Source organism: Bubalus kerabau, chromosome 2 (assembly GCF_029407905.1).
Source record: "Bubalus kerabau isolate K-KA32 ecotype Philippines breed swamp buffalo chromosome 2, PCC_UOA_SB_1v2, whole genome shotgun sequence".
In the NCBI taxonomy this organism is placed as follows: Eukaryota; Metazoa; Chordata; class Mammalia; order Artiodactyla; family Bovidae; genus Bubalus; species Bubalus kerabau.
The window spans coordinates 153,790,933-154,079,290 of NC_073625.1; the positions used below are offsets into that span (position 1 = coordinate 153,790,933).

General features: G+C 42.3%; 1 protein-coding gene, 2 long non-coding RNA genes, 1 other non-coding gene and 1 pseudogene across 7 annotated transcripts; 1 reads left to right on the forward strand and 4 right to left on the reverse strand.

Annotated features, from left to right (window-relative positions):
- Positions 1–38,284: 38,284 nt before the first annotated feature.
- Positions 38,285–183,644, reverse strand: SCHIP1 (schwannomin interacting protein 1). 4 transcript variants are annotated; one of them, XM_055569221.1, is made up of 8 exons: positions 182,952–183,641; positions 72,438–72,556; positions 50,072–50,189; positions 47,339–47,536; positions 46,290–46,413; positions 43,667–43,760; positions 41,032–41,069; positions 38,285–38,928 (listed from the first exon to the last, which is right to left on the reverse strand). In XM_055569221.1, the coding sequence occupies exons 1-7, from the start codon at positions 183,624–183,626 to the stop codon at positions 41,054–41,056; spliced, it is 1,344 nt and encodes a 447-aa protein (XP_055425196.1). In that variant the 5' UTR covers positions 183,627–183,641; the 3' UTR covers positions 38,285–38,928; positions 41,032–41,053. The 4 variants fall into 4 exon arrangements, with proteins under 4 accessions (XP_055425196.1, XP_055425197.1, XP_055425200.1 ...); XM_055569222.1 differs by lacking the exon at positions 41,032–41,069 and having other exon boundaries at positions 182,952–183,644; XM_055569225.1 differs by lacking the exons at positions 41,032–41,069; positions 182,952–183,641 and adding an exon at positions 100,890–101,136.
- Positions 61,266–63,596, forward strand: LOC129643962 (uncharacterized). Its single transcript, XR_008710627.1, has 2 exons — positions 61,266–61,405; positions 63,477–63,596. It is a non-coding gene; the product is annotated as an uncharacterized LOC129643962 (long non-coding RNA).
- Positions 91,394–91,465, reverse strand: TRNAE-UUC (transfer RNA glutamic acid (anticodon UUC)). The gene has a single exon. It is a non-coding gene; the product is annotated as a tRNA-Glu (tRNA).
- Positions 159,270–172,909, reverse strand: LOC129643961 (uncharacterized). Its single transcript, XR_008710626.1, has 3 exons — positions 172,442–172,909; positions 162,368–162,486; positions 159,270–160,466 (listed from the first exon to the last, which is right to left on the reverse strand). It is a non-coding gene; the product is annotated as an uncharacterized LOC129643961 (long non-coding RNA).
- Positions 183,645–212,466: 28,822 nt separating the features above from the next.
- Positions 212,467–212,854, reverse strand: LOC129643960 (cytochrome c-like; annotated as a pseudogene).
- Between the last annotated feature and the right edge of the window lie 75,504 nt (positions 212,855–288,358).

The window sequence follows — 288,358 nt, forward strand, 5'->3', positions numbered from 1 at the left end:
TGTCTCTGCTTTTTAATATGCTGTCTAAGTTCGTCATAGCTTTTCTTCCAAGGAGCAAGCATCTTTTAATTTCATGGCTGCAGTCACCATCTGCAGTGATTTTGAAGCGCAAGAAAATAAAGTCTTTCACTGTTTCCATTGTTACCCCATCTATTTGCCATGAAGTGATGGGACCAGATGCCATGATAAGTTCAACACTTGAACTTTAAGCTAACTTTTTCACTCTCGTCTTTCACTTTCATCAAGAAGCTCTTTAGTTCTTCTTTGCTTTCTGCCATAATGGTGGTGTCATCTGCATATCTGAGGTTATTGATAATTCTCCCAACAATCCTGATTCCAGCTTGTGCTTCCTCCAGCCTGGCATTTCACATGATGTACTCTGAGTATAAGTTAAATAAGCAGGGTAGCAGTATACAGCCTTGATGTACTCCTTTCCCTATTTGGAACCAGTCTGTTGTTCCATGTCCAGTTCTAACTGTTTCTTCTTGACCTGCATACAGATTTCTCAGAAAGCAGATCAGGTGGTCTGGTATTCCCATCTCTTTCAGAATTTTCCACAGTTTGTTGTGATCCACACAGTCAAAGGCTTTGGCATAGTCAATAAAGCAAAAGTAGATGTTTTTCTGGAACTCTCTTACTTTTTCGATGATCCAATGGATGTTGGCAATTTGATCTCTGGTTCCTTTGCCTTTTCTAAATCCAGCTTGAACATCTGTAAGTTCACAGTTCACATACAGTTGAAGCCTGGCTTGGAGAATTCTGAACATTACTTTTCTAGTGTGTGAGATGAGTGCAATTGTGCAGTAGTTTGAGCATTGTTTGGCATTGCCTTTCTTTGGGATTGAATGAACACTGACCTTTTCCAGTCCTGTGGCCACTGCTGAGTTTTCCAAATTTGCTGGCATATTGAGTGCAGCACTTTCACAGCATCATCTTTTAGGATTTGAAATAGCTCAACTGGAATTTTATCACATCCTCTAGCTTTGTTCATAGTGATGTTTCGTAAGGCCCATTTGACCTTGAATTCCAAGATGTCTGGCTCTAGGTGAGTGATCACAGCATTGTAGTTATCTGGGTCATGAAGATCTTTTTTGTATGGTTCTTCTGTGTATTCTTGCCACCTCTCCTTAATATCTTCTGCTTATGTTAGATCCATACCATTTCTGTCCTTTATTGTGTCCATCTTTGCATGAAATGTTCCCTTGGTATCTCTAATTTTCTTGAAGAGATCTCTAGTCTTTCCCATTCTATTGCTTTCCCCTGTTTCTTTGCTTTGATCACTGAGGAATGCTTTCTCATCTCTCCTTGCTGTTCCTTGGAACCCTGCATTCAAATTCATCTTTCCTTTTCTCCTTTGCCTTTAGCTTCTCTTCCTTTCTCAACTATTTGTAAGGCCTCCTCAGACAACCATTTTGCCTTTTTGCATTTCTTTTTCTTGGGGATGGTCTTGATCACTGCCTCCTGTACAATGTCACGAACTTCCGTCCATAGTTCTTCAGGCACCCTGTCTGTCAAATCTGATCCCTTGAATCTATTTGTCACTTCCACTGTATAATTGTAAGGGATTTGATTTAGGTCATACCTGAATGGTCTACTGGTTTTCCCCACTTTCTTCAATTTAAGTCTGAATTTGACAATACGGAGTTCATGATCTGAGCCAAAGTCAGCTCCTGGTCTTGCTTTTGCTGACTGTACAGAGCTTCTCCACCTTTGGCTATGAAGAATATAATCATTCTAATTTCAGTATTGACCATCTGGTGATGTCCATGTGTAGAGTCTTCTCTTGTGTTGTTGGAAGAGGATGTTTGCTATGACCAGTGTGTTCTCTTGGCAAAACTCTGTTAGCCTTTCATTCTGTACTCCAAGGCCAAATTTTCCTGTTATTCCAGGTAGCTCTTGACTTCCTACTTTTGCATTCCAGTCCCCTATAATGAAGAGGACATTTTTCTTTGGGTGTTAATTCTGGAAGGTCTTGTAGGTCTTCATAGAACCATTTAACTTCAGCTTCTTCAGTATTACTTGTAGGGGCATAGACTTGAATTACTGTGATATTGAATGGTTTGCCTTGGAAATGAACAGAAATCATTTTGTCATTTTTGAGATTGCATCCAAGTACTACATTTCAGACTCTTGTGGACTATGAGGGCTACTCCAGTTCTTCTAAGGAATTCTTGCCTACAGTAGTAGATATAATGGTCATCAGAGTTAAATTCACCTATTCCCGTCCATTTTACTTCACTGATTCCTAAAATGCTGATGTTCACTCTTGCGGTCTCCTGTTTGACCACTTCCAATTTGCCTTGATTCATGGACCTAACATTCGAGGTTCCTATGCAATATTGCTCTTTACAGCATCGGACTTTACTTCCATCACCAATCATATCCACAGCTGGGTGTTGTTTTTGCTTTGGCTCCATCTCTTCATCCTTTCTGGAGTTATTTCTCCATTCTTCTCAGGTAGCATATTGGGCACCTACTGACCTGGGGAGTTCATCTTTCAGTGTCCTATCTTTTTGCCTTTTCATACTGTTCATGGCAAGAATACTCTCAAGGCAAGAATACTGAAGTGGACCACGTTTTATTTCTGCCATGACATGACTGTCTTGGGTGGCCCTACCCAGCATGGCTCATAGTTTCATTGAGCTAGACAAGGCTGTGTTCCATCTGTTGAGTTTGGTTAGTTTACTGTGATTGTGATTTTCATTCTGTCTGCCCTCTGATGGAGAAGGACAGACCCTCCTTACATCCCTTAAAACACAGCTTCTCATTGCCCTTGGAACAAGATCTAAGTTCCTCATCATGGCTATCGGAGTCCCAGCCTGTCTCCAGGAATCTCAGACGTAGTTTACTCACCCTCCTGTTTGCAGGCCCTGGCCAGCTGGCCCTCTGAAGGCTTCTAGGACTTGCCAGATTCTTCCTGACTAATTATTTTGACTTCTATTTCCTCTTCCTAGAACACCCTTCCCTGAGTGGTTCCAGTCACCTACTTCTCGTCCACTTTCCAGCCTAAATATAATTTTTAGAGGGGCCTCCACATACCTCTTACAGATATTCATTATCACAACATATGGTGCCTTTCTGTCATAGTTCATTAAAAATAAAAATAAAAGAGACTTCCCTGGTGGTCCAGTGGTTAAGAATCTGCCTTTCAATACAGGGGACACAGGTTCCATCCCAGGTCAGGGAACTAAGTATGATCCTACATGTCATGGGGCAACTAAGCCCAGGTGCCCCAAGTACTGAGCCTGCAACTACTGAACTCATGCTCTGCAACCAGAGAGTCACATCCTGCAGGAAAGATCCTGTGTGATGCAATGGAGATCTCAGGTGCTGCAACTAAGACCCAACATGGTCAAATAAATTAATTAATGAAAAAAATAAATTAAAAAGTATAATCTTTCCCATCTAAATTTGGCTTATTATGCTTACTTGTTTGAGGTCTGTTCTGTCCTGAGTGAATGCCTGTCCTTCACCATGGTGCCCCTTGGCCTCCCACAGGTGCTGGAGACTGGAGAACTCAATAAGCATTCGTTGACAAAATGACCAAATGAATAAATCAGTGTAATTGACTGTTTCAGAGCAAGACTTCTTTCTTGTCTTGCTCTCTCCTTCTAATAACGGAGATGATGCTGAGTAGAAAAACAAAAAAACCAGCTTATTCCCCCTCAGTTCAGTTCAGTTTCTCAGTCGTGTATGACTCTTTGCGACCCCATGAATTACAGCACATCAGGCCTCCCTGTTCATTGCCAACTCCCAGAGTTTACTCAAACTCATGTCCATCAAGTTGGTGATGCCATCCAGCCATCTCATCCTCTGTCGTCCCCTTCTCCTCCTACCCCCAGTCCTTCCCAGCATCAGGGTCTTTTCCAATGAGTCAGCTCTTTGCATGAGGTGGCCAAAGTATTGGAGTTTCAATTTTAGCATCAGTCCTTCCAATGAACACCCAGGGCTGATCTCCTTTAGGATGAACTGGTTGGATCTCCTTGCAATCCAAGAGACTCTCAAGAGTCTTCTCCAACACCACAGTTCAAAAGCATCAGTTCTTCAGCTCTCAGCTTTCTTCACAGTCCAACTCTCACATCCATACATGACCACTGGAAAAACCATAGCCTTGACCAGATGGACCTTTGTTGGCAAAGTAATGTCTCTGCTTTTCAATATGCTATCTAGGTTGGTCATAACTTGCCTTCCAAGGAGTAAGCGTTTTTTAATTTCATGGCTGCAATCACCATCTGCACTGATTTTGGAGCCCAAAAAATAAAGTCTGACACTGTTTCCACTGTTTTCCCATCTATTTCCCATGAAGTGATGGGACCGGATGCCATGATCTTCGTTTTCTGAATGTTGAGTTTTAAGCCAACTTTTTCACTCTCCTCTTTCACTTTCATCAAGAGGCTCTTTAGTTCCTCTTCACTTTCTGCCATAAGGGTGGTGTTATCTGCATATCTGAGGTTATTGATATTTCTCCCAGGAATCTTGATTCCAGCTTGTGCTTCTTCCAGCCTAGCGTTTCTCATGATGTACTCTGCATATAAGTTAAATAAGCAGGGTGACAATATACAGCCTTGATGTATTCCTTTTCCTATTTGGAACCAGTCTGTTGTTCCATGTCCAGTTCTAACTGTTGCTTCCTGACCTGCATATAGGTTTCTCAAGAGGCAGATCAGGTGGTCTGGTATTCCCATCTCTTTCAGAATTTTCCACAGTTTATTGTGATCCACACAGTCAAAGGGTTTGGCATAGTCAATAAAGCAGAAATAGATGTTTTTCTGGAACTCTCTTGCTTTTTCAATGATGCAGCGGATGTTGGCAATTTGATCCCTGGTTCCTCTGCCTTTTCTAAAACCAGCTTGAACATCTGGAAGTTCACGGTTCACGTATTGCTGAAGCCTGGCTTGGAGAATTTTGAGCATTACTTTACTAACATATGAGATGAGTGAAATTGTGTGGTAGTTTGTGCATTCTTTGGCATTGCCTTTCTTTGGGATTGGAATAAATACTGACCTTTTCCAGTCCTGTGGCCACTGCTGAGTTTTCCAAATATGCTGGCATATTGAGTGCAGCACTTTCACAGCATCATCTTTCAGGATTTGAAATAACTCAACTGGAATTCCATCACCTGCACTAGCTTTGTTTGTAGTGATGCTTCCTAAGGCCCGCTTGACTTCACATTCCAGGATGTCTGGCTCTAGGTGAGTGATCACACCATCATGATTATCTGGGTCATGAAGATCTTTTTTGTACAGTTCTTCTGTGTATTCTTGCCACCTCTTCTTAATATCTTCTGCTTCTGTTAGGTCCATACCATTTCTGTCCTTATTGAGCCCATCTTTGCATGTAATGTTCCCTTGGTGTCTCTAATTTTCTTGAAGAGATCTCGTCTTTCCCATTCTATTGTTCTTCTCCATTTCTTTACATTGATCGTCGAGGAAGACTTTCTTATCTCTCCTCGCTATTCTTTGGAACTCTGCATTCAGATGCTTATATCTTTCCTTTTCTCCTTTGCCTTTTGCTTCTCTTCTTTTCACAGCTATTTGTAAGGCCTCCTCAGACAGCCATTTTGCCTTTTTGCATTTCTTTTTCTTGGGGATGGTCTTGATTACTGTCTCCTGTACAATGTCACGAACCTCCGTCCATAGTTCATCAGGCACTCTGTCTATCAGATCTAGTCCCTTAAATCTATTTCTCACTTCCACTGTATAATCATAAGGAATTTGATTTAGGTTCTTCCCCCTAGTCTCCTCTTTTTCCTTGGCCAAACTTCACTTACTGGTTATAAAGATAAATTTCTGATGCTATTTTTTTCCCTAAGGCACTCTTCAATGTGCTGACTGCTGAGGCCTAAGGTGACAGCTTTTCATCAAGTCTAGGAGGTGTTGCCTGCCCCTGCCAGCCAGAAAACAACACCAAGTCAGAGCAAGAGAGTAGAAATTAAGTCAGCCCATTGCTCCATGCAAATCCCAGAGTAGAAGGGACAGGAAAGCCCGTCTTGGGCTCAGCCCCTTTGTTGTATAAATGAGCAAACTGAAGCCTCAAGAAATCAAGGAAACAAAATCTTGTCCTGTTTCTCCTGACTGTCCCTTCATCGCCACTCTGCCTGCCCCTAGTAAGAGCCTGGATCTGCATGAGGTCATCATCCTGTGGTCTGTTCCTCGCAGGGTCTGTTCTGATAGAAATGTGGAGGGCTGTGTTGTCAACAGCCTGCTTGTCCTTCTTTAGCAGTTAAGGATGCCTGACATCTTGGAGAGTCCTCCACAAATTTGGTTCCACTTCCATGAATTTAATGAGACTTTATTTTCATTGTTAACCCAAGTCATGCCCTAGGGGTTAATGATGTTTCTAACTCTGTGACTTACAGTGTAGGCGTACAACTTTTCTTCATGAATCTTTAATTTATTTCTTGCGAGATCTGAGGCAGGGACACTGCAGGCAGCTTGAGAGTCTCACATGACTCGAGTGTCTCATGGACCTGCAGGTATGCTCTGTTGAACTCCCACAACTAATTTGAATTAGTTGTCAAGATTAAAAATTGGGTAATTTTATATAATAATCTGAGATACAGCCTCTCCTGGAAAAATACAAATACCCAGAAGATCTGGGCCACAGTCGTTCATGGTAATAGTTGACTGGAACTGGGAAGAGATCACCTCACATAGACCTGGGGACACTCCCTCTTTTCACGCAAAGTCACCCCCACTCTCATTTGCCTCACATACAGCTGGCTTCATTCTTTTACCTGCTCAGCTGTTAATTTTTTCTTTTTATGAGTGCACAACCCCTACAATAGCTTTTCCACAGAATTCTGGATCCTGAGGTCTACGGTCACGGTCATGATGATGTAGACCTTCACACAACATGTCCCAGCCTTGGTCTTCCCAAGGTGAAAACAGGTCCCAGGACCAGGGCTGGTGCTCCGCACTGGCGTGTGGTTATTAGGTGCTTTCGCCAGAACAACTGTGAAATCTACAGCAAAAGTTAGTCCAGAGGGATTTGGAGGAAGGATGCAGGAAAAACTCAAGATAAGGTGTTAACTATTTTAAATTAGGAAAAGGACAGGTTCAGAGAGACTTCTCCCACCCCCCACCATACTCATTTACTGAATATTTTTAAAGGTCTTACTATACTCCTGGTACAAAGAGCTAAAAAATAGGTCATTCCCATCCATTTTCTACCATTACTATCTGCTTATGGTCCTCCCACTCTTCTGAAGTAGCTCTCTCAAAGGGCATTCACAGTTCCTGCCACAGACTGAATTTTTCCCCCAGCCACCCACCCAAATTCACATTTTGAAGACTTAACCTCCAGTATGATGATATTGGAGATGGAGCCTTTGGGAGGTAATTATGTTTAGGTGGGGTCATGATTGTGGGCCACCAGATTGGTGAGTTTATAAGAAGAGATGCTAGAGAGCCCCCCTGCCCACACCCCACACACTACTATGCTGTGTGAGAAGACAGGGAGAAGAGAGCTGTCTGCAAACCAAGAAAGAGCTCTCACTAGAACCTCACCACACTAGCACCCTGACCTTGGATTTCCAGCCTTCAGAATTGAGAGAAAATAAATTTGTGTTGTTAAACCACTCATCTATGATATTTTGTTAATTTGGGTATTCTGCAGCCCGAGCTGACTGAGGAAGGGGGAAGTTCCATCCTTAATCTTATCCCTTTTGCTCTGATGCTTTTTTCCTGGGAAATTTAATCTTTTTCTAATGGTTTCAAACTCTTTCCTGAGCTCTAAACCCATATCTCATTCCTCTGTGTGTGTGTGTGTGTGTGTGTGTGAAGTTGAGTCATGTCCGACTCTTTGAGACCCTATGGACTATAGCCTGCAAGGCTCCTCTATCCATGGGATTACTCAGGCAAGAATACTGGAGTGGGTTGCCACGCCCTCCTCCAGGGGATATTCTTGATCCAGGGAATGAATCCTTGTCTCTTACGTCTCCTGCACTGGCAAGCAGGTTCTTTACCACTAGCGCCACCTGTGAAGCCCAACACCACTATCTCCACTCACAGACATGTAAACCACAAAGACTCAAATAAACCACTGCACTTCTGCTCATCTACCTCCTATCATTTTGTTTATTCTTGTCACCATTGAATCTATCTTTCAACCTAGAAACTTGAAGTCATACGTGATATATTCATTAGATGATTGTTTTCCGAGCACTTACTATGTGCCAGGAATTTGTTTAAATGCCAAGGATACAGTAATATGTAAACTCCCCCGTCCTCATGGGGCTGCCATTCTGGGGGGCTGCTCCTGCCGCCATGTCATGTTGGTTTCCATGTCCTTGGTGCTTAAAACCTCTTCAATCTGACCCTCCCCATTGCCCTGTCCCTCACCCCTGCTGCTTTCCTCATACTCTCATCACCTCTTACCTGGATGCTTCATGGCTTCCTAACTGGCTCCTGATACCAATCCACTGCCACTAGCCACCAGGTTGACCTAGAAAAGATCAAAACTACTCCACAGCCAAAGACTATCTCCCTTTCCGCCAAGGAAAGGAACCCTTTTGTTTGGCTTAAGGCACATTTTCTTTTCTGATCTGGCTTTTTCTGACTTCTCTAGCATTTTTCCTATGAAGTATGCAATATATATGAACTAGTACTTATGGTGTAAATAATCAAGGTGAACTTTTTACCCTTTTCCAAACACGTCAGTTTCTTTCCTGATGTTTCATTATCTTTGCATTCACTGTTCCCTCAACCAGCAGGGTCCTTCCTCTACCTCTTCTTGGCCTGAAGTTTGAAGAGCCAGTTCATTTAAAAAAAAATTATTTTGGCTGTGTTGGGTCTTCGTTGCAGCATGCAGACTTCTCTAGTTGAGGGTATGGGCTTAGTTGTGGCATGGAGGATCTTAGTTCCCCAGCCAGGGATCAAACCTGTCCTGCCTGCACTGGAAGGACCAGGGAAGTCCCTTGAAGAGCCACCTCGGATACTATGTTCTTTCTGAAACTTGCTTAATTTTTCAAGGTTGTTTTCAAGGCTAGTTGCTCCTATGCCTTTCCTCTTCCCTTCCAAACTCCCACAGAACTCTGCTGGTGTACCATTGAGATATTTATTGAGTTCTACTCTTATTATCTATCTGCTTTGAGGACAGGATCTACGTCTATTTCTAAATCTCAACACCTGCATTTGCCACATCATTTCTAAAGATGCAATCTCCCATCTCAAAGAAACTTTCCCCTGATAGAGAAACCAGACCTGAGTGCACACATCTGGGAGTCCATGGTCAATGCTGTATAATGTGATATTTGTTCCTAAGTATCTCAAAGTGTTTGCTGATTCGTGAGGAGGAATTTTTTCTCATTATACCTTTTTAATTCGTTTCTTCTGGTGGGTTCCATAGGACTGTGCATTAGTTTCCCATGGCTGCTGTAACAAATTTCTAAAAGCTTGACGGCTTAAGACAACAGGAATCTATTCTCATGGTTCTGGAGGCCAGAAGCACACAATTGGTACCACTGGGTGGAGGTGAAGCTGTGCTCGGGGCTGATCTCCCTCCAGAGGCCCTATGAAAGGATCAGTTCCTCGAGCCTTCCAGTTTCTGGTGGTTGCTGGTGTTCCTTGATTTGTGGTTGCATCATTCTAATCTTCAGGGTCAGTCTTCACATCCTCCTCCGCTTTGTCTTCATATTGCCTTCTCCTGTGTGTATGTGTAACCTCCCTTCTGTGATATAAGTGATTGTATTCAAGATCTACCTGAATAGTTCAGGATCAAATCCCCACCCCAAGATCCTTAATTTAATCACATATGCAAAAAATCCTTCTCCAAGTAAGACATTTATTAAATTCCAGGGATTAGGACCTGATATCACTGGGGGCCATTACTAGGCCTAGTAAAGAATGTTTCGCTGTTGGTGTGTTAACCCTGAATTCAGAAACTTTTAGTGTTTGTATGAAGAGTCATCTTTTCTTATACAGGCAATTAACAATTTTGTGTTTTCTTACTGATTCAAAGAATTTTTTTTTCTCCTGGCTGTGCCATGTGGCATGTGTATCAGAGCTCCCTGATCAGGGATTGAACCTGCACTCCCTCCATTGGAAGGTGAAGTGTTAAACCTCTGGACAGCCAGGAAAGTTCCTCAAAGAATTTTATTCTTCCTTTTCATTTTCTCTCCCACTTTCTGTGCACCTCCTTCTTTGCATTCTTCTTTTTTTTCTTCTTTTCTATTTTACTTTGGTCTTATTTTCTTATTTTTAAATAATTCAAATAATTCTTTTCCTTTTGTGTTTGTAACAGCTTTATTCAGACATAATTCACATACAGTTTACCATTTCAGTTGTAAAAGTCAACTGAAACTATCATCCCTGGTGGCTCAGTGGTAAAAAATCTGCCTGCCAATGCAGGAGACTCAGGAGATGGAGATCGATCCCTGGGTTGGGAAGATCCTCTGGAGAAGGAATTGTCAACCCACTCCAGTATTCTTGCCTGGAGAATCTCATGGACAGAGGAGCCTGGTGGCCACAGTCCATGGGGCCACAAAAAGTCAGACGTGACTGAGCATGCATGCATGCAGCTACCATCACGATCCATTTTAGAACATTTTTCATCACTCCAGAAAAGATACTACTTATCCTTGAGCCATCCGTCCTCAGTCTATACCTCCCCACAAGCCAAGTCAATGGTGCAACCTTACTTTAGCTTTTCTTCTGTGTTTCAACCTTCTCTCTCTCATTTCTGCTTCCTGGGATCTTGTTCCAAATAAACTACTTACATGCAAGCCTGTGTCTCAGGCTCTGTCTCAGGAAACCCAGAAGATAGTTTGTCTGACAAAATAAGTTGGTAGCCTTTTTTAAAAAATAAAAATTCTATAGTAGTTATTTTTTCTTTTTTATTTAAATTTTTATTTTTTGGCTGTAGCATGTGGGATCTTAGTTTCCCAACCAGAGATAGAATCTGGGTCTCCTGCATTGGAAGTGCAGAGTCTTAACCACTATACCACCAGGGAAGTCCCTCTCGCTTTTCTTGGTCACTGTAGTCAGGACTTTATTTATTGTCTCTTTGAAGGATTGGCTTTTAGTTTTACCGATCATCATTAATTTCTGCTTTTGTATTTATTTCTTTTTTCCTGCTTTCTTTGAGTTTGCTGTGCTGTGCTATACTTAGTCACTCAGCCACGTCTGACTCTTTGCTGCCTTATGGACTGTAGCCCACCAGTATCCTCTGTCCATGAGATTCTCCAGGCAAGAATACTGGAGTGGGTCAACATTTCCTTCTCCAGGGGATTTTCCTGACCCAGGAACCAGGGTCTCCTGCATTGCAGGTGGATTCTTTACCAGCTGAGCTACCAGGAAAGCCCCTTTCTTTGAGTTTACTTTGAGTCAAATGCTTCCTGAGTTAACTCATTTATTTTCTTAAAATAATATATGAGATATTCCAAACACCCAGAAAGCCAAAAAACACTCCCCATTAATATATATGTAATAAACATCAATGTAACTAAAATCTGGGAACAATTCTGCACCTAATTCCAGTGTGTGGGAATCTGGGAGGAGGGTTTCCCACACCAGAACACAACTCTCCAACACCAACTGAGTGTTCAGCAATTCAACACGATTCTTATACTCTCTACTTGGAAAGAGCATCAGATTCTGCAGGTTAAGGAATTCAGTCTCATAAGAATGCCCTCTCCACCCACATTGCTTCAGATGCTGCTTGTGCATCTGACTATAGATGGGAGTTTCAACAACACCTTCCTTAGGTTTGATTAATTTCCTAGAGCAGCTCACAGAACTCAGACATTTCACTTACTAGATCACCAACTTATTATCAAAGGCTATAACTCAGGAAAACTCAGATGGAGGAGATGCATGGGGCAAGGTATGGGAAAGGGCTCAGAGCATCCTTGCCCTCTCCTGGCATACCACCATCCCCCAATATCCACGTGCTCACTGATGTGGAAGCTCTCTGAACCCTGTCCTTTAAATCTTTGGTTGGTGGTTTAGTCACTAAGTTGTGTCCAACTCTTGTGACCCCATGGACTGTAGCCTGCCAGGCTCCTCTGTCCATGGGATTCTCCAGGCAAGAATACTGGAGTGGGTTGCCATTTCTTTCTCCAGGAGATCTTCCTGACCCAGGAATTGAACTAGGGTCGCCTGCATTGCAGGCAGATGATTTACCAACTGAGCTATGAGGGAAGCTCAAAAGCTGGCTTGTCAGGAGTGGGATTCGAACCCACACCTCCAGAAGAGACTGTGATCAGAATACAGTGCCTTTGACAGCTTGGCCATCCATCCTTGAGTCTTTACAAGGGTTTCATTAAGTAGTTATGATTGATTAACTCATTGGCCATTGAAAATTGATTCAAGTTTTAGGCACCGCCCCTTCCAGGAGCTCAAGGGGTGGGACTAAAAGTTCCAACTGTTTAATCCTTTTGTTGTTATTCTCTGGTGAGAAATCTCCCATCCTCAGGTGAAGCAGGAACTTTCCAAAAGTCACCTTATTAACATAATAAAAGACATCTTGCTAGCTCTCAACACTCGTGAAACTCCAAGGGTTTTAGGAGCTCTGTGCCAGAAACTAGAAGGAAGATCAAATATATATTTCTTTCTATAAATCACAGTATCATACCTAGATTTTAAAAATCAGATTTTTTTTCAATCTTATTGACTAAAGACTTCTTATTTATTAATAAAAGATTTATGACTACGCATTTCCATACAAATATGACATTCATTGCACTTTGATTTTTGTTGTTTGGATTATCTTTTGTTTACCAATATTTTGAATTTTTCTTGCAATTTCTTCTTGTATTCATACATTATTAGAATGATGTCTTTAAAATCCCAAGTGTATTTTCTCCCTGTCTTTTCATATTGATCTCTAATTTTATTGCTCTGTGGACAGAGGATATTAAATCTATTCTTTTAGATTAGTTGATACTTCTTTTATCGATTTGGAAGAGACGCTTATGACATATTGTTGAGAGAAAGCATCATGTTAAAACTGATTGTACTGGGGAGAAAAAGTGTGTACATGCTTGCAGGAAGAAAGGGAATTTAAGCCCAAATATTTATCTGCCAAATAGTTATAGCCAAAGTGAAAGGAGAATATGAAAGGTGTTGTTTGTTTGTTTGTTTGTTTTATGATTCATTTCACTTCTTGAACCTTCAATAACTTCTGCAGTGAACATGTATTCTCTTAAAAAATTAAAAAACAGTTTAGAGTTTTTAAAAAGTATCTTTCCTTGTGAAAATAATCTCTGCCATTCAAAAAACTTAAAAATAGAGAAACGTGTACTATAGAAAGTTCTTTCTCAATTTCTAAGTATACAGAGCACGTGTTTATTAATGTTGAAAATGGTATTATATGTAAATATATGTATTATTTATTTATATACAGATATTCCTGCAACTTGCTTTCATCCCTTAAAATTACATTATGGAAACTTTGCTTTGATATAACAGGCTGACCACATGGTTTACACACTTATCCTCCTTAAATCTCATTGAAATGACAGCTCAAAAGTATCCCTAAAGAGACCAAATCATGAAAATAATTTTTGAAAAGAGTAATGAAAAATAAAACATAAAGAGTCTCAGGAAATGGTGGTACCCAAGAAGGCAGGGAGAGGTGGTGGGGGGAACAAACATATTGTATTTGGGGGAGCAGATAACTTCCACTTCCTTCTTGGCTGCAGTCAAGAGTTTATTCTTTAGAAAAATGGATCAGGGATATTCTTAACTTGTGGATACCAGACATGGAAATGTCTCCAGGATTTAAAAAGTGAAACAAAAAAAATTATAGAGCAATACACATGTACTAATCCCTTGTATGAATTTCCTTAGCGGTTCAGTGGTAAAGAATCCACCTGTCAAAGCAAGAGATGGGGTTTTGACCCTTGGGTCGGAACGATCCCCTGGAGAAAGAAATGGCAACCCAGTCCAGTATTCTTGCCTGAGGAATCCCATGGACAGAGGAGCCTGGTGGGCCTCAGTCCATGGGGTTGCAAAAGAGTCAGACATGATTTAGGGATTAAAAAACAACATTAGGCCCAGTAAAGCTTATGGAACATTGATGGGAGTTTTTCCAGCTGGCTTTGAACCTTAGAGAAAGAAAGGTCTTGAAGCATTCTTGCCATAGGCTGCACCAGTTCACACTGCCACCAAACTGCTACTGAAAGTGAAAGTGTTAGTCATTCACTTGTGTTCAACCCTTTGCAATCCCATGAACTAAATAGCCTGCCAGGCTCTGTCCCTGGAATTCTCCAGGCAAGATTACTGGAGTGGGTTGCCATTCCCTTCTCCAGGGGATCTTCCTGACCCAGGGGTTGAACTCTGGTCTCCTGCATTGTAGGCAGATTTTTTACTGTCTAAGTTACCAGGGAAGTCCTAGTCCTAGATATTATCAATTATTCATTTTTCTCTTTGCCAGTGTGTTGGGAATAAATGTATCTAGTTCACATAATGTCCATTATTAGTGAGGTTGAGGGACTTCCCATATTATACAGTCATTTGTATTTCTTTTATAAATTGCTTATTCTCTTCTGTCATTTATAAATTGAATTGTTAGTCTGTTTCTAATAATAAGTAAAATGTTTTAAGATGTGATTATGTCTTTTTTATGTGTCATAAATATATTTGGCATACTGTTTTAAACAACTCTTTTCTTTGTGTGTGTGTTCACAGCTACGATTTATCATAATAAAAGGATGCAGAGCAAAATCGGCAAAGAGAAGAGGTACATGGGACAGAGACCAGAGGAAACCAGGTGTGGGCTTCCAAGACTTCATTTCCATTGGAGTCACTGAACGCATTAAAATTTCTCCAGCTGCAAATTGGGACAACAGGTATGAAATGGTGTCTACCAGGGGAGCCCATTAAGACTCAGTGATCAGGGTTTTTACTGGGAGTTGGTCGTGTAGGCACATGCTGCCAGAATTTCAGACTCTTAGAAGGAAGACAAGTATTCAGGGTAAGACTCACTGTTGACACGATGAAGCACTCTCGTTGAAAGAATTATTTTCTAGTTATTTTAGGGCTGTTAGTGATGCTGAGTGTATTCTGGGACAGTCACTAATCTACCAAGTCTACAAATTTACACCAGAATGAAAGAGTGTAGCAAGCTCTTTCCGAGTGCTTATTCTCCTAGCACTGTGTCCCCACACTGGCTTAGTATGGAGTGGTAAAACATGAACATTCTCCTCCTCAGACTCGTAAATCTTTGAAAGTAGAGACTATATTCTTCTTAACATTTTTAGTAAAAAGAGCAAAGCATTTGAATCATAATCTTTCCTTTTTTTATTTTGTCATCCAAAATACAAGTTAATATATAAGTTTCTTTATTGATTAAGAGTCCTGTGAGCTTTTGGTCTTAAGAATTAACTGCATTCAGTGGTAGGTTTTTGTGGCCTCTTTGAGTTCTCTGGCACCAGCAGTTAGGAAATACTGAATTATCTGGTCAGTGAATAATAGGATAAGAATTAGAATAGATAACGAACAGCTAACCTCTATAGTGAAAGTGAAAGTCGCTCAGTCGTGTCCAACTCTTTGCAACCCCATGGACTATACAGCCCATAGAATTCTTCAGGCCAGAATACTGGAGTGGGTAGCTGTTCCCTTCTCCAGGGGATCTTCCCAACCCAGGGATTGAACCCAGGTCTCCTGCATTGTGGGTGAATTCTTCACCAGCTGAGCCACCAGGGAAGCCACCAGGGAAGCCCTGAACCTCTATAAGCAGCAACAATGTGTCTGGCACTGTCCAACGTGTGCTACATGCATTATGTCCTTTATTTCTGAAAACAACCCCATGGGACAGGTACTACAACGACTCCTATTTTCTAGATGAAGGAGTAGGTGCTGGGAGGTCAGTCAGATTGTCCAGGCTCACGCGGTTACCTGGACAACAGCAAGTCTTTGAAAGCAGCCAGGCTATGCTCATCGGCCACACTTGAATCCATTACATACACTGCCTTCTGAGTACTTTGTTTTATTTTGTTTTGATTTGATTGTCTTCACCTTTGTTTTTTCATTTAAACCCATATGGTGTAGATTTTAGTTTACATGGCATGAAAGTGGAAAATCAATGTAAAGACTCTTAGCGTGTTTAATGCTGAATTCTCCAAATAGCATTGGCCTATGTTTCTAAGAGATTAAGAATCACTGAAAATATTCTGTGGTATTTCATGTAGCCCTAAGCAAGAACTGACGTCACATTTTGGAATAATTATAATTTTGACCCATACCCAGAATATGGCATATATATACACACATATTAATATATATGTATACATATACATAGGGCTTCCCTGCATAGAACAAAATATGTCAGTCACCAAACCAAAGAAGAACTAAAGAGCCTCTTGATGAACGTGAAAGTTGAGAGTGAAAAAGTTGGCTTAAAACTCAACATTCAGAAAACAAAGATCATAGCATCTGGTCCCATCACTTCATGGCAAACAGATGGAGAAACAATGGAAACAGTGAGAGACTTTATTTTCTTGGGCTCCAAAATCAGTGCAGATGGTGACTGCAGCCATGAAATTAAAAGACGCTTGCTCCTTGGAAGAAAAGCTATGACCAACCTAGACAGCATATTAAAAAGCAGAGACATTACTTTGCCAACAAAAGTCTGTCTAGTCAAAGCTTTGGTTTTTCCAGTAGTCATGTATGGATGTGAGAGTTGAACTATAAAGAAAGCTGAGCACTGAAGAATTGATGCTTTTGAACTGTGGTGTTGGAGAAGACTCTTGAGAGTCCCTTGGACAGCAAGGAGATCCAACCAGTCCATCCTAAAATAAATCAGTCTTGAATATTCATTGGAAGGACTAGTGCTGAAGCTGAAACTTCAATACTTTGGCCACCTGATGAGAAGAACTGGCTCATTGGAAAAGACCCTGATGCTGGGAAAGATTGAGGGCAGGAAGAGAAGGGGATGACGGAGGATGAGATGGTTGGATGGCATCACTGACTCAATGGACATGAGTTTGAGTAAGTTCCAGGAGTTGGTGATGGACAGGGAGGCCTGACGTGCAGCAGTCCATGGGGTTGCAAAGAGTCAGACATGACTGAGTGACTGAACTGAACTGAACTGAAACAATAACTTCGTTCAGTCCTACGGTCTTCTCTCAGAATTCTAAATGTGCACAGTCCTGTATGGGGCTGTCTTTTGTCCTAAGGTCTTCATCTTTGGACTTTCCAGACTGGGGAAGAGTTCAGTTCTCAGCTTTCAAGCCGCAAAAGGAGGTTTTATTACTCTATCTGTAGTTAATACATTTTTTTTTTTACTTCTGTTTTCTTTTCCTAACAGGTTCATTTAGCACATCAAGTTGCTTCTGAAGAATCAAGACAATCTGTGTATGCTAAGTGATGTTCAGTCACCTCCTGAGTGGCAGGTCTGGCTGGCACAGTGGTGTTGAGTCCAGGCTCCCTTCCAAAGGCATTGTTATTTATAGGAGAATGTCCACTCAAGCCAAGGATCAATGCTGCTGGAACACTAAGAAGCCAAATAGAAGTAAACTGCTCATCTTAAAACCCAAGTTCCAGACTTCCAATAGGGAAAAGTAAGCAAGTCAGCAATCATCCCCCTAGAAAAGAATGATAAAATGAGAACAGCACCCATTTCAGGGCTCTGGAAATTGACTAAAGGCAAACAACAAGCTGGAAAGTGTTTTTTTTTTTTTTTTTTCCTTCATAAAGAACCTCTATATCTTATTAAGAATCATGGAGTTTTTTGGCATTCTTGCCTGGGACTGCTCCCAGCCAGTCCTGTGCCAGCTCAGTGAGGTTTTGGCAGGACTGGACATACTGAAAAAGCCTGCAGCTTCAGTCCTGGTGCTCATTAGCTCAGTCATGTTCAACTCTGTGAGAACCCATGGACTGTAGCCCACTCGGTCCCTCTGTCCATGGGATTTTGCTGGCAAGAATACTGGAGTGGGTTGCCATGCCTTCCTGCAGGGGATCTTCCTGACCCAGGGATGGAATCCGCATCTCCTACACGGGGAGGTGGATTCTTTACCACTGAGCCACCTGGGAAGCCATTAGTGCTGGAGGGAGTGCAACTGAGTTTCAGTAGAAAACCCAGCCCTGGTTGTGTTAAAGGAATGATCCCGGTGGCAAGCGAACAAGGAAAGCCAGCACTTTGTTGACTTGAAGCTGCAGTCCAGGTTGGGAAAGCAATATTATGGGTGACAATCCAGGCATTGAATAGGGAGATCCTAGAAATGAGACACTACAGAGCAGCTTGAACAATTACCCCACACCCCCGGTTGTCTTCTGAGCATGTGCAGGGCAGGGTGGTGGGGGACCAGAGGTGATACAAGCTATTCACCCATCCTCAGCTAACTGATGTCATGACCTTGCAGAGACGTGGATGGGCATGAGAAAATCTTACTGGGTTGATAGAAATGTTCTAAAATTGGATTCTGGTGATGTTTGCTCAACTCTATAAATTTATCCCAAATCACTAATTTTATACTCAAAACATATTTTAAGGTATGTGAATTATATATACATCAATAAATCTGTTAAAAACATTCAAGTTCTAATAAATAACTCTAAGAAATGTTTTATTGTCTTTTGGTATATTATAACACTTTAAAATTAACTTCTGTCAGGCAATAATTAACTATTTTTGGTAATAGATTTGGTCATCTACAATGAATTCTTCAGCACTCTGTTCTGCTAAAGAGCTCAGAAGACTTTAAATACCTAAGATCATCAATATACAAGGCTCACTTGAAAACCTTATATTAAAAAAAAAGATATAAGCTCATAATGTGTCAACATTTATTGAGCTTGAAGTTTGCTACAGAGGCTAGTAGTCATGCTGTTTAAATTGGACTACCCTCAAGGAACATACTCTGTTACAGTTGTAACTTAACATATCATACTATGTTAAAAGTAAATATTATATTAGTATTACTGGGGTGGGGCTGGGGAAAAAAGATGCAACCAATAATACTTGATAAATTATAAAAGACCTATTGCACTCACTACTGAATTTAATCCTTATAACAACCTTGTGGGTTTTGACAAAGGGCCAGAAAACTTGTTCAAGGTCACAAAGAAGAAAGAAAGAAAGTGAAGTCGCTCAGTTGTGTCCGACTCTTTGCGACCCCATGGACTGTAGCCTACCAGGCTTCTCCGTCCATGGGATTCTCCAGGCAAGAATACTGGAGGGGGTTACCATTTCCTTCTCCAGGGGATCTTCCTGACCCAGGAATCGAACCTGGGTCTCCCACATTGGAGGCAGATGCTTTAACCTCTGAGCCACCAGGGAAGCCCATACCTCAAGCCAAAGCTGAGATTTGAATCTATGTGGATGATTCTCAAACAAATGTTGGCAGGGATCTGGGCTAACTGGTATTCATACACCATTAAGAAGGGTATGAACTAGTAAATTTTCCAAGGAAGATAACTTGGCCATACCTATCAAATGACAACTGCATATGTTCTTTGTCTTTGGAATTTCATTTCTAGGACGTTTGTATTATAGTAGAAAAGACCATCCATAAGAAATTAGTTAAATTAGACCCAATTTATAAAATGGAAACCTATTTAGTCATTAAGAAAGAGATGTATCTGAATATAGAATATGAGTAGCATTATCTGCAAGATACATTATTAAGCTGAAAAAAAAAAAAAGCTGTTCCCCACACTTTTTGTATGCGTGTATTGTTTAAAAGGGACTGTCTGCTTAAAGAGATGGGGAATTTTGAATACTGTCATGAAGCCAATTACACAATTTTTAACTGAGGTCTGTGGTTAATTTTTAACTGTTGCCTGTGGTTTCCATTTTTGCAAGTAGCAAAGTAGTGAGCTGTCGACTAGGATATGGGACTGCCTAGTAATAAAGTGACTGTTTTTATGGTGGTTAGTGTTTTTGAATTCAAGTTAGTGTGCCCAACACACAGTGAAATGTCAGCGTTTGGAGCAGAGAAAAAAGTTTGTTGAAGAACTGAGCAAGGAAGAATAGGCGGTTCGTGCTCATAAGATCCAAACTCCGGCCTGGGATTTAGGGAAGAAGTTTTTATGGGCAAAATGTGGGGGGAGGGCTGCAGAATGTATAACTCTCCTCTGATTGGTTAGTGGTGAGGTGTATTAACAAGGTGGTGTCCCAGGAATCTCAGTAATCAGCCTGCTGGTTCCTACTTGTGTGGGAGTCCATGTGCTTGTGTTCAGCCTGAAGTACCATCCTTCACCCGGGTGGGGCCTTAGTTCCTTAGAAGAGCTCAGAAATATGTATCGGATTGTTCTCCCCTCATCCTCCACCCTAGCCTATGAGGAGCTAGGACCCAGACCCATCAGCGCGCTGGTGTTGCTTTCTGCGTCCCCTCACTTCCTTACTGAGTAACTGAATCTGCTCTTTGGAAATCAGGGAAGGTCTAAGAGGCTGAAGCCTTTATCCTAAAAACAGGAAAAGGGACATGGAAAGGTCTTTGTGCTCAGCGTTTTATTAGTTAGAAGGAATTCTTCCTAACTTTTCTTCTTAAATTCTGGAAGCACTTTTTTTCTGATTTGGCCCACCTACATCTTCACAGTTAGAAAGAAACTTAGAAATATAGTAGCTCAGTATTTAATAACAGCAGGATTTCAGTCTCCTAAAGAGTCTCATCATCAATTTTGTGGGCCACAATTAATATTATTTCAATCATTAAAAATATAAAAATTAAGTATGTAAAAAACAAAGTATCAAACTACATCGTATATAAAAGGCTGCATTTCATACTTGGAAACTTTGCATTTTACAATATGTTTTGTGTGTACATATGTGTATTTGTGTGTAGCATGTGAGTTCATGTGTGTATGTGTGTGGCCTGCATGTGCATATGTTTTTTGTGTGTACATTTTTGTGTGTGCTATGTGCTTATGCATACATGTGTCTATGTGATGGTTTAAATGTATTGTTTACTGTTGCTGCTGCTGCTGCTGCTAAGTCACTTCAGCTGTTGCTGCTAAATCGCTTCAGTCGTGTCCGACTCTGTGCAACTCCATAGACGGCAGCCCACCAGGCTCCCCTGTCCCTGGGATTCTCCAGGCAAGAACACTGGAGTGGGTTGCCATTTCCATCTCCAATGCATGAAGGTGAAAAGTGAAAGCGAAGTCGCTCAGTTGTGTCCAACTCTTAGCGACCCCATGAACTGCAGCCTACCAGGCTCCTCCGTCCGTGGGATTTACCAGGCAAGGGTACTGGAGTGTTGTTCCTGGGCTAAAATCTATTGTCCTAGTGCAAAATACCTTATTTTGTGGGTAAAGAAATGGAGGCTCATACAGGCTATGTGACTTGCCTAAGATGAGTAACAGGGCTAGAATTCCTGCTCATGTGTCTAGACTTACAGGTTTCCTCCTTGTTACATCATATTTCATAGATGCCTCTGTGGCCAGAGCCACTGAAGGACTTTGCAGAGTGGAAAGGTAACTGGATTTGCTTTTCTGAAAGAGCATAAGGAATGATATGCTAGATGGATTGGAGGGAACTTTGTGGAGGCTGGAACTCTCGGGAAGTTTTTATCAGCCCTGGCGAGAACTTGGGACTCATTCTACTAAGGCATTTGCTCTAGGCCTGCTGAGGAGGAAGAAGGTGTGAAATGGATTTAGAAGGCAGCCATGACAGGATCGGGCTTCCCTGGAGCTCAGGTGGTGAAGAAGAAACTGCCTGCAATGTGGGAGACGTAGGTTCGATCCTTAGGTCAGGAAGACCCTCTGGAGAAGGGACTGGCTACCCACTCCAGTATTATTGCCTGGAGAATTCTATGGACAGAGGAGCCTGGCAGGCTACTGTCTATGGGGTCAGCAAAGAGTCAGACACAACTGTGAGACAGATCACTCACATGACAGAATCTGGTGATGAATTTGAATTTGAAGTGGTTTAAGAGAAAGAGTCAAGAAGTTCCAAGTTTAAGGCTGGAGTACCTGGATAAATAGCAGGGCTGTCTGCTAAACAAGAGAAAATAGGAGCGGGAGCAGTTTTGGGGGCAAAGATAATGAGAATAGGCTTGAGATATCTTGGGAAGCTTTAAATACAGACTTCCAGAAGGTTGATAAATCCAACTTGGGACGTGGGAGAGAGCTCAAGAGTGGAGTGCATTACCTGGGTGTCATGTGAAATGATAACTGTGAAATGATCTCTTTTTTGGGATTTGCCGGTCCCTCCTCTTGAGTGTGGTTTCCAGGGTTTCTTATTGGAAAGCCATGAGCAGAAACTTCTCACGGAACATCACCTCAATCAAATGCCACAGAACTGCAAAATGAAACCACTGGGGACACACCCAGAAACCAAACCATCAAACTCTCCTCTCAGAAGCTCTTCCTTTATTTACTTCTTTGGTTTCCATTTGTACCAGGATAATAAAACAACTCTTTTTTTTTCTTTTACTTGGAACCTCTTTATTCAGCCACCAGGGACTTCCCTTTTGTGGGGGCAGCACCCATCCCAAGGACTTACCCCAGAGTCCTCAAAACAGAAGCAATTGCATTTCCACTAGAACTGCTCTTTCTCTGTCTAAGGAATCTTCCTCACCAATAATCCTGCTACCCATTTATGGGAAATTTGGCCTTGGGGCTCCATTTACAGATATTAAATTCACAGTGAAACTGTAGAAGACTCCCATTCATTAGAAATTCCATTCATGCTCTCCAAGCTAAAAAACAGAAACCACATTTTGGGTTGTAGAAGTAGCCACTTTAAATGACCCAATTAACCAATTGTTTCTGTTATGAGATATATATATATTTTTGTGAATTCCAAGGGAATTCATGAAATAGCAGGAGAAGCATTTTATTATTTCACTTTTTATATAGATGCTAAGGCTTTGTTGGGAACTTACAGGGGTACAGGGCAGGGACATTTCTCAGTGGCAACTATCACACTGGGGCAATTTTAAAGAAAAGTAGGTGCAGGTTTTACCTGAATTGAACGTATCCAGAGATTTTCCACTGGCCGCAAATATAATATCTGTGTTATATCCACTGACTGGATTCATGACCTTGACAAACTGCTTCACCTTCCCAGGCTTAAATTTTCTTCTTCAAGAAAAGGCAAAACGTTCTTTCCACACTAGCCAGAGAGGCATCCATATGGCGGCATGTTCTGGGCTCCTGCTTGTAACTTAAAGGGAGAATTTCACAATATCTGGAGTCCTTGATGTCCTTCAAATGAAGGAGGAGGATTCCTCAAATCCCTCACAGAGGAACCCACTTAGGAGCACTAACCCTGACTTCCAAATGGAACAGCACGTCTACAAAAGGCAAAGTGATGGGTCATTACCTGGTGTGCTGCAGTCCATGGGATTGCAAAGAGTCGACATGACTGAGTGATTGAACTGAACTGAACTAAACTGAACTACCTCGTTAATCTGAAGTGGACCTGGGGAAAACTCGTGCCATTGTTGACGCTGAAAACCCAGCTGATGCCAGTGTCTTCTGCTCCAGGAATGCTGGCCATTCAGCCAAGCTGTGCTGAAGTGTGCTGCTGCCATGAGAGTGACTCCCACTGTGGGGCACTTCATCCACTCCTGTAAACACTAATTTATGGAGTAGAAAGCTTCTGCCCTGTCTTCTGTGGTTACAGACCCTAGGGGTGACCACCAGTCTCACAGAGGTGTCTTATGGTAACCCACCTACTGTTGCTCCAGGTCACCCAGACTCCCCTGTGCTGTGTGGACACTGCCACCCCTGCAGCAAGAGGGGAGTTCCCGGGGTCTGATGTGGCCATGCTGGCCCAGGGATTCTGTGCCTGCGAGGCTCCATCTCAGGTGCCCACTCATGGGAGGTCAAGCGCTATCTCTGCTTCTACAGGGATCCTGAAGAAACTAAAAAGGAAGAGCAGGCAGCTATGAAAAGGCTGAGACTCAGGAGGAATTTCAGGGTGAATGAATCACTCCAGGTCCTGAGTTTATTTCTACTCAACCACAAGTTGCAGACGGGTCTGCTGGCACAAATGGCCACAGTGTCTTCTGGCAGCTCCTCCTGGAGGACCACGGCACTCTGCCCGCCTCTGAAGGCTGGTCTACAGCTGCCGTGGCTCAGGCCACTGACCCAGGAGGAACAACAACCACAGTGGTCTTACACGGCTCCTTCACATACTCTTAAACAGAAAATGTAAATAAGGCTGATGGAAAATAAACAGTTTATTTAAAAAAAGAAGAGAAGGAATCAGATGGTTACTGAATTTTCTTCTGGATCTAAAAAGGCTTTGATTTTATGAATGGTTTTACAGTATTTCCCCTTTAAAGGACAATTGTGTCAGACATTTTGGAAAGATAAATACAATTTCTTTGACTTGCAATTTCACTCAGCTAATTAGTCAAATTTGCATGGAGAGCCTGTTATGTGCCTGGTACTCTGCCTGGTGCAGGGGAAACTTAGGATGAAGGTCCCAGTACCCTCTGCCCTTGCAGGTTACAGGGGAGATAAGACAGCAGTGTTTGAGGATCAGCAATAGCCTGAGCTTACCATTTCTGACTGCCATGTCCATGCCATGTCATGCTCAGTGTGGAACAGAGTCAAATCCTGGTAATTTATTGTCTGTCTCTTCCACTAGTGTGGAAGGCAGGAATTTTGTCTTTTTTGGATGTTGTAGGCCCAATAATTGGAAGAACGTCCAACATATTGTTGATGATTGACATACAAGGTATAAGGATGGGGCACAAATTTGAAGGATATATTTAAAAGTGGTAGAAGAATGAGCTAATACAGTGGTCTTCAAGGACTTCCCCAGTGGTTCAGCAGTAAAGAATCTCCCTGCAATGCAGGAGCCGAAGGAGACATGGGTTCCGTCCCTGGATAAGGAAGATTCCCTGGAGGAGGAAGTGGCACCCCACTCCAGCATTCTTGTCTGGAGAATCCCATGGAGAGAGGAGCCTGGCGAGCCACAGTCCATAGGGTTGCAGAGTTGGACACAACTGAAGTGACTTAGCATGCATAGTGGTCTTCAAACTGCAGTATGCTTATACCAAAAGACTTTACAAAGACTTTCCAAGAGATGGCTGGGCACAGACAGCTTTAGGGAACCAATTTCTAGATCCTCAACTTCCCTATGAGTCATTTCTCAAATTTGAGCTGCCTGAGGGGCACCGAGAAAGTTGTCCTGCTGGTTTCTTTTCCATCTTCCTTTTTCCAATCCTTCTCCTCTTACTTAACAAACGAATGGTTTTCTCACCAGTCTCACTGAGACGCATTCCCCTATGTGGTAAAAAATCACCTGTGAAGAAACCTGGGCGGTATAGGAACAAGTGTGAAACAGTATATAGCTCTAATCACTGGCTAGCAAATTGTTGCAACCCAAGGGGTTTCCAGTAGTTTGCTATCAACGAAATTCAAGAACTAATGGAGTTGTCCTCTGAAAGATCACTAAAAGTAATTTTTGATGACAGATCACAGCAAGTTTTGGTATATAATTCAAAGGGAACTCAAAAAATTGATTGACAGTGACATACAAGACTCCTTCCACTCCTACCCACTTAATTATGAATAGGCTTTTTTCAAGGTTTACATCCTTAAATACAAATAATGGGAATAGAAATGATGGAGAACTCTGTCTCATTCTATCAATAAGGAATGTTTATTGGTAGATACGTGAATTAATTGGAAAAGACCCTCTCAATAAAATGGCCATTTCCAGTACAATTTCTCTTTTTAGTCTATAATTGTTCATCAAAGTTTATAATAGACTTTTGTTGCTTTAATCAATTGATTAACAATAATAATTGTAACAGTAACAAATATAGAAGAATTTTGTTACTTAAAACTTTATGGTCACAGGAAACTTAAAAATTTAAATTGATATTTATGTGTGAAGAAGTATGATAGGGTGATAAATAAAACATTTAAAAATGTTTAAATGTCAATAAAACATTAAAAAAAACCTAAAAATATGTGAGTACTAAATTTTGAGAGGCATTAAAATGGAATATAAGTTTGAAAATAAATAAGGGGCTTCTCTGGTGGTCCAGTGGTTAAGACTCCACCTTGCAATGCAAGGGACACCGGTTCGATCCTTGGTCTGGGAAGACTTCACATTCAGCAGAGCAACTAAGCCTGTGCACCACAACTACTGAGCCAGCACACTAGAGCCCAAAGAGTCACAACCACTGAGCCCACATGCTGCAACTCCTGAAGCCCGAACACCTAGTGCCTGTGCTCTGCAACAAGAGAAGTCACCACACTGGGAAGCTCACACACTGCAGTGAAGAGCAGGCCCTGCTCACCACAGCTAGAGAAAGCCCAAGTGCAGCAACAAAGACCCAGCGCAGCCAATAAACAACAAATTTTTAAAAAGAATAAAGCGTAGCTTACTCATTTATCTTTTTAAAAATGGATATGATAGTCAAATTGACTTGGTATTTAAATTCTATTGGATACATTTAAAAGATGCATTCTATTGGGTATAGGAGATATATATTTTTCCTTTATTTATTTTTAATTGAAGGCTGATTGCTTTACAGTATTGTGTTGGTTTCTGCCGTACACCAACATGAATCAGTTACAGGTATACACATGTCCCCTCCCTCTTGCATCTCCCTCCCACCTCTCATCCCATCCCACCACTCTAGGTTGTCATGGAGCCCCCGTTTGAATTCCTTAGCAGATATATTTTTAAATGTTTATATTTAGAAAGTTCTGGAAATGATTTTTTTGCAATTCCTTAAATATATGGTGGACAAATTTTGAAGTAACCTTAAAAATGTATGAGGAGGGCAGGGTTTTGGCCATTTTTCTGGGGGCTCTGTGAGGGACTAAGTTTGAAGACCACTGGGCTAATACTCTAAGTGTGACATTCTAATCCTGGCTGCACAGTTACTATCAACTCTTGGGAAATCCCTTCTTAATCCCTCTATGTCCATTTCTCTTTCTGCAAAATAAAAAGCACACCTGCTTGCTTTCCCTTATTCTCAGGAATGTTCTGAGATCATATGAGATAATGAACTAATGCAAAAAGGTCCAGATTATTTCCTGAGGGCAAGTTGGACAACTCTGGGAAGTTTCAATAACTTTTTCAGGTTAACAGGATACTGTTAGTTCCCCAGAAAACATAATGAAAGGTATTCTTATTACTACCTTGACTTTACTGTGGCCTCCCATTTCCCCTGGTTTAGATTCAGCGCTTGGAACTTTACGAAAGAGATCTAACATCATTAGGGGGTAGTTTCTGCGTCACTGCATCACTGCATCACGGGGTTAGCAAGAAGGGACCTAACTCTATTTCAGGGCTCCGCCCGAGGTTTGACTCTAATGATCAGTAAAAGAAATCACAAACTACACAACAGGAAAGCCAACAAGACTAAACTCTCTTCCCACGTGTATTTTTAGCTCAGAGAACATTGACTCAGGTTCTGAGTGTTGTCACTGTTAACACCTATTCAGGTAACTGAATAAAAAGCCTTGAACATCATGCAGAGAGTTTCTACTTTAGACTATGGGTGACAGATTTTAAGACACTGAGCAAATGTTAAAATCAGATGTTTCTTAGAAACATTACAAGATCACTTAGCCATGTGGAGGATGGGTTGAGGTGATAGGAACAGGGCCACAAGATCAGAGACAAAAGTACAGTTAGGACTCCTTCAGTCTTGACAGAAATCCGACTCAACTAGTGTAAGTAAAATGGGATACTATTGACTGCTATAACAAAATGTCCGGGGGTGGATCTGGCTTCAGGCTAAATCCAAACTCATAAGATGTCATCAAGGTTTTCTCTTTCTCCTCCACCACCGCTTGACTCTGCTGCTCTCCTTAGCGTCTTCTTTCTTTAAAAAAAATTTAATTTATTTATTTGGCTGTGCCAGGTCTTATCTGCAGCATGCAAGATCTTTAGTTGCAGCATGTGGGATCTAGTTCCCTGACCAGGGATCCAACCCAGGCCCCCTGCATTAGGAGCATGAAGCCACTGGACCACCAGGGAAGTCCTCTATCCTTAGCTTCTGATGCAAGCTCTCTCTCCACATAGTATACAAGAGGCATGCCAGGCTCTTATTTTCTCAGTTGAGAAAGTTCAGTATCTGTATATCAATTCCAGGGAAGCTTGTGACTGGTGCTGCTGGGGTCACATGCACATTAATGAGACCATGGAGGCTGGCAGAATGGGTATTCCTTTGGGTTTGACTGCCTAGGTCACTTTCGTGATAGAGGAAGCTGGCAGCAAGTCTTACAGCCTCGGCAGAACCACATAGAGTTGGCAAAGAGATCCCCAAAGAAGCCAGAAGAATGGTAAGATGCACTGAGAACACAAGCGCTTTCTCTCGGACTCTCTCTCCCGCGTGCATGCGTGCACTCTCTCTCTCTCTCTCCCTCTCTCTCCCTCTCTCTCCCTCTCTCTCCCTCTCCCTCTCTCTCTCTCTCTCTTTCTCCCTCCCCACACGCTCCTCCACTCTCTTCTCTTCAAGTCTTGGATTCTCCTGTTATCTTATAAATAAAATAGAGCTGTAACAAAAAAGCAAAAAACAAAAAACAAAGGCCATAGCTATTAATACCACTGACTGAAAGACCAGACTCTGATTACAATAGGATACTGCAAATATGAATGGGAGGAGGGACCAAAGAGATTTGGGATGCAGGTAAAGTTGACATCAAGACTGGTTTTTATTGACTTGACCTTCTAAAACAAAATAGATTTCCATCTTTGGCAACTACCTGGAGATTCTGCCACTTGGAGGAAGAGTTTCCAGGCTTTGGTAGCCAGAGAAAGCTAAATAAATATGGAAAGATAAATATATGTGTTTGTTGCTCGGTCACGTCCAACTCTTCGTGACCCCATGGACTCTAGCCCACCAGGTTCCTCTCTCCATAGAATTCTCTAGGCAAGAATACTGGTGTGGGTAGCCATTCTCTTCCTCAGGAGATCTTCCCAACCCAGGGATCAAACCCGGGTCTCCTGCATTGCAGGCAGATTCTTTACTATATGAGCCACCAGGAAATATATAGATTAGAATATACAGACAGGGATATATTTAAATATAAAGATATTTATTTGGTTATGATACTTTTTTGGTTCCTCAAAAGAATTTGAAGCAATATACAGGGATTGGATCCCCTGGAGAAGGGAACAGCTACCCACACCAGTATTCTGGCCTGGAGAATTCCATGGGTTGTATAGTCCATGGGGTTGCAAAGAGTTGGACACGACTGAGTAACTTTCACTTATCAGGGATAATAAAGTAACTTAAGAGTTAAACCATCCCAAGTTCTTAACTAATTTGTCATAGGTGGGATTCGGAACTTGGAAAGTAAAGTTTTGTTGTTCAGTCGCTAAGTCGAGTTCAACTATTTGCAGCTCCATGGACTGTAGCACACAGGCTCCTCTGTCCTCCACTAACTCTCAGAGTTTGCTCAGATTCATGCCCATTGAGCTGATGATGCTATCTAACTGTCTCATCCTCTGCTACCCCCTTCTCCTTTTGCCTTCAACCTTCCCCAGCATCAGGGTTTTTCCAATGAGTTGGCTCTTTGTATCAGGTGGCCAAAGTATTAGAGCTTCAGCAATAGCCCTTTCAGTGACTAGTCAGGGTTGATTTCCTTTTAGACTGACTGGTTTGATTTCCTTGCTGTCCAAGGGACTCTCAAGAGTCTTCTCCAGCACCACAGTTTGAAAGCATCAATTCTTGAGCAGTCAGTCTTCTTTATGGACCAACTCTCATATCTGTACATGATGACTGGAAGAAACCATAGCTTTGACTATATGGACCACTTGACTAAATGGTAAAGCTATTGTTTTCCTAAAGACCTGGCACCTCCACTTGCAGTGTCGTGAAACTGGTCCATGTTTTGGATGGTTTGTATGACCGGCCTGGAAAGTGAAGCCAAAGGAATTCCCAATGAAAAGGCTTTCATCTTGAGCCAAGAAGCCTGAGTAACTTTGAGTTGGGAATGACCATAAGTACTTGTCTCAGAAATCTGAAATGGCCCTATGATTTGGCTTTCATTTTCTTGTGTGATGTAAGAGCAATGCTGTTTGCCCAATTAATTGGTGGTAGAGGAAAATCCATGCAAGCACCTGAAATGAAAGTAATTTGTATGAGAACTTCCTGCTTTCTTTGAAATTCATAATTCTTAGGATGCGTGAGTATATTCAGCCCCAGCTTGTATGTATAGAGGCTCTTAAGATATGAAATCAAAACAACTTCGATGCTTTAAAGGAGCAGTTAACTGCCTCAGACAAAAACAACTTTTGAATGATTTTATAGTCCAGAATTCTTGACAATGAGTATAATTTGGGAAGTGATACATATATGTGTACTTTTGCAAAGAGGAAGTGGGCACTGAGACTTTTTAGTTCCGTGAGTTGAGGAGGGCATTGTTGGTATGATATTGGCACACCAGTTATGCAGATCAGGGGACTGGGCTGATTATAATGGAAACAAGAGATAGAGAAAATAAGACTTGAAAGGGATGCTAGGGGCTGGTGCACTGGGATGACCCAGAGGGATGGGATGGGGAGGGAGGATGGGGGGGGATTCAGGATGGGGAAGAGATGTACACCCGTGGCAGATTCATGTAAATGTATGCCAAAACCACTACAATATTGGAATTAGCCTGCAATTAAAATAAATAAATTTATTAAAAAAAAAAGAAAGCGGCAAATGAACATCAAACTTCAAGTGTGGTCAAAAGGGGAATAATTTCAAACTATTATGTTTTATTTTTTACTGTTGGATTGACCCCTTCCTTTTAAAGCCTATTAATTTGTATTTCCTGAGTGATTCTTACAAATACAATCTTGCCTAATGTTTGTGAGGGAAGAAGCCCTCAGATCAGCTTGGAAAGTAGAGGAAATGCAGATGAGGCTTTTAACTGTTTCAGTATTGCCTATAGAACTCAGAAAACCTTAGCAGTTCAGTTCCTTCAAGGCTGCCTTTGCTAAATTGCCAAACCCCTTCTAGGCCTCAGAACTCCTTCAGGTGGGCCTGGCTCTGAGCTTCACCAAGTCCCACTGGAGACTGAAGAATGTCCTTAAGAGACACTGCGGGTCCCCTGCAAGGCACGCCAGGCAGTTCTCTAACTCTGACTCTCACAGAGGAAACACCCACAGGAGACGGCCGGGCAAATGTGTTCCAGCGCCACAGTTTCATCATGGGAAGGCCTGTGGCAGAGGCGCCGGGGTCTGTAGACACTGCCTCGTCACCCGGGCTGCTCGCTGAGGCGTTTCCATTGTCTGTCCTCACGTTTGCCTTTCCTGCTCTAGGCCTCAGCCCTGGAAGTGAAAGCTGCTGTCTCTCTGAAGACCCAGCACCCCCCTGCTTGCTGTGTGGTGAGACTGTTTGGGAACTCCGAAAAGACTCATGTTCTGTTTTCCTCCCACTCTTAGTTTAGCCAGAACTGCAGGGAGTCGGATTTATTTCTCCCATATGAAATATCCCCGCACGGAATTATTCTTCCTGAGGCGTTTATTACTTCCCTTAAAAAATTACTTAGCCTGACAGAGTTGCCTGGTGCCCCGCTCTCAATCTGATTTGCATCTGAGGCAATGACACATCTTAAAATCAGCCTTCTTAAGCAGCAGGGACAAGAGTCCACATTACTGGAAAGAGGAAACGGATGCTTTGTGATAAATAGTAAAGTCCTCTCTCTCTGTTGCCTGTGAGAGTCCACACCTTGAACTCTCACATCTGAATTGCTACTGAAGTGAACCCACGGTTGTCTTTCAAATGTCATTTCTAATACGTGGGGGATGCTCTGTGATCTAAAAAGCCCCCTCACAAGGTGACTGTAATTTCTACTGAGAACTAACAGACATCTGGAAGGAAGTAACTTTATGAGGCAGAAAATTAAAGAACTCACTTGCAGCCTTGTCTATACTTTACCAGAATCAGGATACATGCCACTATTTTCTGCAAAGCCAGAAAGCAAATAAGGTATTGATTGAATATAAAAGAAAAAAGTCTCCGGTAGTAAATAATCACTGAGAAAGTTTGAGTGCCTAGTCTGGAGGGTGAAAATAAAATCTGTTTTACCGTTAGTACTGCTCTTCTACCTCGTGCTGTTAATACAGTGTGCAGAGCAGTGGATTCAGGAGTTTTAAAAACAAGGTCCACATTATGAACACAGGCAGAGCATTGTTTTCAAACAGAGGGATGTTCAGAGAGAAGGATGCTATGGCAAAGCGTTACTTAAACTAATTAGTCCTGGTAAGTCATTTCCTACCAAAGCTACGAAATGAAAGGACTACTTCTGAGGAGTGAGACTTTTCATTCTGGCCAGCTAGGGGGTTGCAAAGAGTCGGACATGACTGAGCGACTAAGCAGAGAGAGAGACCATTAGTTCATAAATTATTAAATATAATACTAATTTATACCAACAACTGACTATAAGCCTCAATTAAAATATCCTGGAAAACTCATTACCCATCAACCTATCTCATAATGAATATGTCATATCCTATTTAGAAACAAATAAATGAACGTCAGTGCAAAAGGTAATTGCATTTCTAAGCATCAGAATTCAACTGGGGTGGTAATGGTTGAAGCGTGGTGCTGAGGATTGCAGACACCCATGGCTTTTCCAGAGGATGCCAAAGCAGTCTCCCGTAGTCACTTGATAAACATTTGTGTTTGTGACACCGTAATAAAATCCAGCTTCTTTTTTCTGGCATAAACTGATTGTTTGCTCATGATGAATCTTATTTTGACCTGATCTGGTTTCTGTCCTGGTGGCTAAAGGAAAATATAGACTGGGAGACAGGATTTAAGCTGAACTGAAAAGGTCCATGAACTGAAAAAGGGTGAGTCACTGACCTAGAAGAGATTTTCTAGAGAGAAGAAGCAGAGCCTCTAGCAGTGTGGCGTGGCGACTAAGAAAATGGAATTTGTCTTCAGAGACCTGGTTTGTGTTCCAGATCTTTCGTAAAGGACTGTGGCTGTCCTCGTTGACTTGCATCAGCTATGGTACTGCTAGTTGTGGTGACAAAGAGATTGATGCAGTGTAATGGCTCAAGCATTGTCAGGATTTGTTTTTACTTCTGCAACCATCTGAGGCAAACCCTAGTCTACAGCAGGCAGCTCTTGTTCAGTGGACTCAGGAACCCAACACCTTCCATATGGTGGCTCTGCCTTCCTCTAGGTCCTTGGGATTGTGGCTGGTGCAAGGAGAGAGAAGGCACGGAGATGGCCCTTCTTCAAAGCCTCGCTCGGAATTAAGACACATAATACTTCTTTCACTCCACTGGTGAAAATCAGGCATCGGTCACAGGTACATGCAAAGGGACGGTGGGTCTGAAACCAGTCTCTGTCTGTTTAGCTGCTTCCTAGGAACAACTCTGTTACAACTCTGTAATTCTCTGTAAGAACATGGTGGAGAGGGATGGATTTCAGCAGATGAATTACCTGCCAGAGGGCTGTCTGTCAGAGACAGCAGAGATGACATTCTGTGGAAGGAAAGTCTTTGGGATCATAGATCCAAAACTTGAAAAGGGAGGGACTTAAGGAAGAGTCGACCGGATAGGGGGTTTCAAGCTTGAAAGCAGTGAGATTAAACCTGAGTGAAAGTCAGGCCAAGGGTCTCCTCCCGCAGCTAAGGGGAGGGGTGTTAGGCATCAGCAAGAGTAGGGTCACACCCATTAGTGAAAGCATTGAAGTGGCGGGTCCCAATGGTCAGCATTTCACTTCAAGAGAGATTCTGCCTGCTTCTGTGCTGAGGGCTATCGTTACAAAGATGGCTGAGGTTTGCCTCTACCCTCAAAGAGGAAACAGAAAAGTCTGTGTTCAGGAAGCAGTTGATAATCCTTGGAGCCTAAGTGTGGGTATATGTGTGTGTGTGTGTGTGTGTGTGTGTGTGTGTGTGTGTGTAATAGAAACAGTTGCGTCAAGGAAGTGACACCTACGTTCTACATATGAATTGGTGTTAGTCAGATTGGGGGTGGGGGGTGGCCCAATTTTGTTTTAAGAAATTGAACTTCTCTACAATAGACTCACCTGGTCTTTCCCACCTTAATTAGCTCTCTGTACTATAAAGTGGGCTTCCCAGGTGGCTCAGTGGTGAAGAACCTGCCTCCCAAAGCAGGAGATGTAAAGAGACCCAGGTTTGATCCCTGGGTCAGGAAGATCCCCTGGAGGAGGGCATGGTGACCCACGCCAGTATTCTGGCCTGGAAAACTCTATGGATAGAGGAACCTGGCAGACTACAGTCCATGGGGTCGCAAGAGCCAGACATGATTGAGTGAGCAAACAGCACACACGATGAAGTATCTAAACAAAACACCAAGTAATAGTTAAAGAAAAAAGGTGGTAATCACAGAATTAAAGCACAGGAGATATACCTACAATCATGTTTATTGCATCACTGTTTTTAGTGGTGGAGATCTGGAAAGATCCTTAAAGTCCATCATTAAAGGGAATGACTAGTAAAGTATATTCCATCATACTGGGCATTACCATACAGCTTTTTAAAATAGCTTAAGTCTGTATGTACTGATTTGGATGGGTGTCCAAGGATAAAGCAGGTTGCAAAGCACTGAGCTGTATGTGACCCCACCTTTGTGTAACAAATCAAAACAAAACCAAAATGTGTGCATCCATTTGTACAAGTGCTGAGAAAGGTGTGTAAGAATACATTTGGAGTTGTAACATCAATATTTAGAGGAGGGAGGGGGTGCTGGAAGATTGAAGTGAATTTCTTCTTTAAGCATCTGTTTTATAAATGAATGATTAATAAACAAGAAAAAAAAAAGCCTACAAGGATGTGTTAAATCTCAAAACTGGTAAAATACAGAATGCCTCCTAAACCCAAATTGTGATCATTTACTTCTCCTTTCAACAATTATTGGATATCTACTAGGTGCCAGGGGCTTCCCAGGTGGCTCAGTGATAAAGAATCCTCCTGCCAATGCAGAAGGCCCAGGAGGTGCAGATTAGATCCCTGGGTTGGGAAGATCCCCTGGAGGAGGAAATGGCAACCCACTCCAGCATTCTTACCTGGAGAATCCTATGGACAGAGGAGCCTCGCAGGCTGCAGTCCAAGGGGTCGCAACGAGTCAGACATGACTGAGTGACAAAGTGCACATGTGCTGGGTATACCAGTTATTTTATGGAGACTATTTTATTCAATCTTTGGAGTAACCCCAAGAGATCCTATGTGCAGGAGGTAAACTAAGATAACACAGAGCCTTAGTGACTTGCTTAAGGTCTAATTACTGGGAAGACAGTGGAGTCAGCCTTGTGCCCAGTCCCTCTGGCCCCAGAATCCATGCATTCTCGCTTACACCTCTTTCTCTTAAAATTGGGAGGAGAGGCCGCCCAATATTTAGGTCAGGAATTCTAGCATCTACCTAAGCCAGGTAAATTAGTAAGGGTCCTAGCTAATGCATGGAGGGGTAACCTAGAGCAGATAAGAATCCTTTTGGGAATAATCCCAGTCCTTGCTGAAAAAGCAAAGGGACCGGAAAACTCAATTTTGAAAGAATCCTCTTGGAGGTGAGTCACTTGGTGACCTCTCTACCAGGGGTAGGGAAGTGTGACAGGGACACTGGTACAATTTCCTCTGAGGGTCTTCGAGTAGTGGGTGAAACTCCTCTATTTTCAGCTGGCTTTGCCCCCAGAAGTGTTTTGAAGGGCCGGGGAAACAGTGGAAGCAGTGTCAGACTTTATTTTTTGGGCTCCAAAATCACTGCAGATGGTGACTGCAGCCATGAAATTAAAAGACGCTTACTCCTTGGAAGGAAAGTTATGTCCAACCTAGATAGCATATTCAAAAGCAAAGACATACTTTGCCAACAAAGGTCCATCTAGTCAAGGCTATGGTTTTTCCAGTGGTCATGTATGGATGTGAGAGTTGGACTGTGAAGAAAGCTGAGCGCCGAAGAATTGATGATTTTGAACTGTGGTGTTGGAGAAGACTCTTGAGAGTCCCTTGGACTGCAAGGAGATCCAACCAGTCCATTCTGAAGGAGATCAGCCCTGGGATTTCTTTGGAAGGAATGATGCTAAAGCTGAAACTCCAGTACTTTGGCCACCTCATGCGAAGAGCTGACTCATTGGAAAAGACTCTGATGCTGGCAGGGATTGTGGGCAGGAGGAGAAGGGGATGACAGAGGATGAGATGGCTGGAAGGCATCACTGACTCGATGGACATGAGTCTGAGTGAACTCCAGGAGTTGGTGATGGACAGGGAGGCCTGGCATGCTGTGATTCATGGGGTTGCAAAGAGTCGGACACGACTGAGCGACTGAACTGAACTGTGGGTGTAATCTGACTTCTTTTTTTTTTTTTTTTAATTTACTTGTTTATTTAGCTGTGCCAGGTGCTAGCTGCGGCGTTTGAGATCTAGTTCTTTGGCCAGGGATTGAACCTGGGCCCCTGCATTGGCGGCTCAGAGTTTAAGCCACTGGACCACCAGGCAAGTCCCTCTTCCTTCTCGAGTAAGGGGATCTTCAGTTATAATTATGGGCTTCAAACAACTCAAGGGTTTCAAGGCCATGAATTTCTTCAGAACGTATTTCAAGCCAGAGAGACTGCAATGCTTAAGACAAAGAAAGCTCACTTCTAAATTTTTATTGGAAAGGGCAATTCTGACAAGGATTAAAAAAAAATGAAGATTGTCTTTCTTGGTGGGCCGAGTTTTAGTGCAAGGATTTCAGGTTGCAGATGTCACTGTAGGAGGTTTTGGTCACTGCACCTCTCTCACCTGGGCTCAGGCATTTTTGTGGCACTCATCCTTGGTTGGCTTTCCCCTAGAGTTCCAAATTAATAGGAATATACTTTAATAGATACTAAAAATGATTTAAGAAAAGCTAAAAAGAAGGAAGTTCAAGGCCATGGTTCTTAACATTAGTGTCACAAAGGGAACTTGAATAAATCCTGATGCCCACGCCACATCCTGGACCAATTAAATCAGTGTCTGTGGAGGTGGGATGCAGGTACCCATGGTTTCTGAAGTTCCCCAGTGACTCCACTGTGCTGCTGAAGATGAGAACCACTGGCTTAGTGACTAATATCCTCACTTAGCTGGAGCAGCAAAGCTCCAGCAGCTATGCCTGGATTTTCAGGGCTGGGGTCACCTCAGGGGAGCGCTGACAGCCAGTGCAGGGCTTTGGGGCTCAGCAGAGACCTTGACAAAGGGAGGACTTGGGGCTCCACCCGCCAGCCCAGTGGTGAGCACCCTGCTCCACTCAACAGTCAACTCTCAAAAACCAAATATAATTATGGGCTGCATTATTTTTTTATTCCAAATGAAAATAATCTGATTGAGGCCCATAAAGAAATGATGAGTGTTTCAGTGTAAGATGGCCTATTTTAATAAATAAGAAGGCTATGAAACCTGGCAACTCTGAATTACTTAATACTTATCAGAATATTTTTAAAAAAGGAAAACGGAAACAGTGGATTAACCTTCTATCTTTGGATTATATCATGGACCTTATAGTGAAAACAGGTGGTCTGTGGGTGGTTCTGGAATGCTGACTGTTCATCTCTGCTTTAGTTTATGACTCTCTAATACCTACATGGACATTCGTGGATGCCATTGATCTTTTGAAGTGTGTGAGTCGCTTAGCTGTGTCTGACACTTTGTGACCTTCTGGACTGTAGTCTGCCAGGCTCCTCTGTCCATAAAATTCTCCAAGCAAGAATACTGGAGCGAGTAGCCATCTCCTCCTCCAGGGGATCTTCCCAACCCAGGGATCGAACCTGGGTCTCCTGCATTGCAGGCAAATTCTTTACTGTCGGAACCACTGAAACTTTCTACCTACCGAGGAACACTCTGTAATTGCGTTAGACTTGGCATTTTTCTTCACGTGACCAAAAGAAGTGATCAAAATGTGAAAAATGGCACCAGTTAGCCTTGGGAAAAGTGTAAATCTGGTGTCATTTGTTCATGCAGCAAATGTGGTTTGGATGCAGTCACTGGCTCCGACAAGTCCAGCAGCTATTAAATTGTGTGTATGTGTTAGTTGCTTCAGTAGTGTCTGATTCTTTGCGGCCCCATGATCTACAGCCCGAGAGGCTCCTCTGTCCATGGGATTCTCCAGGCAAGAACTGGAGCGGGTTGCCATTTCCTTCTCTTGGGGATCTTCCTGACCCAGGGATCACACCCACATCTCTTACGTCTCCTGCATTGGCAGGCAGGTTCTTTACCATTGAGCCACAAGTGTTGAAATTACAACTGATAACTTTAAGCAGGGACAAATGTGCTGGCTCTGATGTTGTTGATATTGCCTTCTTTGGACCACACACACACACACTCTCTCACACACAGGCTCCCAACACTCCACAATCTTCCTAGCAATTCCCTGCATTGCCTGTTCTCTGGAGCCCTTTGTTTTTCACTGATAAAGGCTTCCCAGTGGGGGATTTCAGTTGAGGAAGAGCGAAGACAGACATATATATCCAGGGCTTGCTAGTGAGCAAAAAGACATATCCTATGAAACAAAGTTTTAATTTTTATTTTACATATTTATACATAAAACTTTTAAGGAACCCTCTGAATCCAACAGAATGTTAATAGCACATCTAAAAATGAACTTCAGGTAGTCAACATTCACAAAATGTTGAAAACTGATTAAAATATACATATTACGGAGAGCTACAACTTCACTACGAGGCAGGCATGTATTTTTTGACTTGGATAGCACCGTCATTTACAGTTCTTCTTTAAAACTACAGTGAAGAATGACAGCAGTCAATGGTAAAATACTGCTCCAACTCATAATCTCTAAACAAATAAAAACAAAGTTAAAACTACCCTCTTTGATTAACCATGACTTGTGGTGGTGTAAGTACTATACATTTTTTTTGTAACAATATTTTATTAAAATGCCTGATATTGAGTGGCACAGTAAAAAAATTAAAATAAATTAAGAAGCAAAGGCCAATCACCGGACGTTAAGCTTCAGACATTATCAATGACTAACACTGATATTTGTTTGTTTCTGTGCCACCTTTAGCAACAGCATTTTTACAACCACAGAAGCAAAAGAAAGTCTAGCTTGTCCTCTGGTTGGATGGCTTCTTTTCACTTTGCAGGCATTTTCTCGGCCAGGTGCTTCTGTTGACTCTCGGCATGTCTGTGGAATGAATAACACATTATTTAGCGCTGAGGAGGAAGATCCAAACTACTCTTCCATTGGCAGCTAAAACATCCTCCATAGTTAAATCACGGGAATCAAGAAACAGTACTTAATTCAAAAAAAGAGAGAAAAAAAACAAAAAAAGAAACAGTACTTAATTGAAATGAATGTGCCTTCTTTTGATTTTTTTTCATGGCCAAGCTGCCTGGCATGCAGGATCTGACCAGGAATTGAACCCGGGCCCCCCCTGCATTGGGAGCATGGTTTTAACCACTGGACCACCAGGGAAGTCCCTAACTTTGGATGGTGATGGATCTTAGTTGTCCAACCAGGGACTGAAGCTGTGCCCTCAGCAGTGAAAGGGTGGAGTCCTAACCACTAGACTGCCAGGGAATTCCCTTCAATTTTTACATTCTATGTATGATTCCTTTTATCTAGTAAGTCACTGGATTAGCCTGAGACGTGTAGATGACATTTTTCTTTGAGAAGAAAAGCGTTGTGTTTAAAAACGAAAAGGGAAAATTAACTAGGATAATTTATTCAGCAAATGTTTAATATGGTCTTCTCTGTGCCAGGCACACTGCTTCTGGTGATGGGGATTTGGTGGTGAGCAGACAATGAACTCTTTGTTCTCATGGGGCATATATTTCAATGGAAAGAGACAAGAAAGGAACGGACACCAAACAAGGACACAGCAGACAGAAAATATGTGCTAAGCAAAAAAGTCAGAACAAGCTATTGTGACAGAAAGTTAACTGCATGACTACTTTATCTAAATATGCACAAAGATGCAAATTTAAGTATTAACAAGGCCCCTGTTAATAATACAATAATCCAATATCATTCTTACAAAGGGTAGTAATGTCTTTAGAACAAATGATAGGCTTTGGTGGATGCAAAGATTTCCCATATTTGATACTCTTCCTCCCCTCAATTAGTCCTAAGGGCATGATCGGGTCAGTGAGGGTGGGGACAGGGCTGGGTAAACTTTCTTACTCATCAAGTCCTATCATGGCCTGTGAGCCCAAAGGCGGGCCAACCCAGCAGCTGGCCAGTGGAGATGGAGACAGGGGAATGGCCAAGCTGCTGACATCACTCAAACAGGCACTAATCAAACGTCTTCTGGGAGAGTGGTAGGGTCTGAAGGTTGCAAGAAACAAATGTTTTGAAGGAGGATCTTAGGAAATTAAAAATTGGGCAAGAGAAAAGTTATCTAATGCTGTGCTTTCCAGCTGTAATCAAAGGTTCGGGTGCAACTTCTGTGCACTGCCTTGACTTGGGTAGTCAGTGACATTAAGTGTAACTCACTGGTGTTAATGATGCAGAATGTTTCACATCTATGGCACAGGGAAGAAAACCACAAATATTTTCAGAAAAGGGAAGTGACAGTCGTGCCCTTGCCACATGCAGCAGCCCACAAATAATATTCTGATATTCACCGAACACTAAAGGGACTCGGGAAAAAAGATAACAATAGCACTGTATCCCCAAGAAAAATCATGCCTTTTAGCAGACCATCTTTTTTATGTGTGTAAAAGAGATTATTTTCATAAAGTAGCTCATGGGTCTCACTTGAACAAATTCAGCTCAAGAAATATTTTGATACCCAGTGGCTAAGATTCCATGTAGCTAATTAAATTATGGTTCTTATAGCAGCTTTAAATATGTATCTCTTTGTGTGAATGTGTTGTGCAAACCTACAACACGAGGTTTTCTGAGAGACAAGGAAAGAACAGATAGGCAATAGCTTGAAAATATTGAGAGTTGGGTGTTATTTCTGAGACACATACAAGGGTGAATTTCATTAAAATTTTAGACAAAGGAGGGAAAGAGTTTCAGTTTATAAAACTAAAAGGTTCTCATCAACTATTTATATGAAAGTCTTTAGCAGAATTAATTTCACTCAAGCCCTACAAGAAGGAAATGGCAACCCACTCCAGTGTTCTTGCCTGGAGAATCCCAGGGATGGGGGAGCCTGGTGGGCTGGCGTCTATGGGGTCACACAGAGTCGGACACGACTGACTTGACTTAGCAGCAGCAGTAGCAGCAGCAAGCCCTACAAGAACTCCTTTACATCAACAATCACTTTTGAGGACTTACTATGTGTTTGGCAGCTCCTGTCTTAGGCTCTGAGGACTCTGAAATGAACGAAAATAAGCATTGTGTCTGAAGCTGAAGATCTAATACTTTGGCCACCTGATGTGAAGAACCGACTCATTGGAAAAGACCCTGATGCTGGGAAAGATTGAAGGCAGGAGCACAAGGGGGCGACAGAGGATGAGATGGTTGGATGGCATCATGGAGTCAAAGGACATGAGTTTGAGCAAGCTCTGGGAGACAGTAGAGGTCAGGGAAGCCTGGTATACTGCAGTCTATGGAGTCGCAAAGAGTTGGACATGACATAGCAACTGAACAACAACACAGCCAGGCTGGGAAAGACAGCAAACAAATGTAACACAATATGATCAGGCCCCACTTGGGAGGAATGCCGTGCTGCCAGAAGCACAAAGAGGGTCCTAGGCCAGTCTTGGGGGTTCAGGGAGCACTACTTCAAAGAAGTATCTAAACCTGTGGTTTTCGAATTAGGCTGTGTATTGGAGTCATCAGGAAAGCTTTAAAAAACTTCTAATGCACAGAAGTCCCTGTCTCACAGAATAGTTAAATCAGAACCTCTGGCAGTGAGACCCAGGCATCAATATTTTAAAAGCTCCCCAGGTGATTCCAATGTGCAACTGAAATTGAGAACCATGGACCTGAACTGACACCTGAATGGTAGGCGCTGGACAGGTAAAGGGAGCAGGTGAGCAAGGCTTCCTGGTAGCCATGCTCTCAGTCTCTGGGATCTGGCTGCAACATTCTGGCATGGCCACCTTTGGGGAAGCTGAAGTATATTTAGATTCCCCCGCCCCCCACCCCCCGCTCCATGAGCAAAATTATATTTTTGCAGCTAGAAATGGACATAGAAACTACTCTTCACCTGCTCTTGTTTCAAGGGTTCCTCCAACACCTTTAAATAAGCGACTCCTCTCCTCTAAACCCCATGGTTCTGCCCTCCTGTCTCCCACGATCATACCATCTGCAGTATAAACATAGTACACTGCAGACCCAGGTAACAGCTGAACATTCCGAGGAAAGGGAGGGGCCTCTGAATGTCTTCTTTGCACCAAGGAGTGCCAGCACTGCTCTGAGGGACGGAGAAACTGTCCTCTGTTACCACTGGCAAGTCACAGAACTGATGAAAGAGTTTACATATTTTTCAGAAGATGCATGTCCTTGTACAGTTCACTACTGATTTCCCATAATCTTTTTTTTTTTTAATAATTTTATTTATTAGCTGTGCTGGGTCTTTTGTTACTGCATGTGCTTTTCTCTAGTTGTGGGGAGCAGGGGTTACTCTTTAGTTGCCTTGTGCGGGCTTCTCATCACGGCGGCTTCTCTTATTGTGGAGCACGGGCTCTAGGGCACTGGTCTGCAGTAACTGTGGCTCACAGGCTCTAGAGCAGAGGCTCAACAGATGCGGCTCAGGGGCCAAGTTGCTCTAAAGCTCCTGGACCAGGGATTGAACCCCTGTTTCCTGAATTGGCAGGCGGATTTCTTTACCCATGGGCCACCCATGATTTCCCATAATCTTAACCCCTATATGCAAAGTTGTTAGCCTAACAAAAAGGGAGGTGTCTTACAATTGCTGGTGCAGTGCCTGAATATATCTGTAGGGGGCAGTAACAATATTTGAGTGGTACCGTATTTCAGATGTAGGCAAACATGCTAAGAAGGTATGAGAAGACCTTCTGGTTTTTTGTTTGTTTTTGTTAGGAGCAATGGCAATAACATCTAAAGCATACAAAACAGAGTGCTGCCCATAGGTCTTGAAAAACAAACTTTAAACATAGTTCTGTAGCCTTTATTTTGCTACCTGAGCTACTTTTATAACATTGCATTTGCAAAAATATTTTACACAGTGTCTCACACAGAGAAGAGGTCCCTGTGGTTGAATGCTGAGAGCATTGTCGCTACATATGTTGCCAAGCTTCCCTTGGATGGTTCTGGATCACATGGTTAATTCCTTATGCTATTGTGACAAGAGTTTTCTTTCTTTCTTTGGGAGCCTCTACTCTCTGAATACCATTTCTGGGATTAATAGTAATTGTTGCCTTGTGGCTTAAAGACTTTCTATAAACTGACTCAGAAAAGGTGTCATAAGACGGTAGGAATGCTCACAGTTTTTTTATGCACTTCACATACTTATTGTGAGAGGCGTTTCTACAAAGAAAATGACGAAGAAATGCAAGATCTTGACCAGCATTAGTCTAGTTTCCCTATTCCCCAGGGAAGGAGGCATTCTTCACCTCTTTACAGAGAGGGGGCCTGGAGCCAGGCTCAGCTAGAAACCCAAGTCTTGGAGTCTCCCCATGGTGAGAGCAATCTGGTGGCACTGGTGCTGCGGAAAGATGCCAGGGTCCTTGCCTTCTGGGCATGGCAGATGTCATCAGGAGTTGGGTCAGATAACAGCAAGTGCCACTTGGGGGCACCCACCATGTGCTGGAAACATGCCAGCATGGAAGGGCTTAGGGACAACTCCCCAGGGGACCTTCCCGACCCAGGGATCAAACCCTCATCTCCCGTGTTGGCAGGCAGTTTCTTTACCACTAGCACCACCTCACTCCTGCCTTAATTCTTGAGCTTCTAATCATCCCGGGCTTCTTTCCTTTTTTGGGAAGGGTGAGGCTCCACTGACCTGGTCAAGTCCTCGATGTCCACCAGCATGGCGTCCTGCTCCGTGTGCAGCTCATCTCGGATAAGGAGCAGCTGGACCAGCTCTTCATTCAAGCCTGGGGCAAAGGAAAGAGAGCAATAGAAATAGATAAAGCTGCATCAAAGTCAGGATATGAAACTACGTATGGACCATTGTATGTGTACCATATAGACACACACGTATATACAAACAGCTAAACACAGGAGGAAAGTATTTTTGCTGAAATGTTAGGGTTCTCATTAGTTTCTCAGAAGCTCAGGAGAAGTCACCCATTTGAGAGCACTAGTTTGCCTACTTATAGAAGTGTTGGAAGAAAAGGAGAATGAAGTAAATCCAGTTACATTCACATTAAAGTGGGAAAAGAAGTGGTTAGCTGTTAGGAAAGTAGCTTGTTAGAAGCAGTGGGATTTTATTTTGAAGATACGTGAGTGTAAAAGTCTGGGGCATGTTGAGTTTTCCACTGTTCATCTTCAGGGGGCTCCAGCCACACTGAGAGCTGGAGGGGCCGCCGCATCTGACAGGCACCACATTAGATGCCCAGCTGGAGAGGGAGGGGCCCGAGGATGCTCAAAGGTTACCTGGGGCCACGAGGAGGAGCAGCCCAATGTGCAGGCTGTTCAAAGAAAGAGTAATATCTAAAGACATGGGAGAATGAAATATGAAGGACCTGAAGAAATAACCCCTGGTCTCCAGACAACAGGTGCTGAGGAAAAGACTCCTTAGGATTTATACTGGGAATAAAATAGATGGAAACATGGCTAGTCTTCCTGAAATCTGTGCACTGGGTTAATCTGGCTTCTGCCATTGGAAAATATAAACAAGCCTAGGGCTGCTGCTTGCTTTTTCCCCTCATACTGACTTAGAACAAAAGCTTCTGGGTCTGAACACATGCACATGTGGGGAGAGCATTCATTTGGCAAGAGCTCTAGGCCCAGCAACAAAAGAAAGGAAGAGGGTACTCAGCAAGGTCATCCTTGAAAACGCTGGATTCAGACCTGAAATGATGCATTTATCTGCCTTTAGTTCAGATTTGTTTCCAATTTTAAAAAGGAGAAAAAAAATCATACAAAGAAATCTAAAACTTCCTGTACTCCTGAAAAGGACTAGCTGGCAATGTTATTATTTAAAAGTCTAAGGAAGATATTTCGATGGTAAGAGATCAGAAAGCCTTTTAAATCCTTGAAAGAAAAATACTCCTAGTAATTTATTCTCAATGAAAATGAAAATGTAGTAGAACTTCAAAAAAAATCCTATGAATCTATGGTTTCCTAATTAAAATGTGAATCTTTTCTTTTGATTTTAAAATACTGAAGGTATTGGGTTAAGAGGTTAAGACTCGGCTTGCACTGCTGTGGCTGTGAGTTTGATTCCTCGTTGGGGAACTAAGATCCCTCACACTGCCTGGTGTGATTGCCCCACCTCCCCAAAATACTGAAGGTATTAAATTGCCACTGCACATTTTATTTTTCTAGTGAGTTCTTAGGAGAGCTTTCTATACTGGCATAGCGCATGGGAATGTCTTTTCTATATGAAGTTTAAAATTTTTTATTATGGACATTTTCAAAGTGATACAAAAGCAGAGACTTGTTTAATGAATCCCCTTGCCCTATGCATCCAATCAGCTTCAAAAATAATCAACTCCTGGCCAGTTGTAACTGACCTTTCTCCCCTTCTCCAGTGAGGTCATTTTAAAGTGAATTTCAGACATCCTGTTGTTTCATACATAAATGCTTCAGTATGCATCTCTAAAGACAGGGCTTTTTTAAAAAATTAACATAACCATAATGCCTTTATTGTACCTGAATAAGTCAATACATCTTTAATAAAACATTTAGTCAGTGTTCAAATTTCCCCACTTGGTTCCCAAATGCTTTTTTATAGTTGGTTTGCATTGGGTTGGCATGTCTTTTAGGTGGTTTTAATCTATCAGCAATGGACTTTATGGACTCATATGTTTCAAGGCTGGAGTGCTCGAGAGTTCATCTGGACTCAGCAAGATGCCCCAGTGATTGAGCTCTCTCTGTTACTGGCCCAGCATGTGCCCTTCTCTGCACAACCAGCTGAGTGAATGCCACTCACTCACCACAACTCCCAGCACATTTCCGGTAGAGGTCCTTCTTTACTCTGGGGGTAAAAGGCCCACTCCTTCTCACCCTAAAATTTTCACCTATCAGTCCTATACACTTTCGCCACCTGAAGTCCCACAACATAAGCTGTTTTGGATCTGATGAGCTAAAATAAATGTACATACAAATAAAGCTGAGCATATAATTGTATTCGTATAATACATATACAAATATATATAAATATAATAAAAGACCTGGAACTACTAAATTGTATTCTACAAACAGGTGTTGTAACCCAACTATATGCCAGGCACTGTGCTAAAAGCTGGGGATTTCAGATGAATAAAAAGGACCCTTAATCTCTTTGAATCTTGAAAAAGTCTTAAAGTTTCCCAACATTTTATAGTCAAAAATCAAAGGAAAAAAGACAGCGTTGATTCTCTTCCTTTCCTTGCAAGGGCACAGAGGGCCCCAAGGAAACGTGATATCCCATGATATTTAACAATAATATCCCATTTGCCAGAGTGTCTCACACTTACTTTCTATCTGGGAATGGAGATCATTGACTATCACTTGTAGCTGCCCAATAGTCATGTCTCTCAGGTCAGTGGGCTTTAAACTTCTTTTCATCAAGCATTCACTTATATGAGGCAAGTGTGGCAGCTGAAGACACAAAGGGAAGAAACAGAGATGAGAGCAGAGCAGTAAGCACACTGAATACAGGACCGAGTTTTCTCCTAAAAACCCACCTTCATTCACCCACTTCAGGGTCCTCACTGAAAAGCTTTCCCTGTCTGACTTTTCCAATGCAAGGCCCTCCATTCACACATCACACATTCTCAAATGTTATCAGCATCATAATGGGACACTACTCAAATCAAACGCCTTTGGACTGGTCTACAACTTAGAGTCAATAATTAGATCCACAAATGAATTACCAGGGAGCTCAAGCAGTATCAGTTACATAGATTAAATTACTAAGATCCAGTATTTATTAATTTATAGCATGCTACAAGCACTGTGCCAAGTGCTTTGAACACTTTTTCCACTGAATTCTCACAATTATGCTCTGACACAGGTGTTATTATTATCCCCATTTTGTAGATGAGAAAACTGAGACTTGCCTAGAGCCCCACAGTAGATGGATGGCAGGGCTCATCTTAAGCTCCAAAGGCCAGGACCTTTGTCCACGCTATCATACTGTCTTCACTGAACAGTAGGAACAAAGAGTTAAAGTAATAGTGAGTTTGCCACAGCAATGGGTTCTTGAACTGAGACTGCTTTAAAGGAATTAAAATATTCTCACAACAGCTAATACTGCCCCGAAAACAGAGTAGATATGAATGGGGAGCAAAGTTTACGTTTGTGAAATCTGTAGCTTATGCATCCTTCTGTGATACAGTAGGAAGGAAAAAGAAACAGACTTAAATATTTCTCAATGACGTTTTACACAGTGCCTTCTAGAAACCCAAGTTTGCATAACTCTGGGAAAGGACTGAGACAGCCTCAACCATTTGCAGCCAACACTCGCCAGCCAACCACGGCATGCAAGCCCCCACTTAGTTGTGTTTCAGCGCTCGCTGCTTACGAGATCAGCGACGGGAGACTTTTTCCTGTTCTGTTTTTCCACTTCTACTTGCATTTTGGCCATTGGTTTGGCCATGGCAAGGGCCATTTTGGCTTCGGCTTGCAATTTCTTTTGCCTTGTGAGGAAATCCATGTCATCCAGGGATTCGGATTCTTCTTCAGTAGTGTCTCTATCTGAATAGGAAGAGCTCTGTTTGCTCTGCGAAGGGAAAAAAAGCAGCACCTGAGCTTTGTGTGCTGGGTACCACCTTTGGAGATGGACTATAGCCTCCCTGAGCCCTCTCTCAGAGCAGCCAAGAGTCCGCTCCATCAACACAACTCAACTCTTGAGTTGATCTGTACCAATCACAAATAACTTTTATTGAATGATTATTTATTTACCATTAGCATTTAATGGGTCAGGAAATTCCCCTGGAGGAGGGCATGGCAACCCACTCCAGTATGCTTGCCTGGAGAATCCCATGGACAGAGGAGCCTGGGAGGCTACAGTCCAGGGGGTCAAAAAGAGTTGGACAGGACGGAAACAGCTTAGCACACAGCATTTAATGGAAACAATGTGCTAGCATTGTTCTAAGTTCTTTGCATATTATTTTTTTGCATTTATTTATTTGCTACTTTATATTTAATAATTGGAGAAGACAATGGCAACCCACTCCAGTACTCTTGCCTGGAAAATCCCATGGACGGAGGAGCCTGGTGGGCTGCAGTCCATGGGGTAGCTGGGAGTCTGACACGACTGAGCGACTTCACTTTCACTTTTCACTTTCATGCATTGGAGAAGGAAATGGCAACCCACTCCAGTGTTCTTGCCTGGAGAATCCCAGGGACGGGGGAGCCTGGTGGGCTGCCATCTATGGGGTCACACAGAGTCGGACACGACGGAAGCGACTTAGCAGCAGTAGCAGTAGCAGCAATATAATTATTTTTTAACTTTTTAACTAATTTTTATTGGCATATAGTTCCTTTACAATGTGGTATTAATTTTTGCTGTACAGCAAAGTGAATCAGTTATATGTATGTGTGTGTGTATATATATATATACACACTCCTCTTTTTTAGCAAGTAACATTTTCAAAGGTAGTTTATCTCCGTAGTATCAATAAAAGGCTGATTTTAGCATAAAAAGTAACATAATTAATAATAGGGAAAATATATATTTATAACAAACTTGAGACTTTTCTTTCTTACTCTCAAAACTTTCTTGAAGTGAACAGACTACAGCAAAATATTTCACCCAGAGCTAAGGTGGTGTGTTACTCCCCAAGTGGACAGGATCTCAGCTATCCAAAGAAGTTCTCATGTGGCACTGTCCTCAACAACTAACACAGTTTCCTGTTAGTTGGTCTTCGATAAGAAAGGTGCTGGATAGAGCTCCCAGAGAGGAAAGAAATTCAGGAACAAGCACTCAGGATCATCAAGCCATCTTTTATATAAGTGTGCAAGGAAAAGTGTTGTTTAGTTGCTAAGTTGAGTCCCACTCGTTGCCACACCATGGGCTGTAGCCCGCCAGTCTTCTCCATCCATGGGCAAGAATACTGGAGTGGGTTGTCATTTCCTTCTCCAGGGGATCTTCCCGACCCAGACATCTGACCTTTGTCTCCAGCTTGGCAAGCGGACTCTTTACAGCTGAGCCACCAGGGAAACCCCGCAAGGAAAAGTAAGCAATGCTTAACCCACATTATCTTTCTGGTTTCTCTGAGTGGTATTTTAAAATGTGTCCACTGCTAGTCTATGCTCATATTTCTAAGACCAATGGGGAAGGAATGGTATCTAGCACATTTTCTATTTTTTTATTTACCGTACTAAATTAATTTTTATTGGCATATAGTTGCTTTACAATATTGTGTTAGTTTCTGCCCTATAGCAAAGTGAATCAGCGGTATGTTTACATATATCCCCTCTTTTTCGGATTCCCTTTCCATTTAGGTCACCACAGAGCACTGAGTAGTTCCTTGTGCTGTACAGTAGGTTCTCATTAGTTATCTACTTTACGGCTAGTAGTGTATATATATCAATCTCAATCTCCCAATTCATCACCCCTCTTTCTCCTTTCCCCTCCAGCATCCAGATGTTCTCTACATCTGTGTCTCTACTTCTGTGTTGCAATAAGATAATCTATACCATTTTTCTAGATTCCACATTATGTGTTAATAATATAACAAATGATATTTGTTTTTCTCTTTCTGACTAATTCAGTCTTACGACAGTCTCTAGGTCCATCCAGGTCTCTGCAAATGGCACCATTTCATTCCTTTTTATAGCATATTTTCTTTTATAATTTTCAGGGCCTATGTGATTTTCCTGATGATTTAATATGAAAGTAGTTGTTAACTTTAACAGAACTTAAGTATCCTCAGATCACAGTTTTAAGTTTTCAATCACTCAAATTTTAGGAGCATCTCATGTTAAGAAGGGCTTCCCCAATGGCTCAGGCAATAAAGAATCTCCTGCAGTGCAGGAGACAGGAAGATCCCCTGGAGAAGGGAATGGCTTCCCACTCTTGTATTCTCGCCTGGAAAATTCCATGGACAGAGGAGCCTGGTAGACTACATACAGTCCATGGGGTTGCAAGAATCAGACACGAATGAGTGACTTTCACACTTCACATGTTAAGAAATGTCATGAGACATCTGTTTTTAAATCTCTGCAATGTTTGTTCCTGATCAACAACAGAAAAGAAGCTAAGTGACCAGGAAAGCACACTCTGAACCTCAGTGGCAGCTCGGAGACTCACCATGGGAGACAAGGGGGTGTCCAGGCTGGTTTCGGTCTTGCTGTCATCAGCATCGCTGTCCTTATCACTGCCGCTATCGTTGACAAAGCAAATCTGCAGGTTCATCCCACTCTGCAGGCTGGGCAGAAGCAAACAGAATACTAATTCCACTCAGCTATTTGTTATCCGGCAGCATCCAAAAACAGTCTGGTTTTGCTAGAGAAAGCAGTTTAATGTGTTCTTCACAGGGAGCAGTGAGTGATCAATATTATGCCCAATTCATAAATGGTAACTTTTACTAGAGGATAAGAAAGATACATTGATAAACAGTAAGGTGATAACTTTTAACTCCTATTGTAGTAGCTTTTTTCCACACAGAAATTCATTGTTGTTTGAAAACTAATTTCAAGCCACATTATAGCACCCGGCACAATACCAAACACATAGTTGGTACATGATACAAACGTGTTGAGACACTGAGTTTACATTTTTGTTGATGAAGATGAATGGATCCTCAGCCAAACAGGGCTGCCTGGTGTCATCGTCCTGCCCCATGGGGACAATCCAAAGATGCTCATTAAAGAAAGCATCCCGGGGCCAGAGCTCTCAGAAAAAAAGACTCTTTTTATGCCTCAAATAGAAAAAGGTCAGCTATCAGATGAGTTGATCTTTGCATCTCTCACTGTGACAATAATCCCAGAGCTGATTCAGTGTTAGGGAAATTTTATTTGAGGCAGTTGCCAAAAGTCAACTGAGGGAGCTCATTTATGTCATTAAGGAAAAAAAAAAAAACACACCAGAGGTTCACCCTAGAGAAACTTAAGGAAACTTCCAACCTAGTTATAAAGGCACAACATTGGAACACAGCAAGGCTCTGCAGACCACCTGGCGCCCCGAGCCTCAGAGGCAGAGATGTCTTGGGAGTTCATTATGTTTGTGGCGAATCCGGGAAGCTCCAGGAGGGATGTTTCTGGAAATGTGGTCACAAAGGGCCGCCAGGCTGTGTATCTGCCACACACACAGCCAGGCTGAGGATCCAACTCTGTGTCCTAATGCTCATTTGAAGGCCAACACGTTTCATGACTGTTTGACAACAAAGAGTTTTTCAAGAAGCACTTTCTATTTTCTATTTGAGGCAAAAAGAAGCATCCCTAGTGTCTCCAGCCTGTGTGTAAGCCTTGAGAAAGAAAAAGCAGAAGGAAACTCCTTAAGCAGCAGGGGGTCCTAAGGAGGGTAGTGTAAGCCAGGTTTAGAACAGCGGACGCTGAATCTGCTCTGGCGTTACTGTCACAGTGAGAGACGCAAAGATCAACTAGGCTGATAGCTGACATTTGCATTTCTAAAAAATTCCAGTGGGTAGGGATGCTCTGTACAAAATGCTCAGATGACTCATTGAAAGCACTGGTTTGACTGAAAATAATACAGAAGTCAGAAAAAGAAAAAGTACTGATTTAACACAGGCACCACTGTTACGTGTAGGTACTGCCACCTGTTGTTAACTTCTGTGATTACTGAGAGTCCCAACTTATTTCCCCAGGAAGGAAATGCACCCTTTCTCTCAGTAGGTCCAATTCTGTTGCTCCTCACCCTCCTGTGCAGGCCAGCAGAGTCAGGCCCAGGGCTGGCTGCAGAAGGTGACAGGTTCTTCTGTGATCAGCTGAGGGTGCTTGGAATCAGCAGGACTTAGGTTTGAATTCTCACTTCATTCCCTAAGCACAATACTCAATCTGTATCCTCATCTGTAAAACAGGGTGTATAATTCAGTACTTTGTAAGAAGGAAGCTCCAATACTTTGGCCACCTGATGCAAAGGGCTGACTCATTGGAAAAGACCGTGATGCTGGGAAAGATTGAAGGCAAGAGGAGAAGGGGATGACAGAGAACGAGATGGTTGGATGGCATCACCGACTCAAATGGACATGCGTTGGTGGACTCAATGGATTCAATGGACTCAATGAACAAACTCCAAGAGATAGTGAAGCACAGGGAATCCTGGCATGCTGCAGTCCATGGGGTCGCAGAGGGTTGGGCGTGATTGAGCAACAGAAAGATTGAAGGTGGGAGGAGAAGGGGACGATGGTTGGATGGCACCACCGACTCAATGGACACGAGTGAGTAAACTCCGGGAGTTGGTGATGGACAGGGAGGCCTGGCGTGCTGCAGTCCATGGGGTCACAAAGAGTCGGACACGACTGAGTGACTAAACTGAACTGAGTGACAGAACAACAAAGAAAGATAAGAGGATTTAGCTCAGAGCTGGCATAGGACAGGTGGTTTGTATGCATTCATCCTCCTCCTCTCTACTTTCTGAAAGCCTACACAAAGGAACACAGGATTTTTTTTTTATATATACACAGATGCTTTACTAGTATATTATGCATGTTATAAATAGGTTACTATATACATTTTTGAATGATAAAATTATTTCAAAAGAACGGAACACAGGATTTTAAAGGTGATGCGACTTTGTAGAGAGACCCTTGAAGTCACATACTTGAACACCTGGGCTGCCACGGCAATTCCTGATGCACAACTGACTCTCTGAGAGCGTCCTGAGCTGACTTGAACTGTTAGGCAGCTTGAACATTTATTGAGATGGAACTTGTCTCCTTTCAATTTTCTTCCATTAGAATATTTTTTTCTGGAGTAATCTAATTATGTTCAGGTTACCCTTTGATCCCATATAAATTAAGCTTTAAAATTCATTGTTTGTAGTTGGTAAAAAATTTTTTAAAAAGTCAACCATTTTTAACAATAAAACTCAAGGTCCATGGATTGGACAATAGTGGGAAATAAAAGTGCAAATTAAAAACAGACATATTTTAAAATAAAGACATTTCAAATTAAACCTAATTTGAATCTAGAATTATATCAGTTCAGTTCAGTTGCTCAGTCCTGTCCGACTCTCTTCGACCCCATGAATCCAGCACGCCAGGCCTCCCTGTCCATCACCAACTCCCGAAGTTTACTCAAACTCATGTCCATGGAGTTGGTGATGCCATCCAGCCATCTCATTCTCTGTCATCCCCTTCTCCTCCTGCCCCCGATCCCTCCCAGCATCAGAGTCTTTTACAGTGAGTCAACTCTTTGCACGAGGTGGCCAAAGTATTGGAGTTTCAGCTTTAGCATCAGTCCTTCCAAAGAACACCCAGGACTGATCTCCTTTAGAATTATATAGTATTTCCTATTTATAGAATAAAGTCTTGAAGAGAAGATGATACTACATAAACAGATTATAAACACACAAAATTACCGATAATACCATTGCAAAATAAAGTTTAAAACATCCACAGAAATATATTTCATTCTGAAGAAAGCTTGATCATAAATTCTGATGTTTTGCCCCCAAACTGACCTTTGTGCTAAGGACCTTAGACCTAAATCAACCATCCCACACAGTGTTTCTAACTCAGGAAAGGCAAAGAAAAAAAAAAGGGAAGGATTTAGTAGTTGGAGCAATATGAAAAAAAACACCTCAGGTAGAAATTCAGAAAATCGCCTTAGTAACACATTATCACCGTGGGAAGCTGTGCAGACCTTCTTACAGGGGGAGCCTTATAATTCCTTGTAGCGGTAATCATCAAGAATGTTACTCTCAGGAAAAGGAAATTATATGACACAGCAGCTAATAGTTCAGCAGGGATTTTAGTAAAGACATCTTAAAACAGACTCAGGTTTCGAGGAGGATTTGTTTGCCTTTAGCCTTTAAGCGGGCTTAAGATGAAGGCGGCTTTTAGGAAGACTCGACCACAGCTCCCAAGCAGCGGCCGGGCTGTAGGGTGAGTGGGCTCCCCTGGTGCTGCTCAGGGTCTTTGTGCTGCAGGGTCGGGGACCATGACCCCTGTTCGGGGCCCCTTCCCACCCTGGGGAGGCATGGCCGCCCTGAGGCTCTTCCTCTGGCCGCCTGGAGCCCAGGCCTCTGTCCTTCCCACTACAGTGGGGCCTCACTCACAACAAGGCTACACAGTCTTGGGAAATTCCAGCAGTTGGGGGGCTAATTTGCCTGGATCTCTCCAGCACAGTCTGAGGTGAAAACAAAACACCGTCCTCTTCTTGTTAATTAGTGTATAATTGAAAGCATCCAATTTGAGGTTACTTGATGTTTGGAGTGGCGCTTGGCAGACTGCTACGTGCAAAAGGCTGCTTGACATGTGTCTTGCCTTGGATTTGATTTCTGGAAGGTCTGTGTCCTGGTCACCGCAGGAACTGTTCCTCCTTATGCCACGAACAACCATACTGTTGCCAGGGTTACTGACAGGGAGCCAAGCGCCTGAGAAGGGGCTGTCCTAGATGAAGAAGGCCCAGAAATGCAAAGAGATAAAAAGACCAAGTGTGTCTCCTGGACGTCCCTTTGAGTTCATGTGGCTTTTTGAGTGACAGTTCCTATCACCCAGAATTAGGAAGGCATCTAGTTGAGAGGCTGTTCAGCCTCAGTGTCCTCTTGGCATTCATAGTGAGGGAAGTTGTTATTTGGGGCTTCTGGGTGGCTCAATCGTAAAGAATCTGCCTGTAATTCAGGAGACTCAGGTTCGATTCCTGGGTTGGGAAGATCCTCTGGAGGAGGGCATGGCAACCCACTCCAGTATTCTGCCTTGGAGAATCCCTATGGTCAGAGGAGCCTGGCGGCCTATAGTCCATGGGGCTGCAAAGAGTTGAACACGACTGAGTGACCAAGCACAGCATAGCATTTACATATATAGGGTTTCCCAGGTGGCTAAGTGGAAAGAATTCCCCTGCAGTGCATGAGACCTGGGTTCAATCCCTGGGTCAGGAAGATCCCCTGGAGGAGGGCATGGCAACCCACTCCAGTATTCTTGCCTGGAGAATCCCATGGACAGAGGAGCCTGGCGGGCTACAGTCCATAGGGTCGCAAAGCCTTGGACATGACTGAAGTGACTAAGCAGCAGCAAACTGTTACTTAGAAAATGTTTGCACTGATTTCTCACTACCATCACCAGACACATTACGAAAAAACACACAGAATTGAGAGAATGATGGAGTAGCAAAGATCTTACCTCCTAAGAAACCCAGCTACCTGGTGATAACATTTGGTAGAAAGATAATACTTTTTTTCCCTTCACAATACAAGGAAAAGACCAGTTTACTCCCTGGAAGAAGTGATGGCTGGTCCTAAAGTTTGCTGTGACTTCTACTGGGGGCAGCAGCATTGGAAACCCAGCCTTTGTCCTGGCCTTGGGTTTCAATGACTGAGAGTGACCTGATGTGATGGCCAGCTCCAAAACCCAGAACTAATTTGGTGTGTCTCAATTTTAGAAACAGGAATCTCCAGCACCAGCTGAAACTTCCTGCATTCACACAGAAATGTTTAAGATTCTTTGGTTCTATACCCTACACCACACGTTGGTTAACTTCACTTGGACAGTTGCATTAAATGTGAGTTTAAAAGTATGTTCACTACTTTCTTGCCCTGGGTTGAACAACCATCTGTAGATTACAGGCAAGGCGTGCTCAGTCGCTCAGTCATGTCCGACTCTCTGCGACCCTATGGACTGCAGCCTGCCAGGCTCCTCTGTCCATGAGATCTTCCAGGCAAGAATACTGCAGTGGATTGCCATTTCCCTCTCCAGGGATGGGCAAGACAGGGGTTACTTAAAGAACTCAGATATCTTGCCCCTGATCTGTAACAGCCTGATTATTAAAATGTCACAATTCTTCTCTTCCCTCTGTCTGCTCCCTCTGTAATAAGATTGTGGCTTCTCCATCCAGAGGTAGAGTCTATCTCCTGATCCCTGGGCTGCCCTCCTGATCTGCCATGGCCAAAAGAGTGCAGAGGAAGTGATGGCGTTAGAGTTCTGAGTCTCCCCCTGCAGGGAAAGCTGCCAATGCTCAGGTCCAGCTCGGCCTGCTGGCAGAAGACAGACTTTGCAGCACAGAGCTCAAGTGGCAATTGTCCAAACTGAGGCTCCAGGCACCTGAGAGAGCTCAGTGCAGAGCAGTAGAGCACCTTGCCAACCTATAGCTGACCACAGACCAGGAGGAAGCCCCATGTGAACCCAGGTCTGACCAGCAGTAGAAATCAATGCTAATCATCTGATGCCACTGATGTGGGTGGGTTTTTATTATATATCATCACTGTGGCAGCAGATAACTGGTGAAAGGTTACAAAGCAAGAGACTACAGGCTGTACCTCCAGTGGCCTTTCCCCCATACTGCACTTAATCTCAGGTGTGGATTTATCAAGTCTTGCCTGTGATGGCAATATAACTTTAAGCGCATATACCTCCTGTTGTTGTTTTTTGTTTAGTCATTAAATCGTGTCCTACTCTTTTGTGACCCCATTGTCTGCAGCCCACCATGCTCCTCTGTCCATGAGATTTCCCAAGCAAGAATACTGGAGCAGGTTGTCACTCCCTTCTCCAGGGATCTTCCTGACCCAGGAAGCAAACCCGAGTCTCCCGCATTGGCATGCAGATTCTTTACGGCTGAGCCACCAGGGAAGCCCATGTATTAATCCTGTAGTTGCCTATAATTTCAAGGCAACTGTATGGTTTCCTTAAGAAACAGAGTAAAAGGGCACTTCAAAACGCCTAGGCATTTCAAACATGCATTGCTATCTTCTGTCCAAAACCACTGTGGTTGTGAGAGCCTCTGGCTCTGCTTTTACTCATTACTCAGTATTCCCAACTAGTCTGTGGCTGGGCTGTTAAAATATACTTTTATTTATTTTAATGGATCTTTGATGCATTATTCAAAGGCTTTCTACATAAAGCCTTTCTATATTTGCTGTTTTATGAGAATTTCAAAGGAGATGGAAAATAAAATGTATGCTGTAATTAACCAAGGGTAGCTGTAAACACATTTCATTTTTCTAAGAATTTGTCATGAAGAGGAATGTGGGAACACCTGAGGTCTGGGTAAGTTCTAGATACATAGGGTGTATGATGGTGTCTATGTAGGATGCACTGAGATGGGTTAAAATGAAGCGCTGCTAGGGACTTCCCTGGAGGTCCAGTGGTTAAGACTCAGAACTTCCACTGCAGATGGCATGGGTTTGATCTCTGGTCTGGGAACTTGATGCTTTTGAACTGTGGTGTTGGAGAAGACTCTTGAGAGTCCCTTAGACAGCAAGGAGATCCAACCAGTCCGTCCTAAAGGAAATCAGTCCTGAATATTCATTGGAAGGACTGATGCTGAAGCTGAAACTCCAATACTTTGGCCACCTGATTCGAAGAACTGATTCATTTGAAAAAACCCTGATGCTGGGAAAGATTGAGGGCAGGAGGAGAAGGGGGATGACAGAGGATGAGATGGTTGGATGGTGTCACTGACTCGATGGACATGAGTTTGAGCAAGCTCCAGGAGATGGTGATGGACAGGGAAGCCTGGTGTGCTGCAGTCCATGGTTTTGCAAAGAGTCGGACAGGACTGAGCGACTGAAATGAACTGAACTGAACTGGGAACTAGCATTCTGCATGCCATGCAGCATGACCAAAAAAACAGAAAAAAATTGTGAAACACCTTTCCCATTTCCCAAACCTTGCTCTTCACTCTTCTTTTCCCTACTGACTGTTTCATATTGACATTTACCACGAGATTTACAGAATTACTATTCAGAAAAGGAAAGGCAAAGTTTCTGTTTCCCAATGTTTGTTATTGTGAAAATATACTATTGCTTATTTTACTTTAGTGGGACTGTGTTAACTTCCTTTTGCTAAAGACTGTGTAATGCATGGGGTGATCATTTGACTTTTAAGAAATTTAAAAATTTAAAATTGAAGTATAGTTGCTGTACAATATTATATGTTATAGGTGTACAATATAGTGATTCACAATTTTTAAAGGTTATACTCCTCTTACAGTTACTATAAAATATTGGCTCTATTTCCCGTTGTACACTACATCCTTGTAGCTTATTTTACACCTAATAGTTCGTATTTCTTACTCCCCTCTCCCTCTGATGCCTCTCCCTCTTCCCCCTCCGCACAGCCATCTCTCTGAGGTGCCCAATGTGGTAACCACTAGTTTGTTCTCTATAACTGTGAGTCTGTTTCTTTTTTGTTATATTCACTAGTTTGCTGTATTTGGTAAGATTCCACATGTAAGTGATATCATACAGTATTCATCTTCCTCTGTCTGACAATTTCATTGAACCTAATGCGCTCCAAGTCCATCCATGTTGCTGCAAGTGATAACATTTCATTCCTCCTTAATGGCTGAGTTAAGCTGACTTTTTAAAAAGAGTGACATTCATACAACAGGTTCAAATACTGCTGGTCTAACATATAACATCACACACACAGTGATGCTTACAAGTATCTTAGAAAAAAAGGGGATGTTTAACTATTCATTCATTCATTCGGTGATCAGGCAAGAACATCTCTGAAAACCCCACAGCACTGGTCAGCCAGTGCTGAGCCTAAGATCCCCCCCATTCCTCCCTTCCCCATACCTCCTCAGGCCAGGACACAGGCCTTCTAGTTCCCTACAATCCCACCCATTGCCTTTTATCTGGGCAACCTCATTCCTTCAAGCTTCTTCCTGGCCCCTGCAGGCATTTTATAGTTCACAACCCCTGAATTAAGTGGAGGCATGGAGGTAGTTGATCTAGGAAGAGAAACCAGGTCTTTGAACAGGTACCAAATGCTTGGATCATTAAATCACAATATACAAACAGAAATGTGGAATATATAAAGCACTAGGACAAAACTGAAAAACAAACACTTACTAGACACTCCTTTTCCTACATATGAGAAAAGAAACACTTTCACTTAACCTGAACGTTAATTAGCAAGTAAGGTGTTAACGAAGAAGAGCGAATGAGCAGGGAGCCAACTGCAGAAGAAAGGCCGTCTGGCCACTGGAGGTGGGGTGAGCAAATGCAGAGAGGGATGGAAAGCCAACCCTCCAGCAGTTATGTGTCAGCGAAGTTAAGGGTTGTTTCAAACCGTGTGCTAGAGATGGGACTGGGGTCAGGGGCCATCATGTCTCTTCATGTCCTGTCCTGACCCCACATCTTACACGACTCAGGCTTCCGGCTTCTTCAGCAAAAGCAGAGGAAAGCAGCTCCGAGGGTGGGAGAGTGTGGACGGCCCTCTCTGGGTTTTCTTCTCCCAGTTCAGGGCAGACCTTTTGTCCGCTTTCTTTTCTAAGGCTCGTTAGTTCCGGACCCTCCATCGGTATGTGTTCACATGAGGGCTGGTGGGCATCCAAATCCACAGACTCTTCTCACTACTTAAGAGGCTAGGGGTGGGCTAGCACTCACCAGCTTTTCTCTGATGAAGTGCCAGCCTCTGGAGCCTTGCCTGATTCTTCAGGGAGCCATAAATACCTGAATTCCTCAGACAGCTGCTGGTTCTAATTCCACATCAGTATCCATTCCCTTCACTAATGACCACTTACATGTAATTAAATTTGGAATTATACGATCTTAATGTTAAAAAATGCATTTTCACCAGAAATATTTTCTGCATGAATTGAAGACCAGAATGAGACCTCTTCTGATACTGCAATAATGATGGAATGAAACAGTCATCTCTCCTAAGTGCCAAATGTGGTATACTTTCATCTTAATTAAAGCCAAATGATTTCCAAGTCATCTACATCCTCAAATACAAAGTTACCACCTTTGAGCATCTACTATGTTGTAGGCACTTAATAAATATTATCTCTAATTCTCAGATACACATAAAACAAGTATGATGAACTCCACTTTACATATAAGAAAATCAAGGCTCACAGATTAAATTATACAAGGTCACAAAGCTGGCCTTTTATTATAAGAGAGTGTGGTGCCAGGCACTTTAACAAGGCTAGAATAAATTCATGAATGGAAGAATAAAAGAGAAGATGAAAAAATAAAAGCAAAACAAAAAACTGGAAAAAACTTCAATATCTAATGATAAGAGATATAAGTATATTATGGTGAAATACATGATTGGCCATTCTGTGGCTGGTAAAAAATATGAACAGCTATGAAATGGGCAAATGATCTTGATGTATTGTTAAGTCAAAAAGAAAAACCAAACTCTAAAACAATAGGTATAGTATGATTCCAACTCTCTAAACAAAAATGTGGAGATACATGTACAGAAAAAGTGGTAGGAAATACACCTAGATATTTTTTGATGGAAGAAATTCAGCTGACTTTTAACTTCTCTCTTTTGAGTGCCTCTAAATTGCCAACATCTGCTGGATCATCAAAAAAGCAAGAGATTTCCAGAAAAATATCTATTTCTGCTTTATTGACTATGCCAAAGCCTTTGACTGTGTGGATCACAATAAACTGTGGAAAATTCTGAAAGAGATGGGAATACCAGACCACCTGACCTGCCTCTTGAGAAACCTGTATGCAGGTTAGGAAGCAACAGTTAGAACTGGACCTGGAACAACAGACTGGTTCCAAATAGGAAAAGGTGTACGTCAAGCTTGTATACTGTCACCCTGCTTATTTACATCATGCAGAATACATCATGAGAACCGCTGGGCTGGAGGAAGCACAAGCTGGAATCAAAATTTCTGGGAGAAATATCAATAATCTCAGATATGCAGATGACACCACCTTTATGGCAGAAAGCGAAGAAGAACTAAAGAGCTTCTTGATGAAAATAAAAGAGGAGAGTGGAAAAGTTGACTTAAAGCTCAACATCATGGCATCCGGTCCCATAACTTCTTGGCAAATAGATGGGGAAACAGTGGAAACAGTGGCTGACTTTATTTTTTTGGAGCTTCAACATCACTGCAGATGGTGATTGCAGCCATGAAATTAAAAGACACTTACTCCTTGGAAGGCAAGTTATGACCAACCTAGACAGCATATTAAAAAGCAGAGACATTACTTTGTCAACAAAGGTCCATCTAGTCAAGGCTATGGTTTTTGCAGTAGTCATGTATGGATGTGAAAGTTGGACTATAAAGAAAGCTGAGTGCAGAAGAATTGATGCTTTTGAACTGTGGTGTTGGAGAAGACTCTTGAGAATCCCTTGGACTGCAAAGAGATCAAACCAGTCCATCCTAAAAGAGATCAGTCCTGGGTGTTTATTGGTAGGACTGATGTTGAAGCTGAAACTCCAATACTTTGGCCACCTGATGTGAAGAGCTGACTCATTTGAAAAGACCCTGATGCTGGGAAAGATGGAGGGCAGGAGGAGAAAGGGACGACAGAGGATGAGATGGTTGGCTGGCATCACTGACTTGATGGACATGGGTTTGTGGACTCTGGGAGTTGGTGATGGACAGGGAGGCCTGGCGTGCTGCCGTTCATGGGGTCGCAAAGAGTCAGACATGACTGAGCGGCTGAACTGAACTGAAGTTGCTATGTGTGGGCATTTAGCAGGAATTAAAAAAGGAAAAGGAGAGAAAATGGGCGAGTTGATTAGCGCTTGTTTGTTGGAGAAAGGTGAGTAGGATTAAATATTTGACAGCTGGAAGAGGACCACTGTGTGTGTGACTCAGATGGTATCTATGCAGAGACCATGACTCATGCATGAGTCAGGCTGGCTTTTGTTTCTGGCAGGGAGGTGGGGTGGGGGCGGTGGAAGATCCTCTTTGACGGCAGTGAGAAACATATTTTCTTGCAAATGGACATTTCCCTGGATGGACTCTTTGATTCAACTATTGTCATCCCTCCCCAGCCTAGCCTTAACCTCCTTCTCCTTTTTTTATCTGCACAGATAACAGACTCTTAAAGCAATGGATATACATTTCACCATTTGTATTTTTTTCTTTTTTTTTTGAACTTTGCCTTAAAATAATTTTTTTTTTTTGGCTTTGCCACACAGCATGTGGGATCTTAGTTCGCTGACCAGGGATCAAACCCACATCTCCTGAAGTGGAATATCCCCTGGAGTTGAAGCATGGAGTCTTAACCACAGGACTGCCAGGGAAGTCCCTCACTGTATTTTTAAAGCCAGCCTGCTTATTGATTCTGCTCAGCCCAGGTGGAGTTTAAACTTGTATCTGCCTGACCCGCTGATGATTTTCAGCTGCTGGAGCTGAAGTTCAGCTCATACCCCTTCCAGACCTGTGATAAGGTCTGTGCTGCTGCTGCTGTTTAGTTGCTTAGTCACGTCCAACAATCTGCGACCCCATGGACTGTAGCCCACAAGGCTCCTCCGAGCATGAGTCATCCCAGGCAAGAATACTGCAGTGGGTTAGCCATTTCTTCTCCAGGGGATATTCCCGACCCAGGGATTGAACCCTCATCTCCTGCTTGGCAGGTGAATTCTTTACCATTGAGCCACCTGGGAAGCCCTAAGGTCTGTGAGGTTAGGTTAAAGATAGGGCAGTTGAAGACTCAGTGCCTGTGGATGTTTTTGAGTGGTATGGTTGGATTTGGTGCAAATTTTAACTGCAAATTCTTTTACTCTCTTGAACACTGAATTACTGCTTTCACCACTTTTCATGTTTATGTTTTAAAAAAACATTGGGGCTACCATTTAGGCTTGGTCCCATAGTAAGTTTTATCTCAGAGACTTTCTGTTTCATGATTTAATATGTGGTCATCTGATTCCATGGGGTCGTGAAGACATGACTGAGCAATTTCACTTTCACTTTTCACTTTCATGCATTGGAGAAGGAAATGACAACCCACTCCAGTGTTCTTGCCTGGAGAATCCCAGGGATGGCAGAGCCTGGTGGGCTGCCGTCTATGGGGTCGCACAGAGTCAGATATGACTGAATCGACTTAGTAGCAGCAGCAGTAGCAGCAGCAGCAGCATCTGATTCCATTCAGTCATTAGGAGAATGCAGTAGATTTACTGAATTGTGCTAATTCTGTGACACATGGTTATTCATCTTTGGCCATCTTTTAAAGTCCAGATATGTCTCACGATCTCAGTCACCCACACAGCTGGCAGCATAACTGTTCTAATGAGCAGTAGCCCCATCAGCCAACAAACAATATGAGGACCGATGAGAAGGAGGTAGGCTCTGGAAGTTGGCTATCCATGCCTTCTGATGGAAACATGCAGGATGGGGGTGTGGCTTGGAAGGTGATATGCAGCACCTCCTGATGGCACAAGGGGTGACACTGTGGGGAAAGGTGGACAACTCCAAGGGAAACTGGTTAAAGGAGAATTGAATTGTGAATGTGAAAAGGGTGTAGGACTACCTTAACCAGTTTCCCTTTTTCTTATTTTTTTGTATGCACAAAAGACACATGTGACAAAAATGTATATCCAAATAAACCTGAAAGAGCTTTTCAATAAAACAAAAATTCTGGAATTCCCTGAAAATCCAGTGGTCAGGGTTCTGAGCTTCCACCGCAAGGGACACAGGTTTGATCCTTGGAAACTAAGATTCCACATGTACGTGGCACAGCTCCCCACTGCTGCCCTGATTAACAAAAAAAATAGAATTCTATGTGTTAAGCAGGCATGTGTCACCATTTACTTGACAGTGATTTTCTGAAATATCTTGCATGGGTTTTTAATGCATGTGATAATCTGATTGAGGTATGCTTTTTCCAGTAGTCCAGGATATGAAAGTTGGATCATAAAGAAGGCTGAGTACTGAAGAACTGATGCTTTCAAATTGCAGTGGTACAGAAGACTCTTGAGAGTCCCTTGGACAGCAGAGAGATCAAACCAGTCAATCCTAAAAGAAATCAACCCCAAATATTCACTGGGAGGACTGTTGCTGAAGCTGAAGCTCCAATATCTTGGCTACCTGATGCGAAGAGCCGACTCATTGGAAAAGACTGATGCTGGGAAAGATTGAAGGCAAAAGGAGAAGGGGGCAGCAGAGGATGAAATGGTTGGATGGCATCACTGACTCAATGGACATGAATCTGAGCAAACTCCAGGAGACAGTGAAAGACAGAGGAGCCTGGCTTTCTATAGACCAAGAGGTTGCAAAGGGTCAGACATGACTTAGCAACTGAATAACAACAACAATCTGAATGAGAATGATCTGAGGGGCACAAAACATTTGATAACAAAATCAAACAAAAGGATTGTGTTAAACCTCCAGATGACAGAGCTCACTTGCAGTCAGTGAGGCTTTTTTCTCGTAGCAGCGAGTGCTTATGTAAAGTCTCAAAGAATCCGGTCCTCATATAAGCTGTGTGTGTCCAGGCACATGGGAGGGACCACTGTCTGTAGGGAGTGCAAATGGCAATAATAAAGTCATGATAACTTGTCAAAGATGATGCGCCAATGAAAAATCATTTCTAGAAGTTCTTTTAATTAAACATTTGGCTGTCCACTGGAACCATTTTTAAATATAAAATGCCAGCCCTGTGGCCTTTTTCTCCCCATCTCCCACCCTTCTGCAGTAGCTCTGACAATTGAATTCTCACTGGTGATAATAATAAAATTCATAAGACCGAGTACAGCTAGTTATGCCTCTAGCAAGATGTCAAATTTCACTTGCACAAAATTAATTGCACCTAATTAAACTGGGGTCATCGGCATTACTGTAAAGTGAGGCTATTTATTAGACAAAGAAAATTTCACAAATATCAATTTGCTGTCCTTTCAGGTTTGTAAAAGAGAAGAATTGCTTACATAATTAAATTTGTTTTGCCATTTTAATAGTATTAGTCCTCAAAAGATCCTCTTCAAATTTTCCTTTACTTTTAAAATTGTGTAATATTTTAGAATACTGGAGGTAATTCTTGGAGGAGGGCATAAAAAATAGTAAGAGTTTTCTGCAGAGTATCCGATGACTTTTCAAATAGTATATTAAAAAAAAGAATTTGTAAATGATCATTTGCAATGGCATGTACCTTGGAATTACTCATATGAAGGATATTCTATGCAAATTAATAGTGCGCTTGTGTGAGATTAATATGAAGTTTAAGAGATATGTCATACGTTTTAAATAGGTTGCTGGAGTATGTACCTATTACTTAAGGAAAGCAAATTTCACTGCATTAAAACAGGACAACCTCTTCTCACCCATGCTGGGTATATATGACCACTGTGCTTACTTCTAGGAATTTATGCAAACATTATAACTGTAAGAGACAAAAGGATGATTTACTTTACTGGCAAAATGATGCTGCTTTGACCTGTGATTCCACAGCATATTATACATTCAGATTCTCAATTCCTCACATTCAAAGCTCCTATGAATCCAGTTTCTTTAAAGGTGCTCTGCTGCTGCTGCTGCCAAGTCATGTCTGACTCTGTGTGACCCCATAGACGGAAGCCCACCAGGCTCCCCCGTCCCTGGGATTCTCCAGGCAAGAACACTGGAGTGGGTTGCCATTTCCTTCTCCAATGCATGAAAGTGAAAAGTGAAAGTGAAGCCGCTCAGTCGTGTCCAACCCTCAGTGATCCCATGGACTGCAGCCTTCCAGGCTCCTCCGTCCATGGGATTTTCCAGGCAAGAGTACTGGAGTGGGGTGCCATTGCCTTCTCTGAAAGCTGCTCTAGATCACTGTTATCTGTCCTACTAATACAACTCTCTGGGCTATATAGTGCCTCCCTACTCCCCCTCCTCTCCACCCAGCCCAAACACAAAAGGAGGTGGTGGGTTAATTTTACTGGTCTTGTCTCAGTCATTCACCAATAAACCTGTAAGAACAAGAAAGAAATGCATTTTGATTTGGGGATATTGGAATGGCTGAGACAAGTAAACAGTAATCATTATTCAAACCAGCATCTAAAAAACTCTCTGGGGAACTTCAGTTTTTCATAATCTTCACACTGCATGGAGAGAGGGATATACAACCTTTTCTAGGTTACAACATCCCATTGCATATTTTATGAAATAGACTGCATTAAATTGCATTTATATTTATATGCATGTAAATAAAATCTGGGCTTCCCTGTTGGCTCAGTGGTAAAGAATCCACCTGCCAATACAGGAGCCTTGGGTTGGATCCCCACAGAAGATTGGGAAGATCCCCTGGAGAAGGAAATGGCAATCCACTCCAATATTTTTGCCTGAGAAATTCCATGGACAGAGGAGTCTGGTGGACTATAGCCCTTGAGCTGGAGATGGCTTAACTACTAAACAACAACAAATAAAATCTATCTAGGGAAAGGGAAGAAGAGTGGGGGTCAGGTTTATTTTGTGTTTACTCTGAGAAAAGGAGAATGGAAAAGGCAGAAAGAGCTTTCTGTACAATGTCCAAACAGGTTGTCCTGTTTGAAAGATGAAAGATTTCCTAGATGTCTATTATTAATGACCACTTTGTCTTGTATTTTCATAGCAGCCAAGCCAGTTTCCATTCCTTTGATATTAATAACATTAAGCTATGTAAACTAAGAATCCAAAATATAATGCTGATTCAAAATTAATTTGGTCAAGGAGAAAAATTTTATAGCAAAGTATTGTACTAGTCATAAAAGAAAATGAATATTTTTTGAGAACATGAGTAATTTCTTAGAAAGCTTATTTCAAAAATAGGTAATTCATGTTCCTCATTTCCTTTTAAGCTTTTAGCTGAAGCATTTTTAAATAGAAAAAACCGACAAAGGTCATACAATCTCCATTTGAAAAGGCTGATTATGTGTGGATTAGCAAATTTGGAAGAAAAATATGGCACTTCCTGTACTTGCCACATTTCAGTATAAGTCAAATTTAATTACTTGAGTTATGAAGCAATATCAAAAATTCTTTTGCTGCAGTATTGGGCATGAAATGTCTTTATGAGATTATAGTAAGTCTAGCTTACATTTAATAACTTGTCATTCTTTTAAAAAGTGCTTTAGGAGATAGCACCAATTAGAAAAATTCAGTGGGGCTGAAACCCAAAGGCCAACTGAGAAGAACTTACATTTGCAGTAGCAGCTTAATAAGCACGTCTTCCCAAGGGACCTTCATGCCACTTCACAATTTCTCACATAACGCGTATGAAGTTAATTTTTACAGGTAATCACACACCCTTTAAAATGCATAAATAGAACTCTATTATTTTGCCAAAGGATCCTACTTAACCAGGTAAGCCCTGCCTTAAAAGAAAGCTTAGCACTTCAAAACCCGTTGCTTGGTCAATTAATTTTAAGTCCTCAGCCTCATTTAAAATTGAGTACTGAGCTCCTTAAAGTAGTAAATTCATCTAATATTTACCTGGTTTTGATTATTTAACTAATTCAGCACATGTGCGTAGGTGCATTTTGGAGTGCCACATCGAGACCTCAGAGTTCTAACATCCCTTGAGTACTTCTGCAAGGAAGAGATAAGGTATTTCCAGCTTAATGAAGAATTTCAGGAACTGTAATACATTAGAACATTAATTCTAATAGGGATGAAGAATATGGGTTACACAATTGCAACTGAACATCTCCTCAGGCTTTTCTCCTACATTATTACTGAACAAAGGGAATGGCAGTCAGTCTTTGCAGACTTAAAATTTACAGGGATAAAGTGATATTTCTTAGAAACATTAAGTATCATTATTAACCATCATCCAAAAAGTCATCGTGTTCTCAGAGAGGATGATCTCATCCGAGGATGAAAACATCTGAAAGAACAGGATATAAATAATCTTCCTTATGGTGAGTCAACAAGGGTAGCTTGTTCTGAGCTCCTGTGAAGTACATATGTGTTTAGAGAGCTGTGTCTCCAAAGGGCGTGGATGACTCACTGATTCTCAAATGATGCTCTGCTAGAAGAGTGTCAGGTGGGCTCTGAGGGTTTACAGGGGAGGGGTGGTGAGGGGCAGTGAGGGTGGAATGGAGGGGCACTGAACGGAAGTGGTGGGGGAGGCATATTCTGGGCAGGGTTCTCCCAACCCCTCTCCTTCAGTCCTCCTGAACCAGAGGTCAGCTTTGTTTTACATACATGGTTTCGGCACACGATTTTATCTGCAAAGATATTTCTTCTATTAAAAATAATGAAAACCTTTTGGGACTTCCCTGGCAGTCCTGTAGGTTAAGACTTCACTTTCCAATGGGTAAGGGGGCAAGTTAGATTCCTGGTCAGGGAGATCCCACATGCCTCATGGCCAAAAAACCAAAACACAAAACAGAAACAATATTGTAACAAATTAAATAAAACCTTTAAAAATGGTCCAGATTAAAAAAAAAATCTTCAAAAAATAATGAAAATCTTTATGAGACATCTAGTTACAAATGGCATATGGAACACAGGTATTTATTTACTCTCGCTTCTGAAATCCTACTAAAATAATATAAAAGGAAGGAAGAAGGTATAAACCTACAGGGACGAAGAAAATGGAAAAGGAGACAATGGCACACAAGAGAGTTAGGAAAAAAACAAAACACAGATGGATGAGCGGCATCTGACTTTATTTCAATTTGCTAGATGCCTGCAGGGGAGGCTGGTGGAAGAAGCACGTGCATTTTCACTGCAGGATCCTGGAAATGCTCAGGTACATCTGAAGCTGGGAGAGTGGGGTAGACTGTATGTGGAGAAGATTGATTAAGCAATTGAAAGAAAAATCTAGACCTTCTAACTTGCCCTGTCTACCTGTGGTCTGGCAGAATGAGAAAGTGTACTACCTAGAGAGGCTGAATGAGAGGAGTTCCAGGCTGGGGCTCCCTCAGGCACAGCTGAGGTGGCAATGAAAGGCCTTATTGAAATCATGGGAATTAAGTACATGATGAATCGTCAACCATTAGCCTGCTCGAGTCTTACACTAGCAGCCAGGCTTAAAATTCCTCAGGACAAAGTTGCAGAGGTTGTCTCTGGGTAACTTACAGTCCAAGAGAAGCGATTTAGATACTTTAAATTGGATTCATCCTAACAAAATAGTTGTGTTTTCACCTGACCATTCTAAACTGAAGTTTGTGCGTGCGTGCTAGGTCACTTCAGTTGTGTCCATCTCTTTGCGACCCTGTGGACTGTAGCCCGCCAGGCTCCTATGGGATTCTCCAGGGTGAGAATACTGGTGTGGGTTGCCATTTCCTTCTCCAGGGGATCTTCCTGACTCAGGGATGGAACTGGTGTCTCTTACATCTCCTGCATTGGCAGGCAGGTTCTTTACCACTAGCACCACCTGGGAAGCCCAAAGTGAAGTACTGCTGCTGCTGCTGCTGCTAAGTCGCTTCAGTCGTGTCCGACTCTGTGCGACCCCATAGGCGGCAGCGCACCAGGCTCCCCCATCCCTGGGATTCTCCAGGCAAGAACACTGGAGTGGGTTGCCATTTCCTTCTCCAGGGGATCTTCCTGACTCAGGGATGGAACTGGTGTCTCTTACATCTCCTGCATTGGCAGGCAGGTTCTTTACCACTAGCACCACCTGGGAAGCCCAAAGAGAAGTTCATCATTCATTAATTCAGTAACTGTTCAGTGACTGACTATTAGACACTATCTAATAGTTATGATGGTGAACAAAACAAAGATCTGCTCTCTTGAGGTTAATATTTTAGTACTAGAGAAAGACAAAGAGCAAGTTAAAAGTATATTTAATACAATGTCAGGTAATGATAAGGGTCACAAAGAAAAACGAATCAGGGTAAGAGGCTGGGTGTTGACTTTTCAACTGGGTGATCAAGGCATGTCTCTCTGAGGAATCAGTATATGGCTAACAGGCCCTAACCAGAGGGTAGTGTTAGGACTTGGAGCTAACAGCTCTTAGAGTTTTATACCTAATTATTAACAGAAATGAAAACAAACAAAAAAATAAGCTCAGAAGAAAAATCGCGGGCCTACAGAAATCAGAAGAAAACATTTTGAACAATTTAACTAAAATTAATACCTTTAGTAAAATGAGAAAGTATGATGTCATGAAAAAATTTGAAAACATAAACAAAATGGATAACTTCTTAAAAAATACAACTTACCAGAACTGACTTAAGAAATAAAAAGTAGGTACAATCTTAAAATCACTTAAAAAACGGTAGCAGTTAAATCAAACATACAAAGTAGGCACCAGGCCCAGAGGGTTATACAGGTGAGAAACAGCTCATTCCAATATTATGTACAATGGAAACAGAATAAAGAATCCAACAGAAATTTGAATAAGGTCCAAATAGATATACCACATAAAGGGAAACAAAGAGTTAATAAGCACAATGAAATACCATTTAATACATATGCAGTTAAAAAATATAAAAGAAATTGGCAATATTGAGTGTTAGAAAGGCTATGGATCTATAAGAGCTTTGAGCTATTGCTGGTAGGAGTGTAACTTGTGCAATTGTTTTGGAGAACAGTTTTGGCATTATTTTCTAAGTAGGAACATTCATGTATTTTTCTAGGAATTCCACTCCTAGGAATGTACCAAGAGAAACCTGCACATGGACGGCAGAAGACATGTACAAGGATGTTTAGAAGCAGCACTATTTACAAGAGCAAAACCTTTGGAACAACCTTTGAAACAAGCCAATGCCTTTCATCAGAAGAGTGGCTCCATGAATTGGGATACATTCACACAGTGGAATGTAATAGAGCACTCCAACTATGGACTGGCAAAGGGAAAAATGGGGCAATTAAAATTTCAGAATAAACAATAAAACTTCTCAAGTAATCAAAGCTTACTACACGGTTCAAGGTGAATAATATATGATCTTAATAATGTAAAATCAAAGTTATTTTATCCCAAATTCTGAAATAATTACATGGGGAGGATAGGGGGATATATAGATATGTCTGTGGGAGGGCTGTAACAGAGAGTTAAATCCACGCTTTCTGTTATTTGGTAGTCAAAAGATGGTTTAAAAGAAAAGCTAAGAAGATCAGCATTTTATTCAAAGACATAAACACCAGCAGCAATAGCTAAGGAGTTAAACACTATTATTTCTGGAGAGTGAGGTAGGATAGAGAGGGATAGGACCAAGGACTGTTACTTTTGTGTTGTTATTATACACTCTGTAGTTAATTCTACTTTACTTTTAAAGCCATGTCACACACACACACACACACACACACACACACACACTTTGATTCTGAAACCCAGACCTCCCATTTGGACCAGATGGATATGACATGGCCAAGCAAAGAAATGGGATTTCTAAAAGAAAACTTTTTGGGGCTTTGGGGAGAGAGTAGTAACAGAGATCTAGAAGACTATCTATGGGTCTACTCTCCTCATTTTACAAAAATGAGGAAACTGAGGTATGGTAAAACTAAGTACATTGTTCAAGTCTCAGAGTTAAGCTGACTAGGATGAACCCTCAGGTGTCCAGGTTCCTAGGCCAGAGTCCTCCTGCCACTTCCCACTGGGAGGAGAAAGAGGTGCTTCAAAGCAAAGGCAAAGGCTTCCAGCTCTGAAATGACATATGAAGAGATGGAGGGAATCCTCTGAGCCTGTGCTGGCCCCACGCCCGCCGAGGAGGACATGCCTGAACACTGCGTGGCCAGGTCTCAGCCCCTGACTCCAGGCTCTAACCCACTGGCAGTAACTCCTTATATGCACATATGTGTGCTTTCTGATTTGTGCTGATTTAGGTAAATCTGTAAGGATCAGACAGAAGTATGAGGCTTACTGAAAGACAGATAAAATAGATATCAAAGTGTCTAATACTGGACCTCATATGAAGGAAAGAGTGGAAACCAGTTCACTGGTTGAACAAATGCATGAATGCTATTATTTGTCTCCTATACTTGGTTTATCATGGTAAGTATATCTAGTATTTATACAGGGGATATTTGCTCTTAACAGAGTCCAAAGGAAGAGATAGATATTTTGACAAGAAACAGATATCTGAAGAGGGATCAAGAGAATGCTGATGCATCTTCAGTTATTACCATCTTTCAAAAACAGTGTTCTACGTGCTTTCACCACTTGGAATACCTGTACTCGTAACAGTTAATTTTGCAAACTGTCTATACCCCCTCAAACAAAGTGTGACCTGTGGACTGGCAGAGGAACATCAGCTGGGAGCTTGTAAGAAATACAGTATCTTAAGCACCCCCCAGACCTACTGAATCAGAATCAGCATTTTAATAAAACCCCAAGTGACACATTTGCACATTAAAGTTTGAGAAGCTCTGATCTACAGTCCTATTTTCTAGGTAGAATTATAATTTTAACATATTTTCATTGGAATTAGAAGCTATGCAAATAATCAATGATACCCTGAAATCAAGATTAAAAAAAAAAAAGACAGGTTAAGCTTGCAGTAAATATTCAATGATCAAAGTGGGAATTGTATTTCTCAGTTACCAGTATTCATTGTTATCAAATGTATCAGAGGGGTGAGTCTGGATGTTTTGGGATTGCTTAATGGCAAATCTGGTGGTCTGCCACAATGTTCCAAATATCAGTTGGCTTGCTTAAGAGTGTAGCTTGATTTCACCATCACAAAGTGAAATCAGTATTGTGTCTAAAAATGAAATATAGAAATCTGACCCCAATGGCTGGACAAATGGGCCCCACATCCCCAAAACTAAAACCCAAAAGACCAACCCAACAAACAGGTGGGGAGGGATCTGTCTAGCACACAAATAAAGGTGGTAGTATTATGGGGGAAAAATACTCAAGGATTTAAAGGATATCTCATTAAACATACAGTCAGATGACAAAATCCATTAGGTATATATGAAAAAAATCAACTCAAAACAACACTCACCGGGAGGAAAGGCTTGGCTTCCCGCTTTTGCTACAGCTGGTATAAATTCCTGGGCCATCATCAAAGAAGCTTCCCAGTGCCAACTTCTGTCGGATAGATTCCCTCTCATTTTTCTGTGCCTAAAATTTCAGGAAAATAAAACATGCCGATAAGCAGGCAGATACATCACAACCAGAGGCAATCTAACTGCTAGGTCTCTTAGAACTGTAATATTAGACAAAAATAAAATAAAACAGGCCACAGCACAAGAGCATTTGAATTAATAAGACCTGAAATGCAACCCATCATCTCTGACTCCAAGTCTGTGAGTTAATTTCAGTTCTTCAGAGCCCATTACGATCACTAGTCTAGGAAATCACCCTTATGGTACTAAATGGTTGTCATCAGGATGGAACTACAGCTGACTCTTGAACAACATGGGTTTGAACTGCTCAGATCCACTTACAGAAGACTTTTTTCAATAGTAAATACTATAGTACTTCACGATCCATGACTGGTTGAATCTGTGAACCACACACAGGCATGGCTGACTGTAAGTTACAGGCAGATTCTCTACTGTACTGAGGGTCAACACCCCTAACCCCCTGTTAAAGGGTCACCTGTAGATTATTTGGTGCTTTCACCTTTCTTCTTACCTGCTAGATATGACAAGAGTAAAAGAGTAAAAGCATGGAGGACAAGCACTTTGTCCTAAATCAAATCGCTTTTATCTTAAATGAGGGCTCATGTCTTTTGCCTTCTTTACCTGGTCCCTTTCAGTCCACTTTCTGTTTGGCAAGAACATCAATTCATTCAACTGGCAGGCACCAAGCCTCTATGAGAGGCAGGAGCCATACTGTGACGCTGGAAGCAGGGCTCAGGATGGATAGACAGAGCCTCTACCCCCACCCAGCTTACATTCTTGATGGGGACATTTGTTTTTGTTCAATATCCTGATCTCACCGGGTTTAGAATGTGAGAAATCCTAACACAGTGCTTGGAATAGCTGGAGGATTCTCACTGGACCCATCTGTTTCATATTTTGAAGGGAAGTCAGGTCCATGTGCATAGGAACAGAATTTGGTAAACTACGCTACTGGGATAATTTGGATATGTTTACAACACTTGGCTTCCCATAAAAGTCCCATAAAAACTCACCATGCTGAACTCCTAAACCCTTTAAACAACAGGAGAGGAGATTAGACATGATTTCCTTAGTTAAAAATAAACCCACAAAAAACAAATATAATGAGTTGGATATCCTGGGGTGAGAATGAGACTTAGGTTTTCTGTTTTTGTGGGGTGAGGGGGACTGTGAGAAGCACCATTTTAAGTTTTGAGCAGGGAGCCGAAGACGATGCTGACCAAATTATATTACACAACACAGCTCCGGTGATGGGGTGTGGTCACAGAATACCCCATGACCCTGATTCTCCCAGGAGGTGGTTCTGGGGCCACATTTGCTGCCACCAGTACCCACAAGTTACAGCGGAAGCTCTGATCCACCATCTGAGCCTCACTGTCACGGTAATGAAATGTACAGCCTGCCGTAAGGACAGGCTGAAAAAGGGCTTCACTTCATCCCCAAGTGAAGGGCAATATACTACAGGCTAAGGAGGCTATCTAACATGGTAGTTACTAGTCACATGTAGCCATTTACATTCAAATTTAAAATTAATTCAAATAAAAAATTCAGTTTCTCCGGTCTTACTACTGCATTTCCAGAGCTCCAGAGCCACAGGTGGCTCTAGCAGATACCATATTGGAAGCTCAGAATAAAATATCCGACAGCGCAGCCCCGCTAAGACAGCGTTAGCTTCAACAGTCTGCACCAGGATTTCCTGCAGAGACTTAAAAATGCACATTCCCATCGCTTCTGAGCCGTCTGGCTAAGATCAAGTGTAAAATACACACTCCTAGTCTCTAGCACCGGATATTTAGTTTCAATAGGCTTTCCTTCTAGTTCAAGGAAAGCTCTTTATTTTCCTTTTTTCTAACATTTAAAAATTCTTGGACACTATAACCATTCTTTCAACTTTCATATTTAGCAATTATATTTAAATCTATCCATCTACTCAGGTATCTTCCTATTTTGTCACGTATCCATGGAACTGTGTCATACTAGCAGCTATAGAGTGTGTGTGTGTGTGTGTGTGTGTGTGTGTTACACAGCCACAAGGTGAAAGACTGCTTCTGTACAGTTACAGATGTGATGCTGATCTCATTTGATTACTGGGCTAGGAGAGCACTGAGCCCTGAGAAGGTAACCACAAGGTTGTAAAGGGAAGTAAAGAATGCTCTTAATTTCACTAACCACTTGAAACTGTATTTTTGGAAACCTTAGTTAAAGCAACCCACCCTTCCAAATATGCAGGGCTGGTACTTACTGGTGATGGTCCTGCCAAAATAGAACCACACTTGACATCTTTACTTAAAACAAATTCATTTCAAAGTCCCAAAATCTGCTACGCAGATTGAACATAGTCAGAGAACTTATTTCTGAATCCATGTAACAGACAAGAGAGATTATTACTCAATGTCCTCTACAGTCAGAAAACTGTTGAGTGGAATGAAATATCCAAATATAAAATCAGTAGATCATAACATGAGTGTTAATGACCAATATTGTCCAACATTATCCTGGGGTCTGGAAGAGATTTTCTTTAAAAAAAAACACCTATCTCGGGTGTAAAGGTGTTAACATACCCTTGATTCCATGTCTGTCCTGATTTACTTGGTATGTTAAAGCGATAGATAGTAGCTGCTAAGTCACTTCAGTCGTGTTCAACTCTGTGCGACCCCATAGACGGCAGCCCACCAGGCTCCCCCATTCCTGGGATTCTTCAGGCAAGAACACAGGAGTGGGTTGCCATTTCCTTCTCCAATGCATGAAAGTGAAAAGTGAAAGTGAAGTCGCTCAGTCATGTCCGACTGTTAGCAGCCCCATGGACTGCAGCCTACCAGGCTCCTCCGCCCTCGGGATTTTCCAGGCAAGAGTACTGGAGTGGGCTGCCATTGCCTTCTCCTGATAGATAGTAGAGAAGCTCTTAAAAATATTCTTATTCATGTTAATTACAATTTTAATACCAGAATACTTAATAACAGTTTAAAGAGGTCTGTTTTATGAATGGATAAAGAACTTGTGGTACATTTATACAAAGAAATATTACTCAGTCACAAAAAGGAACAAATTTGAGTCAGTTGCAGTGAGGTGGATGAACCCAGAACCTCTTATACAGAGTGCAGTAAGTCAGAAAAAGAAAAACAAGTGTTGTATATTAATGCATATATATGGAATCTAGATAAATGTTACTGATAAACCTAGTAGAGAACACACTTGTGGACACAGTAGGGGAAGATGAGGGTGGGATGAATTGAGGAAGTAGCATTGAGATATATATATATATATATATATATATATGTATGTATGTATGTATACACACACACACATATATACGATCATGTGTAAAGTAGTGGAAAGTTGCTAAATAACACAGGGAGCCCAGGCAGGCACTCTGTGATAACCTAGATGGGTGGCATGGGGGAGGGGAGGGAGGTTCAGGAGGGAAGGGATATATATATATATATACCGGAGGCTATATATATATAGACTGATTACATTGTTGTCGGAGAAGGCAATGGCAACCCACTCCAGTACTCTTGCCTGGAAAATCCCATGGACGGAGGAGCCTGGAAGGCTGCAGACCACGGGGTCGCTGAGGACACAACTGAGCGACTTCACTTTCACTTTTCACTTTCATGCGTTGGAAAGGAAATGGCAACCCACTCCAGTGTTCTTGCCTGGAGAATCCCAGGGACAGCAGAGCCTGGCGCACTGCCGTCTATGGGGTGACAGACAGTCGGACACGACTGAAGCGACTTAGCAGCAGCAGCATGTTGTTGTAGGGCAGAAACCAACACAAAATGTAAAGCAACTTTTCACCAATTAAAAAAACAAATAAAATTTAAGAAAATAAAGAGGACTATTTTGTAATACACAAATGTCCCCCCCTTATCCTCTTCTCTCTCTGGATCAAGAAAAGTACAGGGCTTCCCTGGTGGCTCAGTGGCAAAGAATCCACCTGCCAATGAAGGACATAGGTTTGATCCCTGATCTAGGAAGACCCCACATGCCACAGGGCAACTAAGCCCAAGCAACACAACGGCTGAGCCTGTGCCCTAGAGCTCTGGAAAGGCAGCTACTGAAGCCTGTGTGCCCTAGAGCCTGTGCTCTGCAACAAAAGAAGCAACCGTAATGAGAAGCCTGGGCACCGAAATGAGGAGTAGCCCCATACTTGCCACAACTAGAGAAAAGCCAATGAAGCAATGAAGACCCAAAACAGCCACAAATAAACAAATAAATAAAATAACAAATTAAAAAAGGAAAGTATGAGGAATATAAAAGTCACCATAATCCCACCACTGAGACACAGATCACTGCTAACATTCTGGTATAGTTCCTTTTAGTTTTTTCTAATCTTATGTGTGTATTTTTCTCTTTTTTCTAAAATTGAGATCACATTGTTTATTATACTTTGAGAACTGCCCTCATTCATTCAAAATCCTTTAAAGATACCATTGTAAATGGCTGCATGCCATTCTATCCTCTGGAGTTATCTTCTATTGTTACCCATTTGGGTTGTATCCAATTAAAAATGACATAGAAGTTAGCATTTTTATATCAGTCCTTGCCCACATGTCTGATTATTTCCTCAGGATAAGTTCCTGGAAGTGGAATTACCAGATCAGCTGAGTGTGAACATTTGTTGAGGCGCTTGACACATTTTGTCACATTGCTCGAGAGGAAATCTGTTCCAATTTACATGCCCACCAGCAATGTGAAAGGGTGCAGCTTTCACTATATCCTGGCTAACACTGAGTTATTTTCACTTAAAAAAAATGCTATTGGTTTTAATTCGATGGGGGAAAAAAGGGCTATCCTTTTTAATTTCTTTGATTACCAGTGAGATGAAATATTTACATTTTTTCAATTAACATACTAGCTTTTCTGGAAACTACTTACTATGAGCTTTGCTTATTTTTCTATATAGGTCTGAGAGTTCTGAAAATTTTATAGAAAGCATATGATTCATCTTTTTGAGTTTGGAACCTAAGTGTTACATAGTTCAGTCAATAGTGCACTCCATCTGAAGTATCCGCTGGCTCTGTGCTTGGAAAACCCTTCCCAGTCCAGAAGTAAGGGCTCCCACTTGATGTTGGAGGATTCATTGAGAAAACTTATGTAAATTGCTTAGTAGTAGTACCTGCCCTATGGTAATGTAAATCTGCAATAAATAGTAGCTGTTATGATTAATCCTCCAACCATTCTTGCTCTGAAGCTGAGGAAACAGAGGCTGCAGGAGGGTTACCCTACTATTAGATAGAAGAGCAAGGATTCAAGTCCATCGTTCTGGGGCCACATCTCCCGGCTCCTCTTCCACATGGATTAGTCAAGTGTCCAGGCGGACACCATGCTGGAGATAGATATGTATCAACTTCTTTCCTGAAATGGATGTGACACTTTCTCAAAAAAGGAGAATACACTTGACTTTAAAACATATACTCTGCATGGCTAATCATAACCACAAATATTTACAACACAAATATCTTCTCATCGGAGCCACTCTCTTGCCATCACTGCTCAATCTTCCTTCTGGAACAAATGTGATTCCTAACATTTCAAATTACTATATTCAACTGACTAGTAAAACAGTTCTTCTCTTAAACTTCAACAATTGGAACCCAATTTCCTTCCAGTTGCCCACATGTATAAAGTAGGAGTGTGTGTGTGTGTATGTGAAATGGAATATTCCTTGCCAAATCAGTAAACAAAGGATACCATAGTCCTCAGCAATTGCGGCCCAATGAGTTGGTGAGCCTTGAGGAAACTCAGGAAGGAAAGAATATCTGCCATCTAGCAGCCGTCAGACTGCAGCCACTCCCTAAGCTGAGCCCTAAAAAAACTCAGGAAGTGAAAACACAGGATATTGGCCCCAGATAGCTGAGGTGCATATCAAAGGAATGATTTGAGTGAGCCTAGACTCTAGCATCTTTCCATACATAGAAAAGTGCTAAATTCCTTAATTTGGGATATCTGGTTTTCTTTAATTAACAGTCATCTTTTGCTGTTCAGATCATCTGCCCTTTATTACAAAACTTTTCTTTTTAATTGAAGGATAATTGCTTTTCAGTATTGCATTGGTTTCTACCAAACATCAACATGGATCAACTGCAGGTTTACCCATTTCCCCTCCTATTTGAACATCCCTCCCGCCTCTCTCCCTCTCCCACCCCTCTAGGTTGTTACTGAGCCCCAGTTTCAGATCCCTAAGTCATACAGCAAATTCCCATTGGCTATCTATTTTACACATGGAACTGAACTTCCCCTCAATGCCTCCTTGGAGCAGTTCTCTCAGGGTTACTTGAGATGCTGACTACTGGGCTTAAAGTCCTAAAAATTCCCACCAAATAAAACGTAACTCTCAACTTCGAGGTTGTAAGTATTTTTTAAGTCTACACTTGTGTGCACGTATAGTTTCGAGGTTCTTTTGTTCTCTAAGGAATTATACCTGCAGGGCAGTTATGTCTTCTAAGCCACCAAAGCCCAAAGATGCCCCAGGGTGAAGAACAGCAAAGTTCACAGGAAAAGGAGGAGGAGGACACAAACTACACTCTGCGACTGTGTTTATGGCAAGTTGAGTCACGTCCACTCCTAAAACAGCCTTGGGAAATACTGTCATAAAACCAAAGTGAAACATCTAAAATCGATGTTGCTAGCAAAATGCAAGAGGGCACCTGAGGAGGAGCGGCTCATCACTATGAGACAGAATGGCTCTCACGACCCTCATCAAGAGTGAAAATGCGCTCACAGATTCACCATTGTCCAGTCACAGGCAGTTTTTGTCCTTGCCTGTCACCGAATTTCCCACTGCCACTCTCTGAGCCTGGACAGATAAGGCTCACAATGGCTTTTGAGTGCATCACGTGAGCAGAGATCTCAGAACATGGACCACTGAGCCCTTGGACACTCCAAACGCCAGGGCTCAGCCTTTCCCATTGTGTTCTAATTCCCCAAACTCGACAAGAATCAAGACGGGCGTTTGGTAAAAGCAGTGCTCAATCATGTCCTACTCTTTTGCGACCCCATGGACTGCAGCCTGCCGGTATCCTCTGTCCATGGAATTAATTTTCCCAGGCAAGAATACTGGAGTGGGTTGCCATTTCTTCCTTCAAGGAATCTTCCCAACCCAGGGATTGAACTTGTGTCTGCCAGCACTGGCAGGCAGATTCTTTCCATCTCCAAATCTGGTCCATCCCAAATTCTTTTCATACTTTCTTTGGGATGTGGCTGTACCCAGTCCTTACATACCCGTTACCCACACCCCTCCTCTGGTCCTGTCTTCGTCTCTCAGTTCTGTTCACCTTGCTCGCAGCATCTGGTTGCTGATGCAGGAGCCACCTAGTCTTCCACATGCTCATCTTATAAATTTATAAGCAGAAAATTGTGTATTTTGCACATTTCTAAACTTTATTTGACAAACTGTATTTTTGTGAGGGCAGCTGCAGGCCCACCAGGGTTCTCAGAAACACACAACATCCTGCGCCCAAACCTATAGCCAGCTGGTGCTCAGGACACTGCCAGCAGCTGCTTCCTTCTGACCCCTCCACAGATGCTGGTCCCATGTAGCCGGAAAGCGCCTGACCCAGAGGAAGGGGTTCCTTAAACTCCCTAAAGCAGGAAGACACATAAGGAAGCTTGGCTTAGAGAATCAGGGAGAACAGTTGATGCAAACGATTCAGCGGCGCTTTGGGAACAAAGGCAGACGTGAGCTTAGGCGCAGTGACAACCTGAGGCTGGATGGGATTCAGTTATGGGGAAGGAAGTAGGGGAAAGGAAAGCATTTCTCCCTGGTTTCTTGTTTTCCATCTCTTCCCTGGGTTGATCTTCCCCTCCTCCCCAGCTCCATGGTTTCCTACTTCTACCTGTTCACTATGGGAACAGAAATGGCCTGTTATTATTGGATGTGCTTATTTTACCATGCTGTCTCAGTACAATTCACTATAAATCCTGTAAGATACTACTTCCAGCAGCCTCCTTCCTGCCTTGCTAAGGTTGTTAACTCGGTCAGGGCTTCTTATACCCCAGGGTGCATACCAATCACCTGGGGATATACACTCTGATTTAGGGCTGGAGAGCTTGCATTTCTTTCTTTTTCTTTTTTTAAAATTGGGGTATAGTTGCTTTGGGCTTACCAGGTGGCACTAGTGGTAAAGAACCCGCCTGCCAATGCAGGAGATGTAAAAGATGTGGGTTCGATCCCTGGGTTGGGGAGATCCCCTGGAGGAGGAAGTGGTAATCCACTCCAGTATTCTTCCCTGGAGAATCCCATGGACAGAGGAGCCTGGTGGGCAACAATCCATAGGGTTGCAAAGAGTCAGACACAACTGAAGCAACTTAGCCCACACACAAGCTGCTTTACAATGTTGTGTTAGTTTCTGCTGTACAATGAAGTGAATTGGCTATATGTATAAATATATCCCCTCCCACCCCACTCCTTCCATCCCACCCTTCTAGGTCACAGAGGTGAGCTCCCTGTGTATGTAGCTACTTCCCACCAGCTATCTCTTGTGCACACGATAGTGTGTGTGTGTGTGTGTGTGTGTGTGTGTGTGTGTGTGTATATATATATATCAACCTCATTCTTGAGACCTTGCATATCTAACACGCTCTAGGAGTTGCAAGGAGTTAGTAGGCTCACAGAAGGTCCTCTCTCCCTCTCTAAGCTCAAGAAGCCTCCAGGCATGAATGTTCTTTCTCCATCTTTCACCTAGGCGTCCCACGTAAGTCTCAGGAAGTGTCTGTTAAAGAGATGACATAAACATTTTCCACCAGTGGGGAAAAGGAAAGCAATGTGCCATTGAGGATAAACCTCCTGAGGTCTGGCAGCTGCCTTATTCCAGGAGCTGATGAATACCCTGGTCCCCCAAGGCCCAGGAAGAAACTTGGGCTGTAGGGACCTTGCTGTGAAGCCAGCATGCCAAATGGAGAATGGCATAGATGGGTACCCGCACAACGTGGTCTTCTCTCTCTGTTCACAAATTTCTTTAAATCAGTAGTGCTCAAATTTGATTATGCATGAGAATCACCTGGAGGGTTTGCAAAACCATACACTATTTCTCTGATTCAGAAGGTCTGGGGTGAGGCTGAGAAAGTGCATTTCTAACAAGTTCCCTGATGCTGCTGGCTCAAACACCTTGAGAACCATGGTTTTAAACACCTAAACCGATCAAGGAACTACACAGGGCACAAAGCTGGTACTCTTCAACTGAGCACAGCTGTGTTGCCTGTGGACTGTCCAGATTCTGGATCCAGGTGCACTGCATTGGTAGCTGTCTGCTCTCTGCAGACAGGCCTTGACAGGATGCCTGTTTTGAAGCGATTAATGTGCCCGTTGCTTCAGTGCAATCTATTGCCTAGTGATATCTGGCATCATTGCTATTAGCAGCATCTACCAGGGGATGCAACTGGGATTCTGGAGCTCCCTGCAGAAAAGAACTCTTCCTTTAGGAGAATAATAGTGACTCTTATTTCTCTCCTTAAGAAAGGAACTTTTACTCTAAATTTATAGGCAGCATTCAAGTGTGAAGGAGTCTAAGACTTTTAAACATTAGGAACCAGAAGGACAAACTATTTGTTAATTCGGAAAATTTTCTTTTTAACAAAAAATAAAAACAAAACCCCCCAAATATTGATAGTATTTTCTACTTATTTTCTCACTGAAACAACTACAGGTTTGTCACAAGATCAAAATATGAACACAGCATTCTGTAAGAATACAGATTGCATGCTTTTGAATGGCAAGGGCAGAAATACTTGCTCTGGGCAGGTTATTTCAAGTTCTTTCATCTGATTTCATCCCCTGGGAAGGCCTTTACGATTCTTAGTGGAAATGTAAGTTAAATAACTAAGTATCTTCCCATTGTATCACTGAAATGGATATTAAATCTGGGTGCTTTTTTTCAGTTTGTCTTTCTGACATTTTCTATTTCAGACACTGACACTAAACAATCCAGAAAAGTTTCCTGAAGTGCTGTTGAAATCTCTTATCTTTGCATCCCTACACTGATCTGCCTAAACAAGTCCTCTGGACTAGATGTCAGGCCGGGCTGTTGGGCAATGTTGAGGCCTGGGTTTGGCTTGCTCAACATCAGTACTCAGGAGAGAGGTGCCCTTGGGTCAAGTCCAGGACGGGTATCCAAGCAGGGCCCAGGAGCCTCCTGACACCTATTTTACTTAAAAATTTGCCAACAGCTAAAGTGTTGAGATACCAGTCCAGAGGATGGAGATTTTTTTTTCTTTTTTTCACTCTTGGTTAATCCTGAGGATGGTTTGGCCTATTTACTGCATTCCTTTTCCTCCAGCTATTGGGAGAGGGTATCAACGAAAGGAGGCAGACAGAAATGCTGGGTGCACCTTGAGCTCTCTCCTTTTCTCAAATGACTGCCTTCAGAGACTACTTTTAGCAGGACAGTGTTATCTGGGACTCTATTTTTAACAGGCACCATCTTACAAGTCTGTAAAACCATCTCGGTCATTCCGTATTACCGTCGGAACACAACAGTTCCAAACACCACTGCAAGGTGATGAAACAGCCAAACTACAATCAGCCACAGGAAGCTGGGTCCCCTACCTCCCATGTCAGGGTGGGCTGCCTATGTGGGGGAGTTGAACACATGTGCGTGACCAGGAAGGGGTGCAGGAGCCCAGAGCAGGGCAGTCAGAGCCAGGAAGACCCACGTCAACCTCTCCACTGTGACACCTAATAGTGCAAGTTATGAAAACACTTTAAGCCCCAGTTTCTTTTTCTGAAAAAATGGGATAAAGATACCTTATTTTTTAGGTTGTATTAAGGATGAAATAAAATACTATATAGAAAGTACTTGACCCAGTGTCTGACCCAGAGAGAAACTCATTAAATGGTCCAGTTGTTAATATTAAAGGGAGGGGTGGGGTAAGTTGCTGAGAAGAGTGGAGAAAGGGATGAGAGAGATCCAGAAATGTCCAGAACGGACAGATCCATAAAGACAGAAAATGGATTAATGATTGGGGGTGGGTGGGTGGGTAGGAATTAGGAGTAATTACTAATGGGGACAGGCTTCTTTAAGGAGGGGAGCTGATGAAAACATTCTGAATTAGATAGCAGTGGTTTGTAGAACCCTATGAATATAACGAAAACCATCAAAGTGTACACTTGGAAATGTGAATCTTAAGGTATGTGAACTGTATCTCAGTTAATAAATAAACCTCACTCTCCCTCCCACAAACTGCGTGTGTGTGAGTCTTTTTTAAACTGAGACAAAATCCACATATCATATATCCGAAAAATCTATGGGTTCTGAAAGAACTCATTCCCTGACCACGCTGGCTCACCGAGGTGTACCAACCAGGTGATAAGATGCAAAGAAGCCTGAACGAGGAGCCAAGAGGCTTCATATTTACAAGACCTAAAACCAATCCGGCCAATTTCTCCCTTGAAAGAAAAGGAGACTCTGGCCCAGAGAGCGGAAGAGACTGTCCCTGGGGGGCTGAGGTGGGGCTGTCCAGGGTTCAGTAACTTAACGGAGTTCCTCAAGTGCATTCAGCCTCACAGATAGGAAGACGTGAGGGTGCACAGAGGTCGACGGCTGCTTTTCCTCAGTAATTGCGTGGGGCGGGCAGAGCTCCCGTCTGGAATGGCAGCTGGCATTCTGTGCTCCTGTTTATTGCAGTTTATCTCAAGCAGTCATTTCCATTCACCTTTTTAAAAAAACATGAGGCGCAGCTGTGGCTTCACTTTAAATATTGTTCCTTCCAGCCTTTTAATTTTTTCACGGGCTCCTCCCTAATCTTTCACCATAATTGGATGCACCACACTGGAGACGGCACCCCGGAGAAACAAAGCCTGGCGAGCCGGCTTGCCCATCCTCCAACCACACACGGCTGCGGCTGCGGCTCCTTCTGCCAGGAGTAGCCTGGGGACAGAAAGCCAGGCCGGCTTCCCTGTGTTTGCTCTGCTCTGGCACGAAGTGGGAGCCAGTCCTCTGCTGTATTTCATGTTAAATTTTCTTGATTTCCCCACCCCTCCCCTCCACTGGTACAGTTTGGATCTATCCCCCGCCCTGAGATGGCATAGGCTGTGCCTTTTCTAGGTCCACATCGGCCATCTGAACATCCCTCCAGATGGCATCAACTTCAGGGCAGCCTATGTGTGTGTGTACCTCCCCATGTGGACTGTAAGCTCCCTGAGGGAAAGCCCAACCTCCCTTCTGTGATCCTGACCCCGAGCACAACGCCAGGGACCCAGGAGGGCTCTTGGTGAGTGACAGCTGAAGGAATCAGGACACTGACCTGTGTGCCTTTGTGTCTTGAAGACAATGGGCTGTGTGACCAAAAGGCCAGAGGCTGCTCAGAGCAAGGCGGGGCCATAATGCACTGAACGTTCACACCTCGGATTCTGCCAAGGTGCAGGCTTTCCTTTCTAGATACTCAGCTATGTTTTTCGTTGAGTACAGTCTTACTACTGTTCCTGAAAAAACCAGAGATTCTAAATGAAACATCTTTCTTACCAACAGGACCTTCCCCAAGGAAACGAAACAGATGCGTACTCTTTTCCTTCCTCTGCCTGGGTGGAAACTAATTTCAGTCACTGTAAAATGACCTTTCCCCTGAAGGCTGTTTGCCTGACTTTAAAACAAACTTGTAAAATAATCCCTATACACAGGGCAGTATTTATTAGTGCAACTGGTATAGGAAATTCTATTGTACCCAGGCAGGGATATACCAATTTTCAAATTGTTTTGGACAACTGACCTCAGAATATAAGGAGGTGAAAGAAGAAATTACTAAAACTTTTGCTTTTGGTTATATTTTAAACATCTTAGTTTTGAAAATACCTATTTGTGTACAGTCAGTCCTCCACATCTACAGATTCTGCATCTGTGGATTCAACCAACCACAGATCAAAAATATTTGGAAAAATACTTCCAGAAAGTTCCAAAAAGCAAAATGTGAATTTGCCATGCATCCAGCAGCTATTTGTATAATATTTACATTGTATTTACAATTATTTACATAGCATTTACACTGTATTAGGTAGTAGTAAGCAGGCTTCCTTGATGGCTCAGTAGGTAAAGAATCTACCTGCAAAGCAGAAGACACAGGAGATGTGGGTTCAATCTCTGGGTCAGGAAGATCCCTTGAAGGAGGAAATGCCAACTTGCTCTAGTATTCCTGCCTGGGAAATCCCATGGACAGAGCCGTCTGGTGTGCTACAGTCCATGGGGTCACAGAATCAGACATGACTGAGCATTCAGAGGTTAGAGAGAGGTGCTATAAGTAATCTGAAGATTATTTAAAGTATACAGGAGGATGTGTGTGTTATATGCAAATACCATGTCATGCTTGAGCATCCTGGGATTTTAGAATCTGTGGGGATCCTGAAACCAATCCCCTGTGGATACCAAAGGACTACTGTATAAATTTCATACACACAAGATGGATTTTTACAGCGGTATATGTGTAATTATGGGGCTTCCCAGGTGGCGCTAGCGGTAAAGACCCTGCTTGCCAATGCAGAAGACATAAGAGACTCAGGTTCAATCCCTAGGTCAGGAAGATCCCCTAGAGGAGGGCGTGGCAACCCACTCCAGTATTCTTAGAGCTTGGAGAATCCCATGGACAGAGGAGTCTGGAGGGCTATGTTCATAGGGTCTCAACGAGTTGGACACAACTGAAGTGACATAGCATGCATGTGTAATTATGAGTGGGATACGTGTATGTTAATGGCTTAGGTTCAAAAACATTTTACTGATAAATATGAGATCAAAAAAGCCTGCAGACCACTGCTTTATGGCATCTAAGTATGTAAGTTTTCTACTTAGTAAACCAAACAGCAAAAAAAAAGAAAGAAAGAAAGAAAAAAAATATGTTAGAGGGGAAAAAAACTTAGAAAAGGAAGGTTCTAATTAGGAAAAGTAATTTTTATTTTAGGTAACTTCTTTCTTATCTTTTTTGTTTTAAAGAAGGCCTATATCACCTGGCTTCACTAGACATTCTTAATGAAATGGTTAATAGTTTTTTTTTTTTTAAAGCATAATGAAGCCTTCATAGTTCCATGATATGTATACAATTTGAAAGCACTTTGCCTGAGAAAGGTAGATAAAGCTAAAATGATTAGAGAACAACTCTCAGATTTAGGGTCCAGAACGACACATACTGATCTCTGTGTTTCATCTCTAGATGAAACACATCTAGAAGTTTCATCTAGTAGTCTTCTATACTAACCTCTGAGATACAATTTCTCCTAAAGTCACACGTGGTGTGCTACTGCCTTGGTGAGATAAAGGGTGATACAATGCAACTCTGTTTTGTTGTTGTTGAGGTGTTAAAGCTACTTGAGCATTTCATGTTTGACACTTTAGTCAGCATTGTTATCACGCAGCCCACAGATCATGGTTCAGTCATTCCTGGCATCTGGGCTCTCTCTGTTTCTAAGCAGATAAAACTACAGTGGTCATTACTTTATTGTTACTGCATTAGCAAATGGTATGTTTTTCATTTCTCCTAAGTGAAAACTGACCTACACTTTCCTTTTTTGAGAAACACTGTGACAAAGAAAATGTGACCAGTCCTTTGGCACTGAATGTAGAGGCAACGTGAGACCTGAGCACTTGTTCTACCGGGTTGGGTAAGTGACTCTGACTTCTGAGCATCCCAAGTATCTTTTGCACACCCACTTCCGGCAGGAGGGGACATCAGAGAAGTGTCAGGGTTTCAGGACACTGAGCATTTATCCCCTCGGGCGCTCATTTCCTTTTGGGGATCACAAAGGACAAAAGCCACACAGAGCAACCCTGTAGGTCCTTTAAACCTCTTTTACAAATTTAAGTTTCAGTTTCTGAGAAAGAAAAGAAACTTTGAACTGCCCTAAGAAATAAAGGATATACTTAAACAGCCCCCCTACTCACACACAATTATGCATATAAGATCTAAACTGCCATATTTTACATTATTATATATAAAGATCTATTAAGACAGATCTTCTATCTCAGTCTAGGGGGAAAAAAAAGTTAGTGACATATTTGATCTAATTAAAAATTTAGGAGCAAGTTCTACTGTTTTAGGTCATCTGCTTCTGAGGGAAAGAGGTCTTTCTTTCCAGGCCCTGATTTTTCATACTGTGCTGTGTCGTGACCTACACTTGACTTACAGGAAATAATAAGGGGGAAGGACATAGTGTTTAGCCTTCTGTGGACAGACAAGTATATACTGGTAGTTTAATTTCATGACCTCACCCATGTAACTAAAGCTATTTTTACTTGGGGTTGTTATTATGAAACGATTACCATATAAAACATACTAAAAATATATTTACTGACTTGCAAAAGAAAATGCAAGCCAAGAATTAGCAGATACTGTACCAGTTTTTTTTTAAACCCCCACACTTCTCTTAGTAAAACTTCATAGTTTTCATTGTTTAAAAAGATCAAACTGAAAAAAAAGGTCAAACTTAGAAAGATGGATTAAACATGCTAGTGGTTACTTCTTGCAGGTGAATTGTCAACAGGTCAATAATTTAAAAATTTATTCCTTTCATAAAAAGCCTAACTAGAAACTAAAAGCACAAGAGAAGTTTTCTTCAACTTCAGGAGAACAACATGTGCATTCTAGTTACTGCTATAATACGTTAATGAATACAAGCTGAAAAAAGCAGAAGGAAGTACTCTCCCAACTTAATGCGTTCGATTCTGTGCATTGAGCTTTCCTGAATATATTATGGCAATGGCCAGAGTGTGGAATCTGGCCACTCCTCTAGGGTTATCTTTCTCCCAGTTAGAAAAATGGTCCGATTGTTTACAAACAAAAGAGCTCTCCCCCCTTACCTTTTTATAATTCCCCTCCATATCCAATAGGGATTCTTGACTGATGATGTCATCCATTCCATCACTGTCCAAATTCATCCTTTTAACTCTTTACAATTTCACTTAAGAAATAAGATCCCATGAATCCTGATAGGCTGATGTGCTGTTGCCCAGGACCCTGGTTCCCACTCATGCTGACATGGAGAGCCAGCTAAGAGTCTGTGTCCGGCTGTGTGTGACCTTGCCCCCTTCTGTCCCAAAGACACCGCCCCACCCGGCCCCCCTGGTCTGTTCCGCGCTCCGGCACAGGGGCAGCTGCTGTTCTCTAAGGCTTACTCTGCCCTGACACTTGGCTGGTTAAGAGTCCAGCCTTTCCACATCTGCTGTCACCTTCTTCCCCTGAACTGATCCTGCCTGGATGCCTCTCCCCAGCACCTTCTCTACCCCCAATCCAGGAAAGGCCAATTTAACCCCTGAACTTCCCGCTTCAGGGCTGAGTGTGGATAAGAGTTCTGGAGGAAGCCAGCAATCTTATTCTGAACTAGGGATAGAGTGTACGGGATAAAAATAGATGCAAAACCCTGCCTCACAGACTTCACTGGCGAGTTAAAAGCCGGGTATTGCATGACAAAACCAAACAGTATAATTTAAAAGTTAACCTGTAAGACAGATGTTTGCCTTTTCCCCCTTGCCTTTTTCCTATAACCAATCATTTCTTCAAATCAAATGTGAAACTCTTATCTTCAGGGAGAAACCCCAGCACAAGAATGAAATTCTTCTCCAACACAGAGAGGGACCCCTCTGCCTCCGGAATCGTTGCTTTGTTCTAGTAATATAGGCAGGAGAAAAAGATCCATCAACTTTTTTCTAAGAGCCGGTGGCGGGCTTTCACAAAAGAGGACGTTCCTTGCTGCTGCTCTTTTTACCCTTTTCCCATGGCTTTTGGCTTTGTTTACTGGCTTTACGTACAGAGAAGGAAAAGGCCCACAGCTGCAGGATGTTTTGATGCAAGAAGCAGACTAACAAGTGCGCACACAAACATACGCTCCTTGTTATCAACTTACTATGGCCATAAACTAAAATATATACGCGGTATTTTTTTGAAAGTTACTGTGTGCAGGAGAAACAGGTCAAAGAAGAATTCAAGGGCCAAGGCTCCATTTAGCAGCATAATCTTACAGTCTAACAGGCTTAGACAGGAAGCAGTAAATGTACCAGTCAATAGGTTTTCCAACGTGAATGCTTGAATTGACCAGCTTCAACGCTGTTAAGAACAGAGTTCTAGGGCAAAATGCTGTTCAAGACAGTTCTTGACATCTGCACCTCTGCTGACGTGCTCACATCACTTTAGTATTTTCTCTCCACAAATTAAAAAAATAAAATCAATTTGTGGAAGACTTGTAGGATAAAGTTGTCTTAACGTGGTTTTCTGTAGCACTATTTCCATAAAGCAAATACTTTCCTCTACAGCCCCTAACTCAAATCCAAACCCCTGCTTAACTCTACCCTCATCCCCCACCCCAGGTCCTGAGACTGTCTTGTGCCTTTGTCAGACAGTCTGATGGAGTTGTGTCTCCCAAGCCACACTTGTCTTTGGGCAGGCCTTCTCCTAGCAGAGATCTCCCGTCTTACTCTCTTCCAGACCCCAGGACCCTTGCTCTGGACAGGGGTCCCACCACCTGCATGCAAGAAGCCCAGTACACCCTCCAGGCCTGAGAGGTCATGCTGGTCACTGCGTGCTGCCATACGCTGGGTGTGTACCCAAAGCCAAGAATTTTCCAGAGGTAAGGCTTTGGGGTTAAAATAAAGGATGCTCGACTTTGAAGGACCTCTGCATACTAAACTCTGCCAAAGGAGGCTAGTTAAAATGAAGGAAGCACGCATCTTATTACATGACATATATTAACATGCTTCCCAGATGGCACTAGTGCTAAAGAATCCGCTTGCCAATACAGGAGACATAAGGGATGTGGATTCGATCCCTGGGTTGGGAAGACCCCCCCAGAGAAGGGAATGGCTACCCACTCTAGTATTCTTGCCTGGAGAATCCCATGGACAGCGGAGCCTGGTGGGCTACAGTCCAGGGAGTTGCAAAGAGTCAGACACGACTGAAGCGACTTAGCACACATGGCATACCCTTTATTGGGGGTTGCTATAGGCTAGGTACTTTACAGGTGCCTCTTGCATTTGTCTTCAGTCCTCACAGGAACCCTCTGAGGTAGATATTATCATCAAACTGCATTTCACAGTGGAGTGAGAAATCAGTGAGGCTAGGGAATTGCCCCAGAGTGGCAGCTTGCTCACGGTCAGGCCAGAATTTGAAGCACAGAATTTGCTTCTGTGGCCCATATTCTACATGGGTGTGGAGACTGCCTCCTACTGTCTGCCCCTCTAAGAAACAACTGTACCCAACAATAATCAAATGTAGCTTTTAAAAATGATATCACATGCTGCCACTATTTTCTAAATCACATATCTGTAACATGCAGCACGTGTCACCGCTGTCCCCTGATGATCAGACCTCAAGGAATGAAATAAAAACTCCTTCATCGATAGTTGTGACTTAACACACTGTACAGTGAACTTTCCTTGCAGGTTTACCCTGCTGCTTTTAGACTGCTAATGGTTTTTCTCTAACACCGTTACAGTTTCAAGCCTTTCTCTAAGAGGGCAGAGATCTGTGTTATTCATCTTGTTTTTCCCACAGCATCTAGACACCACCTCCCACATGTTAAGTGGACAATGAATATGCTGAATAGATACATGCACAGAGGAGAAAGGTTTGGGCTGCTTACAATGTTTCCTCGGAATGCTGTCCATGGAAGGAAATAGTAATAGTTTATATGAGTGCTTTTCAACCGAAATCTTTTTTGGAAACCACATACACATAAGAGGTAAGTAAACATGGATCTGCCCAGGTTGAAGGAGAGGGCCTACCATGAATTTCAGTGATTTATGCCTCTTACCTAGGTTAGCATCTAGTGCATTTAGCTATCTATAATCAGGAGCTAACATGCATGTGATTATAAAAATTTATTTATTTATTTGGCCGTGCCACGCAGCTTGTGGGATCTTAGTTCCCTGACCAGGGATTGAACCCAGGCCACGGCAGTGAAAGTTCTGAGTCCTAACCACTGGACCACCAGGGAATTCCCAATAAAAATTTAGATATTACAAGACTTAGTAAAGTACATAAAACTATACATCTAATTATTATCTTTTGACTTTAATTTTAACAAGCACGCACACATGCTAAGTTGTTTCAGTCATGTTCGACTCTATGACTCCATAGACTGTAGCTGGCTAGGCTCCTCTCTTCATAGGATTCTCCAGGCAAGAATACTGGAGTGGGTTGCCATGCCCTTCTTCAGGTTTTAACAAGGTGGCCTTAAATATACAGTTAAAAGGACTGAACTTTCAATATTAACTACGTATATGTATAAACATATTCAAACTAATTTATATGCACCAATAATATATTGACCACATACATATATATGTGTGTGTGTGTGTATATATATACACACACATATACATTTATAATAGATTACCTTTTGGAGAAGGGCATCTCAAAATCCAAGATGGAAATTTCCCAGCTGTACAACAGGAACAAGGGTTAGCCCCAAGAAAGTAATAAAAACCATTCTCCTCCTCTACTCCCTATATCTTTTCTTGGCAAAAGTGATCCTCTACTAAGTTCTATGTAGAGATAAGTGATAAAACACCTTCTTTTAAAAGTTGGTCTCCAGTGGTGATGAATGTATTTTGCGACCTCCCTAAGTGAGTGCTCAGGACATAGGCTTGTAGCCTAGACCCTTTCCAGAAGGAGCTGTATCATTACTATCTGGATGGCTTGTGCCAGCTTAAAATATATCCTATCTTCCTGTCACAAGGACTGATCTTTGGTGCTTTCTAGAGCTTTGCTCTGTGTCCTCCAGCCACAGCATCTACATCACCTGGGAGTGGACAGGAAATGCAAACTCTCAGTTCCCACCCCAAACCTACTGAATCAAAACCTGCAGTCTTACAAGAGCTCTAAGATTTTTGAGTGCACTTTACATTTCAGAAGCACAGCTTGAGACCTTGAAAAAATTCAGTATAAGCCATTATCTTATTTTTGATCATATTTCTAGGCTTGGTGGTAAGACCCTGACTTTACATGCTTGGAATCAACACTGTAATTAATTTCACTTCCAACTGGTTCAAACGAATACAGGAAATGAAAAAAGCAAAACACCACCTTAGAACACTGGAGCTGAACTTAATGTTTGGTGGTTTTGTAGCAGCCATGCACAAACAAGAGGAGAACAGTCAGTCATGTCCTTACAGAGAACTTTTCCTGGTTTCTTCTTTACCAGGCTTCCCTGGTGGCTTAGACAGTAAAGAACCTGCCTGCCATGCAGGAGACCTGGCTTCGATCCCTGGGTCAGGAAGCTATCCTGGAGAAGGGAATGGCTACCCACTCCAGGGTTCTTGCCTGGTGAATCCCATGAATAGAGGAGCCTGGACATGACTGGATGACTGAATCTTTCAATTCCTCTACCGCTGCCCTCTCTAAAATGAACTCTGCCTGCAAAACATGGGGCCAGATACTAATGCTTCCTCTTAGAAAATGTACACAGAGCCACTTACAATCCCTGAGGTTGAAAGGGCCTTTGCTTACCCGCCCTGCCCTGAAATTCAAGGACCAGAATGGAGAGCTTCAGTTTCCTGTCAAGCCATAATTTGAACTGTGAGGCGCATTGGTCACGTGAGCTAATGCTTTTAAATGATCATTATCGGCCACTGGTGGAAATTATTGACTCTGAGAACACAGACCGCATTACTGGGAAATCACTTATGCGCTGTCAAAAGATCTTTCTATTCTTATTAATGGAAACTCTTATTTCATCCTGATTAACCCTTTAGCGTCCCACCGCCTCTCCTTCAGCCTTAGCCTCCAAATTCCATGTGCTACACCAACCGACACTGATTTATAATCTCTTTTAAAATTATTTTTTTTCTTTTGTACAGTATTCATCTAAATTTGCTTTGCTTTTCAATTAAGGTATTCTGATAGCTAGATAAACCGTGAAAATCTGTATATTGTTTTGCAGAGGATGTTTCATTGTAGATTTAAAAAGTTAAACTAATGGCATTGGGAGTGTGCAGTGGAGGAAGTTAAAGCGTTGGAAGGAGACAGAATGTCAATTGTTTATCCGTATCAGAAAAACTGAGGACCACAGGCTCAAGCTTTCCGCCCATCTGAAGACCTGAGTATGAGAAACGCCAACTGTGGCCACTGGCTGACGATGCCGCGCTTCAGAGGGGGACCATTGTTAACGCCCTCGCTATGTTTCTCTGTGCTCTTAGCATTCTTTCCCCCTTAATGGCTCTCCTACGCTGATTGTCACTAGGCTTTTGGATGACTGTTTTCTTCTGAACTCGAGCAATTTTGTCAAAGTACTTTCTATTTCAGGAAGCTTGGTAATTTCTGATGCTTCCACATAGTGCTCAGGGGAATACTAAGCACACCAAAATCTCACATTTTCCCTTGGTACGGAGAATATAAATAAATAATAGAATACGATGCTATTAATCTTGAGCTTCTGCATGTGAAGTCTTAGTTACCCAAGACTGTGCGTGTGTGCATGTGCGTGCATGCACGTGTGTTTGTGTGTGTGTGTGGAGGTGAGGTCTCTGCTCTCCATGCAAGCACTGACATGTATCATCGCAATGTGCCCATTTCCTTCCAATCCCCACCACCACTCTCTTTCCAAGAGAAAATACTAGACTTTTGGCTTAAAATATGCATTGCACATTTATTTCTTAAAATCACTTGATGTCTAAATCATGATGTTTGAGGCTCTCAGTGCTACTTTAAATAGGAATGATGTGCTTGTACTAAATTTCTATTTCAGATCAGGCCCATACTGAAACCCTGTTAAAATGATTTTTTTCCCTCCCATCTGGGCACTTATCACTGTGCTCCTTTTGTGGTAAAACATATACATTATATTTTCAGACATACAGCCTAAAAACAAGTGCAGATGAATTTGTATCCAGAACTATTTTCTTAATTTTTAAGGTGATAGACATGTTATTCCCTCCTCAGACAAACACTGTATCTCAACAAGGCAAAATACAACTGTACCCTCAACCAGGCAAAACAATGAAGACAACGTATTCTTCAACACTCCAGGGAAAAAAATTCTCCAATCAAATAAAAATCTATACAACAAGACATAAAAATAACTTCATTGAACTTTTATTTTACTCATTTATTTTTCATTGAACTTATATTTTAAAAGCCTGTATCAAATAGTGCACTAAATGCTTTGAAATTCCCCTATTAGGTCAGTGTATTTTTTTTTTCCCTTCTGTGGATGAAACTAGGCTTAAATTGAGTGGAATCTTAAATGAAGTCAAATTTGATACCTTGTTTTCTCATTCACAGGAAGAGGGGACTGGAAAATGAGCCCTCTCTTGGCCTGGTGTCAACGGGGACAGACTATATTTCCTTTCTTTTGTTAACCAGTAAATAACCCACTAGAGAGACTTCCCTGGCAGTCCCGTGGCTAAAACTCTATGCTTCCAATGCAGGGGCTGAGGTTTCCATCCTTAGTCTAGTAACTAAGATCCCACATACCATGCATGGAGGCAAAAACAAAACAACACAACAACCCACTAGAATCTGGGCATGAAGGTCTGTTTACTACTTTCTCCCAGCAAGAGCTTTTTAAGATATCTTGATGTACTACTTAAATTGATATACTCCCTAGTTTTATCATTTGAGACCAATACAGGACACCTTTCACTCTAAGTGATGGGTACAATATTTCAATTGGGCTGAATCATTTTGCCCAAGGAATATTTGGTGTTTCAGGAGGCAGTAAAATTACCCCTCTATAGGATAAGAAGATTTATGAAAACTTTGCAAAATTCAGTATATTAAGAAAGGTGTCTTGAGGATGACTACTAGCTTCCACTGACCACGGGTGCTTTGAAGAAGTGCTTGGGGACAGACCATGAGGCTCACCTTGGGGAACCTCTCTTGGTGAAGGAGAAGTAGGTGTGGTGGTATATTCTTAATGACTGTCTCTGGGAAGGGTGGAATGTGTGTCTCTTTCATTTTGTTCCTTGCACAATGTCCCTCATCTCAGCACATGGGATGGCAACTGGGCAAGAGGCTCATAAGCCACATACAAGGAGTAGAAATTTTCATACTTCCCATATTTTCTTTAGGATAAATTTCCAACTCCTTTGCATGGCATTCAAGGCCTAACTATGGGAACTTCCCTGGTGGTCCAGTGGCTAAGACTCTGATCTCCCAATGCAGGGGGATCACCTTCACCCACTCCCAGTTGCAATGCACCGATCTGAGCTCCTCTCTGGTATTACGAAGCAAAACCATTATCCTGGGGACTCAGAACAGGACCAGGGGACTCAGAACAGGACCAACTGCAGAAAATGCAATCAGTCCAACACACATTTATGGAACACACAATCTGTGTATAGGGCAGGAAATGAAAATCAGGTGTTTGTCCTCAAGGAGCCTGTTGTCTAATCGGGGAGGCAGATTTATATGTCACTAGCTGTAAATGGGTTCTTACAGAGGTAAAAACAAGATGCACTGAGGAGGAGAAAGTTTCCTGATGGAAGTGACACGAGCCTCAGAGTGCACCAGCTTGCAACAGGCATAAGCAGGTGTAGGGATAGCAGGGATTCCAGGCTGAGGCAGCACAGCAAAGAAAAAGGATTGACGGCTATGTGGGGGCAGGAGGACAAGGTGGGGAGGGAGGCGTGTTTCTGTCCAGGGTTCAGATCATGGCCTTTAAAAAAAAAATAATAAATATATTTTTAGTATTTATTTCTTTATTTGGCTTGCTGGGTCTTAGTTATGACACAATGGATCTTCAATTTTCATTGTGGCATGCAAGATCTTTAGTGTTGGCATGTGAATCTAGTGGGATCTAGTCCCCAGGGATCAAACCCAGGCCCCCTGCATTGGGAACATGGAGTCTTAGCCACTGGACCACCAGGGAAGTCCCCATGATTAGGCCTTAAATGCCATGCAAAAGTTTATCCTAAAGAAAATGGGGAAGTATGAAAATTTCCACTCTGCTTTTTCAAGATCAGGTATGCATTTGAAGGAGAGTCTCTTTATGCTCCCAAGGGAGGAAAAAGATGAGGGTCATTCACATACCATTTCACTTTTTTCCTCTTTCATTTCTACTGGAGCTGAGACCATGAGAGTGTGGTTTATATCTGGAGTGGTCATAAAGGAATTTAAGCAACAGAAAGAAAGGGATAAAAGTGTGTCACTGGTTTTATATACACATTAATCCCCAAAACTGACTGCAGGGAAAGAGGAGAAAATCTTTGGGAGTTTTTAAGCAAAATGGACCCTTTGACCTAAGCTTGTGCTTTCAAGTTAACAGTATTTTGACGCTTTCTGAGATTGTGTAGAGGAATCTGGTCTCTTAAAGGCTGCCAGGCCCGAAGCTGTGGGCAAGGCTCTTTCCTGAAGAGATTGGCTTCCTCCCAAGACTGGAAAATGGAGGCCGATAGCTCTATCTTTTAACACGGCTACAACTGAAAATGACAAGACATGCCTCAGTAACCTCTGTGCTAATGTAAATCCTGCAAGGGAGAAAAGTATACAAAGATGTCGACAACCTGAGAAACTTTAAAAATAAAACAACCATGAAAAATTCTGCCTGAGAATTTCTCTCTGAACATCCCCCCACTCAGATGAAGTTGTTCATAGCATGGCACATCCATCCACCTCCAACAGGGGGTTCAAGCTCTAGGAAGCAGTGAAAATCTTTTTCAAAACAATCATCTATTTGGAAAAGTAATACCTGAGGATCAGTTATACTCTCTATATTAGCAATAAATAATTGGGAAGTGAAGCATGGTTTCCTGGGGCTGCTTTATAATCTTCACTGAGCCCTTTATGTAAACATTGGGAGAATGGTAACTGACTTGTTAATGCAGAAAGGTGGCCTCTGGCAGGGACCTGCCAACTTTCATGCCAGGATGTTTAACAAGAAAAAATACCATTTCACAGATGAGAAAAGTAACAAAAAATAAAGGGATAATCTGATCCTAAGACACTGAAATCAGGGCATGTTGATGGCAGGGAGTTGGAATAGGAATAGGATTGAAAATCATCCCAATGGCCATTAAAGTGTAAGAAACCACAATGCTATAGAGTGTTTACAGTGCCTTTTTTCTTACTCAATTTTACATACAATAGTCACATCCATCCATATTATTTGAGAGCGTGTTCTTAGCACGGAGAGAGCAGATGGACACAAACCTAAAAATCCTTGTCCCCGTGGAGCTTCTGTGGATTAAGGAAGACAGAAAATAGACAAAAATGTAATCTGATGGGCTTCCCAGGTGGCACAGTGGTAAAGAATCCATCTGCCAACGCAGGAGATGTGGATTCAATCCCTGGGTCGGAAAGATCCCCTTGAGGAGGAAATGGGAACCCATTCCAGTATTCTCACCTGGAGAATCTCATGGACAGAGGAGCCTGGCAGGTTATAGTCCATAGGATCGCCAAGAGTCAGACATGACTGAGCGACTGAACACAGCACAGCACATGCAGTCTGATGGATGGTGATGAACACCAAATCAAAAAGTAAAGTGTAATAGAAAGATTGGGATAGAGTTGGGGAATTGGAAGTTGACACAGAAAGTCCAGAGGAGGCCTTCACAAGAAGGTGAACATGAGAGCAAAGATCTGAAGAAAGTGAGAGTAAGCTGTGGGGGTCACCAACAGGACCAATACCTGATGCCAGGGTGAATCTGAATTTCAGGTAGAAGTGAACAATTTTTTAGTATAAACATGCCCCAAACAGGGCAGATTGCTTGCTAAACCTGCAACCACCTGGGCTCCCTGGAGGGAAGCACATGCCAGGCAGGAGGGACAGCACATGCAGGAAGCATGAGAAGAGGGGGTGAAGGGGCAGAGGGGGTGAGAGAGGAGTCTGAGAGGAATCAGGGGTGAGGTGATGTAAGACCATGGGGGCCCCTGGTGGGATGCGGGCTTTTATGCCGAGGAGGAGAATTATGAGATGGGTGACAGGCTCTGATTTAGGTCTTAAGAGAGCATTTGGGTTCTGTGTTGAACACAGACCACAGAACAGGGGCAAGGGCAGGAGTCGTCTGGAGACTGCTATTGCTCAGAAGATGATGATGATGGCGACAAAGGTAATAGCAACACGCGCCCAGACATGCGCACCAAATTACCCAAGGGAGTCTGAGGGGAATGGCCTCTGAGGCCCCATTCAGGGTTTCTCCATTCACAGACCGTGGTATACAGGACTTCCTGACAGTCCAGTGGTTAAGACTCTGCTTCCACTGAAGAGGGTGTGGGTTCCATCCCTGGTCAGGAAATGACCGTATGCAAAAAAAAAAAAAAGAAAGAAAAGGGAGGGGAAATATATATACCTATGGCTGATTCATGTTGATATTTGGCAGAAAACAACAAAATTCTGTAAAGCAATTATCCTTCAATTTAAAAAAAACACACAAATAAAATCAGATAAAAAAAAAGAAACTATGGCATACATTATGGATGAAAGGAATCAGTCCTACAAATAAATTCCTTCTACTCACTAAGATGCTAATCTAGGGACTTTGTTTTAACTACTCTATTATCATCCTTAAGAATAGATAAATCAATAAGCAAGCCTTCATCAGAAAAGGGGACATTTCTAAAAAACATCATTGTTGATATTACCAGTGACCATGATAACATCAAGAACTTAGAGAAACTGCCCTTTCAGAATCTGTGATGTTAGGTGGGTTCTAAAACTAAGTTTTCCAAGTAGGATTGAGACATGGCTTCATGGCTAATATTTCATTATTTGCTGAGTTATGAACAGAGGGAGAGCATTTCAAAAGGACAGACACATAAAGTTCTATAAAACCCCATGGAGATGTAGAATATATTGCCTATTATCACCTGCCTAATGAACATAATTTTATGCTAAAAATAAGCAATAAGTACTTCAAAAACTATTGAACACACAATCAGTGTTATATGTTGTAGTTCATATAAAAGAAAATCAATTTGTTTTCCTCTGGAAGCAGAAGGCTAAACAACCCCTCCCCTCCTGATGGCACTGCTGATATTTGACCAATCTGTGACTTATAAAACCAGTGACTCCATGTTCAACCAAATGAAAAGATCTAGGGAATAATCTTGTAGCATCTTGCCTTCAAAAAATTACATTACATAGCTTCTCTAAAAAGTGAGAAGAAAAATAATTTTAATTATTATAGTAATTTAATCACCTGGAGCCATGCCATAAGTAGGTTAGTCTCTCCATAAAACTCGACACTCTCCACTTCCCCACTGTATTATGTGTAAGTTTTGTTGTTTCCTCAGCATCATGACCCTTTTCTCATGCATGGTAAGAACTCCTATGAAGCATAATCTTGTTATCTAGGATCTATGGACCTAAATGGACTATAAAATGAAAATACTATAAGACAAGCCCACAATTACAAAATTCCAATTATTAAGCAGAGAAAAAAGTGCATAAACATATTTTCTAGGCATACATTGCTTAGCTGGGAAACGACTGCTTTGAGTCTTGTGAGATGTACTATTCTGCCTGCACACATTCACTACTGTGAAATCCGACCTTCTGAGAAACACCTGCTGGTCTCAAGTATCTCACCTCACACAAGGAAGAGGCATTGTTAAATTAGAGACATGGTCCCTTGGAGCTTCTAAACTCAGTCAGTTGAGTGATACCCTGATATTAACTATCCACGACTTGGACTAGCCGTGCTTACTGCTGCAGAGAAATTACTCTGAGAACCTTCTCGTTGTCTGTTTACAAGGAGGATATTTTCAGTGTTGCTTCCACAGTTCTAGTCACCCTCTAGAACTGGTCTTTTGAGATCCTCTAAGTGCTTACTTCAAAACTCCAGACAGAAAATTAAGGACAGAGATGAATACATGTTACTAAAAATTTCCTATTTGGAGTTTTTTACGCATGTTGGTACCTTAATTCTTATTTACTAGTCATTTAAAACAACATACTAGTAAAAATAAGTTTGGAGAGACAAGTGCAACTTTAAATGTCAAGTGCATACCAGCTGGTGTTTGAAAATTTCTCAGATCATCAATTATTACTTTCGATTTATATAATTTCCTTCAAGACAATCCTAAAAACTAGACGTGAAGCAACTTGCCTCCTATGCAATGAGCAAAAATATTTTTCCCTTTTATCTATGTGAAATTCCACCCAGATTTATCTTTTCCAAAGCCCCTTAAATTCAAAGTTTAACGCGATTTCTCTTATTTTGCAGAGACATACAGAATGTGCAAAACACAGATCACCTCAGCGGATTTCACATATGCTTTAAAGGCCAAGAAGCAGAGTTTTCTGCCCCATTACTCCCCAGAAAATCTAATTACAATTCAGATACTGTATGTGATGGAGGCCAGGAGTGTAGGATGGCAAAATCCCGTGAAAAACCGGAAAGAGGCAACCTGCTGCTCTGGACGAGGAAGGCCTCCTCTCCCAAAGGATGCCGGCCTCACGATCAGGCTTTAAATCTTACCTGATACGAACAGTTCTCCTGATGTACCATCTCAGTGCATCCTAGGGAGCAGACCCCAAAGCAGGACTGCTCAGCGAGGCTGCGGAGGGAAAGCGCGGAGCATCCACTGGCTGAGAGAACGCCCGGGGAACGCAGGGGCTCCCCGCAGATTAAAATGGATGCTGTTTCGCTGATCAACCTGCGCAGTGGCACTGCCTGCGCTGGGAAGCGCGCAGCGAGCCGAGCTGCTCTCCTCGGAAACCAGCAGTAAGGCTTACAAACATGGAGCTAGGACCGGGCTGGGGGAGGGGGCGCGCTCATCACTGGCACAATCAGCCAATTATATTATCGGCACAAAGAAAAGGATCAGTCTGGGGCTGGTGTGACCTTCTGGTGCTTTATGAAGGCAGTTAACTGATGTGGAAACATTCTAGTCCTCATTAAAGGGGAAAAAGGCCAGCGAGGGAGAGGGAGAGAGGCAGACACAAATCAATGTTGCAGTTGAACATTTCTAACCTCCGGCATCATCCTTCCTGCCCACTGATGTTGCTTGCCTGGTGCTTGTGAAACGAGAGCCCTTAAGGATCATTTCAGAACTTTGAACAGGCGAAAGGGAAAACAATCCATTCTTAATTTTGATACCGAAGGGGTGTTCTCTGTGTTGAGTGTTTGAAGTGTTTGTCAACTTTATAGCTAAAATGAGGACGTTCATTTTTTATAAAATATTATTTTGGAATTCTTTTGATTTTCTACTCATTTTTGGTTCTTATTTGCTTTTTAAGTCAAACAGAAGAAGATGAAATAATTATTCCAATAACTTTTTAGGGAGAGGGCTTAGTAAAGTATTAAAGTCAGTATAATTCATTTCATGAAAATAAAACTAAAGTGCAAGTTTTTTTAAAAGGTCATATATATATATATATATATATATATATATATAAAACCCAGTGCTATGACTTGAATATATAGACACCCTCTATATATACAGCAATATGATCCTAGAAACAGACCATTCCATGTAAGTAACCATAATAGAAAGGATTCTGGACTTCCAGGTAGTAATCAAAGGACACACAAGTTGGACCATACATGTCTCTGCTAAAAAGAGGAGCCAGTTTTGGACTTCTTCAGGGCCATTGTAGGATTTCAGTTTATAAGGAGGAACAACTAGGCCTATAAATTCTTCAAGCTGTAACGATAGAAAATTTAAAAAATAAACACAATGAAATTTCCCTATCTATATTTCTCAGTTGCTACAGGCAACTCATTTTGTTGTTTCTTAATAAAAACAAGTGGTTCTCAAAATGATTTTCAAACAAATGGAACCCAGTAAAATCTTGACTGAATTTAAACCAAGTTTAAAAACATTCTTAAGCTATTTTGCTATATCTATATCTATCTTCTTCAATACTCTTTTTAATAACTGCAAAGTCTTCATTATGCTATTAATAAGAAAAACAAGTGCTGTTGCCTGATGAGTGGGATCAACACATTTGACAAGTTTTCATATCAAACTCAATCTTAGAGAGTGCTGAGAGTTTGTGTTAAGGATATTTGGCGAAATATTTTTAATCTTATAACTTAACATCTCTGTTGCTTGGAAAGAGAAAAACCTATTTTTCTGTATGTTCTTAATTTTCATGACTTGAGATTCTGACAGGAGAGAAGTTGGCTGAGTTCAATTCCAGAGACACATTCACAAGCCTGGCTTCAGCTTCCTGGTTAAGACAGTGGAAAGGTGATAGGAAAGACCCAGCTGGTGATCTCACAGGCTGCCATTTCTGCATAGGCTCGTTGGGTTCCAAGGAAAAAGCACTCTGGACATGCACCCTGCCAAACTTGAGGGCCTGGAATCTAGGGGCTAGCCAGGCCACTAACATGTACAAGACTTCTTAGGCCAGCTTGTTGGCAGGTGGTCCAATGACAGCTTGATGAACGAAGCAGACAGCTGAGCTAGATGATGAGTCTTCTTAAACAGAAAAGAGGACAGAAAGTCTTCAACGAAAGCAAACAACAGGCAACATATCCCCATCCTAAATTTCATTCCTCCCTCTTGAGCAATCCATATACGACAGAGACAGAGGCTGCTTTGTGGAGTGCCTTGCTATACAACTGCACAGATGAAGGCTCTGGAATCTGAAGTATGTGCAAGGAAAAGTAAGCCAAAGTTCCTTTGCAAGGTAACAAATAAGATGAAATGGAAATCTTATGCCTGATATAGGAGGCACAGTCGCAACTGTCCAAGACAGAACAGCTTTACTCCAAAGGCTGCTAAAACTTTAGTCAGGCTACTATTTTGACAATCTAGGACCCTAAGACTCAGGAACATGCTTTCAAGCTATACAAGGCCTAAAAAGTTGCTTTCTGGACTCTGTTCTCTTCTGAAAACTGAGAGCTTCGGGATATATTACATAAACTTCTAAAGACATTTATAATGTGTTGTTTAAAAAAAAAAAAAAGCCTAAACATGATCCCACTCTTCACAGTTGCTGTTCCATAAATAGTGGAAGTGACTCAGAGGTGGCTATGGGGAGAACAGATTTCTGACAATTGTCTCCCAAATCCTGTCAAAAAGCCCTCTCAAGAGGTATAAACAAGGTTTTAAAAAAAAAGGAATATATCAAGCAAGCTTCCTTCTATAGTCATTCACTGGAAAGGACTTTGTGTTACAATTTAAATTATGATTTGCTAGTACAAAAAAACTAACAGAAATCAGCTGTTCCAAGACCACATAAGCTAGAATAACTTACCAAGATACAGTAACATTTATTATTTTTGGACTAAAAAATATTGATGAACTGTTTAATATACTTCTGTATGTAGCATAGAGATGCTTTTTGTTTTCTTCTCAGGTCTTCGCAACTTTTCTTCCCATAGAAAGTATTGGGTTTCAGATTTAGATTTTTGGACTAAAAAATATTGATGAACTGTTTAATATACTTCTGTATGTAGCATAGAGATGCTTTCTGTTTTCTTATCAGGTCTTCACAACTTTTCTTCCCATAGAAAGTATTGGGTTTCAGATTTAGATGGGGACTTAAGAGATAAACTGTTATTTTCCAGATATGGACACTGAGGCCTAAGAGAGTGGTGACATGCCCAAGAACATAAATCTTCCAGCAACAGCAGTAAGAAGAAAAAAAAAATCCTCCAGATTTTCTTGTGAGTGAGTTCATATAAAAAATGCTAAATGAAGGCCACAGGACTTGAAGAAATAAACCCCTTTTGACTGAACTAATGTAGGCTGGCCTTGAAATCAAAATCTATGGTAAGGTAAGAGAGAGGCAGCAGAGTGGTTTGACCTAAAACTGAATTCAAGGTATGTTTTAAAAGGAGGAAAATTAGACTATTGCCTCATTAAGCCATTTTTCCTGTTTCTTCCACCAAGCAAACTATTATGTCTTTAAATCCTGAAAAGTACTTTTTCGTTTGTGGCAATTAATAGCAACAGAATGAAGATGACCGACAGACACAGGAAAGATGGTCAGCATCACTAATCATCAGGGGTATACGAATCAAAACCATAATGAAATATCACTTCACATCCATCAGAATGGCTGTCATCGAAAAGACAACAAATAACAAATAACAAGTGTTGGAGAGGATGTGTAGAAAAGGGAACCCTTGTATACTATTGGAATGTAAATTGTAGCAGCCAGTATGAAAAAGAGTATGGACAGTTCTCAAAAAAATTAAAAATAGAACTGCCATGTGCTATGCTGTGCTCAGTCACTCAGCCATGTCCAACTCTTTGCAAACTGCCAGGCTCCTCTGTCCATGGGGATTCTCCAGGCAAGAGTACTGGAGTGGGTTGCCATGCCCTTCTCCAGGGATCTTCCCAACCCAGGGATCGAATTTAGGTCTCCCGCATTGCAGGTGGATTCTTTACTATCTGAGCCATTTGGAAAGCCCATATGACCCAGCAATTCCACCTCTGGGTATGTTTCCCAAGAAAATAAAAACACTAATTTGAAAAGACATATGCACGCTTATGTTCACTGTAGTGTTATTTACAATAGCCAAGATATGGAAGCAGCCTGTGTCCATCGACAGATGAATGGATAAAGAAGCTGTGGCATATATATATATATATATATATAAATAAAACTCAGACATAAAAAAGAAGGCAGTTTTTCCATTTGTGACAACATGGATAGATCTAGAGGGTATTATGTTCAGTGAAATAAGTCAGACAAAAACAAATCCTGTATGATTTTATTTATATGCAGAATCTAAAAAACAAAACAAATGAACAAACAGAACTAAAGAGCAACGGACTCATAGCTACAGAGAATAAACAGGTGGTTGCCATGGAGAGGGGGTAGGGATTGAAAGAAAAAAAAAGGTAACTATATGAAGTAATGGATGCTAATTAGCTTGATTGTGGTGATCACGTCACAGTGTATGTTAATAGGAAACCATCACATTGTACACCTTAAATATATACAAATTTTGTCAATTATACCTCAAGAAAGCTGAAAAAAAGATTAAAATAAATTTTTGCAATAGGAACAGAATGATGGGGTGTTTCAGATAGTAAATATAGTAGTAAAAAGTCACATCTGCAGATCATCTGAGCATACAGTTTCAAGAGTGAAGTACTGGGGTCAGGGACTGACTTGGGAAAGGTATAAGAGAACTTTCTGGCACAAGCTGAATGACTTGAAAGGGCTCGGCTTCCAGAGGAGTATATGTTGTCAAAACCCATTGAATAAAACATTTAAGATTTGTACATTTCATTGTATGTCAAATGTACCTCAAAAGAATAAAAATGATCTGGTTAATGATATGCAGCTGAAGTATTTAGGGGGCAGTTTAGTGATACCTTCCTTTGAAATGCATCAAATAAATGAGATGAATGAATGGAAAGATAACTGGAAAGCTGTGACAAAGCAAGTTTAGTAAAACAGTAATTGTAGAATCTGGATGGTGCATAAATGGATAGTCATCTAAAAAACTTTTCAATTTGTAAAGCTTTGTAATGAAATATTATGGAAAAAAAGGAAGGTATTGGGGGGATGGGGAAGATGAACAAGAGAGTCATTGTCTTAAGCAATAACTTTTAAGCTTTTCCTTAGGAACTTGCGGAAAGCTGGTAGACATTGTATTGGATTGGCCAAAAAAAAAAAAAAAAAAATCATTCAGGTTTTTCCGTAAGATGATACAGAAAACCTGAATGAAAAGAAAAGGAATTGTAAGGAAAATTGACCCTGTCCACATCAAGGGGAATTGGGTCCTTGGATGACTTGCCCAAAGAAGATTACAGCCAGCATCACTAATGACAATAAACCTTAGAAAATGGCTTTACGGTTTACAGAGTACTTTCCTGAACATCTTCTTTGACTCTTAGCTGAAACAAAATCCTGTTATGTGCCATGTGAGGCACTGTTTCTGCCCCCAGGGAGTTTGGTGAGGGAGATAAGGCAGTATACAAATGACTATATATAGTGTTGAATGAGTAAAGTGCTACCAAGGAGATTTTGTTGTTTGCTCACTAGGAATTCAGAAAAGCAAGAAAACACTTAGCTAGGTTAGCTGGGAGACTGCAATAATCATGTTCATTTGGTTTTCTACTTCTTGAGTCTATTTTTTCTATTTCTAGATTAATGTAACTTTCCTTAGAACTTAGATCATGGTTAATTAATGCAGTACTATTATCCCCAACATTTAATACTTGGCCTATAATAGGCTCTCAATATTTTTAAATGAATAAATGAATGCTTATGACTTTTAGAAAGTTACTTCATTGCTCTTAGCCTCAGTTTCCTCATCTATAAACTAAGGATGTTAATTCCTGGTTTATTGGGTTGATGACATGATAAAATTAGAATAAATGTAAAACAGCTCTAAGGGGCCCTAGAAAGGAACAGAAAATAGATTTCCACCCCCACCCCCCACACCTGAATTAAAAGAAACAACAACAGTCCAAGGAATAAAAAGAGGCTGGAAGGATGGAGGTGATAGTGGGAATGGAAAGTTGAAGACAGAGGGATGCATTTCATGAGACTGTGAAAAATACATTGACGGAACGTAGCCAGTGATCCGACCTGGAAGAGTGAACAGTTCTGAGACCACTGCTGGAGTAAACTTGGTGCTGTGAAACCAAACAGAGAAGTTAGGAGGAGGAAATGATTCTGAGGGGTTGGGTTGCAGTAGTGGTCTTTTATTTTCCACCATAAAGTTTTGAGTTGAAGGTGTAGGAGGTAATGGGGGTTCAAAAGAGAAGTCAGGCCAACAGAACATGGGGGGTCTTCTGCAGGGACAGGATAGTTGCAGAAATGGATTAGATGAAGGGAGAGATTGAAGAGAAAGGACTAATAAGAAACAGAGACATTGCTATGTTGGGCACATCAATCCCCACAGAGCTGGGGTTGGGGAGTAGGGATTAGACTTGTTAATCAGCTGACCTTGAGACAAAGAGATTACTGTGGGTCATCCAGGGCCAAGTGTTATCACAAGGGTCCTTATCAGGCAAAAAGAGGGGGCAACAGAGGAAGAACCAGAGAGATGGCAGCGTGAGGAAAACTCTGCCCAATGTTGTTGGCAGTGAAGACAGAGGAAGGATCCCAGTCCAAGAAGGTGGGAATCCTTTGGAAGATGGAAAAGGCAAGGAAGTGGATTTCCCCCTAGAGCCTCCAGGAGGTGACAACCCTGCTGACACCAGTGAGATTTCCTAGGGACTTCCAACCTCCAGAATTGTAAGATCATAAATGTATGTTTATCTATTTCAATAAATAAATGTATGACAAACCTAGACAGAGTATTAAAAAGCAAGAGACATCACTTTGCTGACAAAGGTCTCTATAGTCAAAGCTGTGGTCTTTCCAGTAGTCATATACAGATGTGAGTGCTGGACCGTAAAGAAGGCTGAGTGCTGAAGAAATGATGCTTTTGAATTGTGGTGCTGGAAAAGACTCTTAAGAGTCCCTTGGACTGTAAGGAGATCCAACCAGTCCATCTTAAAGGAAATCAGTCCTGAATATTCACTGGAAGGACTGATGCTGAAGCTGAAAGTCCAATACTTTGGCCACCTGATGTGAAGAACTGACTCATTGGAAAAGATCCTGAGGCTGGGAAAGATTGAAGGTGGGACAGGAGGAGAAGGGGACGACAGAGGATGAGATGGTTGGATGGCATCACCGACTCGATGGACATGAGTTTGAGTCAACTCTGGGAGATAGTGAAGGACAGGGAATCCTGGCATGCTGCAGTCCATGAGGTAGAGAAGGGTTGGACACAGCTTATCAACTGAACAGCAACAAATGCATGTTGACTTAAGTCACTAAGTTTGAGGTGATCTTTTACAGCAGCAATAGACAATGAACACAGTCCCCTAGGGTGAAAGCCAGCATTTAGAGGGCAAGAGGAAGGAAGGGGCGTGGGGTGATAAGGTGAGGAGAAGAGGAAAACCAACACAGTGGGGGATCAAAGGGAGAGAGCTCCAGGGTTTCAAATACTGCAGGGAAGCACAACCATCAGTTGTTAAATTTGACAACTGGGAGGTCATCAGTTTCCCTCGAGAATAATTCCAATACTAGTGTGTTAGGGGTAGAAACCAAGTTACAAGCCATTAAGAAGTTGAAGGACTGAGTAGAGAGCAGTTTGTAAAGAAGGTTGTGGATAAATTAGAGCATCAGGTTGATAGCTTGAGGATATAATGGAATCAGAGAGGTGGTTGTTGTGGTTGATCTGTAAGATAGAGGAGATCCAAATGTCTATGTGGGCATCAGGGAAGGAGCCAGGAAGAAGGGAAAAACTGATGGAAAATAACTGGAAAGACCAGATCCTGAATGAGTTAGATCAGGAGCACATAACAGGGCTTCATTTAGCCTTGAAATTGAAGATATGGGGAATGAAATTACAAAGAAATGTTGAGTAAAGAGGAGCCTGTAGTGGAGATGCGGAAAGATGAAAGTGCACAGACTGGCATCTTGATTGGGTCCTTGACAGAAAGACCTCAAGGATGGGGAGGCTGGCTAGAATGGAATCAGAGAAGGAGGATCAGTGTGGGAAAAGCTCTTCCAAGATATCTTGTAGAAGGTGTTGCTGTATTACTTGAGAATATTCGAGAAATGCTGATTAATGCTATATAAGAACAAGAAAAACAAACGGGATAGATGAAACCTATAAGATGTGTTAAGTACAGACAATGAAGTATGTAAAGGGTTGTGAGACACAGATGAAATGTGCAGGATTTAGACAATGAGGCAGAATTCATGAGATGTGATGTATTAAAGAGTAAGTTAGTAACCTGGATGCCTTAGTAATTCAAGCTAAACAGAAAGGGATGGAAAGACTAGAGAAGCACTTAATATTCATGACATGCTAAACAACCCCCAGGCCCTCAATATTCATTAGATTTTACATTGTCCACTGGTGGCACACATTCTGTCCCTACTTGTCCTCTGCCCAAGAAATACAATTCCACAACTGCTCATCAGGTGAGGGAGCAAGTTGCAGAGGGAGCCTGAGGGACTTGCCCCGTGTCTCTGATCAAGCAGGCTGTGTGTCATTGGCAGACACTTTCTGTCTAACTGGGCCTCCTCTCTGAAACCTCAACCCTGGCTTCTGACTGTATCATCAACAAGGAAGGTGGTTGTGGCAGAAAGGTTGGATACACAAATATTACCTAATCCTAGACTCAGGCAGTGCAGTCCTTCACATTCCTGTACCATATCCTAAGTAGGATTCTGGGACCAATTCCAGTTGGTGCAGGGGAGGGCGTTTCCCCACAGCATGTCATTCTTGGATACCAACTAAGTATCCTACAAGTCAACTCAGTTCTGACACTCTCTACCTGGAGACAGTATCAGAGCCCACAGGTTAAAGGCTTGATCCACATGATTGTCCCCTCTCCCCATTTCAAATGCCAATTGCAAGTCCAGGTTATTACTTGCACTTTTGACCAACAGGCTAGAGATGGGAGGTTCAAGCAAATCCCTCCTTGAGCTCAATTAATTTGCTAGAACAGCTCACAGAATTCTGAGAAACATTTCGTTCACTAGATTACTGGTTTATTATAAAAGGATATAACTCAGGAGCAGGTGGTGCTAGTGGTGAAGAACTCACCTTCCAATGCAGGAGACGTAAGAGACATGGGTTTGATCCCTGGATTGGGAAGATCCCCTGGAGGAGGGCATGGCAATCCACTCCAGTATTTTTGCCTGGAGAATTCCATGGACAGAGGAGCCTGGCGGGCTACAATCATGGGGTCACAAAGAGTCGGACGTGACTCTGTGGCTGAGCACTTATGCATAGGCGCCATCAGATGGGAAAGATGGCACAGGGAAGGCGTGGGGAAAGGCTCAGCTTCCACGCCCCCTCCCCCAGCACTCCACTCTCCCTAAACTCCCAAGTGTCCATCAACCCAGAAGCTCTCAGAACCATGTCCTTTTTGGATTTTTATGAAGGCTTAATTTCATAAGTGCAGCTGATTAAATCACAGGTCAGTGGTGATTGATTCAACCTCAAGTGCCTCTCTCAGGTCAGGAGGTGGGACTGAAAGTTCCCATCCTCTATTTCTGTGGTTGACCCTCCAGGCAACTGGTTCCCATCCTGACGTATGTTCAAAAATCACCTCACTAACACAGATAGCAGGAGAGACGCCTTTATCACTCTCATCACTTAGGAAATTCCAGGGGTTTTAGGAGCTCTGTGCCAGAAAGAGGGAAGAATGCCTAATCACAATATCACACTAAGTATGCCAGCTCATCCCATCTCTTTCCCTTGCATCTTGATACGCATTTTAAATTGATTGAATAAGCTGTGATCTGAGCATCTTAATTTGGTCTGAGACTTCTTGGAGGAGTGCCTGGTAGTGGACTTGGAGACTACTATTGCACCAAGGTCATTTCCCAGAGAAAAGGATGCTTGGTATTTGTATTGTCCACAACTTCTTCCCACATCCTCTGAGCCCCAAAAGTGGGAGAGAGAGAAGGGTAAAAATAGGTTGTAATTTTTTATCCTTATAAGAAAATTACCTGAGAGTCTTACAAATGTACACCAATTAATTTACTCAAAAGTTTTTAACTATTCTGACAATGGTTCCACCTGTGTCTATTATTTCAGATATTAAAAAAATAGTTGCCTGAGTAAATTGTTAGCATGAATCAATTGCTGTCACTTTTTCTTTAAGTATTCAAGCCTGCTTTTCAAAAGAAAACTCATATATAAAACAAACCAAAGTGTTTTCAATCAGAATAAAATTATTTTTCATTCAAATTGATACTGTTTACTTATTAAATCCTTGACTGGGAACATGAGACTGATTTTTTATGTACAAAAATTTGAAAATAGACTTTATAAAAGTCAGTGACCGTCTTATTCCAACTGCATGCTTGCTTTATTTTGTTTGTGCCACACCAAGAGAATCCTGTTTCACACAGATAAGTGGTTGGAAATGGTAACAGTCCTTCATAATAGCTTATGCTGCATTCCCCGGATAGTCTTCATTAAACATGTCCAGGAGTTTGAAAGCAACATTAAAAAACATTTATTTTAAAACTGATTCACTAACAACATACAGCAACAGCTCACATTCCTTTTTATAGACAAGATAAGAAAAAACAGAGTACCCAGACTGACACTAGGTCATCAACCTGGAAACAGACCTCTTCAGGTGATACACTGGGCATTCACTTGTGATTTGCACAATCTACCTATTAGGCTTGATGTGGGAATGTGCCCAAAAGATGTGTAGACCTAACCTGACACTGAACTCAGTTGGGCCTCTCGGACAGCCCAGCTCATTTTTCCTACCTGGACATGAATTTTCAGCAAGACCAGTACGGAGACACCACATTTGTGGTAAATGACACATTTACAAGTTCAATTTTGAGGACTGTAAAAGACTACTTACCCTGGCAGGATAAATTAATATGCTGATGTCAGAAAAGTGGTAGAGAGAAGTTCTTTGCATAGATATGAGGGAATGAGACCCTACAACTTGGGCTGAAATGTCGTTATATACTTCTTACCATGGCTTTACAGGAAAACTCTTCTCCCAATGCCCAGAGCCTCACAATTTCATTTGTTCTCTATTCTGAATTACATTCACATCTCAGAACTCTTTCATTTCCACTTTAATTTTTTAGGGGCTGAGGTGTTCAGCAGTTCACAGAATAGGAGCAAACGAACCTCTAAAAATACCTCCTGCAGCCCTGGGGTTTCTGCAGACACAATCTGAAACCCGATGCATCAGATGGTGCTATAGCCGCTGCCTCCCTCTCCCTCTAGAATAATGAGATGGTTTATATTTCAATACAATCTGCCAAAGCACTTGTTTATTGGACCCAGTCCTAGTCTTCTCCCCATAGTACTCTCTGGCCAACCCTGCCTGAAATTCACACACTGCATAAGAGTCAGTTATTGGAGAAAGATAGTAACTGACTCTTAGATAAATTTCGGTGAAGTCTATATGGTTTCATCCCAAATTCTGCCAACGTTTATGGACCATTTCTTTTAGTCTCCATTTAGTCTCTGACTTTGGAGTCAGAGAGAGCAGTGGCAGAAAAAGTAAAAAGTAGTATAAACCTGTCAGGGTTAACACAAGACCTTCCAGAGAAAAATAAGCTGGTTCATCAAGAGGGGCCAAGCCAGAACTCACACAAACTGTGTGTGTGTGTGTGTGTGTGTGAGAGAGAGAGAGAGAGAGAGAGAGAGAGAGAGAGAAAGTAAGTTGGTTCGTCAAGAGTGGTCAAGCCAGAACTCACACAACGTATGTGTGTGTGTGGTTTGTGTGTGTGTGTGTAGGTGAAGAAGGGAACACACCTCCCTTCAGCCCCTAATAGAGTTACCTACCAATATAAGTGCATTTAGCTAAAGCAACAGGAGGTCCCTGACCACAAAAAGGGCAGTTCATTTTTCTCAGGTGTTGGTTGATTTAAATTCAGACTCAGTATAGGGAAGGGAACTGACCCTCATCTTGAAGAAAGGTGACCTCTAGTGGACAAGTGTGTTTTGCAATCAGTTCAAACTGAACAGGATTAGAAAACAAAAATAATGTTGAAATCATGCTCCATTGTCTTACTGAAATTTCAGTGATATTTTTAATACTAATTATAAACATAAATACATAAGTCTTCACTAATATAAGAACGTAAATGTCACACTAATGTTAATACATTCAAAGTTACAACCTAGGCCATCTTTGATGGTTTCCAGAATGGATGGAGCCTTGAACCAGGAGTCACAGGCCTGGATTCTGGGCTTGACTGTGCCTCTGATTACGTGTATTCTCTTGGGCAACCTCATATATAAGAGCCTCTATTTCCTAATCTATAAGATGGGTTTATTTACAAACTATCATCTCCCTGCACCCTCTCTCTTCCCTTCAGGCCATCAGGCTGTTGTCTTCTAAAATTAACTTTATTCTTTATGATGAGGCTTTCAAATCAGTATCAACAGCAGCAACAAAACAAAATTAACATCACATTTTATATTAGCACTGGATAGTTCCACAAAAACTATTTGCTTTCAACTTAAGATCTTTCCTAATATAAATGTTATGAAAGGTAATGATTTTTAACTTTTCTTCTTACATTGACTGTGGGAAAAAGCATTTCAAAAGCTAAACACACTAGATCATTAGTTTATTATGAAATTTTAGTTTACTTTGAAAGTTAGAGCTACTATTTTCAAAAAAATTTTTTATAAAATAAAGTAAAAATAATAAAAAGAAGGAAAACATTATAATTTATGAGTATATATCTCTTCTGAAAACTACCTGCTCACCAGCTTCATATTTTCCTGCTTTATCACTGAACACAGGACAGAGCATAATAATTCAGGATTATACTCAACATAATCTCTACTGCTACTGCTGCTGCTAAGTCACTTCAGTCGTGTCCGACTCTGTGTGACCCCATAGACGGCAGCCCACCAGGTTTCCCGTCCCTGGGATTCTCCAGGCAAGAACACTGGAGTGGGTTGCCATTTCCTTCTCCAATGCATGAAAGTGAAAAGTGAAAGTGAAGTCGCTCACTCATCTCCGACTCTTAGCGACCCCATGGACTGCAGCCTACCAGGCTCCTCCGTCCATGGGATTTTCCAGGCAAGTGTACTGGAGTGGGGTGCCATTGCAATCTCTAAGGAACTATTTAATATTAAAATTCTTTAGTGCTCTTTAAATCTTTCCCCCCCTCCTCAATACAAGAGTTGTGTAGAAAGGCTACTAGTTATAATGGGATTTAATACTAGTTAGTTATAATGGGATTTAATACTTAAGAGCTTCCTCAGGTAGATTCTCTAACAAGCTTTCCCAGGGCCAGGTAAGCAGCAATCTGGAACGGTTTTTATCATCTTTCTCATTCTTGCCCCTTAAGAGAGGTATTCAAATGATTTTAATTGCTAAAAGGTAGGAGAGAAAATGCTGGTCTAAAAAAGTGTTTTGAGGGATAATAAAATGCTAGAATATCAATGAATTATTACATTAGCTTGCTTTATCTTAAATCTATAATTAAGAAACTTTCTCATTTTATAGAAATAAATTTTTTCAGAACAGAAATCTACTAGTTAGGAAACTGTGCTGCTCTGCTCTGACCAGTAGACAAGGGGTGAACTTGTTAAGGGTTAAGATTAGTCATGGGTTCATGAGAAAGACAAATTACATAGGATATCACTTACTGTGGAATCTAAAAAAAAAAAAACAAAACACAATGATACAAATAAACTTATTTCCAAAACAGAAATAGATCATAGACATAGAAAACAAACTTATGGTTACCAAAAGAGAGGGTGGGGGAGAGGGACATTAGGGATTTGGGATTAATAGATACACACTGCTGCTGCTGCTAAGTCGCTTCAGTCGTGTCCGACTCTGTGTGACCCCATACAGGGCAGCCCACCAGGCTCCCCCATCCCTGGGATTCTCTAGGCAAGAATGCTGGAGTGGTTGCCATTTCCTTCTCCAATGCATGAAAGTGAAAAGTCAAAGTGAAGTTGTTCAGTCGTGTCTGACTCTTAGCGACCCCATGGACTGCAGCCTACCATGCAGGCTCCTCCGTCCATAAAATAGATAACCAATAAGGTCCCACTATATAGCACAGAGAACTATATTCAATATCTTATAATAACCTATAATGAAAGAGAATGTAAAAAAAAATATATAAATATATATTTAATATATATAACTGAATCTGTTTACTATACACTTGAAACTAACACAGCATTGTAAATCAACTGTATTTCAATGAAAATTTTTTAAAAAGCTCAGTCATGGATTACTCATAAGCAATAAATTTAATCTGCACATTAATCCCAATTCCCTAACTTAACCAGTTTTCCTTTGTGAATAGCAAAGAGCATCTCTTTCAGGCACATAAGCAGGGTCAACAAAATGCCCACTTCTTGTTGAGTGCTAGGACTGTCCCACTGTGTTCGTGCGTTCATTATTTACTAAGAAAGCCAAGACAGAAATGAGCGGTCCTTTCACGATCTGGTGCTTCCCAGAACACCTGTCTGCCTCACTCCGATCTCTCTCTCCTCATCTGAGATGACGCTGAGGGAAGGTGGAGTTCACTTGCTCACATTCCTACCATTCAATCAAAGGAGGGGAAGAAAGGAAAGTAAACATGATCCATTTTGTCCAAGCATCCACGTTTCCTCTCCTCCTCTCATGGCCTCTGTCCCCAGTGTAACTTGAGGAACAGCTGAAAAAGCTCACGGCTGCTTTGCAGACAGACTGCTTTGCACTCTGGTGGTTCCAGCTACTTGTGTTTTGTTTTGAGGTTTTAGGAATCAAATTTGCTTTCCCAAGGACAGAAGTGATTTCTTCACCAGAGCCCTCACTACGACCGAGGCGATCCGGCCTTTGAGCCTAATTTTAGATGGCATAAATTTATAAAACGTCACTTTCAAAGAAGTTTAGCTTCGTTCATTCACCCAGCTGCCCCCGATTTCATAGTCTCCATAGCTGCATACTTTCTTGATCTCATTCCCAAACTGTTATACAAAATTAAGCATTTGTAAGACTTCCTGTTTGTGAATGAAAAATCCTTCTGAAAACATAAATCAGATTATGTCACGTCTTGGCTTAAAATCCTTCAGTGGTTTCCTACAACATTTAGGCTGAAATTCTAAATCCCTAACACTGCCTGTCACAGGCCCTGCTCTACTCTCCAGGCTTCCTCTGTGCCTCTCACCTTGCTTAATTAGCTCTGGGCACACTGGCTGCCTTTCAGTTTCCTAGAAAATCCAAGATTGCTTCTGTCTCAGGCCCTTCTCAGGAGCTGTTCTCAACCTGGAGTAACACCTCTGGGTTCCAGTTGGAGGCCTTTCCTTAGCCTCCAAGGCTAAATAAGGTCCTGCCTCAGAATCTGCCTGCAATGCAGAAAACCCTGGTTTGATACCTGGGTCAGGAAGATCCCCTGGAGAAGGGACAGGTTACCCACTCCAGTATTCTTGGGCTTCCCTTGTGGGCCCAGCTGGCAAAGAATCCACTTGCAATGTGGGAGACCTGGGTTCGATCCCTGGGTTGGGAAGATCTCCTGGAGAAGGGAAAGGCTACCCACTCCAGTATTGTGGCCTGGAGAATTCCATGGACTGTAGAGTCCATGGGGTCGCAAGGAGTTGGATACGACTAAGTGACTTTTACTTTCAGATTCACTTAGCACACCGTGTTTTCTTTTCTTTTAAAGAAATTTTTATTTATTTATTTGGTTGTGTTGCGTCTTAGTTGTGGCACACAAGATCTTCCTTGCATCAGGCAGGATCATTTGCTACCGTGCATGTCACTGCAGATGGTGACTGCAGCCATGAAATTGAAAGACGCTTACTCCTTGGAAGGAAAGTTATGACCAACCTAGATAGCATATTCAAAAGCAGAGACATTACTTTGCCAACAAAGGTCCGTCTAGTCAAGGCTATGGTTTTTCCTGTGGTCATGTGTGGATGTGAGAGTTGGACTGTGAAGAAGGCTGAGCGCCAAAGAATTGATGCTTCTGAACTGTGGTGTTGGAGAAGCCTCTTGAGAGTCCCTTGGACTGCAAGGAGATCCAACTAGTCCATTCTGAAGGAGATCAGTCTTGGAATTTCTTTGGAAGGAATGATGTTAAAGCTGAAACTCCAGTACTTTGGCCTCCTCATGGGAAGAGCTGACTTACTGGAAAACACTCTGATGCTGGGAGGGATTGGGGGCAGGAGGTCAAGGGGACGACAGAGGATGAGATGGCTGGATGGCATCACTGACTCGGTGGATGTGAGTCTGAGTGAACTCCGGGAGTTGGTGATGGACAGGCAGGCCTGGTGTGCTGCGATTCATGGGGTCCCAAAGAGTTGGACACGACTGAGCGACTGAACTGAACTGAACTGAACTGATGTACTCTCTAGTTGCGGTATGTGGGCTCAGTTGCATGTTGGATCTTAGTTCCCTGTCCAGGGACTGAACTCATGTCTCCTACATTTCAGGGTGGATTCTTAACTACTGAACCACTAGAGAAGACCCAACACCATGTTTTCCTTCTTAGCACTTTATGGCAACCCACTCCAGTATTCTTGCCTGGAGAATCCCGTGGATAGAGGAGCCTGGCAGGCTACAGTCTGTGGGGTCACAAAGAATTGGACACAACTAAAGTGACTTAGCACACACACAGTATGTAAGTATCTGTTAACTTGTGGGATGTATAATGCTGATTTGCTCTATTGAACTGTGTACTTCATCCAGCTTGTCCATCCAGCATCTAGCACAGTGCCAGGCACACAGCAGGTAATCAATAATGGAAGGAAGGAAGGAAGGAAGGAAATCCTTGAAATTCTCTTGCATCAGGCCTTGGGATCCAGGGCAGGACAGTGCCTGCAACTAGCTGCTCTTAATTCAATTCATCATTGTGGCAAAGCTGGTGAAACAGCCACATCTTCATCCCAAGACAGCGGGGGAGGCCTCACCTGTACACCAAGTGGCTGATGGCCAGCTTGTGAGCTAAGCCGGGTGAGGCATTCCGGCTGCATCTCCCTCCTTGTGAGCAGTGGCTCAGAGGGGCCCCTCACCTTGTAAATTTGCCTCAGAAACCGGATCGACTGTGCTAGCTGGACCTGAGAGAAAAAATAACCATTTACAGCTCCCCATGGAAGGCTAACACATTCTAAAATGCATTCACTAGACTACTACCCCCAATTGAATTCAAAATTAATTCCCAAAAAAAGGAAACAGCTTAGTGTATTTTTTTCCTCCCTTCTCAATTTGCCACCGGCAACTTGTGCATCTAAAAATAAAAAAGATATTGATAAGTGTACAAAGTCAGAATTCTTACATTTAAGGAATGACAAAGTGTCCCAACTAGTTTCCTAACCAAAAGAATAAGATGCAAAATGACCAGTAGGAAGGTGAACTGGGTTTGTGAAAGACTGACATTTAAAAATTTGCCTGCCTCCCATGGAGGTTTAGGCTGGAGGGAGAAAAAGCACAAAAAGAAAAAAATGAGCACTTTTGTTTTCTTAGAGGAAAACAAACAAAGATGACAGCTTAAAAACAAGCAAGAACCTACAGTTTGGGTTGTGGTTTTACAGAAAGTGTTCTACTGTTTGAAGAAGAAAAACTGGATGTGGCTTGAGTCTACCTAATCCCAAAGTGTGCTCTTTGTAGAAAATACCTCCTATTCCACAGTACATAGCATCGTGCTCTCCATAGTAAAGGTGCTACCAAGTTTCAGGACTCCAGGCACTGACCTGCCCTCTCTCAGTGATGAGTTAATTGTGAATCAGAGTTAAAGAATGGATAGAGTACAGGTCATGCATACAGGCTAAGTCACTTCAGTCACATCCTACTCTTTGCGACCCCAAGGACTGTAGCCCATCAGGCTCCTCTGTCCATGGGATTGTCCAGGCAAGAACACTGGAGTGGGTTGTCGTGCCCTCCTCCAGGGGATTTTCGACCCAGAGATTGAACCCAAGTCTCTTATGCCATCTGCATTGGCAGGTGGGGTTCTTTACCACTAACGCCACCCAGGAAATGCATAGTACAGGTCTGGCACTGCAGAATCTAGATAACTAACAGGTGCTTCATTTAGCACAAATCACCACAATCCAGGTTTGATGCCTTAATCTGTGTAGAGACTTTGCTTTTCACAGACAGTGAGAGAATGAGGCAGGTTTGCTGACTACCCCCAGATCAATAACTGGAATGCACACCCGCCCTGCCCTGGTGTCTCTTTCTTTCCTTCCTCTAAGGCCACTGCTCTAAGATGTACACTCTACAGGGAACAGATGTCTCCAGTAAAGCCAAGAGAGTTCCTACAAGGAAGTGAGAAAGGCTCTCAGGGAAGGACTCAGTATTCTATTTGGTGTGATAATTGAGTCATGCTTCACTTGGAGTTAAAACTAACTTTAAGATTTTCAATGTATTGATACATGGGGGTAATGAGAATAAATGAAGAATCCTTCTGAAAGTGATGCTGGTTCTTAATGTTGAAAAAATCTATGATTAAAAATTGGGTGTTGATCCAATGTTCACTGCAGCAGTTTGCAATAGCCAAGACATGGAAGCAACCTCAATGTCCACCAACAGAGGGAAGGAGTAAGAAGTTGTGGTATGTATATTAATGGAATCTATTATTCTCAGCCATTAAAAAGAATGAAATAATGCCATCTGCAGCAACATGGATGGACCTAGAGTGTGTTATACTGAATGAAATAAGTCAGACAGAGAAGGAGGTGTTGTTTGATATCCCTTCCATGTGGAATCTAAAAAGGACTGATACAAAGGAACTGACAAGACCAAAAGGGACTCACAGACTTCATGAATGAGCTTACGGTTGCTACAGGGAAGAAAAGGGGGAAGGGATAGTTAGGGAGTTTGGAATGGACATGTGTACACTATTGTATTTAAAATGGATAACCAACAAGGACCTACTGTATAGCACATGGAACTCTGCTCAGTGTTATGTGGCAGCCTGGATGGGAGAGGAGTTTGGAGGAGAATGGATACATGCATATATGTATGGCTGAGTCCCTTTCACTGTTCACCTGAAACCATCATAACATTGTCTGTTAATCAGCCATCAGTTCAGTTCAGTTCAGTTCAGTCGCTCAGTCGTTTCTGACTCTTTGGGACCCCATGAATCGCAGCACACCAGGCCTCCCTGTCCATCACCAACTCCCGGAGTTCACTCAGACTCACATCCACCGAGTCAGTGATGCCATCCAGCCAGCTCATCCTCTGTCGTCCCCTTGACCTCCTGCCCCCAATCCCTCCCAGCATCAGAGTCTTTTCCAATGAATCAACTCTTCACATGAGGTGGCCAAAGTACTGGAGTTTCAGCTTTAGCATCATTCCTTCCAAAGAAATCCCAGGGCTGATCTCCTTCAGAATGGACTGGTTGGATCTCCTTGCAGTCCAGGGGACTCTCAAGAATCAGCTATACCCTAACACAAAACAAAAAGTTTTAAAAATTGGGTGTGCCTAAGATTTCAGATGTATTCAATTATTTTCTGATTTACAAATTATATAGTTAGGGTGTTTTCATTATTTTCAAATTACCCATCACTGAAACATTGACATGTAGAGGGGAAGATAAATCCAGTGGCCTGACTCTTCCATGGTCATTTTTTACCTGTTATTTGTTCTTTTAGGGGTTGGATTTATAATCACAGGGCCAGCTACATACTCTATAGGACCCTGTGAAAAATGAAAACGGGGACTCTTTGTTCAAAAATTATTAAGAATTTCCGTATGGCAGCAGCAGAGCATGAAGCCAAGAGCCAGTGCCTTTGAAGTCTGGCACCCTGGGTGAACTGCAGAGGTTACACAGCCATGACACCCATCCTGGGTGGCAGAGGAGGGGTGGAGAAGGAACCAGACATATAGACATTTCCTTTGAGATGTCCATGGGTTCTCAGATACAAAGAAAAGAGTATCTTTGATTTTGGCAGGCGAATATCAATGGCAAGATGAAACTTCCCTCAATAGGAGAGGAAATGAAACTTAAGAGGCTGCTGAGAAGGAGAGGAGAATGACCTTGACCAAGCACACACCACATGCTGGCTGCTGGGCCCCGAACTGGCCTTGAGATTGGCGCTATTCTTTCTCGTTCCAGCGTAGGACTGAGTCCACACTACAAAAGCAGAGTTAACTGAGGTCAGTTGATGGGTTTAAGCTCAGCCACCTCCAGGTTAAGAGATACAGACACTGGGACAGCTGGGGCTATTCTGTACTGGAGATTTCTCTCCTGACTCATATCCTCCGCCTAAGACCACTCAGCCCCACCAAAGATATCAGCCCAAAGACTCCAGAGGTCTGTGTGTTCTGGGCAAGAACTCACCCTCTGCCTCCAACACGAGCAGTGTTCCCCTCAGTGTTGGTCTCAGAGACAGACCATCAACCTTACTGAGAGGTCTTTTTGCTCCTAGTCATGTTCCTTCACCCCTCAGGGCATCCCTCATCCACCTGTATTCCTTTCTGTATGGCTCTCTAACCCCCATCTCAGGCCAGCTCCTCCCCCTGCCAAAGTCCCCAAAGCCTTCCCGGGGGGCCCCACTTCACTGTCTTGCTCTAACAGGCACTGTCTCCCCTATAGCTCTTTGAAGTGGCAGCTCTTTGCCTTCCCACCTCCCTCTCACTAAAAGGGTCTATTGGATGGGCAGTGTCTTCCTATTCACCTCCTGCTTTCCGACCTCTGCTGCTCTCCCTAACACCCTGCTCAGGCTCCTCAGTCACCCCTAGTTAGCCCTCCAGGTTATAATCACCTATTCCTCCCCAGGTGACTCTGCCTCAAGCCTTAAGGAGTTCCTCTCCTCTGTGAGTCCTGTTGTATTCCTAGGAATTTCCATGTTTGCTAAACAATCCCTCTAATATCCTGACCTGTAAATTCCTTGACTGCTTCTTTTTTCTGCTTTTGGCTGCGCCTCGGGGGATGCAGGATCTTAGTTCGAGGACTAGTGATGGGACCCTCTGTACCCCTTGCAGTGGAAGCTCAGAGTTTTTCACCACTGGACGGCCAGGGAAGTCCCTCTTCTTCCATTCTATCTCAGTTATACCTACTCCCATGCTCTTATCCTGACCTTGCCATCACTGATCAAGCCTCCTATTCTCCAACAATCTTGCCTCATCACTCTGCCTGACTCTCTAGTAGTCTAATTTCAACAATTCTTCAACTGCACTGGGCCCTACACCCCATTTCTTGCCCACCTTTCTACCATCCTCTCTCCCTTTACATCCCCCCTTCTCTCTATATACATCTTAAACTCCATGGCCCATCGTTAAAACCACCAACTCTCTCCCTGACTTTCACTTGCCCCTCTCACTTTGCACTCCTTTGGTTAAATTCCGACTGTGGATAACTCAGCTCTTTGCTACTCTGTGCTTGTTCTCAGGCTGATATTTGTGGCTGGAGAAAAATACACAAGCATACCAACTGATCTCACTTGAAATTCATGACCACTAACCCCAAGGGTGCCTTGCTGCTGCCTGGCCTCCTCTATATTCCCCCGTCCATTTACTCCCACACTCCTGTAGACAACCACAACACTCCTTCAGAGAGTTGTCCAGATTCGCTGTCTACAATTTCTCTCTGCCCTTTCTTCTCTTTTGAACACCCTCCAGAGAGGAGGCTCTTGTGCACCCGATGCCACTGAAATGGTTACATCTTCCTAAATACCAAGATCAAATCTCACTCTTTCTCATGCCACATCAGTGAGTAATAGTCAATACTGTAGGCTTCCTAGACAACATTCTCCTCTGGGTCTTTTCCTACATTAAAGGTCTGTCCTCTGTGGATTCCTCCTCATTTCTTCAACCTTTACCCACTGGAGCTGTGCTGTCCAATATGGTAGCCACTAGCTTTGAGTGGCTATTTATATTAAATTATCATTTTAGTTCCTTAGTTCCTAAGTGCTCGATAGCCACACCTAGTGGCTAGTGTCCTGGATGAAGTAGATAGAGAATGTTTCCATCATCACAGAATATTCTATTGGGCAGCGCTGCACTAGAACATCCAAGGCTCAGTCCTTGTGAAGGAGGAAACAGAACACGCTCTATCTTGAAAGCAGGACTCCATCTTGGCCGGATTGTGGACTTTAAGCTATATGCCCAGTATCTATGGAAACGACATACCAACTGGAAAACCAGGCCCCCAGAAGGAAGAGCCCCAGGGCTCTCCTTTGCTTAAAAGAATACCCTAATTAATACCCTAATTATCTGTGTAACCAAATAGAATCATACATTCTATTATGCTTATTGGGGTATGACCACAAGCCTATTGATAATTGTCCACTGTTAACTATCCAGGCTTAAGGCATATGAATCATGGGTTAACTTTGATTGTATGTTTCTTTTTCCTTTGTTCAGACTAGTTTCAGGGAATTTTTGGGAGGTGGGTTTGGGCACGTAAGCTTAGGGTATATAAGGTTTTCACAACAACTGGTCGGGGTCCTTGGCAAAGAGGAGACTCTGTCTTGGGCCCGCGGGTGTAATAACTGCACTCTACTATCTACATTGTCCTTCTGAGTGAGTTTGTTTCCCGGAATGCGTGGCTACAACTCTTGGGCTTCTTCTCTATCTGAACTCTCTCTCCTCAAAATATCAGCCAGTCGCTTGGCTGGTGGACTCCAATACTTATACACCTAACCTGGACCATTTCCTGAATTTCACATTCCTTTATCTGACTGCCTACTCACCAATTCCACTTGCATGTTTAATAATTATCTTACTTTTATCAGTCCTAAAGCGAACTCCTGATCTCTTCCAACCCCTGACTTCTGCAACTCTTCTACCTGGTCTTCCCCATTTCAGAACCTGACAGCTCCATGCTTCTAGTTCATCAGGCCTAAACTCTGGGGGTCATCCTGGACTTTTCCCTGCTTCTCACACCCCACTACCTACCAGCAAATCCTCTTTGGCTGAACCTTCAAATACATCCACTGTCTTCCCACTTCTCGCAACCACCATGACTACCATTCTGCTGTGAATCATCACCATCTCCCACCCAGATCTTTTACTCAGACTTCCTGCTTCCATCCTTCCAATTTCTTCCACCTTGGTCTACCCTCAACAAAATGGCCAGAATTAATTCTTCCAAAGGATAATCTGAGTGCATCAATTTTCAGGTCTGCTCAAAATCTCGTAGCGGGAACGGGAGCCAGATTCTTGCTTGGAGCCCAGGAGGCCTCTGTCCTCTGCCTCCCAGCCCTTGGAGGACATGTTCTTTCCCTTTACCTTCTCAATTTCCACCACAAAGCCTCCGTTATTAGTCCTCGATCAAGCTAAGCACTCTGCTTCTCACGCTTGGAGCTCTCTGCTCCAAGAGAGCTGAGAGCTGAGCTCTGCCCCATGTAGCCTGTGACTTACTCTCATATTTTCTCCAGGTTTCCCTTCAAATGCTTCCTTAATCGTGAGGCCTTATCTGACCCCCCCATCTAAAGTCATGGTATTCTCACCTTTGTGCCACTCAGGGAACTAGATACTTCATGCCGCAATGGAAAAAAAAAAAAAAAAAAAGGATCCTGTATACTGCAATGAAGACCTGGCACAGCCAAATAAATAATAAAAAAAATTATACAAGTACTTATTTGTTTATTGTTTAACTCCTGGTATCATTTCAGCCTTAGGACTTGAAGGGACCGTTTTGTTTACAGTAGTCTCTAACATGTAGAAAATTGTCTGACATGTGCCGGGCACCTCAACAAATATTTCTTGAATGAATGACCAAATAGAGGCACACATTTTCATTCCTTTCTTACTTTTCTTCAGGTTTTAATCATGTTGCTCTAATAACTACCTGTACCCCTTTGCGGTAAGATCCATTTCAGACAGAACAAAAGCTAAAGATTTTTAAAATATTCTATACTCTATTGATAAATTCATTTGAGAATATATATATATACATATACATTTTTCTTTAACTTGTCTGTAATCATAATTTTTAGAAGTTTTATTAATCATTTCCTCTCAAAGGAAGACATCATAATTTCAAGTGTTTAGTCTTGGTGTCTAATTTACCTTTAAGTGGCAGAAGTCACTAATGCTTATTCTGATTAAGGTAGGTGCAGGGGGGAAAGGTAAGAATACTCAATTCTAGAACTGGTTTTGCTCTCTTACTCTGAGAAAAACACTTTCAAATATCGAATTCACTTTGGGGTTGCCCTGATAGAGCCACTTAAGTCTTTTTATAGAGCATCCACCTGAGGTCTGGGCAGAGAATTCTGAGTGACCAACAGCAGAGCTGTGCAGGCTGCCAGGTGTGTGACCCTGGTAACCAGCACAACCTTCATTCAAACCTGGAAATAACCGACTGATCCCAACTATTGATAAGACCCTCTTACCCAGAGAGAGATGGTTCCCAGGAACTGATTACCTGAGCCATCTGCCCTGAGGGTATGGGTACCAGGTAGGGGTGGTGCTATGCTAAGCCGCTTCAGTCTTGTCCAACTCTTTGCCACCCCATCGAGTGTAGCCCACCAGGCTCCTCTGTCCATGGGATTCTCCAGGCCAGAATACTGGAGTGGGTTGCCATTTCCTCCTCCAGAGGAACTTCCCAACCCAGGGATTGAACTCGCATCTCTTAGGTCTCCTGCATTGGCAGGTGGATTCTTTATCACTAGTGCAAGCTAGGAAGCCCAGGTAGGGTGGAGTTGGGGGTTAAGCCCCACCCTGTTTCCAGCCTCACCTAGGAGACAAGAAAAAATCACATGCGGCAGAATCTGCAGGTAAGGGTGCTGCAGGCACCAGCTCAGCCCCCCTTACACCACTGGCCTGCAGAACAAAAAGCAAGAGACAGATTCTAGACAGCCCCCCAAACCAGGGCTTAATCAAGAGGACAAGCTGTAGCCCTGTATTTTCCAGTCTCTGTAAATTCCTTGGGAAAGTAAAGATTTCTCTGCTAAAAGAACAACCATTTCCTTAGGAAGCGTTTTAGGGATAAGAAAATGTTTACTCAACTGGAGTGAACTTGCAAGTGCAAGTCAAACAGAGAAAGAGCAGAACAATTACCTTTTGGTGATGGTGGGTCTCCTCTGTCTTGTTTGCCTTAGAAGATGTATGGATATGGGCTAGAGAGAGTGAGGTGGTTTAAAATCTGTCCACAAATTCTCTGATACTCTCCCCTTGAAGAGGCAGAGCCTCATTCTCTTCCCCTTGAGTATGGGCTGGACTTAGTGGCTTTCTTTTATAGAATAGGAAAAAAGAAGAAAAAAAGCAGAAGGAACACAGAGACTAGGTTAAGAAGCACAGATTTGTCTCTCTCCCCAACCTCATTCACCTGCATTGGGGGAACTTAGCTGCCAAGTTGCAAGAACCCTCAAGCAGCCTATGGAGAGGGCCACATAGTGGGGAAGGGAAGCCTTCAACCTCCAGCTCCGTGAGTGAGTCACCTTGAAGAGGACACTCCAGCCCCAGTCAAGCCTTTGGATGACTACAGCCCTGTGGACATTCTGGCTAAAACTCACCAGAGACCTGGAGCCAGAGCCACTTAGCTAAGCAGCATCCAGATTTCTTTTGTGTGTGTATGTTAAATAATGTTTTTTTTGATGTAGATCATTTTTTTAAAAGCCCTTATTGAATTTATTATAATATGGCTCTGTTTTATGTCTTGGTTGTTTGCTGCCAGGCATGTGGGATCTTGGCTTCCCGACCAGGGATCAAACCCACACCCCCTGCACTGGATGGCGAAAGTCTTAACCACTGGACTGCTTCCAGATTTCTGACCATCAGAAACTGAGATAATAAATGTTTGTTGTTTTAAGCTATTCAGTTTTATAGTAAACTGAAAGGGATGTGTAACTAAGACAGATAAGGACATGAAAAGACCACATAAACTTTTCTCATGTTTAAGTTAAGAACCTATAACATATAATTTTGTTAATGAGGAAAAAAATAGCCTTCAGCTGAGAGGAAGAAAAAGGATCTGAGAGGAAGCACAGACTGGAGCAGACCTCTGGGCCAGCCATGCCCAATCCTTGGGCGGGTAAGTTGGCTCCTCCAAGCCTCAGTGCCTCCTCGCAGTGGGGTTAAGAGACCATGTGAGATGATGAGTGCCACATGCTTGGCGCAGCTCCTGATGCTGAGAGACTGATGGCAGTGACAGGGATCCTGCCGCCAGGATCCAGGCTGCCCTGCACACACACAAAGGCCCAGCAGACCCCGGACAGTGCTCTGCCCGTGGCTCCACACTGCCCCTTCCTAGGGAAGAGGACACGAACCTGAGGTGATCAAGAAACAAGAGAGAAGCAGGGAGAGATGCTGGTGACAACACGTTCAGGAGGCTTATAAGTTACCAGGCTTGCTGCACTACTGGCTGCTCTGTCCACTTTGGTTTCGAATCTCAGTGCTATCAATCCCACTTTAAAGTATCTCTAACAGAAGGCGATGGCACCCACTCCAGGACTCTTGCCTGGAAAATCCCATGGACGGAGGAGCCTGGTAGGCTGCAGTCCATGCGGTCGCGAAGAGTCGGACGCAACTGAGCGACTTCACTTTCACGCGTTGGAGAAGGAAATGGCAACCCACTCCAGTGTTCTTGCCTGGAGAATCCCAGGGACCGCGGAGCCTGGTGGGCTGCCGTCTCTGGGGTCGCACAGAGTCGAACACAACTGAAGTGACTCAGCAGATACACAACTTTGCAAACCCTCTTTTGGTGCTGACCACTGCATGATTTGCTTGATTAGGATGTTTGCTGAGACTTCAGTCAACTTCAGGTGCTGAAGGTCTCATCATCAGATGAATGTGACAGGGTTGCATGTTTATTTTATTTTTTAAAAATATCATGAGGATTTATTACATAACTATTTTTAAAAAAAATATTTATTTCTTTATTTATTGGCTGCGCTGTGTCTTATTGCTATGTGTAGGGTACTCTCTAGTTGTGGAGAGTGGGGGCTACTCTTTACTTGTGGTGCACAGGCTTCTCATTGTGGTGGCTTCTCTTGTTGAGGTGCACAGGCTCTGGGGCTCACAGGCTTCAGTAGTTGTGGTGCAATGGGGCCAGGTGCCCCACGACATGTGGAATCCTCCTGGACCAGGGATCGAACCTATGTGCTCTGCATTGGCTGATGGACTCTTAACCATTAGACCACCAGGGAAGTCCTGCATGTTTAAAGTCAAAGTTTCTGGAAGGCATACTGTGGTGTATGCATATAGAAAGGAAAACCAAAACAAGTGAGAGTACTGTGTGCCTGAGACCATTCAAAAGTCAAGGCTTAGAGGCTGTGACTGGCAGAAGTCCTGCCCATAGTAAAAATGCAGTGACAAAGGTACAATGAGGAATTTAACCAGAAGGTGACAGGTTACACTCAATTCCTCCTCTGTTGTCATAAAAAAAGCTTTCCTTGAAAAGATGTTTTAATCCACTCAGTTGCTCACCCTAGGGTCACAGGAGTTAACTTAAATCTGATCTAATCAGTAGTAAGAAGGTGTGTTTTTTATTTTTTTAATAGTAATCCATGAGGAAAACGAGCTGAATTGTAGGCACTTTTTAAAAAGTCAGCCACAGAAGTACAGATATGGGCCAACACCAAAATGGACGCACAAAAGTGGAAAAATTACTTTAAATGCGGCTAAGCGCTTCTTAGTGTGACTTTCTTTCCCTGGAAACAAGATGCAATTCAGTGTCCACGTTGCTTTGTGTGACCCTTTAAGGTATTAGACTCTGCTACTCTCACTGGTCAAACCCACTGCTTGATTTTCTCTCTAAACCTCACCAGCCAGGCACGACAATCTTTCTTAATCCACAAAGAAATTTTTTTTTTTTTTACTTGAGTATGGGTTGTATTTTCCATGTTCATGGGCTGCTGTCAGCTTAGTTTATCCATCATAGATATTTAATTCCTTCACTTGGGGCACACATAATCTACTGAATGCTTCAGATAAAGCAGTCATATTGACAGCAGCAAGGAATAGAGATGAAATAATACAGAACCTCCTTCTCAAAGTGCAGACAGGAACATAAACAGACAAGTATACTATACATCACAGATTTATTCTATTTATACATAATTTATGTCATAGGTTAGGGTACCTATCCAAGTCTAGAGAAAGGAGGGGTCAGGAAAGGTTTTCTGTAGTTGGTGATGGCTGAGCTAAGTTTCAGCAATGAGTGGGAATTGACTGGGCAAGTAAAGGACAGAGTAAACGGGATGGAGAAAACATTTCAGGGAGAGGTACAGCAGAAGCAAAGGCATGGAAGCTAGAAACAGTGTGAACCAGGCAGGTCAGAGAGATTGCTTTCTTAGAGCACAAGGGAGTTGCATAAAATGAGGCCAGACTCATATGGGAGGTCTTGATGCCACATTTAGATTAGGTTTTGGGCTTCCCTGGTGGCTCAGACAGTAAAGAAACTGCCTACAACGCAGGAGAGGTGAGTTGGATCCCCAGATTGGGAAGATCCCTTAGAAGAAGGGCATGGCAACCCATTCCAGTATTCTTGCCTGTGGAGTTCTGTGGACAGAGGAGCCTGATGGGCTATAGTCCATGGGGTCCCAAAGAGCTGGACATAACTGAGAGACTAACACTTTCACTTTTTCACAAGGAAGTCATTAAAGGATCTAAGAAGGAGACCCACCTGAACAGGTAAGACAGGTAGACTAGGGGAGGGATTTAAAGAGTGCAAGGCTGGAGGCAGGGAGACCAGGTGGGAGAAGCTATAGCAGCTAGATTGAGAATTAGTAGCATTTGCAGGATTGGGGCAGTAGCTGCAATGGAGAGGGGAATGATTGAGACACATTTAGAAGGGAAAACTGGCAAGACTTGGTGACTGATTTATTCTAGGAAACGAAGAGCGGGGAGGAATCATGTGTATGTTGGTGGTGGCCACTGCCATTATCTGAGAGGAAAAGTACTGGCATAGACACAAGTTAGAGGAGAAGATGATGACGAGTTAGTCTGAACATGTTACATTTAAGATAGTTTGTATACTTTATTTATTCTCCCACTGTCTTCAAAAAGTAAAGGAGTGTTGAACATCTCTAGTGGTTCAGTGATTAAGACTGTGCTTCCAATGCAGGGGGTGCAGGTTCAATCCCTGGGCAGGGAACTAAGACTCCATAGGCTATGCGATGCAATTAAAAAAAAAAAAAGTATTGCAAAACAAGTAAAAGAGTGTATAAGCTAAACTTAACTTTGATCTAAAATAAAGGTAACAAATGCTGTGTTAATGGACAACATCACTGATCCATCAGAGCACCCTGTTCACACAGCCCAGGCACAGCTCCAGCATCCTTCTCAGCACACTGCGCTGTCCCCAGAGGGCAGCCACCATGCTTCATACAACATGGCGGCCACTAACAGTCCAATGGAGAGTGCGTGCACTGGAAGCCCACGACGCCTCCTAATCTAAAGGCTTGAGAGAATATCATTCTTTAAAGTTACATACCATCATTTGGAGGTACCCTTGCCAAATTTAAATATGCAAGACTACACTGATCTTCAGTAGCAGGGTCATAGAGAAGTCATAACATATTCCTGTGGGCTTCCCTGGTGGCTCAGATGGTAAAGAATCTGCCTGCAATGCAGGAGACCCAGGTTCGATCCCTAAATTGAGAAGATCCCCTGGAGAAAGGAATGGCAACCCACTCCAGTATTCTTGCCTGGAGAATTCCACGGACAGAGGAGCCTGTAGAGTCCATGGGGTCGAAAAGAGTCAGACACAACTGAGCGACGCTCTCTCTCTCTCACACACACACACACACACAACATATTACTGAGAGATTCCTAACTTAGTTTAAGCCAAGGCAGTGCAGACTATGGTGATCAATAGAATTTAGTTTAATGTTTATTAACCGCCTACTCTGTGATGGGCCAGTACTTCTTGATATGATTTAAGTAGGTCACAAGCCTGGAAGGTGTCAGGAATGGGCAAAGATCTTGCTGTTCAGGTAAGATGATTTGAATTTCATCCCCCTCTTTGAGATCACAAGGCACAGCAGCGTATTAGAGACAGAGAAATCCTATAGTAAAGAAATCCACTGAACTAATTTTAGCCTGGTATCATCCAGAGTTATTCTGGCCAGGGAAGCCTCCTGTCACATACTGCAAGTGAAATCCGGAATATTTCAATCCTCATAGCATATCCATTTTCCAAAGGAGGAGCAAAAGCTCTAAAGTCCTGAAGGAGGAAACAGAACAGGCTCTATCTTGAAAGCAGGACTCCATCTTGGGCCGGACTGTGGACTTTGAGCTACATGCCCAGTATCTATGGAAACGACACACCAACTGGAAAACCAGGCCCCCAGAAGGAAGAGCCCCAGGGCTCTCCATCACCTAAAAGAATACCCTAATTATCTCTGTAACCGAATAGAATCATACATTCTATTATGCTTATTGGGGTATGACCACAAGCCTATTGATAATTGTCCACTGTTAACTACCTAGGCTTAAGGCTTATGAATCACGGGTTAACTTTGATTGTATCTTTCTTTTTCCTTTGTTTAGACTAGTTTCAGGAATTTGGGGGAGGTGGGTTTGGACACATACACTTAGGGTATATAAGGTTTTCACAACAACTGGTCGGGGTCCTTGGCTAAGAGAAGACTCTGCCTTGGGCCCCCCGGTGTAATAAACTGCACTCCACTATCTGCACTGTCCTTCTGAGTGAGTTTGTTTCCCGAAACTCGTGGCTACAACAATCCCACCAGCAGAGAGTGGGCTAGGGAGATCTTAAATTCGGATCTTCCCTTTCCAGCTTCAGGGTCCGATTCACAGGATGACTGACGGCTGGGGCCATATCCTCTCAAGGCCAAGGCTGACTTATCTGGGTTACACATTCACTTTATAAAGGACCTGTCAGGGTGAGCTCCAGTATTCTCATGGGGCAGTACCCACAGCAGGTAGGTCAGCCAGGTTTTCTGGAGCACTCTCCATTGAGAAATGGAATATTTCCTGCCATATCAGCAAACAATGTCAGACATGAGTAATGGCAGCCACCACAAAAGGTGTGCTGGTAAGCCTTGAGGGAACTCAGGAAGGAAAGAATGGCTGCCGTCTAGCAGCCATTCCCCACAGGATACTAGCCCTGATAGGTGCATATCAAAGGAATGACTTCAGTGAGCCTAGACTCTTGCATCTTCCCATACAAAGAAAAGTGCTAAATTCCTTAACTTGGGATATTTTGTTTTCTTTAATTTCCAAAAAAACTTTTGACCTTCAGACTACCTGCCCTTTGTTGCAAAACTTCTATATAACCTGGCTTTGCCCCATCCCCCTCCTCCGAGCAGTTTTCTCAGGGTTACTTGAGATGCTACCTCCCAGGCTTAAGTCCTAAGAATTTCCACCAAATGAGACACTGTTGTTGTTCAGTTGTTAAGTTACATCCAACTCTTTGAAATCCCATGGACTGCAGCACACAAAGCTTCCCTGTCCTTCACCATCTCCTGAAGTTTGCTCAAACTCATGTCCATTGAGTCAGTGATGCCTTCTAACCATCTCATCCTCTGTTGTCCATCCCTTTCTCTCTCAACTTTTAGATTGCATATATTTTTTCTGTTAACATTATCAAGGCTGATACCTCACTTTATCTTTAAAAGTCCTTCACCATCTGCCCCCTTTTTTCTAGGCTTTGAAAAACGATTTCATTTTCTCTGCTGCGTCTTCGAGAGAAGCTGCAGTCTCTAGGCCTTTGTTGATGTTGTTGCTGCTGTCTGGAAACCTTAGGGATCATTCGATGCAGTTGGGTTTCCCAGGAAGTGGACTCTGAGGTGAGAATCATACCAGGACCTTTGTTGAGGAACTTTGGGGATCAGCCCTTCAAGGGAAGAAAGGCAGCAGGACAGGACAGAAGAGGAGGTTCAATTCTGACACAGCGGCCGCAAAGGCCTCACTGCCCCTGTAAGAGCTTGGAGCCGGGCTGGCCCTGGAGAGCGGACCCAAGCTGGGAGAATCGGGTCTCATCTTCAACCAGACATCGGATATGGGCTGCCCCAAAGAGGTATGACCTTGGGGAAGGCAGCTCTCTTTGGCCAAGGGCACCTAGGGCAATCCTTAAAGAGGGTCTCCGATGAGAACTGTCGACTGCCAGCCTTCCCAGCAGCATGGAGCTGGGGAATGAGTGCTTCATGTCTGAAGGGAGTGGGTGGTGTCATGCATCTGGGCTGCCTGAAGGTATCTTCCACCTTGTTCAGGTCATGCTTCCTACTCAATTACTCAGGACCAGCACCTGTCCACATCCTGTAGATGCCAACAGAACTTAGTGTCTGAGGTGTGGGCTCTGTTATACTAACTTTACTTTTAGCATGTTTCATGGGCTTTATCTCCCTACCTAGATTGCAAAGACCATCCACATTTTATATTTCTCTTGTATCCTTAGTAGTGTTTAAGAAAGTGATCAATAATGTAATGAAATGAGTAAGGGATGTGGAGCCTGAAATTCTAATTTTAAATCCCAGAATTGCCACTTACAGATGTATGAAATTACATGTATGACTTGTAGTTTTGTGAATCTTAAGTTTCACCATTTATAATGTGGGAAAATAGAAATCTTTACTTTATCCAAGCTCCAGGGTTGCTCTGAGAACAGTAAGATGGTGAACTGAAGATGCTTTGTAAACTAATAAACTAAAACCAGTGTTTTCCAATGTTGTGTACTAGACACCCGTTAAAGGGAAAAAAATATTGAGCCAATAAATGTAAAACTAAGTATAAATTCCTTACGCTGATCATATATAAAATACAAACAAACAAATTTATAAATAAATATAAATAAAAATGATATACAATCAATTTCAATGAGCAAATATGGAGTTATTGTGACAGATGCTGCTGCTTTATTGGCTTTTATACATATGGTACTAACTTCAAGCAAGCTTATTTGGATTGGAGATGCCTGTATTCTGTATGCTATGCAATAATTCCATTTTCTCAACACTTGCCTCCATTGTAGCCACTGTGAAACCTGTCATTTAGACAGTGAACCATGACATTCTTTGACCTTCACACTGAAATATTTATGTATGTTAAGTCCTCTTCTATTCCTTTCATTTTCTATTTCATTTACCCATTAGAACATACATCAGGATTTCAATTTAGCTGAACAAAGTCCATAAAACAATGAATTATAACATTAAGGGACAAAAGAAGTGTGAGATTTATTTACTGAAAACTACAAAAAATATTGCTGAGACAAATTAAAGAACCCTAAATAAATGGGGAGATGTTCTATATTCATGGTTCAGAAGACTCAACATTATTAAGACGGCAATTCTCTCCAAACTGATCTATAGATTCAACACAATTCCTATTAAAATTCCAATAGGCTTTTGGCAGAAACTGACAAGCTGATCTTAAAATTTACACAGGAAAGCAAAGAACCCAGAAATACCTAAGCAATCTGGAAAAAGAACAAAGTTGGAGAACTTACACTTTCCAATTTCAAGACTAACTACAAAGGTACATTAATCAAGATAGTGAGGTACTGCCGTAAGGAAGGACATGTAGATAAATGGAAGAGAATTGAGAACCTAGAAATAAACCCTTTAATTAATAATATTTTGAAGTATAATTTACATTTTGTGTTAGCTTCTGGTGTACAGAGAAGTGATTCCATTATATATATATAGTACTCAGTTAGGGCTTCACTGGTGACTCAGATGGTAAAGAATCTGCAGCAATGCTGGAGACTGGGGTTCCATCCCTGGGTCAGGAAGAACCCCTGGAGAAGGGAATGGCTACCCACTCCAGTATTCTGGAGAATCCCATGGATAGAGGAGCCTGTTGGGCCACAGTTCATGGGCTCATGAAGAGTTGGACACAACTGAGCAACTAACACTTTCACTGTGCTCAGTCGCTATATATACATTCAGTTACACACATACAACATTCTTTTTGGCTTTTCTATTATAGTTTATTACAAGATATTGAATATAGTTTCCTGAGCTATACAGTAGGATCTTGTTTATCTATTTTATATATAGTAGTATCTAATAGTACTATAGTAGTATCTGCTAATACTTCTAATTTATCCTTTTCCCCCCTGCTCCCCTTTGGTAACCATGTTTCTTTTCTATGTCTGTGAGTCTGCTTTGGTTTTGTTTATATGTTCATTTGCATCATTTTTTAGATTCCACATATAAGTGATATCATATGATTTTTGTCTTACATTTATAGTCCACCAATTTTTGACAAGTGAAAAAGTTGGCTTAAAACTCAACATTCAGAAAACTAAGATCATGATGTCCGGTCTAATCACTTCATGGCAAATAGATGGGGAAACAATGGAAACAGTGACAGACTTCAATTTTGGGCCTCCAAAATCACTACAGATGGTGACTGCAGCCATGAAATTAAAAGATGCTTGCTCCTTGGAAGGAAAGCTATGACCAACCTAGACAGCATACTAAAAAGCAAAGACATTACTTTGCCAACAAAGGTCCATCTAGTCAAAGCTATGGTTTTTCCAGTAGTCATGTTTGGATATGAGAGTTGAACTCTAAAGAAAGCTGATCACCGAAGAATTGATGCTTTTGAACTGTGGTGTTGGAAAAGACTCTCGAGAGTCCCTTGGACTGCAAGGAGATCCAACCAGTCCATCTTAAAGGAAATCAGTCCTGAATATTCATTGGAAGGACTGATGCTGAAGCTGAAACTCCAATACTTTGGCCACCCGATGGGAAGAACTGACTCATTGGAAAAGACCCTGATGCTGGGAAAGATTGAAGGCGGGAGGAGAAGGGCCCAACAGAGGATAAGATGGTTGATGGCATCACCGACTTGATGGACTCGATGCATCTGAGTAAGCTCCAGGAGTTGGTGATGGACAGGGAAGCCTGGTGTGCTGTAGTCCATGGGGTCGCAAAGAATTGGACATGACTCATTGACTGAACTGAACTGAAACCATTAGGGGAAACTACTACAGTCTTTCAACAAATGTTGCTGGGACAACTGGATATCTGCATGCAAAAAGATGAATTTATACACTTCCCTCATTCATAAACAAAAAATGAACTCAAAATTGATCAATGTAAGGACTAAAACTATAAAACTTCTAAGAGAAAAATATAGCTCTTTTGTGGCTTGGGTTAGACAACACCAAAAGCATGATCAATAAAAGAAAAACAAAGAAAAAAATAAACTTCATCAAGATTAAAATTTTACGCTTAAAAAATTACCAATAATAGGACTTCCCTTGGTGATCCAGTGGTAAAGAATCTGTCTGCCATGCAGGAGACACAGGTTCCATCCCTGATCCAGGAAGATCCCACATGTCGTGGAGCAACTAAGCCCATGTGCACAACTACTGAGCCTGTGCTCTAGAGCCTGGGATCCACAACTGCTGAGCCATGTGCCTCAATTCCTGCAGCCTTTGCCCCTAGAACCCTTGCTCTGCAACAAGAGAAGCACCACAATGAGAAGCCTGTGCACCAAAACCAGAGATTAGCCCCTGCTCTCCAAAACTAGAGAAATTAGTTGCCTGAGCAGCAGTAAAGACCCAGCGCAATCAAAAATAAATAAATAAACAAACAAAATTATACAAAAAATTACCAATAATAATGGGCAAGCCATGGTCCCAGAGAAAATATATGCAAATATTGTTTTTGACAAAGGATACATATCCAGAATATATAAAGACCTCTTACAAATCAAGAAGACAAACCAGTTTAAAAATGGGCTAATAATTACATGAAATAAGGTTTAGCATCGTTAGTCATTAGGGAAATGCAAATATAAATAAAAGACCATTTCATGCCCACTAGAATAATAGAATCAAAAAGACAAAATAATTATTGGTGAAAATATGGAAAAACTAGAACCTTTACACATTGCTGATGGGAATGTAGGATGGTGCAAATACCATGAAAAAGCCTGTCAGTTTCTTTAAAAAAAAATTAAACATTAATTTACCATATGACTCTGTAATTCCATTCCTAGTATCTACCCAGGAGAGATAAAAATAATGTATCACAAAAGACCTGTATGTGCTTTTAGCAGTATTATTCACTATGTCAAAAGAGTGAGAAAAAAATCACGTGTCCATCAACTGGTGAAAGGATAAATGAAACATAGGGCAACCATATAATGGGATCTTAGTGAAAGAAGGAATGAAGTATTGATATATGGATGGAGCTCAAAAATAATAAGCCAAGTGAAAGAAACCATATGCAGAAGATTGCATATTGAATGGTCACATTTATATGAAATGTCCAGAAAAAGCCAACTTATAGGGACAGGAAGCAGATCCATAGTTCCCAGGTGTTAGGAGTGGGATTGAAAATTGTCAATGAGCAGGTAGGATATTTTGAAGGTGATGGAAATTTTCTAAATTTGGATTATGGCGATGTTTGCACAACTTTGAAAATTTACTAAAAATCATTGAATTGTACATATAAAAGAGGTAAAATTTTATGGTATGTAAATTATATCTCAACTTTAAAAATGAGGAAGCTAACGTTCCCATATAATAGGATATTTGTAGATAGTTAAGTCCAGGGCTATTTTGATGCGTTTTGTACTCACTAGTGAGTGAAAGTGAAGTCACTCAGTCGTTTCAGACTCTTTGTGACCCCATGGACTGTAGCCTACCAGGCTCCTCTGTCCATGAGATTTTCCAGGCAAGAATACTGGAGTGGGTTGCCATTCACTTCTCCAGGAGATCTTCCCGACCCAGGAATTGAACCTGGGTTTCCCACACTGTAGGCAGACACTTTACCATCTGAGCCACCAGGGAAGTCTAGAGACCCAGCCTTTTCCATCTTCAGCCATCCCTAGCATGTGTTCTTGCCCTCATGGTTACAGCTTGACTTCTGTCCAAGGAAGAATAGGAGAAAGAAGAGAGCATACAAGGCATTAGCCTGCTACATTGGCCACCTTTAAGGATCTTTCTGGGAAGCCCCACCCCATAGCTCTCTTACATATTACTGGCGAGAACAGTATCTTGTGGCAATTCTTAGTTTCAGGGAAGGCTGAGAAATGTAGTAGTTGTTGTTGTCCAGTTGCTCAGTCATGTCTGACCCTTTGTGACCTCATGGACTGTAGCATGCCAAGCTTCCCTGTCCTTCACCATCTCCCGGAGCTTGCTCAAATTCATGTCATGTATTGAGTCGGTGATGCCGTCCAATTATCTCATTCTCTGTCATTCCCTTCTCCTTCTGCCTTCAATCTTTCCTAGCATCAGGGTCTTTTCTAATGAGTCGGCTCTTTGCATCAGATGGCCAAAGTTTGGAGCTTCAGCTTTAGCATCAGTCGTTTCATTTACTCAGAGTTGATTTCCTTTAGGATTGACTGGTTTGATCTCCTTGCAGTCCAAGGGAGTTTCAAGAGTCTTCTCCAGCACCACATTTTGAAGGCATTAATTTTTCGGCACTCAGTCTTTTTTATTGTCCAGCTCTAACAGACACACATGACTACTGGAAAAACCATAGCTTTGACTATATGGATCTTTGTAGGTAAAGTAATGTTTCTGCTTTTTAATAAATGTAGAAAATTGGAATGTAGAAATGTAGGAATATTGTCAAATCAGGAAGAAAGAATGAGTGGATATCGAGTAGAGCAGCTAGCCATCTCTGGGGTGGAGAAACACTTCTTGGGGTCAATGGAAACACAAATAGAACCAGCACTGTTAACATAATCGAGGAGGACTCAATTATAAAGTGATAATCCAGATGATCCAAATGCTTCTTATTAATCGTTTCGTATCCAAAGGAAAACGAAAACAATCAAAATCTCAGTGAAAACACAAGAGTTCCAAACAAACTGTTAGCTCTGTTGAGAAATACTAATGTGGAACAAATGTCTATTGTTATTCGTATTTTTATTTCTAAGACAAAAACTTGAGGACCGAGCCACTTGGAACAGTAGAAAGAACAGCATCCTTGAGTTTGGAAATGTCTGGATTCAAAACTTGCCCACCCTCTTTTAGTGCCTATGCCTTAGGCAAATGCCAAAGCTTATCTAAGCCTCAGTCTCCTCACCTGTACAGGAAGCATGATGACACCTCCTTCACAGGGTACTGGGTAGAGGGGATAAGCCCTCAGGTGTAAAAGCGCTTAACCTCCCTCCTTCACAGTCACACTGCAGAGTGACACAGGGTGCCTCACGCACCCAACAAAGAAGAGTAAGCCCTACTTTTTTTCTCCTGCCAAAATTAAACAGCTGTCTCAGAGTTCTTCAGCCATGGTTTCCCTGTATTTCTCAGGATGAAAATTTTTCTCAAGAGAATTCCTAATTAAATATTATCTATTCACCACACACAATTACAACTGCAGGGTGTGGAAGGGGGAGGGGAAGAGCAAAAAGCCAAGCCAAAAAATACACTTAAGCAAACAAAAAACAAAACCAGGGACTTCCCTGGTGGCCCCCTGGTTAGGGGAGCCTGCCAATGCGGGGGGACCTGGCTTCAATTCCTGGTGTGGGAAGATTCTATATGTTGGGGCGGGGCGATGAAATCTATGCACCACAACTATTGAGCCCATGTTCTAGAGCCTACGTACCGCAACTAGAGAAAGCCCACATGCAGCAATTAAGACCCATTGCCACCAAAATTAAATAATGAAAACAAAACCAAATCAAAGAAAGCACCCTGAAGATAAAAGTTAACATGTAGAGAACAAACTTTTAAAAATACTTTCATTTTTGTACCCAAAGTGTTGTAACCTTTCTAATAGGATTAGGAATGTTTTTCATGCGGAATCAGAGAGAGCACTTAGAAAAAACACACCAACTACATTTATGTCCTTAGCACATTAAAAAAGTGCCAGGCCTGTGCCAGGTGCTTGGGTAAGCAGGGGAGCAGGTGGGTCTGCTGGCACCAGCCCCAGGTCATCCGTTACTAGTCCATTATTCATACATCAGTTTGACAAAACCAACAGAGATCCTTTTTCATCACTTTCTCCCTGAGGCACAAACAGTTTAAAAGAGGAGACTGTTCAAACTGGCTGATTGGGGTCAGTTTGCAACTTCAGTTGTTGCTTAGTTGCCAAGTCGTGACAGACTCTTTGCGACCCCATGGACAGTAGCCCATCATGCTCCTCTGTCCATAGGATTTCCCAGGCAAGAATATTGGAGTGGGTTGCCATTTCCTTCTCCTTGCAACTTTAGTGGCTTTTTAAAAGTCAGTTAAACACTGACTGGATATAATCTATATTTCTATAAGACCACTAGGTATCCTGAAGGAGAAGAACAAATCCAAAGCGGAACTGTGAAATTTGCCAACTGAATGCTAAAATAATATTTAGTACCCATCTTCATTCTCTTCAAAATATTCAATTTTATTAATAATGATAGCCTCAACAATAAATACCATTTCTTTTACTTAAGAGCCAAGAGAGGGCTTCCCAGGTGGCGCCAGTGGTAAAGAACCTGCCTGCCAGCGCAGGAAGCTGTAAGAGACACAGGTTCGATCCCTGAGTCGGGAAGATCGGGAGGTGGGCACAGCAATCCACTCCAGTATTCTTGCCTGGAGAATCCCATGGACAAAGGAGCCTGGCAGGCTACAGTCCATAGAATCACAGAGTCAGACATTACTGAAGAGACTCGGCATGCACGCACGCATGAGACAAGAACAGGCTAGCAGAACTGATATACTTTAGGAGACAAGGATATAGTCTGTTTTTTCCAGTCCCTTTGTATCAGTGATTTAATTTTTTCCCATCCCGTGACCCATGTTCCCATTTTGCTTTTCCCTGTGAAAAGGGGGAGAGAAAGACTGTGTGGGACTCCTCTCGGGGAGGAGATCTTGCAGGCTGCGAGAGGAGAGGGCCCCGGACTGAGCCAGCGCAGCTTCCCGTGGTGCGCAGCAGCTGGCCTGCCAAAACCCAACAGGTCTCGGGGTTTCTACAGCTGTGGCTGCCACCGTTTCCCAGAACTCGCTCCCGGAGCTTCGACTGCGAAATCCTATCTATCCCTTCGTGCCCTCCACTGCTGACTGGCAGTTCATTCTTCTCATGGGTTTGTGCAAAAGACCTCTCATCCTGCAAGCTGTTGCGTGTACAGTTGAATCAGAAGTCAATGAAAAGCAAAACAAAACAGAACCGCATTCTATTTTCTTGAGAGCCATCCTATATTATGGCCACTTTCTCGCGTTTCCTTTTCACCCTTATCCCAAAGTGTGGAAGGCAGAAAAAGCCCTGTGACCCAAACACACAGACCAAAGAAGGGGCCCATCCGCTTTGTCAGCAGATCAAAGGAGAGCTCCCAGCAGTTGTTCTTGCTGATCTGCACAGACGTCAAATCAGTTTTCTCTGCTATCCTACCACGTAGCGACCATTTCACATCACAGAGCATGTGAATTTGGGGTTGCTGGACTATTTTCATATTTATGTATGTATATATCTCAAACACAATTTTGGTAGCTTAGTTTTATTATTGTGAGTACAATTAGGCTGATCTATTTGATCTTTGTAAGTGAAAGCAGGGACTAGGGTAGGGAAGAGTAGAGCTGAGCAACATCTGGGTTCTTCACCAAGCATCCAGGCTTGGGTGCTTGGCGTTGCCGACTTCGCAGCCAGGTCGGACCTAAGAGAGCACAGCCTCCATTTAGGGAAGCAGACATACTTTGAATGACTGTTCGCAGGTGTGACAAGGGTTACAGAGTGTGCCCTGAGGGTGCGAGTCTGCAAGGTCAGGAAGGCCTGTATACTGGGTCTTGAAGGGTCTTTGGAACAGTTCTAACTAAAATCACATATGCATTACAGTTTGCTAAGTGGCTTCAGTCGTGTCCGATTTTTACGACCCCATGGATTGTAGCCTCCTAGGCTCCTCTGTCCATGGGATTCTCCAGGCAAGAATACTGAAGTGAGTTGTCATGCCCTCCTCTAGGAGATCTTCCCAACCCAGGGATCTAACCTGTGCCTGTTACTTCTGCACTGACAGGCGGATTCTTTATCGCTGAGCCACCTGGGAAGCCCTCTCATTTTACAGGTTAACTCAAATCTCTGGATCCTCCCTCCAGTGCTCTACTCCAAACACTAGGGGTCAGCAGCCTTCCAAAAGTCATGAGGCGGCTAAGAGCCCCAGTCCTGGGGTGCTGCTGGGGTGGTAGGGGCTGATTCTCAGAACAGGGAGAATCTAAAAGACACTGTGGATGCCTTCCCAAACCCCACTTCCAGTCTTTTAGTAACAATCTTAACTTTTATTTGCTCAGCTGCTCTTGCGAAGTCCAAGTGTTTGGGGGAAACTGATCTGAGAGAGGGATCTGTGGCTCTGCCTAAGTGAATTTGGGCTTCCCTGGTGGCTCAGAAGGGTAAAGCATCTGTATGCAATGCAATGAAGCGACTTCACTTTACTATCCCCAACTCCACAGGATTGGTTCAAGGATAAACAGGTGACCCTATGTGGGCCAACAGAGATTGAGAAGTAATTTTCTGTGGATGACGGGCAAGTAGCTTCCTTTCTCTTCTGGGAGAGCTTCTGTTAAGTCTCCCTCCCTCTCCTTTTCTCTCTCCCAGGATTAAGATGAAGAAATCCCAAACCCTAGAGATATAAACACCAGATATAAATCTGGTGGTAACCACCAGGTGTGGAGGCACCGCTATAAGATGAAGGTAACTGGGGAAAAAAAGAGTAGAGTGGTGAAAACAGACATTTAAAAAGCAAAAAACCCCAGGGACAGAACAGAGCCCCTGTTCTTTGTTACTGACCTCACCTGCTCAGCCCTAAGCAGTCTGTACCCTTACTGCTTTAAAACAGTGTCATTTCCTACAGTTGACTCTACTGAGGTTTTATCTAGTCCACTGGTTCAGTAAAGAATCAATGAGAGGGTTGAGGGGTCTTAACACAACTCAGACGGTAAAGCATCTGTCTGCAATGCAGGAGACCCAGGTTCTATCCCTGGGTTGGGAAGACCCCCTAGAGAAGGAAATGGCAGCCCACTCCAGTATTCTTGCCTGGAAAATCCCATGGACGGAGGAGCCTGGTAGGCTGCAGTCCATGGGGTCACTAAGAGTCGGGCACGACTGAGCGACTTCACTTTCACTTTTCACTTTCATGCATTGGAGAAGGAAATGGCAACCCACTCCAGTATTCTTGCCTGGAGAATCCCAGGGACAGAGGACCCTAGTGGGCTGCCGTCTATGGGGTCGCACAGAGTCGGACACGACTGAAGTGACTTAGCAGCAGCAGCAGCAGCAGAAACACAACTCCGGGCATCAGGAAAAGTTGACCCCAACATCCTACTTTTCTTAGACTGTTACACACACACACACACAAACATTGAAGGGGTCCTAGTTCCTTCTTGTATTTTTTAAAGATGAGAGGCTATGGTGACAAAGGGTTTAGATTTTTGGAGTCCATCAGACCCAAATTCAAATCTCAGGAACTCCCCTTACTACTTATGTGACTAAGCCTCTATGTCTGTAAGTGAGAATGAATAAACCCTACCTTTCAGAGTCACTTTGAAGTTTAAGCATAGTAACATGTAATGGGCTTGGCATTCAAAGAATGGCTGCTATCATTATTATTTCAAAGTTCCTTGAGTGGAAGGAGCACTCTGGCAGAAAAGCAGCCAGCTCTCTAAACATTCTTCTCAGTGTATTTATAGTCTGCCTTCCCAATCAAGGGGGTCTGCATCCTCGGATCTTGTATTATGTTCACAATCCACTGTAAATGACTATGGCACTTGAACACTGAGGATTTTGGTATTGGTGGTAGGTCCTGGGTACCAATCCCCTGCAGAAACGGAGGAAGGACTGTATTTACTTCCCACCCATGATGAGATTCTCTGGGTATATGCTTACTTATTTTATTTTCTTGCCCTCCAAAATCACTGTGGATGGTGACTGCAGCCACGAAATTAAAAGATGCTTGCTCCTTAGAAGAAAAGCTATGACAAGCCTAGACAGTGTATTAAAAAGCAGAGACATCACTTTGCCAACAAAGGTCTAGATAGTCAAAGCTATGGTTTTTCCAGTAGTCAGGTATGGATGTGAGAGTTGGACTGAGTGCTGAAGAATTAATGCTTTCAAACGGTGGTGCTAGAGAAGACTCTTGAGAGTCCTTGGATTGCAAGGAGATCCAACCAGTCAAACGTAAAGGAAACCAATACTGAATATTCACTGGAAGGACTGATGCTAAAGCTGAAGCTCCAATACTTTGGCTACCTGATGCAAAGAGCTGACTCATTGGAAAAGACCCTGATGCTGGGAAAAATTGAAGGCAGGAGGAGAAGGGAGATGGTTGGATGGCATCACTGACTCAATGTACATGAGTTTGAGCAAACTCTGGGAGATACTGAAGGACAGGATAACCTGTCCTGTGTGGTGCAGTACATGAGGTCACAAAGAGTCAGACACGACTTAGTGACTGAACAACAACAATGCTTACTGATCAGTTGGCCAAGAACTTTGAAATCCTTGTTCCTTGTACACAGTCTGTATCTATGTCAGGCAGCACAGGCTTTGAAATGGAAGTTGACAGTTTCAGATAGTCATTGCAGTTTTGGAGTTAGTGATTTACTAATGATGTAATTCCTAGGTAGATTGTGCTAAAGCAGTGTGAAAAGGAGCTACTAAAAAATAAGATTATTGTCATCTTTGATTTTTTTAAATACATAGGCTCCTAAGGATTTCTACCATTTATTCAGAGTAAAAGTTTAGGACCTACATTAGCACATCTGTTCCAGTATTCCTATCCTAGGGCAAGTGCACATATGGTATTCTAGAACAAAAGGTTGATCACAGTCAATCTTTCTCTTTTCCATTCTTTCTGTGGCAGAAAGTCCCCCAATATCTGTTCTTTCTCTCTTCCTATTGACAGCATATGCCCCATTCCCCCATCCCTTCCCATAAGACCACATATTTCACACTCCTTTGCACCCGGGTGTGTGTGTTCACAACCACATGACTGCATTCTGGCTAAATGGGTCTAAGCAAAGATGTCATGTGTGACTCCTGGAAAGTGCCCTTAAAGGAGTGGAGATGTGCCCTTCCACCTCCCCACCGGCCACACTACGACATGATAGTAGGTGTTTCAGCAGCCAGGCTGGACCACAGGGCAGAAAGTCATGTATTGAGGATGATGGAAGAGCAAAACCGAAAACGAACAGTCATCTTGAAACTGCCTTAGACGCCTGACTTTCACACTTGTTTTTACATGCATGAGAAATAAAACACTATCTTATTTGAGGCCCCAGCATTGAGTTGTATTTTTTTTATCACTCGTTGCAAAACCTAATCTGAATGGACACTTGTGTATATCGATTGTTTATGTTTCCTGCATGCATCTGTGATATCAGAATGGCACTGTGTCTAATGTGACACACCACTTATAAAGGGGATGTGGGTTCATCGGTGATTTCCATCATACTCCCAAATCCCACTCACATCCTACAGAATGAATTCTATCCACGGTATAACATCAGAAAGGTCATCTCTCAGACATGGAAAGAAATACAGATTTTGTTTTTTTAAACCAAGAACAAAACCTTTTATTTTACAGAAAACCCTATCTATTCAAGATGACTGCTTTCTCCTACTTTGGCTGGCAATTTTATGAAATGAAGACTATTTTCTTAGCGACACAAATGCTCACTATCAGTTAAAAGTACAATACTTGTTACTTGCAAGCATCAATTAGATACAATGTAGTAAGAGACAGTGGCTTCAGACAGTGGTCAGGGGCCTTGACTTCAGATCTAGGAGAACTTGTAGGCTTTGCCACTTACTTGCAATGTGACCTTGGTAAGTAACACAACCCCTCACTAGCTCCAGTTTCTTTATCTATAAAATGAAACCTCTTTCAGTATACTTGTAAAAAAAAACCAAATAAGCTAATATATTCAAAGTACCCAGCACACAAATAGTGCTCTAATAACAAATGCTTCTTTCCCTTTGCTCTTTAGTTTTTTATTTGTTAAAAAAGAAAGCCTATGGAGTTTAGATCAGTAGAACTGTCATTTTAATAAGTTCTAGTCTCTAAAACTTACTGGTTTTATAACTCTATTGGACTTGTTACTTAAGAGTCAGCTTCTTCAACTGTCAATCAGGTTTATAACAAGTGTGATATCATTAATTATAGCAATAACAATTGTTGGCATGTTGCATGATTATCAAGTGTGAGGCACTACACTAAACCTTTTATTTTTATTATTTCAGTGAAACTTGTTTTTTTTTCCTCCTAGAGATGTTTTTAAAAATGTAAGTAAAAATAAGCATGTGATTATAAGGATACAGTGTATAAAAGAAATTTATAAAATTGTAAGGAACATACAAATACAGCAATAGTATTGATCAAATCAATTACTTCTTTTAGAAGAAAATACCTTAATTTTAGAAAGAAAAATATTTCACTCGTAAAAGGAGGTGCAAGACATTTGTTTCTTCATAAAACTTGTATTAAATTTAAAAAATAATCTACAGCTACATAATGCCAGAATAGAGGCACCTATTTACCTAATTGGTTACAGAATATATTGATTTTCTTTCTTTTATACTTTAAGTGGTCCTTTGATTCATTTGATTCAGGAAAAACTATCTGATAATTCCTAGGAAAAAGGTATTATGTACTCATATGTGGTGTGTATTAATGTATATTTAATATGCCTGCATGTACTTTCTCTGTTTTATTTATAAATAAATGTTTGTGTTCCATAACATGTGTTTGTAAATTGACTAGAATTTAGAAGTTTCTCCCTTTAGAAAGAAACAGCATTGGCTAATATCCCCAACTGAAAATTCTTTCTTATACAAGAATATTCTTGCATAAACAAACTTATTTTTGTATATAACTTTTGTATAAAAGCAAGAACATTTTGGCTAATTTGGGGTGGGCTGCCATCTATGGGGTCGCACAGAGTCGGACACGACTGAAGTGACTTAGCAGCAGCAGCCTATTGGATATAATGGACTGTAGGATTCAGTGGGGAGTGAAAGGGTAGAAAAGCAGATGCCAGAAGTGGAGGTTTTTGTGGGGCAGCCTTGGAAAAGATCAAAGGAGAATCCAGCCCACAGATAATTTAAAAAAATGGACACAGTTGCCAACATTTTAAAAGCGGAATTTTCACATTAAAAAAAAATCCCATGACTTGCGCTTCTGCAGAGTCACACACAGCTGACAGCACACAGCACTGTCTGGACCTCTTTAGGTGAAGCCTACTTTCTCTGTACCTGTGGCGGGGCAGGGTGAGGAGGGGTACTCCCTTTAGTTACAGACCGGCCTGGCCTGTACTGAAGACAGATGAATCTTCACAAATGATTTAAGGTGTCTGAGTTTGCACACACACACCTCTGCCCTGTGAAAACGGAAGACCGTGCACCTGTAGGTTGTGGGCAGAGAGTAATGATGAATGATCTGGCATGGTTCAGTTCCCCTTCTGTCACTGGGACCCTCTTGGCCCACCAGTCTTGAAGACCACACGTGGAGAACCTCTGCCCGCAGCCACACAGCAGCAATTACCATGGTGGTCCGTATTCCTCAAACCCAACGGACTCATTGCAAAGTTCACCTTCCAGCACCAGACACCTTCTGTGTAACATAAAGCCAATAATGATATTCTGCCCCTGAAGGCGTTTGAGTCTGTGACCCTGGCATTGAGTCACTCTGAATTGGTCCCTTTTCCTTATCTGTTAGTGGAGGAGGAGCAACTGCAAGAGGGGCTCCTGGAGGAGGTCAGAAAACTCTGGCTCTTGGGACTTGGGTGTGTTGTTCTTGTGATCAGAGATGTCCATCTATCCTGTGCACTAGGAGGTTGGCCTGAGAAACATCCACTCAACTCTACTGACCTCTCCTTGTAAAAGTGACATCAGCAAGGTGGGCACCGACTTGGTCATAAAATCAGAGAGTTATACATGCTTCATTTATATCCACTTGTGTTACATGCTGAATGTAGCTCCATGAGGGAGGAGCTTTGTTCACTACAGGACCGTAGGCAGTTAGAATGGTACAGTACATGGTACATAATAGATGCTCAATTAATGTGTATGGGATAAGTGAATGAATAAAAGCACCACTTAATTCTCTTTAGAGGCCTCCTCTTTCTAAGACCGTGCCTCCATTGTCTCTCACCTGGAAGACCTCAACAGCCATTCAACTGAATGGGACCCCAGACCTCAGCATAGCTCCCCCTCATATCCAATCTCCACTTTGAGTTATCTTTCTAGAATCCAATCTCTGATATCTCTTCACTTAAAATCCTGCTATAGGGCTTCCCTGATGGCTCAGTGGTAAAGAATCCGCTTGCCAATTTGGGAGACTTGGGTTCGATTCCTGATCCAGGAAGAGCCCACACGTTATGGAGAAACTAAGCCCTGGCACCACAACTACTGAGCCTGTGCCCTAGATCCAGGGAGCCACAACTACTGAGCCCACGGACCACAACTACTGAAGGCCGCATGCCCTAGAGCCCGTGCTCTGCAGCAAGAGAAGCCACCGCAATGAAAGGCCTGCACAGCACAATTTGAGCGCAGCCTCCACTCACCGCAACTAGAGAGAAGCCCATGCGGCGATGAAGACCCAGCACAACCAAAAAGAAAATAAATAAAACTACAAAAAGAAAAAATCCTACAATATGCTTTTCATTATTCTTAGGACAAAGTCCAAGTTTTTAAATGAGGCCCCCGGCCATCCTTCCCGCCCCGGCCAGCCTTACTGAGTTCCTCTGCATGCCCAGAGGCCTCTTGTGCACCCCTCCTTCTCATCTCCACCAGGGGGGGTGCACACTCCCATCTCATCCATCAGCAATCAGCATCTGTCTTCCACATGCTCTCACCACCACCCTTCATTCCCTCACTGTGCTTGCTGTGCCCTCTGTCAGATGGTCTGTCTGCAGGCCACACTGTCAGGTGGTCTTGTGACCCTGGTCACTTGCATCCCTGGCATCTAGCTCATGGAAGGCCTGGCACAAAAGAGGCAGTGAGGAAACTTTCACTGGATAAATACATTCTATTTTGTGCTGGGTTTGGTGCCATGCTCTTGGTAATCCTCTACTTCTCATGGATGAGAAAGCTAAGGCTACAGAGGCTAAGTCATTGCCCAGGTTCAAGCACAAGTCTGTGGACCTGAGCCTACTTCCTTTGCACTGTGCCACGTGATGGCACCTGGCACCTCCTCTTCCAGGTTAGCCACCTCGGCAGCTCACTTGTGTCTGATCTCTCCCCACAGCACTCACAAGAAAGTTACTTTATCTCAGCAAGAAAGAATGCTACCAGGAGCAGATGGAATGTTTGCTGTTACTCAGGAGTGTGAGTGTTGCTTTGAACACCAGAGCAAAGGAATGTAGGTCAAATGATTGCCCTGCCCAGTATCTCCGTCTATTACCCAACTTTTCTCATCCTATGTGTGAGGCCACAAGTGGAAGATAGCTAAATGGAAAATTCTAGAAGCTATGCAACTATCATGAAAACAAAAACTCATTAAATCAAGGAAGGGATTTTAAAATCACTTTCTGTTTCAGCTTATGATTATTCTAATGCAGAGGTTCAGATTTATTCATTTGTTAAGAGTCAAGCAGGTATACAAAATCACAGCAGACCCCTAAAAACATAAGTCCTATTTAGCTATTATGAAAATAAAGTAAATATGATGATAAAGAAAAATATATAACAATAATTATGGGTCAGGTATACACATCACAAGTTAATCCTCTAACAGCCCTTAAGTTATACACTATCAATGTCTGCATCTGTAAAATCTGCAAAGCACAGAGAGGTCAAGTAATTTGCTCAAGGTCACACAGCTAGATGGGACAGAAAGGAATAGATCTAGCCCAGCTGCTTCCAAAACCTGTTCTAGGCAATAGCAACTTTCTAGTTTGTATAATATGAATATAAATTACAGTCTCTAATACCTAGTTTTATATTTTTAAGAAAAATGTAGTACAGAATTAGTCTAACAACATTCCAATACTAATTGTATCTTACAAATGTGTTGTCTATAATAAGAAACTTCATAAAGTTGATGTTTAATTTCTTTTAAGGGAAGGAAGAGAAAATCCTTTGGAGGAAAAATTTCAAAGAAAGTCTTAAGAAATAAGCGGTTATAGGAGTTTCACATTTTAACCTAAGAGAAACGTAAAGACATCTAATAAAACCAAGTTTTACAATGACTTGCTGGTTAGTGTTACCAGTGGGGCAAAATAAATATCCAGGGTCAAAAGCACGCGATGACCTTACTACTTAATCAAGTCTATGTTGCAGACATGGGAGCAACCATTCCCTCCCATCAATTTAGACAAATTAAAATAATAGATTTTCAAGTCAATAGTTTTTAAGAGTGTGGGGTTGAACTAGCAGCTGTGAATCTCCTGAGCAGCAGAAATCCAAACACCAAACAAAAGAGAAGACAGTTAGTCATGGAAAAATGGGTAATTCAGTCACTGATCATATAAGTCCTTGTTCTAACTGAATGACATCATCTGAAAGCAAAACACAGTGATGCTTGTCCAGAAAGTTCCAGTCGTTTCCCTCCCTGACATTCAGAGTGCCTGGTTTGGGTTTTTAATCCCCCTTTCATGATTTCATGGCCTTGGTATGCTCAGAGTAATTATTACGTTGCTTTTCCATGGTTAGTGCAAGACTTCTTTGTCACCAAGGTATGCTGTAGATCAGCACTTTGCTTTAGTACAGTGACTGTCAACTCTTTGCATGGCAACGTCTATTTCCCAATGGCAAACCTCCTTTACTATGGTTACCATTACTTACAAGTGTCACACAGAGGGAGGGCTGTAGTGAAACAAATGGTGTTCCCCCGTTACCTCCAGGTGCTGCCACCCAGTCATGCTATGCTTCCATCTCTGCTTTCCTCTGGGGGATCCAGGGAGGCCGCAGGCACGACACTCAGCCCTGGCAGGTCTCCTTTGCAAGAAGTAGTGCTTTAGAGATGCAGTGGATTCCAATCAATCACTTCATGTCAACCAATAACCCATCGCTTCTATACACAGCCCATCTCTCACTACATTCTAAAGATTCTCCATGCTTTGCATCACTTCTGTTTCTGCCCTTCTCTCTTCTGCTACCACCTTTTGTCTTAGTTCAGGAGTGTGCAATTAGGACACTTATCCCCCTGCAAGAATCACTCCCACCACACCAGATGCCACCCCCCAGCACACCCCTCACCTTCCTCTTCCACGCTGTTCAGAGTGATCTTGCCGAAAATCCAAATCTGACCTGCAGTGGCTCTGCCTGAGTCCAAACACCTCAGAGAACACAGAAGACCCCTGTGATTTCTTTCCCCTACAGCATTGTCTGTGGTTCACCAAACCTTAGTCTTCTTAGATACATAGGGTTTGCTTCATTTAAAATGCAGATGGCCAGGCTCTAACCTCAGAAATTTTGATTCATTACACATGCTAGAGGCCCAGATTCTGCATATCCGGTGCTTCTAATATATATCTGATGCAGCACAACCCTGGGTAAACGCTGTTCCTCAGCATCCCTCTTGCTTCCTTCCATACATCCTACTCCACGGCCAGATGCTCACCAATGCAGCCTCTCTTCATAATTTTCCATGTGCCATTTCCTCCACCTGGAATGCCTTCTCCTGCATCCTCCTGGCCAATTCGGGAAGATTCATTACTTTTCTAGACCCAATTAAAGATTCTTTTCCTCTAACCTACTCAGATGAAGTACTTCTTCCTTCCTTCCTTCCTTCCTTCCTTTGGGCCACCACTGTGCCTAGTTCATCACACTGACTACCCTATCCTGAGATGGTATGCATGTGAGGCATCTCTACATGAAAATCAAGATACAGTTTCCAATCCCAGCTCTGCCCCTTCACTAGCTGTCAGTCCATTTGGGTTGTTGTGGCTCAGATTGTGAAGAATCCACCTGTAATGTGGTAGATCCAGGTTTCATCTCTGGGTTGGGATGATCCCTGGAGAAGGGACTGGCTACCCACTCCAGTATTGTTGCCTAGAGAACTCCATGGACAGAGGAGCCTGGTGGGCTACAGTCCATGGGGTCGCAAAAAGTTAGACATGACTGAGAGCAACTAACACGCACGAAAACCATAGAATGGGTGATAAACAATAGCCACTTATCTCTTTTAATTCTGGAGGCTGAGATTTTGGTACTTGTTTTTTAATTAAAAAAAAAAAAAAATTAAGCCACACCCAGTGGCATGTGGGACTTTAGTTCCCAGACCAGTGATCAAATCCACGCCCCCTAACCATTGGGATGCTATGGAAGTCCAAGATTTCCTTCTTTGAAGGGCCCTCTTCAAAGAAGAGTGCATGTTCGCGTGCTAAGTTGATTCAATCATGCTTGACTCTTTGTGACCCTATGGACTGTAGTCCTCCAGGCTCCTCTTGCCCTGGGATACTCTAGGCAAGAATACTGGAGTGGGTTGCCATGCCTTCCTCCAAGGGATCTTTGTGACCCAGGGATGTAACTCATGTCTCCTGCAGCTCCTGCACTGCAGGCGGATTCTTTACTGCTGAGCCTTCAAAGAAGAGGGTTTTTGCTATATCCTCAGGTGGCAGAGAAAGGAGCTCTGGTCTCTATTACTCTTCTTATAAGGGCACTAATTCCATCACTGGGGCTTCATCCTTAGTCTATACTTAATTAGCTTCCTAAAGCCCCACTTCCTAATATCATCATATCAGGAGTTAGGGCTTGAACATATGAATTTTGAGGATACACAAATATTCAGGCCATAACAGCAGCTGTGATATCTTGGAGGAGTTACTTAGTATCTCTAAATTTCATCTATAAATAGAGCCAAGAACAGTACCTACCCCACTTAGCTGTTGGTTACGATCCTAGTAAGTTATCATTAGGGAGGAAACTAAGGCAAAGAGATTAAGTGAAATTCCAAAGATCTCAGGTGGCTCAGACGGTAAAGCTCTGCCTACAATGCAGGAGGCCCAGGTTTGATCCCTGGGTCGGGAAGATCCCCTGGAGAAGGAAATGGCAACCCACTTCAGTATTCTTGCCTAGAGAATCCTATGGATGGAGGAGCCTGGTGGGCTACAGTTGATGGGGTTGCAAAGAGTCGGACATGACTGAGCGACTTCACTTTTCACTTTCTTGGGATTAGCCTCCAGGCAGTCTGGTTTGTGCCCACATTCTTAACTGGAGACCTGTCTTCCCTACAAGGAAATGAGCTGGCTAAGGGAGGAACAGAGGTTTGCTGAGCTGCCAAGTGTCTAAGTTTGGTTCTGTCTTACTCAGAGGTCACAGAGTCTTCAGCAAACTGTTTGGCATAAGAACTGGGGTGGGGCTGGTAGGATGAGCTAATGGACTAACTGGCTGTGTCCACATCTCAGCTCTACTGAACTGTTTTCGAATCCTTTACTCAGCTGCCACATTCTCCAGGTCTCCCCATTCTGCTTCACCTCTGCGAGACCAAACTCAACACCACTTCTGCATTCAGATGTGAGAGCCTTCCCCAGAATCAAGTCAGAATCTCTGTTGGTGGGTCCCAGGTACTGGTATTTTTCAGGAGCACCACCCACCTTCTACCCATTAGCCCAATAGGCAGCTAGAGTTGAAAACCACTTCCAGAAGCTTCCTCCTCCCTTGGGCAGCTTCTGGCATCTCAGGATCATCTTTTTGTTGAGACCTACCATTCTATTAGGATCCTATTTATTGGCCTTGCATAGGAGTTCTTCATCATTTTTATGTCAGGAGGACCACTTTGAGGCCTATGGATGTCTCCCCCCTCTCCCCACAAGGCCAATGTTTTTCACATGCATGTAGTAAAAACATATGATTACAAGGTAATCACCTTATTAAAATACAACACATTGACCACTAGGGGTGAATTCTTTGACCCTGACTTAAAGGTCAGGAATATTGTTCTCTTGTGTCTAAGGACCGAGTACACCTGTGGGGTTCAATAAATGCTTGTTGGAGAAATGAATTCAAGTATAAGTTGAGGATCACTGTTTTAGTAGCAGAAAAGAACCCTATCTGAAGGACAACGTACCATTTAAGAGCTGATGAAATTCAAATGTTATGCAATTTATTTCTGAAACAAATTCCCAAGACATCTGAAAAATTTAAAAACTGGTAGTCTTCTAAAAAAAATCAATAAAAAGTTTGAAGATGGTATCATCACCTCCAGCCTTTGCAAAATGTTATTTATTTATTTATTGCCTATCAAAACTGTAGAGAAGGAAACTGTGGCTAACTCTGGGGTCTCTGTACTCAAATAGGAAAAGTGGGAGGATCTGAATTTTTTTCCTGCTGTGGTAGGCAGAATAATGGTGTCTCCCAAACATGTTCATGTCCTAATATAAATGTCCTTACATGCCAAAGAGATTTTATAGACATGATTAAGATACTGGGATGGTGAGATTACCCTGGATTATCCAGGTGGTCCCAATGTATTGATATTACAAGATCCTTATAAGAGACAGGCAGGTAGAGTCAGAGCTGCTGCTGCTAAGTCGCTTCAGTCGTGCCCGACTCTGTGCGACCCCATAGACGGCAGCCCACTAAGACTCCCCTGTCCCTGGGATTCTCCAGGCAAGAACACTGGAGTGGGTTGCCATTTCCTTCTCCAATGCATGAAAGTGAAAAGTGAAAGTGAAGTCGCTCAGTCATGTCCGACTCTTAGCGACCCCATGGACTGCAGCCTAACAGGCTCCTCTGTCAATGGGATTTTCCAGGCAAGAGTACTGGAGTGGGTTGCCATTGCCTTCTCTGAGAGTCGAAGAATAAGATGTAAAGACAGAAGAAAAGGTAGGAGTGATGTGGGACCATAACCCAAGGAGTGCAGGCAGCCTCTAGAAGCTAGAAAAGGTAAGGAAACACATTCTCCTTCAGCCTCCAGAAGAATTGACCTTGCCAACAAATTGATTTTAGCCCTGTAAGGCCATTTCAAACTTCTGGTTTCCAGAACTAGAATATAGCAAAGATGAGATGTTTTAAGCCACCAAGTTTTTGGTGATTTATTATAGCAGCAGTAAGAAACTAATGCATCTGCCATGTGAAATAAGTAATGAAATGACCAATAAATACAACAGAAGAGAAAGAACCAAGCATACAGGTGGGCTTGATCCTTTATGCCCAGGTTTTTCAATGCTGGTGGCTTATCAGAACCTTCCCAGATAGATAGATAAATAGACCACACAGACAGACACAACACAACAAGCTAATGCTAGGGTCCCAACTGAATCAGAATCTTAGGGCGGGATGGGAGATGCCTTGGGTTTGAATTTATTGAAGGCTCTCAAGGGATTATGATACTCAGGGAGAGCTAAGAATCTTGCCCCATACCAACAAAAGTAGGTTAGGATATAGTCTGTACACAGCCTTTTTCAAACAAAATAAATATACACTATATGCTATTTATAAACATTCTCATTAATTCTTATAAGCATTGTGAATCAAGAAGACGGCAAATATAAAATGAAAACAAGCAGAGAGAATAAAGTAGTCAGCCTACTGTTATGGGCAAATCTCTGACATAGTTAAAAATAGACAAGTTCCTTCCAAAATGTCAATTCGGTGCTATAGTCACTAGAATAGAATACATCTCCCTACTCAAGTCCACATCAAATCTCCATTCTGATGAACAAACTCTTAACCATTAAGTTAGTATGAAAACCAAAGACCTAAAAACTGATGAAAGTATGTGAGTTATTTCTTTTTAATTCTTTTATTAAAACCTTGTAAACAATAAGCCAGCCACTCAAATCCTTTTTGGAAGTAGGAAAGGCAGTTAACCAGATCCTAAACAAACTAGTAAGTCTATAGATTTAAAAAATTTTAAAGAAAAGTCTTCTAGGCCAACGACAACTAAAATGCTGGTTGTGCAAATGAAACACAAGTAACTAAGTAATGAATACTTTGCTGCTGAATTTAATAATGTCTAAAAAGTCTACCAAAACTACGAATTATTACCAACAATAGTCAAAACAGTAAAAACACGTTACCATTTCTAGAACACTATGTCCTAGACACAATGTCAAATGCTTTGCCACATATAATTCTTCAACAACCCTGTGACATTAGTGTTATGGATGAAGCCACTGAGCTTATCAGGGTAAGAAACTTAGGAGGTTGAGCTGGAACTCAAAGCCAAGCCTGTCCTAAGCCCAAAGCTCTTCTCACTGCCCACCTCCTCTGCCTTCAGGATACAGCCTGGCATTGGACAAGCCCTGCTAAAGGGTGGTTCAGCTGAGCTGAACCCAACACAAGGACGGCATTATCATTGCCAACTCCATCATCTCTGAAATGAACAAACAAAGGAATTGTAGCAAAAAGTGATACCCATGGAAATCTAATCTTTAGGAGAAAAATGATTCATTTTCTAGACACAAGATAGACACACACGCAAGAATGGTTCTTATGAGAACATACTTTTATACCCAAATAAGAACGAGACGTAAAATCTCAAAAGTGAAATGATAACATACACAGTCATTCTAGTCTCCAGGAAACTTAAACATTAAAAATAAATTGAGATTGAGGCTCCCCTGGTGGTCCAGTGGTTAAGACACTGTGCTCCCACTGCAGGGGGCAGCGGTTTGATGCCTGGTTGGGGAACTAAGATCCTACATGCTGCCTGCTGTGGCCAATAAATAAATAAAGAAATAAACAGAGATTTTCCTTTCCCTCATTAATATAGAAGTGTTTCCTAATAATGACTGGGGAAGCATCAGTAAGATCAGCTATACGGATTAATAGATTTCCTCGGTGAGGTCAGTTCCTTGGCTACAGAGCGCCACCCCTGGTATGGTCTCCTGTGATCTGACTGTGGCTGCTTTCCAAGTATGAGCCCAGTATGCTCCCCAAGGTATGCCATGTCCTCCAGGGGCTGTGCCTTAACCCCATGAGGCACCTCCCAGGAAGATTCTGGTAACACCATCTCTGCCAGTTTGTGGTGTCCGTTCTGGTGGAGGTGGCTGCTTCTTGCAGTTACGCGTCTCTGGGTTACCTCGATGAGCGTTTTTTGCTTGGTCAGCCTCCCTTCACTCGTGTAACCAGTTCCCTGTATTAAGTCAGTTCCTTGAAATTCCTAGATTGCTTTCTGTTTGCTAACTGGACCCTAGACTAGTGGGATTTCCAGGTGGCACTAGTAGCAAAGAACCTGCCTGCTAATACAGGAGACTTAAGGGACTCGGGTTTGGTCCCTGGGTTGGAAAGATCCCCTGGAGGAGGACATGGCAACCACTCCAATATTCATGCCTGGAGAATCCCATGGACAGAGGAGCTTGGCAGCCTATGGTCCAAAGCGCCGCAGAGTTGGACACGACTGAAGTGACTTAGCATGCACACAGGCACCCTGAATCGGTAGGACAAAGAGACTGAAAGCCTGAGAATGCACGTGCATTTGCCATGTCGCTGAGATTCCCGTGGATATACTTCTTATCTGCACTGAGATCTGGGGACAATAACCCAGGGGCAGCTCCCACCACCTACCCTCACATCCGAAGGCTATTTATTCAGAAAGACTGGCTAGGTGAGTGGGTTGATGGCAATTAAGCCACAGATTTCTAAGAACCAGCTTTAAGGGTCTGTCTTTCCACAAAAGACCAAACTTTTCATACTGAGGAAGGCAAATGCAGAACTCTTTTAAAAAAAGAACACTGAAACAAATAATATACACATAATGTTTTGGCAACACAATTCAGTTCAAAGGTCTGTATTAAGCGAAGAATCCCATTCTTAACTATTAATAAAAATCTAAAAATAGCACAATGGAGGCAGAAAGCCAAAACTCAGGGGAAAGTGGCTCCTAAATGGACATGGAAGATTCTGAAAATATGAAATGTGTAACTGTTTTTTTTCAAACTCAAATCCCTATAATGTACAAAGAAATGTGAAAATAGCCTTTGAAGGGGAGATTGTAAATTCACTCAAAGTACAATCATGAAAGGCTACCCAACATATAAAGGACACACACTAACCAATTCTAATGCTGCCCAGTCTTCTCTTTTATAAAAACAGTATGTGTTATAGCTAATGAAAAGTTACTATAAAAAGTAAATTTTTAATGATTTACTACAAGTATTTCCAATCTCTGTGGACTTTCAGCCCCACTGCTGAGTACAGTTTGCAGTACAGAGAGAAGCATTCTTTCAGACCAGTACAAACTAAGTGTCCACTTAGGGCTGCTGCTGCTGCTGAGTCGCTCCAGTCGTGTCCGACTCTGTGCGATCCCATAGATGGCAGCCCATCACGCTCCCCCGTCCCTGGGATTCTCCAGGCAAGAACACTGGAGTGGGTTGCCATTTCCTTCTTCAGTGCATGAAAGTGAAAAGTGAAAGTGAAGTCGCTCAGTCGTGTCCGACTCTTAGCGACCCCATGGACTGCAGCCCACCAGGCTCCTCCGTCCATGGGATTTTCCAGGCAAGAGTACTGGAGTGGGGTGCCATTAGGGCGTCCATTCCTTAAACAATAGCCCTGTCTTAATTCTTGTACAAGGTCCAGGGAGAGAAGGCCCTGGCCACAAGACCTTGAGAACATGACCGACGTTGTGGTGAGGAAGCTGTAGCAGACAGCTCCCTCTGATCATTGCTCACTGTTCCATGAAGTGGCCCTATGGAGACTACCCCTCCCAAGCAGACACCATTATTCTAACCACTATGGTGGTTAATGTACATCCTTGCACTGATGTTTTGCACAGCAGCTTTGTAATCTCGGTTCATTTGGGTCCATCCCTGAGAAATAAAAACCTTTATTATGATCACAAAGTCAGTTTCTGAGCCATGAGGCGAAGGAGCAGCCCCAGGATTACATGAAGCAGTTTGTTCTCAAAGTGTGGTCCCTGCATCAGCAGCACTGGCATAACCTGGGACTTGTTAAAACTGCACATTCTTGGGCCCCATCCCAGACCTCCTGAATCAAGAGAACAGGAGCCAGCACTCTGCTTTAACAAGCACTCCAGGGATTCTGATGCCTGCTTAAGTCTGAGAGCCATTAAATGGAAATGAGATAGTCACTTGGGGGTGGTGGGAGGGAACTGATGTTTAATTTTATGTGTCAACTTGGCTAGGCCATGGTGTCCAGTTGTTTGGTCAAATGCCAGTATAGATGTTGCTGTGAAGGTTTTTTTGGATGTGATTAAGATTTAACTTCATGGGCTTTGTGTAAAGCAGATTACCCTCCACAATGTGGGGCAGACTCATCTAATCAGCTGAAGGCCTTATGCGAAAAAATTCTGGGGTCCCCTGACAAGGAAGGAACTCTGTCTCCAGACTGCCTTTGGACTCAGAATTCAAACATCAACTCCTGGTGGCCTGTCCTATAGATTTCAGACTTGGCAGCCTGGACAAAAGTTATTTCCTTAAATCTCTAGATAGATAGATAGATTGAAAGACAGACAGGCAAAAACAAACACATCCTACTGGTTCTGTTTCTCTGGAGAACCCTGACTAATATAGGGTGGTTCATAGGCCTAATGTATGTGTCTATATAAGGACTTGGAGAAGGAAATGACGACCCACTCCAGTATTCTTGCCCGGGGAATCCCATGGACAGAGGAGTCTTGCAGGCTACACAGTCCATGGGGTAGCAAAGAGTCAGACATGACTAAGCACTACATAAGGACTAGCATTCGACCTGTTTCTTCTAGTACTGTATGCTCAGTGCCCAGCCTATAATAGGTTCTTTCTATGTGTATATATATATATATATATATTTTTTTTTTTTAATATGTATTTATTTTTGGCTGTATTGGGATTGCTCAGCAGTGTTTGGGCTTAGTCTCCCCACTGTGTGTCGGATCTTCGCTTTCCAATCAGGGATCAAACCTGAGTCCCCTGCATTGGAAGGCAGATTCTTAAGCATTGGACTGCTGGGGAAGTCCCTGTTTCTATATTTTTGATAAATGTATGATCTGCGTTAAACTCACTGGGAAAGGGAAGTGGATAATTTGGCTCTGAGAGGGGGCTCTTAGCAAACAGTCAACACTGTTGGAGGACTCTTGCACTAAATTCCGGTGAGCAATAAACCTCTCCTCAGGAATCTTCTAGAGTATATAGATGAACCAACAGGAAATCACATCAAGGAATTGTGTTTAGTGTTTCTGAGTTTAATTTCTTACAAGTGAAAGCATGCTCAGCACTCAGCAGGCCATTCTTAAGATTCTGTTCTATCCACAGGAGCCGCTGGTTTAAGTGCCATGAGCACGGTGACTGCATCTTGTCATTTCTGCTAGGCCTTGTATCTCAGTAGATTCTTATCAGTACACTGCTTTTCTGAAAAGAGTAAAATTGAAAACTTCACCTCAAATATTGTCTGTTTTAGCGTTTCTGCCCCAATACATCAATCTAGAAAGTCTTTTTAAAAAAATGTCCTTTCCTGGAACTCAGGGACAAGGACATTCCCCCTCTACTTCTGTGTTAGCCACTCAGCGGGGCAGCTAATGAAGAATGAAGGCAGGGCTTGGTCTCCAGGCTAAGCAGACTACTCTGAGCAGGGGTCAAATCACCTTCATTAAACTATTTTTTTAAATGAATAACATTTATTAAAAATTATAATATGTGCCTAACAAAATTATGTAAGTCAGACAGAAAGTAGATGTAGTTAAGGTGTTCACAGACCTTTCTTTCTCTGGAGAAAGAGCAAAGATGTTGACTAATTTCAGATTTTGATAAGTATACCATTTTGAAATCTTAGGGATGGTAATTCTATCTGCCACATGAAATCGGAAAAAGTAAACATTCCTTGGCTAACCTTTTCCATCCCACCTACTGAAGCCCAAGTCAAGTGTCATGGAAACTATGCCAGATGTTCCACGCTGACTGACCAGCTGAGACTGGGCTGAGGAGGTCTGGTCCCAGCGCAGTAGGGAGACAGGAGGACTCTGGGCTAACAGCTGCCTCTTCAACACAGTCGTCAGTCCTTGGTTGAATCTATTTGCTCTCCACTCACCTTAAAAACATAGAATTTGAGGAAAGGGATTCATCATTTCAGTATGAGTCCATTCAGTCCAGGAGACACCCAGCCAGGGGGAGACTCTGGGGCAGGGTCCTCCCCAGGCTGCTGTTGCTGCTGCTAAGTCGATTCAGTCGTGTCTGACTCTGTGCGACCCCATAGACGGCAGCCCACCAGGCTTCCCCGTCGCTGGGATCCTCCAGGCAAGAATACTGGAGTGGGCTGCCATCAGTCACTCAGATCCCGGGGTCTGAATGTACAGCCCTGAGCCAAGTGTGCATGAATGTGTGGGGGATGAACAAGGATTGGAAAATCAGAGGAAGGTGCCTCAGCAACTTCCAGGGTTTGAAAGACAACCCAAACCCAAAGAAACAAAACAGGCTGGAGGTTAGGCTCATAGTCTACCTTCAGCCTGGATGGGAGCTATTTTGAGACAAATTCTAGGTATTTGCTGCATCATTTAAATGTCTTAGAATAAAAATAATTAGATCGTGTATGTGTGTTAGTCGATTAGTTGTGTCCGACTCTTTGCAACCGAACGATCTGTAGTCCACCAAGCTCCTCTGTCCATGGAATTCTCCAGGCAAGAATACTGGAGTGGGTTGCCCTTTCCTTCTCCAGGGGATCTTCCCCACCCAGGAACTGAACCTGGGTCTCTTGCATTGCAGGTAGATTCTTTACCTGCACCTTATTAACAGAAAAAATGAAAGGAAAACTATTTTCTTATAGAAACCAAACAAAACATCTCATTTCCCTTCCCCTCCCTCCATAGAAGGACAGAAACAGCTAATTGTGTGTTCTCAATGGTCAGACTGTTTAAAATAACAATAAAAAGTACACACACAAGAAAGCTATAGACGATGTATTGAAATTTCCTAATCAAGTGAGTATCACAGAAATAAATCTGATGATTTCAACCAATCTGTTTTATATAAACCAAGTAATCACTGTCAGTGAAAGAATAAGCCGTTCCAGTGCCAGACAGCTCTTTTGTTTCTGCAAGCAGCAGTGTTCAGCGGATACCCTGGATGTTTTGTTAAAACTTCTGACTAACATCCTCTTTATTATTCAGATTGATTAGGAAAATATATTTTTCTTTTGACAGAGTCGGGTTGCTTTTTAAGGAATTACTTGTTTCAAATTACATCCTTCTATTGAGCGCTGGAATTTGACACCTCATGCATAACACACTGCTTGTCGCTCCCCACCTCCCAACAGGAAACGTGGCCCTGTGGGGATGACTCTGTATTTACATTCAGCCTCACACATCAGCATTTACCAGCGTGAGGCCGAGGGCTGTCAACTCCTGGCTCCTAGTCAATATTTAATCACTGTGCAGTTATGGAGGGAGAAGGAAACATTCCATCTCCCAATAACATGCCTTTAATATGAAAAAAGCTCTCATTACATTTATGGATGCATGGTTACACTTTTCAGAAAAGCTATCAAATTGAGAAGTTGCACAACTGCTCTGATATGGCATTTTAAGTGTATTGCCTTTGGTGGGTGGATAGATAACCTGAATAATACATAATTGTGATTTTTAAAAAAGTAATATGGACCTTTGAGTTCTCCCTAAAACTTTTTTCTTTTTTAATGGGTGAGAGTTTTGGGGGGAAAAAAAAACATGGAAACCTTGTCTAGTTCATTACCTGTAGCTATAGTTCAATCTCTAGGTAATAAAGCAAAGGATGTATTCTAAGGAGAAAATTCAGATTGGTTTTGTGATTTTTACTTGGTATTAAGGCATTTGCCATTTTTTAAAAGTCTTTATTGAATTGGTAACAATACTGCTTCTGTTTTATGTTTTGGGGGTTTTGGCTGAGAGGCACGTGAGATTTTAGCCCCCTAATCAGGGACCTGAACCTGTACCGCTGCATTGGAAGGCAGAGTCTTACCCACTGGACCACCAGGGAAGTCCTTGAAGTTTTGTTTTTGATGGAGATGTATAAACAATTTTCTCAGTCCCAGCACAATGCTATGAAGCCATTTATTTTTCCATCCATTTTTAGGATAACTGAAAGAACAGAAACCATTGGTTAAAGGAATACAGTGATGGAAGCCAATGAGAGGTACCCATGTTACAAGGAATCCTTTGGCTGTAACCTGACAAAAACATCTCCTATTTCTTGCGTAGCAAATGGGCCTGAGCTGGAGACGTTTTCACCATTTAAATGAGATCTGCAGTGTTCCACAGGGAAGGTTCATGCATTACTTACAGTGTCAAGATGAAAGGAAAACTGCAATGAAGGTGAACGCTGGAAAGTGAATCACAGTAATAAGTATTTAAAATGCCTTAGCTCAAAGGCACACAGTTCTTTTTCATTCCTTCTACTAACCAAGGACCAGATGAACAGGTGTGGACTTGTTCAACTTGATGATATGTGGCAGGAAACATTTTTACTTCAAAGTTGCAAACCCTATTTGACAGTTCAACAGCTTTTCATTGTTGGTGGGTAGAGAGAGGATTAAGCTTTACCTCAGCTCATACTATTCACTGGTCCTGCTCAGACATGGTAATTACCTATAGCTCCTAACCAAGGCTCCAGATCCAATCATCTCAAGCTGGATGGTTGGGGGAGGGGAGGGGTTTCTCTCACCTCCCTGGGTGTTGTTCAGTTGCTAAGGTATGTCCAACTCTTTGCAACCCCATGGACTGCAGCACTCCAGGCTCCTCTGTTCTTTGCTATCTCCGGAGTTTGCTCAAATTCATGTCCATTAGTCTGTGATGCTATCTAACCATCTCATCCTCTGCTGCCTTTCTCATTTTGCCTTTAATCTTTCCCAGCATCAGGGTCTTTTCCAATGAGTTGGCTCTTCACATCAGGTGGCCAAAGTACTGGAACTTCAACTTCAGCATCAGTCTTTCCAATGAATATTCAGGGTTGATTTTCTTTAGGATCAATTGGTTTGATCTCCTTGCTGTCCAAGTGACTCTCAAGAGTCTTCTTCAGCACCACAATTCAAAAGCATCAATTCTTCAGCGCTCAGCCTTCATTATGGTCCAACTTTACATCCATAGATGATTAATGGAAAAAAATCATACCTTTGATTTCCCAAACATGCCTGCAGAGCATTGTGGGGATTTTTGAAAGGAATTCCTAGGATGGAGTTCTCACATGGCCAGCATCAGAATGCCTGACCTTCTGCCCCGAATCCTGTGAGCATCTGGCATGTTAACATTTCTACCCCATCCTGGGTTAGTGTGTCTAAAGCACAAATAGCTCACGAGGAAAAAGGCTGGGACTCCTGTTTTTAACATATTCCCAGCCTACAGCATCCAGTAGACCTGAGCAGAAAACCCACCAATATGCCACCTCCTTTAAACCAAAATACTCTAGAAGTTTCTGGAGCCTGAGAAGTTTAACATTAATTCACCTTGGAATTTAAGTAGCTTCTTCCCTCTTATTTTTCTAAAAGGCTCCATTCCCCACTGTACCCCCATTCTCTGGGTCCAAGGAAATGGCATTTCAAATATTGCCTCTTTTATTAAACTCCTTACAGCATGAACAGTTTTAAAGTTTATTATAGGAAAATTGCACAGTGATTTTATTGTGAAAAAGATGGCTTTAAGAGTGTGGTGGAAAGTTCCAAAAGTGACGTACAGACTCAAAAAGCTGGGATGTTTGCTGAGAAAGACAGTGATTTTGGTCAGGATACTCCTGGCTGATTTCCATGTGCCTTTCCAAACTCCCTCCTGCTCCACAGCCCTTCCACCTGGGTAGTTCTTGCCAGCCCCCCTTGTACAGGGCTCCCTCCTCCCTAGATCGCCATTCCATTGTCCTCCCCCACTGCCTCTGCCCCCTGGACCTCTCCTGCATAGCACTTACCTTGGATATTAAATAACTAGCTGAGTAAGTTGTTTAATGGCCCCCTCCCTCACCAAAATAATGATGCCATTTGGGCAGGATCACCACTCTCTTGAGCAAACTCCATGAGTTTGAGCAAGCTCTGAGAGATAGTGAAGGTCAGGGAAGCTTGGTGTGCTGCAGTCCATGGGGTCATAAAGAGTCAGACACGACTTAGTGACTGAACAACAACAACTTCTCAGTGTCTACTACAGCAAACTACTGAGTGAATGACTATTAAGTGAATAAGTGCACGAATGGGCAAAATCAAAATCATAGAATGCGGTGTGTTCAACTTCACCATATCCAACCTTGTCCCTCTTCCTGGTTCTCTGGGTGATGGTCTCTTCTAGAACTACTGGCACAGATAAAGCCACTGCTGAATGTGGTCTCAGGATTTTTGGAGAGAAAGCTCTGGGTGCATTTCCTTGATGGTAAGGGCTCCCGAGGCTCCCCATCCATTTGAGCTGCCTGGAACCTGAGGGACCCCCTCATCCCATTCTATGCATAAAATAATTTAAGAGGAGCCACTTGCTCAAGATTGAGTGTCAAGGGAGTGAGAATGCAGTTTTCTCTCCATGAGCTTCCACTCAACCAGAGGGTCATTACGTCCCCTTCAAGCCAATACGCTGGGTGAGTTTTTGACTGAGCCTTAACAACTGGATAGATTTGATGATTAAATGTAAGCACAGAGGGTGGGTAGTAGGGACTTTTAAAAGAGAGAAAACAAACATAAAGCCACACATTTATGTTCAAATGAATTTCTAACTAATTATTAATTAATTACTTAAAGTTTCAGCTTATGAAAAATTCTCAAATACAAACAGGTGGGCATAAGTAGATATTCTATATCACAAGATCATGGATATTTAGATGTGGTCATAGCCATCAGGAAAAATAAGCAGTTACTGTGTTATAGAAAGTTAGAGGGGCTACATTCCAAACAGTTGGTGTAGTGGTTTCTAGCTGAAGTGGAAAGTACATGGCCCTTGGAGCCAGAAGAATGTGTACTAACTCTGTGATCCCATCATATACTTCAGGTGTTTTTTGTTTTCAATATTGTTTATTTATTTGGCTGCATTGGGTCTTAGTTGCATCACACAGGATATTCATTGCATCATGTAGGATCTTTCATTGCAGCATGTGGGCTCTCCATTGGAGCATGCGAGCTTAGTTGCCCTGAGGCATGTGGGATATTAGTTCCCTGACCAAGGATTGAACCCACACCCCCTGCACTGCAAAGTGGATTCTAACCACTGGGCAACAAGGCAAGTCCCTACTTCAGGGCTTTTTTTTTTTTTGTCTATAAGATGGGAGTAACAGCATTCACCTTGCCCCACTGTGCATTAGGCAAATACACGAAAAGCTCAGTGCCTGCCCAGTAGGCACTCAATAAGTAAGAGCTTTGTTTTTCTCATTAAAACAGGTTTAGGGCACGTCTCTGCAGTTCTCACAGCATCATGGCCTTCTTCAGCAGAACCTGCACATTTGTGTTTTTATATGATTCATGTGGGTCTCTGCAACTCAACTGCAAGCTCCATGAAGGCAAGAAGCCCCATGACACAACAGCTGCATGTGAGCTTCTGCTCGTCTCTATCTCCCACGCCCAAAACACAGCAGACCTGCAACATATAGTCACTGACTGAATAAAGCTTAGCTCTGGAGAAAAAAATAATGACATATATTAAGGAAAGTCTTGGCAGACATCATATTGTAGACTTCTCACTTCGCCAAAAAGTTTCACATAAGCAATTTTAAAATATAGCTTTTGCTCCAAAATAAATTCAGAAAATTTACCCTTTCAAAGCTCAGAGACTCGTTATACTTAGACAACATAAAAGCACAATTTCTATAAAATAAGAGGTGTCTAGAAGACAATCTTTAAAATTCACATGAAAAACATGAGATTTTTACCATAATATTAGTTGTTTCTTGTCCCTAATCACAAAGAAGCTACTATTACTATTCTGGGTCAGGTCTGGAGACTGCTGGTAACTACTTCCTTATACACAGTCTGAGCTGCACCAAAGGACACATTGGTGGATAGACCTAGACTGTCACAGAGAGTAAAATCAGTCAGAAAGAGGAAAACAAATATTGTGTAATAACTCTTGCATGTGGAATCTAGAAAAATGATATAGATGAACTTACTTGCAAAGCAGAAATAGAGATAGAGATGTAGAGAACTAATGTATGGATGCTGGGGTGGGGAAAGAGGATGGGGGCTGAGATAAATGAGATTGACATATATACAGTACTATGTATAAAATATACAACTAATGAGAACCAACTGTGTGGCACAGAGAACTCTATTCAGTGCTCTGTGATGACCTAAATGGACAGGAAGTCCAAAAAAGAGGGAATGTATGTATGTATATGTATAGCTGATTCACTTTGCTGTACAGCAGAAACTAACACCATTGTAAAATAATTATAGTCCAATAAAAATTAATTTCAAAAAAGAATAAAAAACAAAGGACACATGTGGACTGGCATCAGAGGGCACCTTTCAGCTCAGTGTTTGAATACTGGCTCTAATATTAACACCACCAGCCATAGGTTGAAGCCCTGTGTGGTCCAGTTAGATTTGCTCCTTTCCAAGGTCACTGATGCTCTTCAGGGTTACAGATTTTGACTTTACAGGTTTTGACTTTACTTCTGGCCAGTCACCGGATAAATGGGTACCGTGGCACCAGGGTCAGAGAAGTAGAGGGAGGGCAGGAGGACAAGACGCCCTGAGCAGATGAGTCATGAGGTCTCAGTGGAGGTGTCAGTGTGGCACGTTCTATTTGTAACACCATGAAAGTCTCTTTCACTTTGTGTGGTTATTTCCTTACCTATAAAAACGGAAAGAACTGAGAGCCCAGTGTGAGTTACCCTGCCCTTGGACCAGCTGAGCTCTAAGGTCCATCCCACCTTTGATATTCAGTGATTCTGTGAAAGACTCAAAATACCTTAGAGGCATGTACTTAGTGCCCTTGGGCCTACAACTGTCACGTTCGAATCTGAGTCATAAGTTTAGAGACTGCTTTTTAGTATCAGTTTGTTGTTACTCAGTTGTGTCTGACTGACTGCGATCCCATGAACTGCAGGAGGCTGGACTCCCTTGTCCTTCACTATCTTCCCGAGTTTCCTCAATCTTTTGTCCATTGAGTCGGTGATGCCATCCAACCATCTCATCCTCTGTTGCCCTCTTCTCCTTTTGCACCCAACCTTTCCCAGCATATCAGGGCCTAGTTCTGGAACTGATGAGCTAGTTCATCAGTTAGAGTTCCTGATTTTAAAGCAATAAGACCAACCCTAGTTGACTTAAGCTCACAGAATCAACAGGAGATGGACATTGAGAAACTCAGGGATGTGGAAAAGGTAGGGAAGGTGAAGCCGTGGCCACGATCCCCTTGTGGGAGGGGTTCAGCGGCCGTCACCAGCTCAAGGAGGCCTCCCACTGCTCCTGAGGGCCTCACAGGGAATGCACTAGACCTAAAGTCCCAGGGGAGCTCCTCCACTTGCAACAGTGTCAGGGGAGGGAGAATCTGGGCTGAGGTCTCTAGAACAGGAGTCAGCCACTTGCGATTGTCCTCCCACCAAAATAACACACAACAGCAAAGAGTTAACTTCTTAAGGAGGACGTAGGTGCTATTAGGAAGGGTAACTCACGCCAGGCAGAAACCCCATGCACATCCACCAGAGGAGCAAGAAGCTAAGAATACAGAGGTCAGTGATGTCCATATGTTCTGTCTTCAAGCATAGTGTCCAATGAATTTCAAAGGAGTATATAAATTGAAGCAGTGGGTCAAAACAATTTTGGTCTGAAATATCCTGTGATAAACCATAATGGAAAAGAATATAAAAAAGAATGTCTATATGTGTATAACAGACACTTTGCTATACAGCAGAGACGGCACCCCACTCCAGTACTCCTGCCTGGAAAATCCCATGGACGGAGGAGCCTGGTGGGCTGCAGTCCATGGGGTCGCTGAGGGTCGGACACGACTGAGCGACTTCACTTTCACTTTTCACTTTCATGCATTGGAGAAGGAAATGGCAACCCACTCCAGTGTTCTTGCCTGGAGAATCCCAGGGATGGGGGAGCCTGGTGGGCTGCCATCTATGGGGTCACACAGAGTCGGACATGACTGAAGTGACTTAGCAGCAGCAGAGACTAGCACAACATTGTAAATCAACTATATTTCAATTAAAAAAAATTAAAAAAAAAAAAAAAAGACCATTCTGGTCTGAGAACACACAGTTTTCAACTCGATTACATGGGTTCTACCAAAAGAACGTTTACTTAGTAGTAGCATAATCCACAATACATTGAACATGTAATTAACAAAGAATTCTGGGAAATCTGAAGAAACCTTAAGAGGAATTCACTGAGCCTGTCAGCCAAACCAGGCCACCCAAAGGCAGGGAATGAGTAACCAGGAAACCCTCCTTATGAGAAGTCACTGAGTCACAGGGACATCTTTCTACGGCTGAGAAAACTATGCCTGGAGCCCATTACCAGTTTAGTTTTGAAACTTCAGAGTATTCAATCAGTCTGCAAATATTGATCATTCTCATATGCCAATTTTCTTTCCTTTTTCATTTTCACAAGTCTCAAACCTCTTTCTTCACCATTTTTAGTCTGTGAAATCTCCAACATGTTCCTCATGACCCTCCCTCATTTCACATCTTGAGTGGCCTGTGTCCCCCAGGTCACTTACACCTCTTTCTAGTCAACTCTCACTCCCTTCTGCTGGAATGTTCACACTACGGGCTCACAGAGCCTTTCCAATTCCACCTGACCCTTTATTTTAAAGAACGAGAGTCTCAAGCCAAAATGCTGCTCCCTCATTAAAAACACAGGTAAACAAAAGATTCAGAAGTTGGCGAGCCAAATAACATTCCAAAGGACAGTGACAACTTGTGGCTGGCCACAGCCCATGAAACTAGGCGATGGCTCAGGACAGCCCCCGCCTCCCACCTTCCTGCTTGGAGGAGCCTCTCCTCCACAGGTCTGTGTGATGGTTTCTCTCTTCACCTGGCTCTCCTGTCCCTTCATGACACAGGCTTCCTCCTTCAGGGGAGAGACTGAGAGAAGACAGCCTTGTTGGAAGAGAAGCTGGGAGTCCCATCTTCAAAATGCATTTACAAAGCAAACACACAAGCAGAACTTGTTTGAGTTTCAAGTTTGCTTGGGATGACTTTGTGGGAGCCGAGGGACAATATGAAGCACTTGACGCTCCCCTCTCTCCTCAAGCCACAGCCTACATGTTATTCATTAGCTTTGTTGGGTTGGTTTTAATACATACTTCTTAATTTTTAAAGCTAATATAAATCCAATTAAAGCCTGCAGTTTAGATAATAATACTGTGCCAATGTTCATTTCTTAGTTTCGACAAATGTACCACAGTTATAAATGACTCACACTCACAATCTATTATATTTGAATAAATATTAAAAAACAAATGTATTTCTCTTAATAATTATATATATGTATATTGTATATAATATATATTATATACAATCTTAACATCAGGGGAAGTTGGTAAAGGATAGTCAGAAACTGCTACTATCTTTGTATCTTTTTAACATCTCTGTAAATCTAAATTTATTCCCAGGTAATAAGTTTGTTTTAAAAAAGCTAAGTGAACATTTTCTATTTTTTCAAAGGAAAGTGAAACAACCACCTCAAACTTGTCTCATTTGTTTGAAATCTGTTGACTTTGGACATAAAGCCAATAGTTCTACAGAGTAAAAAAAAAAACAAAAAAACTCTATACTTTCAATGCTGCTGCTGCTGCTGCTAAGTCGCTTCAGTCGTGTTCAACTCTGTGCGACCCCATAGACGTCAGCCCACTAGGCTTCCCCATCCCTGGGATTCTCCAGGCAAGAACACTGGAGCGGGTTGCCATTGCCTTCTCCAATGCATGAAAGTGAAAAGTGAATACTTTCAATAGGTCCTCCTAAATACTATGTAGTAACAGCTACAATTAAATAAAAACTCAAAACAATTCAGCAGTATTAAAGTTTCATTGGATTCTATATAACAAGAAATTTTATTAGAACTCACCCCTACTGTCACCCCTTGGAATTAAATGGTCTCAGATGAGTTTCCAGAAGATAAAAGAACTGAGGCCACATATCCTGCAGTGTGTCTGGGTCTGTGTGCACACACATGTTTATGCTTAAGACAATCTGTTCTTAAAGACCCCTTTCCTTTTTATCCTTTGCAAATAATGAAATACCCCAAATCCAAATAAATCAATTTCTGAACTGCTTTGAAGATGAAAGAGAAAAGAAAATTCTAAGTAATGGAATGTATATAAAAATAAAGAGGAAGGTGTGTAAGGTATCTTTTATTTTTTTTCTCTGGGTGTTAACTGCTTTAAATTACTTTAAGCACTGAAAGTGGGGGAGATATTACTCTGGTGTCAGTAAATCAGGCCAACACTCCTTCAGGAGTTTTCCTCCCTGAGATCTCTCATTTCTAGACTCTTATCAAACCTTTCAGCAAGTTACCCTCATCTCATCCCCACATCAGGTAAGTCATCTAACGTCTTTGGGTCTCAGTTTTCTTACCTGTAAAATGAAGGGGTTGGGTTAAGAGTAGGATGGAAAACTGGTAGCCCAAGGGCACCTTTTGAACTGCAGATCTGCATCTTAATTCCACAAAACTTGTCTTTATTTAAAGTTATTTGCAGTGCATTTAGTATTCAAAATGCATCCATGCTCAGTTGCTCAGTCGTGTCCCTCTGACTCTTTGCAGCTGTAGCCTGCCAGGCTCCTCTGTCCATGGGATTTTCCAGGCAAGAATACTGGAGTAGGCTGCCATTTCCTTCTCCAGGGGATCTTCCTGACCCAGGGATCAAAGCTGCATCTCCTGAGTCTCCTGCACGGGCAGGTGAATTCTTTACCACTGAACCACCTTGGAAGCCCCAGTATCTAAGATATTTTTCCTAAAAATCTGGGTCCTGGGTTTCTCCTGACATATCAGAACCCTGAGACTCTACCTGGCACAGCAACAAGTCGGGAGTATGAAAGAACAGCTGTCTTCTGTCCCAGGACCCATCCTCCGCTGCTCTCATTAGTTCCCAGCGTGGCCTCTGGAAGCATTAGAATTTGCCACCTTCGCTATGGAGTCCCTTCCAGCTCTAACAGTCACATTCTCAGTGTGATTGTTTACTAGAGTTTTAATTTGCTTCCAGAGTACTAGAATTTCTGCAGAGGTCTTACATGTCAGTACAAGCACAATCACCATACATTTGCTTTGTTGAGTTTCTATATGAAACACAAGAAAAATACATCTAATGAAAACACCATACCATAGGAGAGCCAGTATTCAGAAAAACTTAAAGTTACTGCTGCCTGAAATTATTCTTCTAGAATGAGCTCTTACTTAAGGGCTATTTGGGTCAGAGAGTGGGGCCACTGTTGACCAGATGACAACTCTAACAGGAGATGAAGGGTTACATAATTTACGTAATTTAAGTATTTAAAAATAAAATCCCAGTGGCCTTCTCTTACTCCTCACAAAACCAATTTCAGAGTGGAAATAAAAAGAACAGAGCACTTAAGATGTTGTTACTCATAATAAAATGTCAGACCAGGTCAAAATGGACCCAAATTACGTAAGATTGCACAAAGAAAAAAAATTGTAATTTTCATAAGTGGCATAATTTTTAGCCACCGGAACCATGAGGAGAAAAACAGAAGGCTATGTTGGTTTTGAAACTATTTGAAAACATGTTATTTTTATAGGAGTGGAGATGAGGCCTTAATGTTCTTTTCTAAGAAGACACTGTGCTAGGTTCCCAGAGGTCCAGACCCTTCTTATTTTAGAAGGAAGTTGAACACTACTCTTTCTATGGATGGAGAAAAGGAGGTACAAACTCTTATGCTGCCGCACTTGACATTTAAAATGCCCCAGCCTTTCATAACACAGCAGCTTTTCTGTTTTTATTTTTTAACGCTTTAACCTCAAATCTAAATTTACAACACGGCTAGAGATCTCAGGAATTATCAGGAAATTACCTCATTCCCTTTAAACTTTTTTAGACAGCAAAGTTCTTTCCATGTATGGCAAACAAAGAAGGAAACAGAACCAAGTTACAGAATCAAGAAGCTGCTACGACTTACCTGTTATTTTGTTCGGGACATGTCTACAGCCTACTAGTGAACAGGTGGGCTCTGACCACAGCTAGCTGGCAGGGGAGAGTGCCTGTCCTCAGCTCTTCATCATCAAGCGGTCCAAGAGGGAACCTGGCAGGGACTCTGGCCACCAGAGGTACCCAGCACAGAGGAGCCACTTTCTTACCGACTTTGCATTGGTTCTCAGACAGGTCACCTGCACAGGTGTGAAAGGGGAAACAGAGGCAGGCTGCAGATCACAGTGGGGAGGGGTGTCCTGGAGGAAGAAGTGATGGGTATGTGCTGCCATGGGGACAATGATCTACCGGCCTGGCTGGTGGGTGTCCAGGAGGTAGGGGCAGAAACTCTGCCTTCTGGAGGCTTGACTGTGAGGCTGCAGAAATGGTGCTCTGTTTTCTGCTCTTCCTCAAAGACCTTGAAACAAACCCCATCCACCTGGGCAAATGGAGCATCACCTGGAAAAGCCCAAGTCCCCACAATTTCTTGATAGAAGCTTTTTGAAACATTTTGTAAAAAAAAAAAAGTCTATGAATAACTAAGACATTATTTCTACAAGGAAGAGTTCTGAAGAATCAATCATGTCTATTAGGACATGGGTAATAAAACTCTTGAAGTGATGAATTTGCAGAAATCAGTTGCTGACTAATGCATTGCTCCCTGTAATCCATAAAAATTGAAGCTTTTTTTTTTGTATACTGGGCTAATACCCCAAGGAAGATTCACAATCACTTTCATGAGCCATAAATATTAAGGAAAGACGTTTAAAAATAGAAAAAGAGAGAAAGATGAACATGATATTGTTGATGATGGATATACCAGAAAGGCCATTCAATTACAAATATAAAATATTTGGATGGAGATACAGGGGTATCAGTAAAATGGACATATACAAGAGGTAATTATTAGGAAATCTGATATACAAAGCTAGATTGAAGAAAACTGGTAATTTTTTCACTTCCAGTAAGCTTTGGTTTAAGAATAACCTCATGCCACTTAAATATAACTAAAAAATATTTTACAAGTACTTAAATAACCATCAACCTGAACAAGGGGCCGAACAAGACTGGTCAAGTTCATTCCTATCACCTGGGTGTTTCCTAATCTAAATCATCACCTTTTGAATTACATATACTTTACCGAGAAAATACCATGGAAGTAGGTAAAAATAACCTAAAATAACACAAATATTAAAAAACAGGTCAGGTGGAGAGAACAAAATTAGGTTAAAATATTTATGAATGAAAACAGAGCAAAACAAGTGATAAAGATTGGTGAAAGCACATGCTGGACATAATTAACAAAGAAATATATAGGAAAATAACAGAATCACTCACAAAAGTGAAATAGCAATCAGACCAAACCAAAACAAAGCAGACAAACCAAGAACATCTGGAATAGTGAGCACCCTTAGGGATTTCATGAAGCTTGGCAAGTGAAGGTGAATTATCACAACTCTTCTGGACCTGACAAGAATGAAGAGTGATGGCTCAGTTCTACAGATTAAGACACATCATACAGGCAACAGAAAAATCCAAACACATCTCCCTTCCCTGACATCCATTTTTCTATTCCTAGTTCTCACCCATATTCTTTGAAGCCAGAGTCCTAATGGAGACTATTCCATAGTCTCCTGCACTACACTACACTCCTACACCTGCACTACAGGTGGATTCTTTACAATCTTACCCACCAGGCAAGCCCAAAACTCTGTCTAGATAAAACAAAATCAGTTTCAAAACAAAATCAATCACCTTGCTGAGTGAGTCACAGAGAGGTCTTCTCTCTGTCTTTTTGAACACAGGCACCACGTCACAGCGGGACAGTCAATGGACAGATTGTAAACAGAAGTGATGTACACAACGGTGAGCCCTCACACTCGCAGCTTCCTCCTCTGTCTCCTGGAGCTCAGGTGAGTCCTTGCAGGGTTCTCAAGGGCCACTTAGCCCTGAACCCGTGACAGGAGAGGACTGAGTGTCCCCCAGTGCTGGAAAGGAGGGTGGACAGTCAGAGAAAGGTATTTACAGATAAGAAAGGACAGGAAAAAAAAATCTGTCAGCTCAAGGAGAGCACTGTTCCGTTGGTAGAAATACACACGGTGATGAGCTAAACTCTGAATGGAAGAGACCAAGTTTATAATTGTATTACAATATGGGTTTAAAAAAAAAAGAGAAAAACAATAAAATGAAACTTTTTTATCAGGTAATAAAAATTAGAATCTACTTCTAGTCGTGAAGCTCTTAAGTGATGAGCCTGGATCTATCCTCCAATTAAGTTGTGAAAAGACTTTCTTTAAAAAAAAAAGATAGCTGAAGGGGACAGAGTTCACAAAAAGTGGAAACTGTGAGCCAGGTGACCTGAGACTGGTTCGGTCCTGGGTTGAGGAAGGTGGGTGAAGATGTTTAATCATCATAAGCCTGTTTCTTCCTCTGAAAGTGGTGAGGGTTTGATGAGTTGACCTCTCAGATCCTTTCTATCTTTAAAATCTTACTACTTTTCTATTAAAAATGCTCAGTTTCATAACTGACACTTGAATTTCTCAAAAGCTGTGTGCAAAATAATCTCCCGATGACTGACAGTATAAAAGTAGTAAGTGTGTAAAGCGTCATCAGTCCTAAGAGCTCAAGGAACATAAAGCAGCTAAAGAAAAACATTTGCAAAGGCCTATGTTGTTTAAAAAAAAACAAAAAAAAAACAAAAAAAACTTAGGATTGAATTTCAGAGGTAAGAAAAAAAAAACATTCATGTCTTTGGTGCAAAGGTCCAAGAGTAAAAACAAATTTCTTTTAAAATGCAAATGTAATGTCACAGAGTTTAGAGAAGCTCTTAAGGAAGGACCTGAAATTACTATTATTAGGACTATGACTAATTCATAGTCCAATGAATCAGCTCATAGTATAGCAGCTTTGAGCAAATTTAAAAACTAAATTTGTAAACTAAAATTTACAAAATGCATTAGTACAGATAACAAGCATCCATCAAATGGCTGCTGCTGCTGCTAAGTCGCTTCAGTAGTGTCCGACTCTGTGCGACCCCATAGATGGCAGCCCACCAGGCTCCCCCGTCCCAGGGATTCTCCAGGCAAGAACACTGGAGTGGGTTGCCATTTCCTTCTCCAATGCATGAAAGTGAAAAGTGAAAGTGAAGTCACTCAGTCGTGTCCGCCTCTTCAAGACCCCATGGACTGCAGCCTATCAGGCTCCTCCGTCCATGGGATTTTCCAGGCAAGAGTACTGGAGTGAGTTACATGCTAATGGATAGAGCAGCCTTGCAGCTCTTAAACAGGAATCAACATAAATTAGAAAAGCAGACAGTGATGACACTAAATATTTCAGAGTAAGGTGATACACAGAATACAGTCAGCCCCCAGTCATTTCCAGTTATGGTTTAAAAAAAAAAGTGATTGTAATATGGTCACGTCGTACTAAGAAGGATAAATGGTAACTGCAAACCACTCAGAATGTTTTCACTGTGGTGTCCCAGGCTGAGGAATCACATAACTTATTAAACACAAACTTTACTATATTTTGCAGGAATAATAAAGATGTCTTAATTTAGTCTATAAAAACAGGAATTCATGTAATTTAAACATAGCCTAAGTAACTAAGGAAACAAACTACTTAGCCATTCAAAGCTACTTTAGCAGTGTCGTTGATGGAGGAGTAACTGGGTTGTAATTCTTACAGAATAATACACTGAAAACAACCTGTAATTAGTACCATTCTAGGAAGAAATGTAGGTAATTTAAAGTTTGCTACTAGTTAATAGTACAAACAAATAAAAAGACAAACTGCTTTCAAGTACTTTGGAAATAACTTCACCAGGAGAATCTACTTTCAATTAACATGTCAATTAAAATTACTCTTATCTTCTCATTAAAAGAGGGAAATGCACCTGTCATAGATGGTAAAAAAAAAATAATAAAATGGTGATTAAAATGTTTCAGGTCTACAATTAGAATTCTAATTTAAAAACGAGTCCTTTTCTTTTTCTGAACAATGGGTATAATGACTGCAGGTTGGATATAAGATGTGATCCTGGTATTTTGCTGGGGTTTTCTCTTAAGGCAGAGGGCATCAGTTACCCCAATCACTTGAAGAGAGATGTCCCGCCAGTCCCCAAGAACACAGGAGGAATACAGCAACTGGTGGGAGAGGAAGCCAACATCAAATTGGGCAACTTTTTTAGAAAACAGGCAACTTCTCAAACAGTTAAACACACACCTCTCATACGATCCAGTCATTCCACCCTTAGGTATTTTCCAAAGAGAAGTAAAAGAATATGTCCATGGAAAGACTTGTATGTGAATATTCATAACACTTTTATTTGTAATAGATAAAAACAAATAAATAGAAACAACCCAAAGGTCCCTCAACTGGGCAATAGAGTATATCCATAAAATGGAACTCAGCAATCAAAAGGAATCAAAGCACAAAATAATTATATGTTGACTGAAACATGTCAGACAAAAAGATGAGTGCATATTATATAATTCCTTTTACATTAGTTTTAGAAAATGCAAGCTAACTCATAGTGATAGAAATGAAATCAGCGGTTGCCAAGGGACAGAATGGGGGGATTACAAAGCAGCATGCGTTTACTTTGGGGAGTGACAGATAGGTTCATTACCTCGACTTTAGCCATGGTATCACAGGTGTACGTACACATAAGTCACAACTCATCAGACTGCATACTTTAAATGTACAGTTAATTGTACGTCAATTCTGCCTCAGTGGAGTTTTGTTATTTTTTAATAAAAAAATCAAAAGGAGAAGTCAAAGGGAGAAGAGGTAGAACAGGCTCAACATGAGGGATCACAAAGCCTGAGACAATTTCACAGAAAGACCATTGAGAAAAAGGGGTGAAGTTATACTCCATTTAGGAAGAGGAGTAGGCTGAGGCAGTGGGCACCCCAACTCCACTTGGGGTGATGGGAAGACAGGAGAATGACTGTGACAAACTAAGGTCCTGGAGAAGCAGGAGGAAGGGAAAGCCAACCACTTGGGACTGTGTTCAGAAGCGGGAAACAGGAAGAGAAGTTCAGGTTTCCCTAAGAGTTATCCATACCAGTTCCCAAAGAGTAGGCAGGAAGACAATGGGCTTTGCCGGTGGCTCAGATGGTAAAGAATCTGCCTGCGATGTGGGAAACCTGGGTTCAATCCCTGAGTTGGGAAGATCCCCTGGAGGATGGCATGGCAACCCTTTCCAGTATTCTCGCCTGGAGAATCCCCATGGACAGAGCCTGGTGGGCTACAATCCATAGGGTCCCAAAAAATTGAACGTGACTGAACGATTAGGCCAGAGAAGGCAATGGCACCCCACTCCAGTACTCTTGCCTGGAAAATCCCATGGACGGAGGAGCCTGGTGGGCTGCAGTCCATGGGGTCGCTAAGAGTCGGCCACGACTGAGCGACTTCACTTTCACTTTTCACTTCCATGCATTGGAGAAGGAAATGGCAACCCACTCCAGTGTTCTTGCCTGGAGAATCCCAGGGACGGCGGAGCCTGGTGGGCTGCCGTCTGTGGGGTCGCACAGAGTCGGACACGACTCAAGTGACTTAGCAGCAGCAGCAGCAGAGTGATTAAGCACAGCACAGCACAGCAAGTGAACATATGGGGGCAGGAGTCACATAACTTGGTACTCTAGTTCTGGGTTGTGTGCAGCCCTTGAGTTTACCAGGAGCCTTCACACACCTGCAGGTGCAGGGCGGGACCGTGAGAAACACAGGGACACGGGATGGGGGTGAGGTCTGGCCAACTGAAGGGGGGACTTCGGGGAGTAGTTCTGGTTGTTGGATGGAACCTCACCCCCTACCCAGCGCCTCCATAGTGCCAGGCATCTTTGGGACCCATGGGAGCTACTGGGGATAAGGCAGTGGAGTAAAGTGACCTCGCTGCCCTCACGGCTCTGACATCAAGGTGAGGGGCTGGGCCATCTGAGGCCATGCAGGTTTGTGCTGGAGCAGCCCAGAGAAGACAGCAGCAAGTCAGGTCACCAGAGGCTCCTTCAAGACTCCCCAGGCCCCTCCTGCTCTGGCACCAAAGACAGTTCCCAGGAGCATCCACGCTCCTCCACCTCCACTGGCAGCAAGAGATTAGCTACTTGAAACTGTCACAAAGTTAAGGTCAGCCCTAGGTTTTTCATCCTACCCAACACTGTATTTTTAAATTTGCCTCTAAATCTTCCCTAGATTAGAGACAGCTGATTGTCAACACATCTTTGCAATCTCAGTCCTTCGTTTTGAGCCTGTCACTGTAGGTGAGAGGAAGAAAGAGGCATGAACAAGGGTGAGGAGGCTGTCACTGCTTTGATGGACAGAATTCAATATTCTTCCATTCAAACCAAACCAAACCAAAGCCTGTCTGTGAGAAGAGACTCATAAAGTCATGGGATTTTGATGATCTCCTACTTTAGTTGTCCTTAACACTGAGGAAACACAAGAGAGGACCTGCCATTAGGAAACCCTTTAAGTTATTTCAGAAAGGTAGAAGCTCTTTCCTGTTATTTCAATTAATTTTAAGCATCGAAAGGAAAAAAACCCAATCTAGCAACAGAAGAAAGAACAAAATCCCTTTCATGATTTTCTTACTGGGGTCTTCTGCAAATCACTTAACCTCTCTGGGGCTCAATTTTCTCAATGGTACAATAAGGGGACTGGTTTTTAGGTCTGGGGCATGTGAGTCTTATAAACCATTCATTCATTCAATATTCAAGAACTATCACAGATACTAGGTTACAGCAATAAAACAATGCAGGCTAGCCCACTGCACTCCAATTCAATTCTAAAAAGACCAAAAATGAAGAACTGAATAAGATCATGTCAGGCAGTGACAAGCACTAAGAAAATACACAAAGAGTGCCTGGGTAGAGGGTGGAGTGGCTTACTCTGTACTTGGGAGGGGGCTTAGGGACAGCCTCTCTGAGGAAGTGAGTTGAGTACAGTCTGGGATGATGACAAGGAACCAGTCACTCAATTCCACAGAGCTAACAGCACAGGCAAAAGTCGTGAGGTGGGAATAGCTTATTTGGGTCTCCTCACAAGTGAAAAAGAGGTGCCCTTCTTTTTCATTTTATACCCTTCCTTTCAGTACTGTGTGTTAACTTCACTTAAATATATTTGCCCACAGCCCTTTTTAAAAATGATTTATTTATTCATGGCTGTGCTGGGTCTCCGCTGCTGCACGGGCTTCTCTCCAGTTGTGCAGAGCAGGGGCTACTCTCCAGCTGCAGTGTGCGGGCCTCTCATTGCCGTGCGTGTGTGCTAAGTCGCTCCAGTAGTGTCCCACTCTTTGCAACCCCGTGGACACAGCCCACCAGGCTCCTCTGTCCATGGGATTTTCCAGGCATGAATACTGGAATAGGTTGCCATGCCCTCCTTCAGAGGATCTTCCCGACCCAGGGACTGAACTCTCATCTTTACATCTCTTGCATTGGCAGGTAGGTTCTTTACCACTTGCAGTGGCTTCTCTTGTTGCAAAGCACAGGCTCTGGGGTACACGGACTTCAGCAGTTGCAGCACATGGGCTCAGTAACTGAGGTTCCCAGGCTCTAGTGCACAGGCTCAACAGTTATGGTGTTTGGGCTCAGTTGCTCCGGAGCATGTGGGATCTTCCTGGACCAGGGATTGAACCCATGTTGAACCCGTGTCTCCTGCATTGGCAGGCAGATTCTTCACCAGAGCCACCAGGGAAACCTGCACACAACTTTTTATTTATTTATTTTTCATTGAAGGATAATTGCTTTACAGAATTTTGTTGTTTTCTGTCAAACCCACACCCAACTTTTTAAGGAGGTGCAAAAACTAGCACTTGATTTGAGCATTTCCTTCAAGACAGACTTCTTCCACACCAACTCCTTTGTGACTCTCAAGCTTCTGTCCCCAGGGTTATAAATTCTCATACTTATTCCAGGCAGGAGTAAACAGGATTTTAATCAGTGTTTTCCATACTTTTATGACAGTGAGCCACAGTGCAAAAGAAATCCTACACTGTAACCCAGTGTCTACATACAACTGAAATACAGCTTTTTAAAAAAATCAGTCACTGTAGTACATTCTATTTAATTTTATTTTTTTTAAAAGTGATAAGGTAATTTCATGGAGAACTTACAGTTTGATAATCACTATTCTAACCCAATAATAACTAGTAGTTTTGTTCAAATTTTTCCAAACTATGGAAAAATGCAATATTCAACAACCTCAAAGGCCATTTCCCCCTCCCGTTTTTCCTGTACACATACTTGCTTTAGAGCAATGGAACCCAAATTTCTGTGAAAGAAATGCCCAGAGGGGACATCTTCAGGAGGGTCAGGGAGGGAAGGAGGAGGAACCCACACAAGAAAACTGTTTACTAGGTGAGAAGACAAGACACCTCAGGTTTCAAAGATAGCCCAAGAAGGAAAGATTCAGTCTCCACAATAGCTAGAAAGGAGTGTGTGTGTGTGTGTGTGTGTGTGTGTGTGTGTGTGTGTGTGTGTTGGCAGAAGCAGGTCTATTAGGTGAGCCATTAGATTTTAAGTTCCGAGAAGGAAGTCAATCTGTATCCCTACCTTGCTCATCATAATTCCAGGCCTATGTGGACAGATGTGTCACTGCAGTCCTGGGAATCAAACTTTGAATTTAGCACAGAAGTCATGAAGAGTCTCTTGGACTGCAAGGAGATCAAACCAGTCAATCCTACAGGAAATCAACCCTGAATATTCACTGGAAGGACTGGTGCTGAAGCTGAAGCTCTAATACTTTGGCCATCTGATGCAAAGAGCTAACTCATTGGAAAAGATCCTGAAGCTGGGAAAGATTGAGGGCAGGAGAAGAAGGAGGCGACAGAGGATGAGATGGTTGAATGGCATCACCGACTCGATGGACATGAGTTTAAGCAAATTCTAGGAGATAGTGAAGGACAGGGAAGCCTGGCATGCTGCAGTCCATGGGGTCCCAGAGTCAGACACGACTTAGTAACTGACCAACAACAACAAGGGTGCTCAAGAACATTCTGAATAATGGAGCTCATTGTCATCATTAAACCCTAACTTTGCATGCATAACCCAATGATTACATTTTCCTGGAATGTAAAAATGTCAGGCCATAGTAAAGGAAACTTATTTATCTTCAAGTCACTGTTTAAGTCCAGGGAGCTTAATCAGATATTTTTTCTCAGCACTAAGTGGGAGAAGGATGTTTTGAATTGCAAGATACAAGAGCAAGTACTGGCTGTAATGGAAAGATTCCGTGTCTGCTAGTGGCCATGGTAAACAGCTGGGATTAAAACGAGTGTGTTAATTTAATAGGTATTTTCTCAAGGGACACTAACCAATAGGCTCTGTCAGCCAAGGGCTCTCTCTCATAGAAACCATGCCAATTTCTCTGTGAAACACAGTTACTGTCCTAACCCCTGAAGTCAGAAGTGCACGCACCCAATTTCCAGTAGCCCTGGGGCCAGGAAGCCAAAAATTACACCTCCAAGCAAGCATTCTCCCACACTGCCGCACAGCTGCCACACACAGAGAGACTCTCATTTAAACTGTGTACCCTTCAACCCCACGTACGATCGTCATTAATGATTTCAAATTACAACTGTTGCTTTCTCCCAAAACAGTGATAAATAGAGGAGCTACTCTCAAAATGCTGTTCTTTTAAGTCATTTATTTGCTCTCCTCTCGGGGGCAAAAAGATTTGTTGAGACAAGTGTGAACCTGCCAGAGCTTCTTATTATAGATGCAGCCCCGCTTCCCTCCCTCTTTTCCACTCCAGTACCCTTTCCTCTCTGGGTTTCCTGAACTGAGGCACAGGCCTCTGGTAAGGAACTGCAAGTGGCTCCTTATCAAAACTAGGAGGGATTCACCGGACAGTGGGGTGAGTCAGCCGACAGAGGAAAAAACCACTCCCTTATCCTAGCAGGTCAACAATAAGTCGGGTTTCAGAAAGGGAAAAAGTCTGAGTAGGGTGGTAAACCCATTCCAATTCCAGAGCATCCGCACACACGTCAAGAGGGAACAAACAACGCGTGCTGCCTCACCGGAGGTGTGGGCAGGCGAATGCATGCTTCTGTGCAGGGACAGCCTATATATGGGCGAGACATCAGTGGCAGAGAAGGGAGACCCACCACGCTTGACAAAACCACAAGTATTACGACTTGAAATATCACCCGCAGGGTACCGGCTTCGTTGCCAAAATCTCCCCGGATTTATTTTCAGGCAAGTGACTCACAGTCTCGTCTCCATAAGTAATTCCATTAAAATGAGTCGCCAGTTCCACTAACCCGACTTTCCGTTGCCCTCTGTCTGCCCCTCCCTCCTCTCCGCCCATCCTGCAATCCCAGACAGCTCAGAGACTGAGCAACCATACCCTCGGGAAGCAGAAGGCAGCCTCACCGGCCCGGCCCCCACCCTCGCGGCAGAATGAATGGGGCCGGCGGCTGGCGCGAGCGCGGGGAGGGAGCGTGCGGGCCGTGCGCGGGGTGGGTACGTGTGTGCGCGCGTGAGCACGCACCCCGGCCAACTTACGGAGGTGGAGTTGGTCCTCGCCTGGCCTTGGTTCCGCACCTCCTGCTCCCGAAACTGCAACCCGGCCAGATGCTTCTCCAGCGCCTCCCAGTCCATAGGGGGAACCGGGGGCTCCTCAGGGACGCACGTCCCGCTGTCCGTGGGCTGAAGGCAGAGGCCCCTGGCCGCCGGGCCCCGGCCGCCGCGCCGGCCCCCTGCCGGCTGGGGCTTCTGGACCGCCCGGCGCGGGGCCCGGGAGCCGCTCGGCCGGCCGGCCACCACCACGTTGCCATTGTGCCTGAGGTCCTGGGGCTCTTGCGGGTGGAGGTTGCCGTTGGGCACCGGGGGCGGCATGGCGGTGGTGGAGCTCCTGCCCCCGCCGCTGCGGGTCCCGGCGCTCACGTCCCCCGGCTCCCGGGCCGGACAGCGGTCATCCCTGTACCCTCGCTCGTGGCGCCCGTCCTCCTCTTCCTTCTCTTCTCCGTCCTCCTCCGGCGCCCACTCATCAATCACCTTCTTCTGGTAGACCGGGAAGGGCTCCTCATAGTCCTCCAGGGCAGACACCAAGTCCAGGCTGCCCCCCGGCGACGACGAGGATTTGCACTCGGAGCAAGGGGTCACTTTGGTGGAGTTGGACTGCGAACTGGCGCGGCTGCTGTTGCTGCTGCTGCTGCCGGCGTCACTGCCTAGATCCATCCCATCCTCTCGGTAATCCTGGGGGGAGGAGGCAGAGAGAGTGAGCCGCTGGCCGAGCCTGCTCCGGCCGCCCGCCGCCCGCCGCGAACGCCCCGGCCCAGTAGTGCCCCGCGCCCGCCAGGCTGGAGGTGCGCCCCCGAGAAGGCGTCGGGGTGGGAGCCGGCACCAGCTAGAGGCTTCCCTCATCGCATCCCTTCCCCTGCGACGAGCGGATTTCCTCCGGGCAACTGACCCTCAAATCAGCAAACGGGGTGCCCAGGCGCTGGCGCGCAGACTTTTCATAACAGGGGCCCCTAGGCGCGCGTGGACTTTTTTAACCATTTTGTGCCGGGTGCGCCCCCGCACCCCGCTCCAGGGATTCTCCGAGAACCACTTTCCCAGAGAATTCTAATTCCCTGGGGGCGGGGACCAAGAAGAGGGTGGGAGGCTACTAAATTCGCACCTCGCGCGAGGCGCGGAGACCACCCCCTACCCGGCCCCGCCCCGCCCCCGCCGGCGGCCCGGAGGCCGGCTCCGCTAGAGAGCTGAGCTTTACTTTCTAAGGAACCGCAGGCAGCTCGGAGGTCTGACTCCCGCCTCCGCACCCCTTGAGCCAGCCCCGCCTCTGCTCGCTGGAAGGCTCCGGGTGGGGGGCGCTCTCGGCTCCCACTGGGCAGGGTGGCTCCCGCCGCCCCCAAAGGTGTGCGGGGCCGGGGCGCGGCGGCCGTGGCTGCAGGCGCCGCCGCCGCCCTGGGGGAAGGAGGACGCGCCCTGCCGGCGCGGAGCGGGTCCCGCCACCGAGCATGCCCAGAGGCTGCCGGGCGCGGCGGAGTCCGCTCTCCCGGCTTTCTCGGCTACAGGCTGGGGCGGGAGGCCGGGAGGGGACGAGGTTGGAGGGGCCGGGAAAAGGCCCAAGGGAAGGGGACTCGGGGGCTTTAGGGACGCAGACATGGCCACTTAGCAGGGCCGGCTCCCAGGGGAGAGTGGTGAATTTTAACCCCCAAACACATTCATATTTCTTGCGCGCGCCTCAAGCCCTCTCTGCGGGGTTCATTACCCCGCCTAAACCTCCCGGCACCCCAAAGCGAAGGCCCCTGCCTCCTAAACCCACGCGGAAGTCCCCGGGTGACCCCTTGCAGGACCTCCCTCCCCCTACACGCGCACATACACAAGCCCATGTGGGAGCCCGAGTGACGTGTGCTCCGTGGTCATGCACCATCATTTCCCTTCCACCTTCCTCCTCGCCGCTTCCTCTCCCTCCACCGCCCAGCTCCTGTCGCCTGGCTCCAGCCTCCCCTTCCAAGTTCAGGCTGTGGGTGGAACCTGTTGCTTTAGCACACGTTTTCTTTCCCTTCCTGGCAGCTCGCTGAGAATGACCTATGAGAGGTTGTGTGTATGAGGAACAGAGAAGTGCAGATGGGACTAGTATCTGGCATGGAGGTGGGGAATCTGTTCTAAAGGTTTGGGCATGCCTCCGAAGTCCCCCTTGGCCACCTCCAATCTAGGAGACATTAAAGGAGGGGAAGAGGTGGGTGTCAGGTCACATGCCGTGTGGCTTGGCTTTCTTCAGTTTTTCGGAAAACCGAATCAAAGAAACCTTTGCTGGGTTTTTCAAAACACTACAACGGCGTTAGTTCGTTAGCTCATCCTCTTTAGGAGCAAGGTTCTATGAAATGAAAGAATTGACACTTGGAGAAAGGAGTTGGGTCACAGAGCATCTTTTAAGGATTGAGAGTTTCCTGTGAAGAAACTGTTAGCTAACTCTGGGGAAGAAGGAAATGCCCTCTTTTCCGATTATGAAAAACAGTACTTGGAACGTAAGTGTTCTTCCACAGGCCAAAAAAAAAAGAAAGAAAAAAGATAACACGAGGTGATGGATGTAACTAGGTGCAGGGGTGGGGGGTCCCATATATATATATAGGGTCCCATATATATATATTTAATTTATAGATATGAAATCACCATGGTGGACACTTAAAACATCTAATAATTTTATATGTCAATTGTACTTCAATAAAGCAGGAAAAATTTTTTTAAGAAAATGAAGAACAAGAAGAAAAATATAAGTGCTTAATTTTACTACAGATTGGGGAAAACCAGTTTCCTTGAACTTCCAGATTTGGGCCTGTTACTAATTATTCCCTGTGAATTCTAGTATGGACCAAGCCACTACCCTGGCTTGGCACCCTCCAGATTGAGAAAAGGGGGAATGCTTGGAATTCTTTAGTAGGGAGTGGCTGCCACCCTGACATTTCTTCTAAGTCCTAAATGGGAGAGACCCTTTGTTTAACTGATTTCTGTGAAATGAGACTCTTTTCCTCTCTTAGGTAGGCTTGAGCCAGGGAAGATAAGCTAATCTTTTCACTTGTCTGGAAGCAGCTATCTTATTTATGAATAACAGGAAAGGGGCCTTCTGGTCTGTCCCGTTTACAGCTCTTCTGTAAAATAGGACGGAATATAACTTAAAATGTCTTTTATGGTAACATCTGTAAACAGCCTGCCTCCTGCTCCAAATATGGTTTGATTTTGAGGTTGTTGCGGAGCCCTGGGTCAGTGGGCTGCCCCCTGTGGAATAGAGGTGGCCCTGTGAGTGTCCAGAGATAGGAGTAGAACACACTATGTGCTGAAAACTAGGGAGCTACTTTTCAAGTCACCGTGTGAAGGCTTAGGTCAGAAAAAGCTCGTGCTCTGTGGCAGGACACAGGTAGACGGACAAATGTTGATCAACTGGGGCGATAAGGGACAGCTGTGGTCTCCGGCCAATTTTCAAGCATCAGGACCCCCTCAGCCAGCCCCTCAGACTCCCTCCTGGGTTCAGGCTTAGCCCCCTGCTGCCCAGATGGTCTGTGTTCAGGGAATGTAAAATGACGCCTTAGCAAAACATTTGGCAAGATAGATCCCTGCCAAAAATGCACGGCATTTCAAAGCCAAATAGAAACATCTTTGAATTATCTGTCCTTTTAAATTATTTTCTGACCAGATATTCTGGATCAGATGGGAAAGTACCATGCCTTTTTTTTCTCTTTTCTCTTCATACAAGGTGCCTAGCTCGCCCAGTTTGCATTCTGCTTCCAGCTTTCCATCTCCTGCCAAGAGCCGTCCCACTTTGGAACATGAAACCCTGCCAACTGCTAGGCCCAGCAATAGTCTACAGATATGTCCAATGGGATGAAGAAATGATTTGCAAAATGATGGAAAAGCCCCGTCTTCCTGTTTACAGGAACAGTTCCTCAAGTCAGGGGCTTGGGGCTTAACAGACTTAGATTTATCCCTGCAGCCTCTGTAAATTAGATGTCACACATGTGAGTCACCTGGGTGTCATCCCAGACCAGCGCTTTCAGCCCTATCAATCACCAGGGTTCTGTCCCTCTCAGTGCCCACTGCTCCCACCCTAGTCTAGACCACTGTGTCCTGAAATTACTAAACAGTCTCCCTACTAACTCTGCCCATTCTGTGTAAGCAGCCAGAGTGCTTTTCTAAAATGCAAATCTGAGGGATTTTCCTGGTGGCCCAGTGGTTATGAATCTGCCTTCCAATGCAAGGGACTCAGGTTTGACCCCTGCTCAGGGGAACTAAGAGCATACGTGCCATGTGGCAACTAAGCCCATGTGTCACAATGAAGATGCCACTACCACCTCCACCCACCCCTCCCCCATACACACACACCATGCAAATCTGAGCAGCTTTCTCCTGGATTCATTAACCAGGGCTCCTTACTGCTCTTAAAGGAACTGCTTTCTGTCCAACCTCCCCCAACTTCTTTTGGTTAATTTCTACTCATCCTTTAAGTCTCAGCTTCAATGTCACTTCTTCCTGGAAGGTTTCTCTGATTCTGTGTACCCATCAGAAAGGGATCATATGACTTTACCATGTTCCCATGACACTTCACTTATCACATAAGCTATACTCAAGTTGCTGTTTAATTGCTGATCATCTTTGCTAGACTAAAAAAATCCATTTTAGATCAAGACCCACGCCATACATACATATAAAAATATTAAAAAGTTTCCTAAAACTCTTAGTTTGTAAAATCCTATCCTAATCCATTTAAAACAAAATGTAGTCACATTTCACCATTGACTTTACAACCCTCGAATGGATCAGAGATTGGGTGTGAAAAAAAGACTCTAAATTCTATATAGGGAGGGGCTATTTCTATCTTGTTCCTGGTAATTGGAATGGAATAGGAACTCGATTGATATTTGCTGCTGGAATTATTAATAGTTACATTTAATCCTCAAAAACCCTATTAAAAAAATACAACACCTAGTATCTCTATCTATAGGTAAGGAAGCTGAAGACAGGTTAAGCAACTAATGCCAAAAGCTAGAAAGCTGGGTGGCAGAGCCAGATATTGATTCCAGGTAGCTGGGCTTCAGAATCCTCTCCCTTAGTCACAGAGCTAAGAGCTCAGCATCCCTTGGTCCAGATGCATATAGATGAATTGACTAAGCCAAACTAATTCCTTACAGCCACCTCAGTGAGTTCTCTGTCTCCTGACCTGCAGAGGCTCCTTGCGCAGTGTTTATATCTATACAGAGGACAAGGCAGCTGGCAAGAGCAGCTGTTCCCCTCTGCACATACGTGCTCCAGTCAACGTCCTCAACTGTCAACAAGTTCATCAGTAATCAGCAAGTCGGGGCACTTCATTGTCTAAAAGGAAGAGTCTAGACATCTCAGAAAATGAATTTCACATTATTATGAACTCCTTTAAGAAGGCAGCCACCTGAGATTGAGGTCTTCATTTTGACATGGATAGGAAACTGGAATAATACTCAAAGGGTCTGGATGAGATCACCTTCCTTAGAGATCAGTGCTATTTATAGGATTTTAATCTGTAAAGGCAACATTTGTGAAAAGACACAACTGAAATATTTAAATCATAAGGAATAAGAATAGGTAGGGAAAAGATTTATTTGCAAAATTTCCAAACTAATTCTGAAGTTATTAGCCCTAATGCTGAACCTTCTCTAAGTTGTAGCATTTAGAGTAATAAAGATATGGCTAGCAAAGGGGTTTGTATTTTATCTTTATTACATGAATTACATGCAAGTCACATGCAGTACACAGATGCTCTCCTGTTTCATCACCTGAGTGTGACTATATGGGAATATTTAACAGCACTGTGGGGCGGAGTGTCCTGGGTATAGAACATCTGGGCTTTCTTTCCTGCAGTGTCTCTAACCACTTTTGTGACCTCAGCTTCCTCATGAAGGAGCTGGATTGCCTGCTCCCAGTGTTAAGCAAATAGTAAGAATTAACTGACTGAATGATTAAGTGAATGCACTAAAAGGCTTCTTCTAGCTTAAGGACCTTTTAGAAATGTCTCTGCATCATTTTATCACTTTCCTTCTTGGGAGGTACAAAGTTGGTTCCTCCAGCAGTTCAAAAACAAGGTCTATCTCCCTTAGGTAGGTTGAATACATGGTGTGTCTCTTTTATTTCTGTAGGGCAAATGAATTGATTTAACTTATTAGTCTGTACGTGAAGCTATTTTGGAGATGGTTCCTATACACACCTAAAATAATTTTTTTCTTCCACTTATAGGGCTATGCTTTAATGAAAAAAACACAACTTAAAAAAAATTATCTGAAATATTTTGATTCTCTAGCAAACCATGACATTGCATTTATTTCCTGTGCTTTCCTCAGTAAAAATGAAATAGCAAAATCTAGGCAAAACTCAGCTCATCAAAGATAGCTCCAATGACCTATTTTCTAAACCTGAAACCAGGACACTTGGCTTAACAAATACTACAGCACTCACAGAAACTAGGTGAATGCGTGTTTGAGATGAAGATACCCTGAAAGATCTGTAAGCATTGGCGAAGAAAGCAAGTCGAACTGTGGCAAAAGGACAGCATCTTTATCAGAGAAAACTGACATAGAATGTGTCAGTCAGGACCTCAGCATATGGCCACACAGACTGTGCCCTGAACAGTGCCAGGAGGCTTGTGAACCCCACCCCAGGTGCCCACCAGGAGGGGCCATTTGGTTCCCTTTGCATAGATGACAGTGTCAGTGATGCCCTCTGGAGTTGTTCAGTATACAACAGTACACATAGGCTCTGGTGGGAATTCCACTGGTAGGAAATTTCTTCTCTGTTGACATGACTAGAAGAGGAAGGCTGCTGTTCTTTTCCTAATCAAGTCATACCACAGACTGGATGGCACGAACACAAATTCAACTTGTCGAAAGCCTCCAGTCTTTCTTTCCCCAGACGTTTTCTGTCATCAGGTTCTACTTTCCATAAGTTCCTAGCACTTCTTGAAAATGCAAGTCTGTCAGCAACTCTGAATTTCTTTTTTGAACTTTATTGAAGGGTATGCGTACGTGCTAAGTTGCTTCAATCCTGTCCAATTCTTTGTGGACTCTGTAGACTGCAGCCTGCAAGGCTCCTCTGTCCATGGGATTCTCCAGGCAAGAATACTGGAGTTGGTTGCCATGCCCTACCCTAGGGGATCTTCCTGACCCACGATAGAACCCACATCTCTAAGTCTCCTGCCACCTGGGAAGTCCACTGAAGAGTATACATTACATAAAAGGATGTTTAGGAAAAGCTGGGAAATTTTGTAGACACACTGCCTGAGTGGAGGGAAGCATTACAAGTGATGGGCACTGAAGCCCACTTGCCCATCACTTGATACAGGATGAAGTGCGGAGAAAGTGTATACCTTAGGCTTCCCTGGTGGCTCAGTGGTAAAGAATCTGCCTGCCAAAGCAGAAGACATGGATTCTATTCCTGGTCTGGGAAGATCCTACATGCCACAGAGCAAGGAAGCCCGTGTGCCACAACTAATGAGCCTATGCTCTGGAGCCCAGGGACCTCAACTACTGAGCCCATGTGCTGCAGCTACTGAAGCCTGCATGCCCTAGAGCCCGTGCTCTGCAACAAGAGAAGCCATCACAATGAGAAGCCCTCATACCCCAACTAGAGAGTAGCCCCCAATCACTGCAACTAGAGAAATCCCCCACATGGCAATAAAGACTCAACACAGCCAAATATGCATATATATATATGTATATGTATATATGTGTATATATATATGTGTATATATATATATATATATGGAAGTAAAAACTTCTGGTCACTTCTTGACATAACGTTGGAAGCATTCTAAAATTTGAAAGTGGCTACTGGCATTGTCGGTGTAATGTGAGCAAGAAGAATGCATTGGAAAGTGGAAGGAGGTGGTGAGGTGGGACAGGAGAGAACTCTTCCAAGAGACTTGACTCTGCCTCTGCCTCTGCCTCTGCCTCTGCCCAACTCTACATTTAGGGGCAAGGTGGTCCCTGCAGCTCTTGGGGCCACTGGCCTCATCATGAAAGGAGAACTGTATGAAATCATCAGATGCCTCCAAGGGTCAGGCAGGTGAGGCAAATGAGTGAGGCTGGCAGCAGGGGCAACAGGAAGTCACAGGCTGAGCCGCTAAATCACTGAACAGCACAGAGCCATCTGAATTAAAATTCAGGACAAAAAGCAGGTTTATCCTCATTAGAAAAGACTTTGATGCTGGGAGGGATTGGGGGCAGGAGGAAAAGGGGACGACAGAGGATGAGATGGCTGGATGGCATCACTGACTCGATGGACGTGGGTTTGGATGAATTCTGGGAGTTGGTGATGGACAGGGAGGCCTGGCTTGCTGCCATTCATGGGGTTGCAAAGAGTCGGACACAACTGAACGACTGAACTGAACTAAACTGATCCTCAGTTTGGGCTTCCCTGGTAGCTCAGTGGGTAAGGAATGCACCTGCAATGCAGGAGACCTGGGTTCAATCCCTGGGTTGGGACGATCCCCTGGAAGGCATGGCAACCCACTCCAGTATGCTTGCTTAAAGAATCCCCATGGACAGAGGAGCCTGGCCAGTCACAGTCCATGGGGTCACAAAGAGTCGGACATGACTGAACAGCTAAGCAGAGCATACATCCTCGGTTTATCCCTGGATCACCATTTGGACCTCTGCTCTGAGACCTACATCCTGAGAATTCTAAGTCCATATGAAATGAGTTAAAGAGGCCATATATCTTAGCTTGTACAGGACAGTCCTGCTTTATACCTGCTGTCTTCACATAATTATTAATGGCACCCTCCCTTACTCGCAATAGTGCCCCAGTTTCCATGATAAATTACATGATCATCCCAGTTAAGGGGGAATCATCAATGACTAAACATAAACTTTGTGGAGCAGTATTTCCCAGATCTGTCCAGACCTTCAAACGAAGTTAAGCAGGTTGGGCAGCACTGCTTTATAGGTTATTAATCTAAATAAATCTCCAAAATAGTGCAACAAAAATGGTTCAGTAAAAGCATTATGACATGAATTTTAAAATTACAGAAAGTATATGAGAGGCTACCAATTTATGAAAAATGTTCAACTTCACTAGTAATCAAAGAAAGGCAATTTCAGTCATAATGAGGCAAAATTTTGCCTGTAAAAATTATTTAGAATGACAGTGTCAGTGTCAGGATGGGTGTGATAGAAGGAACACTCATATATGGTTAGTGGGATTATAAATCGGCTGAGATATTATATGGTAACATCTCTTAAATGTCTTTACAATAGTTATACTCCATGATCTGTTAATCAACAAATGTTTATTGAGCACACATTACATGCCAGGCACTGAGAGATAGACAGGTAAAAGAAATAAATACTAATTGCCCTAAAATGAAATTTCACTGTTGCAGAGAAAAAGACATTACAGAGGGGAAAAAATGTAACAATTTGGATTACAGTTTGTAATAAGTGCCATTCTAAAGGAGATCAGTCCTGGGTTTTCTTTGGAAGGAATGATGCTAAAGCTGAAACTCCAGTACTTTGGCCACCTCATGTGAAGAGTTGACTCATTGGAAAAGACTCTGATGCTGGGAGGGATGAGGGGCAGGAGGAGAAGGGGACGACAGAGGATGAGATGGCTGGATGGCATCACCGACTCGATGGACATGAGTTTGAGTGAACTCCGGGAGATGGTGATGGACAGGGAGGCCTGGTGTGCTACGATTCATGGGGTCGCAAAGAGTCAGACACGACTGAGTGACTGAACTGAACTGAACTGAATAAGTGCCCCCAGAGTCACTGGCTATGACACTGAGAGTGCATGGAGGTAGTGGATGTGTTGGAGGAGGAGCAGGAAACAGGAAGTCACAGGTTGATAAATTACTGAACAGCACAGAGCCATCTGAATTAAAATTCAGGACAAAAAGCAGGTTTATCCTCATTGGAAAAGACTCTGATGCTGGGAGGGATTGGGGGCAGGAGGAAAAGGGGACGACAGATGAGATGGCTGGATGGCATCACCGACTCTTTGGACGTGGGTTTGAGTGAACTCCGGGAGATGGTGAATGGACAGGGAGGCCTGGCGTGGTCAGGCTGAAGAGGGAGAGAAGAATCTAACAGGCAGAGGGAGCATCTTGGACAAGGTTTTGAGGTTGAAAGACGCTTACCACAATTGAGTAACTGAAAGGAAACCACTGGTTGGAGCAAGAGAGTTCAGGGAAAGTGGCGAGATGAAGTTGAAAGGTGAGGAAAGGTTGCCATGAAGATCTTTATCCTAACAGCTACTTAGGGGTTGTAAAAACAGACTTTTTTTGACACTTTCTCCATGGTGAAGAATTGCGTGGGGACAGGATAGAGCAGGACAAGAGTGGATGCAGAGAGACCGATTAGGAAACAAATATAGCAGTCCAGGAAAGAGATGGATGTGGCTTAGGTGAGAGTTGGGGAGATAGGGTGAAATAGAAATACTGAACATATATTTCCAGGATAGAATCAACTGGATCTGGTGACTGAATCGATGGAGGTAGTGAGAGAGAGAGATGTCACTGACAGTTTCCAGGTTGTTATCACAGGGAATTTAGTGCAAAGGTCATGTCTCTTTACTGAAATGGGCAGTTAGGAGGAGGGTGTTTGGGTAGGGGAGCATAAAGAAGGAAAACATTGACTCCTTTTTGGACATTTTCTGTTTGAGATGGTGTAAGACATACAAATGGAGATCACAAGAAGGTATTTGGATATGTAGGACTGGAACTTAGAAGAATGATCTGGGGCTGGTGATGTAAATATGGGAGTTGCAGCATATAGATGTGAAAGTTTGGTATACGTGACATTGGAGACAAACAGAGAGAGTGAGAAGAGAAGTCTTTAGCCCTGAGGAACTCCATCATTTATAGATCTTAGGTAAGAAGAACGGGGTTTGTAAGAAAAACAAGGAAGAGAATGGGAGGGGAGACAATAGTTACTCTGTAAAAAATGTAGCCTAAGGACACAGAAATGAGGATCTGGATTTACACATAAAGATGCTCATTGTGGCATATACAATAGTGAAAAATTAGCTTCAACCTAAACGTCAAAAAATTGGAAGATGTGTAAATAAATTGTGACATATTCATTCTGTGGAATAAATGCAGTCAAGTAAGATGTTTTTGAAAATTATAACATTAAATGAATAAAGGAGGGTATACTATTATACACACAATGTGATCCACATTTTAAAAAATTAAATGGATATATACCTAGAAAAAGATGTAGCCAAATGTTAATGGTGGTTAACTCTGGAAGGTAAAATTGCAGGTGATTTTTTAACATTTGTATCTATTTGTATTTTTCAATTTCTTTACAATCATCAAGGAATAGGTTGTAACATTTTTTCAAACTAGAAAACAAATTATGCATATTTATTTTATTCAAAATGAATGATTCTAAATTTGTTAAAGAATCCCATTAAAATGATTGTTCCAATGAGAGAATTTATTTATATAAATTCTGTGATGAATCTTCATATAAAATAAATAATTTTATAGTTTCAAAAATTGCTTGTTTAATAAATAAATAATAAGCAAATAAAAATAAATTTGACTAATTAATAAATAATGAGTAAATAAACTCCAGGAGATAGTGAGGGACAGGAGGCCTGGGGGTGCTGCAATCCATGGAGTTGTAAAGAGTCGTACACGACTTAGTGACTGAACAACAACAAAATGGCTTATTAATATAAAATTTTTGAATATAAGATTTTCTTTCAAAATTCTTTCTTTTCAATTTTCTTTCAAAAAGATTGAATCAGCACACTTCTGAAAAAAAAGTTTGAGACCATAATGAATGGAAGCAGGGGCTGGCAAACTTTTACGGTAGATGGCTAAGTAGTAAATGTTATTAACTCTGTGAATCATACAGTCATACTGAATGTTACTTTTTTTTTTTTTCCTAAGAAACCCTCTAAAAATGTAAAAACTCCTAGTTTTCCAGCCATACAAAACCAGGTTGTAGGCTTGATCTGGCCCATAGACCATAGTTTAATGAGCTCTGGAGTAAAGGATGAATATGCTAAGAACAACACATAACGGACTTCTCAGGTGGTCCAGTGCTTAGGAATTGCCTGCTAATGTACAGGACACAGGTTTGATTCCTGGTCCTAGAGGATTCCACATGCCAGGGACAGCTGGGCCTGAACGCTACAACTACTGAGCCCATCACCTAGAGCCCAGTGTTCTGCAGCAAGAGAAACCACTGCAATGAGACACCTTTAGGCAACAAAAGACAGCCAGCGCAGGCAAAAAAATAATAAATTTTAAAAATTAAAACAAACCAAAACATTAAAAAAAGAACAACACATAACTACTTTCTCATTAAAAACTAACATAATATTGGGATTGAATGTTCAATTATTAAAATCCTAGAACCAGTTGGGATCTATTTTCAACAGGAAGCAGAATAAACAGAAAAGATCCAAAAGTGTGTCTAGTGTGTGTGTGCTCAGTCGTGTCTGACTCTTTGCAACCCCGTGGACTGTCTGTGGGATTCTCCAGGCAAGAATACTGGAGTGGGTTGCCATTTCCTTCTCCAGGGGATCTTCCTGACCTAGGGATTGAACCTACATCTCTTGCATCTCCTGCACTGGCAGGCAGACTCTTAACCACTGGAGTCACCTGGAGCAAACTTTAAGAAGAAAGTCTTTATCTTTTTTAGTGGAAAACTGAACCTGTACAAATACATCACGAAGTTGGTAGTTTTACCTAGAAAGTAAAAGCTAAAGAAAATTTTCTTATAAAATGAATCTTTTCATCATTCTATAATCTTGATTTTTGGTGCCATGAGGGGAGTGTTACTGTTATATCCAGGAATCTATTCATTTGTTCAAGTCATAACCCTGGGAGCCATCCTTGTCCCTCCCATCTGTGCTTCACCTCCAGTCACCAAATGATGGAGCTTCCCTGGTAGATCAGCTGGTACAGAATCCACCTGCAATGCAGGAGACCCTGGGCTGATTCCTAGATCCCAGATTGATTCCTAGAATCTGCAACATATTTATTCTAAGGTTATATTATTTGAGCTTCTCTGGTGGCTCAGATGGTCAAGAATCTGCCTGAAACGCAGGAGACCTGTGTTCAATCCCTGGGTTGGGAAGATCCCCTGGAGGAGGGCAGGGCAACCCACTCCAGTATTCTTGCCTGGAGAATCCCCATGGACAGAGGAGTCTGGCGGGCTACAGTCCATGGGGTTGCAGAGTCAAACACGACTGAGCAACTAAGCATAGCATAGAGTGCTGTTAATGCTCCAAGCAGATCCGTGTTCCTGGCCCCTACACCCACCCCCCAGCTGCTGTGAATATTGGCTTATGAAGGCTCACAGCTATCCTCTATGGTGCAATTTATCCCTCTGCCTGCATCAGGCCAGGAATAGACCATCTGATCCACATGCTACTTGGCATTTCTCCTGCCCCATCCTGCTCCTCTCACTTTCTTACAGGCTTATCCCTTAATAAACCCCTTGATAGGAAGAACTGACTCATTGGAAAAGATCCTGATGCTGGGAAAGATTGAAGGCAGGAGGAGAAGGGGACGACAGAGGATGAGATGGTTGGATGGCACCACCGACTCGATGGACATGAGTTTGAGCAAGCTCTGGGAGTTAGTGATGGACAGGGAGGCCTGGCGTGCTGCAGTCCATGGGGTTGCAGAGTCAGACACAACTGAGTGACTGAACTGAACTGATCTGAAATCACCTGTATGCAAATCCCTGTCTCAGACTCTGTTTCTAGGGAACCTGACCTAAGACGTCAAGATCCCATGATTCTGCTTCTTAATATATTTGGCTTTCTGACCACTACATCTGCCTGGAGAAAGGAAACAGGACTGGGTTATTCTTATAATTTTATTCTAATCCAGAAATACATTTCAAAATTTACTGTATGACATCAATAACTTTTATGAATACCAGGAAATAGTTCTTATAAAATATGTAGTAATGATCTGATAAACAAAAACACTCATAAAGACAGACAAAGAGCATAGGAGAGATTTAGCTTTAGGTTGATATTACTAAATAGAATTATTGCTCATATTATTTGTACTAGTGAGTGGAAGCAGCTGTATCTCCAATATTATCAATTTTGCTAATTGTTATTGATTATATTTTAAAAACAGTACTAATAACCAATAGCCTATAAATAATCTTTTATTATAAGGCTTTTCCACTTTATTATACTGTAATAGTTTCCTTGGTCCTTAATATGATGTGATTATTTGCTGACTTGGAAGAATACCTTTATTAGAATATGCATATGTGTTCAATCTATCTTCTCAATTACACCTACATTAAAACCTTCCAAATCAAGTTTGCAAAAACAGACAAGCAACAGAGCCTATATGGCTTGTGATCTCCTGCACTATTGCATCTGGTTAATGATGACAATAACCTTCAAGAATAAGCACTGAATTAATCGAAGGGTTCTGTGTGTGGCTCCCAGGGAAGTGTGCACTGCAGTCCAAGGGCTGGATCCAGAGCAAGGTGAGAGCTGGAAGCATGAGGAACACAAATCCCCTGCAACATCCAGGGAGATGGTATACGAAAGCAGAGTTTCACCAATAGAAACGTAACCGTTTTTCACTCTTTCCTCTAAAGTGATTTTACTTTTCTTATTCTGGAAGAAGGAAATCAGCTGCTTCTCTACTTTCTCAATGAAATACATTTTGCTTCAGGTTATTCATAGTTACTCTCAACTGACGAATCTATTATGAAGAACAAAGTCGACCATTCTTTGGTTTGATAATCACTGAAACTGAGTGTTTAGTGCTCAGGTAGCCATTAGCTCAGTTGGTAAAGAATCTGCCTGCAATGCAGGAGACCCAGGTTTAATCCCTGGGTCGGGAAGATCCCCTGGAGAAGGGAATGGCTACTCACGCCAGTATTCTTGCCTGGAGAATTCCATAGACAGAGGAGCCTGGTAGGCTACAGTCCATGTGGTTGCAAAGATTCAGACACAACTGAGAAACTAACACACACACACACACACACACACCAGGTTATTCCAATGCCTATAATGAGTCTATTTCCTGGGAATTTCTTTTCACTCTCATCAAATAACTTCAATGAATGATAGTCACATTCCTCAACCTGAGCATGGGCATCTCAGACTCCTGAGCATGGGCTCAGACTCCTCTCCCACTCTCAGTGGAAGAGTCAGGCTCTCCCTCATGTGGATCTGGGCACAGGGCTAGAGGGTGGCCAGGTTGGTCTGAGCTGGCAGGGGTGGACAAGGGACAGAATCTGGGACTAGACTCTTGTCTAAGGCACAGTCACTTGGCTACCACCTCCAGGATTTTGTCATACTATGTACCACCTCTGGCTTCCTAATGAGTCAGCAGGTAAAGAATTCTCCTGCAATGCAGGAGATGCAAGAGATGAAGGTTCAATCCTGGGTTGGGAAAATCCCCTGAAAGAGGGAATGGCAACCTGCTCCAGTATTCTTGCCTGAAAAATCCCATGGACACAGAGGAGCCTGGCGGGCTACAGGCCATGGAGTTGCAAAGAATAAAACAAGACAGCATGCACACATACCACCTCTACTCCAACTTATACAATATTTTACGCTAAATCAATTGTTGTTCAATTATATTCATTCAAAGGAGAAACTTTGTGTTACTATGATAAATGGAGTATAAGTATTATGTGCTGAAATAGAAGTAAAGTATACACATATGACATTTTATCAACTTAAAAATAATTTTAACACCTCTGAAATTGAGATGTATCTTAGAATTAATGGCATCTTACAATTATAATTGGCAACATCATATTTTAGTAGCACATAAAATAATGATGTGTTCTACTTATAAGTGATATATTAGATTTGATGAAATATAGTAAATTCTATAAAAACAATGTTACTGAACTTTTAAAAATGAAAAGTAAAAGTGACAAATGAAAAACAGAATAAATGAAACTGACTTATAAAATGTGTGGTTGGGGATTTCCCTGGTGGTCCAGGGGCTAAAACTCTGCACTTCCAATGCAGGGAGCGCAGGGTTCCACCCATGGTCAGAGAACTAGATCCCACGTGCCACAACTAAGAGTTTGCATGCCACAACTAAAGATGCCTGCACGCCACAACAAAAACTGAAGACCTCACGCGCTGCAACTAAAACCCAGCACAGCTAAAAAACAAATAAATGGAATGTATGGTTGAATATAAGTTTCTTGTTGATTATAATGGAACTTTAGATCAAACTAACTAGAAATCCTAGGATTTCTAGTTAGGATTTCAGACAAAAATAACGATCCACATTAATGAGACAAACCTGTTAGTTTCTATATTAACCCACTAACTTGCATTAAGACATGGCTATGTGCATGCTTGCGTGCTAAGTTGCTTCGGTACTGTCTGCCTCTTTGCAACCCCTATGGACTGTAGCCTGCCAGGTTTCTCCATCCATGGGATTCTCCAGGCAAGAATACTGGAGTGGGTTGCCATGCTCTTCTCCAGGGGATCTTCCTGACCCAGGGATTGAACCTGCGTCTCTTATGTCTCCTGCATTGGCAGGTGGATTCTTTACCTCGAGCACCACCTAGGAAGACCAAGGATGTGGTTAAGACAGCTCAAAAATATTCAACTATTTAATCTGCTATATTTAAGTGTACATATACATACTCAGCAACTTTAGGAAGTGATATTTCAACATATCACTTAATAAAACACAGAGGTACCTGTAAAAATCAATATGTGGGAGTCCTTCCCTCTTGGTGTGAGTCATGGTTGTCTATGCTTCTAATGGGTGCTGCTGAGGGTTCTGTTATTGAGGGCTTGGAACACTTATGATTATGCCTGAGCACTGCACCCCTGATTTATGAGGTCTAAGTAAGCTTGATTCCCATGACAGTACTACATTTGTCTCATCCTAAGCAATATTCTCTGTGAAATTACAGGTTTTATGCGCGCATTCCCTTCTGCAAAATATATATGAATGTAAATACAAGACTGTCAAAAGACATTTGTCTGAGTATCACCTAAAAATTACTATGTATCACACTTTGGGCAACATTCATCTTGATGGAACACCAAGCAGAAAGGACTCAGCAGAGACGGGGACAGTTGGGTTACAGCTAGAACCAGGGGGGTCAGGTGGGGCGAAGAAGGCAATTAGGAGGCAAAAAGCCTGCAGGAGCTGTCCAGGACCTAGACCTCTGGAGAAGGCCCTGGAGTAGGGAGGTGCTGCCTTCAGAAGACAACAACATTAATTTCTCCATTTCTCTGTTCATTCATTGACATATCTACCATGTGCTAGGCACTGTGCTGGGTTCTGGAAAGAAAGAGTTGAAAGAGGTCAAACAGCTCACAGCGTAGAAAGGAAATGAACAGCAGTGATTATAGTTGGGCTTCAAAATATTAGGGTGGGTGTAGACAAAGAGTACAATGGAAAAAAGTATTGGAACGGGGCATTTAACTCAATGTGGATTGCCCAGGGAAGTCTTCCAGAAGGAGTGATGCTTGAATTGAGTTTTGAGGTGTAAGTGAAAGTTGCTGAAATCCTCCATACGCTGAATGACAGAAGGATACCCCCATCTCAGGGAACAGCGTGGTCAAAGTTTAGCAGTTTGTTAAGAAAGCATGATCTGTCACCCACAAATGAGAGATGTTAATATAACTGGAAAAGAGAAAGTGAATATCAGAGGATGGTAGAGAAAGAAGCTGGAAATGGTAGGAAATCACAAGCTGGATGTGAAGGATACTGAACTTGACCTTGAAGTTCACAGAGAGACCCGAAGGATTTTAAGCCAGAAATGGCTGGATTATATGTGTGTTTTATGTGTTGACTGATGCTGAGGAAAAGTAAATTCTGTATTAAAACATAACCTGAAGGCCTCAGCCAGAGTGCTAGACAGTCAGCACGTAGAGATCTGTGTCATGTAAAAAACTGAAGTATGATCAGGACACAGGACTGTGGGCTGCTGAAAGGGTGTGAAAGGGCAGATGATTAGCACTGCGGATGTGAGGTGCTGAAGGAGTCCCACACAGGCAGGAGGAAATCTCCCAGGTGGGAATAAGAGTTTGTGCAGAAAGGAAGAGGAGGTGCCAGTGCTAACTTTCACAGTGAGCCTAGAGGGCTGGCTGAACCTCCAGCAGACCACAGTGACAGGGAAGGCTGGCGAGTGCTGGAGGCATTCCCTCTGTATATCCTGAGATAACCCATTGTGTCAACTTTTATTTATACATCTACATTTTATTTATATACTTATTTTTTTTTAAAAAAGTTTTTACTGTGGAAACACTTCAAACATTTACATAATCGAATAGCACAACGAACCCCATGTATCCATCACCCGACTCTAGCAATTATCAGCCCACAGTAGTCTTATTTCCTCTATTAGCCTTCCACTGGATTATTTTGAAGCAAACCCCAGACATCATACCTTTTTAAAACAATGATCTTTATCCTTAACCCAAACCTGTGTCAGAATCATAGGATATGACGAACTTTGTACTGTGGCTAATTAAAAAATACTGAAAATTCACAAATACAGAAGCAAAGTCTACTCTCTAGTAAAGAGAAATTCATAATAAGACAATATGAACATGATGTTATTTAGAGAAAGGGGTATTTAGAGAATAAATCTCAGTTATTTAGAGAAAGGGGTAAAACAGAATAATTTAGAAATAATGCTCATCTGGTAAGCAAAGTTACTAGTAAAATCCTACAACCTGAATTAAACTAATGAGGTTAAATATATGAGCAGTGTTCTTGCCTGGAGAATCCCAGGGACGGGGGAGCCTGGTGGGCTGCCGTCTATGGGGTTGAATAGAGTCGGACACGACTGAAGCGACTTAGCACCATATAAGCAGGAAACAGAAGAAAATTGATTTGAAAATGTGTATACTAAAGCATCAAAGAAATAAGCTATTAAATAGGAAAAGCAGAAAGACCTGGGCTGACGGTGGGATAGGGAAACAGATTAAGTGTAAGTTGGAATATAGCATAGCTCATTTAAAAGAGATCCCAATTAATTCCTTCATGCAATAATTACTGAGCGCCTGCCACGTGCAGGGCACCGTCATGTCTCTGGAATGTCACCGGCCTTTAGTAAACCATCTTCGCTGCTTAGAGGAGGTAACAAGTGACCTGAGGGCAAGCAGCTGCGTGTACCTGATTCTGCCTGAACCTCATCCAGATTCTTTATTAAACACCTGGCTTCTTGAGAAATAGAGGCAACTGGAAGGGGTTCAAAGGAATGGAAAAGAAAATAATTAGAGGAAGAGGTTGGTTTTAACAGAAGGATCAAAGGGAAGAAATATTGGGAACTTGGCTAAGCTGGGGGCTCAGGGTAAAAAATGAGCTATCTGAGACATGTAAAGAGTGAAGCTACATAAGAAATATTGAGGTGGTGCAGAGGGCATAATGGAGAGCCTCGGACAGAGGAAGAGAGGGAAAGGCAGCGGCCAGGGGCAGGATAAGGCACTCAGGAGGCCCAGGGCTACAGACAGCACATTCTGACATCAAGTGGGACTCTGTCCAATGGTTACAGAGTGTGGGCACTATTTTTAACCTTTCAACTTTAGAAAAGAAAGCATTCTGAATCACTGCTAACCTTGATGAGCAGCATGGGAAGGGAGAGGAAAAAGTATTTTCTCTCAAATGTAATTCATAGATAAGTTCTAATGCTTCTCACTCCCACAATGGTTTCTCCAGTCAGCAAAATTCTTACCAGGGATGGCAGAGCAACAGAGTATTAGTACTCTGGTTAATGTTTTACCTTTTCACTTAAGGTCTTAGTGACCTTATTTTGGCAACTTTTTTGGTTCTTGATCAGTTTCTTTCATTCAGGCTCTGGGTCTTTATTTTTGTGGAAGGAATTACTTTTTAAAAAAATTTTAAACTACATCATAAATACAAATCAGGGTCTACAAGCATTTATGTAGAGTTTAAAGAATAATGATGACATGAACACCAGCATTTCCCATCTCTCCAATTAAAGTCAGATCCTTCTTTGAGGCCCTCTGGGTATCATACCTTGATCACTTTTCTTCCTCTGTCTCTTCTTTCTATTCCTCAACATTATCCTAAAAGTTAGCTTAACCCCTTCCTTAACATTTTACAATAGGGTATGATCCAGAGCTTAGCTAAACTACTCCAAGCTATTGCTGCCTCAGCATTCAATGTTTTGGCTAAGAGGCCTGTGAGGGGGGGCGGGGTGGGCTTAAACTGACGCCAGCCCCTCATGTCATCAAGCACACGCCCTGAATAACAGCCTGCAGACTCACAGCAAATGTGCACTCCTGATATAACTCCCAGGGTTATATCATCGTCTTTCACCTCCCAGGGCTTTCCCCTTGTGCACCCCTTAGATAAGACCCCCAGGAGCTTACCAAAAAAGTGAAAGCAAAGTCGCTCAGTCATATCCAACTCTTTGTAACCCCATGAACTGTAGCCTATGAGGTTCCTCCATCCATGGAATTTTCCAGGCAAGAGTACTGGAGTGAGTTGCTGTTTCCTTCTCTAGGGGATCTTTCCAACCCAGGGATTGAACCCGGGTCTCCAGCATTACCAAAACCCTGCTCTTTTTGGTTCCAAATATGGCTTATTACTGTCATCATATCTCTGGTTGTATCATGGTCTCATGGTGGGCTCTTCCCCACTCTCAGGACAGCACTATTGAAGGCCAAATGGACTCAATTCTTTCCACAGAGGACAGAAAAATTAAAAATATAATTGAGTTCATGACATTGGCTACTCAAGTTGCTTAGACAAGTAGGTGGATGAACCTTAAGTAGCACATCACTACACTGAAGTTGGAGATGTACTTTATTCTTCCCTGTGGACAGTGTTCTGGAAGAAACTCTCATTCAGTACCCCTCAGAAATGCCATTGGCGATTCCACATTTCTGGGGGCAGGGACTTCCTGCCCCAGCCCTGCAGAAGCATCCGTTGGGCAGCAGGCCTGGTGCAAGGAAGTGGCACAATGAACTGCATTTCCCTTTTCCTTTTGACCCCTTTCCTGAGGCTGGAGTCACCCGTGCGTGGTCCTCCCTGATTACACTAAAGCTCATCAAACTCTTGGCCACTGCCCAAAAGTTTTGCCTCTGCACCGAATCTCAGTCCCCTCACATCCAAACTCGTGGAACTGGACCAACAGGGGTTTGTCAGGCTCTGGACCACCTCTGCTGGCAGCCCCAACCCCCTCCCTTCCTCCCAGCACCACATCAGCAAGGTTTTACCATTTTTGGTGACTTGGCTAAACAGGCCAGGGGGTTCATCCTATATGACCTTTCCTATGTTCTTTAGCAATTCTAATTGAGGCCAGGGTGATTATGAATTTTAAATAAGTGAAAGGATCAAAGCTGATGAAGACAAGATACAGGCAGTTTTAAACTTTCTGATTTTTTTTTTTTTTCCACCTCCCTAAGAACAGCTTAAAGAAGCATGAAGTCATGAAGTAAGGGATCTGGAAACTTCTACTCAGCAATTTTATACTAGGTTTTTACAAATATAAGACATTCCATTAAGGCTAAGTAACACTCTGGTATTTCTAAAATCCTGTGAAATTGGTGTATCTCAGTGGAGACATAGGGTATTAGAAACTGTGATGTCTGAAAATTATTGCTATAATATCTAAAATTCCCTCTTCTCTCTTTTTAATTCCAAGAAGTCCAAGATCTTATGGGCAGAATATATGGCTTTTAGCAAAAGCTGGCTCTTGAGGTTTGAATTGGCTCAGGCTCGTTCTTCTCTGTTTTTAGATCCTCTCTAGTCATTCATTCAACAACATTTACTAAACATCTAGTAAGTAAGTGTCAGGTACAGTGCTAAACTCTGGAATTTCTAAGAAAAATCCTGACATTGGTACCTCCTTTTGAGGGCGGGGGGTTTGAAGAGCTAATAGAGAAAGAGATGCAGATAAAGAAAGAAAAGCAGTAGTGTTCTAGATGTGCCAATGGGAGCATTTTCAGGAGCCAATGGGGGCAGCATGGGGACAGTTATTAATTCAGGGAGAGAGAGAAGTAGGAATTGGGTGAGGTGGATGGTTTGTTTTGCAAGAGGCTAGTCAAGGCTATGGTTTTTCCTGTGGTCATGTATGGATGTGAGAGTTGGACTATAAAGAAAGCTGAGTGCTGAAGAATTGATGCTTTTGAACTGTGGTGTTGGAGAAGACTCTTGAGAGTCCCTTGGACTGCAAGGAGATCCAACCAGTCCATTATGAAGGAGATCAGCCCTGGGATTTCTTTGGAAGGAATGATGCTAAAGCTGAAACTCCAGTACTTTGGCCATCTCATGCGAAGAGTTGACTCATTGGAAAAGACTCTGATGCTGGGAGGGATTGGGGGCAAGAGGAGAAGGGGACGACAGAGGATGAGATGGCTGGATGGCATCACTGACTCGATGGACGTGAGTCTCAGTGAACTCTGGGAGTTGGTGATGGACAGGAAGGCCTGGCGTGCTGTGATTCATGGGGTTGCAAAGAGTCGGACACGACTGAGTGACTGATCTGATCTGATCTGATCTTAGGGAAGCCATGAAGACCTTGAACTGAATTATGAATTACACTCTCAGTACACATCAGAGTCTGAACAAACGTTTGATCAACTCTTTTTCAGAAGCCCAAGAAGCTGACCTTGTCCAAATTCACACGGTTGGGACAGGATCTGTTACTGTGTAACATTTGCTGTTTCCCTTCCATTCCATGGTCTTTTTTCCCCTCTTTTTGCAGCCAGCTGTGAAGGGCCACTTTTGCTGGACCACACTTGTACCCAGAGGTGAAGACAAAGCTTCTTCTTTGTTGGTATTTACAGTTCAGTGAGACCACTTGCTTTTTTAATTCCTAGGTGTTTGGTTTATATAGATTGGGTGTGTAAAATTTAAAAATAAAATAAAATTAAAAAAATAAAAAGACAATAGTAATTAAAAAAAAATTCATTTGGGGGTGGGCATTGGTTCTATCCATTTTCTCTTTCTCTTCTTCAGTTTCATCTCAAAATTGGAAGGCAAGATGTGAGTCTGTGAGTCCCTGGCTCCACCAGCTCTAGCTGGAGCCTGTGGTATGGTGTTTCACCTTTCTGTATCCAGTCCCAAGTGTTTCTTTGGTGATACCTCTCTCTGCTCTGCGGACACAAGATTCTGGTGGAAAGATCCACCACCTGACTTTCACACTCAGTGGAGCCATTCACTGGTACGAGATGGCCTGAAGCCAGCTGCCTTTCTCTTCTGCTCCTCCACCCCTTCAGCTCCGCCTGGGGGTGTGTCTCCCCCCAGCTATTGGAGAAGTACGTTCTTCTGCAGGTGAGCTAATGGGTTTCCGTGTTGTGCTTTATGGATCTCTGCATTTGCAGGGACATTGTGGGGGCAGGGCAGTATGGTGGCACCTGTCATGAGGGGACAGGAAGAAGAGATAGCCATGAGCTGAAAAAAGAAGATAGCAGCGAGGGGAATTCTCTAGAATTTTGGAAGCTGAATTGCCTCTGTCGGGGAGTAGCTGATGCACCTGAAAACTATTTGCAAGACTTTACTGCCCTAGTAAAATTAGTACTGAAATGCCTGGAACCTCTTCAGGAGATTGTGATGTTCACTTAATGTTCCTCTTCTGGCAGAAAAAAAGGTGAAGTCGGTTATTCATGTGATTAGGCATCAGTTGTGTAAAATGATGCATGTAGGCTAATTCCTATTGACCCTTCAGAGAGAGAAATCACATATTGTTATTCAAGTAGCACATGTAATTTTATCTCTTTTTACAAGCCCAAATCAAATAGATTACTTCCCTGAGCTATGAACAACTTGAAATGCACATAGATCTTCTAGGTTAAAGTGCAAGAGGATAAGGACTTGCATTTGAAAGAGCAAAGTCTGTAATTTGGTGCCACAAAGATTCTGTTAAATGGCTATAGAAGAAACCAGCAGATTCCAAAACTGTAAAAATTTTAAAGGAGAAATAAAAGATAAAAGGGTTTCCCTGGTGGCTCAGTGGATAAGAATCTGCCTGACAATTCAGGAGACATGGTTCCATCCCTGATCCGGGAAGATCCCACATGATGTGGAGCAACTAATCCTGTGTGTCAGGATTGAGCTTGTGCTCTAGAGCCCAGGAGCTGGAACTACTGAAGCCCGTGTGCCCTAGAGCCTGTGCTCCACAACAAGAAGAGCCACTGCCATGAGAAACCTGTGAACAGCAACTAGAGAGTAGCCCCCCTTCACCATAACTAGAGAAAAGTGCACAGCAACAAAGACCAGCATAGTTAAGTTTAATCGCTCAGTCGTGTCTGACTTTGCGACCCCATGGACTGCAGAACACCAGGCTTCCCTGTCCTTCCCTGTCCATCCCTGTCCATCGCCAACTCCTGGAGCTTGCTCAAACTCCTGTCCATCACGTCAGCGTTGCTATCCAACTATCTCGTCCTCTGTCATCCCCTTCTCTTCCCTCCTTCAATCTTTCCCAGCATCAGGGTCTTTTCCAAGGAGTCAGTTCTTTGCATCAGGTGGCCAAAGTATTGGAGTTTCAGCTTCAGAATCAGTCCTTCCAATGAATATTCAGGACTGATTTCCTTTAGGATTGACTGGTTGGATCTCCTTGCAGTCCAAGGGACTCTCAAGAGTCTTCTCCAACACCACAGTTCAAAAGCATCAGCTCTTCGGAGCTTAGCTTTCTTTATAGTCCAGCTCTCAGATCCATAAATGACTACTGGAAAAACCATAGTTTTGACTATACAGACCTTTGCTGGCAAAGAATGTCTCTGCTTTTTAATATGCTTAAATATGCTTAAAGACCCCGCACAGCCATAAATAAATAAATAAGTAAATAAATAATTTTTTAAAAGATAACATGGGGTTGTCATGGGAAAAAACATTTTATATTTACTTACTTAAGCAGTCTTCTTGAAGGTAGAAATATTGGCTTAGCTAAAAAGTTCGTTTGGCTTTTTCTATAACATATTATTGAAAAACCTGAATGAATCTTTTGGTCAACCCAATACTTCTCAAAACCATTACCGTGACTCCCCTGCCCAGGCCACCATTGTATCGCCTCTACTCTGGATTACTGAACTAGCTGCCTGTTGAATCTCCCTGCTTCACCTCCGACCCTCACAGTTCACTCGCCTCTCAACCAAAATTATTTTTTAAAGATCATCTTTTAAAGCTTACAGTTCTCCACGAGCTTGTCACTGTCCACAGGATAAAATTCAAGCTTCTTACCCCAGAGACTCCTCAGGCTTTCTCAACAGAGACAGTATGTGGAGGACAGGAAGAGCAGGACAAGTCTTCTTGTGTGCTTCCATCCACAGCAGTGCAAGACGTTTAGCATCCCTGGTCCTGCCCACAAAAGCCAACAGTGCTGTCCTCGACTCTGTATTTTGCATCCAAATCACCAGCTGCATATCCTCACACACCATCTAGGTAGGGGAAGGAGGGTGGCATCACCCCCAGCTCAAAATCCCCACTAGGCTACCTGATCTGGCGCCTGCCTACCTCCAACCTCAGGATCTCTGCATGAGCTCTTTTCTCTGCCTGGACTGTTCCACTCCCAGACTAGCCATGTTTGGCTCCTTTTCCACATTCATGTCTTATTTTAAATGTCACCTCCTCAGAAATATCATCCCTGGGTCACCTCTTCTAAAATAGCAGTATACACACACACAGAGTCACTCTCACTATGTATACTTACCACGATACACAATTTTCCCCTTTGTTTACTTGTTTATTGTCTGTCTCCCCTCTCTAGAATGTAAGTTCCATGAGAACAGTCTGTTTTGTTTGCTGCTATACCCCCAGAGCCTGGGGATAAATTGTTATAAATATTTGTGGATTGAATAATAGATGCCATAAGGTTATTTTTCATTTTACCACATACATAATACATACTGGGAAGAAGCAGAAAAGCATTATCAAACTCATTTTTTAGATAAAGTACCAAGACACTAAAAATAACAAATCTCACACTGAGTATTAGTGATGGAGGGAGGAACAAAACCAGAAATGCCATTGCCGCCTTATTAAGTCACAGTGGATTATTCAGGACATGGTGATCTGTTAGGTCACAATGAAAGACATATAACATAGAGTTGTTGGTGTTGTTTAGTCATTTAGTCATGTCTGACTCTTTTGTGACCCCTTGACTGTAGCCCACCTCGCTCCTCTGTCCATGGGGTTTCCCAGGGGAGAATACTAGAGTGAGTTGCCATTTCCTTCTCCAGGGGATCTTCCCAACCCAGGGATAGAACCTGTGCCTCCTGCATTGGCAGGCGGATTCTTTATCACTGAGCCACTAAGGAAGCCCCTGTAACATACAGAGACATACATAATTAATCAATTCTCTTGTTTCCACCACTTTGAGGCTAAATGTCCATTGTGGCTACTACTATATGTATATTAACTGGATTTCATTTTACTTTACAAGCTATTATACCTTTCCAAATCTAGCCTCAAAAATTTAGATTCACCCTTTGGAGAAGGAGATGAAAAAGGAAATGTTTTATTATTCTGTGAAACAAGTCTGAAAACCCATCTCTCATCTGATTCTGCTACTGCTACTGCTGCTAAGTCACGTCAGTCGTGTCTGACTCTGTGCGACCCCATAGACGGCAGCCCACCAGGCTCCCCCGTCCCTGGGATTCTCCAGGCAAGAACACTGGAGTGGGTTGCCATTTCCTTCTCCAATGCATGAAAGTGAAAAGTGAAAGTGAAGTCGCTCAGTCATGTCTGACTCTGCACTTCCAACTTTCCTGTTCTTCCCACAACCACGTGTATGAGTATTACTGTCATTCCCAGGAGGCAGACCATGGACCTGAGGCTCAGATACATAAAGGACCTAGCTCAGAGTCTCACAGCTACTTTAAGTGGCCGAGGGTAGATCCTAAATACCAGTGTCCTGACAGAGGTGGTGTTAATCCACTGCTAGAAGATTGGCTACAGGGGTGACCTACCTTTATTTGGGTTAAAAATGACAGCTCTCAATTCCCAGCCAATGCATGTGCTGTGATTTGTGTTTCCAATGGAATGTTTCTGCTGCTGCTGCTATTTATCATCACCTTTCTAAGCTGGTGGAAGGAATGTTTTCAATTTAACATTGTGTCCTACACACAGCCCCATTGCAGGTGTGGCAACCCTGATCTTAAATGGACAGCAGTGAATGATTAAAACTCTGAGAGTGGCACTAACCATGTTCTTAAAGACAGCAGTGGGAATGTGTTAGGAGATTTTACTGAAAGTTAGTAATTGGTTATTACTGAACCACTTATAATATGTGGCTTCTAATAACAACAACAACAAAAATCCATTAAAAATGCCATTTAAACTTGCTTTTGGATAGACCACCTTTATTGAGATTCTAAGGTGGTTACCCTTGGACTGCAAGAAGATCCAACCAGTCCATTCTGAAGGAGATCAGCCCTGGATTTTCTTTGGAAGGAATGATGCTAAAGCTGAAACTCCAGGACTTTGGCCACTTCATTCGAAGAGTTGACTCATTGGAAAAGACTCTGATGCTGGGAGGGATTGGGGGCAGGAGGAGAAGGGGATGACAGAGGATAAGATGGCTGGATGGCATCACTGACTCGATGGACGTGAGTTTGAGTGAACTCCGGGAGTTGGTGATGGACAGGGAGACTGGTGTGCTGCGATTCACGGGGTCGCAGAGTCGGACACGACTGAGTGACTGAACTGAACTGAACTGAAGGTGGTTACCATTGTTCTTCACGCATATGGACTATCTTTGTGTGCACGCATGGTTAAGTTGTTTCAGTCGTGTCCAACTGTTTGACACCCTACAGACTGTAGCCCGGCAGGCTCCTCTGTCCATGGGATTCTCCAGGCAAGAATACTGAAGCGCACTGCCATGACCTCCTCTAGGGGATCGTCCCGACCCAGGGATCAAACCCACGTGTCTTATGTCTCCTGCATTGGCAGGCAGGTTCTTTACCACTAGCACCACTTGGGAAGCCCATGGATTATCCTTACACCATAGGGAAACAACCAAATATTCATATCTCTGAACACAAAATAGGTGGAAGTGAGTTTGATTTAAGAAAAACTTCTGAGCAATGAGCCTGGTTAATAATTAGGAATGGATTTTCTAGGGACTTGGGCATTCTTTCTTGAAGGAGGGTGGGGAAAAGGGGGTGAAGTAACAGGGATTCTAAAGTTGTGCTAAAGAGCTGGTTTCTGCTCTCAAAACTCATTTCCTCCTCTGCAAGGAACAATATAGTTTCCTAAGTCATAGAGAAAATAATGAAAAATAATATTTATGGAGTCTCTACTGGATTCCAAGATTCCTCTAATTTATTTATGATCTGTGATTTTGTTTTTAATTATCTGAAGTCTTAGGATCACATAATTTATACATTTTTGTTGATTGTATTATCTCCTCTAATGTTTCTAACAAGTTGGCCAAAGCACCATTGCCAATCACATATGATGATTCTACAGTTATATGTGTTTTGGAATAGTAATTTAAAAGACCGTCCTGAATTATAACTTTAGTTTGACTTAGTAAAGAATTCAAAAGCAAAGTTTGCCACTATAGCTCATGAAACTAAATTTTAAAAGCATGTGACCTTGTGTGTGTACTAAGTCGATTCAGTCATGTCTGACTCTTTGTGACCCTATGGACTGTAGCCTGCCAGGCTCCTCTATCCATGAGATTCTCCAAGAAAGATTACTGGAGTAGCTTTCCATGCCCTCCTCCAGGGGAACTTCCCAACTAAGAGATTGAACCCACATCTCTTATGCCCCCTGCATTGGCAGGTGGGTTCTTTACCTACCACCTGGGAAGCCCATGTGACCTTGCTTGCTTGCTTCCTTGCTAAGTCGCTTCAGTCGTGTCCGACTCTGTGTGACCCCAGAGACCGCAGCCCACCAGGCTCCCCCGTCCCTGGGATTCTCCAGGCAAGAACACTGGAGTGGGTTGCCATTTCCTTCTCCAATGCATGAAAGTGAAAAATGAAAGTAAAGTCGCTCAGTCGTGTTCGACCCTCAGCGACCCCATGGACTGCAGCCCTCCAGGCTCCTCCGTCCATGGGATTTTCCAGGCACGAGTACTGCAGTGGGGTGCCATTACCTTCTCTGCATGTGACCTTACAGATCGCCTATGAAATATGAAAAGAATTAAATATTCTTTATATGCTTTATACATGAACTGCACTAAAATGTCTTTCATTGAATAAAAGGCAACATTTTAGATACAGGGGATTTTAATTAAATGGTAATAGTTAAGACCAAAAAGATAGAGTGGACATTACCAGCTTATCTTCAGCCCTTGCCTTTAGCAGGCTAATGAATACAACGTGAAACACAGGTGAGTCTTGCTGTTCTATGACACAGTGAAGGGATATCCTCCATATTTAAATATATTAATGTAATCAGTTATATAAACTTAAATGTAAAACCAATTTCCTATAGGTTTTGAGATGGCATTCACCATCTCTCTGAAGAGCTGAAAATTACTCATCAGGTCCAGTCATGTCTTTAGAAGGGGGACAACAGAGATAGTACTTGCTGGACTAGCATTAGTATCAAAATTCAAAAAGCTGATCATATTAATTTAACCATGAGTCAGTCTATATAAATCAGGACTATCCAAAATAAATATCCTACCAGGTATTCATGATTGGAACACTGCTATATGAGGTCTATTTAAATGTGGTACATATAAAAAAGCTCATGAGACATTTCTGTTTTGTAATAAACAAGGCAATGCACAACTATTACTCATTAGTAGCTTTTCTGGGATAAACTATTAAGTCTGCCCTTTCTGCCATTTTTTAATGCCTGTGAAGATCATTTTTGTTCCACAAATGTACTTCTTGGGATTCTCCATATACCCCATCAGTGTCTCCTATCCCCAAGAGATGCCTTTGTTCCTGTTGGAATCTGTGTAAGAAAATCCAGGGGCCTGACCTGTCTTTGGCTCAATCTTGTGCCTGCCTCCCTTATCCATGGTATGGCACTGGATGCACTTCTGAATAAAAATCTTCTTGTCCTTTTCAACGTTACCCATGTTTAGATCGTTCTCTTTTCACAATGTCCTGCTCTCCAAGTCCAAGGACATGCAGGTCTGAGCCTATGTCCTGGTAGGTTCCTCTCATTCTGATGACGTTGTTAATTATTTACTCTCTTTAGAAATAAGGAAACCAAGGTTCAGACTGGCTGTGTAACTCGCTTAAGGTTATGGAATAAATGAAGGGATTGGAAAATTTAACCCAGATCTGCTCAGTTCCAGCTCCAATGGATCTTTCCATTTTACACTGGAAAGTCCCTCACAGAAATGCCCTGTTTAATGGTGAGGAAACCGAGGCACAGGTAAAATAAATCGCTTAAGAGATGTCCTCTAGTTGATGTGATTGAGGGTCAATATGTGAAATGTTCAGGAAGCCACATCTTTTTTCCCTTTAACACTTTGATTTAGCTTATAAAAGATCACAGTATGTTACTTTTAGAGATTTTCCATCTTTGGGGATTAGACTTTGTTTTTCTTGGCAGTGTTCATATTTGAAAGCGGTATATTCGACACTGCTTTCTGGATTTAACTTGAAACAAATGAAGTGAAATTATACTCACACTCCCTGCTCTCTTCCAAATTATGAACTCAAAATTTAACTTTCTGCTCAGGACATCAGCTTTTCGGCAAGCTATAATTCTCACTTTGCCCAGCCATCACAAGTGAGAAAAGAGGAACTTTGCACCAACAAATCCCTGTTGATAAAACAAACCTTTTTTTCATGGATGTTCTGTCTTTAGAAAACAAGTAGATAGAGCACTTGTTAGTTAATAATAAAACGAATTCTTCAGTGACTACTCAAATGAATGAATATTTTTTAGAGGCATGGGGTATGTAAGGAATTTTAATCCAGCCTCCGGGTTCACTCCCCCACACAACAACTGTAGAGAAACCACTGGCCTCTGAATGATGAATGGTCCCAGACTCAACCAGGAGGGAAGACAAGCCCAATCCTATCATTTGGCATCACTCTTTTTAAAAATTCCTGGGTGGACTTCTATTTTGGCTGTAGCTGACGAATGGGCTCAGTTAAAGAGCTTTGCATACATTAAAATGACCATCAAGTGTTTCTCCTCTTATGCCATCCTGTCTCTTTTCACCCTATCCACAAAATCCCAACCCCAATCCCCAAATACTTCTCAGCCTCTCACAGACACACTTCTGCTAACACATCTCTAGCTGTTAAAAAGTTCTATTCATTAATTTCAAATTAATATCTTAGGGGGCTCCAGGCCATGGGAGAAAAGAAATCAGGAAACTGAATTAGTAAATGACAGAGCAGTAAGCAGCTTAAATGAGACTTCTTGCAGCTCTTTGCCTGTGGATGACACAGAATTTCTGAGCTTAGAAAAGCTCTTTTCTCTGCAGGTGGTACTGTGGGGATACCGGAGATGCGGTTCCACGATCATAGATCACAGTCTTATCCATTTGTTTTAGTCTCTACTGCAATACTCCACACAGGCATCCCCACCCCCGCCCGTGCTCTGTGCAGTCAAATCCTACTTGCTAATCAGCCAGGCTGAATGAAGGGTTAAGGCTGCAGCCTTCCATGCCAGCAGACGCTGCAAACATTTCACATTCACTTTCTACAGTCAACCCTGTAGCTCCATCTCCTGTAAAGGCTTCAGCATTTGCAGAAGTATTATTTCCTCTCACCTCTGTCTGGCTTAGACTTGCAGCTGACCAGGTTCTATAGCTTAGAAGTCCAAACTCACCCCTGCAGGGTCTTACCTAGAGTCTGTCCCTCCTCCCCTGCTTGGTCCTGGAAAGCCTCAGGGCCTCCTGTAACCTTGATGCCGCCTCCCCACTGGAAGTTGAAAGCATCCTCCTTGGCTGCATTACTGCACATTTTCCTAGTAAGCTTTTTTTTTCCTTCAGCTCAAACTTCTTCAAACAACACCATCTCTATTGACCCTGAATTTCTCTAGCCCTCTGTAAGGGCATTTCCAACTGGCATGGCCAGAAGAGAGACTGTAGAGGGCAAATTGGGGAAAGAAGGTTTGGAAACTCACCTGCACAGCTGCGAGGAGAGGAGCAGACACAGGATGGGGCTGCCTGCAAACTTCCCAGGGACCATCTGCAGCCAAATCTCTTGGCCTTAAAGCGACAGGGCGCTTTTCACCATATAAGGAAAACAGTTTCACTTGTCTGCTTTGGGACCTGTTTGGGCAAAGCAGCTCCTTCTCTGGACATTGCGGAGGCTTAAACCAACTGGGAAAATCTGGAGCCTGTCAGTTCAAGAGGATCTGTACATAGTAGGCAGCTTGAAAACTGCTGGATAAGGTACACGAATGGTATTTGGCAGGCCATTTTGAAGACTGGAAAACCCTTTATCTGGGGCTTGCGCCCTACAGAAAGGGTTTACAGTGACTGGGAAGTCTGCCTCAGTGACAGGAAAGGGCTCTGCTCCTGTTTCAGATTTGGCTTCCTGGAAACAAACCAATGATCTTGCTCATCTCAAAAAGAAGAGGCAATTGCTCCTCGCTTCCTTCAACACTCAGAAGAGGACAGCAAAGTAGCGGGGCTTGTGGTTGGAGATTTTGGTTGTTTAAGATACTTTAGCAGTGCTTCCCTCAAAACGAGGGAAATGGAGATGATTTTGTTATTTCAGCTCAGCTGGCAGAGGCCCTTCCTAAACAGACACACATATACAGACCTTGACCAAGGACACCTCCACTCATGAGCACCCCTTTCAGGCCCCCTTGGCTGAAGCCCACAGTTGAAGTCTGAAGAGCGCTTTTATCTTAACCGGAAGGGATAAGAATGTGTCTTAGCAAGAGCAAACATTTTCTGTTTGGTACAGAAAATGTTTGAGGTGTATTAAAAGAAATTGTAAAATTTTAGATTCTGAGGAAAAAAGTGGAGCTTAATTTAGTTATCACTTGGATGGTCACACATTTTTCTCTTTTTTCCTTCCTTTTTGCTTAATATATTTAATTAATTATTAATTTTTAATTGAAATATAGTTGATTTACAGTATTATGTTGGTTTGAGGTATAAAACATATAAGATATATGTATATGTATGTGTGTGTGTGTGTGTGTGTTTATGTGGAGAGGGAAATGGCAACCCATTCCAATATTCTTGCCTGGGAAATCCCATGGACAAAGGAGCCTGGCAGGCTCCATGGGGTCACAAGAGTTGGACACAATTTAGCGACTAAACCACAATATATATATATCTGTATGTATATACATACAGATGTATATGTATATATGTGTGTGTGTATGTGTTAGGTGCTCAGTCATGTCTGACTTTTTGTGACCCTATGGACTGTAGCCCACCAGGCTCCTCTCTGTTCGTGGAGTTCTCCCGGCAAGAATACTGGAGTGGGTTGCCATGCCCTTTTCCAGGGATTGAACCTGGGTCTCCCACATTGCAAGCAGCAGATTCTTTACTGTCTGAGTCACCAGGGAAGCTCATATATGTGTGTGTATATATATATATATATATTCTTTTTCCTTATAGGTTTTTATAAAATACTGACTTTAGTTCCCTGTGCTATACAGTAGGTCTTTGTTGGTTTTATATATATTAGTGAGTATATGTTAATCTCATCCTCCTAATTTATCTTCCCTGTTCCCCTTTGGTAACCATAAGTTTGTTGTCTATGTCTGTGAGTCTGCTTCTGTTTTGTATATAAGTGCACTTGTATCATCACATACCCCCACTTCCCCAACACACACGCTTTTTCTTCACTGAAACTAAATATTGTTTCTTTATTGCCAGCTGACTATGCCTAATACTTGGTATCTGTATCATAGATTTTGGATTAAAATATATATATATAATTTGGCCCTTGATTCTATAGTCTCATGCTGCTGCTGATGCTAAGTCGCTTCAGTCGTGTCCGACTCTGTGCAACCCCATAGACGGCAGCCCACCAGGCTCCGCCGTCCCTGGGATTCTCCAGGCAAGAACACTGGAGTGGTTTGCCATATCCTTCTCCAATGCATGAAAGTGAAAAGTGAAAGTTAAGTCACTCAGTCCTGTCTGAGTCTTCGAGACCCCATGGACTACAGCCTACCAGGCTCCTCCGGCCACGGGATTTTCCAGGCAAGAGTACTGGAGTGGGGTGCCATTGCCTTCTTGTACTACCTTCATATTTCACTTTCTTCCATAGATTTTGAGTCTTTAAGGACAAAGGTCACTTCATATTCTTCCATACTCTGCTTAATACCTAGCATGGAACAAGCATAGAGCAGGCGGGGAAATACTTGTTGGATTAAATCAGTTGAATAGGACTCAGGGTTTTATATAATGTCTACCTAGGTTTATGAATAAAATGTGTTTTTATAAGATTATTGTTGTTAAATAAAGCCATGATTTCTTTTCTTGGCTTTTATGTCAACTAGTATTTATTTTCCATGCCATCACATTTTCTTCAAGGGGAAAGGTTAAAGGAATTTCTTTGAAAGTAATCATTGTGATAAACTCTTTGACCTAGCAATCTATTCTTAGAAAATTAATCTAAGGAAATAATTAAACAGAAGCAAAACATCTGATAAGTAGAGATGTTCATTACATTGCTGTCTGCAATAGCAAAAGCAAGAGATGACCTGAAGGCTCCAAAGTCATTTACCTTGATACATCAATAACAATAGTTCACATTTAATGATTGCTTACCATGTACCAGGCACTGTTCTAAGCACTTTAAGAAAATTAATTCGTTTAATCATGACAAACCCATGCCGTTGGCATTGTCATCAACCCCATTTTACAGACCAGAAAACTAAGGCATAGATGTTAATAAACTTACATTTGAATTGAGGTGCTTTGGCACTAGCATTTAGACTAGCATCATCCTAAACTCAAGGAGGGCACGGTAATCCAATCCAGTGTTCTTGCCTGGAGAATCCCATGGACAGAGGAACCTGGCAGGCTACGGTCCATGGTATCACAAAGAGTCAGACACGACTGAAGTGACTGAGAACACACGCACTCATCCTATGTCTCATCAGGATTCGTTGAGCATAATAGGCATCGAGCATAGACAGAGTAATAAAATTAATCAAATGGCCTTCACATAGTCATTAAAAATAATAATTATGAAAGCTCTATACAAACTTGGAAACATGCTTATGATATAAAGTTAACTGAAGCAGAAGATAAAATACCTATGATTATAACTAGTGTTAACTGTCTATAAGAAATGGAAGGCCTTATGCAAAAGAGAAAACAGTTATATAATAGTTTTGGACTATGATATGATTTCTCTAAAATGGTCTTAAATGTTATTTATGGTTTTCATTTTTAAATTGATAAGAATTAATACTTGCTACAAATACATTGACCTTGGCATTCTTTTGTCTCTAAGCCCATCTAAATGATGCTATCAGCCTAGATTAGTGAGTGTCAAGAGATTCTTTTGGTGGTGCTATTATCCCAGGGGAGCTCTCTGCCAGCCAAGTGATTCACCACACTTGGGGAAGAGACCTGTATGTCGCATCCCCACACTACTGTTCAGTCACCCTTGAATTGACTGTACATCGAAATATTTTTCAATGTCCATTTTCACCTAGTGTCTTATGATTTGTGGACCTGCCCTGGTGGCTCAGTGGTAAAGAATCTTCCTGCCAATGCAGGAGACGTGGGTTTGATCCTTGGTTGAGGAGATCCTCTGGAGAAGGAAATGGCAACCCACTCCAGTATTCTTGCCTGGAGAATCCCATGGATGGAGGAACCTGGCAGGCTACAGTTCATGGGATCTCAAAAGAGTCGAAACGACCTAGCAACTAAACAACAACAAGGATAAAGCTTTATGTGATAGTGTTGTTCAGGAAAGAAGTATAACCTACATTTTTCCTTATGTAGGAAGGCTTCCAGTGAGGGATTCTAAATCTGATAATATTTATCAGTAAACAAACAGATATGTCTTAGAAGATGGGTTTATTTTAGGATTAAAGAGGGCAACTTGGTGTAAATTAACCAAAAATTAAGACATTATATGTATTGCTTGAAGCCGTTGAGGGTTGTATGAAATGAATATATTTATACCTTATAAGGTGCTGCAAAATCAAACAAGTTAAGCTCTAAAAAACAAACTGAAAACTTGCTTCAGGAGGCATTAATATTTTTATAGTTTTGACCCCGTAATCATACTTTCTTTTCTAAAATTGAAAGTGAAACTCTCATTTGTGTCTGACTTTTTGGACCCAATGGATCCATGGAAACAGTCCATGGAATTCTTCAGGACAGAGTACTGGAGTGGGTAACCTTTCTCTTCTTCAAGGGATCTTCCCTAGAAGATCCTAGGGATCGAACCCAGCTCTCCTGCATTGCAGACGGATTCTTTACCAGCTGAGTCACAAGGGAAGCCCAAGAATACTGGAGTGGGTAGCCTATCCCTTCTCCAGGGATCTTCCCAACCCAGGAATCGAACCAAGGGTCTCCTGTACTGCAGGCACATTCTTTACCAACTGAGCTATCAGGGAAGCCCTTTCTGAAATTAGGTCAGAGATATTCTCTCATGGGAGAAGGGAAAAGAAAGGGGGAGGAGGGACTTCTCTGGTGGTCTAGTGGCTAAGACTCCGAGCTCCCAAAGCAGGTGGCCCGGATTTGATCCCTGGTTAGGGTACTAGATCACACAGGCCACAACTAAGACCCAAAGCAGGTAAATAAATAAATATTTTTTTTTAAAAAAAGGAAAGGGACAGGAGACCATGTGATTCCAAAATTCCAAATGAATGTGTAAATAAAGATTTAATAAACTTAATAACATGCCTAAAGGAAAGTAAAAGTTTTTTTTCTAATAAAATGTTAATAATATAAACTAGAATTTCATAAAGCTGTAGATTGAGCAAATTTATTTAATATTCTTTTCAGCTAAATACATATCACATAATATTAATAGTATGTTACCCCTTTTGGAAAAGAAAAAGCAAGTATAACAAAACCCAAACAAACAAAATAAACTAAACAACAGGTTGAGTAGTAGGTATTAATCCATCTGTGGTCACAGATGCTTTGCACATGATGGTTAGAAGCATCAGTCAAGAATATAATTTTTCATGCATTATCTTTATGTTCAAGCTTAAGGTGAAGCTTATTCTTAGGAATATCAAAGTTATGTGTTTTTTTTTTAAATTTACATTTATTTTACAGTTTTATATTTGTTTTTCTAAAAATATATGTAGATGCTGATAGTAAAAGTGAAAAGGGAACATTCCTGCTAAGTCCCTTATGGTTTGTTTGAGCTTTTTTTTTTCTGAATATATAAATGAATATTATTGATATTTGGGGTGTACATTCCAGCCCCTTGTGAGTTACCATGCTCCTTCTGAAGGTGGGAATTTACTCATTCTTTGACAAAATTTGATGAAAGTCTACAGTATCCTGGGCTTAATGCTGAACCCTGGGGATGCAGCTGTGACAGAATGGGCAAAGTCTCAACAATCATGAAGCTTACAGTCTCAGGGTGAGAGAGACCAATAAAGGAATAAAGGAGAAAATGATGAAAATACAATATGTGAAGGAGATAACTGTGTTGCTTAGAAAAAGATTTTCTGAATTCCTGACTTTGAAGCTGATATCTTTCTTCTTAGTTCCTGTAGCACTCTACCTTGCAAATGGTTGGTACTCAATCAGTATTATAGAATCATGTATTTATTTTTAAAACGTGACAAAAATTTCTATTTTATAACTTCATTGGTTCAGAGAGTAGAATTTATTTTTTAATCTCCAAATCAGATGGCATTCTCAATGGCTTTTTTTTTAAGATTTTTTTTTATGTGGACCATTTTTAAAGTCTTTATTAAACTTGCTATACAGTATTGTTTCTTTTTTTTTTTTTAATGTAACATTTAATTTTAAAAAGAAGGCATTGGCAACTCCCAGCAGATTGTTTTAAAGGAATTCCATCAGCTTCTTCTAGTCATGCTACAATTTAAAGCAATCATTCTCAAAGTGCAGCCAGGGTCAACAAGAGCCGCATCTCTTGGAAAAGCCTTTGAAATGCAAATTCTTGGGTCTGACCTCAGCCTACCAAAGATATTGTGGGACTTGCCTGGCTGTTCCCCCAGTGGTTAAGACTTCACCTTCCAATGCAGAAGGTACAGGTTCAATCCCTGGTCGGGGAGTTAAGATCTCAATGGCCTTTTAATGTAAGCTTTCTCTTCTATGTTTCTGGTATATTCAGCTGTCATTTATACTAGTTACAAAAGAGCAAATGCAAAAAAAAAAAAAAGTCAAATTCTGGCCAAGAAACATCTGCTAAATAGTTGGCATTATTCTTAAATGGCCTTCTCTTCAAGCCATTTTGGAAACTCCCTAGTTGTGCTTCTGTAAAGGGTTGCACCTGGGGAATGGCACAGAGGCTTTTATGAGGAGCGCTATTACAGGCTTCTCGCCAGGGCTGAGAGAAGAGAGGCTGTAGCAAGCTCTATTTTATGGTACAGTGAGGTTAGCCATTTACTGTTCCCATAAGCTATTTCACTTGCAATAAAGGTCAATGGGCCTTTTTAGGAAGGAGAGCTAGGCCCCTGTCTAAAACGGCCATCTTCTTCGACAGTCAAAAAGGCTGCTTTAGATTCTTCTGGAAAGTGGCAGGATGTTTATTTAGCTGGGAGAGTGGTTCAATATGATCAGCTGATGAGCAAGGCAATAAGAATTCACCGACTTCAGGGGGGAAGATTTAAATTCTAAGGTAGCTTGATCGCAAAGCTAAGCAGGGCGTGGCTCACTGTGGGTCTGTTGCTACCTTGACACATGAACTCTGCCAAGAAATACATTTCTTACTTGGCACTCTCTATCCTTGGACTTTCTGGGAAGCTTATGTCATAAATTACCATGGTTTGCAACCCTTGGCATCTTCAAGTCCAGTCTGGCAGAAGCAGTTCCATTAACAGTGTATTTTTCTTTCTTTCTTGATAGTTTTAAAGAAAAAAATAATGTTTCTTTAATATAATAATGTTTAATGTTTAATATAATAATGTTTCTTTAAATATAGGATAGGATACTGGGCTGCTATGCTTTTGTTCACTATCTCCTAAAGATATTTTGAAAAACTGCACCCTCCTTCAGTTTTATGTTGTAATATAAAACATTTTATCAAAACCTTGAATAGTAGCAAAGGGTATAATTTATGGTCTGTTGTCCATACTGGCTTTTTCAGAGTGATGTGTGTGTGTGTGTGTGTGTGTGTGGTGTGTGTGCATGTGCACTCAGTCCTGTTTGACTTTTTGCTATTCCATGGACTCTAGCCTGCCAGGCTCCTCTGTCCACGGGATTCTCCAGACAAGAATACTGGAGTAGATTGCCATTTTCTCCTCCAGGGCATCTTTCCAACCAAGGGATCGAACCCACATCTTCTGTGTCTCCTGCACGGCGGGCAGATTCTTTACTGCTGAGCTGTCCAGGAAGCCCTTTAAAGTGATATTTACTTAACTTGTTATAATAACTCCAAGAGAATGTAAATACTATAGCAAATTGATATCCACTATCATCCACTGAGTAATAGTTGCAATTTTACATCTTTTTGTTTTCTCCTTTTATTTTTATTTCTATTCATTTCCATAATTGTATCCCAATAAATTGTATTTTTGTGATTAAGAATATTTATCTATTTCATGCACATAACAGTGCATCTGTGCTCAGTCTTGTCCGACTCCTTGTGAGCCCATGGACTCTAGCCTGCCAGGCTTCTCTCTCCATGGGATTTTTCAGGCAAGAATACTGGAATGGGTTGCCGTTTCCTACTCTAGGGGATCTTCCTGAGCCAGGGATTGAACCCACGTCTCTTGTGTCTTCTGCATTGGCAGGTGTATTCTTTATCAACTGTATCACCATACTTCTGTATAAAAATAAAGTAAAATTAAAGCTTTTTTAATAATCTGTAGTCACAAGATCTGTTAAATCATCTGGATTAAGTTGTCATGACAATCATTACTGGAAATACCTGTAGCAGAGACAATGTGTGTTCACCACATCCTTTTCTCTTTTTGGAGGTATAGGAAGTTTATATTTCTTAGTTTCCCATTGGAAGTGTGAACAGAAATGATGTATTGTTTCCTATTCTAGTTAACAGTGAGTTGAGCTCTATTTCTTTCTCTCTCTTTCCTTTTCTGTGTCTCCTTCAGTTTCCCTGTTGGAATCCTAAAACTCTGAGATGGCAAAGATGAGAGATGGAAGCATAATTATCTAGGGCCCCCTTTGAAGAGAATCCTCAAAGAGCCTCCTTGTCTGAACTGGACTGTGATATAAAAATTAGCAATATGCTTTTGGTGTGTTAAGCCATTGAAGTTTTAGGTATATTGGTTACTAAGGTAGCTTACACTATCCTGATTAACATATGCCATAACTGATCAAAACAACATGGATATATTACAACTTTTGATAGTTCATTATTAAGAAAAATAATTTTTAATTTTTGAAAATGCATCTAAATAAAAACACCAAGACATCTTGTTCATGTAAATGGAAGTAGAGATAGTTATAGCATGTCTCCCAGTTGAATTATATGCATGTCTTAGTGCAAATCACCATAATGAGATTTTGTAAAATGAGAGAAACACTACAGGAAAGTTGAAATAGGAAAGGATTTCTTAGGCAGTCAATTTAAGGAACAAGTTATATAAAATGTAAAGATCTGGAACTTAACTCCTTTAAAAGTCTCTATATCTATATACCCCTTTGAAAGTCTCTATGAGTGTTCAGCGACACCTGTATTCCGCATTTAAGACATGTCTAGGAAAGAGGAAGAAGAGTCAAGGGTGGAGTGTCCCCTGACCTGATCCTCTTTTGGCTGCTGACCTTCACCCAAATCCTTGGTCTATCTTTTTCTACTCTTCCTTCTGACTCCCACTAGCTCACAATGAAAAATATCCTGATGAAGATTAAAGTCTGTAACATATAGAGAGTTATTTTAAATCAAAAAGAAAAATATGATTACTTCAGAAAAAAAATGGGCAAATGATCACAAATGTCAATTCACAAAAGAAGAAATACAAAATCCTAATACCCACAGAAAACAATAAAGCCCACTTGGAATTCATAAATATGCAACGTAAAACAATGAGATACCATTTTGGAAATACAATTGGAAAAACTAACCTTTAGTGATGGTTGGGAAGAGAATAACTTCTAGAGAGCCATTTGGCAATACATGTCAAAACTTTTAAAAATATATATAAAGTTGAGCTAACAGCCCACTTCTGAACATTATTCTAAGAAATAATCATGAATAGGTTAAAAGAAAAAAGATTCAGCCTTGAGCTTTACCACAGATTTTTTAGCCAAGGTTCTTTTAGTCAAAAGTATTAGGTTGTGAGGCATCTTTCATTTGAAATGCCTATTCTCTATTTTCTGGTTCTCTTAGTTAAAATTCTTGATTGATTTAGACTGATTACTTGCTGAGTGCTGATTGATTGGCTGACTTCATCCAATCAACCATCATTTGTCTGGGAAGAGAAGTGTCATAGGATACACAGAGTTACTTCTTCCAGGGGCTATTTATGGAGTGAGGGCTAGGAGCTCCATGCTCCATAAGAGACAGGGAATGAAATCAGCATAACCTATCTAGAATGGTGAAGAAGAGGAATCACTTAAAAGCCCAGCCCAGGATATGAAGTGAACTGTGACACCATGCAGTGAGATGATCATCAAAACTGTTCTTACAGAAGACTATTCCAAAAGACATAGAAATATATTTCTGATATATTTCTATTTCTAGAGGAAACAACTTGTTGCATACAGAATAAACAGGCTCATATTATTTTTAAAAATGTTTACATTTATAAAGAAAGAAAGTATCATTGGCTGAATTCATGTTCAGTTCAGTTCAGTCACTCAGTCGTGTCTGACTCTGTGATCCCATGAATCCCAACACGCCAGGCCTCCCTGTCCATCACCAACTCCCGGACTTCACTCAGACTCACGTCCATAGAGTCAGTGATGCCATCCAGCCATCTCATCCTCTGTCGGCCCCTTCTCCTCCTGCCCCCAATCCCTCCCAGCATCAGAGTCTTTTCCAATGAGTCAACTCTTCGCATGAGGTGGCCAAAGTACTGGAGTTTCAGCTTTAGCATCATTCCTTCCAAAGAAATCCCAGGGCTGATCTCCTTCAGAATGGACTGGTTGGATCTCCTTGCACTCCAAGGGACTCTCAAGAGTCTTCTCCAACACCACAGTTCAAAAGCATCAATTCTTCGCCACTCAGCTTTCTTCACAGTCCAACTCTCACATCCATACGACCACAGGAAAAACCATAGCCTTGATTAGACAGACCTTTGTTGGCAAAGTAATGTCCCTGCTTTTGAATATGCTATCTAGGTTGGTCATAACTTTCCTTCTAAGGAGTAAGCATCTTTTACTTTCATGGCTGCAATCACCATCTGCAGTGATTTTGGAGCCCCCAAAAATAAAGTCTGACACTGTTTCCACTGTTTCCCCATCTATTTGCCAGGAAGTGATGAGACCAGATGCCATGATCTTAGTTTTCTGAATGTTGAGCTTGAAGCCAACTTTTCACTCTCCTCTTTCACTTTCATCAAGAGGCTTTTTAGTTCCTCTTCACTTTCTGCCATAAGGGTGGTGTCATCTGCATATCTGAGGTTATTGATATTTCTCCCAGCAATCTTGATTCCATATTATGCTTCTTCCAGCCCAGTGTTTCTCATGATGTACTCTGCATAGAAGTTAAATAAGCAGGGTGACAATATACAGCCTTGATGTACTCCTTTTCCTATTTGGAACCAGTCTGTTGTTCCATGTCCAGTTCTAACTGTTGCTTCCTGACCTGCATATAGGTTTCTCAAGAGGCAGGTCAGTTGGTCTAGTATTCCCATCTCTTTCAGAATTTTCCACAGTTTATTGTGATCCACACAGTCAAAGGCTTTGGCATAGTCAATAAAGCAGAAGTAGATGTTTTTCTGGAACTCTCTTGCTTTTTCCACGATCCAGTGGATGTTGGCAATTTTATCTCTGGTTCCTCTGCCTTTTCTAAATCCAGCTTGAACATCTGGAAGTTCACAGTTCACATATTGCTGAAGCCTGGCTTGGAGAATTTTGAGCATTACCTTACTAGCGTGTGAGATGAGTGCAATTGTGTGGTAGTTTGAGCATTCTTTGGCATTGCCTTTCTTTGGGATTGGAATGAAAACGGACCTTTTCCAGTCCTGTGGCCACTGTTGAGTTTTCCAAATTTGCTGGCATATTGAGTGCAGCACTTTCACAGCATCATCTTTCAGGATTTGAAATAGCTCAACTGGAATTCCATCACCTCCACTATCTTTGTTCGTAGTGATGCTTTCTAAGGCCCACTTGACTTTTCTTTCCAGGATGTCTGGCTCTAGGTGAATGATCATACCATCGTGATTATCTGGGTCGTGAAGATCTTTTTTGTACAGTTCTTCTGTGTATTCTTGTCACCTCTTCTTAATATCTTCTGCTTCTGTTAGGTCCATACCATTTCTGTCCTGAAGTAACAGGCAAATTTGGCTTTGGAATACGGAATGAAGCAGGGCAAAGGCTAATAGACTTTCATCAAGAAAACGCACTGGTCATAGCAAATACCTTCTTCCAACAACACAAGAGAGGACTCTACACATGGACATCACCAGATGGTCAACACCGAAATCATATTGATTATATTCTTTGCAGCCAAAGATGGAGAAGCTCTATACAGTCAGAAAAACAAGACTGGGAGCTGACTGTGGCTCAGATCATGAACTCCTTATTGCCAAATTCAGACTTAAATTGAAGAAAGTAGGGAAAACCACCAGACCATTCAGGTATGACATAAATCAAATCCCTTATGATTAAACAGTGGAAGTGAGAAATAGATTTAAGGGACTAGATCTGATAGATATTGTGCCTGATGAACTATGGATGGAGGTTCATGACATTGTACAGGAGACAGGGATCAAGACCATCCCCATGGAAAAGAAATGCAAAAAAGCAAAATGGCTGTCTGAGGTGGCCTTACAAATAGCTGTGAAAAGAAGAGAAGCAAAAAACAAAGGAGAAAAGGAAAGATATACCCATTTGAATGCAGAGTTCCAAAGAATAGCAAGAAGAGATAAGAAAGCCTTCCTCAGTGATCAATGCAAAGAAACAGAGGAAAACAACAGAATGGGAAAGACTAGAGATCTCTTCAAGAAAATTAGAGATACCAAGGGGACATTTCATGCAAAGATGGCTCGATAAAGGACAGAATTCATGTTAAGAGGACTGAATGTCTGTGTCACCTACCCTGCCCTCCCCTCATTCTAATATTGAAACCCTAACTCCCGATGTGATGGTATTTGGAAGTGGGGTTTTTGGCAGGTAATTGGGTTTAGATGAGGTCAAGAGGGTGGGGCCTCCCAGATGGAATTAGTGCTCTTAGAAGAAGAGGAAGAAACCAGAGTCTTCTCTTCCTCCACCATGTGAAGATACAGCAAGAAGGGAGTATTTGCAAACCAGGAAGAGGGCTCTCACCAGACACTATGCAACCTGGGTCTTGGACTCCCCAGCCTCTAGAACTGTGAGAAATATCAATAAATATTTGTTGTTTAAGTCAGTCTATGGTGTTTTGTTAGAGTGGCCTGAAATAACTAAGAGATAAAGGAAAATACAGTGCAGTTTCAAAACTACAGTGGTAGAAATATTTGGATGGTGGGATTACTGATTATTCCTTTTCTAAAAGAGAGTTTATTTTTATTTAAAAAAAATTTTGGCCATGCCCTGAGGCATGTGGGATCTTAGTTCCCGGACCAGTGATTGAACCTGTGCCCCCTGCATTGGAAGCACAGAGTCTTAACCACTGGACTGCCAGAGATGTCCCAGTGATTATTTCTTATCTTTATGAAACTGGTTTTTCTAAATTAATTAGTTAACATTTAAAAGTATTTTAATAGAAAGACATTAAGTTTTAGAGGTAGTTCTCCAATCTCTTAAGAGAATTGAAAAGAAACGAATTAGAATCTAAATTCTGGATGAGCAAAGGTCAAGGATTCAGACAAGAAGCTGCAAAACATTTACCTGATTCCTGGTACACTGTACATACACAGGCTTTGTTCATGAGCAACAGCAGATCCTAACGGCTGGAACTGCAAGAGGAAGAGATGCTACTGAAAGGACCACCTCCATTGCTCTTTCTGGTCCCCACTTTCCTCCAGGGGCATGGATGTGAACTCTAAGGCCCTTCAGTGGTACTGTATGATTTTACATATGAAGACATGTAAAATGGAAAAGAGAACTAGACCCAGAAATAGAAGCCCCAGATCTAGTCTGATTGTTTACTAGTTGGGTTAACTTAATAAAGCTACTAAACCTTCTTGAGCCTCCTCAGAGACAATAATAGGAAATCCACTTTCCTTATATACTTCTTGTGACAATTGAATGAGATAATATGTGAAAGTGCTTGAAAAAAATGATATGATACAAATGTGCACATGCATATATACACAAAATGTGTTTATTACAAATGTCTATGTGTATATATTACACAGTTGTGGATATAATAATCAGAAGCTTAGTTCCCTGACTTGACCTTGACTAAGTGTAAATAAAATGACAGATTACTGTGGACTTGATGAGATGCCTTGAGAAGGAAATGTTCTGTTGATCCAAATATTTTGAGAAATGTTGGTTATTACTCTTTTCCATAAGACAGAAAAGAAAAAGTTAGAGAATATTTACTTTCTGGTGAAAAGAAGAGCACAATAAATAAGGACTATTGTTGAAAGTCAACCTAGGGGAACAAAGGTCTTATTTAAATTTAAGTATTTGCCTACAGTGTTTCAGAAAATAATAAATGATAGTTCCTCTCTTTTCATGTTTACTGAGTTTTTAAATATTAGCAGTGAAAGGGAAAGTCACTCGGTCACGTCCGACTTTTTGTGACCCCATGGACTATATAGTTCACGCAATTCTTCAGGCCAGAATATTGGAGTGGGTACCCTTTCCCTTCTCCAGGGGATCTTCTCAACCCAGGGATTGAACCCATGTCTTGAGCATTGCAGGTGGATTCTTTACCAACTGAGTCACAAGGGAAGCCCAAGAATACTGGAGTGGATAGCCTATCCCTTCTCCAGAGGATCTCCCTGCCCAGGAATCGAACCGGAGTCTCCTGCATCGCAGGTGTATTCTTTACCAACTGAGGAATCAGGGAAAAATATTAGCAATAAATATAATTTCCTATACCGTACATGTTTTACAAGCTTTGTGGCAATCTCAGACTTTGTGGTGGTCAAATGTTAGCAATATTAGCAATAAATATGACCATTAACCACAAAGTCGGAGATTACCACAAAGCTTGTAAAACATGTATGGTATAGGAAATTATATTTGTTCACTTGGCTATAAAATATGTTATAGGAAATTATATTTGTTCCCAAACTGAATATGAACTCTTTGCTGTGGATAGTAAGCTCATTCTTCAGTCATCAGACTTACCAGCCCAATTAAACCCTAGATATATGTTGGATAGATTCTCACATGAGTCCAAATGCTTCAAACCCTTGATTCTAGCTTTCTCTTGGTAGATCATCTGAAACAAATGTGATTCTGGAAGAGTCAACTTCGAATACGATGAAGTCTGATTTATTTCACAATGCTATCTGAAATTACATCTGTGGAGTGACAGTGGGAAGTGAGGGGAGAAAAACAAAGTTCTACTGTATGAACCTGTGTGTTGAAATATTGTTTGTTTAAGCATTTACTACATTTGTAACAGTAAGCTCATTTTAACCACTTTGAATACAGCACAGCACTATACAAATTGTTATTCATATAAGGGCTGACAGGGAGGAAGTGAAGTGTTAGTCACTCAGTTGTGTCTGACTCTTTGCCACCCCATGGACTGTAGCTTGCCAGGACTTCCTCTGTCTATGGAAGTCTCTAGGCAAGAATACTGGAGTGGGTTGCCATTTCCTTCTCCAGGGGATCTTCCTGACCCAGGGATCGAACCCCAGTCTCCTGCATTACAAGGAGATTCTTTACTGTCTGAGCCACAAGGGAAGCCCCTATGGGGACGGGGGAGGCTTAATGGTCTCTTCTTCCATGTACTGAAGTGGACCAAAAACTGCCATCCAGTTGCTTGTCATGAAGCTGAATCTGTTCATAGATGTATTTTGTCAACTCCCACATTATCAGCCTGCCTGTTGGTATTCATTAAAAATGATTTAATTACCAGCATTGAAAAACTCAGGTGATTTTTGCATCAAAATAAAATGTGATGGATAAAATAGTTACTCTGCATGCATTCCACACACCCCTCTTCCCTGACCCTCTCACCCCCCACCCCAGAGGCCGGGCAGCTAAAAATGACATTTCTAAGTTGGAAGGGACTGAGTTTTAGCTTAGACCAATCAGATGCACACAGAGGAGATATAAAAGGCAGAGGCCAGTTGCCCCTGGTGGCAGGCTCAATCAAGGATGCTTCGGGCTTTTCTGTAACAGCAACCGTGTCAGCAGCTTTGTGGGGACCTAACAGGTGAGGTATGGCTCTGGAGCTGGCAGTGACAGCATTCACAGCCACCTAATCTCTAGGCTGTTCCTAGAGCTAACAGTTCAGGGAAAAACATCCAGAATTCCCATCTTCCCAGCTGAACCAGAGTTGGCAGCCTCCTCGGGGGCGGATTCTTCATTGTTCTTCTGGCAGTCAGCCCTGGAGGCCCAGCTTGAACACACTGTAAGCACCTAATTCCCTGTTTGAAGCCCTTTGCCCTTTGTGCTTAAAATAGCTGGAGTGGTTTCTGTTTTGTGGAACAGAACTCTGACAAATACACAGGAATACGAAGAGTTCTGACCACATCCGGCCCTGATTCTGGTTATAGTAACAACAGACTAGCAAGGAGCAGTGGCCTGTAGGTTGCATAGATCCCACCATGCCTTAGTGAACCTCCCAATGGGAGGCCATTTAGAAAATGCCATTTTTACTATATTTGTAGTGTGTGTGTGTATAACAGATGTCTCGTTTTTCTTAGTTATTGTACCTTACTGGACCCTATCAGGATTTTTGTTTGCCACCTCACTAATCTTTACCTAAAGCTTGCTGGAAAACTATGTTTTATTTCTTAAAGAGCATAATTCTTTCATTTTGAATATACTCCAAAATGCCCCCAAATCAAAACCAGAATGCTGTACATCTAAACAGCATCATTTAGGTCCCCTAGAGAATTGCTTTTATTGAACCATGAAACTGGTTGTATTGTTAACCCTAAGAACGTTGACTAAATTGTAATGTCACCTCTATGACAACACAGTGAAGAGGTGTCCTTCCAGTCCATTTTATCTTACAAGCATGTAAGAGATCAGGTTTTGCTCTTTGCCCTGGCTGTCAGAAAGGTAAGACCAAGGGCCGCCTGAGTGGCTGGATTCTCAGAGTGTACATGAAATCACACTTGTATGTTGTGTAGGAACCCTAGCCCTGATCCAGTCTCATTGTTACTACTCTCGTTTTATCGTCATCTGGATTTCTTAACATGTTAAGAAAAATCCTACTGTATTCTGTTTGAATACAAATCCCTTACAATTATACAGTGGTAGTGAGAAACAGATTCAAGGGATTAGATTTGATAGACAGAGTGCCTAGTGAACTATGGACGAAGGTTTGTGACATTGTACAGGAGACAGGAATCAAGACCATCCCCAAGGAAAAGAAATGCAAAAAAGCAAAATGGCTGTCTGAGGCGGCCTTACAAATAGCCATGAAAAGAAGAGAAGCGAAAAACAAAGGAGAAAAGGACAGATATACCCATTTGAAAGCAGAGTTCCAAAGAATAGCAAGGAGAGAGAAGAAAGCCTTCCTCAGCGATCTATGTAAAGAAATAGAGGAAAACAACAGAATGGGAAAGGCTAGAGATCTCTTCAAGAAAATTAGAGATACCAAGGGGACATTTCATGCAAAATGGGCACAATAAAGGACAGAAATGGTATGGCCCTAACAGAAGCAGAAGATATTAAGAAGAGGTGGCAAGAATACACAGAAGAACTATACAAAAAAGATCTTCACGACCCAGATAATCACGATGGTGTGATCACTGACCTAGAGCCAGACATCCTGGAAAGAAAAGTCAAGTGGGCCTTAGAAAGCATCACTATGAACAAAGATAGTGGAGGTGATGGAATTCCAGTTGAGCGATTTCAAATTTTGAAAGATAATGCTGTGAAAGTGCTGCACTCAATATGCCAGCAAATTTGGAAAACTCAGCAGTAGCCACAGGACTAGAAAAGGTCAGTTTTCATTCTAATCCCAAAGAAAGGCAATGCCAAAGAATGCTCAAACTACCACACAATTGCACTCATCTCACATGCTAGTAAAGTAATGCTCAAAATTCTCCAAGCCAGGCTTCAGCAGTATGTGAGCCATGAACTTCCAGATGTTCAAGCTGGATTTAAAAAAGGCAGAGGAACCAGAGATCAAATTGCCAACATCCTCTGGATCACAGAAAGCAAGAGAGTTCCAGAAAAACATCTATTTCTGCTTTATTGACTATGCCAAAGCCTTTGACTGTGTGGATCACAATAAACTGTGGAAAATTCTGAAAGAGATGGGAATAGCAGATCACCTGACCTGCCTCTTGAGAAATCTGTATGCAGGTCAGGAAACAATAGTTAGAACTGGACACGTAACAACAGACTGGTTCCAAACAGGGAAAAGAGTACATCAAGGCTGTATATTGTCACCCTGCTTATTTAACTTATATGCAGAGTACATCATGAGAAATGCTGGGCTGGATGAAGCACAAGCTAGAATCAAGATTGCCGGGAGAAATATTAATAACCTCAGATATGCAGATGACATCACTCTTACAGCAGAAAGTGAAGCACTAAAGAGTCTTTTGATGAAAGTGAAAGAGGTGAGTGAAAAAGTTGGCTTCAAGCTCAACATTCAGAAAATTAAGATCATGGCATCTGGTCCCATCACTTCCTGGCAAATAGATGGGGAAACAGTGGAAACAGCAGCAGATTTTATTTTTCTGGGCTCCAAAATCACTGCAGATGGTGACTGCAGTCATGAAATTAAAAGGCATACTTGGAAGAAAAGCTTACTCCTTGGAAGAAAAGCTATGACCAACCTAGACAGCAAATTAAAAAGCAGAGACGTTACCAACAAAGGTCCATCTAGTCAAGGCTATGGTTTTTCCAGTGGTCATGTATGGATGTGAGAGTTGGACTATAAAGTAAGCTGAGTGCCAAAGAATTGATGCTTTTGAACTGTGGTGCTGGAGAAGACTCTTGAGAGTCCCTTGAACTGTAAGGAGATCCAACCAGTCCATCCTAAAGGAGATCAGTCCTGAGTGTTCACTGGAAGGACTGACTGTTGAAGCTGAAACTCCAATACTTTGGCCAGCTGATGTGAAGAACTGACTCATTTGAAAAGACCCTGATGCTGGGAAAGATTGAAGGTGAGAGAAGAAGGGGACGACAGAGGATGAGATGGTTGGATGGGATCACCGACTCAATGGACATGAGTTTGAGTAAACTCTGGGAGTTGGTGATGGACAGGGAGGCCTGGAATGCTGTGGTTCATGGGGTTGCAAAGAGTCAGACACTACTGTGTGACTGAACTGAACTGATTCTGTTAGAAACCCGTTGTATTTTTATTTTTTTAAAGCATTCCTTTAAAAAAAAATTTTTTTTTTTTAATTCACTTATATTAGGCTGTGTTGGGTCTTCATTGTTGCGCAGAGGCTTCTCTCCATTTGTGGTGCTCAGGCTTCTTGTTGCGGTAGCTTTTCTTGTTTTGGTACGTGGCCTCCAGAGTGCGAGGGCCTCGGAGGGCTCCTGGGCTTTAGAGCATAGGCTCAGTAGTTGTGGTGCAAGAGCCTAGTTCCCCGTGGCACATGGGATCTTCCTGGACAAGGGATCAAACCTGTGTCCCTTGCATTGGCAGGTAGATTCTTAACCACTGGACCACCAGGGAAGTTCTGAAATCCATTTAAATCCTTGTTGTAATATGATGGAGAATAAATATTTAAATAAACTGCCTCTACTTTCCCTGCTCTATTCCTTGTAATATGTCTACTAGACCCCCGTTCTCTCTGCCTTCATGTCCTTAAAGCATGTATTTCTGCCAAAAACTTAATGGATCAAGGCTATTCATGGGTGTGCTTGGGATTCTGCAATCTAACAAACATTCTAAAGATGTGGTCAAGCTGAATACTGAGGCACCTTTTAGCAAAAAGCAATTTGTTCAGCTATTATTACTGAATAAAAATCCCAGGAGCTACAGATTTGACTGTCAGTTTACATGTGTAAACTAAATGCAAGATGCAGTCTTTGGGGGAAACAAATAATTACACTTCTTTTGATGACATAAGGCCAGGAAATATCTTGCATCTTATCTATCTTAAACCAGCATGCTTTTTTCATTTTTAATTAAACATTTAATTTATTTATTTATTTTTAAATTTTATTTTATTTTTAAACTTTACATAATTGTATTAGTTTTGCCAAATATCAAAATGAATCCGCCACAGGTATACATGTGTTCCCCACCCTGAACCCTCCTCCCTCCTCCCTCCCCATACCATCCCTTTGGGTCATCCCAGTGCACCAGCCCTAAGCATCCAGTATCGTGCATCGAACCTGGACTGGCAACTCGTTTCATACATGATATTTTACATGTTTCAATGCCATTCTCCCAAATCTTCCCACCCTCTCCCTCTCCTACAGAGTCCATAAGACTGTTCTCTACATCAGTGTCTCTTTTGCTGTCTCGTACACAGGGTTATTGTTACCATCTTTCTAAATTCCATATATATGCGTTAGTATACTGTATTGGTGTTTTTCTTTCTGGCTTACTTCACTCTGTATAATAGGCTCCAGTTTCATCCACCTCATTAGAACTGATTCAAATGTATTCTTTTTAATGGCTGAGTAATACTCCGTTGTGTATATGTACCACAGCTTTCTTATCCATTCATCTGCTGATGGGCATCTAGGTTGCTTCCATGTCCTGGCTATTATAAACCTTAAAAGCTTCTGCACATCAAAGGAAACTATTAGCAAGGTGAAAAGACAGCCTTCAGAATGGGAGAAAATAATAGCAAATGAAGCAACTGACAAACAACTAGTCTCAAAAATATACAAGCAACTCCTACAGCTCAACTCCAGAAAAATCAATGACCCAATCAAAAAATGGGCCAAAGAACTAAATAGACATTTCTCTAAAGAAGACATACAGATGGCTAACAAACACATGAAAAGATGCTCAACATCACTCATGATCAGAGAAATGCAAATCAAAACCACTATGAGGTACCATTTCACACCAGTCAGAATGGCTGCGATCCAAAAGTCTACAAGTAATAAATGCTGGAGAGGGTGTGGAGAAAAGGGAACCCTCTTCCACTGTTGGTGGGAATGCAAACTAGTACAGCCACTATGGAGAACAGTGTGGAGATTCCTTAAAAAACTGGAAATAGAACTGCCTTATGATCCAGCAATCCCACTGCTGGGCATACACACTGAGGAAACCAGAAGGGAAAGAGACACGTGTACCCCAATGTTCATCACAGCACTGTTTATAATTAAACATTTTATTTTGAGATAATTATAATTCACATGCTGTTGTAACAATAATATGAGTGATCTTATGCCTGTTGCCTGGTTTCCCCCAAAGGTAATATTGTACAAAACTCCAGTACAATATCACCACTAGGATACTGGCATTGATACAGTCAAGATACAGGACATTTTCATCACCATGAGAATCCCTGGTGGTGTCCTTTTATAGACACTCCCGTCCCTTCCAACCTCACTCATAACAACTACTAATCTTTTCTTCATTTGTACACTGTTTTCAGTTCAAAAATAGCTAATCTCTTTTTAAAAAATTGGGATATAATTGCTTTACAATATTGTGTTAGCTTCTGCTATACAATGAAATGAATCAGCTACATGGATACATATATCCCCTCACTCTTGGATCTCCCTTCCACCCCGCATCATCCCACCCATCTAGGTCAAACTGCAATAAAGCATCACCTCACACTGGTCAGAATGTCCATCATCCAAAAATCTACAAACAATAAATGCTGGAGAAGGTGTGGAGAAAAGGGAACCCTCTTGCACTGTTGGTGAGAATGTAAATGGATACAGCCACTAGGGAGAATAGCATGCAGACTCCTTAAGAAACTAAAAATAGAGCTATCATATGACCCAGCATCCCATTACTGGGTATATGTTGTTGTTCAGTCACTAAGTTGAGTCCGACTGTTTGTGACCCCATGGACTGCAGCACATCAGACATCCTTGTCCTTCACTATCTCCTAGAGTTTGCTCAAATTCATGTCCATTGACTGAGCTAATCTCTTTTGATGGCATAAATGTTCATCACAGATAACTGCTCTACACTGCATCACCCTTTGGCCAATCCCATCCGCCCTTTTCTAACCTACTCTGTACCTGAGAAGGCCAGCCTTTGAAGATTACATCATCTAGGCTCTCTTGTTCTTTGGTTTCCAACTGGGGTCACTGGAGGCACTGGCAGAAGATGGAGGGAATGGGAGAAGATAAATCTAAGAATAATTACCCCTTTGTGCACAACCCCTCTCTCCTGAGGCATGGGGAATAGAGGGGAAGGAGAAGAGGGAGAACCACTAGAGAGGAGCAAGCACCCAGATGAGGAAATGGACAGAGACCTTGACCAGTCGAGGTGCCTGCCTTCAAGGGTGAAGGTACTTGGACAATGAATTAATCATTAATGACCTTGAAGGACTGAAGATTAGGGAGGAGAACAGAATCCAATTACAATTGAGACTGAATTCCCTAAAATAGGGGAAAAAATTCCTGACCTGGGTAAGAGTAAGATTTAATTAGATTCAAATTAAAAAGAAGAATTGTGGGATTTCTTTCATAACAAGTTTGTGGACCATGGTTCTCACTCCCGACCACTAATGGTTTTGCGCTCCCAGCCTCAATGCTGAAATACATAGTGTCTCCAAGCTACTAGTTAGCAGTTTGAAAGGTTTTGCCTTTAATGAATAAATTGTCATTGTGATATTATGGTTTACTTATGGATGATAGACAACGTTTAATAAACACTATGTATTAGGCTTGGATTAAGCATTGTACTTTTGTTGTTTCATTTATCTTAGTCACCAATCCTGTGAGATAGGTATTTTCCTAATTTGACAGGTAAGACTTCTTAAGTGCAGAAAGCCTAAATAACTTGCCCAAGGACACACAACTCATAAGTGAAAGGTATAGAATTCAAGTCTATCTTTTAATAATTAGGGTATCTTGTTTCTCAGTGAGTCATACTGTTTTCCAACAGGAAATGGGCAGACAGGGCTGCTCCTTCCAATGACCTTGCTTGCTCTGCCCTTCTCCCCTCTCCTGGATATCTCCTACTCATCCTTGATTAACCGTCATATCCTCAGGGAGCCATCCTCACCTTCTTGCCCTCTTGAAAGCTCTCACAACACTGTGGATTTCTTATTTGCAGCACCTGTCACCACTGAAATTTATATTTGTTAATGTGATTATTTGGTCAATGTCTGTCTTCTCTTCCCTAGACTGTCAGCTGCATGAGAGAGGTCATTTTGCCCCATTACATCTCTACCATTTAGAAAACAGTTCTTGATAGATAGTGAGTGATCAAAACATGTTTATTGGTTGGTTTAATAGGTCCTTTTATCTTTATTTCATAGAGTTACAGATTCTCAGAGTCGGAAGTCACCACAACTTCTAACTAACCCACATTCATCTGTCAAAAGTCCTGTAGAATTATTCCAACCAGCTGGTCTACCAACTGTCCTTGAAGCATCTTTGAACCATCCTGACTGCTAGTGCCATTGTTCAGGAGACTAATGAACTCTAGTGTTTCCTTCGACCCCCCGGAAAAGCCTTCATCTAAGTCTTCTTTGAGCTGCCTATGTCCAGTGTGCCTGAGATTATCCTCATCTGATCATTCTGTCCACATTCTATGGAATGTAAGTACATCATATTTAGTACTCAGGATAAAGATCTGAACTTTATATGTTTTCTGACCACATTTATTAGACTCTAAATTAAGACGCTTTTGAATTGTGGTGTTGGATAAGACTCTTGAGAGTCTTTTGAACTGCAAAAAGATCAAACCAGTCAATCCTAAAGAAAATCAGTCCTGAATATTCATTGGAAGGACTGATGCTGAAGCTGAAGCTCCAATACTTTGGCCACCTGATGTGAAGAACTGACTCATTGGAAAAGACACTGATTCTGGTAAAGACTGAAGGCAGAAGGAGAAGGGGATGACAGAGGATGAGATGGTTGGATGGCATCACCAACTCGATGGACATTAGTTTGAGCAAGCTCTGGGAGTTGGTGATGGATGAAGCCTGGAGTGCTACAGTCCACAGGGTCACAAAGAGTAGTACATGACTGAGTGACTGAACTGAAACTAAGATTCTAACTTTATCTCCTCTATGGCTGATATGGAGTTTGAAGAAATCTTCAACTTCTATTTAAAATATGTGTAAGAGGGAATTCCCTGGTGGTTTAGTGGTTAGGACTCTGTACTTCCAATGCAGGGGACATGGGTTCTATCTCTGGTGGGGAAACTAAGATCCTGCAACTCTTGTGGTGCTGCCAAACAAAATAAAAAAATAAAATAAAACATGTGTAAGAAAGGAATTATTTAATCACTGTCCAGTATTTCCCAAGTCCCTGTGCTAGGCCCTTTTCTTCCATGCCACTCTACTCCCCAGCATCACTGGAGGCCAAGGATTCTCATTCCCCCTACTAAGGGACTGGTATGAAGCTTACAGGTATCCTGGATAGTAAAAAAAAAAAATTACATGGGGAAGTACTGATGGAGTTCAGAAAAGACTTGAGGTATGAGTAAATGTTCTTCGGTTGGACAATCCACAGGTAGTGAGAAGATGCCCGTTGATAGAAGGATTAGCAAAGCAGATATTTTCATTTTCTTTAAAAATATTTTTTATTGGAGTATAGCTATTTTACAGTGTTGTGTTAGTTTTTGCTGTTCAACGAATTGAATCAGCTGTAAGTATACATATACCGCCCCTCTTTTGGACCTCTCTCCCACCTTCCCCCATCCCACCTCTCTAGGTCGTCAGAGAGCGCTGAGCTGAGCTCCCCGTGTTGTACAGCAGCCTTCCATAGCTAGCTCTCACACACAGTAGTGCATATGTGTCACTGCTGCTCTCCCAATGGGTCTCACCTTCCCTCTCCCCGCTATGTCCACATGTTCATTCTTTACAAGAAGATGTGGTACAAATACACAATGGAATATTACTCAATCACAAAAAGTGAAGAAATTGGGTCATTTGTGGTAACATGGATGAATCCAGAGCCTATCATGCAGACTGAAATAAGTAGAAAGAGAAAAACAAATATCATATTTGATGCATATATATGGAATTTAGAAAAATAGTAGAGGTAAAACTATTTGCAGGGCAGGAATAGAGATGCAAAGCAGCTCTTCTGCCTACACCTGTATGCAGTGTTCTTTCAAGTGGTGACTGGTCACTTTATTTTCCTCCTGGTACTGAGCTCCAGCAGTGTTGGGCAGTCTTTTGATGTTGCCTGTCTTCACCTCCACCAAGCCTCTTCCCTGTGGTACTTCACAGGGACTCCAAGTCCTTTTTGATTCCATTCCCTCACCCCAAGCGTTGTCCTATCTCTATATCTGCTAGTCCTTCTTGGGAGGGATGGGGGCTGGTGGCTTGGCCCTTGATCTAATCTCTTTCTGTTTCTATGTCACGGTCTCTGGGCTCTCAAGATGTCCCTTTGATTTGCAAAAGCCTGCTTCAGAGTTGCAAAGCTGAACATGTACCATTCTTTTCTTTTATTCTCAATCTAATCTTTCTACTCTCTTTGAGATAGTGTGGCCAAATAAAAGAAAGTGGGGGGATAAAAGGGCAAAATTAATTTTTAAGGATATTATCCTGTTATAATTGTATTGCTGCAAAGCCCTATCTGTATTTGTGCCATTTCTTTTGGCCTCAAGAACAGGATTCAAATATTTTAAAATGGAGGTCTTTTTGGTGTTAAAGAAAGAGATTGTTTTCTGTAAAGGAAATTTTAATTTCCAAAAGAATTGCTCAATACAAAAATATTGGGTTGGCCAAAATGTTCATTCGGGTTTTTCTGAGTGATGTTATTAAAAAAACTTGTTGGTCAACTCAACAGATCCTCATAAAAAATGTTCACTCATTAAAAAAAACATTTATTAAGTTATTGCTAGGTGATAGGAAGCTTGCTTTTCCACTTGTCTGATTTAAAGAGGGGGTGTTTGGGAATCATAGGAATCAATATACTGATTGGCAACAAAGAAGACAGTCTCTAATCAGGTGAGATAATATCTAGTGAGATTTTAGTATGCATATGTTAATTCATTCAGTTATCCATCCAACACATTTTCTGAGCCCCAGATCAACCTTTGGCACTAAACATTTAGGAAAGACATGGCACCTGCACCCACTGTATAGTGGACTGATAGGCAGATAAAACAATAATTACTTTACATTGTATTTAACGTTATTTGATGCAAAGAAGGCCTTGGGAGAGGGAGTCATGGAGGACTTCCCAGAGGAGGTGAAGCTTAGGTTTTACTTATAGAGAGGAGTGGGAGCTTAAGAAGTGAGAAATATGGGATGGACACTTTATTTATTTTTAAAATATTTATTTATTTGGTTGCACTGTGTCTTAGTTGTGGCATGTGGGATCTTCGATCTTCACTGCAGCATGCGGGATCTTTTTTAGTTAAGGCATATGAACTCTTTATGCATGGGGATCTAGTTCCCTGACCAGGGATAGAAGCTGGGCCCCCTGCGTTAGGAGCACAGAATCTTAGCCACTGGACCACGAGGCAAGTCCCAAGATGGACATTTTGGAACGTACAAAACACAGAGATGAAAGGCACAAAATTATGTTTGGAGAATGAAATTTGCTTGGATTTACACCAAGTAGATAGCATATTCAAAAGCAGAGACATTACGTTGCCAACAAAGGTCCGTCTAGTCAAGACTATGGTTATTCCAGTGGTCATGTATGGATGCGAGAGTTGGACTGTGAAGAAAGCTAAGAGCTGAAGAATTGATGCTTTTGAACTGTGGTGCTGGAGAAGACTCTTGAGAGTCCTTTGGACTGCAAGGAGATCCAACCAGTCCATTTTGAAGGAGATCAGTCCTGGGTGTTCTTTGGAAGGAATGATGCTAAAGCTGAAACTTCAGTACTTTGGCCACCTCATGCGAAGAGTTGACTCATTGGAAAAGACTCTGATGTTGGGAGGGATTAGGGGCAGGAGGAGAAGGGGACGACAGAGGATGAGGTGGCTGGATGGCATCACTGACTCAATGGACATGAGTCTGAGTGAACTCTGGGAGTTGGTGATGGACAGGGAGGTCTGGCGTGCTGCAATTCATGGGGTCACAAAGAGTCAGACACGACTGAGCGACTGAACTGAACTGAACTGAATTGAGAATGGCTTTTGTCCAAACACGGTTCAATGTGCAAGAAAGAACTCAAGTTCTCTGAATTTCTGTGTTCCTTCTTTCTTAAGAATAAAAACCTGACTGCGTAGGTGGATGCCATTCCAGTGTGTGCTGGTATGGATGAAGTGCATTATACTAGGAGACATTTTGGGTGCCTCAAAATGTTTCAGGGCACTGGAAAGCGGAGTTGTGTCAGGGGTTGGTGCCAATAGTGAAACTGCTTGAGGATCCCGTTTTTGTAAAATACTGTGATAGGTCCTGCTGTGGGACCTCTAGTTCAATCCTACAGTTCCTTTGAGACATAATTCACCCATATCTCTATGGTAGAGCTTCTCTGGTGGCTCAGACAGTAAAGAATCTGCCTGCAATGTGGGAGACCAGGGTTCAATCCCTAGGTCAGGAAGATCCCCTGGAGAAGGGAATGGCAACCCACTCCAGGACATTTGCCTGGAGTATTCCATGGTTAGAGGAGCCTGGCGGGCTTCAGTCCATAGTGTCGCAAAGTGTTGGACACAACTGAGCGACTACAGTTTCACTTTACTGTAGCAGGTCAGCTACAAATCTTGGGTGAAATTCATTTCAGGCTGTTGGCAAATAGCACTTATTGTCAAGCTTTAACTCAACTTTGCCTCTACTATGTGTTCTCAGGTTGATAAGGGGGAAATGAATATGGAAAGAGAACGTTTATGGAAAAAAACTTTGAAAATCAGTTTCCTTCCATGTGAACAGTTGACTCATTGGAAAAGACTCTGATGCTGGGAGGGATTGGGGGCAGGAGGAGAAGGGGATGACAGCAGATGAGATGGCTGGATGCCATCACCGACAAATGGTTAATGGAATAAGGTTTTTAGTCATTCAGTCTAGAAGCACTCTGGAATTCTACTTGATTCTGCTGCTTGGGTTCTTGAATCATTTGATAGTTTATGGATAATCCTCCTTTCTCTCTCCAGTCCAGGCAGAAATGTACTACACTGGGTTCTAATCATCGGCTGCATTAAGATCAGAGGTATGAATTCAACTCAAGGTCCCAAACAAATGGCTCCTTCTTAATACCTTAGCACTCAGAGAATGGCAATCAGAATAAATGTATATACTTTGTCAACTATACTGACAATTATATAAGAAAAACTTTCCATCTTTATAAATGGAAATGCAAGAAAAATTGTATAATTGGCTGGCTTTCTTCACAAGCCTGCTTGGTAAGTCTACTTGTCATCACAAACTTTTGCTATACTTTGGTTTGGAAAATAATCCTTTCATTGAACTGCAAAAAATACTTTTAAGTTTTAAAATGTATAAATCATGTATAATAAAGAGTATGTAGTTGAACTTTAGAAAATTAAGTGCAGGAATACCATTGCACTTTTAATTTCAAATGCTACACTCATTTTCTGAAAATTTCAAGAACTAATCAGAAATTAACATCAGGTTCTAAATTCACCTGTTAGGAGGAGTCTGGGCAATTTATGTTCAGAGTTCTTTTTTTTCCCCCCAGAATTCAACTTAGCTTTTTGCTCTTAGTGACTTGCTGTCTCAGATGTAGAGAGCTCTGCCCACATTTGAAGTTAGGCTATGACTACAGAGGTAATTACTTTACAGATGTTCTCTGCTTAACAGTAAATAGTTTTCCCCTTATCCATGTGGAACACTTACATGTTATTTGCTGAAAAGATCTCAAAAACATTATAAACATGAGGTTGCCATTGTAAACAAAACCAGTTTCCAAACTACTCTTCTACAGAGTAATCTGGTCCAATTCACTGTAGATAGTTTTATATATTTAGTATTTTTTACTTGCAGTCCAAGAAACCTCAAGATCATTCCTGACTGTGGAGGTTCTCCAGCAGCTTTATTAGCGATGCTGGGTTTTGTGTTTATTAAAATAATTTAATATCTTATCTTTATGTACAAAGAAATATTGTTGTTGTTTAGTCTCTAAGTTGTGTTCAACTCTTTTGCTCCTTTGTCTGTGGGGTTTCCAAGGCAAGAATTCTGGAGTAGGTTGCCATTTCCTTCTCCAGAGATCCTCTCCAGAGGATCTTCCTGACCCAGGCATCAAATCCTCGTCTCCTGCACTGGCAGGCAGATTCTTTACTACTGAGCCACACAGGAAGCTCCTACAAAGAAGTATCAAGGTATAGCTTGTAAGTGCTGTGAAAGTGATCATTGGTATTCAAGCAAACCACCTTGTCTGTGATTATTTGGTAACGGTCACAGGCTTCCATTCCTCAAGCAGCCAGGCAAGTGTGTGAGGCAGGCTGGCTGCAGACTCTGGCCACCTGAGAGGTATGTGTTCTTTCCAAAGAGAGTAGGGGTTTATTTATTTATTAATGTTTTTTAACTTGGGGTGTAGTTGCTTTACAATGTTGTGTTCATTTCCCCTGAATCGGCTATAAATATACATACATCGTCTCCCTCTTTGACCTCTCTCTACTCCCACCCTTCATCCCACCGAACTAGGTCATCAACTAGCTCCCTGTCCTATACAGCATGTTCCCACTAGCTATCTGTTTTACACATGGCAGTGTTTATATGTCAATCCCAACCTCCCAGTTAATACCAGTCCATACCAATCCCTCCCACTGTACTGGTTCCATAAGTTCATTCTCTACAGTTGTGTCTCTATTTTAAGAACAGGGCTTAATATTGACAGCAGCCACACAGAAAAGTGAGTCCAAAATGCTGTCTATCACATTTGTTGGCTCTACTGGAGAACCCCCAAACTCAGATTTCTATTTGAAATCTCTGGATTAAAAACAAAAATGGCGTGTGGGTCAATTGGCCTCAGGCTACCTGTTTTTAGACTCTAATATACACCTGTATTAATTCATTGCTTTGCTTGTTTACTAAACAGACTAGGATTCCCTTCACCACAGATCATGTCTTAGCAGTTTGGGTTTTCCCAAAGCCTAGAGTCCAGTGTCTGGCACATAGACAAATATGTTCTAATAAACTGAACTGATCTCTAGATAAATGAGGGCCAAAGAAGGGTGCTATTTTTTTTAGAACTGGACAAAGCTATTAAATCTTATGGACACTTTGGAAAGTTAAACATTCACAACTATTATAAACTGTGTCCATTCTTTTTAGCTATCTTCAGACTTCAAAGCTCACTTCCATGGATGTGTTTTGTCAAGAGAAGATTAAGTTTGGCTTTATGTATGCTTTTGGAGAAAAAGATAGACAAAGAGTCTTAAATAATTTGTGTAAGAAGATTAAAGGAACAGGCATTGGCTGAAATCCCATTATTATTTAGATTATTATAATTTGTTGGGATATTAAGAATATTATGGTGGAATTAACAAATTACTTTGATTTAGTCAGGATTTGCTCACAAAGTGAAAACGTGATAAAATGAAAAAAAATTCAGGGGATTTCTTCAGCTCCTCTAGCGCTCTGAAAACTGAGGTGATGAACCAAGGACTCAAGAAAACTGACGAGGTACATGTATAACTTCGGCTGTGATTTTTTATAATTCCCTTGCCATTGCTACAAGTGGGTAGGTAAACCCTCTCAAGTTTGGGCTTCCATGGTGGCTCAGTGGTAAAGAATCTGCCTGCCAATGCAGGACACACAGGTTCGATCCTTGGATGGGGAAGATCCTTTGGAGGCAATCCACTCCAGTATTCTTGACTGGAAAACCCCATGGACAGAGGATCCTGGTAGGCTACAGTCCATGGAATTGCAGAAGAGTCAGACATGACTTAGTGACTAAACAACAACAAACCCTCTTAAACTTATGAATTATCCAAGTCAACACTGACTTATTTCCCAACTGGGACTTTTAGGGAATATGTCAGGATTTTGCAACACCCTGACCTTGAGCATAAGGCACCTCCAGGTGTGGATTTGGATTGGGGTGGGTGCTGTTATTGTCATTAGCCACGTTGTACAGATGAGTAAACAGAAGTTTAGACATGGTAAACCTAGACTTCAGTCTAGATCCGTCTTCATCAAAAGAACATGCTAGTAACCAGTATACCATTCTGTATTCTGATTCTTACACTTTCAGAAGTCTGGTCCACCTCCTGACTACTCCTTGCCCTGTGCTACCTTATGTAAATAGTTCACACAAGAAAATAGAATAGGAGGCAAAAAAGATCAATCAGGATTAAAAGGGTCACTACATTACCTTTAAAACACAATAAAAATTATTAGAAAAATGGAGAAATCTACAACTGTAATGAGGGATTTAAAAATTTATGTTAAAGAATGCTAGATCATATTGAAAATGTGAAATCTTTTGAAGAATCTTGCATATATAAAATAGGCCTCCTTTTAAAATATTTAGCATATATTAATTTATATAGGAAAATGAAAGTTTAAACATAAATTCTACAAAATCAAGATCATACAAAGCACTTTCTCTGATGACAGTGCAACTAAATATCAATTTATCAGTTAAAAATTTCCATTTATTTGAAAATTTAAAAATCAGACCTAAATAATTCATCATTCAAAAAGGACACAGTGTTGGTAGTGGGAGATTTTGTATGTGTGTGGGGTCAGGTGATACATGGAGACCCTACTCTCCACTCAATTTTGCCATGACCTAAATGTTCTCTAAGAAATAAAGTTTGTTAATATTTAGAAAAGTATACACACATATATTCTCACAATGAAAATGATGGAAACTTTAGGGTCGAATGACATTGAAAGTCTGTCTAAAATAGAAGAGAAAAATCGATAATTTCCTCTCTAGATAGCCATGACCACTCTACAAAGTCTTGTGTATATGCTATTATAGCAAATGTTTACTCTGCCAAGCTTTGTATTATATTTAATTCTCATAGTATCTCTATGAGATAGGAACTGCAATTATCTTTATTTTAAGATGAGGAAAGATTGCTTTGCTCAAACGTCTAACAATGGGAATTAGCCTTACATAAAATCTAGGTTTTTCTAATTACCTACCATCCATCGTCCATATGGTCAATACTGCCTGAGCGTGCATGTGTGCTAAGTCGCTTCATTTGGGTCTGACTCTTTGTGACCCTATGGAATGTGGCCCACCAGGCTCTTCTGTCAGTGGGATTCTCCAGGCAAGAATACTGGAGTGGGTTGCCGTGCCCTCCTCCAGGGGATCTTCTTGAGCCAGGGACCCAACCTGCATCTCCAATGTCTCCTTCACTGGCAGGCGGATTCCTTACCACTGTACCACCTGGGAAACAATCCTTTCTAAAGAGTGGGCATGGTTGCCTCTGAGGCCTTCACCATGTGAACGGAGATGACCTGGCATTATAGAACACCAGCCCCAAGGACACTTACTGTATCTCCTAGTTGTGGGTATCAGCCATGTGAGATCTCTGCCTGGTGCATCTTCTCCCTTTCTTCTTTGAGAAAGCTTCTTTAATGTGCTTCTCATGAGCACAAGCAACTTGCCATGTGTTTCCTGGGATCCCTTCCCATTGTTTTATAGATACTTTCACTGTATTTCCTTATGCTGCCACTAGGTAGCATTTTAAGAATTTCCACATGGTCCTGCTGTACCCAGGTTTAATGATGAAGATTTAGAGGGAATTCTGCTAAGATTCTGCAGGCTACCCATGTCACTGTTCAATGTCCAATCTTTTTTTAAAAATCATTTTTAAAAATTTTTATTAAAATTTTTTTTATTGTGCTGGATCTTTGTTGCTGTGTGCGGGCTTTCTCTAGTTTTGGCGGGGGCTTCTCTCTAGTTGTGGTGCACAGGCTTCTCATTGCAGAGTCTTCTCTTGTTGAGGAGTACAGGCTCTAGTCGCATGGCCTTCAGTGGTTGTGGCAACAGGCTTAGTTGCTCCACAGCACGTGGAATCTTCCCAGATGAGGGATGGAACCTGTGTTCCCTGTATCAGCAGGTGGATTCTTATCCACTGTACCAACAGGAAAGTCCCTTATTTCATTCTTGCTGCTCACCTTGGATGTGACACCTCATACAGCCACAATTTGAACAGTCTTCCAGCACACTTTCAGTTTTCTTGAATACTAGACCACCTTACCTGCCTCCTGAGAAATCTGTATGCATGTCAAGAAGCAACAGTTAGAGCCAGACATGGAACAACAGACTGGTTCCAAATTGGGAAAGGAGTCAAGGCTGTATATTTTCACCCTGCTTATTTAACTTCTATGCAGAATACATCATGTGAAATGCTGAGTTGGGTGAAGCACAAGCTGGAATCAAGATTGCTGGGAGAAATATCAAATAACCTCAGATACGCAGATGACATCACCCTTATGGCAGAAAGTGAAGAGGAACTAAAGAGCCTCTTGATAAAAGTGAAAGAGAACAGTAACAAAGTTGACTTAAAACTCAACATTCAGAAAACTAAGATATGGCACCTGGTCCCATCGCTTCCTGGCAAATAGATGGGGAAACAATGGAAACAGTGAGAGACTTTATTTTTTGGGGCTTCAAAATCACTGCAGATGGTGACTGCAGCCATGAAATTAAAAGACGCTTGCTCCTTGGAAGAAAAGCTATGACCAACCTAGATAGTATATTAAAAAGCAGACATTACTTTGCTGACAAAGATCTGTCTAGTCAAAGCTATGGTTTTTCCAGTAGTCATGTATGAATGTGAGAGTTGGACTATCTGAAAAGAAAGCTGAGCACCAAAGAGTTGATACTTTTGAACTGTGTTGTTGAAGAAGACTCTTGAGAGTCCCTTGAAATGCAAGGAGATCAAACTAGTCAATCCTAAAGGAAATCAGTCCTGAATATTCATTGAAGGGCTGATGCTGAAGCTGAAAATCCGATACTTTGGCCACCCGATAAGAAAAACTGACTCATTGGAAAAGACCCTGATGCTGGGAAAGATTGAAGGCAGGAGGAGAAGGGGACAACAGAGGATGAGATGGTTGGATGGCATCACTGACTCGATGGACATGAGTTTGAGCAAGCTCCGGGAGTTGGTGATGGACAGGGAGGCCTGCAGTGCTGTGGTCCTTGGTGTTGCAATGAGTCAGACACGACTGAGCAACTGAATTAACTCCCTTGCTCACCTCTCAGGTCTGCTTTTGTGATAAACACCCCTGATTGCTCCATTTAACTTTCCTCCCTGAGTGCTACCTGCTTTTACTGGGTTCACACTAACCCTCAGAGTGGGGCCTAGCCATAAATCCAGATCTAATGTACTGGTTAAGTTCACAGGCACTGGAAGCAGGCAGACCTGGGGCTGAAATCAAGCTATAGAACTTTCTAGATGTCAAGTTATCAACATGTGCTTAGTCACTCAGTCGTGTCTGACTCTTTGCAACCCCGTGGACTGTAGCCCACCAGGCTCCTCTGTCCATGGGGATTCTCCAGGCAAGAATACTGGAGTAGGTTGCCATGTCCTCCAGGGGATGGAGGGATTGAACCCAGGGATCTTCCCAACCCAGGGATCGAACCCAGTTGTCCCACTTGCAGGTGGATTCTTTACCAACTGAGCCACCAGGGAAGCCCCAGAATACAAGAGTGGGTTCCCTTCTCCAGGGGAACCTCCTGACCCAGGAATCAAACTGGAGTCTCTTGTGTTGCAAGCTGATTCTTTACCAGCTGAGCTACCAAGGAAGCCCTGTTATCAACATATACAAGTGTAAGTCTCATCTTCTATATAATGGGAATATTCATATTTATTATATGGGATTGCTATGAAGAGTAAATGAGATAGAGCAAATGCCTAGGCCAATGCCCAGCCCATGGTTAACACCCAACGAACGGGAGCACTGGTGTTAGTGTTATCATGTCCCCATGGGCATCCTATGTCTCTAGCCCTTCAGTTTTCACCAGCCATGGAGACATAGTCAGTACATCAAAAAATGGTATTTAATAGAGAACAGATATAATAAAATAATGAGGCAAAGTCAAATTTAATCAAGTCTACATAGTTTAAAGTAATAAAATGTTCCTCAGGGTATAATAAAATAGTAAAATTATAGAGATAGAAGGGGGTCTTAAAATAACCAAATTCAATCCCTCACTTCATGTATGAGCCCATGAGACCCAGAAAGGCTGAACAGCCTTCTCTGAGCCCCTCCGCTAACTGAACAGGTGCGCTGCAATGCGCATCCATGCCTGCCTTTGGCTGGGATGGTTTCCTCTACTATGTATATACTTGATAATGGTGCACTTGAGATTTATCTTTTGGGCTTGGTCTAATGACTGGGATTATGATACAGAAATAGAAAATAAAAATCCCTCAGTTGTGCCTCCTAGGCTTTCCAATGAAATGGAAGAATCCACAGGAACAAAAAGAGACATGCTTACAAAGTATTGGGGACCTAGTCTTTCGGTCACGGAGCCCATATCCATTCCCCTTACCAGTAGACAGGGTTTGATTCCAGAGTATGTGTTCCTACATTTAAATGTTATGTTCAGTAAAAGAACAAAAAAGACTCAAAGAGTTCCTTGCAAAAATAATTAGAAAATTACTATGATGATACACAAGAGGAGTTTTGTTGTATCCTTGCATTCCAGAACTGTGAGGTTAGAAAGTAGAAAATCAAAAAACAAGACACCATGACAGGCCACTGCTGAAAGTAGGCTTGGGTGGTGCCAAGTGTCAGGTTTAAAGGTTGCTCATTGTTGTTTCTCTTTAACTATTCCTTCAATCTCATAGTCTCTTGCTAATTATTATGCCTAGACAAATATGATTATCAAATTTTAATTGCACCATCACAGGCACCTTAAAAATGATGATAATAAAATAGCAATTGCAATCTGCTTTGGTAATTTTTGGACTGTAACTATGCCTTAATTTGAAATACATTTTGTTTGTCTTCAGAGTAGTTATTATAATATCCAACTCTTTTTTTAGATTACCCATTCCAGTACTGTTTTTCTAAAAACTTTATTGGTGCATACTAATACCATAATAATTTTTATCTTTCAATATTTATATTTAAGCAGTTTTGCCAATTAAACTTGGTTGTATTGCACACTGTTTATTTACTTATTCACTCACTCACTCATTCATTCATTCATTCAATAAAATGATCAGAGTACCTATCTCTTTCAGGCACAGTATTAACCCCCTGGTGATACAGAAGTAAATAATAGCACCATATTCATTCTTTTGGCTTTAATTGATCGCAACCCATATGTTAGTGACTTTCAGATCTCCATTTCAAAACTTGTCTTAATCTTCTCCTCTGAGTTTTAGGTCCATGCATATTCAAATATCTACTGGACAATTTTACTTGTTTATTTTCCTCAAAATCTATGTGTCCCAAACTGAGCTTATTTTCTTTCTCTTAAAACTGCTCTTTACATGCAAACATTCCCAATTATTGGAATGATACCTATGCTCCTAATCTAGAAATTTGGGATTATCTCTGACTGCCTTTTCCACGTCTTGTTTTCTAATAAGTCAATGAATATTGTCAATTCTACCTCATAAGCAGTTTTAAAATTTGTCTACATTTCTTCACCCCAACTGGTACTGCCTACTTGCACCTGCTATCATCGCTCACTTGGATTAGTAATAGTGTCCTCATTTGTGTTCCTACATCTAACCTCTTTATGACCTCCCAACCACTCCACTCTCATATGTTGCACAGCGATCATTCTAAAAGGTGAGTCTGATCATGTCACTCTTTCCTTATAACTGATCAATGGCCTTCCTATTATTTGGGGGGTAAAACCCCAAATTCCATAAGCAAGGTTTCTGCAGTCTTCTGCTAGCTGGAGCCTCTCCCATCTCTCCAATGTGGTGTCTTGCCAGTCTATTTCCATTTGTAGTGAACTCGTTTCACTACAAAGGCCTGTGCTCTCTCATTTTTAGGTCTTCTGTGGGCTGACTCTTTTCCTGGATCATGCATCAGCCTCAACTGAAAGAAGGCTCACTAGAGAAACCTTTCCTGACCTTCTGGCTTGTGTTAAGAGCTCCATAACCCACTGAACCGTCTACTTTCTCTCCTATGGAGACACCCATTTTCTTGTTATTTCTCCCTTTCTAGACTATAAGAACTGGAGAGTAGAAAATTTGTCAAGCTGCCCATTATTGCATGAAATATAGTCAATAAATATTGGCTGAGTAAATGAATGAGACTGACAAAATAAATGTTATCTATGATTGAAGCCCTAATAGAGGTATTCATAGAATGGTAAGGAACCCAAATGAAGGACGTGTACATTGGGGTTAGGATTCCACGAACACATATACTGCTCTGAGCACAGTGCACAACACACAGTAAACTCAGTCTGAAGGACCAGTAAAATCAATGAGAGTTAATATGCCTTTCATGGTGAAGGGTGGCAAGTTTTGCCACCCCAAAGTATGCCTCTTTGGCAAAGGGTTACTTTGAGCTGATTTTTTTGAGAAACAGCAGACAGAGAAGAAACTTTGAAAACAGAGTAGAAGTTACCCTTCTGTAAGGAAAGTTTGGGCTTTCCCAGTGGCTCAGCGGGTAAAAGAATCTGCCTGTGATGTAGGAGACACAGGAGATGCAAGTTTGATTCTTGGGTTGGAAAGATCCCCTGGAGGAGGAAATCGCAGCCCACTCCAGCATTCTTGCCTGGAAAACCCAGGGACAGAGGAGTCTGGTGGGGTCACAAAGAGTTGGGCATGATTAAGCATGCAGACACAAGGGAAATTCATATTTATAAAGAAAATCTCCATGTATTAGGATCTCTCTTTCTTTCCCTTTCCCTACCAGGGAGAGAAAAAAGACTCTAAACCACCAGATGAATGGTGATTTAAAAGAAGGTAAATCTGCATAATGACCCTCCTGCTCAAGGTTATCTCCCCATAACTGGCCTCCCCCACACCATTTTTATTTTAAGCTTAAGATGGTGTTTAAGCTTGAATTCTAAAACCATCTTTTTCAGAGTTATGTATTTTTCCCTGGGTATATCTCATCTATATGTGAGATATATATGTTAATAAACTTCTGTTTGCTTTTATTAATCTGTCTTTTGTTACAGCTTAGAAGTTAGACAGATAGAGGGAAAATTAATTTTTCCTCCCTTATGATGAGAAGGGCATTCCAGGAGGAATCAGCACATGTAAAACAAGGCAGGTGTGAGTAGGCTACGGGAACCACTCACTGTTTTTCACGGTTGGAAAAAAGAGCACAGGTTGCTGGGAAAGGAGGATACAAATGGAGGCAGGATCTAATCATAAACTATGTGTTATAAAACCAAGGAGTTTGAATGTTATTTTGCAAGCTGTGGGATTCAGGCCAAGAAATGACATATATTTTGGAAAAACTCCACGGTTGCATCCAGAGGGATGGATTTGATGGACAGAGGTAGGGGACTCAGTATGGTGTGTGGTGTTCATGGATTAGATTTGACTAATCGGTGAGGAGGTTAGAGCAACACTTCAAGCCAGAGGTGATAAAACCTAAATAAGACCCTGATGCTGGGAAAGATGGAAGGCAGAAGGAGAAGAGGGTGACAGAGGATGAGATGGTTGGATGTTATCACTGATTCAATGGACTCGAACTTGGGCAAATCTGGGAGATGGTGAAGGACAGGGAAGCCTGGCTGCTGCAGTCCATGGGGTCACGAAGAGTTGGACAAGACTTGGTGACTGAACACATGTATGCCTGTGGCGGATTCATTTCGATGTATGGCAGAACCAATACAATATTGTAAAGTTGAAAAATAAAATTAAATTAAAAAAAAAAGCTAGCGGCAATGAAGACAGGATTTGGCGATCCAGGGATAAGGAAGGGTTGGTGAGCAGGGAGGATCTTGGATCATTTCTAGTATTCTAGTTCAGGTGAATTTATGCATAGTGTCACTTCTTTGAGAGTTCAGGCTGATTGGAGGGGAAGATAAAGAAGGTAATGGCTTAAATGGGACATGGAGACACTTGCCAAAGAAGTAAGAAGACAGTGGTTAGAGTCTCATATCAATACCACAGAAGGTAGCCAAGGAGGCTCAACTCTGAGTCCCAGACTAATACCCTGAACACCATCAAGTCCTCAACTACTCAGACAAAAACCACACAATGTGTTAGATTTCCTTGTCTCTTGAAGACTTCAAAATTCTCAGTGAAAAGAGGAATGAAGGAAGAAAAACCAAAAACGACATATGAGTGAAGTGGCCTGACAGGTGTGAGAAGGGGTGTGAGAAGCTGACAGGTAATATTGAGGTGAGAGTGGGGATCAAGTGGTGATTTATTTGGCCAGAGGAAAGGACACGGAGAATAAGGAAGAGTGGGGACTCTGAAGGAAGGATCAGTAGTAGGGTAGGACCTGAGGATGTAGGTGAAAGCCTGTAATGGAAGAGGAAAACATGGCCTTGGCTATGTTGAAGTCACTGTAAGTGTTTGGTAGCTGAGAATGACCTAAGCTGTGAACCTTTCTCTAAGACTGTTCACTTTGCTGTGGGTCCCTTTCAGACCTCCATTCAAGACACTTAAGACAGGCTCAGCACAGGGCCGATAGTGCCCTGCACAGCCCCTTTCCTATGGAAGGCACTCTACAAATATTTGTTGAATGTATTCATAAATGAACATCAAAGGTACAAACAGTGGTTTCCTTTGGGAGGATTTCAGGCCACAGGAAACTGGAGCAAGAAGCCCTAGAATTGTTGGGCTGGAACTTGTATTTTACAGTGGGGACAAGTCTTCTAAAACTTGGTGGCCTGTGAATTGCACCACACAGCAATCAGTCAAGCACTGGGGCCTGCTATGACAGATACATCTTGTCCAATCAACCAATCTACCAGGAATCACAAAGCAATTGAACAGCTCAGTTGGAAGGGACTGAAGTGCTGTTGCGTGAACCCCAGATACCTGGTTTCAAGGAAAATTGAGCTGAAATATCCCCTTATTCTATCAGCTTCATCTCTGGAATTAGCAGTGGGCTCAAAAGAAGACTCCTTTCTTGTATCAGTGACAGGTCTCTTGCTCAGTCATAAACTTGGCAGACTGGTTATTCAAAGATGTGATCATTTAATAAAAAATTTTTTTAATGTATTTGTTTTTTTAATTGGAAGATAGTTGTTTTTATAATATTATATTACTTTCTGCTGTACAGCAAAGTAAATCAGCTATAGTTTTACACTATATCCCTTTTTTTTGTATTAAAAAATATGTACTTCTCATAACAAAAATGTTTAACTACAATGCCTTGGAATTGGAAGTCCTTCAAAAGACTCTGTTGATTCCAACCTTAAAGGTTAAATATATCATCACATGATGAAAAGGAAAATTTAGGTTTTACAGGAAAGACCTTATTGAATCACAGGTGTGTGTGTGCACCTGCCCATATTCACCTATTTGTACTCACCACGGGCCTGAATTTACTAGCACAGGCTGAAAAAGCACCAAGTGAGGAGTCTAGTGAGACAAGCTGTCGTTGCTGTGGAAACCATAGCGCTGATCTTCAGGACACACGTACGTATCTTCACTTCTAACACTCTGTAAATGACTTAATAATGGATGGATTCACTTTTTGAAGATAATCTCTAAAACTTATTAAACTGAAATCTTAAAAATGGGAAGATTCTGTAGTTTTGTTTCTGTAAATTTTGGCTCTAGGTGAGTTTTTTTCTTATAGCCAAAGCTCTGAAAATTGGAGGATTTTGTTATTTCCCTTAAATGCAGATGTACAGAACTGAGGCTGATTCCATAAGACTGATGTGGGCTATATCAACATTTACAATCAGAGATAGGCTAACAAAATCATGGACATTTCAGTGTATTCTGAATGTGTTTTCTAGTTGGTCTTCGGGAACATTTCAATCCTAGCTGAAAGAGGCACCTTATTCTCTAGTCTAAAACTTTAATGGTCAGCATACCAAAAGTGTCAGCTAAATTACATTTGTTGAGATCCAATTAATCCTTTCTGATGACTTTATCTACTTGGTTCATATCCAAGACTGCTGGCAGGAGAATCATCTCTGTATTTATTTCCAAATACAGATTTCACATACTTTCTCTTTATATATATATTTATCCTGAAAGGAAAGAAAGATCTTAGAATCTGTGTGAAAATAAAGTTTCTGCTTCAGTGAAAGCCAAATTATTTTGAATAACATTAAATGCTGTGATATTTTTAGGTGATAAGTAGAGTCATTTTTGAATTGTCTATTTATGGTATGCATTCTCATTTTAAAACAAAACCCTCCCTGTTGACATTTAGGGGTGACATAATCATGGTTAACAGTACATCCATCTTAATTTTGAGATTAAAAGAAAATGGATGGACTTCCCTGGTGGTCCAGTAGTTAAGAATCCATCTGCCAATGCAAGGGACATGGATTCAATCCATGGCCTGGGAAGATTCCAAATGCTGTGGGCAGCTAAGCCCCTGCGACACAGCTATTAAGCCCATGCACCAAGAGTCTGTGGTCTACAATAGCAAAAGCCACTGCAGTGAGAAGTTCATGTATCGTAATGAGAGTAGCCCTCATTCACAGCAACTAGAGAAAGCCCACACAAAGCAATGAAGACTTAGCACAGCCAAATATAAATAAATAAAATACACCAATCTTTTTTAAAAAGAAAAGAAAAGAAAATGGATTTCATCTTCATAGCTACCAGCCAAAGTAAATATATTTTTGTTCCAAATCTTTAATTATCTCAATAACACTATTTTTGATCCGTGTTATGGACAGAGGAGCCTGGCAGGCTACAGTTCATAGAGTCGCAGAGTTGGACACAACTGAAGTGACTTCGCACACACACACACACACACACATGAGAAATGCATGGTAAATTAATACAACTTGCCAATGACCTGCTCTTGAAACCTATAGGCTGATTGAAGACTTATATAACAAAACTCCGTGGTCCACACATTTTTGTCACAGGATAATTTTATTATCCTTTCCTGGTGGCTCAGATGGTAGAGTCTGCTCGCAATGAGGGAGACCCAGGTTTAGTCCCTGGGTGGGGAAGATCCCCTGGAGAAGGAAATGGCAATACACTCCAGTATTCTTGCCTGGGAAATTCCATGGATGGAGGAGCCTGGAAGGATACAGTCCATGGGGTTGCAAAGAGTCAGACATGACTGAGTGACTAACACACAATTTTGTTATATCAAGTTCATGGTTACACGCACTGTCTTTTTATAGAGACTGGATAAGAAAAGTTGTTGATGCAGCAGAAAAATATTTTGAAATATTACTGACTATATGTTTCCTTCTAAGTAATTTCCTTTGACCCTCACCCTGAGAGAAATTCTACATCTTAGAGAAGGGAGAAGACAAAGAAGCTGGTAAAAACAGAGTCATACTTTGAGCTTTGAGTTTTCAAAGACAGTCTTCAAAGCCAGAGCTTTCAACTCTGAAAGCAAGATTATCGATAAGAGAAACATTTTCATTGTTATTGTTTGTGTTTTTCACTCCAAAAGTCTTGAATATCAAGACAAATCATGCAAATCTCAGAGCATAGATAAAATAAACACCAAACAGAAAAAATTCTTACATAATATATTATTGCACAGAATATTTTCCTGCAATATGAAAGGGACAAAAACATTTCTGGGATGGATGAGTTTAGCAGAGAGGGAGAGGAGAAACGAGAGCTCCCTTTGCAGTTCTGCTTGAGTCTGGGTAGGGAGGCTAGTGGGGTCACAAAAGACAAAATGGACAGAAAAGTTTGGATCTGACTATAGAGGGGATTTTTGCCGGGCTTACTGTCTGGGAAAATAGAGCTCCCTAAGTGAGGTTTCAGGCAGAGAGGACCTGAGGCTATCCCAGGTCATATGGCCCCAGAAGGTGGTCCAGCAGCTGGGAATTCTCCGTGTTTTCTACAGGCACAAGCTAGGACTTATGGTCAGGGCAAACAAGAGTTAGCTGAGGGAACAGTGTGCAGAAGTGAGTGTGGGTGCTTCGATAATATGTACAGTGAGGAGAGAGGCCAATGAACGCCTCAGGAGGGGAGAAAGCAGGGTTAGAATCCAGAATAAGATAGAATACCTCTCAGACCAAAACATAGGCCACAGGACTCGAAAAGATCAATCCTCATCCCAATTCCCAAGAAGGGTAGTACCAAAGAATGTGCTAACCATTGGACAATTGCATTGTTGTCCCATGCTAGTAAGGTCATGCTTAAAATCTTGCATGCTAGGCTTCAGCATTATGCAAACCAAGAACTTCCAGATGTCCAAATTGGGTTTAGAAAAGGCAGAGGAACCAGAGATCAAATTGCCAAAATTCACTGGATCATAGAGAAAGCAAGGGAATTCAAGAAAAAACATCTACCTCTGTTTCATCAACTACACTAAAGCCTTTGACTGTGTGGACCATAACAAACTGTGGAAAGCTCTTAAAGAGGTGGGAATACCAGACCATCTTACTTGTCTCCTGAGAAACCTGAATGCAGGTCGAGAAGCAACAGATAGAACCCTGTATGGAACAACTGATTGGTTCAGGATTGAGAAAGGAGTACCACAGGGCTCTCTGCTGTTACCCTGTTTATTTAACCTATATGCTGAGCACATCATGAGAAATGCTGGGCTGGATGAGTTACAAACTGGAATCAATCAAGATAGGCGGGAGAAACATCAATAGCCTCAGATATGTGGATGATACCACTCTAATGGCAGAAACTGAACAGGAACTAAAGAGCCTCTTGATGAGGGTAAAGGAGGAGAGTGAAAGAACTGGCTTAAAACTAAATATTAAAAAAAAACTAAGATCATGGCATCTGGCCCCATTACTTTATGGCCAATAGAAGGGGAAAAGGTGGAAGTAGTGACAGATTTCCTCTTATTGGGCTCTAAAATCACTGTGGATGGTGACTGCAGTCATGAAATCAGAAGATAATTGCTTCTCATCAGGAAAGTTATGAAAAACCTAGAAGTGTGTTGAAAAGCAGAGACATTACTTTGCCGGAAAAAGTCTGTATGGTTAAGGCTATGGTCTTCCAGTGGTCACATCCAATTGTGAGAGCTGGACCATAAGGAAGGCAGAGTGCAAAAGAATCAATGCCTTTGAACCGTGGTGCTGGAGAAGACTCCTGAGAGTCCCTTGGACAGCAAGGAGATCAAGCCAGTCAATCTTAAGGGAAATCAACTCTGAATACTCATTGGAAGGACTGTTGCTGAAGCTGAAACTCCGGTATTTTGGTCACCTGATGCCATCAGCCAACTTATTGGAAAAGTCCCTGATGCTGGGAAAGACTGAGGGCAGAAGGAGAAGAGGGCACCAGAGGATGAGATGGCTGGATGGCATCAATGATGCAATGGACAAGAATTTGGGCAAACTCTGGGAGATAGCGAGGGCCAGGGAGGCCTGGCGTGTTGTTGTCTTTGGGGTCACAAAGAGTTGGATACGACTGGGCAACTGAACAACAACAGTGAGGAGAGAGGCCAAAGTATGCCTCAGAAAGGGAGAAAGCAGGGTTAGCATCCATAAGAAGATAGAATACCTCATAGACCAAACGGCCATCTAAGGATATGCAAGACGTTGGAACTTACATAGTTCTGAGTTACTGAGTACTGATGACTGAATATTTACCTGGAAGACACCATGTATTACCTGGAGATGTAATCAATACATTTCAAACTCTCACACCAACAGAAATAAAAGCAAAAGAGCTAAGTTCAATTATGGAGAAAAAGGCATTTTTCTTTCTATATTAATTATTTTTTAATCCCCAGAGATTCTATTTGACCCTTTTAAAAAACTGCTTTGACAGTTTCATAGATTCATGATTTTTTCACATATTTTCAAGCTTTAAAAATTTCTTTGACTATAACAAAGCATTTTTCACTTTTTTTAATAACCTGAGTATGGTAATTCCAATATCTGAAAGTTTCTGAGTGTCAGATTCTGCTGTCTGCTCTTCCTACTAGTTCTTTTTTCTTTTATGTTTTTATTTTTGGCTGTGCTGGTCTTCATTGCTGTGTGTAGGCTTTCTCTAGTTTCGGTGAGCAGAGGTTACTTTTCATTTGTGGTATGAGGGCTTCTCATTGGGCGGCTTCTCCTGCCACGGAGCACAGGCTCTAGGCATGTCGGCTCAGTAGTTGAAGCACTGGGGCTTGTGACTCATGGGCTCTAGAGTGCAGGCTCAGTAGCTGCGACACACGAGCTTAGTTGCTCCACAGCACGTGGGATCTTCCTGGATCAGGGATCAAACCCATGTCCCCTGCACTGGCAGGCGGATACTTATCCATTGTGCCGCCAGGGAAGTCCCATGTTCTTTCTACTAGTTGTTCTTCCTGCTGCCTTGTTTTTTTGTGTGTGTGCTTAGTTACCTTTGATTCTCTGCTGTTCATACCACTTGAGCAAGTGTATGTTGAGGACTCTCAAAGGCTCGATAACATAATGCTAACTTCCTCTAGAGAAGGTTTGCACTTGCTTCTTTTGGGGGCTTGGGTAGACAGTCTGGTATCATTCTAAACTAGACTTTGGGCAGTGATACAAATTTGGGGCTGCACATTTTAGGCTTCAAATATTCCTGTGGTTATAGTCTTTTGGGGTCTGGGTGGGATTCCTTTTCTTTGTGCTCTGATCTGTGCTGGGCTAAAACAACCATTTTCATAGCTCTCTGATAGGGGTGGGAGGGGATGAACTGACCTCTGGGGGAGCCCATTGTGTTTGTATGGGGTTCTCCTATTATACTCTCCACATCGACGGGCCCTGGGATCTGATTTCCATTCCTCTCACCCCAGGATTCCACTGAGGCCACAGCTCAGTTTCATAGTCCAAAAAGGCAAATGCCCTTGGAACAAAAGCAGCTTCAAGTGCTTGGCCTACTTTTCTTTGTTGTCATCTATTCTGAGCCTGGTAATGCCTTGCTAATGTTTTGGCTTACTGATGCTTTTTAGTGAAGATGAAAGCATATTTTATTCAGTACTTTTAGTGATTTTCAATAGGAGAATTGGCCTGAATAAATTAGCTCAGCATTGCTGGACATCAGAAGTCAAGCTTGAGTTATATGGGTGTGAAGTTCATGCTCACTAAATCTATGATGAGGTAAGAAAAAAACTGTTCTCGACTATGGAATGGATAAGAAGAACTGGGAGAACTTCCCCTTCTTAAAAGCTTTTCGTAGTTTTGGCAAATAAAGCAAATTGTTTGGGTAAGTTTGGGAATTTAAACAAGCTCTTTTTGTAAGGATAGTAGAGCCACTTAAGGAAAAAGTGTGAGAAAAATTGAATGGTGACATGCTGATTACAGAATTAAAAAATTGCAAATAACCATCATTTACTTTTTCCCCTTAAATTTTGGGTCTCTGATTCTAAACACAATCTGAAACATAAGTATGAAGCAGACAAATTATTGTTCAAAATTAATTTTCAAGTAACCGGAAAATTGGAGAAGGAAATGGCAACCCACTCCAGTATTCTTGCCTGCAGAATCCCAGGGATGGCGGAGCCTGGTGGGCTGCCGTCTATGGGGTCGCACAGAGTCGGACACGACTGAAGCGACTTAGCAGCAGTAGCAGCAGCACCCAGAAAATAAAAACCCAAAGTTTTTACATTAAGACATGAAATAGCTTTGTCATGAATTTTGGGTCATGTTTCCTATAATGGAGTTAATTAATTATTTCTACCATGAAATTTGAAAGGATATAAAACTAGGAGAAGATCAGGTTCCTATTGTAGAACGTAGAATTTCTTTGAGGCGGGGGACATGTACATAAAAATGTAAGCTCCACAAAGGGCAGGAACTTTTGTCTGTTCATTACCGTATTTCCAGGGCTGAGCGCAGGCCCTGGTCTGGAGCAGTGGCTTGATAAATGTGTGTTGTATGAAGGATATAACTGAGATAGGTATAATTTAACAATGAGAAATTGTTAAACCCACTTGCCATGAGCTGATCTGAGCTCTGAATGACACAAACAACCCTGAGGATGGAGGGTTAGATGAGATCCAGCTGCATCTCAAGGAAGGTTTTTAAATTTGACGCACAGACTATGGACTGTTGATAAGGAAGCCTAGAAGTAGGAGAGATGGGCAGGGGTTTCACACAAAGAAAATGGAAGTGTTTGCAGATAGGAAAGTGATGCAGGAGGTTTAATCTAGGACAGTGTTGTTGCTATTGATGTTGTTGCTTTTAATTTATTGTATCCACAAGAGTTTTTTCCCCAGATAAATTTTATGAGGTAGTACAAGTGAAGATCTGGTTGGAATGAAGATGGAGAGCTCTAGAGCCAATCTGTTTTCCCCAGTGACAGCCCCTTGAGTTCTCAATGGAACCACGAGAGAGCTTCTCTGAGTAGTCTGAAGGCAGCTTATTTTAGCCCAAATAGACAACTGGTCTGGGGAGGAGCTGGGGACAAGGTCAGTGAGAAGGCATTGAAAAGGCAGGAAGAAAGCCTTTTGTCATCAAGGGAAAATCTAAATATAATGAAGTGATTCAAAGGAACCATGCCACATTTATCAAATGTAGATCTTTAGGAGTATTCTAAAAATGATTGAAGGAAAACACAAGGGCAGCACATCAGCTAACAGACAGTCGTAGTAACCCAAGTATGAGCTGTGAGGCTCTGGACTTCAATGTTCATGTGAATACCTAGGTAGCTTTTTTAAAATTCAAAATCCTAATTCCTACTTCCAGAAATCCTGAATCAATAGGTTTGAGATGGGGCTCAGAAATACGAATTTTAACAAGCATCCTTGATAATTCAGATGCAAGATCAAACCTTGAGAAATACAGTTATAGCTGAATATTTCTCACTTCTACTTTCCTCCTCTTTGTTTATTTTATAGTTAAAAGCTTATTAGGGACCTAGAGATGATCATGGTAAGTGAAATAAGTCAGAAAGACAAATATCATATGTTATCACTTATGTGTGAAATGAGTCATAAAAAAGAATGAAGTCATGCCATTTGCAACAACATATATGGACCTAGGGACTGTCATACTGAGTGAAGTAAATCAGACTGAGAAAGACAAATATTATATCGCTTATATGTGGAATCTAAAAAATGGTACAAATTGACTTATTTACATACCAGAAAGAGAGTCACAGATGCAGGAAACAAACTTATGGTAACTAAGGGAGAAAGAGGGGTAGGGATAAACTGAGAGATTGGGATTGACATATACAACACGTTACTACATATAAAATAGATAACTAATGAGAACCTACTGTCTAGCACATGGTACTTTAATGTAATGACCTATATGGGAAATGAATGACTTATATGGGAAATAACCTACTTGGGAAAAGAAACCCCAAGAGTGGATATATGTATACGTATAACTGATTCACTTTGTTGTATACCTGAAACTGACACAACATTGTAAATCAACTTTATTCCAAGAAAAATTAATTTTAAAAAGTATATTAGGGACTTAGAGATTATCAAACTAAATGAAGTAAGTTAAAGACAAATATATCTCATATATGTGGAATCTAAAAAAGTGATACAAATGAACTTATTTACTAAATGGAAATAGACTCACAGACAGAGAAAACAAACCTACATTGCCAAAGGGGAAGAGAGGTGTAGGGATAAATTAGGAGCTTGGGATTAACAGACACTCAATATTACATAAATTATAGATAAACAACAAGGACCTATAGCATTGCACAGGGGACTACATTCAGTATCTTACAATAACCTACACTGGAAAAAAATCTGAAAAAGAATATATATTTATATACATATGTGTATGTATATAACTGAATCACTGTGCTATACACCTGAAACTAATACATTGTAAATTAACTATAATTCAATTTAAAAAAGTATATTAGGAATAAGGAGAAAGGAGTGATTTAAGTTAGCACCATCTTAAATTAAAGGCATCAGTTCAGTTCAGTTCAGTTCAGTCACTCTTTGCGACCCCATGGACTGCAGCACGCCAGGCCTCCCTGTCCATCGCCAACTCCCAGAGTTTACTCAAACTCATGTCCATTGAGTCAGTGATGCCATACAACCATCTCATCCTCTGTTGTCCCCTTCTCCTCCTGCCTTCAATCTTTCCCAGCATCAGGGTCTTTTCCAATGAGTCAGGTCTTCGCACCAGGTGGCCAAAATATTGGCGTTTCAGCTGCAGCATCAGTCCTTCCAATGAATATTCAGGACTGATTTCCTTTAGGATAGACTGGTTGGATCTCCTTGCAGCCCAAGGGACTCTCAAGAGTCTTCCCCAACACCACAGTTCAAAAGCATCAATTCTTCCATGCTCAGCTTTCTTCATAGCCCAGCTCTCACATCCATAGATGACTACCGGAAAAACCATAGCTTTGACTAGATGGACCTTTGTTGGCAAAGTATGGCATCAGTGGAATACACAAATAAAATAATGGTTTGAATGTCAGTTGTGAAATTTGAGCCCAAAGGGAATTTAATAAAGAATGTGTTGGTAGAAATAACTCCAGTTGCCAAGGGACCCCAGCTCAAGTAAGGTCATGCTCAGAATGCCTGCTTTGTTTAGTGTGTTTAGGTCACCAGATGGTCAGTCCATTCCAGTCATTTTTTCTGTGATCATGTCCTCTTAGGCTATCTAGAAGAAGTACACAGTTTCCTTCGAAGATCTAGATTTCCAGAGATTTAGTATGTATCCCAGTCATCTACTGGTTTGAACTTATCATCCACAAATTCATTTAAACTCTTTTTGATATATATATACATATATGTATATACGTATAGTAGTTCATTGACATCCCTATAACCCTAATGTAAGTGGGCAGAAGTAATCAAGCAGCTGAATTCTGATGATATGCACCAGCCACTTTCTCATGTTTCTGAGCTGGAGCTGAGGTCTTTCCTGAAGTCATTTCATGCTCTATTGAGTTTCCTGGCAATTATTCAACCTTAGCAATGTCTTCTTTAGAAACTCAGTAGTTTCCCAGGTGGCTGAGTGGAAAAGAATCTGCTTGCCCATGCAGGAGACCCAGGTTTGATCCCTGAGTCAGAAAGATTCCCCTGGAGTAGGAAATAGCAACCCATTTCAGTATTCTTGCCAGGAAAATCCCATGGACAGAGGAGCCCTGTGGGCTACAGTCCATAGGTCGCAAAGAGTCAGACACAACTGAGAATGCATGCATGCAGTCACTTAATATGGCAAAGAAAAGGGAAGGAGAGAAAACTAATATTTACTGAGTGCTCACTGCGTACTACATGTTATTTCATTGAGAGGTTGGGTTATTTTTACTTTAAAGATGAGGAAACTGAGGCTCAGAAAGGATAAGTCACTGCAGTTGAGAGAAGTGAAGTAAGTCACTTAAGATTCCTTGCAGCAAGACAACAGAGGAAATCAAATAGGAAAGGAAACAGAAAAGAGCAAGTTTTGATCACTGGTGGCCATTGAGAATGTCCCCAGCCATTGAGAATAATGTGTATGCTCTGCTGGAGGGCGTGGGCTCCTGTGGAAGCATCTCTGTGCAAGATCCAGCATCCCCATCCTGGAAGCTCCAGACAACAGTCAGAGAAGGCTTCAGGCCACTCCCTGTGCCTGCCCGCTCAGTTGCTTCAGTCGTGTCCAACTCTGTGTGACCCTGTGGACGGTCACCTGCCAGGCTCCTCTGTCCATGGGATTCTCAGGGCAAGAATACTGGAGTGGGTTGCCATTTCTTACTCCAGAGGATCTTCCTGACCCAGGGATCAAACCCGTGTCTCCTGTGGCTCTGGCATTGCAGGTGTATTCTTTACCGCTGAGCCAGTCTTCCCACAATTTCCCCAGGGAGGTGTAAAGACTGTAGGGAATGGGTACAGCCTTACCTTTCCAGAAACTATCTACTCCAGACCCTCATTTTATAATCGGAGTACCAATGGGGCAGAGGTGGTGGTGATTTGCCCAAAGTCACAGAGAAAGATAGGAGCCAGGTTGGGAGCAGAACTCAGACCTCTTAGTCCCTGAGCACCCCCTGTGCTAACCCAAGACAACATGGGCTTCCATTCGCTCCTCTGAAAGTCTAGCTATGAAATCAATGGATAGTGTAGAGATGCTTTTGAACAGGAAAGATGAGGAACTCATCCCTAAACTAGCAAGACTTCAGTTAGAGAGAGCTGTTAGAGCAGCGCTTTTGTACCAGGTACTAGAGAATCTGAATGCTCCCTTGGATGGTTTCTGTGAGCTCCAAGAATTCTTTTTCTTTTTGAAAAATATTTATTTACATATTTAATACATATTTATTTATGGCCGTGTTAGGTCTTAGTTGCCATGTGTGGGCTCAATTGTTGCAGCGTGAAGGCTTAGCTGCCCTATGGCGTGTGGGATCTTAGTTCCTTGACCAAGGATCAAACCTGCATCCCCAGCATTGGCAAGCAGATTCTCAACCACTGAACCACAGGGAAATCACAGAAAGAGTTCTTGATGGTCAAAGTTTGGAAAAGCTAGATTAAAGTCAAGCAAGTTGCTTTTCTGAAAGACCTCTTGGAGCCTTTAATATATAAATGTGATACTAAAACTCCAAGATCTGTCTATTAAGTCCATTTGTGGACAGGCTCCCCTTCTCACAGTCCCCCCATGTCCTTTCCCTGCCCCAACACAGAACCCCTATTATAAGCACATCAGAAGTTCTGTGGAACATGGCTAGTTGGATAACATCAAGTTATGACAAGCCAAGTGACTCAACTGGAAGAGTTTTTCAAAGTCCAACTGATAACACAACCAGCAAAAAGAAGAGTGGAGAGAAGTAACCCAGAAAGAAGAGAAACGTCCACTGAACAAGTAAACTGTGGTACGTCAGTGACTTAATGAAATAGTCTTCAGGCATCAAAATATGATAATTTTGGGGATGCCAAGATAATGTGGGTAATTTTTATAGACTACCATTAAGCAGGAAAAAACCCTACAAATATAAAATTTTATTTATGCTATGATTGCAACTGTATGAAAAATTACATGTGCTTGTGATTAGGAACTGGAAGAAAATATGAAATAATAAAATCAATCTTTATTAGGGACATAGACTCACCAAAGGCTTACGAATATTCTATTACTCGTAATGATGTTAGTTTTACAATAAAAAGTAAGGTAAAGAAACATCACCTGAGAATCAATTTCCCCCTTTTTTTTTCATTAGAATTTTTTTTTTCTCCTCATTCTCTGGGAACCCAAACCTTCTGCAGGATTATAAGAAGTTTGGGGAAATGCTGTTATGCTTGCTTCTCCCACCCATGATAAAAAGGAAATAAAGAAGAAAATTCTCACTCAGCTGTGCAGCTCTCACTTGCTGCAAGGAAGAGAGTAACCCAGACCTCGTGTGACAATATGGTTAACACAGCACCTGTAGATGAGGAGACCCTGAGGGATCAGTGGCCATTTCTTAATGTACACAGTGTTCTGCCCTTTTCTTTCAGATCAATTAGACATGTGAGTTAAAAGGCCAAAATTCTGAAAGCTGATATTTGGAACATATGTAGCTGTATATTGGATTTAGGATCTTTAGTTGTAATTACCAAAAAAAAAAAAAAAAAAAAAAACTTTTTAAAGTTTTCTCTTTTTTTTTTAATTTTATTTTATTTTTAAACTTTACAGTATTGAATTGGTTTTGCCAAACATTGAAACGAATCCGCCACAGGTATACATGTGTTCCCCATCCTGAACCCTCCTCCCTCCTCCCTCCCCATACCATCCCTCTATTTTTAGATTGAGCGCTCAGAAGAGAAACAGAATGCTATTCTTCCCAGGTCATGCTGTTCATGTGTAAAAAAGAATATTCATCACTGTAACAAACAGCTTTAATAACAGGAGATACACTAAGTGTGAAAACATCCCCATTCTCATGGAGTCTATAATCTAATGGGAAGACATACAATAAAGCAGTTAGATCAGTGAAGTAGTCCATGAATGCCACAAGGAGAAAAATGCAGCACAGAAGGGAGACAGACTATGTGAGAGGGAAGGTCTTAGAGGAAAGATGGCATTTCAGTCAAGTATCTGAGTGAGAGAGGCTGGTGGTGGAGAACTCCAGGCAGAGGTGCTAAGTAAGTTAGCCTGGTGTGAGAAAGGAGAGCAAGGCAGGTGAGGGATGCGGCTGAGCGCACTGTTGCTCTCAGCAAGTAGGGAGGGATTGGCATGAAACGGGGCAGTTGTGCATTAAGAAAGTGCACACTTCTACAAGTGGATGGACAATGTGGAACTTCTCCTGAGCCCTGCACTCCTGGAAAACAGTGACGGTTAAGAGATCTCCCTCCACTTCTGTGTTCCCGAAAATGGCTTACTGCCAAGAATCACCCTTCCCCATGTGACTCAGATAAGGCAGATGATGACTCCCTTGTCTGCCTTAGGGACATGCTCTCCCAATGCCCATCTTGTTTCATAACTGATTAGGTGAACCATTTGTCTCCCCGTTCCTGACTGATGGAGACTTTCTCAGAGAAGCATGCCAACTGAAAAAATCACTTCCTCTGCAAGTCCAAGGAGAAACCATGATGCTCTGATTTTCATATCTGGGGTATTCTCCTGATTGTAGCTTGAAGAATAAAAGCATTTTCTTCCTCACTCCATTAAAAAAAAATCTCTGACAGGGTATTATATTATAAAACTATAAGAGGGATTTCCCCCCCTCATAACACATGTTTGCCAACAAGCCCTCTCTAAATTTAAAATGAACTCTCTTGGGTTGAAATCACCTTGATGCAGACTTGAAGAGCAGAGCCAGGCATGATTTGAATTTAATTAGTGAATTCTGAAGTCATACTCTGTGAGAATTAAACTGGGGCTTAGAGGAAATAGTTCATCAATAGAATCCTTTGGGCAATGTTCACTATTGAGAAAGTCACTTTCTCCTCTGTCAGTCACTGCCATTGATCCAATAACTAATTAAGTTTAAATTACTTTATTTTCTTTTACTGGGATATTTACTATATGGGATATTTTACTGTATTGGTCTTCATCATAAACAGATAATTTATAAAATTAAAATATATTTTGTCAATATTAATAAATTTTTGCTGATAAAAATTGAATTTTCAATTTCAATAAAAAGCAAACATTCTTATCTATGTTGTTCTTAAAATATGTCTATAAGAGCAGACAGCTGAAGTTACTTTGTTCAACTCGAGTTTTTTTATATAGTCAATTGCATTTGAAATGGTGAAAAGGAAACTATCAATCATTCACACCGTAGTATGAATTAGTGTTTGCAGACTCTTTTTTCTTTCACTTGGATAAAATCGTCTTCAGTGAGGAAATGGGACTTTATGACAAAGTTGCGGGTGAAGTGGAGAGTAGGACAATTTATGGAGACGCAGATTTGGGTGAGAAAGCTGCTGTCCAGTAGAGATGTTGGGTAGCTAGAGACAGCACAAAAGCTACGGGTTCAAAAGAGGAGATGAAGTAGACATAAAAGGCAGATAAGATTTATTGGGTAATGTTCCTGCTCCAATTCCTGGTGCTTTCACAGGTCTGGGAGATAACTAGAGTTATAGGAACATATGTGACAAAGGTCCTTCTTTCAAAGATGGACTTTGAGCAACCCCAGATGTACATACTGAGAATTCTCTGTGTCCAGTATAACTGAGGGACTGAGACGTGATCAGGAAGTAGATTAGCAGGTTGTGCAGACCTAAGTGATGCTATAAAAAGGGGATCCCCTCCAGCACTGGAGACTTCACGAGGGATTCCCACTCTGCAGCACTGCTGGGCCCCAGGACAGGAGTACAGGTGGAGGCCCACTCACCGTATGTCTAAATATTTAGAGGTTGTCAGGCTGGTAAACTGTTAAATAAATATGTTCCATCCTCCTATCTTACAAATATACCTTTGTAACTGGAAGATTAGGCTCCAGTGTAGGATTCTGTAGTACACACAAAGCTGGCTCTCTGTTTCCCAGCCTGCAGCCTGACTCAGTTCTGTTCCTGCCTGTACTCCGGGGCCTTGTGTGTATATATATATATATATATATATATATATATATATATATATACACATACCTCTCCCAGCCTCCCCTCTTACTGTACTATATGTCCAAATTTTTTCCACATTCCAAGCCGACAGCCCCCCTCCACTGGTCACTCCTTGGGCCTCTGAGCACACATACTGGTAGCTCAATCTGCCCATGGGGGTAGAACATGGAGTAGAGATCTGTGTAGGTCATGGATGTAGACTTGGAATCACTTAAGCAGGAAATTCTAGGGTCCCGAGAACCTGAATCATTGCATAGAAGGGAGGACTTGGGTTCCAAGTGGAAAAGGCCCTTTGGTTCCATGAACTTCTTGCTACGGGAGGTGGGAGCTGTGGCTGGGAATGTGGTTAGAAGATGGCCAGAAAGGGATCCTCTGAAGCATGTGGGTCTATGGCCAGTGCTCTTGGTACCATAACAGACATGGTAGGCATAACCCCACTGCAGATGCCTCTATTATGTGTGTAGCTTGCTTGCTTTACACTTAGTAATTCTTTAATAAGTAGATTTCATTCTGTAATGTGGATTTAGTTCTTCTCAAGGAATCCATATTATTGACTCTATATAATCTTCAGTTAAAAGTGTTCCTTCAGGTTGGAGGGAGGCTGGATGGCTGAACAACTATGGAGCTCACAGCCCCAGTAGCAGCTCTGGTGGGTGGCTCCGTGGGTAAAGAATCCACGTGCAATGCAGAAGACTGCCTGCAATGGTGGAGCCGCAGGTTCAATCCCTGGGTTGGGAAGATTCCCTGGAGAAGGAAATGGCAACCCACTCCAGTGATCTTGCGTGAGAAATTCCATGGACAAAGGAGCCTGGTGGGCTACAGTCCATGGGATCGCAGAGTCAGATATGACTTAGCAACTAAACCACCATGCCTGATTCTAGTTTATTCCAGCTAGCCAGTCACACCTTTCCATAAACATCCCTTCTTCACTCCTAACCTCTCGACACGTGGTTTGAGGGTCTAACCACAGCTAGAGATACTGGCAAGGTTTTTCTGCATTACCTAAGAAATTTCTTGTGCTAAAGAAATGTCTACTTAAAGAGCTGAAGTTTCACAAATGATTTGTATTGTGTTTTTTTTTTAAGGGATATGAAAAGAAAATCTTTGTCGAGGATTCAAGCTAACTAGATAATATTCTATATAGTGAAAAAAGAAGGCTCCTCACCATAGGGGATCTCTAAAGGATTCATTCTGACAGTGAAATAGAACATTTCTGAAATACTCAATGAGTTTAATTTGCTAAATAGTAATTAGCTATGATTTAAATAGAAGATTATTTGAAGAACTGAACAGAATAACGCTGTTTATCTAAAGCATAATCTGAGTAATTGCCTTCTCTCGAACTTTGATGTAGGTAGAAGAAACTAACATCTGTTTCTATGGAAGAGTATTTTTGAAAGGAAGAATGGTAAAGCCTTTGAGAGCCTGATCTCCTCTGTAGCTACAGAAACACTTAGATTTCTATGTAAATATTAAGTTACCCTTCTGTGCTCAGACCTGACTCCAAGATTTCCATCGTGGGCAAGAGAGGGCAGACCTCACTTCTCTTTGCATAAGTTCTTTTTGTAAAATTTATTTATGGTTGCATTGGGTCTTCATTGCTGCACACAGGCTTTTTCTAGTTGCAGCAAGCAGGAGCTACTCTTCACTGTGGTTCGTGGGCTTCTCATTGTGTGCAGAGCACAGGCTCTAGGCACCCAGGTTCAGTAGTTGTGGTTCACAGGCTTAGTTGCTACATGGCATGTGGGATCTTGCTGGACCAGAGATGGAACTTGTGTTCCCTGCATTGGCAGGCAAATTCTCAACCACTGGACCACCAGGGAAGTCCTGCATAAGTTAAAACTTCCAAGCAGAAGGGATTTCTGATTTCTCTTCAGTGTGCTGAGGAGGATTTTTGTGAAAATAAAACTGGCAGTAGCTCATAAGGGAATTTGTTTGGGGCTTTCAGCATCCTTGAACTGCTCTCAACAGAGCTGTCCAAACCCATGGTACTGACCAAGGCCATGCAGGCTCAAGAGCAGTTCCCTGGCCTTTGGTGAGATGTCCCCAAAGATTTCACACTGATCACATTATGTCCCTTTTACTTTGTGTAAGTTTTTTAGAGTGTGAGAAATAAAGTCTGTGATCTAACATACCCTCAAGCTAACAAACTCATCATACATAGTTGGGGGTGGTGTCACCCTTTGCTACTTTCATATATATGAGTGATTCAGGGAAGCTTTGGAATATATCTGTAGCTGCGCTTCTTAACTTACAGACCGCGTCATTTAATATATGCCATTTCCCCCACCATTATCACCAGCCATTGCAAACATAGGGTTTTGCAGAACACAGAGAAGCTGTGGTGCCCTGTAATCTTGACAGTCTTTCAGTCTTGGAGAGGAGATATGTAAGCATGTCAAACCAATAAGTTCATTTCTGTCTCTGCACATCTAAGGATGTACAAATCAGTTGCCTCTCTGCTATTTCTTCCAGCTTGACCTCTGCTCTTTTAAAGCCCTGAAGCCAGGTCCTCTGAAGTACAGATCCACTAAAGCATGAACCCACGTCTCTGACGGGGGCTGTATTCTGGGCTTGTCTCGTCTGATCTGGGGTTGCATCAGCATTGTCCTCCTTTTCCCTCCAGCTGCGAAAAAGTCACTTCCAGACTTGAGCTCCACAGCCCTGCTGTCACTGTGTGCTTGTCCTGGTCTCTCCTTGATCCCTGCTGCTACTCCCTACAGAGTTATCATTGCCAGTGAGACCCAGGCGTGCTCCAGGGAGCCCAGGCACTGCTGCGGCATAACTTAATTGCAACCCACCTGGGCTTCCTTCATAGCTCAGTTGGTAAAGAAACTGCCTGCAATGCAGGAGACCCGGGTTTGATTCCTGCATTGGGAAGATCCCCTGCAGAAGGAAATGGCAACCCACTCCAGTATTCTTGCCTAGAGAATCCCATGGAGAGAGGAGCCTGGAAGGCTATAGTCCATGGGGGTCACAAAGAGCTGGACATGGCTTAGCGACTAAATCATCACAAACACAGCCTCTGGGACTGAGTTTTTCCCTAGGTTCTCATTTCCTGTTCTTGCTTGAGTACATCATTCCTTCCTCTTTCTCCTGGTCTCAATTCAAATCAACTTTCCTAGAGATAGCTTTTCCCAGTTCTTTCCGGAGGTTTGAATCCTGATCCCATATCTAAGGACAACAGACCAGGTCCTGCATGTGTGGACAGGTCTCCCACAGACAGCTGCTAGAAGTTTGGCCTTGACTTTCAAAGATGGTCTGACCCCAGTTGTTATGTCTCATTTACCTGCTGGATATGCCAAAAATAGGCAGTGGGAAGCAGGCCTGTGTGCGTTTTTCTTGGGCTGCCCAGCTGCCTTCTCTGGGCACCATCTATAACCAGGCTAGTCTTCCTGGGCCCTCCACAGCCAGCCAGTGGCTTAGTTCAGTGCCTCTCCTCCACCCTTCCAGTCCCAGTTTATCAAGTTTATCCAGTACCAGTTTATCACCTATGGTGATGCCTTGGAGAAGACAATGGCACCCCATTCCAGTACTCTTGCCTGGAAAATCCCGTGGATGGAGGAGCCTGGTGGGCTGCAGTCCATGGGGTCGTGAAGAGTTGGACACGACTGAGCGACTTCATTTTCACTTTTCACTTTCATGCATTGGAGAAGGAAATGGCAACCCACTCCAGTGTTCTTGCCTGGAGAATCCCAGGGATGGGGGAGCCTGATGGGCTGCTGTCTATGGGGTTGTACAGAGTCAGACACAACTGAAGCGACTTAGCAGCAGCAGCAGCATGGTGATGCCTTGTGCCAAACTTATGACATAAAGAAGCCAAATTTTACATAAATTTGTAGGTTACATTTAGTACGTATATGAAGGTAAGGGCTGATGAAGAGAGTTAGAGTGTGAAGCATATTTACGATCCAGGGCAGGTTTTGCAGAGGAGACAGATTTGATCCTTAAAGGACCCGAGAGGCATTTGGTAGGAATATGTGAAGAGGATGTTTCAGGTAAGGTTGGATCAGCTCCTTGGAGAGGATTAAACAAATAACTCACAGCCCCAGGCCCTGGGGTAGGAGGGATTTGAGGAGGACCCTGGGTCAGCTCAGCACAAGCATCCAGAGAGCAGGGGCGTGGCTTGTTCACTGTCATGTCCTGTGCTCAGCACACTGCCCTGAGCATGTTTGGCACTGGGCAACACTCCTTTACTGAGCAAATGCTAAATAAGGCCTGAGCCTTGTGTCTCTTATGCTAAAGCCATTCCTTGGTTGGAAATAGTAAGTGTGTGGGTGCTAAGTCACTTCAGTCATGTCCGACTCTTTTCAACCCCATAGACTGTAGTTTGCCAGGCACCTCTGTCCATGGGCCAGAATACTGGAGTGGGTTGTCATTCCCTTCTCCAGGGGATCTTCCCGATCCAGGGATCAAACTGAATCTCTTATGTCTCCTGCACTGGCAGGCGAGTTCTTTACCACTGGCACCAACTGGGAAGCCCTGGGAAGCAGCACATTAGATGGTAAATAACCTCCTCCCTCATCATTCTCTTCTGATAAAGGCTTATCACTGGCTTATGCACTTCTGATGATATACCTTGTTCTCTTCAGGAGATCCAGGAGGATTTGCAGTAAGGATCATTTGCCTCCCTGAGGAAAACCCTGCCCATTTGGCCTGGTTAGTTACCCACATGAGAATTTTCTGAAGGTCTTCCCTGCAGGGAACCACAGTTGCCTGACATCACTAACAAGAGATCCACAAGCAGGTGAACGTTCGCTCACCAAATAGGCCTGAGCTCTGTCCTTCAGAGACATTTCATCCGTAAAAGAGGAAGCAATTACTTCTGCACCCTCAAGTTAGGAAAGTCTATGGTAGGATAGAAGTCACAGGGAACAGGCTTCACGGGTGGCCGAGTGTTTAAGAATTTGCCTGCCAATGCAGGCAACACTGGTTCAGTCCCTGGTCTGGGAAGCTTCCACATGCCTTGGAGCAACTAAGCCAGTGTGCCACAGCTACTGGGCCCATGCACCCTGGAGCCTGTGCTCTGCAACAAAGAGTAGGCCCTGCTCAGCTGCTCCACTAGAGAAAGCCTGTGCAAAGCAACAAAGACCCAGTACAGATAAAAATAATAAATCTTAAAAAAAAAAAAGAAGTCACAGGGAGGTGTGCTCATCATGAGGCTGGAGGAAGATAGCATGTTCAGGGTTGAGGGGACATGACCCGGGGCAGGATCACACAGATTACTCATGCGGGCTCAGTTACATGGTTGCTGGAGACTTTGTGGCCCCATGGACTATAGCTTACCAGGCTTCTCTGTCCATGGGATTCTCCAGGCAAGAATACTGGAGTGGGTTGCCATTCCCTTCTCCAGGGGATCTTCCAGACCCAGGGATGGAACCTGGGTCTCCTGCATTGCAGGCAGAGTCTTTACTGACTGAGCCAACAGGGAAGCCCAGTGTCAGTGATAACTGAATGAATTAGCAGAATTGAAAAGCTGTTTCAAGTTCACTGTGGTTGCATAACGTGGACTTTGTGTGTTTGAGAAGGGATGGAAACAGTAGTGCAAGGAGTGTTATAGACACTTCTAAACATCTCAAAGAAGAAACAAAAGGAGAAGAGCAGATTCTTGTTACATTTTCCTTCTCCTGGTAATAAAAAAGCCTAAATGGTTTCTGAGACACTCTCTCTTCCCCCAGGTATTTATGGGAATGAACTCTCCTATTGCACAGGAACCAGCAGAACCCACCACCACTTCCATGACCACTGGTGCCTAGGTCAGGTGACTACATGTCAGGTGAGATTCAACATCCCACCTAGGTCTCTCACAGAGCAGAGTTCCTCAGCCATGACACTCCTGGAATTTGGGACCAGATAATTTTTTTCTTGAGAGAGGAGGGACTGTCCTGTGCATTGAAGGTTGTTTAGAAACATCCTTGGCCTCTATTGGACTTCCCTGATGGCTCAGTTGGTAAAGAATCTGCCTGCAATGCAGGAGACCCGGGTTCAATCCCTGGGTTGGGAAGATCCCCTGGAGAAGGGAATGGAAACCCACTCCAGTATTCTTGCCTGAAGAATCCCATGGACAGAGGAGCCTGGTGGGCTACAGTCCGTGGGATCACAAAGAATTGGACATAATTAAATGACTATCACATTCATTTTGGCCTCTATGTGCTAAATGCCAATAGCACCTCCCTGGGTTGTGACAACAGAAAATGTCTCCAGACATTGTCAAGTGTTGCTCTGGGGGTAAAATTGCCCTTGGATAAGAATCACTGTTCAGGGGGCTTCCCTGGTGGCTCAGATGGTAAAGAATCACTGTTCATAGGAAAAGTGGTTAACCTAGGTTTTGAATCCAAAGCTACCTTCAAACCTGACTCTTTGCTTAGCTAGAAACGAAGTTAACACGTAAGCATCAGCGCTTGTGTGAAGAGACTGCCTTGCACAGCAGTAGAATGAGTCAATGTACTTTGGCTGTCATAGCAATTAATGTCAGTTTCAAAATAAAGGAGCCAATAACAATAACAGCTAACATTTATTGAGTGCTTACTATGTTCCAAGAGGTGTGCCAAGCACTTTGTACATGTTTGCCCATTTAATCATCTCCAGAACCTTGTAAGGAATGATATGCCTGCAGACTCAGCATATAACAAAGTAGATTCAGAAAAGGAAATTTTGCCATGGCAGCATCATAAGAGAATTCTGCAATGACTAATAATTTTTCAAAGTTCAACTCTGGAGTCCTTGTAAGGTATTAGATTTTAGTGACATTTGCAGTTCCAATTATCCTCAACTATGGAATGTACCTGGTCAAACTTGAGCTGTCAAAAAAATGATTGCTCTCAACAGTTTTCATGAAGCCAACCAATTAGTTGATAGGATTGCACATCCTTCTCGGTACTGGGCTCTCTCATGGTGTAGAACTGCCTGTCACCCCCTCAGTGACCCCCTTCCAGGAGAGTGAATGAAGCCTGTTGGGGAAAATGGAATCAGTTCAAAACTGGCTCCCTACATTTCTCAGACTCTTGGTTCCTTAGCACTCTCTCTCCTAAAAAGCCATGGATTTTGAAAGTGTTTTCTATTTCTAAGTCACAATCCCAGAAAAAAAAAAATGTGATTATGAACTCATTAATTTGAGTTCAGGCAATGACTTCACAGTAATCATTTCAAGGGAAAATTCAAGTCCAATGCCAGTGGAAGAAAGCTCAGGCATCAGTACCACGCTCCAAATAAACAAAGGCTGACTCAGAACTTGGCTTAATAATTTGGTAACACACTGGACTGTGCTATAGCTCACACAGAGAAGAATTCTGACTATAGGTCAATTATCAAGTGGAAAATCTTTATTGAGTTTACTGCTGTGGGGTGGTTTGTGGAATAAAATTATTTGAATGTGGGATGGAGAGAAAGAAGGGCCTGGGAGAGTGGAGCAGGGATGGTAACTCTAAAGCAGAAGACACCTGGACAATAAGAAGGAGGAAAAGGGGGGACAGAAAGGAAGTCAATGAGAAGATGCCCAAACTGGACAACGTGGGGGGCACGTGTGTTGTCCAGGTGCAGGCTGGGAGGTCTCCTGAGCCTTCACACTGCTCATGACTCTCTTATCACCCTTCCTCCAGACAGAATGGGTTAATTTGGCATGTGAAGAATTGAGAAGGGGCTTCCTTGATGGCTTAGTGGTAAAGAATCTGCCTGCAATGCAGGAGACATAGGAGACATGGGTTTAATCCCTGGGTTGGGAAGAGATCCCTGGGTTGGGAAGAGTTCCCTGGAGAAGGAAATGGCAACCACTCCAGTATTCTTGCCTGGAGGATCCCATGGACAGAGGAGCCTGGCGGGCTAAGTCCATAGGGTCACAAACAGTCAGACATGACTGAAGTGACTCAGCAAGCACACACCGAATTGATCGGTTGTGGTAGAAGATGTGGTGGGATGGAGATTTGGGAATGGGACTGAGGAAAGCTCGAAGTGTCAGAGAGGGGGGCTTCTGGGGAGTGTGAGGACTCCTATGGCATCTGAAGCTCAGCATGGCCTGCTCCTTGGCCAGCAGGGGCTGGCTTTGTGCACACGAGATAGGAAAGCTGCACAGCGCCTGAAGCTCAGAAAGGCCCACCCTTGGCCTAATGTTCTGCTGTCACTCTGGAGAAATTCTTACAATTGCTGAATGACAGTCCCCGTATTTTCATTTTGCACTTGGATCTGCAAATTATATAGCTGCTCCTGGGCGGCAATGACCATGCTGTCCTAATATGTCCTTGTGACAAGGCATCTCTAGGTTACTCCAGGACCCAAGGGAGGACGGGGCTGTTTAGAAGGGGGCTCGTGACTCAAGGGCTGTGCACAAGACATTGTGCTGAAAGTTCTTAGACAAAAACAGTGAAGCATCCCATTTCTCTAATTCTAAGCATCAAACCTGACATTCCACTGGCTTAGTGACAGCTTTTTATTTTTTTCCTGAGAAAAATAAACACATTGGCTGGATAAATAAAATATCCAACCTATACTAATTTAAGAAATACTAAATTGTAAAGCATAAAAAAAAGGTCACCTTATAATGGCAAAAATACAGTTTACAACATGTTTTCATCAACCCTGTGATTGAATTCTGGACAGTAAAAGGAAGCATTTACCTTGACCTGGCTGCTCTCTCTTCAGTTCAGGGCTGCTTAAATCTAATGAAACATGTTTTGTGGAAGAGCAGTTAAGGTGCTCTTCTGTGATTAGTTGCAAGGTGTCAACAACCAGACATGTAGGCTCTGAGATCTAACTTTGATGATGTTGAAAATTAGTGAGGGGCTTCCCTGGTGGCCCAGTGGTTAAGAATCCACTTTCCAATGCAGGGGACATGGGTTCGATCCCTAGTCAGGGAACTATAATCCCCCATGCTGCAGGGCAACCAAGCGCATGTGCCACAAGGAAGAGCCCATGTGCTGCAACTAAGACCTGATGCAGCCAAAAATATACAAATACATATTATTTAAATATTAAAAGAAAATTAGCGAGAAGAAGGCATTTGAGCTTATCCTTGTCCTGGGTATGTTTATTCTGCTTAACTTAGGCAGACGTAATAATTTTAATACTTTGAATGTTCTAATCCAGCTGAGAAGCAGACAGATGCACCTGTATAGCCAAGACTCTGCCCTCAAGTGGAGCACAAGGTCTCTTTTCCAGATACAAGCTTTCCCTACACAAGATCGTTTCTCTGAATTTTGGTTGACATCCTCCCATAAGGCGAAAGCTTCTTTAGTTGTTCAGAATGTGTGGCCTGATGAATCTCTCTTCCCCAGCGAGCCCCTTACCAAGGAGCGCATTGTTCACAATAGATACTGACTCACCCAGGTTCACTTATGACAAGCTCAGGCACCAGCTTCCTCTCTTTGCCTCTTGCCAACTCTGACTCGAGAAGATACACCCACTGCTTCCTCCCAGGGCTGGAGGATATCATGACGCGAAGTTTCCTCTGAAAAGGAGCATTTGTTCCTTACCATCCATCACCACGGACGCATTAAAGCATTCCCTGAGCATCTGATGCGGTGTCATAGGATTGTTTAATACTTGTATTTACCCATCTGACCAAACTGTGGCAAAAGCCTGCTTTGTACAGGGAGCAGAGCAAGGGAGAGAATTTGAAAACAAAATGAAACAGATGCTTTGACCTAAGATGGAGTGAGAGGGCTTTTAACCTAGTAGAACAGAAAAGATCTGTGCCTAAATGTCACATTTGTACCAAGGAAACCCCTGCTTCCAGTGATCCGCTCATTTCACATCATTGTGTAGAACCTACCACTTCACAGCTGGGTCCTCTAGCTTCCTATGTATAGCTCAAGGAACTCAGTGCTCTGTGGTGACCTAAATGGGAAGGAAAACCAAAAAAGAAGGGATATCCACACTCTTCTGTTATAGTATACAGTCTACTTACAGCCCAGTTCTATGGTGATTACCACTGATTTCATATTGTCAGATTAATATTGTATGTATGTATTTCTAGGCAGATTATCATTGGGTCATTAGATTTTGTTTTTAATCGTTGAAAATATGCCACCTTCTAGGGAAAAAGTATTGTTTTAAAAATAATTTGAATAAAAAAATAAAAGCCTTGTTGCTATTAAAAAAAACAAAAAAGAGACAATATATGTATACATATGGCAGATTCACTTTGTTGTACAGCAGGAATTAACACAATATTGTAAAGCAACTATATGCCAATTAAAAAAAAAAAAAAGACCTTCCTATTGGATAGACTCGGGGTCCAATGCTCTTTATATAGTGATGTGAGCAGAAGGCTGCCTCATAAATACTTAACAATGGCAACAATACTAATGATCCATTTCCTATTTCTTTTGGTCAAAATAAGCCTAACTTTCTTTGGGTCATCTAAGAAGATACTTGTAAACTGAGCATCCATACTCTAGCCTGGTGGCTCAGACAGTGAAGAATCTGCCAGGAGACCTGGGTTTGATTCCTGGGTTGGGAAGATCCTCTAGAGGCAGAAATGGCTAACTAATACTTCAGTATTCTTGCCTGGAGAATTCCATGGACAGAGGAGCCTGGTGGGCTACAGTCCCTAGGCTTGCAAAGAGTCGTATAGGACTGAGCGACTATCACTTTCACTTTCAAGAAGAAACTTGTAATAACTGTGATTATGACAAAACTCTAGCTACTACTACAATTACTAATGACTTTTCAGTATCTCCATGTGGCTTGCACTCTGCTTTGTTTTACATACATCGTTTCTTCCCTCTGTAACAACTCTGGGAGATACTTACTACTATCCTAGTTTCCCGGAAGAAGCAATGACATGTTGGAAATTTGAGTCTCTTGCCCCAGGCACAGGTGCCTTCACAAGGCCCTACTGCAGCCCTTCCTTCAGTGAGAACTCTGGTCCTCCGTGGCCCCTCCTCCCGTGGGAGCACTCAGGGAGGATTAAAGCTCAAGAACTCTGGGAGCATTGAGGAAAAAGCCTGAGGGAGGAGCTGGAACTGTCTTACTCAAAATGGAAATTGCACACACTGGGGTAGAACCTATGGTCTCATAAAAAAAATTTTTTTTTTTCTCTTAGGTAAGCATTAGCATTCTGGAACAGCCAGAGCACTTGCTTGCTTGTAAAAAAAAGACCTGTAACTTTTTTATTTGAGAAGTCTAATGGCACAGAGGGAGGAAAAGGGAGAAAGAAGTTCTCTACTGCAGAAAGAGGAAATGGAGAAGGAATCGATGAGGAAACATTCCTAGAAAATTCATTTAGTAGCTTGAACTATTTAAAATAGCTCCTCAGCTCTTCCCAGCTGACGGGAACTGCGGGGTCTGGCAACCTGAGGGGAGTATCTTCAGAGAAGTCCAGAGCCCCAGGCCCTACAGGAGGAATGTCAGGTGCAAACCTGATGTCTCCAATAAAAAGGCCTCGTGTCAGCCCAGGTGAGGAAGGACAGGGTTAAGGAAGATGGGACAAGCCATCCAGCCATTCTTCTAGCAGTTCCAAGTCCCTTGAGCTGTCACGTCAGGTCATGAGAAGGCTGTGTACTTGAGGCAGCTACTTTCAGTTAGGATAAGTCAAGTTCAGTTAAAATAACTCTTCCAAAGGCCCACTGTGTGCAAGGCGTGAGGGATTCAAAGAAGATCCAGTTTAGTGGGGTCTCACTGATTTCCCCTCTTCAGCCCAACATTCACAGCCACACTGTGGCACAAGACCTTTTTCCTTAGTCAGTATCTGTTCCAAAGAACCTTCTCTCTCACTGTCTTGGGCCCAAGTTCCTCCCAAAGGGTCCTTTTCCATCTCTTCTCTTAAAGCTGCTGCGTCTGCTGCTAAGTCGCTTCAGTTGTGTCCAACTCTGTGCGACCCCATAGACGGCAACCCACCAGGCTCCTCCGTCCCTGGGATTCTCCAGGCAAGAACACTGGAGTGGGTTGCCATTTCCTTCTCTCTTAAAGCAGCATTTTTGAAATTGTGATATAAAATAGTATTTTATTTTATTTTATTTTTTAAATTTTATTTTATTTTTAAACTTTACATAATTAGTTTTGCCAAATAGAAAGCAAATGGAAGTGATAATATGAGAGTGAAGCATGCATGGTAAGAGACCTGTTTTGTGAAATTTTGTTCAGTTATATGTATTCACGTGTAAAATACATTTCTCGCTGTGGGTCGTAGTATGAATAGTTGGAAAAGCTCTGCCTGTGGGAGTGCTCTAACTTCCCCTTCCTCTGCTTCTAGTCAGAGTTTTTACAGAGCTCTTTTTATAGAGCCGTTTTGAAGGTCGCTGTGGCCTTGTGCCTTCCTCTGAGGCTCAACATTTCAAACTCAACATTCCTTCCTTCCAGAGGCCAGCTGATCCATGACCAGGACTTTGGTTCCTGTGTATCCTGTGCCTGCTACCTGCACCAGCCCATCCCCTCACCCTCCACCCATCACACACACACACACACACACACACATGCACACACACAGAGGTCTGTGGCTTGAGGCTCCAGTCTTGTCAGAACACTGGATGCCTTGATCATCCATGTAAGGGTGATTCAAGAACCCACCATATATACATGTCCCTCTGCATTTGCAACAAAGCTATTACCAACCTAATAGCCATTTCTTTACAACGTCATCTGCTGGTTGCCAAGGCTTGCCTGAGAGGGAGAACCCTGAACATTGCAGCTGGTCAAGGGCACAGAGGCTGGACCTCTTTCAGGATTTCTCCAGAAGGTTCCTCACCCTGGCCTCCCTGACCTATTTCCTCATGCCTCCTTCTTTGGGCATCTTAGGTGTAAGTCTGGTATTTAATCCCAGCCACAAGCTCCAGCTCCTGTTTTAGGCTTCCATAATAAAAACTAATACATTGAGGGCTTACCATGAACCAGAGGCTATGCTAAGCGCACCATCATTATATTCCACATACTGTTACAGCAGATCATGTACATATTTTACCTCCATTTTACAGACAAGAAAACTGGAGCCATGTTAAGTGGATGGCCCGAGGCCAGCTGGCATTTGAACCTGGCCCACTGGCCTCCATGCCTGCAAGTTCAAGCACTACATCATGTAGGTTTCATTGCATGTATCTTCTGAAGCTCTGTCCCCTCATCCCAGTCTCACCGTTGTTGCCTGGCCAAGATAGGAAAACTAGTTAGTTTCATTGTGATATGTTTCTTTAAGGACTAAGCTTCAGGAAAACAAGTGTGTTTCCTAAATTTCAGGTATATTTTTATCCACCACCTAAGAATAATATAATTGTATTACTATTACCCTGTTTGGGGCTTCCCAGGTGGCTCAGATGGTAAAGAACCTGCCTGCTAGTGCAGTAGACGCAGGTTCGATCCCTGGGTTGGGAAGATCCCCTGGAGAAGGAAATGGCAACCCACTCCAGTATTCTCGCTTGGGAAATTCCATGGACAGAGAAGCCAGGTGGGCTAAAGTCCATGGGGTCACAAAGAGTCGGATATGACTTAGCAGCTAATCAACATTACCCTGTTATGCCTTGGCCTCTATGAAGCTCAAAATTAAGTTTAAATATAATATTTATAGTATGTGTGCTAATTGTAGAATTGGCATAAATCCTTTTTCACTGCTTTACTCTTTCAGTGCCGTTTATGTGAACATATGTACATGTATATTTGTGAACAGATGTACATGTAAATTTGTAACAAGGAAGGAAACACACAAATAAGCATTCTATTGTTTCAGAAAGAAAGACACCTAATTGTCTTGAGCATTTGAATTACTTTAGGAGAAGACTTGATAATATCCTTATAGAAAATTATGGACAACAAGGTCTTCTATTCTTGTTTTGCCTTGGGGGAAAAAACAGATGTACAGTATTATGTTTTACTATTTGCCTTGGCAAAACCTGGGGGATAGTTGGCAGGGCCGCCACATACAGCTGTGCACATTAGGCACTGCCCATCACAAGGGGAGGCCATTTACACTGAGGTCTATGAAGTTGCTCAGTGTGCAGTCTGGACATCTGTGCGTGTCAGCTCAAGGAATTTAATTACACTCATACTGTTCTCCGCTTTTCATCAGCTATGTACTGTCTGGGACTGGAGTTGTTGGAAGAGGAGGTGGCTGTGGAGCAGGAAGGTATTCCATTGCTCCTGTTTCTCTTCCCAGGCAAAACTATTCCTCCTGGTTTGGGCTGAAGTCCTAGGAAATGTGGGTGATGAGGAGAGCCCCCCCTCCCTCTGTGCAACAGTGGGGAGGCTGGGAAGGAGGAGAATGGGCCTCAGGAGACGCTAAACTGAGCAGGCAATCAATCATCTCACAAGCTCTCTCGAGTTTCTTCTGGCTTTATTTTGGGCACTAATTGGAAATGTCTGCTCCTTCACTGAGTCTGTTTTCTCACTAGAAAGGAAAGAAGGTTCCAGCAGAGCCTGAGGATGCTGAGAAGGATGTGATAACTTTTCAAACCATTGCCATTCTCCACTGTTTCTCCCTTCAGAGTCTCCCTTTGGGGTGTTCATATGTATGGTCTGTCAACTGCAAGGACACTCTTTTCATACTGGGTTCCCATCTCTGGAGACCACCAAATGGGATGAAGGGGATTTTATTAGGGTGTTAAATGTGTGGCCTCTTTTTATTTATTGTTAATTTTTAAAAATCTTTATTTTTTTCAATCTTTCATGCATGCTAAGTCCCTTCAGTCACATCCGACTCTTTGCAGCCTTATGGCAGTAGCCTGCCAGGCTCCTGTGTCCATGGAATTCTCCAGGCAAGAATACTGGAGTGGGTTGCCATGCCCTCCTCCAGAGGATCTTCCCATCCTAGGGACTGAACCCAGATCTTCTGCATCTCCTGCATTGCAGGAGGATTCTTTACCACAGAGCCACTGGGGAAGCCCTTTTTCAACCTTATTAAGGTGTAATTGACAAAGAAAATTGTAAGATGTTTAAAATGTATTTGGGAGGGGAGTTTAGGGAAGAATGGATCCATGTATATGTATGGTTGAGTCCCTTCCCTGCTCACCTGAAACTATCACAACTTTGTTAATCAGCTGTACCCCAATACAAATAAAAAGTGAAAAAAATGTATATGATGGTGATCTGATATGCAAATACATTGTGAAAGGATCCCCACATCTAGTTAATTAACACATCTGTCACCTCACAGATTTATTTTCTTCTTTGAAGAGAACATTAAAGTTTTGCTTTCTAAGCAAATTTCAGTGATATAATATGGAGTCATCAACCATAGTCACCATGTTATACACTAGATCCTCAGACCTCATACATCTTACAGATGAAAGTTTATACCGTTTTCCTACTCTCTATTTCCCCCTGTCCTCCATAACCACATTTTTTATGACTTTGACTGTTTTTAGATTTCATATATAAATGATATTGCGTAGTATTTGTCTTTGTTTGGCTTATTTCACTTAGCATAATGCCTTCAAGGCAACCATACTGTCACAGATGGGAAGGTTTTCTTCTTTCTCATGACTGAATAATATCCATTATATTTATGCACCACATCTTCTTTATTCCCTCTTTATTCCTTCTTTATTTCCATTGATGAGCACTTAGGTTGTCTCCATTATTCATTACTATGAACAATGCTGCAGTGAACATGGGAGCACAGATATCTGTTTGAGATCTTGATTTCAGTTCTTTTGGATATATACCCAGAAGTGGGATTGCTGTATTATATGGGAGTTCTGGGCTTCCCCGTTGGCTCAGCGGTAAAGAATCTCCCAGCAATGTAGGAGATGCAGGAGACATGGGTTTGATCCCTGGGTCAAGAAGTTCCCCCGGAGGGCATGGCAGCCCACTCCAGTATTCTTGCCTGGAGAATTCCATGGACAGAGGAGCCTGGCGGGTTACAGTCTATGGAGTGGCAAAGAGTCAGACACGACTGACGCAGCTTGGCACATATGCATAGTAGTTCTATTTTTAATTTTTTGAGGAGTCACATGTTGTTTTCTACAGTAGCTGCACCAATTTACACACCTACCAACAATGTACCAGTGTTCCCTTTGTGGGACAGAAGGGACTAGTTCTGCCTTGATCCTACAACACTGGCCTTATCAGTCTTGCAGGGATCATAACTAATTACTTAGAAGAAGTTTATTGTTCCTGGAAATGATGTGAAGGTAAAAAGACCCCCACTGAAAAAATAATTTTAAAATTGGCTCTGGTTTAGAAGAGCAGTGGGTCTGAGTCCTTGGGTTGCACATATTGTGTTTTAATTTGGGCTCCAATACATGACTTTGGGCAATTTACTTCTCCAAATCTCAGTTGCTCCTCTGCAAAATATGCAAAAGAGATAATAATAATAACAATTTTGCATCATAGGATTGTGATGAATATTTGAAGAGGTAATGCAAGGGAGACACTCAAAGCAGACATCCAGTCCATGAACAACAGAAAGGAAGAGGAGTGTCAACCCATTTGGGGAGCTCTGAGGTATGTGATATTGAGGATGTGGTCAGCTGGTCTCATGGAGATTTGGTTTCTATACGCCTCTTCTGTGGGCTTCCCTTGTGGCTCAGCTGATAAAGAATCTGTTTGCAATGTGGGACACCTGGGTTTGATCCCTGGGTTGGGACAATCCTCTGGAGATGGGAATGGCTACCTACTCCAGTATTCTGGCCTGGGGAATTCCACAGACTGTATAGTCCATGGAGTCACAAAGATTCAAATATGACTGAGTGACTTTCACACACACTCACACACATGCCTTTTCTATCTCAGCCATTAAGTGATGTACAAGGGTGATTTTGAGTTCATTTGATTTTCAACTTATATACTATCTTTAGAACCTAAACTCCCTTCCTGAAGATGTGATCCCACCATAAGTGCTAAATAAATGGTGGTTATCATTGTTAAAGATTGCCCAGTCAGCAAGTGTTCAAGGATTTGTGATGAATAAAGATGATATTTGAACTTTAAAAAATAGCTCCCTGTTATACCAAAGGGAATATGGCTACTTTATTTCCTTTTATAAAAAAATAGTAAGAATTATATATATATACACACATATGTATATACATATTTAAATTTTTATTGGAGTATAGTTGATTTACGATGTTGTATTGGTTTCTGCTGTACATCAGAGTGATTCAGTTACACATGTATCTACTCTTTTTTAGATTCTTTCTCATGTAGGTCATTACAGAGTACTGAATAGAGTTCTCTGTGCTATACAGCAGGTTTTTATTAGTTATCTATTTTATATATAGTAGTGTATTGGAGAAGGCAATGGCACCCCAATCCAGTACTCTTGCCTGGAAAATCCCAGGGACGGGGGAGCCTGGTTGGCTGCCATCTATGGGGTTGCACAGAGTCAGACACGACTGAAGTGACTTAGCAGCAGCAGTGTATATATGTCAATCCCAATCTCCCAATAATCGAAGTATGAATGTTTTATTTTTCTTCACTGATGCTTACTTGTGTCCCTTTCTCTCCTATCACTTCCCCCATCCCCTTGTTCACCCCCCAACACTTTGTAAATTTAACCTGAAGGATGTTGTTACTTTGGGACCCACTTCTTTGACTGTTGAGTTGATGACTTAGTTTGTGCTAAATGGAAGTTTACCAACATGATGTTGTCTGCGCAAAAAGGCCTTTCTGTTAAGAGACATGGAGACATGGTTGCCAAGGGTATGGGCAATCTAGTCTTGAGCACTAGAAGACAGATGATGTCAATTACAGATCATTGTTACTAAGGCCTAAACCAGAAGAGATTTGGTTATCAATGAACTGCCTCTCAGAGTAAAACTTTCCCTATGATTAGCATGTGACAGATGACAAAATGTTAGTCTAAACCACTGATTCTCAATCCTGGGCCCGTGTCAGAAAAAAAAAAGTGTTAGTCATTCAGTCATGTCTGACTCTTTGCAACGCTATGAACTGTAGCCCACCAAGTTCCTCTGTCCATGGAGTTCTCTAGGCAAGAATACTGGAGTGGGTTGCCATTCTCTCTTCCAAGGGATCTTTTCGATCCAGGGATGGAACCTAGGTGATTCTTTACTGTCTGAGCCACCAAGGATACCCTCCCACCCCCACAAGTTAGAGCTACCTGACAAACTTTCAGAAAACACTAGAGCCAGGGCCTGACTCCCAGATTTAATTGACTAGGAGGGGGTCAGACACCTGTATTGAAAGTCTACCAGCTGATTCTATTGTGCACACTAAACCTTTCAACATGGTTTATACTCTAAAATCACTGGAGGGCTTGTTAAAACACAGATTTCTGGTCCCACCTGAGTTTTCGATTCAGTAGATCTGAGAGGGGGCAGAGAATGTGTATTTTTAACAAGTGCCCAGGTGACACTGGCAACGCTGGTTCCAGGCCACTTGTACACACGGTGGCTGACAACCCACATTTCAGTGCAGTTCAGGTCAGCCGCTCAGTCGTGTCCGACTCTCTGCGACCCCATGAACTGCAGCACGCCAGGCCTCCCTGTCCATCACCAACTCCCGGAGTTCACTCAAACTCACGTCCATCAAGTCAGTGATGCCATCCAGCCATCTCATCCTCTGTCATCCCCTTCTCCTCCTGCCCCAATCCCTCCCGGCATCAGAGTCTTTTCCAATGAGTCAGCTCTTTGCATCAGGTGGCCAAAGTACTGGAGTTTCAGCTTTAGCATCATTCCTTCCAAAGAAATCGCAGGGCTGATCTCCTTTTAGGTGTCCTCAAAGCCTTGTTGTAGTCAGTGTTCCTCAGAGAAACACAACCAGTTGGATGTACAGAGAGATAGAATATACAGGAGATTGGTTATAGGGATTGGCTCACACAGTTGTGGAAGTGAAGTCCCACATTTGGCCATCTGCAAGCTGGAGAACCAGGAAAGCTGGTGGGGTAATTCAGTCTAAGGTCAAAGGCCTGGGATTGAGGGACTGATGGCGTAAGTTCCTGAATCCTCAGGCCCGAGAGCTAGGAGCTCCATTTCTGAAGATAGAAGAAGATGAAGTTTCCAGCTCAAAACTGGAGAGAGAATTCATTATCCCTCCTTGGCCTTCCTGTTCTATTGGGCTCCCAACAGACTGGATGATACCATCCACAGAGGTGACAGCCATCACTCAGTCTACTGAATCGAATGCTAATCTCATCTAGAAACATCCTGCAGACACACCCAGAAATAATGATTTACCAACTCTCTTGGCATTCCTCAGGCTAGCCAGGATGACACATAAAATGAACCATCACAAGCCTTATTTTTTCTTTTCATTGGTTTCATATTCTCTTCTTAACCCCCCTCCCCACCCACTGACTCCTTGAAGTGAAGTGAAAGTTGCTCAGTCTTATCTGATTCTTTGTGACTGATTCTATACAGTCCATGGAATTCTCCAGGCCAGAATACTGAAGTGGGTAGCCTATCCCTTCTCTAGGGGATCTTCCTGACCCAGGAATCAAACTGGGGTCTCCTGCATTGCAGGCGGATTCCTTATCAACTCAGCTATGACCGATCTCTTATGTTCCTCTAATAAATACATGTGTTCCTTCCACCCTGTGTGTGTGCTAAGTTGCTCCAGTCATATCCAACTCTTTGTGACT

Coding starts and splice junctions, on each gene's coding strand:
- SCHIP1 (XM_055569222.1), bottom strand. CDS start 183,626: ATGGATCTAGGCAGTGACGCCGGCAGCAGCAGCAGCAACAGCAGCCGC. Junction 72,557..182,951: donor CGAGGACCAACTCCACCTCC/GTAAGTTGGCCG, acceptor CTGAAATTTTAG/GCACAGAAAAATGAGAGGGA. Junction 50,190..72,437: donor AAGCCAAGCCTTTCCTCCCG/GTGAGTGTTGTT, acceptor GCTTCTGCCCAG/CCTGCAGAGTGGGATGAACC.